The sequence below is a fragment of the Mauremys mutica genome, chromosome 1 (genome assembly GCF_020497125.1).
Source record: "Mauremys mutica isolate MM-2020 ecotype Southern chromosome 1, ASM2049712v1, whole genome shotgun sequence".
NCBI classification, from domain to species: Eukaryota; Metazoa; Chordata; order Testudines; family Geoemydidae; genus Mauremys; species Mauremys mutica.
In genome coordinates, this window is record NC_059072.1 from 79,468,832 (window position 1) to 79,757,189 (window position 288,358).

The 288,358-nt window shown below is 43.2% G+C and overlaps 1 protein-coding gene and 3 long non-coding RNA genes across 4 annotated transcripts; 2 read left to right on the forward strand and 2 right to left on the reverse strand.

The window, feature by feature from the left end:
• Positions 1–45,084: 45,084 nt before the first annotated feature.
• On the reverse strand, positions 45,085–46,090 carry LOC123349863. The gene is made up of 3 exons (XR_006573668.1): positions 46,037–46,090; positions 45,832–45,897; positions 45,085–45,202 (listed from the first exon to the last, which is right to left on the reverse strand). It is a non-coding gene; the product is annotated as an uncharacterized LOC123349863 (long non-coding RNA).
• A 15,922-nt stretch (positions 46,091–62,012) lies between these two features.
• LOC123349853 lies at positions 62,013–173,963 on the forward strand. The gene is made up of 4 exons (XR_006573663.1): positions 62,013–62,117; positions 160,039–160,117; positions 160,468–160,515; positions 173,903–173,963. It is a non-coding gene; the product is annotated as an uncharacterized LOC123349853 (long non-coding RNA).
• On the reverse strand, positions 70,338–155,322 carry KITLG (KIT ligand). The gene is made up of 10 exons (XM_044988085.1): positions 155,122–155,322; positions 117,061–117,174; positions 104,231–104,293; positions 94,180–94,350; positions 91,529–91,691; positions 89,206–89,289; positions 83,766–83,875; positions 77,814–77,890; positions 75,934–76,013; positions 70,338–74,688 (listed from the first exon to the last, which is right to left on the reverse strand). Exons 1-9 carry the CDS (start codon positions 155,134–155,136, stop codon positions 75,974–75,976), a joined length of 837 nt encoding a protein of 278 aa, XP_044844020.1. The 5' UTR covers positions 155,137–155,322; the 3' UTR covers positions 70,338–74,688; positions 75,934–75,973.
• On the forward strand, positions 113,441–117,152 carry LOC123349858. The gene is made up of 3 exons (XR_006573667.1): positions 113,441–113,513; positions 115,058–115,290; positions 117,107–117,152. It is a non-coding gene; the product is annotated as an uncharacterized LOC123349858 (long non-coding RNA).
• Positions 173,964–288,358: the final 114,395 nt, after the last annotated feature.

Genomic DNA, 288,358 nt, shown 5'->3' on the forward strand with positions numbered 1-288,358 from the left:
GAGGAGGGTCCGCTGGTCGCGCGGCTCGGCTGGACCTCTGGACGGTTCGCAGGTCCCGCGGCTCCACTGGAGCTGCTGCAGTCATGCCTGCGGGAGGTCCAGCCGAGCCGCGGGACGAGCGCCCCCTCCGCAGTCATGCCTGCGGCAGGTCCGCTCGTCCCGGGGCTCCGGTGGTCCTCCCGCAGGCATGACTGCGGCACGTCCGCCGGCCCAGCCTGCCGCCCCCCCGGGAAAGGGCCGCCCCACGCGGGTGCTTGCCCCGCTGGGGTCTAGAGCCGGCCCTGGTCTCTAGGTGCTACTGTCACACACAATAAATAAAATGCTATGAGTTAAAGTAGTGAATTAAGCTAATTTTTTTTAGGCAGGAAGTGTGGAGGGGTGCAGTTCTTTGTATCTGTAGTCTTCCCAATTTGGATGTGGCCCATTATATAGGTATACTCTTGAGTGTGAAAATAGTAAGGATAGTACTCACTAAATTTCTTCATGCCGGAAATGACTCCTGGCAACAGCATGAAATATGAGCTATATATTTTTTAAGATTTCTTGAGAATAAATTTGCCTTTTGAATTCTTTCATTCAAACAAATACTTCTATAGTAATAATAGAAAAAGTAATAGTATCCTATTGCATATTACAATTGGCCCAGCTGCAGGATGTCACTGTAATTAGAAGTACCCCATAAAGTACCCCTGTGGCATGTCTTCTAGCATGCTTTACGTAGGTGCTCCAAGCATTAGATTTGAAAGGCTCTAGGTCTTGGCAGTTTCCCACCAAATACTTGGACTTTGAATAACTGAAGATTTTATTAGAGTTGCCAGAAATAAAAAGGTGCATATATCCTAGGCACCATTTCTGCTTTAATAGCTGTAGAAGTGATCATGCCAATAGTTCTTCAGTCAGCTCCTAGGGCAGTTCCTCTATAGCCAGCTATCAGGCTGCTGCTTCCAGTCTCTTTCCTGCTCCTGCTTTCACGTTTCCTTTGGCTCACACTCTGTGTCCCACACCCGGTCTTCTATGACCTCAAGAAGTCCTTTATCTTCCTGAACTTTGGGGATTATAAAGCCCTCTACTGGCTGGATCTTGAGCTGGGGCAACAGTGTACAGTAATTAGTGTCGGAGAAAAACTCAGTTCTCGCTTTTTCGTTTGGGTGCAGCAAAATCAAATACTTTATTCTTTCTCTAGTAATTACAATAGAGGGAGGGAGTGCCCTAGGACACAGGGTCGCCCCAGTCCTGGACAGGTCTCTCAACTAGTAAACGATTACAGCAAGCATTTATACCTTTGTAACAGACAATAACTAGCAATAATACAGACAATAATGAGCAACAACTGCATTTTGTTTATACATAAGCCATCCTGCTATCTTATTTTTCTCACTCCTAGAAGACACCAGTCTGCATATTTGGTTATCAGTTGCAAGGTCGTAATAACTTTTTACACAGTTCTTTCCCTCTCGCCTCACACCATCCTCGCTTCTACAAGTCTCACGTCATTAGGGTTACAGCTAGCCTAACTCTTGCTAACTACTAGCTTTACTCTTGCTAACTGCCTGACATGCATTAAGATCCCCTTCAAATCCTTGTTAATTCTTTCCCTACTTCCACATTAGTAATTACAATATTTTTGAATAACTGGTTCTGATGCCACACAGCTGTACAAAATAAAAAGGTCAGTAAAAAACTGCACAAAATCCTAGATGAGAGAATAAATATCCCTCAACTGAATCAAAGGAATTATCAATTTGTCATCTTGTTGAGGTGCAATTCTGCATTTTTGCATTCAATATGCTTTCTCAATTGTTGAAAAACATTGCAAATGCATTTGACAGTTTTCAGCTATGGAAGCTATTTGTTACAATCTTTTTTAAAAAAAAAAATCAGAACTGTTCCAGAGAATGGTCAGTTACTTGTTATGAATCAAACCTTTCCAGACTCTGAGACACATCTGAATAAGCAAATCTTTCCCTGAAGCGCATATTACTCAGAGCTAGACAAGAGAAAGAAGTAAGCTATATGGTACTTCAGAAATAATGAATGAGGTAGAATAGCTGACCAGAATAGAAGTTCTTGACTTAGGAGGTTATAAGAGGCTCAACTTCTGCAGCCCATCCCTTCTTTTTAAAATGTTTCTAGTTCATATGATGGGAACATAACTTTCCAAATGTGAACTATGATTGGATGTAGTGTCATTTTCCTGAATTTGCATACATACAGCTCCTGTCTCTGTTGCAACTCATCATTTCCCCAAGTTGCAGCACAGTAACGTGAAGAAGACTTTGTTTGGTTTCATAGATGATAGCCAGAACCCTTTGGGTAGCTGTGAAACTGCTGTGAAACATGTCAACTTCTTGGAAAGATAATGAGCAACAAGGAGGCAGGGGCAGCTCTAGGATTTGCGGCGCCCCAAGCAGGGCGGCACGCCGCGGGGGGCGCTCTGGCGGTCGCCGGTCCCGCGGCTCCGGTGGACCTCCCGCAGGCACGCCTGCGGATGCTCCACCAGAGCCGCGGGACCAGCGGACCGTCCACAGGCATGCCTGCCGCCTGCTGCCCTCCCGCGGGACGCCGTCCCAAGCGCGCGCTTGGCACGCTGGGGTCTGGAGCTGGCCCTGGCAGGAGGTGGAGTGATTCACTGGGGAGGAAGTTCTAATAAATGGAGGCTGAGAGGGAGTTGGAAAAGTCTTCTGCCTGGCTCCTCACAGTGTAGTGGGGAGACTCTGGGAGGAAAACAGCAGTGGAGAACTTCTCCTTCACAGTAGACCTCTTCTTTCTTTCTGGGAGCTAGAGGAGGTGGAATGTTATATTTATAAAGTCACCTACTAACTGAGTTTAAAACCAAAAAAACACACCTTCCCTCCAAAAACCTAGAACCAAAAACTCGTCACCTCCCAGAAGCTAGGTGTGGCGGGCTTGCTGGGCTTTTTAACCTAGACCTTGTCCCCACCATCTCCTTTTGTAGCTGTCTTTGGCTAGCAGATGTCTGGTGCATTTTGCAGCCCTGCCAATCACATTTCTAAAGTAAAGAATTCTGAATGGTTGATCCAGATCTGTAGCTAAACACTTGGGATTTGAAAAAGCTCTGACATTTTTCCCATTAGTTTTCAGATTTGTGTCCATGAACTTCAGATAAGGATCAGAACCAAATGTAGCAAAATATTGCAAGAGAGACAGTCCTTTTAGCATTTCTGGCTGGATCAGAAACAGGAATTCCCAGAGGTCTCATGGGAAAGTTTGTCTCTTTAAAGTTTCCATTCCAATTTTTTCCCTCCCTAGGGGTTTGAGTAGTTCAAAGAAGAATCCTTTTTGGAGTGGGAGTGAAACTTACGTAAACCAAACCACTGAATCTTCTGTGAGACCAGTCTTTTATCAAAAGAGCTGCATACTTTAATCAGCTAACACACATCTTTAAAATGGGTTAGGAGCAAGATGCTTATGAAGCCTTTTTATGGTTATAATTCAGCTATATTGATAAAGAAAATACATCTTCCATTTAGTTTTTCAGCTAGTCAAATTAACCATTAATTAAATTCATCTGAGGCCAATTAATTTTGCAAATGCAAATACTATCACTTGTGCTGACATAAGTATCAGAGTATTTAAAGGTTACGCACAAGTGGTAGCATATATAGCTGGAAATTGGCTTACCTACTGGTGAAGAGTGAGTAGAGGCCTGACTGAAAACGTATTACTATATTTACAAAACAGAAATGGGTTTTGCTTGTGTAAATGCTTTCCTTTGTATGTATCCATAATTGCATATTGAATTGCATAACGAAGAGGCCAGGTTGCAGCTCCGTTTGAAATGTAGCTCTGCCACCATGATGTACATATAGCTTGTACACTAAAATGGCAGAAATTCCACTGAAAATGTAGGCCAACCTTTTCAGAAACTGTTACCTAAATTAGGCTCTCAGGTCATTATTTAAGCACCTCAACAAGTGTCCTGATCTACAGAAGGGCTGAGCAGCCAGCAGCTCCCATTTGAGCCACATAAACAAATTGTGAACAACATTTATGATGATTTGTGTCCTCCAACAATGGTAGGACTCAACTTGTATCTCTCATGCTTGACCCTAACTAAAAGGGTGTTGTGCCTGGTCAAGAAGTATCTCTGGGTTTCATTATACAGTTATTCCATTCAGACAGTTGTCTCCAATCTTTTTACGCACAAGGTCACTTTTTGAATTTGTGCAACCCAGGATCTACCCTGCTCCTTCCCCAAGGCCCCACTCTACTCACTCCATCCCCCCTCCCTCCGTTGCTCGCTCTCCCCCACCCTCACTCACTTTCACTGGGCTGGGGCAGAGAGTTGGGGTGCAGGAGGGGGGGTGGGCTCTGGGATGGGGCTCAGTGGTTCAGAGAGTGGGAGTGGGCTCTGGGCTGAGCCTAGGGGAGGGGGTAGGGTGTGGGAGGGAGTGAGGAGTGCAAGATATGGGAGGGAGTTTGGGTGCAGGAGGGACTCCAGGCTGGAGCAAAGTACTGGGGTTCAGGAGGGGGCTCAGGACTGGGGCAGGTGATTGGGGTGCAGGAGGGGGTTTGGGGTGCTAGCTCCAGGAGGGGGGTCAGGGCTGGGGTGTGGGAGAGATGTGGGCTCCTGCCAGGTGGCACTTACCTCAATTGTCTTCGGGTCAGCCACACTCTGGGACTAAGGCAGGCTCGCTGCCTGCCCCAGGCCCATGCTGCTCCTGGAAGCGGCCAGCATGCCCCCACTGCCCCTGGGGTGGGCAGGGGTCTCTGTGCACTGCTTCTGCGTGCAAGCACTGCCCCCGCAGCTCCCATTGGCCGCAGTTCCCTGTTAGGACTTCTAGCGGCTGGAGATTGTGATTGCCTGTCAGAGGCTCCAGGATCAAAATCATGGAACATAAATATCAGAAGCTCCATTGTTACATTTTTGGTTACTTTGGTGTTATTTCCTTACATATGTGAGATAGTATATCCAGGAACCGGGAAACCAGTGCATAGTGGTCGGCATGAAAATGCTAAAGAGGAAACCCCAAATGATCTACTACCTTCTAATTCATTTTTAATCTCAATTTGGAAAATTCAGCCAAATTATCAAAGCTCTTAATTCTGCTGCATCATTGTTCCAGCCACTGAATGTTGCACTCTTAATCAACTCTTCCCCATTTAAATCTCTACAGGGTTTCCTCTGAAGTTTCTGTAGTCTCCCCTGGCAGTGTTCCTTACACACATCCCGCTAGCAAAGAAATGCTTTCATCCATATGGATGACAAAGGAGATCTTATTCTTCCATTTCATAAATCCAGTAAACTCCAAGTCTGTAAATAGTCATAAATTAAACATACATTTTGGTATTTGTATGGGGAAGCTGTTGTGTTTAGAGACTGAGAATAGCCAGAGTGATTAGAGAAAAATCTGGTTAACAAATCACATGCTTCTACCAAAGGTCTAAATCTTTGTGAAATAAAAAAAGTGGTCTGTCCTAGAGTTGTTCTGCAGAAAAGAAGGCATAGTCAATCTCTCCCTCTCTCTTTTTTGGTGGAACACCAGCCATCTATCAATTGTAAATTAACTACTGAGCTATTCAGTAGTTTCAGTCTAAAAGGTCACATTTTTTCCTCTATCCAGAGCACTAGAAAATTTGCAAATATAAAAAGACATTCCACATTAGTTTGTTCTAAAAAGAAAGCACAGCTTATTGTAGGGTCCTTACAGAAGGATTCATGGGTATCTATTCACTAAAGTAAATCTTTGATTATATATATTCAAAGGCAGTATTTTGTGGAGTGTAGCTTCTCTAGATCCGATTGAAATCACAGTACAGTAAAAGGGACCCTGGGGTTAATATTGTCAGAACCCCAGGTATCAGAAGTGAAATATTTCTCCAATGCTGCTGCTTCTGTTATAACAGAACTTCACACTCTAGTATCATTAATCTGACATCATTCATGAGCATAAGAATTCATGTTAATATTAAAAAAAATTGGTTGATACGTAAGATAAAAATCAATATCTATCTGTCCATACAGTATATCCTGTTGAATAGGATGTACTCTAAACATGGTGTAACTTTTATATTCACAGGGATTCAAAAATGGTGGTAAAGTAGTCTTTATTTTGGTCTCTGCCTTGTTGATTAATCCAGTGTTTCCCAAAGTGTAAGAAGCACTGTCCCCCACACTCCAGGGTCAAGAAATAATTAATGTTGCCACTTTGCAATAATAACTATAAAAATCACTGTTAAATAATGCTATTGTAACTTTGAAAAGAAGTGTTCTCTTTTAGTTTTAAATAATAAAATCGCTTATATAACAAAATGTTTGAATATCCAATATTGAATGGATGTCATGCCATTAAATAAAATTATAAGGATGTTTTAAAATTCAACTTAATATTTAATTAAACATTGGGAAAGATTGATACAATCTGTAATCTTACAGGGCCTGACTGGGCTCACATAAGTCCATGGAAACACTCCTGTTGACAAAGTCTGGCGAAGTGTACAGAACACAATACCAGGTTTCATCTGAGGGGTTTCAACTGTTCTGTAAACATCCCACACTGAGCTCCCTGGTAATGGTGGCATTCAATGAAAGACACTGCCAAGGTAGAGCAAAAGCTACCCCCAAAGAAAAGTATACAAAAAATAGACACTTTTGGCAGAAAGATGTGTTCAATTGTGGGGTTATAGCTCCATATATCTAACCATCAGGCCCATTATGATTATTCAAATTATGATGCTATGTCCAAGTTCGTCAATAAGTTTTCTGAAGACTCAAGGGCTGATTTCCAGTCCCTTCTGGTGGAGGGTTGTCTGGTCTCACATTTGGCTCTACAGGCTTTCCTGCTACAGACTCAGTTGCAAGACTCGTGGTGATGGCAGTAACCAGGCACTGCTCATCATGGCTCCAATCATTGGGGATTCTTCCAGAGGTACTTCAGACTGTTGGAGACCCCTTTTGAAGGCTATGCTCTAGTCTCCTCTAAGACAGATGAAGCATGAGTTAAATTATTACTAGCCTGGTATTAAATTATACAAGCCTCGAGGAGAACAACATTTCAGCTTCAGTTTCAACTGACAGCACTGTTATCTGCCTAGACAGGTGGACCAATCTAGGTGAAAACACAGACAATGGTTAAGGACCTCAAACCCAGGTCCTCAAGGCTCTTAGAAGCCTATATGTTCCATGCCACCACCCAGTGACCAATTAACAGTGCTCAAACTTGAAGCCAACTTTTGGCAGAGAACTGCAATCCTGGGAACAGGGTGGCAATACTCTGAGGGTCTTGATTGGTTTCCTGCTTCTCTATTTAAATCAAGCAGAGGAAGAGGAAGTTGTCTGTGCAGCCGAGTTTTTCCCCTTCTTACGAATATCTCCCCTGAACTCGCTGGCTCCTGCTGTCTGACTCTGACCTCCTGGTATCCTGACTCAACCTGCCTCTTGATCATGATTCCTGGTCTACCCTCTGGCCTGTTTCAGATTCTGGTCTTCTGGTTTTCAGACCCTGCCTGGCTCCCAACTCCAACCCCAACCACCAGGGTCAGATCGCTCACTTCCCGGTCATGACAGCAACAAAAGAGGAGTCCCCTGCCATCCACCTCCACTGTCACTTCATCAAAGCATCCTGTCTGACTCATCTGTCAGGATGGCATACCGACCATACTGGATCTCACAGAGAATCTCCATCCCATCAGGAGCAGATTGTTACATTTCCTAAGTGTGTGGCAGCAGAGCCATAACTAGGGAATTTTAGTGCCCAGGACAAGCATGCATATTTGCACCACTTACCATTTTTTCCTTTCATTTCTCTGCCCCATGTTTCCAACCCAAATGCAGCCTGGGTAGCTGCCCCACTTACCTCGCCCTGGTTATGGCCCTGTGCGGTAGTCCATAACCTCAGACAAGTGGGTTTTAAGCATGGTGGAATATACCCTGCAGTTCCTGTCTATCCCCTTTTGCACCCTCCTTCCTGTCCCTTTCAGGGACCCATCTCATGAGTCTCTGCCAAGACAAGTGCATACCCTATGTTCTTTGATAGCAATTTGAAGACTTTCCCCCCACCCCCGCTCAGGGCAGGGAGTTCTACTCCTGCTATTTCCTAATCCCAAGGACAAAAGAGTGTCTCAGGACCATTCTAGACCATCAGACCTTGAATGAATACATCAAGAATCCAAGCTTCCACATGGCTTCACTTGCAACTATTATCCCTTTTTTATATCTGGGAGATTGGTATGTTGCCCTTGACTTGAGGGATGCTTATTTCCACATGGTGATCCATCCTGGCCACAGAAGATTTTTAAGATTTGGAAGAAGACGAGAGCACTTCCAGTTCACAGTTCTACCCTTTGGCCTGTCGTCTGTGCTGAGGTTTCTCACTGAATACCTGGAGAATTGGCTGGTGAGGGGTTGCTCCTGTCAGCAGGTGGAAAGGAGCATGCATTGGATTCTCTGTTTCAGTGTCTCAGCTTGGAAGGACACCAAGCCTGACACCTCTCCAGCAAATACAATTTTATTCATTTCTGCCTCTACCAAGGTTTTTAGCATTCTGAGACCTCTGTGTCTTACAAAGGCAGGGGGGGGCACTGATCAGATGGCCTAGGCTAGGCCAGAAGGCAACCAGGCTTTGGAATTTCTGCATTGAGTTCCCTGACCCTCACAGCATCACATCTTCCATGGGATTCAGAATGGTGCACTGTTCGGCAGCAGTCCAGAATGTCTGTCTTGAAAACTATTCACAAGAGCTACTTACCTTAGCAAGTAGAAGTGTTTCTCTATCTGGCAGCTAACCACAGTGGGTCTCTTGTACAATCTGTTGCAAACATTTTGGAGTGTGTGTTACACCTAAAAGTCAGGCCTATCAATCTGTTCCATCAAGGTGTACCTGGCCATTATTTCAGCATTTCACTCCCATATTATGGGCAGGGCTATATTTTCTACCTCTATGACTACTAGCTTCCTAAAACGGTTAGAAAAGTTACTCTCACCTACCAGAGAACCTATTCCATATTGGAATTGGAATTTGAATTTAGTCTCACCAGCTCTTCTGGGCCCTCCATTCAAGCCTTTAGCCTGTTGCTCCTTGTTACACCTCCTGGTGAAGATGGCTGTTAAAAAAAAAAAAAGCCATCACCTGTGCAAGGAGAGTTGGGGAGCTACATGCCCTGGTAATGGATTCTCCATATGCAGTCTTTTACAAGCACAAAGTGCAGCTTAGGCTACACCCTAAGCTGCTTTCCAGAGTAGTAACTGATTTCCATCTCCATCAGTCAATCTATTTACCAGTCTTCTTTCCAAAGCCACATACTTACAAAGATGAATAAAAGCACCACACTTTGGATGTTTGAGTCCTAGATTTTTACCTGGATAGATATAGTCGGGTCTCTTTCCAACTGTTCATCTTCTATATAGAACAAAGGAGAGAGCACTTCTAACAGCATAACGACTTTCCAAATGAATCACCGGCTGCACTGTCATGTGCTATGAGGCCCAGGGTATCATACCCTCAGAGATGCTATCTGTGAATTTTATCAGAGCACACTCAGTCTTCATTGCATTTGGGGGAAATATCCATATCGTGGACATCTGTGTTCCTGAGTCCAGAAGAACCTGTTACAAGAAGCGAGTAACCTCTTTTCACTTAAAATTAAATTCTATGAATAACAAAAAAGTAACTGGTTCATTATCAGCGTTTTGAGTGATATATTTAGTCTCCTGTGTTATGTAGATATAATCTCACTCCCAAGAACTTTTACATTGGCTTCTCTTTCCAACATCCCCTTCCCAAAATATTCATCTGTAAGAAAATGGACAAATCCCACCCACTGGACCAAGTCGAGAAAGGAATAATTTTCTGTCTTAGAGACAGAGGATGAAGCTGTTCCTCTGCCAGCAATACCAGGTGTGGGAAAAGGAGTTTTCAGCTAGAGGAAATGAAATGGGAGAAAGCAGGCTACAGCACTGGGTGACCCAATCAGAAGAGAGCCTGATGGGTGGAGTGAGCTGCCTTGAGCTAGGAATCATAGGAGCAGCCAGTCTGAGGTGAAAGCTTGGACTGTATTCTATTCTGTCTTATTCTATTTTTTTAAACTAAAGTGAAACCTTGAGTGAATTTTGATTCTTCACGTGGTATGTGAACTGTGTCCTTGAGGAGGTAAGAAAATCACCTACTCATACCATCCTCACTGGGCTGGCAGCTAGTTTCTGGCACAACTTGATTCTTAACTCTTTAACAATTGGACTGGTGCTTTGTTCTCTTGGCATTCCCATCTTCCTACTCTTCTCTCTCACTTTCATACTACCCCCCCCTTTACCTCTGTCTCATCACTTCTTTTCATCCCCCCTCAAAAAAAACGCTACTCCTTTTTAACCCTTGCTTTACAGAGGTGTCAGATTTGCAATTAACACTCTGCTCTTTGAGGCTACCAACTGGTTTATCCATTTTGTTTTTAGTCCTCCTTGGTTTCAACCTGATAGCAGACCAGTGGACCATGTAGGGAGCAACTAAGCACACAGCAGGGCTTCTGATTCTGAGAACTCAGCAGATTTCTGCTATAGGTTCAGTGGGGAGAGAGAAGGTGGTTTTGTTTAGTGGGGATGGCAGTACTCATGAATGCTCTCCCTCTGTCACAGATGAGCCCCCTTTGAGACTTCTCCAGCACCATGGCAGTGAACTTTACATTACTGAACACAGAATGAAATCATTTACATTCTAACTTGCTGCTCATTATTCAGTAAGGAAATACACTTTCATTATAGTCATCCTGTTCAAGGATTTATTTTTAAAAGTTTGTTAGTCATCACAAGTGAATTAGCTATTCATAAAGTTGTACAGATCTCTCACCATAATATCTCACTGTCTTGCTGGGCCAGATCCTTACCCCCAAGTAAAGGACTTTGTGCTAACTTTAACTTTATTTTCTTGGGTCCTTAATAAAGACAAAATATATAAAAACAGTTGGAACATAGCATGATGCTATCTCCATTAGAACTGTTTTCCAGATGTATAATACCATGGAGGAAGTTGTTGACCTTGTCACTAAGCCATGTTTTTCCCTTTGTAGTCATGTATTTTAAGATAAAATGTAAACAAACAAAATCTGTAGTTAGAATTTAAGTGTGTATTTGAACTTATGCTTAATTGTTTGCTCCAAAATTCTGGTGCAATACAAAGAAGACCCAGATCCTGCAAATCCTTACTCATGAAATTGGTTTCTTAGTCTCAAGTTGTCCCAATTTCTTAAAACAAATGAAAAGACTACTCACTCATTTGAAGTCAGTGGGACTACTTGTATTCAGAATGGCTATTTATGGGAATAAGTCTTTGCAGGATCTAGCTCTTATTTTTTTAATCATCAGCAATACTAATAAGTGACTGTTTCACAAACAATAGACTGGAAAAAGGAGCACCTACTTTGATAGGGGCAAACCATTCCTCTTCTTCAACACAGACGGGCCTGCCTGGGCAAGAGTTACTGTGATTCAGCTGGAAAGTTTAGAGAGTGGAGGAGAGATTTGGGGAGTCTATGCAGAGGATATTCTAATCTTCTACATGCTGCAGAGCCCAGTGTGACGACATATTGCATCACATGCAGTATCTTTGGGAACCATATTGTATTAAATCTATGAATGGTTTATATATGATTGGGGAAAAGGGCAGACTTGGAGTATTGGTGGCTCTAGTGGGTCTGCTCTTGCCCAGGCTGCAGGCATTAACTAAGATCTAACAATCTCGTAGCTGAAGACCAGACCAGTTCACCTGTATGTTAGTTTTTCTCAAAATAGTTCTTAGTCTTATAAGAATGCACTTGGTGTTTAGACTCCATGAAATGCTTAATCTCACTTGCAATGTCTGTATTCCATGTATTGGGCTTAGATTTGTGTGTTTTATTTTTTACGTAATTTACTTTGTTCTGTCTGTTATTACTTGGAACCACTTAAATCCTTCTTTTTATATTTAATAAAATCACTTTTTACTTATTAATTAACCCAGAGCAAATATTAATAATTGGGGGAGAAAACATCTGTGCATATCTCTCTATCAGTGTTATAGAAGGCAAACAATTTATGAGTTTACCCTGTATAAGCTTTATACAGAGTAAAACAGATTTATTTGGGATTTGGACCCCACTGGGAGCTGGGTATCTGGGTGCTGGAGACAGGAGCACTTAAGCTGTTTTCAGTTAAGCCTGCAGCTTGTGGGAGACGTGGTTCAGACTTGGATCTGTGTTTGCAGCAGGCAAGTGTGTCTGCCTCAGACCAGGCAAGGTATTGAAGTCCCAAGCGGCCAGAAAAAAACAGGCTCAGAGGTAGTCTCAGCACATCAGGTGGCAGTCCCAAAGGGGTTTCTCTGATCCAACCCATCACACTTTTGTCCTTTAATGTTCCACAATAGTTCATCTGGTGTCAATGGCCCTTCTTTCTCAGGTAGAACAAAACACCTTCTGTCAGAGACTATTTCACACTAGTTAATACTTCTCTCATGTCTGGTGATTTATACAGTTACGGTGGCTTACAATGCAAATGCTCAAATATTACCTAACAATATGGGATACAGATGTTATAAGTGAGATTAATGCATGCAGCAACTTACAAGTGTTCCATAAAGCCTAAACACTAAGCACTATTTTTATAACTAATATCTATTTTACCAATAGTAATGCCCAGATGAACCAGATTGATTCCAGCTATGTTTGTGTCAGTATTCAAGTCAGGCATGGGGATCTTAGCATAAGCTGGCCCCTGGTTTGCCAATGTCACAAAAAAAACCCACCATATCACGTGTGGGCAAACACCTCTCATGAAATGATCTCTCCATATCAGATCTCTCAGTCCTCCTCCTCAAAAGGAAACTTGCACAACAGTTTCAGCTTAAATTCTTAACTTTGCTAGACACTAAAAGTCATGGTCTTAATAAAGACACTGGATTTATGGCTTATTACAACAATCTGTAACCCACTATCACTTCTTTTGGTCCTATGACTGCATGATATTAACAGGCCACTTCTCTTTGAATGGTCCCATTGAATATGTGTTTACTACTTAAGCTAAACAGTTTGTTCCACCTTCAATTTAATTGTGACAGCAAGTACTTTCCCCGGACCTGAAGAAGAGCTGTGTAGGTCGAAAGCTTCTCTCTTTCACCAACAGACGTTGGTCTAATGAAAGGTATTGCCTCACCACTTTCTCATATCTCCGAAGAGCCTTTCTGGATCACTTATTACTGGTGAGGGGTAGGAATGTACTGTCTGTAACATTCCCTGCAGAGACACCAGGGAGCAGCAGTGGGGAGCTCAGACAGGCAGGGACTCATTTCTGCTGCTTACTATTACCAGAATGGTGTTCCAGCATCACCGGTGCTGACTTCCATTTTTTGGGGTGGCTGCTCCATCCCCTCTCCACTTCAAGGCCCTACCCCCATTCCACGCCTCACCCTCCCTCTACCTCTTCCCACCCCTGCTTTGCCCCCTCCCTCAGTACCTCGCTTTGCCTCTGCTCCACCCCCCTCTAGTGCCTCCCTCCTGCCACCAAACAGCTGATTGTCAGGTGGCTGGTGGGTGCTGAGCCCCCTGTATTTTTTTCTGTGGGGACAGCAGCCCCTGGAGCACCTATGGAGTTGGCGCCTATGTCCAGGATGACTACACCACTGTTCTGGAATCTCCTTATTATCTCTAAAGCAACTTCAAGTCTTAACAGATTCATAGATCTTATGGCCAGAAGGGACCATTATAATTATCTACTCTCATCTCTTGCATAGCAGATGCCAAAGAAAGTCAATTTCTGCACTCAGCCCATAACTTCTGTTTGAGCTAGTATTTTTTTAAAAGAACCCAGTCTTGATTTAAAGACTTCAAGTGATAAAGAATCCACCACATCACTAGGTAAGTTATTCCAATGGTTAATTACCCTGAATTTTTGTAACTCCAGCTTCCAACCTTTGGATCTCGTTATGCCTATTTTAATAGATTAAAAAGAAATCTGTCAGAAGTCCCTTCCCCATACAGGTACTAGTAGACTGATCAAGTCACCACTTAACCTTTTAAACTCTCATTACACAAATGTCTGTCCCAGGGGTGGGCAAACTGCAGCCTGGGGGCCCTATCCGGCCCTCCAGCTGGTTTAATCCAGCCCTTGAGCTCCCGCTTGTGAGCGGGGTCTGGGGCTTGCTGTGCTCCGGCGCTCCAGCCGGTGAGCAGAGTCGTAAACTGCTCTGCGTGCATGTGCCGAGGCTCCCAGAAGCAGCAGCATGTTTCCCTTTCGGCTCCTACATTTAGGGGTAGCCAGGGGCCTCTGCGTGTCGCCCCCACCCTAAGCATCACCCCCGCAGCTCCCATTTGCCAGGAACTGCGGCTAATGGGAGCTCCAGTGGTGGTGCCTACAGATGGGACAGCGTGCAGCGCTGCCCGGACACACCTCTGCATAGGAGCCAGAGGGGGGACATGCCACTGCTTCCAGGTGCTGCTTGAGGTAAGCACCACCCAGAGCCTGCACCTGTGATCCTCTCCCACACCCCAACCTAGAGTCCCCACCCCACACCCTGAAATCCTAATTTCTGGCCCAAACCCAGAGCCCGCATCCCCAACCAGAGTCCTCACCCCCTGTGCCCCAACCCCCTGCCACAGCTCTGATCCCCCTCCTGCCCTCCAAACCTCTTGGTCCTAGCCTGGACCACCCTCATACACCTCAAATCTCTCATCCACAGCCCCACCCCAGAGCCTAAAACCTCCAGCCAGAGCCCTCCCTTCCCCCTGCACCTCAACCCCCGCCCCTGACTGGAGCCCCCTCCTGCCCCCTGAATTCCTCATTTCTGGCCCCACCTCAGAGCCCGCACCCAGCCAGAGCCCTCACCCCCTCCTGCACTGCAACCCCAATTTCATGAGCATTCATGGCTCACCATACAGTTTCCATACCCAGATGTGGCCCTCGGACCAAAAAGTTTGCCCACCTCATACTTTATTCCATATCTTTTTTTGTTTGTTTACCACTCAGGAAAAGGCACTTTTATCTTCATTTTTTTTTAAAGGGAGCACATGTATCTTTCCTCCACATGCCATCAGACTGGTTTCAACTGCCTATACTGCTGTTAATCCATATCCTCAAATATTTATGCAAAATATAGATCTGCAAGATATTTGAAAGATTCTCAATCCCTCAAGCAGTGGTTACTTCTATGGCAGTTTATAAAGTATACACAAAGATGATTCTATTTTAATCATTTATGAATTCCTGCATGCTTTGATTCCACCCTACAGCCAGTAACCAGATTGGATTGTTGCCAAATGATCTCGAAGTACGTTGGGCAGCCAAACTTTTGACAGTGGAGACTGAACAAACTCTTCCTGAAAACCATGCAATCGTAACTACAAGTGAAAAAATATGTAGAGATTTACCCCTTAAATCCTAAAAACACAGTCCATTCAGGTAATAAAAATAAGAATTATTTGTTTACTGAGCACTGAAAATGTACTTACCACTATACCAGACACACAATAAAGCTTACAGTCTAAATAAGATGTTGCAAGCTACATAAATACAACTAATCTCCTGTCCTCCAAGCTAGAGTTTTACGTAGAAGAAGAAAGCATAGGCAAGAAACTAGTCAACATAAATAAACGAAGGAGGGCTGCTGCTAGGATTAGTTCCATCACATTTCCAGCTTCCTCCCACTCCAGTCATGAAGGCCTGGTCTACCCTAAAAAGTTAGGATGACTCAGCTACATTGTTCATTGAGCAATGTAGCTAAAAAAAACCTAATCCCTGATGTGGACAGGGCTAGGTTGATGGAGGTGTCCTGGGGAGGTGAATTACTTGTGGGCCTATGTAGTGTCTACAGTGGAGTGCTGCAGCATTTCAAGTGTGGACAAGCCAGAAGACATTTGCAAAAGAATTTGAAACCTTATGCAATCAGCTATGCTCTGCAGAAGCATTTAAGGACAAGGTGGTTCTGATACCTTTTTTGAGAATCACAACTGCCACATTTTCCCAAACACAGAGACAGATGCTAGACCAGGAACTTTTAGTGGAGGGTCTCCTATCCATTTAGGTATTAATATCTGAACTTTGAAACTGTGGTCATCACCATAGCACCTAATTCCTAGTCAGTCTCAAAGGCCTGGCATTAGTTATACCTCTGTTCCTTTTGATATCATCTCTTACCCATTTTCAAGCACCTTGGATGACTTCTGCAGGAATACTTTTGTTAGGGACTGTCAAGGCAGATTCCCTTTTCTGGCACTTCAAGTGCAGAAGGTGGGGGCCCGCAAGGATTCCAAAAATTAATACTGGCCACTCCAGGCTAGTATTAAACTCCCAGGGTTACAGCTTCTTTCTGACCTTGGATGAGTAGATGATGCCACCACCCAAATGCAAAAAAACCCTTTGAACCCAGAAAGACGCACTTGGGAATTCCTTCCTGTGGGGTACCCTCAAGCCCTTTCACCCCTCTCTGTGAAAGAGCTAAGAAAGAAAACAAAGGAAATTACCTGTTGCCACCAGCTAATTAAACAACATGCACAAACCTCTTAGGACACAAAAACCCAATCCTGTTCTTTAAAAAGGTGAATTTTATTACAAAACAAAAAGAAAGAAAATACAGCTGGAAGGTAAGCTATTGCTAGATTTTAAAAAGAGCAAATATAATAATTAAGCATCAAGAATGGTTTTCTTGAGGTTCAGCTTAAAGATTACAAGCAAAACAAAAGCACCTGGGGTTAGCACAGAGGAGTCCACAAGCCATAAAGAAATAAAAGAGAGAAACCTAATCACATCTTCCTAGACATTCCCTGATGTATTTGCATATCTGGGGTTTCAGATAAGTAGGGTTGAGGTATGACTTGATGATTTTTCATACCTGGTTTAAAGCTGCTTACAGCATTGCTGCTCTGTGTCTCCTCTCTCTGGAGAACAACAACAGACCGACAAAGGGAAAGTTGTTTTTTTTCCCCAGTTTTAAAATGTTCTAGCCCTTGGCTCTTTTGATCAGGTGCCCACTTCCTCCCTTTTACCTATGGGCTTTTTTTAACCCTTTACGGGTAAAGCAAGTAGAAAACAGCTACTAACAGGGATTTTTGTAGCTAACTGGCTGGCTGGATGTCCGTAAAAGGGAGCTATCCATCCCCTTCCTTTATCACAGGAACAATACATTAAACTCATTATATTGCCTTGAGCCTTTAGAATCTGAAAAGTCAACATTTAAGTGGGTTGCTTTATGAATGTTTCAGTGCAGACCTAAAAATAAAATAATCTTGTGACCTTTATATTTGAATCATAGAGCAAAAATATTCTAAGGGCTAGAATGTGGCATGTAGGGGATGGTACAGTGCATTAGGAAGCCATGTGCCTCCTGGAACTCCCCAGTTTGCAGTGACAGTGCAAGAGCTACATCATCCTTTAGGATAGTACAGCCTGCTCTCCCTAGCATGCACACCCCACTACACAGTTATTGCTTCATTTTCTTCAGGCAATTTGTACCCCCACAGGCATGTGGAAGGAGCACAGTAATGGTGATTATCCCTAGCATCTAATGAGGTATTGGGGGGGAGGGGAAAGGGTCTTTGTGCTTCCCCTTCCCCCAGCAAAAGGTAAGGACAATCTTGTTCTTTGGATTTTGTTTGTCTGCATAAATCTTGAGAAGAAGAACAATAGCATGTGGGCACGAGAAGTGCTGTCAGCTAGCTTTCCTAGATTAATGCCTCATTCAGTACTGAATCAAGGCCTATCAGCGTCTTAAAAATTCAGAATTTTTAAAAATTAAAAATATTTTAATATGCTTCAGATGTTTGAATTTAATAATACCTTGAAATTAAATAATATAAATGGTTTACTTTGTCCCTTTCATGCCTCTAGTTAACTTATGAACACAAATTTGTATAAATTCACCTCTCTTTAATATATGCATTTATATTTAGAGAAACCAGTAAAAAGGCCATGCCCTGACAACTTTACGGGAAAACATTTGTGTTCACAAACATCTGTAGAACATCTTTGTGATGAATATTCATCAAGCATAATTTTTGTTTTGATTTTACTAAATCAAAAGTCATAACTAATTTTACACGGTTCAAAAATTGTTAGTGGTGCAAGTTATTATACAAGACAATTGCATCTGAACTGTATATTAAGCATGCTTCAATTCTAAATTTCATACTGCAAATAAATCCAAGGATTTGTGTCTCAGACAGAAATCTGCGTCTTCTCTCATTGCCTCATATCTTATGAAATTTTGTTAGATTTCACATGCTTGAATGGTAGCAAGATGTTTAAATATAGTATCTTAGTACTGGAGACTTTGTACACCAGACATCATTATGACCAGTAACAAACCTGCCATTCGGCTTTCATGACTGGGAGAAGACCACATACTTTTTTAAATTAAATGCAGTCTGCATATTTGAATGTTCTTGATTAATTTGTTTTTAGGTTGTCTTATTATTTCATATTGACTAACATGGTTATGTTTTAGTGGTTAAGCAAGTACTAGCTCTTAAAAGCTGACCCAGTCCCTTTGATTACTAAAAAAATATATTGAAGTTAGATAACCTGAATATTTTCAGTATTCAAGGTGTTTCCTACATCAAGTATAGGGAAGTAGAGCTGGACAAAAAATGTTGGATAATTGTTTATTTGCCAAAAGATGCAATCTGAGGTTAACCAAAGCAGTTTGCAAATTTGTCGAGTTTGCTGAATAGTTCGTCTTAACTAAAAAAGTCAACACATTTTGACAGCGTCAAAACAAACTGTTTTGTGTCAACTCAAAATATTTCATTTACATTCAGACATTTTGACAAAAGCAAACAAAGGATTGACACAGGTGGAGGTGGCCCTATCTCACTTATAACCCCTGGGCTAAAGTTTATGGCACTCAGGTAAGATGTGGGAGACCCAGGTTCAATTCTCCCTGCTAACTGATGTGGAATAGGGACTTGAACTCCCAGCTTTCCTTCTTGATACTTGCACACTGAAGCCCTTCACAGCTCATTAGTTTGTTGTGAAATACTTATTTTACTTGTTTTACAGAACAAATTTAATGAATCCAAAATTCCATAGGGCCTAATTATTTTGTGGCTAATTATATCCTGACTCAGTCTAATATGTCTTCAAATAATCTTTTCCCAAATATAATAATGCAGTTTCAATCTTCAGATTCCCTTGTGACTTAATGATTAAGTTAGAGCATTCCCAGTTTGTAATGAGAACTAACAAAGAATTTTTAACAAATTTTATAGTCAACTTCTTGCAACATGTAGGAGGCAATAAAACACCATTGGTTATGCAGCAAAGAGCAGGTACTATCCAACTATTCAGCAACACTCCTTGGGGCTGTTAAATAATATTAGAATTTCACCTTACTGCAGTCGCAGTAGAGACAATTACCTTTGTGGGTCCATCAAAAAGGAAACAAATCTTAATGGAGATGACTCCTTAGTCCTGTCTTAATTATATCCCCATATCTGATATAATTTTTGAACATTTTAGCTTGCAGCAAAACTTAACAGAATTAGGTGCTTTGGCAATAGTTACTTTCTACCCCTTCATGGTTATGTTTTCTATTGGAGCAACAAGTTGAATTTAAGCAAAAACCATTTTGATTTGAACTTCAATAAGTATTGCCTGTGGAGTCTGTCTTCGTCCCTGTGTGATTCTTCTGTTCTTATAGGATGCAGCAAAATGTTCCCACTCTTGTGATGACATTCGTTATTCTCTTCCCCCAACGCCCCCATATGCTCCTCCAGGCATAAGTCAGAACTACAACACTAGCGAAGCAGACAGAATTTTTGCAAACAGTATTTATACAAAACACCCACAGTAGGATTCTATCAGCCAATAAAACTTTTGACATTGTAATCAGTAGTAAAATATTAATGAAATGGCATTAACAATACCTGTTTAATTTGACCATCTGTTTTCTATTTCCATTGAACCATTGCAACTAACAGTATACTTAACACAAGTATCCTTAGGCCTACATTTTCAAAAGTAGCTGGTGATTTTGAGTGCCTCCATTTTTGGTTGCCCTATTGAATCACTTTAAAGGGCTTGATTTTCAGAGAGACATGCTTGGTTTTTAAAAGATGTCTCAACAAGCTGAGCAAACAAAAAATGGCGGCACTCAAAAATTGCTAGATTGTAAAAAGTTTATAAAATTGAAAAAAGTGCAAAATTACATATTATTTTCAAAAAGGGGGGCAGGGGAAGGATAGCTCAGTGGTTTGAGCATTGGCCTGCAAAACCCAGAGTTGTGAGTTCAATCCTTGAGGGGGCCACTTAGGGATCTGGGGCAAAAATCAGTACTTGGTCCTGCTAGTAAAGGCAGGGGGCTGGACTCAATGATCTTTCAAGATCCCTTCCAATTCTAGGAGATAGGTATAAGTCTGAGATCCTGGCCATAGTAAAACAATGGAAATCTTGCCATTGATTTAAACAGGGCCAGAATGTCACTCCATGTCAGTTCACTGTGTTCTGATACAGTCAGTTTTCTGAATGATCACCCATTATTACACCATAACAGTGCAAAATCCCCACCTTAAAACAAAAGGAACACTTAGGTGCTGAGGCTTGCATTTTAATAAGCTCTTCTTTTGTCACCAGCTAATGAGAACTAGCAGATCTGTCTATAATAGATGTGCATTGGCAATGTACCTTCAAGATGTGTGCCAAAGGTGAACTCCCTGGAAACACTGCAGTCAGGAGGATTATAGATAAATGACATTTAAGCTATTTACAAGGCTAAATACAAAAATGAAAACCGGAAAATTGTCCTACATGATATATAATTAGTGTTGTCGAAGCTTGCTTTTAATATAGGGCAGAAACTTTTGTCTTTCAAATACATAGCTGATAACATTAACAATAAAATAAAGTAACTCAGTCAGTTTACTTTGACACAGTTAAGTGAGATTTATAGTCTTCATACAGATACAGAATTTAATACATAAGGAAATACTGAGTGTCATTAGCAACCATAAATAACATTTTACATAAGGTTTGGCAATGCACAAGTTGTTGCTTGTATTGCTATTTCAGTAAACAGACATTTTAAAAAATGCTGATAGACTAAGAATATGTCTACACTGCAATTAAAAACCCATGGCTGGTCTATGCCAGCTGACTCAGTCTTGGGCTAAGGGCCTATTTAACTGTGGGGTAGACATTCGGGCTCGGGTTGGAAGTCAGGCTTTGGAACCTTGCAAAGTGGGAGGGGCCCAGAGCTTCGGCATCACTGGTTCTGACTTTGTATAAAACAAAAGATGACAGAGGTTTTGTCAAATCAAAGCCTTGGCAGGTCTTGCCCATCTCTGAAACTTTATTTGAAAAGCAAACCAAAAACGCATTTGCTGAAGAGCCAATTATTTGGTAAAAGGCAATAAAAGGCAAACCTCTGGGTATCTTGTATTTCTGCAGTAGAATAGGCAGCAGAGATGGTAGAGTATACAATACAGTGCTGGCTTTCTAAAGGTATTCTTAGTTAAATATAAAGAGAACCCCATCAGGTAATTCTCATCTACATGCCCAGACACTAGTGTTCGTTTTGATATATTGCTTTTGAAATATAGGAAAAATACCAAGGCATGTTATACCATATCAGCATTTTTCCTGCAGCAACCTAGTAGAAAGGTGAGGCAGTATCACTTAAAGCTCATATTACAGTACATTGGAACCAATCCCTATCTAGCGGTGAAAATGTGTGTTTAGATCTGATAGAAGTTTATGTCTGTCTTAACACTTTAAAGAAAGTGTCTCTAATATTTTTTTGATTAAGGCATAGTAGTCTGGATAGTTCAGGGGATTGGTAGTTGTGGAATACAGAGACTTCTAAGCTGCTTAATAAAAAAAAATCAGGCCAGGTCATGAGTGACTAAAAGTTGTTAATATGTGATGGTTGTTTGGTGGACTATGAAATAATTTGGTGGATTTGATCCAATTCTTACTGGAGAGCAAGCAAATGCAGCCCTTACTTACTTATATGGTGTTGAGATGAAGTATGTGTATGGAAGTCAGGGCAGAACTTGGCATCAAGAGCCCAAATCATAAACAAACAAAAACCCCATATACAAAACAAAATACCATCACTACACTTTGTGTCCTGGTAGTTTCAGAATACAGACCTAGGAGAAAACGGGTAGGAAAAGTTAATAGCCCTAGAGGAGATCTCCCTTTGTAATAGGGTTAGCTCACATTTATGGAACAGTGTGGGGGAAATTGCATTACTTATGCTTGCACTGTACTTGCTTTATTGAAGGTAATTAACTTGAAAAGTTGTTTTTTTTAGTAGGCTTAAACAGAATCTAAAACAAAGGTTCTGTGTCAGAGATGCAGCCCCATCCTGGGGTACCCCTACACCCCAGTTGTTGTAGAACCCACTTGTTCCTCCTTCCTACATGGTTCTGTGTCCCATCTTAGGATCAGTGGGCCCTAGGTTTTCTGTGCTCCTCAGGCTGATGGCAGCTGTCAGCACTCAGCTTGCTGGAGCTAACCTGGATTCTCAATGTGTGGTGCCACCACCTAGTGGTCAGGTGAATAAATGAATATGCAGCCCCTATGACCTCTTGGACATTACAAATTCAAAGCAATAGAGGATCAAACCAGTTTAAAAGGAACAAACAATTATGGGAAAGGACAGTCAAAAGGGGGTAAGAATAGGTATTTGAGAAAGGGAAAAGAGGAACCAAGAGGAACAAACATGTTAAACTCCACAACAATATTAGAGGGGCCATCCTTCTAATAATTAAATATAGTCAAAAGCCCACACAGACTACTAAAGAAAACGGCTGCTACCCCAGAGTCTGCTCAAAGGGTCCCAGGTAGTATGTGCAAACACTGTTCTTATGTTGGAGCACTATAGGGATGACTGAAAAGAAATCAGAGGCCTAACAAGTGAGGCTGGCAGGTGATCCTTTCCCTCTGAAAATGGAGTTTGAGGGCTCCGTCTCTCCGGGTCCACTCCATTTGAGTGGACGGACTGGCTTCTCTCCCTGCCCAATGCTTTCAACAGGCAAGCTGTTTCAGAGACAGCTCTATTACTGCGTAGTTCTGGTTGGTTGGGCTCAGGAAAACAAGGTTGTCTCCCATATTTGGCAGAGAACTACTCAGGAACTGTGTCTCATTCTGCTGCTATAAGCTGATGCCCCATGGCTGACTCCCTTTCCCCCAAACACTGTACATATCCAAGTGCAGTGCACATTTCTGGCCAGCCTCAGATATGTGCAGGCAGTTAAGGGCTGCAGTTGGTTGTCCTAGCATGTCTGTTAGGCCTCTGGCCCAAAAACTCATCCTTCTTTCCTCTGTCCCAGCCCCCAGTGCTGGTTGGGGTCCAAAACACAGGCAGTTCCAGTTTCTGCAGCCTCTGCGCTGCTCTCTGTCTTTATGAGCTGTATATGTCACCCCCTCAAAATAGCACAGGGGCTACAGAGACATTCTGAAGTCTTTCAAAATATTATGGAGGGCCTGTGTTCTGGAATGTCAAACAAATAACAAGGATAAAGGCTTTCCTGATGGTGGCCTGAAGCCTGTGTTTCTTCAGAGAGTCCTGTGCTTATAACTTTTGCACACGTTGGTCCTGATCCTCAGCTGGTGTGAGTCAGCAAAGCTCTTTTGACTTCAATGGAGTTACACCGATTTACATCAGCTGAGGATCTGGCCCTTCATTTCCTACATACATTTACAAAACTCATTTGTTAAAAACACGGCACCTTGAGATTCTGAGAATTCAGCAGTTGATCTGGCAGAAGTGTAACAACATAAACATGTCTGGTATTAATCTGATCCACAGCCCAGTCAAAGAAATGTGCCAAAGGAATCCCCAAACATAAAGGTAGTGTTTGGCTTTTCTCTCACAGCTACTGACATTTTTTGCCTCCTGTTTCTTTTCAAGTGGAGGAGACAGTCAACCCTGTCTCACTCACGTTGATTCCCCTTGCTATAAAATCTGTAATTCTACTATTACATTTTAGGATGACCTGACGTTGCTTTAAAATCTCAGGACTATGTAAAACATTGCAAGCCATGCATCTTTATTTTAGAAAAATGACCATCTGATGGAGAATTCTGATGACTATTTCTGAAGTGACTCTTTATTCAGATGTCATATGTAGTACAAGAGATAATTTCATGAACACTTCCAGACAAAGCTATACCGCTTTCATTTCTATCTAACTACTAGATGACCAGACAAAATACTTATTCTAATCAGATTCAGGAACCTACAGTTATCCTCTTTGCTATAAGAAGTCTATTAATCAAAATGAATAATTAATAGGATTACCGTCAATTACTGTAATATGCCCCACTAGTCTGGAACAACAAGTTGCCCTCACTTCTATCCAGTGTAATCTCATTGAAGTTAATGGGAGTGCTACCTAATGTTATGTCTATGCTATGGACCTTACAGTGGCCCAGCTGTACTGCTGAAGCTGCACCCCTGTAAGGTCTCCTGTGTAGCCGCTCTATCCCGGCAAGAGAGAGCTTGTCCGTTGACATAATTAAACCACCCCCAATGAGGGGCGGTTGCTATGTCAGTGGGAGAGCATCTCCTGCCAACATAGCGCTGTCTGCACTAGCGCATTGGTTGGTGAAGCTTAGGGGCGGCTCTAGGCATTTCGCTGCCCCAAGCACAGCAGGCAGGCTGCGTTTGGCGGCGTGCCTACGGGAGGTCCACTGGTCCCGCGGCTTCGGCGGACCTCCCGCAGCCGTGCCTGCGGGAGGTCCAGAAGCTGCGGAACCAGTGGACCCTCCGCAGGCAAGTCACCGAAAGCACCCTGCCTGCCACCCCCGCGGCGCCGGTAGAGCGCCCCCCACGGCTTGCCGCCCCAAACACACACTTGGCGTGCTGGGCCCTGGAGCCGCCCCTGATGAAGCTTATTGTTGCATCGCAAGAGAGCAGGAACAAAGTTCAGCATTCAATGTGATCCCAAGCAGAGAGAGAGAGAGCGTGTGTATGTATGCATATATGTTTATTCATTCCCAGCATGCTCTTATATACAATATGGTAAGCAATCACAATTGCTAATTAATTAATTAAACCCACACAGCCACAGCTGTAACCCATAGGGTAATTATCATCCTACACACCTGTCTGACTTATCATCCTATTTACAATTAGCTGACCAATGAGAATGAGCCCAAGGCCAGCTCTTCACACACAGTTCCCAACCCAGAAGCCTAAACAATCTCAGCATCTCACATTCTATTCCCACAGCTTATATTGGCTTGGGGTGTGTTTTTGACACTGCTGGCTGACAAAAGTTTTGCCAACAAAAGTGCTAGTGTAGACAAAGCCTAAGAAATGGCCACGTGAATCGATCCCTGACCTTTCTGAGCCAAAATGCAGAATCTTTGCTAGTGTAACTAAGGGGAATTTGCAAACTCATTGTCTGTAATTTGTAAATATCTTTATCTTCTTTTTGATAAGAAGTCTGAAGCTGAAGCGGTGTAGATGACTTTGATGTAAACATAATTGAATCAGGATCCATTCTAAATCAAATTATTGGAAAAACAAAGATGAAATAAGCTTAGATTATAGACCAGTAGTGTTTTCGTAAGCCTCTTGCTAAATATTATCAACACAATATTGCTACTTTTCACTCTGAACAGTCTCTTTCAACCAGGACAATGCTACAGCTGTATTGTGATACTTTGAAAATGAGTTACATGACTCAAACTGTGTGAGCCAGCAATTATGATTAAGACTATTTTGCGTAACTAGTCGCTGGATAGTTAGTAAAATGATGTGACATTTTTAGTTTCTTTACCTCTCACTGCCTGGAGGGGAAAAAAAGCTCTGTTGCTAATACAATTTGGAAAGGAACACACTTTAATTGGTATTTTGCGAGATAAATCAGATTATTTTGGAGATTAGTTTATCACTAAATCAATCTCTTAAACCCTGACTGCTGTCTCTCTGGTAACAGTTCCATCAGTTTTTGTGCTAGTAAAGGTCCCGCTGCATCCAAATATTCTGCATCTTTTATTGCTGCTTCTTTCAAAAGTACAGCACCAGTAGTATATCAGGAGTATTACAGAATCAGTGGATACTTTGCCCATAGGCAGTAAACTTGAAAAATCCTGAGTAAGCTGTAGGAGCTAAATAACTGGGCACAACATACAGCTGAGCACAGGTTTTGGCTCAGTAGAAACCTATTTTATATATCTATGCATCTTTCCAATGTGGGTTGTCTATACTGGTAAATACAATAGGAGAAAACAGATTTCCTGATCTGTCTTGACTCCCATCAAATGAAATTACATGACTACAATTATACATGTGTTATCTGTATGAGTTTATGCAAATCCATGTTGGAGATACCTCTTGCAGCTGGGTGCTACCATGTACTTAGTGTTAAAATTAGTACGTACTTTAGCAGCTGAATTGTGTGACAACAGAGCTCAAAGCTGCAGGAAACTCCTCTAATTTCATGTTTCACTACAACTTCAAACTTGGGCCATTGAAAGTTTTGCTAAAATTCACAAATGTATGCACTGAAATCCTTTCACTTCTGTAGTTTGTGTCGTTCTGCCAAAGCCTAGTAAACTTTAGGGCTTTCAACTGAGTTTCAGACTGACACTTTAAATTAACTGAAAAACAAAGTGACATAAGGGGATGGTGGACACTACATAGGGTCAAAACTGAAGAAAATATTCCCATGAACCTTGCAAAATAATACTTTCGATTATCTCCTGGTCCTGCTTGGAAATTACAGTAGATCATCTCATCCTCTATTTGTACTTCAGGCTGACAGTGAAGTTAATAATAATAATAATAATTAATAATTAATGATAATTAAGTATATGATGATTTCTTGGGCCTAATGCTACAGTCCTGATTCAGTCAACATTCTTATGTTCACCAGTGGGAATTCTGACTAAGCACAGCATGGCTTGATCCCTTTTTATAGTGTGTTGTTATCAGAAGCAGAATATAAAAAGATGGACTATATTTCACACTTCATTTCCATGACACATGGTTTGGAAAAGGCAGAATAGCATTACTGGCCACAGCTTCAGACATAACCTATAGGTTTTCACTCCACAGAATGTTATGAATATGATATAGCCAATTACATTTCATGGTCCAGGAGGAAAGCTGCTAACTATGAACATCCTCTAGTGCCAAACCATTGTGGGGCTCCCATTCACAGATATTGGCCTTCGAGGAGTGGGTGCTGTTTAGCATTCCTCCTCGACAATGAAAATAATTTTCTTTATTATCTAGAGGAAAAGAATTTAATAGAAAAAAAGTGGTTGACAGACTATAAAGATGAGCTACATAAGACCCCCATCTGGATCAGTCTTGTTTTAATGTATTTATTAGGTACAGCCACAGCAGAAGAGAAACCAATGACTGGCTTGTGTCCTTGGAATGGAATGGAAATGAACATATAAGTTACCTCAAGAGTTGGGTTGGAAACAGTTTTCTTGTCATATGCAAATTTTCAAGATTGCAGAAACTGGGCTAGAGAAACTGACTCTATAGTTTGGTGGTCAGGGCATTCACTTCAGACTCAAACAATGTAGGGGTTTGAACAGTGACAGATTAATGATTTTGCCACCCCTAGTGTAGGGATATTAAAGAAGGTACTAACAGTGATTCTCCCAAGTGACAGTGACCTCCCAGTTTCACCAAGTACAAAAATCTTTTAGTTCTTCTGTTAAAACTTGTAAGCTAATATCTGCAGAAACCATTGATTGTATCTGTCCTGTGAAAGATACTCTATTACTATGTAAAACTTACAAACAAGTTAATTGACTTTGTTCTTAAAGTAAACACTGTGCTAGCCTTAAGCTGTAATTGATACAATGTAAACAAACAGACCCCCACCCTCTGTGATTACAGGGCCGGGAGTCTCATATGAATTAACACACACCCCGAAAGTGGTGAATTAAAATATGGTTAAGATATGGAATGTATGTTGATGAATGCTTGATATACATGAATGGTTAGGGAGGAGCCAGCTAGAAAGGAAGTATCCATCGGCCGAAGAATGTGTCAAGTGGACCGCCAGACAACCCCGGAGGGTAAACTGGGATCCACCCCAAACACCTGGGAGGATAAGAAACACAAACGTTGGACAGTGTGAAGCCACCAGGAGTGTGCCATCTGCTGATTGAGTCAGCAACAGCAGGATGAAACAGCTCCCATAGACTAACATAGGAATTAATTCCTATAAGAATGAACTCCAAAGACTGAGGACTTTGAGTCTCTGGTTCTGCTGCCAACCACCAGGAGCATCAGGTGCATCTGACACAGACTCGGCTCCATCCTCATGACCAAGATACCTGGCCAGTAACTTGTCATGAGCAACTTCTAGGCTGGTAACTATAACACCTATACAGAACTTGAATGAATGATTGTGTGAATGAATATATATATATATATATATATATATATGTGTGTGTGTGTGTGTATATAAGGAATAAGTAGTAATGGGAATTAGTCAAACAGCGTTGTTTACTTTTATCTTTTGCTTTATTATTATATTTACAATAAATGTGGCATCTTTGCCTTATCCCTCTTAATAAGATCCTGCTGGTTTTTATTATATTGCTATAACACTAGGCCCAGGGTTTTTTGGCACCCCAAGATCGCAAGTGCCGAAGCAAAACAAAACAAAACTTCTGAGTGCCAAAGCAAAAAATAAAACCTTCCAAGAATGCAAGTGCTGCCCCCACAAATTTGTCGGCCTAGGTGATAATACGCTGCTGGGTTTGAACCTGCATCTCTCACAGGTGTTGTGAGTGCCTGAAAAATGCAGTTCCTCATCTCTAGGGCACAGCCTCAAGCCCTGACATGGCACTGTAGATTATTTCACCTCTTACGCCCCTTTTGGTGGCCACTTCCTCGGCCTCACAATGGCCAGTTCCAGTTAGCATCTTCTCTCAACTCCTTCTCTGGGTCTTCTGTGGCTCAGCTCTCTGGCCAAGTCACATAGTTAATAAAGGCCCATCTTAAATTTCACAATGTCTATACTTATACTTTTTCTGCCTCTCTCACTCTCAACTGAAATCTTCTGCTTCCTGGCCTCTGCAGAGATTCCCTTGAACTGCTTCTTCCCCGGCAGGATTCTCCTACTGCTTCCCTTCACCAAGGATGCCAGCAGCTTGCCACTAAGAATCTCTCTGTTCCTTGTAAGCCCTATGTCAGGCCTCCACCACAAGAACCTACTTTACTCCCTGAGGGTCTCTTTCTCCTGTTGCAGGTCCTAACTGAGGGCTTCCCCCTCTAACAGGAATCTACTACACATCCAGTGGCTCTTCCCAGAGGATAGCTCCGATTGTTCCTCCCTCTACTGAGTTCCTAGCTCTGTTTAAGAAGGACATGTCCTGCTTCACCACCACAGCTGGGGCCAGTCTTTTTAATTAAGCCCCATTACACCAAGCTGGGGTCATTAATTAGCCCTTATGTTGACAGCTCATCAGTGAGGCTGAGCAATAGGTGCTGACTCATGGGCAAGGCTGAGCCCAGCTTGCCTGAAAGGGCCAGCCAGACTGTAACAATCACAGAATCATAGAAGATTAGGGTTGGAAGAGACCTCAGGAGGTCACCTAGTCCAACCCCTTGCTCAAAGCAGGACCTAATCCCCAACTAAATCATCCCAGCCAGGGCTTTGCCAAGCCAGACCTTAAAAACCTCTAAGGAAGGAGATTCCACGGTCTCCCTAGGTAACCCATTCCAGTGCTTCACCATCCTCCTAGTGAAATAAAGTTTCCTAATATCCAACCTAGACCTCCCCCACTCCAACTTGACATGACGTGTCTAGAGAGGTTATTACTGGAGCAGCATTAATTTTGCCCATCTGAATCCTCAGACAGGGGTAATTTTTGGGGGGAAAATGCAGATTTGCTGGGAGAAGAGAAGGAAGAACAATTCTCTAGCAATTTTTTTCCCCTCATGGCAGCTACTTGAACTTGCTTAGGGGTTTCAACTGACATGAAGTGAAGGACGTAAATCCACACCATGTAGAGGTCAAGCATAGGAGTTTATTACACACAGCACTGGCGGAGTGTCACCTTGCTTATTAGGCTTAGAGACACAATCAATCAATTGATTACAATAGGATATATAGATTTTCCATGGGACGGGGAAAGTGATGGGGTAAGCAGTTCCATACCCCAGGATAGGTTTTGCAGCAAGAAAGATAGCACATTAGCCAATGGTTAAAAGGTTACATAATGTCTCCGCCCATGGTCTCAAGTTAGAAAGTTAACATTTAATTAATACTTTGATAAAATGTTATTACTATAAAATATACATATGTTGAATTCTGATTTGGGGTCCATAGGAATGGAGCAACTCCTTTGATTGTCCAACAGGTACATTCCTAGGGGTTAAAGCAAAGAAACAGTGAAAGTATATGGCAATAAAGATTGTCCCCTTTATGTCTTAAGGCAGGGCATTGGTCCCTGGGAAGGGAAGTGGAAGGATGCCATATCTTATACTGACATGTGCCAATTTTCATAAACTCAAGGTTGGATCTGTGGGAAGAATGTTTCCCTACAGGAGAAACTGACACAAAAGGAAAAGGGATCCTTTGTTCAATTTGCAACTTTGAATAAGACACAATTATTTAGCTCTTAGCTCCAACACCTGGCAATTTGCTGACCAGGCCTATTTTAGCAAAAACAAGATTATCTGTTTACCCCAGCTTTCTCTTAGCTAATTACTATTTGCTAGGCCTCTGGTCTCCAGACCAAACTCTGGACTTTGGGTCTAAAAAAGAGCTGGCACAATCCATATACCAGGTTGTTATGGATTGCACATGGATTTTAACCCTTCATGAAGTAAATTCTAGGAGTGATGGATTAATGGGCATAGGGCGTGTGAAGTGATTAATAGGATATGATGAATGAATTTATCATAAGGTCCTGCATTTTATTATATGGTTATCACCTCCACCTTTGTGGTGTTTGTGTGCAAACCCCCATTTGAGTTTGGTTAACTAAATATCAAATGACCCACAATACTATAAAGTGAACTTAATCATAGGCTTTTTGAAAAATAAATTACAATTCTCATTATGATATTAACACCATCATACAGGATCTGTGTGATACATACTGTCAGTCAAATACTTTATGCCTAGTCCTATTGAAATCAATATACTGCATAAAATATGAGGACTATGCCACATTTTACTTTGAAGTTTTAAATAATAATTTGTCAATGTCACTTTGTATGTAAAGTCAACCCACTTGGTTTTAATAAGATAAGAAATAGTTTAATTCCTTGCAACATTTCAATGCATTATTATGCCCAAATTGCAATCCCAGTTATATTGAAATGGTATGTATAGGGTCTTAGGCCTGGCCTACACTTAATAGTTAGATTGACATAGCTGGGTTGCACAGGATTGTGAAAAAGTCACATCCCTGAAAGTCAACCTAATCCAGTTTGTAGACATGGCTACACCTGCTTGAGGAGGTGCATTACCTACATCAACAGAAGAACCCCTTCTTTTGCTGTAGCAAGCATATACACTACAGTGCTATAGCAGCATAGGTGCAGCACTGTAGCTGTGCCACTATAGCATCCATAGTGGAGACAAGGCCATATCCTACATATTCCTACACAAACAAAGGGCCTTCTTGCAGTGGAACTATCAGGACACGAGTTTGCAGCAGCAGAGCAGATGCCCCTCTGTGTATGGACAGGGCCAGCTCTACAGTTTTCGCCCCCCCAAGCAGCGCGCCAAATTGCCGCCGCGGACGGCAGGGGCAGTCCGTGTGCCCTTAGGGTGGCAGGCACGTTTCCGCGGTGGCGGCAATTCGGCGGCAGCTTCTATGTTTAGCTGAAGCTGCCACGGACAGCTAAACATAGAAGCTGCCGCCGAATTGCCGCCGCCGCGGAAATGCGCCTGCCGCCCTAAGGGCACACGGACTGCCCCCGCCGTCCGCGGCGGCAATTCGGCACGCTGCTTGGGGGCAAACCAACAGGGACTGCCGCCCCTTGCAGATTGCCGCCCCAAGCACCAGCTGGTAATGCTGGTGCCTGGAGCCGGCTCTGCGTACGGAATGAGTGTGGTGGTGTGGCAGGCAGGGTATGGCAGTAACTCAATGATGCAAAAACATCAGAAGCGCTGTTGAACTGAATTTTCAGATTCAGTTTTTTACGGTTTGCTTCTGGCTATACAAATACACCATCTCTACACTCTAAGGGTTGCACCTGTGTATTTGAGAGCATCATTAGGCTCATGTGCCATATGTGTAGACTTATGAATTATGCTGTGGAGAGCAGGGAAGGAGTAACTTCCTCTCTAAAAATTACACCTGTAGTGTCGTTCCTCCCAACTTCTTTTATCAAGGTCATTAGGTCCTAACAGACCTTGAGGAGGAAGTGTTGTTGTGGCTGTGTCAATCTCAGGATATTAGAAAGACAAGGTGGGTGAGGTAATATCTTTCATTGGACAAATGTCCATTGGTGAGAGAGACAAGATTTTGAGCTACACCAATCTCTTCCTCAGGTCTGGGAAAGTTATGTAAGGCTTGTCTACACTACAAAATTAAGGCAACTTAAGTTAGGTCGACCTACAGCCACCGCAGTAATTAAATCGGCTGTTCATGTCCACCCTACCCGCCTTCTGCCGGTTGTGCACATCCTTACCAGGAGCATTTGCACTGACTTAAGTGGAACATGGAGAGGGGCTGACAGCATGCGTGGGGCTGACCGCTGGAGCCCTGCTGACTGCTAGACCTCTGCTGCTCTGGGCTGACAGCCAGAGGTTAACAGGCCACTTCATCTTGAATGGTCCTTTACAATATGTGCTAACTACTTATGCTAAACTATCTGTTTGATCTTGTATTTAGCTGTGACACTCCGAATACTTTTCCCAGACCCGAGGAAGAGCTCTGTGTAGCTCAAAAGCTTGTCTCTCTTACCAACAGAAAGAAGTTGGTCCAATGAAAGATGCTGCCTAACATACCTTGTCTCTCTTAAGGAGGAAGCAATTTGCAAATGAATTCATGCATATATACAAAGTATCAGAGGGGTAGCCATGTTAGTCTGTATCCACAAAAACAACAAGTAGTCCACTGGCACCTTAAAGACTAACAGATTTATTTGGGTAAATCTGTTAGTCTTTAAGGTGCCACTGGACTCCTTGTTGTTTTCATGCATATATAGTGTCATTTTAGCCAGAGGGGTACAATTTGGTTTTCTTTCTTAGTTAAATGATGAGAAAAGCTGGGATCTGTGGGGATTACTCTGAATGTCTTAGGAGGCTGTAGAAACCTTACATTGATAAGTCACAGTGAATACATTATCTAACAAAATCTGGCAAACTACTTATATCATCCAACGGCAACTGCAGCTAGCACTTCTGTAGTTTCAGGAGACAATCTACAGAATCCTAAGGAATCTACATTAGTGCCTCCAGGATTTGGCTAGGCCTTGTGTTTTTTGCAATCTACTCTGTGGATTGTATACACTTAGTGCCAGTATGTTGATGGATCTTTTGTGAAGCTCTATAAATATTTTCTTACTTTTTGCGCATTATATTAAACATTACAGGTGGAGAATGATCTTTCTGTGTCTGAACAGCAGCGCTTTGTGAAAGTCCTTATCAGTGAGCCCATGTCAAATACATTATGTTTTTTTTAACTGTTCACCCCATCTAGTGCCTTTTAAAGAACACCAGTGAAGCGAATGATTTATCTCATTATTCTCTGTGTGAATAATAGGGATTTATGTATTGGGGTGGCCAACTTTCCCCAAATCTTCTATTATGGACAGATATAATTGGAACTACTGTTATGCTACATGACAATTTTATTTATTTTACAGTAAATGTGCTGGCCTAAATTTTTAAATTAAAATAAGGCACTAGATTCTATTTCTGTAGAGCCACAGGTACAGGATTTCATAGTGCTATTTCCTAGGGAAGATGTGTGGGAAAAATTGTAATAAATGGGTTCCCACAATTGTACTATACAGCAGACCATTTTTGTAAAACTGACAGTTGTTTATAATATTGTTGCTGAATCACTATACATTATTGGTGCTGTCAGTGCATATGGCATTTGTAAAGATCTGACCATAAATGATGTTGTGTTCAGACACACGACAGTACTGTGAAAACTGTCTCTTTAGAGTTTGTTTTCTCCATAGTGGAACTCTCAAGTGATATAATACTGCCCCAGTCCTTTTCAAAGGAGGTACTTTCAAGTTAATTTGACAACCCTTACTTTTAATCCTCATCCCTTTAAAATGTGAATTTAGGTAGTTCTTTTTGGCTTCAATCTTCCAAAAACATAATTGTAGTATGAATAAAATCCCTTCTCCACAAATGACCCTGCAGAAAACTAAAGCCAACACTAATCCTTTGCTTTAAGAAAAGTGCCATTTAAAAATAAATACTTTGCACTTCTATAATCCTTTCCATTTGAGGATTTGAAAGCATATTCCATTAATTCTCACACCACTAATTTGAGGTATTGTAGGGAAGTATTAATAGAAGGAAAAAGTGGTGAAAATGGCACATATGGACCTCACATCCCATAATCTTTGCTGGGACTGGAAACAGAATCCAATTCTTTTTTAACTCAAAGTCTTTTTATTAACAGACATCTCCTGCCAAATGTGAATTACCTTGTTTTCAGAAAAATGTTATATTGAAAGAAGTTTTTAAAAATGTGACAGTGTGATATGTCTGCATTGTTTTTTAACTCTATCTTGTTCTATGTGGAAATGTTGAACATTGTGACTGCACAAGCCTTGGCATGCACAAAGACAATCTATTGTATTGCATTACAGACAGCTGCCCTACTTGGGAAGCATGCGTGACACCTCACTTAAGAACTATCATCTAGAGTTCTATATTGCAATCTAGGACTCTCACTTTGATGGGGTTTCAAATACAAACACATCCCCACATAATACTTTCTAAACAGAGCCCACACGGGGTGAAGCAAGCATGAGTGGGGGAGACCTGGAGTGTCTCAGGTTGGTCACATGATACGGAGACGAGACCCTCCTCAAGAACAGAATTTTGCTCTGTGCAGAGGGCTGAGGATCACCACACACACACACAAAGGATTTACAGGAGAGGTTGAGCTGGGGAGACTCTGCCTAGCCTGAAGCATTGACAAACCTTAGATCCACAAGAATGGTTGAAAGCAGACTAGGGGAGGGTGCATGTCAGGACTTTTGTTTTTAAAAAACTTAATTCTTAAGTACTTTAAGAGAAATTTCTGTGCTTAAGAAATTCCTTTGTTAAGCCTGTGTTCTTTGCTTTCCCACCACATTGTCCCCAAAGGGGTTAAACTAGAAGCCTGGAGCACCCACAGCTAAGTGGAGCTCTAGGGCAGAAGATGCAGGTGTGAGGAGCTTGGAATGTTTCACACACTGGCTTTAGAGTCTAGGGCAGCAGTGCCCTGCATCCCAAAGAAAAGCTCGAACAAAATCTGAGCCTGGGTGTGCTAGAGACCCAGAACTAGAATCTGTGACTAAACTCTGCGCAGACCCCCATTGACTTGAAACCATTATGGCATCCAGCAATTGGGTCCACTTTCAACAGTACTGGTGACCATACAGTGTGGTACAGGGCCAAGTTGTAACATGGTGTGACAAAAACAACGAGGATTCCTTGTGGCATCTTAGAGACTAACAAATTTATTTGGGCATAAGCTTTTGTGGGCAATAACCCACTTCATCAGATGCATTGGAGTGAAAAATAAAGTAGGCAGGTATAAATATACAGCACGTGAATAGATGGGAGTTGCCTTACCAAGTGGGGGGTCAGTGCTAATGAGGCCAATTCAATCAGGGTGGATGTAGCCCATTCCCAACCATTGACAAGAAGGTGTGAGTAGCAACAGAGAAAAAATTACTTTTTGTAGTGACACAGCCACTCCCAGTCTTTATTCAGGCCTAATTTGATGGTGTCAGGTTTTCAAATTAATTCCAGTTCTGCAGTTTCTTGTTGAAGTCTGTTTTAAAAGTTTTTTTGTTGAAGAATGGCCACTTTTAAGTTTGTTATTGAGTGTCCAGGGAGATTGAAGTGCTCTCCTACTGATTTTTGAATGTTACAATTCTTGATGTCTGATTTGTGGCCATTTTTTCTTTTGCGTAGAGACGGTCCAGTTTGGCCAATGTACATGGCCATGGGGCATTGCTGGCACATGATGGCATATACCCATTGGTAGATGTGCAGGTGAATGAGCCCCTCATGGTGTGGCTGATGTGGTTAGGTCCTATGATGGTGTCCCTTGAATGAATATGCAGACAGTGTTGGCAACAGGGTTTGTTGCAGGGATTGGTTCCTGGGTTAGTGATTCTGTTGTGTGGTGTGTCGTTGCTGGTGAGCATTTGCTTCAGGTTGAGGGGGCTGTCTGTAAGTGATAACTGGCCTGTTTCCCAATGTCTGTTAGAGTGATGGATCGTCCTTCAGGATAGGTTGTAGATCCTTGATGATGCACTGGAGGGGTTTAAGTTGGGGGCTGTAGGTGATAGCTAGTGGCGTTCTGTTACTTTCTTTGTTGGGCCTGTCCTGTTGTAGGTGACTTCTGGGTACCATTCTGGCTCTGTCAATCTGTTTCTTCACGTCTCTAGGTGGGTATTGTAGTTTTAAGAACACTTGATAGAGATCCTGTAGGTGTTTATCTCTGTCTGAGGGATTGGAGCAAATGTGGTTGTATCTTAGGGCTTGGCTGTAGACAATGGATCATGTGATGTGGTCTGGATGAAAGCTGGAGGCATATAGGTAAGTATAGAGGTCAGTAGATTTCCGGTATAGGGTGGTGTTTATGTGACCATCGCTTATTTGCACTGTATAGTCCAGGAAGTGGATCTCTTGTGTGGACTGGTCCAGGCTGAGGTTGATGGTGGGGTGGAAATTGTTGAAATCCTGGTGGAATTCCTCAAGGGCCTCCTTCCCATTCGTCCAGATGATGAAGATGTTATCAATGTAGCACAAGTAGAGTAGGGGCGCTAGGGGACGAGGGCTGAGGAAGCGTTGTTCTAAGTCAGCCCTAAAAATGTTGGCATACTGGGGGGCTATGCGGGTACCCATAGCAGTACTGCTGACCTAAAAGTGTAAAACATCCCCAAATGTGAAATAGTTGTGGGTGAGAACAAAGCCACAAAGTTCAGCCATCAGGTCTGCCGTGACATTATCAGGGATACTGTTCCTGACTCCTTGTAGTCCATCTTTGTGTGGAATGCTGGTGTAGAGAGCTTTCACATCCATAATGGCTAGGATGATGTTTTCTGGAAGATCACCAATAGATTGTAGTTTCCTCAGGAAGTCAGTGGTGTCTCGAAGATAGCTAGGAGTGCTGGTAGTGTAGAGCCTGAGGAGAGAGTCCACATAGTCGGACAATCCTGCTCTCAGGGTGCCAATGCCTGAGATGATGGGGCGTCCAGGATTCCCAGGTTTATGGATCTTGGGTAGCAGATAGAATACCGCTGGTCAGGGTCTAGGGGTGTGTCTGTGTAGATTTGTTCCTGTGCTTCTTCAGGGAATTTCTTGAGCAAATGGTGCAGTTTCTTTTGGTAACCCTCAGTGGGATCAGAGGGTAATGGCCTGTATAATGTGGTGTCAGAGAGTTGCCTAACAGTCTCTCGTTCATACTCCAACTTATTCATGATGACTACAGCACCTCCTTTGTCACCCTTTTTGATTATAGTGTCAAAATTGTTTCTGAGGCTGTGGATGGTATTGTGTTCTGCACGGCTGAGGTTATGGGGCAAGTGATACTGCTTTTCCACAATTTCAGCCCATGCACATTGGTGGAAGCACTCTACGTAGAAGTCCAGTCTGTTGTTTTGACCATCAGAAGGAGTCCATGCAGAATCCTTCTTCTTGTAGCATTGGTAGGAAGGTTGCCATGGGTTAGTGTGCTGTTCAGTGGTGTGGTGGAAATATTCCTCGAGTCGGAGATGGCGAAAGTAGGATGCCAAGTCACTGCAGAATTGTATCATGTTCATGGGGGTGGTGGGGCAGAAGGAGAGGCCCCAAGATAGGACAGACTCTTCTGCCAGGCTAAGAGTATAGCTGGATAGATTAACAATATTGTTGGGTGAGTTAAGGGTACCACTGTTGTGGCACCTTGTGGCATGAAGAAGTTTGGATAGTTTAGTGTCCTTTTTCCTCTGTAGAGAAGCAAAGTGTATGTTGTAAATAGCTTGTCTAGTTTTTTGTAAAGTCCAGCCATGAGGAAGTTTGTCCACTACATGGACTCCAGTGGGGGAAAACCAACAGAGGCTTATTGTAGACAGTCGTATGCTTTGAGGGTGGTGGTGGTGCACGTCCACTTCAGTAGTCCCATTCAGACCATAGGCAGGTCCTGGGTAGTAACAATAAGCACAATAACCCAGGCTGAAAAGCAACCACAATAGTCCCAGGTAATAAAGTAAACACAGTAGTCCTGCTCCCCTACCTTCCCTCAGGGAGTCTCTGGCATCTGTCAGTCTGTGGGTAGGTTCTGACCCCGCCCAAACCCTTCTTCAGGGAGCTAGCATGAGAGATCTGCTCTCTTCAACTGACCTAGCTCTCATCAGTGAAGCAAGGCAGAGCTGATTTAGCCCAGTGTGGGTTTGGTGCACGCCACATCTCTTTCCCATCCCATTGCCCCCATTAGCTGTTTTTCACTGTCACACTCTGGTGAGCCTCCACAAGCAAACTATACTCTGAGATTAGAAAGCTAGTCTTGATTTTGTAATTTAAATCTTTTCCCCCCAGTGGTGATTCAATTAAAAGTTACTATCAGGAACCAAGTCAAGGGGAGTCTTGCCTAAAGCGTGGAGCAACAGTCCAGCCAGTTAGAGCTGAATCTAGCCAGGTCAGGGTCTTAGAACAAGGCCACATGTCAGAGTCAAAAGGCAAAATCACAGTCAGAAGGCAGGGCTGGGACAAGCACAACCACAGACAAAGAGCAGTCAATACACTACTGCTACTGAGCTTAAGTATAAGCCTGCTGACTCCAGTAGCCAATCAGGTGACTCAGTCAATCGGATGGCTTCTGTTAGGGCCAGCTGCACTCCTTTGGTTGCCAGGAGACTGGTTCTGTTGCAGGCTGGCAACTGACAATTATATTTTTTAGCAGAGAGACAAGGTGAGTGAGGTAATATCTTTTACTGGACCAACTTCAGCTGGTAGAAGGTACAAGCTTTTGAGCGATACAGAGCTCTTCTTCAGGTTGTATTATGTTTAGACAATCCTCAACAGCTAGTCCCTTGGAAAAGAGCTACCTTATAGAATAAAATATAACAGATTATTAGACTCTTTCTATGTAATTTTAAATAGTTTGTAAATAAAATTCTCTAAAAGGGATATATTTCCTTGTTCTAGAGAATGATTTTTTCAATTTGTTAGTGTAATCTTTGTAGAAATCTATTGATTTAATCACTATTTATTTATCTGGGAGTTTTAAATAGGGATAAGAGGAGCATCTTGAAATGATCTTCTCATCAACACAACTGTTCTTCCAGACTGGCTGATACTGCCATCCCAGTTCTTTACTGGATGAGCTGGTGCCAATTATGGGATGGAGCAAAGGCAACTGTGGGAACTTAGCTCCAAGTCTCACACTTCCCCAAGGGGAGTGTTCATATCCCACAATACACTGCACAAAGGTTTTACAAGGCAGTGTACTGGGTCTAGTGGACCCTGGGATGCCTACCATAGTACAGCACATATTTTCCCAATAAAATCTCTTGTGCTGAGGATGTGCAGCATCAACAAAAGGCAGACAAATGTGTACATGCTCTAGAGATATTACAATGTTGGTAGCTGTATTCTGGCAAAAATGTTACTGGTAAAACTTTCTAAAGTAGATATGACCTTTAAAACAGGGTGCACATTTTCCCTTTCCTATCTAGAACTAGGCAAGCTAGGACAAATCGTTAATTTTATACGCTAAATGAATTTTTGGAATATGTTGCATCGGGGCGTTTCCATGCCAAGTTTTATTTAATTAGGACTAATAAGAAACATCTTTGATCATGATGATGCTAAGGAATTTTTATAATTCAAATGTCAGACAAGAGCTTGTGCAAATTAGTAACTCCAGTATTCTTTTTTATTAAAATTGGATTATCCAGTTTTTGAACAAGATCAAGTTTTTGAAAACTTGAATGGTTCAGAGGAAGATATGATTGCTAAATAAACATGTCTTCAGTAAGAACATATTTATTTGGGAAAATAGCAGAGCTTTGTTGGGTATTGTTTTGGTCCACTGATACCCACATTCCTGAGTACAAGATAGATTGTATAGAGGTACTCTGTTTTCTTTGGATATCTTCTTAACAATTCCTTAGTAGTTTAGAGGACAATTTGGATGATAAGATAGATAGTTATATTCTTTCCTTTCTGTTCTTGGTTTTGGTGCAGGCATAATTTTATGTACTCTGAAAAGAATTTGTCAAATTTTTCTTCAAAATGCCAGATTTCATAGATTTTAGCCACCTCGTAACTCTTCGCTATGGCTGCGTTCAATTCCACCATGCACCAAATCCCCAAGATGGCCCTCTCCTCGTCAGTATGGGTGCACTACTCGCTTTCTGCACAGGTCCAGCAGAGCGGGAACATACATTTGCCACCCATTCTGACAGGTAACAATGGGAAAAAGAGGCCTCACAGGGGGTACAGGTTAACTTTCGCAATTCCAGAATAATTTGTGAGGGGGTCCAAATTTGTCATGAACTATATTGAGGTGTCTGATAAGGTATTCTTTGGTTTTGTTTACGAAAGGGTACAGGCTGGTAAAATCATAATAATGGATTTCTTCACCAGAATTAGGTTTGTAATATAGGCGGATAGCATTAGTCCTCCCCCCCCAAAAAGACTATCCCTAGGCATGAGAGGCTGAGGCAGATGGGCTTTGTTTATGAAATCTGCAAGCTCCCTCTCTGTTTCTATCATCATCTCCTACTCGTTCTCCCAGAGGTTCCTCACTACATAACCAAGTCTTTTCAGATAGTCAGTCTTGAGCTGTGTCTTATAATAAAGAAACCCCAAAGTTGTCCCCATCATAGGGTTCTGTGCTTTTTCACAATAACAGGTGACACAGCCCTGGAAAAAACACCCATTAAACTCAAAGGCTGTGCGTACCCTGTTAATGACAGCATAACCATCTAGAAAGTAGGGGCCTACCTGTAATTCCCCACCCTGTAAAGCATGCCATATCTGTATATTTTCTTTGTGAGAGGTATACAACAGCCACTGAATAGAGGGGGTCAAATATCTCTTTTTCTGCCTGTGTAGTTGTCTGGAGGGAGAAGAGCTACTGTGTTAGGCTGCAAAAACATAAACCTGTACATAGCTATGTGGACAGATGTCAGCATTATATACCAGAATGGATCTATACACAATTTTACCTCTGTGAATTTACCAGGGCCTCTCTCTACAATATCCCCCATCTCTGTCATTTTCATGATCTCTTCTCTATACAGGATACAGGCCCGTCTCAGATTTTTGACATCCTGCTGACAATAATATGCAAGCTCTTTCTGCAAGTCAAACATCTCATATCGGTTGTCCCAATACCAGTCAAGAAATTCTGCTTTCTCCCTGGGCATCATGCTGTCTACGCCATAGTGCTCCACCCCAGGTATAGGCCCCATGTAATTTCGGTTTTCTAAAGTGTTAAAAAAATGTGGAAAATACCCTTTGCAACTTTCAAACCCCATCGCCTGCAGGAGGTTGCTAAGCTTCATGGGCAAGAAGTTTAAAGGGTCTATAAAACGATTGCCCAGGGCCTTAACTTCCACACACATTAGTTTACTACACTGAGTTATCAGTTCTATGCACATCTTTTCCTTCAGTAACTGTCTAACAATGAAGTATGCATTGTAACCTTTGGAATGGTGCTCTAGGAACATGCAGTCCCAGAATTTTTTGCTAATAAAGGTCTTAACAAAGGTAGAAAGACACTCACCGCCCTTAAATTCCCAGGATTTTTCCGGCTTTAGGGACATAGCAATAATGTAATTGGGCACATGCAACTCCGTCTCCTGTGTGCATTCAAAATTGTTAAAAATATACTTTTCTGATAATTCGGGCTTTCTAATGCTGTCAATAAAATACAGGTGATCAAACCCTGACACTGCTTACAACGCCTCCCTTTACACCTGTGCCTCTTGTCCATGTAAGACTGACACTGATCACATAAAGTTTTAGACAGGCATTCGACTTGTTTTTTGATGTGCAGTTGATGTGTCTGTCTAAACACTCTTTGGAGCGACAATAAAGTCTACAGCTAGGACACCTCAGCTGCACGCCCACACTGTCTGAGCACATCACATTCAAGCAGAGGTGGCAACGAGACCTGCAAGAGTGGTCGTGACTGTACACCGTGTGGCAAAACTCACAATAATTTTTTTGCACCAAACAATGTTTTCACATCCAGAAGCCCATAATAATGCTCATCTTGCAACATGATGAAAAAAGTCTTGGGGAACACAGGGCCTCCCGTTTTAAAAAAAACCCTATGCCTTTCACTGCATAAAGCACCACCTGTATGTTGACTCCTAAATGCTGTTCAAACGCCACTACATCACTGAGCATAATCTTTTTTGATCTGACCACCCCAGTTTCTCATGCAACTTTCTCGCCCCATCTGACAATTCCGCCTCTGTACAGTTTACAGTCAGACATAACAGCCAAGAGCCTGCCCGCAAAACACAGATTGGTTCCTGTGTCAGTCAAGTCTACTAAACACTGTCTCTTTTTATGGATAATTTGACTACTGAGGATAGAATTTAAAACTCTACAGCCATCCCCGCCCATGTTTTTTACAACTATCACAATGAGGCGCAGTGTCCCATCGACATGCATCTCTCTATTACTCTGTAACAGCTTTGAGATCTGATTTAAGAAGTCTTCAGCAGACAACTCATCCCTAGTTCTTCTTACCGAAAACAAAGGGTTGGTTAAATTATGACTCTCTAAACATAATCATCAGGGGCTACCCTACTGTTAACGTCATAAAGAACTAACTGTATCCCCCTGTGTATGGCTTCAACAACCTGCTGAGCTGAATTTATTCACTCAATATTGACAAAACAAAATTTCTCACAATATACTGAACCCCCAAACCTAGGTAATTCCCTTTGCCAACTTCTCACTCGCTCCATATACATGTCTGTTCGGGGGGGGGGGTCTGCATCTATACTTGGGGGTTCTTCTATGGGACCATCAGCTGCGTCTTCTATGTCAGATGCTATTTGAGAGTCAGACTCTGAGGGGTCACCGCGAGGATCATCAGGAGTAGATAGGGACCTGTCTAGAGAGCCTTCTGGGGAATTTTCTAAATCAGACTCTGTTTGAGAGTCACCACCACCCCATAGGTCAAATTTTGCCTCCCCATTCTCAGATACATCAGTCTGAGAGCCTCCAATAGGGGGCATCTCTTTTTGTTTTCTTCTCCTTATCACCTCTTTAGCCTTTTAAAAAAAATTTACAGCGACCCTGGCCCATAACTTTTGGGCAGCCATCTGTTTATCCCCAAATGCTGTCCCCCCTTATGTTTATGCGTTAGCTGATGTGCACCCTTGAGGACGCCCCTTTTACCCAGGCCCCTTTCCACAACTAGTCACGTCTGCTCAGAGTCACCCTCTTAAAAAATTGAAGTATTTTTCAAAATGTCACCCGCAAGAGCTTTTGCATTTTTGATGTAGTTTCCAGTCCTCCTTTCTTTTAGAACCCTTGAGGATACAGCATCCACCAGCTTTCTGAACTAAGTGTCATATTTTTCCCAAATCTTTCCAAAGAGCTATGCCGAGCTTATTGTGTTGGGAGAATGGTTTGTAATAATTTTCAGATACTTTATAAGGAGATAGCTCCTGTGATACTGGGGTTTCAGTCCTTGTTTTTTTTATTCACAACCCCGAAAGCATGTGCTCCGGGGTTGTGAATATGTGTGGTTTTGCTCACAGTTTTCTCAGGGCTTGGTGTGGTGCTGACCACTGAGGAACTGGAGTTGTGGGGTTTGTGTGGTTGCAATACCCCAGCATTGCAGGAGCTTTCAGTCCTCATTTTTTTATTCACAACCCTTAAAGCCGTGTTCCAGGTTTGTGAAAATGTGTGTTTTCCCTCACACTCACAACCCAAAAAGCGCATGCTCCGGGTTTGTGTGTGTTTTCTCAGGGTTTGATGTGGTGTTGACCACCGAGGAACTGGAGTAGCATTTGCGTGATTGCTTTTTACCAGAGTCTTCTGTTTTGCCCTTGGGTTTGACATATACGAGCTTTGGACTGCCCTGGTGCTTTTGGACTCCCCAGTTCTGCAGAAAAGGAGTTACAGTGGACGAGAAACTGGATATGAGTCGACAGTGTGCCCTTGTTGCCAAGAAGGCTAACGGCATTTTGGGCTGTATAAGTAGGGGTATTGCCAGCAGATCAAGGGACGTGATCATTCCCCTCTATTCGACATTGGTGAGGACTTATCTGGAGTACTGTGTCCAGTTTTGGGCCCCACACTACAAGAAGGATGTGGAAAAATTGGAAAGAGTCCAGTGGAGGGCAACAAAAATGATTAGGAGGCTGGAGCACATGACTTATGAGGAGAGGCTGTTTAGTCTGAAGAAGAGAAGATTGAGGGGGGATTTGATAGCTGCTTTCAACTGCCTGAAAAGAGGTTCCAAAGAGGATGGTTCTCAGTGGTACCAGATGATAGAACAAGGAGTAATGGTCTCAAGTTTCAGTGGGGGAGGTTTAGGTTGGATATTAGGAAAAACTTTTTCACTAGGAGGGTGGTGAAGCACTGGAACGGGTTACCTAGGGAGGTGGTGAAATCTCCTTCCCTCCTTCCTTTAAGGTCAGGCTTTACAAAGCCCTGGCTGGGATGATTTAGTTGGGGATTGGTCCTGCTTTGAGCAGGGGGTTGGACTAGATGACCTCCTGAGGTCCTTTCCAACCCTGATATTCTATGATCTGTGCTCTTGTGCTGTTTTGCGTTGGCGTTGTTGTTGTTGTTAAAGGTCTCAGAGCAGATTTCTGGTTCTTTGGAGGTTCTGGTGGAGGTGTCCTGTAGCCCTGACTACAGCATTGTCAGGAGAGCTGCCCATTCTTGATTAAGAAAAACAGAGATGTTCCAATTTAGCATCAAATAAACATTTTACAAAACTTAACTTTATCATCTTTCTCACCACCTATGTATTTGCTTAAAATACAAAACCAAACCAATAAGCAAAACATATTTACTGGGCTTCATCCATCCATCAGCCGTTGATGCTGGTGAATTTTCTTTTTCAGCTGTCTCTTTCCTTTTCTTTTGAGCTTGTTTACCCTCCAGTCTAAGGATCTTTCATGTTTTGAGAGTACTGTGGAGCAGACAACATTATTATTATAAAACACATTAAACTATCTTGTAAACGCAAAAAATAAAATACTCTGGGTGTTTTTCTATTTAAAAAGTCATAGCTTTAAAACAAAATAATCCATTTCTGGCTATACAACAAACACAGGTTTTGGTTTATTTCTACCACTAGTGTTTTCTCTAAAACCTAGACATTTTTTAAATACAAGCACATGTTTCCACCATGCACCCAAAAACAAAGCGGGCAGTAAAATACTTTTAAAATCCTTCACCATAACTGTGTCTTGCAGAGGTCCCCTAAATCACCAACAACCATTTAAACACTCATTTTAAAACAACCATTTTAAAAAAAATCACATTTTGCAGAGTAAAAGCCAAACTGTTTTGAAACAAAATACTGTAAAACCCCACACACTTATCTCTAGCATAGGCCCCCCGAATCTCACACACACACAGAACCCCCCAGCAGTTTTAAACACACCAAAACAACAGTTTGCAACCAAATACTTTTTAAAACCCAAACCTATCTCTAGAATAGGCCCCCTGAATTACCAACAACAATTTAAACACTAACTAATTAAAAAAAAATGTAAAACACACACATGCTTTTAAAAGCCCATTGCAGAAAGTTACCTTCCACCACAGGGTAAAGGGATACTGGCACATGGTTATTCTGTTTCCTCCCACATATATTTGGGCCTTTGGATTAAAGAAGAAGCAAAATTTGTAGTTAGAATTATCCCCCAATTGCATCAAATCCCTATGCAATCTGTGTTATACTTGGTGTTTTTTAATTTAACAGTATTAAGCACAACTATAGTTAAAAATGGGGTTTTACCTGGCCTTGGTTAAAAGCAGCTATAAGTTGCTATTTCCATGCTAAACAGATCACACTGCAATAAAGATAGGCACCATTATTTAGTAAGGACAGCATGGACAAAGAGTGACATTATATAATATATATTTTCAGAGTTATAAACAAGCAGCAGACCTAGTCCAGCAGCTATTCTGTTCAAGATAGTTTCTGTTGAAAGAGGAAAGTCTCCAAAAAACCTGAGGTTTTTATACCATCCTAACTCTTTGTTTCAGAGTCTGTAGTTAGCAGGTTGATTCAATCACTTACAACTCTGAAGTAATAGATACTTAAGGAAATTAGGCACCCTTCCCCAAAGTTCCCTTTTGTAATCTGAGGGCCTTCTTACAGTATTAAACAGTAAATCACCATACACAACAATCCTTAATGTTACTGATATCAATTCATGTCTTGGTTGTTTTTTAAAACATCGAGGAGTCCAGTGGCACCTTAAAGACTAACAGATTTATTTGGGCATACGCTTTCGTGGGTAAAAAAACTCACTTCTTCAGATGCATGGGCATTTTTTAAACATGTTTCTTTCATGCTTAAAGTTTTGGGTTGTTTTGAAATAAAATGAATGTATCACAACCATCGTAAACACCCTACTAATACCCATAGCTTTTAAATGTTTTTACAGCAAATGCTTGTTCTATAAAAGTATGGTGGAGGTTTGTGAACCCTAGAAAACATTTCAATTTTGGGTTAGACCCTTGTTTATTTTTGGAAGTATATTATTTTAATGACTTTGATTTGCTAGAAAGACTGACCCATAGCTTTCAAACAACTCCTGGGTTATATTTAAACTGTCCAATAGAGCTCTACCAATTCCTAGGCTATATTTAAACTGTCCAATAGCATTCTATAAACTCCTGGGGTTATATTTAAACTGTCCAATAGAATTCTACCAACTCCTGGGTTATATTTAAACTGTCCAATAGCATCTACAAACTCCTGAGTTTTATTTAATTTAATATTAATCAGAGCTCACCATCCCCACCCACCTCCTTTACTGTGGATGTACACCCATAAGACTTAATTACTGATCACTACTATGTTTAACCCTGATGCCAACAAGGGTGGATAATCACATCTAGACCTACAGACTCAACAGAGTCACCCTTGCTGTTGAGTGGGGGTGTGGTTAAACTATCAGCGCAACAGGGTGAGTCAGCTTTATTGTATTCAAACACATGTCTCAAATATCCCTGTTTATATAGAAGCCTTTTTTTGTCTTTTATTTTAAACACTTTTTTTGGGAGGGGGGTCCCCACAAGATTCTACTACACACATTTCAGCTTTTTTGCTGTAAGTGGGTCTCTTTTACACAAAGACACAAGAGCTAGTTTCTCACAAACAATTTTTTTTTAATCTAAAACACATACAGCCCCTTGAAAACATACCAATATGCTCCATCAAAATTTTTATCTTGCTTAAGGGACACACAGACCTTCTAATAGAAACACAGATAGTCACAAAGCCCTTTTCAATAGATATTTTTATTTGCAGCTACCAAGTTTTATATCACATGTTTGTCCCCTCACCATTCTCTAACTTAATCCTTTTAGAGTTCTTACAAATAGCCTTTTTCTTAAGCAGGGTTCTATAACTTTTTGTGCAGACCAGATGGTCAATATAACGCTGTAAGCAGGCATCTTCCAGTTTGGTCATTTTCTTTAAAACACTGTCAGTGTCTCCACTGAATTGCACAGCATTTACCAAGGTCACCTCTTGTGCTAAATTTTCTTGGGTTAGGCACAGACACTGCAAAGCATAACCTATGGCAATAACAGTGTTTAATAATCTTTCCAAACACAGGTCAGTGCACAGGACCCGGCGCTTGCAGTTTATATCCTCCATCCAACTCTCACAATCATGGTGCTGTTGAGCTGGCGCATCTATGACACAGTCCTCACAATCTTCGAAAAGCTTTTCCCTAAGGCAGTAATTAAGGACAGCACAAACAGCAACAAGTATGATAGAACGCATGACTTTTTTATGCTCACAATGTGGCACTGCCTCAGTTAATTCCATGCCAAGCCTCCTCCTTAAATCCACATAGATGTCATCCTCAGCGTCCTCATCAATGATTTGTACTGGCGTTGAGAAAAAACAAAGCAGGCCCCATTTGTCTTTTCTGTCTGACAATGCTGTCCGGGGCCTCTAGAAAGGCATTGTTGAGCTGTCAAGAGATTTTTAGAAAAGTAACAACTGTAAGCTCCCACTGCTTGTTTTTTAGATTTACGCAACCCCAGGTCAATTCCTAACCCCATTACATCCCATCCTTGACCATCACTTCTTAATTGTTCATTTACCTGAGCGATGTCTTTACTGTTCACCTTGTCCACCATAGTCGCCTTCCTCCTCCAGGGATGGATGAAGAGAGGCCGTCATGCGCGTCAGTCTTCCTCACGAGCAGTTGGGTTTTGGGGTCGGATTCCAGCATATCCATCAACGGCTGGGCCAAAGGGCTCCCCATGCTGCTCCCTCCTCCTCCTCGGAACTGTCACTCATGAAGCACTTTCTCCACAGGCGGTTGAAGGCCCTCAGAGCTAAAATAAAGTCCGAAGTTTTCACAGGGGTGGTGAAGGAGTCCATGTTTCCTCTCAGCCTTTCCACGATTTCTAAAACATGTATTCTTGGAACAAAATGGCCTCTTCTGCGTGGCGCTGGGACTTCCGGGGTGGTGCTGCACTCTGATTGGTAGAGGGCAGTAGAGGGAGCTCTTGGACTGGTCATATGACCCTCTTCCATTCAGGCCACCCTGCCCCAGAACTCCCCTCCGATTGGTCAAATCTGCTCTCAGGGAGGTCCTCTGTGGATGAAACCCATCCTGATTGGGACATTCTGTCCATCCTGTGTGGACATTCTATTCCAGAATAAAGTCACTTTATTATGGAATAATTAGTGTGCTTTGTGATCTTCCTAATTGTTCTGAAATAAAGTGACTTATTCCAGAATAAAGTGTCCACACAGTGAGCTATTCCATAATACTTATAGCGAAATACTTTATTCCTCAAAAATTATTCTGATCAAATTCCTCATCTAGACAAGCTCTACATTCTCTTATTTCCCTTCCAACAAGGAATTAGCCAGCTCAAGAAGTTCAAACCCTTCTTGCTTCTTGGAAGCCAGTAGATTTCTGTACATTGTGACTCCTTTTTCTCTCTCTACCCTCTCCTTTTTCAGTCTTTCTATTTGTTTTACCGTCTGCATGCACTTTATTCAGTTGTGGAATGGAAACTCAAAAACTATCCAAATTTGACTCAAGATATTGAATCTACAATATCTGAGTAGATTCAGAATTAGGTGAAACAGGTTCACCGTTCCCTGTTTGAAGAATGAAGGGTTGAGCGTTGTTCATGCTTTCTACACTGCAGTGGACCACAAAGAAATATGACACCTGGAAAAATCTCCTCTGCTAGTCTCTGCTATATCAGCTTCTGATTCACAGCCTGTCACATATTGGTCACACAAATAGCAGAACACTTTGTGCTATGGCCAAATCCATGGGTGGCTGGTATAATAGGCCAGGGGAGGCTAAGCCTCCCCAAACCCAGGCAGTTGCCCTGTCCACACTCCACCCAGAGGCCATGCCCTCACTCCGCCTCTCCCCTGAAGTCAGTGGGGCTGGGCTCAGGTTGGTCGGTGGCCAGGGGTGGCCTGGGGCCTGGGCTTGGGCCATGGTGGGGGTCTCAGAGATACTCTGGCTCTGGCAGGCAACAGAGGGGCAGGGTAGAGGCGGGACCTTGGGCAGGAGAAGGTGGGGCAGGGGCTAGCCTCCCCGAATGGGGGGTTCACCAGCTGCCCATGGCCAAATCAATTAGCTTTTGAAAGGATTTAGCACTCTTAAATTGTTCAGTCTGACAGTGGGATCATACCAAGTCACTTTACCTCCTAGTCACTTAGCCAAGATGGAAATCCTGGTTTAGAAAGAAAGAAAGAAAGAAAGAACCATAAAGAATAAATGATGCATCTGAGCTAAGCTTTCTTGCCTTTCCACCAGATGGTGGAGCAGTGGTCATTATCCAATTCAGAGTATTTATGCAAAGCACCATTTAAACAGGCCTGAAAACTGAAATCAATTACTGAGGTTATTTCAATATCCCAATACTGCAGTGAGGGATTTAGGCCTGCAAAATGTGGGACAAAGGGGGACACTGATTCTAAAAGGAGTAACAAATTTAGGTATTGTCTCTTCATTGTCCCTCTGTCCCTCCCCCAGCCTTAACTCCCTCCATCCTTATTCCCAAATCTTCCATTGTCTACTTCTCTAGCTCCATTGCTTCCTCCATTTAATCTTTCTCTCTCTTAATCTGTCCCTTTCTCTTATCTGACAGCCTTCCCATACAAGAACAGGGCCTATGGGAAACAGATTATCCCAGACTGGAGGTGACAAGTGGGATAGGAGGGAGGTGTGAGCTCTCTCAGTGCCTAGGTTTGGCCACACTCATCCTACTGCCTGCGAAGGACATGCAGAGATAGTTAAGCTTTCCAGGTGGCCAGCAGCTGAGAAGTGATTGACTTTAATGAGGCCTGTGATTGGCCTTTGTTCAAGACCTCCTAAGCTGAGAAGTACACGGAGCTGTTGAATGCTTCCTCCACTTGGCTGCCTGCTTTCACATTATTTCTATATATGTCTGGGGTCCACAGTAGGTGGCTGGCAGAGGATGAACAAATTAAATACAGGACAGTTTGGAAAGAGATGGGTAAGTAAGTGTGAAAAATCCCCTCCTTCTCAAACCTGTTTCATTTGCATCTTATCTTATGAAATGGCAGATATTTCAGATATACAACCATGTCTAGGCATGTCTTAAATTCTGTTGTGGTCAAAAGCAGATTCGAAGATGATTTGACTGGTCAATATGGAAGTGGTTAGAAATGTATTTAAAAAGCAGGTCCCATCCCAGGTAAATTGTAAATCCATCAGGAGGGTTGAACATGATTTTTAAATATAGTTCTAACATAGTTTGACCATTCTATGTTGTTATGTTAGAACCTGATCTTGTCACAGTTAAGTTTAAATTGGTTTTAAGCACGAAGATGAGCCTTAAAAAATTCAGGTCCCTCCTCAGATCTTAGCTGTTCTACTCCCAGTACTTATTCACACATTCAGGGATGATTCAGAGAGCTCTGTTCTCAAATCTAAAGCCAGATAGCTTAACATCATTTTATTTAAAGACACTTATTCATAGAGATAAAACTGTAAAACACCAAATAAAATCTGTGTGTGAATTTACTGAAGATGATGGAATAATATCCACTGAATAATTTGAGACAGGTGGTTTTTTTTATAGCCTTTTCATTATACAACCATCTTGCAGTGATGGGTAAATAAATTGCAAATATATTTATCAACTAACTTGTTTTATCAGCTTCACAAAGTTTCTATAACATAATCCATTTTTCCTATAGTTGGGAATTACTGGAATTTTCTCTTGCACAAGAAATGTAACATTTAAACAGGAATATTCTGTTTAATTAAAAACCCTCACCCCGAAGCTTAATTACATTTTACACATTCCTCTGTCCTTAGTTTAAAGAACTGACTATTTAACTCTTGCAGCTGGCCCAGCTAGAGACCACTGTGGCAATGTGGGAGACTACAGTTTCATGGTGAATACTAGGGATTCAAGTTTAGGGTAATACTGTAAAGATTTTATCTGCCTATAGCAGAGACTGAGTCACCCTTTATATATTTGTTTCCTCAAGGTAGAAATTTTACATACTGATTTAGTTCTGACTATCCAGTATGGCATGATGTACAGCTACCCAGCGTGATGGTTACTTACTGCCTTCAGAGGCACAGCCTTTGTCCCCTTGTATTAGGGAAATGCTGTCCTATCTGAAGAGTGCTTATGATAGAAGTCAAATACAATGACTTTCATGGAGTGCCAAGAGAGGTAATGGTGTTGTAAAACTTTTTGAGCTGTGTATATGGTGGGCTCTTAAGTGGGGAAAAGAGAACTTCAGTAGCTCTGTAAATATTCAGTGTTTGGAGAAGCAGACATGTGACTGCCGAGGCCTGCAATGACTTTATGGCTGTGAAGAATCCTAAACAGCTGTATTTAGTTTCTTTATATTGTACTATAAAAAGAGAACATCTTAATACAGCAACTACTGCTTGATGGAAACTGTTGGGTGGTGTACTCATCTTCTGTTTAATTATTTGAACATTGACTGAGGAAAGGAAAACAGGAGTGTTGTTGTAATGGGCAGTGGGGATACGGTGATACGTATAATTAATAAACTCCCCTTTTCCTGAACTTCTGCCTGCTTCTCTGCTTAACCAGAGGCCAAAGCTCAGTCTTTTCAGACTTAGAAAAAAGTATTACCCAGAGTTAAACTGTCAGAGAGTACCATACAATTTCTTATGGAAGAACATTTTATATAATATATATATATCTTCAACCAGCCTTTGAAATAATTGTGAAAACTTTTCTTAAACAACTATTATGCAGTATTGCCACATAGATTTACCCATTTTGGATGTTATTACATAAGTTTCACTGCAAAGTGTGCCTTGACACACAAACACATTCGCCTCTGATCTTATCACAGAGATTACTTCTCAGTCTGCGCATGTGTGTCATCTGGACTCATCAGAGCCAGAGGGGAATGACAGTCCCACATTTCTCCTCCAAACTCCTCAGCAGAAGCAGTCCAGAAATCCTCCTGGAGAGCAGCAGTTCCAGTCTTAGAGTCAATAGTTGCCCACATCCTCAGCATCCAGAGAGTCTGTAGTCTAGATACAAAGTGGCACAGGCTCTGAGACACTACTCTCCCAGCAGACAAACCCTAGGCTTGCACTGTTCAGCTGCTGAGCCTACAGGACTGGCTCCAACCACTGCTGTGGAGAATATTCTGTTGTGGATCTTTCTCAATCTCTCCTGTTGAAGCTATTCCATTGTGTATAAATAATTAAATCTCTATTGGGCAAGACAAGGAGTGAAAAATAACTCTGTAGTCCACTGGTTAAGGCATTCACCCGAGAGGTGGGAGACCAAATTAAAATCCCTGCTCCACACTGGGGGTGATGATGAAGTCACTTGAGCAAGCATGAGTGGAATTAAGATTATAAGGGATTCCCCCTTTTCCCTGGCTGTTTTGTGTGGGTCTTTCTTGGAAGAAATGGTTTAGAGGCCTAACTCCAGCAGAAGGATGGGGCATGGCCACACCCCTCTCTTCAGCTTCTGCTGTCAACTATTTTAGAACATAAGAACGTCCATACTGGGTCAGACCAAAGGTCCATCCAGCCAGTATCCTGTCTTCCAACACTGGCCAATGCCAGGTGCCCCAGAGAGAATGAACAGAACAGGTAACCATCAAGTGATCCATTACCTGTCACTCATTCCCAGCTTCTGGCAAACAGAGACTAGGGACACCATCCCTGCTCATCCTGGCTAATAGCCATTGATGGACCTATCCCCCATGAATTTATCTAGTTCTTTTTTTAACCCTGTTATAGTGTTGGCCTTCACAACATCCTCTGGCAAAGAGTTCTACAGGTTGACTGTGCATTATGTGGAGAAATACTTCCTTTTGTTTGTTTTAAACCTGCTGCCTATTAATTTCATTTGGTGATCCCTAATTGTGCTATGAAGAGTAAATAGCACTTCCGTTTTTACTTTCTCCACACCAGTCATGATTTTATAGACCTCAATCAAATCTCCCCTTAGTCGTTTCTTTTCCAAGATGAAAAATCACAGTCTTATTAATCTCTCCTCATACAGAAGGCATTCCATACACTTAATCATTTTTGTTGCCCTTTTCTGAACCTTTTCCAATTCAAATATACCCTTTTTGAGATGGGGCGACCCCATCTGCACACAGTATTCAAGATGTGGGTGTACCATGGATTTATATAGAGCAATATATCTTCTGTTTTATTATCTATCCCTTTCTTAATGATTCCCAACATTCTGTTTGCTTTTTTGACTGCCGCTGCACACTGAGCGGATGTTTTCAGAGAACTATCCACAATGACTCCACAATCTCTTTCTTGAGTGGTAACAGCTAATTTAGACCCCATATGTATAGTTGGGATTATGTATATGTATAGTTGGGATTATGTTTTCTAATGTGCATTACTTTGCACTTATCAACACTGAATTTCATCTGTCATTTTGTTGCCCAGTCACCCAGTTTTGTGAGATCCTTCTGTAGCTCTTCACATTCTGCTTGGGACTTAACTATCTTGAGTAATTTTGTATCATCTGCAAATTTTGCCACCTCACTGTTTACCCCTTTTTCCAGATCATTTATGAATATGTTGAACAGTACTGGTCCCAGTACAGACCCCTGGGGGACCCCACTATTTACCTCTCCATTCTGAAAACTGATCATTTATTTCTACCCTTTGTTCTCTAGCTTTTAACCCGTTACCAATCCATGAGAGGACCTTCCCTCTTACCCCATGACAGCTTACTTTGCTTAAGAGCCTTTGGTGAGGGACCTTCTCAAAGGCTTTCTGGAAATCTAAGTACACTATATCCACTGGATCCTCCTTGTCCACATGCTTGTTGACCACCTCAAAGAATTCTAGTATACAGTGAGGCATGATTTCCCTTTACAAAAAACATGTTGCCTCTTCCTCAACACATTACGTTCATCTGTGTGTCTGACAGTTTTGTTTTTTACTATAGTTTCAACCAGTTTTTCCTGTACTGAAGTCAGGCTTAAACCTGCTGGTTTTTGTGGATCCCACTTTTAGGTGCCTATTTCTCCCCATGCATTGTATATGAAGTCTATATGCCTCATTCAGGGCCATTGGAGTGCCTAAGTCCCTTTGTGGAGTTAGCCTAAAAAGTGCAGATACACGGAGGATTAATCGAAAATCCATGTCTTCTCCCCTTTTCAGACTAAAATATATCAAATTGTCTCTATCTTATTTTCTACCTTAAAGAAGAGAGAATATTTTAAAATAGTAAAATGCTCCTGCCTCATGCATTTGCAGTGATTAAAGAGGATGAATACAAAGTGCACTTTCTTTTTCTGTGAGCTCTTTATTGTGTGGATCTTTTCTGACTGGATGCAGACTACTCCCTTCTTTGTGTGTTTTCATTTATAGGGTCACTTCATGCTTCCAGGTTTCCAAAGGGCGATAGGAGTTTTATCACTTTCCAAGTGAGGACTGAGGATTTTGTTCATTTTTATGTAACTTTGAGTTTGGGAATGACAAAAATTGGCTTTTGGAGATGGATTGAAATTTGGTATCTCCCTTCCCCACTAAAACTCTTACTGTCACCCACATCCTCCTCAGTCCTCCTTCACCTTCTCCACCACTCAATCCTCCTTCACCATAGCTTTTCCCGGCCTTTGCCTCTCCCCATGAGCTATCATTTCTCAACACATCTTCTGTTCCCATCAGCTTCTGCTAAAGACCTGGGTTGTTTTGTGCCGGGCTGTCAGCTACTTGTAAGCATAAAAGCTTCAAACCATTGAATAGTACAGGTAAACAGGATTTAATATTGCTATACATTTTTAAAAGGTTATATGGTTCAAAGAAAGAACCCTTGACACAGAAAATATGAAAACAATGACAACTTAACCATATTGTATCAGAGGACAAGTGAAATGTTTCAGATGTTGAAACAAGTAACTTTATTTATTTTATGTCTTTGAAAACCTATTGATCTATTGTCAAGTATAGAGACACCTTAATCCTATTTCAAACACCAACAGACTCAAGAAAGAACTGCTAACTCGTAGATTGAAACTTCTGGTAAAGAAAGGACAAAGGCCTGCAGGCCAGGATGGGCTTCTGATAAAACACTTTGGGTGGTACTTCTAGAGGTCCAGTAGAAGAGAGCTTCCAGCTGGCTGAAAGTGGAGAAGAATAAATAAATAATCCCACACAGGCCGAAAGTTCAGGATGCTGGAATCTCCCTTCTGTAATAATTAGGTGTAGGCATTTGCCTGATCCTCAGTGCAGTAGATTCCTAGTATAATTGTTTTAGCAGGATTGGTTTTATAACAGCTTAAACCTGCATTACAATCCAGTAAGGGTTATTACTAGAGCTGGACAAAACTGGTAAACATCTTTGTAAAACATTTTTGAAATTATATGGAAAAAGTGAAGTGTTTCAATTTGACTTATTCATCAGCACACACAGCCATAAAGATAGGTTCCAACAAAAGCTTGAGCTTTGAGGCAGGGAAGCAGATATCTAACAGCTAGTGAAAACATTTGGGAGACTTCAAAATTCCTAAGAAACAAGGAAAGCACAACCCTTTCAAGAGCAGGCCAAGTTGACTCCATCTTTGGCAGTGCTCTCACAGATGAATTCTCACACAGACTGATCACTGTGGCACATGTATGAGCAAATACTTGCATTGCAGGATAAAATGCAACTGGTGTGACTTTTCAAAGTTGGAGAATTGGTTCAGTATCCTCAAGGATGAAAGATTAGAGGAAAATTCAGGGAATCAGTGTTTGCACCAAACAAACCATGATAATTGGCTTAGTCTAGAGAAGTAACTACTTAGAAAAATGTTTCCCAATTATAATACCATTGTAGAATGCTACTTGGAGCGACTGAAGAATCAAATTTGCTCCTGACATAATGGGGGTGTAAGCAGGAAGAAAAGACCTGGGGGACCTGTTTATTGTGCTAAATCTAGTTTTCAGTGAGCAGCCTCTGAACTACTGCTTATACTTCCAGAGTGTCCTGGAGATGTCCTGGTATAGCCTACCAAGCGTCATCTTTGTGCTGGAGTACTGGAGACACGTACATGTTGTGTAGATGGGAGATGAGTATCCCAGCTATCCATGCTGTCCTGTTTGCTTGGTCTGTCTTCATTTTATACTCCTTGCTCACTGTAACCTATGGTATCAAGCAGGGCCATCCTTAGCCATAAGCAGAATAGGCAGCCGCCTAGGGCACCACTAGGTCTGGGGGCACCGCTCTGCTGGGAGCCCGGACAGATGGGAAGCAGTGGCACATGTAAGAGCAGGGCTGCTGGGTCCTAGAGAGAGCCGAATGCAGCACAGTCTGAGGGAGGGGATTGGCTGCTGGGGTCTCTGGGCAGGGGTGGGGGAAGGAACTCACCTGTGAGTGTGACTCTTTTCCCCCGGTGTGAGATGAGGCAGGCTCGGTGGCTCTGGCAGTATCCTTTTGTTGTCCCCCATAACATCCGTTCTTCTCCCTCCTACCCCACGGAGCACCCCACCTTTCTCCCTCCCCCCACGGAGCACCCCTATCTCCCCCCTCCCCTCCCTGGCTGCCTACTGAGGAATGAAAGTGAAAGTAACTCACTTCCCTGATAGGCAGCCAGGATTTGAATGGTCGCACAAGGCTTGGCTGGGGATAGCCAGATAGCATGTGCAAAAAATCAGGACAGGGGGTTGGGGTAGGTTGAGCAGATGTCCCACTTTTATAGGGACAGTCCCAATTTTGGGGTCTTTTTCTTATATAGGCTCCTGGTGCCTATATAAGACAAAGCCCCAAATATCGGGACTGGCCCTATAAAATCAGGACATCTGGATCTGGTCACCCTAGCTGGGGAGTGCTTCTCTCCCCCAGGCGGAGCTGCACAGGGCAGGATGAGCTGCTGTGGCTCCGTGGGTGCCCCGTCCCTGAGATCAGATGCTGTGCTAACTTCACCATGGTCCATTGGGCTGGCGGAGGTGCCTATTGGCGTGTGATCAGACCTGAGGGTTTGCTGCTGCTGTCGCCACTCTGCACCCCAAGAGGTGGATTTTGGAGTCCTGCAGTTTTCCACCTATCTCCTCCTCTACTGCAGCTGTTGGACCAGCAGGCTGGGGGTGAGCCAAGCATGAAAGCAGTACTGTGTTGCCATTTAGATTGTCATTTAACAAATTTGTTTGCCAAAAATGCTAGCTAACAATCCTGAATTCAATTTCAATTAAAAAAAATCAATATCTTAGCCAAAAACAGAAAATTAAGTTGTTGACAATTATTTGTGACAAGTTTGGTATGGGGAAGGGAGTGGGCCAGTTTTCATCAGAGAAACAAAAAATGTTGACTGATTTTCCTATAGCCCTGTTACTGCTAAATAGAGCCCTCCAACAACTGTAATATGCTCATCTCCTTACTAGTGTATAGAGCAGTGGTTCCCAAACTTTAACAGCCCGCGAACCCCTTTCACTAAATTGTGAAATGTCATGAACCACCTCCTAAAAATGAATATTTTCAGGGATTTAAGTTTAAATTTCCTCAGTGTGATGGATGCCCCAACTGCTCACCCTGCTCTTCCTGGGGCTCAGGCTGGGGTTCGGGCTGCCGGCTCCTCTGCTGATGGGGGCAGGGCTCAGGCTGCCAGCCTCAACTGTCCAGCCCCACTTTTCCTGTTACTCGGACTGCCAGCCCCGCACAGAGCACTGGGGTTCAGGCTGCCGGCTCCCTTGCTGACCGCCGGGATTTGGGCTGCCAGCCCCAACTGCCCGGCCCCGCTCTCCCTGGGGATTGGGCTACCAGCCCCGCGCGGAACGCTGGGGTTTGGGCTGCTGGCTCCTGTTCTGACCGCCGGAACTTGGGCTGCCAGCCCAAACTGCCCGGCCCTGCTCTCCCTGGGGCTTGGGGTGTCTGCCCTGCAACCGGGTCCCACCTGCTGTCTCCAATGCCCGGGGTCCTCTGGCCGCCATTAGTGAAATTTTTCTGGCGAACCCCCTGTAATGTTCTGGAAACCCCCAGGGGTTCGTGAACCCCAGTTTGGGAACCACTGGTACAGAGCAGGGGTCGGCAACCTACGGCACACGTGCCAAAGATGGCATGCCAGCTGATTTTTGATGCTCTGGGGCTCCGTCTGCTGACCCATTGCCAGCTGGGGTCCTGGCCACCGGCCCCACTCAGCACCCGCTGCTGGTCTGGGGACCCCCAAGGAACCCCAGGCTGGCAGCAGGCTGAGACCCCGGCTGAGCCACTCAACCCACTGTCGGCCTGGGATTCCATTCACTCAGCTGGCAGCGGGCTGAGTGGGACTAAATTCAACGAAATAGGAAAACGAGCAACTAATGACAAAGTGCAAGAACCCAGAGAGCCTCCTGAAGCACGGTTATAGTTTTGATTTAAATGGACTTGAACTGTATGAAGAATTGAGTACACTGTCATCAGTGTTGCCACATGCAAAATCAATGATGGACATTGTACAGTTTATTCATACCAGCAAACTTGTTGATAGATATATATATCCTAATGTGTACATTGCCACTCGTATTCTACTGACAATTTCTGTAACAGTAGCATCAGAAGAACAGAGTTTCTCAGAACTAAAGCTCATTAAAAACTATCTCCACTCTACAATGAGTCAGGAACGCTTGACTGGTCTTGCTAATCGAACAAGACATCACTTTGTCTTTGTCATACGATGACATTACTGATTTTGCAGCCAAAAAAGCCAGAAAGATTGCTTTTAATTAAAAACAAATCCTTGTTTCAATACCTCTTCATATAAATTTCCAACAAAATGTTGACAAATTAAAAAATTATATTATTTGCATCATTCTGTCAAATCAGAATTTTTTCTATAGTGCTACTTCTTTAGTGCTACTCCATCAGCATTACAGTGTGCTTAATTAAGTTAAACTGGTTTTAATAACATGCATGTGGCAAGTTTTCCAATACTGTAAGCTTATGTTTGTGTTGCTCAGAGCAAGTCAGGCACAGAGGCACCAGTTTAATAATCCCGCCTAGGGCACCATAAATCCTAAGGACGGCCCTGGTATCAAGGGCCCTGATTTTCAGAGGTGCTGAACATCCACAATTCCAAAACATGCCCTAAGGAACTTGGGAATGTTACATGTACTATGGGGAACAGCACAGGGAGAATCAATCAAGTACATAGCTCAGTTTAGCAACATATTATGGTGGTTTTTAAAGTAAGTTGTTCCATAACGAAAAAATATTGCTGTTACTGAAGGAATCTTATTAGTAGTCAGAGAAATGCTGGCAGTTGAACAAAGAAAAGCTATTATCATGTACTCTCCTGGGGGAAATCTGTGTTTTTATTGTATTACTCCTTCCTCAAGCGGAGTCCTCGGTTTCTGGGCATGAGTAAAAATCACACCATGTAGGCAGAGTACCTTGTTGGCTCAAATATTTTACCAACTTGTCAAGGTGGCTACCTCTGTTTGCTCTACTGTTGAACTCTGCCCTCATTTGACCACTATCATCACATCCAGATCCTTTATCAGTAGCTGGAAGTTGAAGGCAGAATGTTCAAAGTGGAAATTGAGATGCAAATTTTTAATATTGATGCTAATAAGCCACCAGAAAAGATTTCCACATTACATGGCAAATTCTCTAACACATTTTAAAAAAAGTCAGGCTTGGATAGTTAAATGGTGTTAACAAGATATACTTAGTTCAACCTTAAGTGATTGGGTAGATGCAACCTAAGCCTTTTGTCCCTCACCTGGAGTTAGGTGCCTAAGGTGTTTCTTCCAAGAAAGGTGGTGGCTCACACCTAAATTCACTCAAAGCAGAGAGGGAGGTGAAGAGAAGAGGACTATCTTATAACTTTTAGCCAGTAGTCAGGTTACTCACTCAGGCTATAGAAAACAGCAGTTCAAGTCTCTTCTATGCATGAAACGAAGACGGGATTTGAAATTGGATCTCCTACTTCTTAGATGGGGGCCTTAATTACTTGGCTATAGAATAATTTTTATGTTCTGTTTGGCCCAATACATATTTAATTATTCTTGCATAGTGGAACAGCTTCGGGAGAGATTGAGAAATCCACATCAGAATATCTTACAGTCCTGTGGTCTCTGCCTACTTCTATTCTTCTTGCATTTCTTGCAAAAAAACCCAACCAAACAAACAAAACAACAACAAAAACCAAAACAAAACCCCCGGCTTAGGCGCCTAACTCCAAGAGATGGTTCATGGCTATGAATTCCAGGCAGAGACAGGTAGCTGCCTCTGGTCTGGATTTAGGCACCCAAGTCCCTTTGAGTGGCAGGATTTAGGACCCACCCCTCTCCTCCTCATTTCCTATTGACTATCTTAGATGACTCATTGATCAGCATACTGGCTTTTGTTGATCCTATTCTTAGACAGCTCTCTCTCCCCAGGTTTTGTGTAGGAACCTAGACACCTATTTTGGGTCTGTGGATTCCAGTGTGGTAAGGTACGTAAAAGTTAGGGATTGCTACATTAAGCATTGTAATGGCTAAATCCCTTTGTGGGTCTAGCCCATTGTCACTTCAGTAAACACTGCTGTTGGTCCTGTGTGATGGGTTGGATCACAGAACCCCCCTTTGGGACTGCCACCTGATGTGCCGAGACTACCCCGAGCCCGTTTTCCCTGGAAGCTTGGGACTTCAGAACCCTGCCTGGTTGTGCCAGACATGCTAGCCTGCTACAAACACAGACCCAGGTCTGAACTACATCCCCCAAAAGCTGCAAGCTTAACTGAAAACAGCTTAAGAAGTGTTCCTGTCTCCAACACCCAGATGCCCAGTTCCCAATGAGGTTTGCCCATTGTTTCTGATTTCCACTAATCTGCATGTTATGCATGGGCGGTGGGTATAAGAGGCCAGGGGAGGCTAAGCCTGCCCAAACAACCAGCCCACCACATTTGGAGAGCATTGCTGCCGAAAGTGCGCCCTGGCATGGCCGTGCCCATGCTTCACGCCGAGGCCTCGCTCATCCTCTTCCCCCAAAGGCCCTGCCCTTGCTCTGCCTCTTCCCATCCCTGCTCCACTCATATGGGGGTCTCGGTGGAGGGGGCGAAGAGGTGGAAGCAGTGGGTGGGTGGGTGTCTTGGGGTAGAGGCAAAGAAGCATGAGCGGTGGATGGAAGGCCAGGTGAGGGGGGAAGGCCTTGGGGGAGGGGGCAAAGAGGCACGAGCAGCAGGGGCCAGGTTAGGATTGCCAGGCATCCAGTTTTCGACCAGAATGTGTGGTCAAAAAGGGAACCTGGCAGTGTCCAATCAGCACAGCTGACCTGAGGCTAAAAGTCCAGTTGGCTGCAGTAATCGGCCTCTGCAACTGCGGGGCAGAAAGAGCAGCAGCTGTGGCTGGAGCCACATGAAGGAGCTGCTCTGGCACCAGCAGCTGAGCAGAGAGAGCAGTGGTTGGCTTCTGGACCAGGCTCCAGTGGTAGGTGCTGCCGCTGGGGGCGGGGAGGGGGAATCCTGTCCATCCCCCTTTTGCTCCACTCTGCCCCAATTGCCCCGAGGGGCCAGGGCCGGGGCGGGGCTTGGAGGGAGGAGGCTGGGGAGGGGGCTGGCAGAGGTGGGAGGCTGGCGGACGTGAGGGGGCTGAAGCGGTGGGGGCCGAGTGAGTGATGGAGATGGGGGAGAGGAGTGAGTGGGGGCAAGAGGCGGGGCAGGGGACAGGGCAAGGGTGTTTGGTTTTCAGCAATTAGAAAGTTGGCAACCCTAGGGAGGGGCCTTGGGGGAAGAGGCGCGAGAAGAGGGCGGGGGGCCTCGGGGGAGGGTCCGAGCAGGGATGGGCCTCGGGACAGGGCCACAGTCCAGGCACGCCCAGCCTCCTCCTCGTCACGCGCCGCCCATGGTGTTACGATTATACAGGCTCTGGATACAAGAGTGAGGCAGTGACCTCACAGAGGCCTGTGGGACCCTGGAGCAGAGTCATTCTGAGCACAGGCATGAGGCTTAGGGTTAGACTCAGGGGTAGGGGGCAGAGAACCCACTCTGCCTGTAGCACCCAGTGGGCATTCTGTGGGCCTGGTTTTTGTGGAAATGAGGCTGCTGGAAACTTCTCACCCCCTCCCACTCTGGTCAGAACCTTTGCCCCTTGGGGATATTGTCCCCCCCAACTCTGCCCTCCCCCAGTGTATACTGGGGTTGTAGGGCCTAGCTGATTGTTGCTTATGTAAGCTGAGCTATACAAAGTGTTCAGTCCTCTAGTAGTCTTTATTTAAATACATTGTAACATATTCTGCTTCCTCTAAGTTCATTACCCTTCTTTAGAGCACTGATTATGTTATAAAATTGTGGTCTGAAAGCACTGCTGGCAGCCTGCACAGAAGTGGTTGGTCACATAGTACAGATTCTCCTGATTTCTAATAGATTCTAAAAGATGTCTGAGTTTCTCATTGCACAATAGAGCTTGGAGACTGTAAAAACAGCTGAGAACAGGTTGTGCCCCTACAAGGGGCTGCTGCTACATAGGTGAAGATACAGGAACTGTTTGAAGGGATGGAGCAATAGTACAGGTAGGGGTGGGGAGATGTAAAGAAGACCTGAAGCAGACAATGTGATTATCTTTCTTCCAAAGACACAAACTTGCTGCCTTTGTGAGAGCTAAAAACTACACCAGTTATTTTCTCTAAGTAATTGCCACAGCGATATTAAGTGACTATAAATGGGAAGGGGTAATTCACGCAATAGTTAAGGCTATGTTTTAGTCATGGGTATTTTTAGTAAGTCATGCACAGGTCACAGGCAGTAAACAAAAATCCATGACCCATGACCTGTCCATGAATTTTACTATATACCCCTAACTAAATCTTGGGAGGTGGCAGCTCGGGAGGGTGGCCCTGGGGGCACTGTGGGTTCTGGGAGGATATCCCAGGGTGGTGCCGTGGGTGCTTGGGGAGGGAGGGAGGAGGTCACAGCTCCGGGGGTGCTGCTGGTGCTCGGGGGGGAGTTGTGGTTTGCGGGGGCACCACAGATGTTTTGGAGGCACCAGGTGCCTCGGGGGCGGGCTGCTGGTGCTCAGAGTGGGGAGGTGAGTCCCCGCCCACCACTCTCTCCTGCGGGGGCAGGGGGCAGAAGCTTGGTCCTTCCAGCTGCTGCTGCAGGGCAGCCTCCACCCGCAGCCAAGCTCCCTCCTCCCCCACCTCTTCCCCCAGCATGCTGGGTTCCTGCCCCTCCTCCTCTCCCTCCCTGCCACCAAACAGCTGATGGCCCTGGAGAGGGATGGGGAGAAGCAGAGCAGGAACCACAGCCGCAGCGTGCTTGCTGCTCCGGAGAAGAGGCAGGGACGGGGTCTTGAGGAAGGAGGGTGGAATCGGGGCATATCCCCTCCGGCCCCCTGCCGTGAGCTGCTCAGGGCAGGGGGCTGGGAGCATCCCCATGACTTCAGCCCACACCCCCAGGCCCCTGCCCTGACTCCTGAATCCCCCAGACCTCCTGGCCTGACTCCTGAACCCCCTTCACACATACCCAGCCCCCTGCCTTGACCCCTGCACACACCCAGCTCTCTGCCCTGACTCCGGCACCCCCCACACATATGCAGCTCCCTCACACTCCATGCCCTGACTCCTGCACCCACCACATCTCCCACCCCCACCCTGAGCACCAAACGGAAGCTCCTGCACCTCCCACACACATTCCCACCTGCACCCCTCATACCAAATGGGAACTGCCCAGGTAAGCGCTCCACACCCAAACCTCCTGCCCCAACCCTGAGCCCCCCTCCCTCATTCTAGCTCCTGGCCAGACCCTGCACCCCAACCCCCAGCCTGCTCCTTCACCCCTAGCCCTGTTCTCAGTGCACTCCCACCCTCAGCTCAGTGCAGAGAGAGGAAGAGAATGGGCTAAAACCAGGAAGAAGGTAGGTACCCACTCTGTGTGGGCAGGGCCAGGACCCCAGACCGGCAGCGGGCTGAGCAGGGCCGGCAGATAGGACCCTGGCTGGCAGGAGCCGGTGGATGGAACTCCACTCAGCCCATCAGTCTGCTGCCTGTCTAGGGTCCTGGCTGCCAGTTCCGCTCAGCCCGCTGCCGGTCTGGGGTTCTGACTGCCGGCCCCTTGCCAGCTGGGATCCCAGCCGCAGGCCCCGCTCAGCCTGCTGCCGGCCTAGGTGAATGGAACCCCAGGCCGGCAGGGAGCTGAGCGGGCCGGTGGCATAAGATAAGCATTTTAATTTAATTTTAAATGAAGCTTCTTAAACATTTTGAAAATCTTGTTTACTTTACATACAACAATAGTTTAGTTATATAATATATAGACTTATAGAGAGAGACCTTCTAAAAATGTTAAAATGTATTACTGGTTCTGGTTCTCATTGGAAACTTTAATCACCCTGATATCTGCTGGGAGAGCAATACAGTGGTGCACAGACAATCCAGGAAGTTTTTGGAAAGTGTAGAGGACAATTTCCTGGTGCAGGTGCTGGAGGAACCAACTAGGGGCAGAGCTCTTCTAGACCTGCTGCTCTCAAACAGGGAAGAATTGGTAGGGGGAAGCAAAAGTGGATGGGAACCTGGGAGGCAGTGATCATGAGATGGTCGAGTTCAGGATCCTGACACAAGGAAGAAAGGAGAGCAGCAGAATACAGACCCTGGATTTCAGAAAAGCAGACTTTGAGTCCCTCAGGGAACTGATGGGCAGGATCCCCTGGGAGAATAACATGATGGGGAAAGGAGTCCAGGAGAGCTGGCTGTATTTTAAAGAATCCTTATTGAGGTTGCAGGAAAAAACCATCCCAATGTGTAGAAAGAATAGTAAATATGGCAGGTGACCAGCTTGGCTTAACAGTGAAATCCTTGCTGATCTTAAACGCAAAAAAGAAGCTTGCAAGAAGTGGAAGATTGGACAAATGACTAGGGAGGAGTATAAAAATATTGCTCAGGCATTCAGGAGTGAAATCAGGAAGGCCAAATCACACTTGGAGTTGCAGCTAGCAAGAGATGTTAAGAGTAACAAGAAGGATTTCTTCAGGTATGTTAGCAACAAGAAGAAAGTCAAGGAAAGTGTGGGCCCCTTACTGAATGAGGGAGGCAACCTAGTGACAGAGGATGTGGAAAAAGCTAATGTACTCAATGCTTTTTTTGCCTCTGTCTTCACAAACAAGATTAGCTCCCAGACTGCTGCACTGGGCTGCACAGCATGGGGAGGAGGTGACCAGCCCTCTGTGGAGAAAGAAGTGGTTTGGCACTATTTAGAAAAACTGGACGAGCACAAGTCCATGGGGCTGGGCACAAGTCCAGGGTGCTAAAGGAGTTGGCGGATGTGATTGCAGAGCCATTGGCCATTATCTTTGAAAACTCATGGTGATTGGGGGAGGTCTCAGATGACTGGAAAAAGGCTAATGTAGTGCCCATCTTTAAAAAAGGGAAGGAGGAGGATCCGGGGAACTACAGGCCAGTCAGCCTCACCTCAGTCCCTGGAAAAATCATGGAGCAGGTCCTCAAGGAATCAATTCTGAAGCACTTAGAGGAGAGGAAAGTGATCAGGAACAGTCAGCATGGATTCACCAAGGGCAAGTCATGCCTGACTAACCTAATTGCCTTCTATGAGGCGATAACTGGGTCTGTGGATGAGGGGAAAGCAGTAGATGTGTTATTCCTTGACTTTAGCAAAGCTTTTGATACCGTCTCCCACGGTATTCTTACCGGCAAGTTAAAGAAGTATGGGCTGGATGAATGGACTATAAGGTGGATAGAAAGCTGGCTAGATTGTCGGGCTCAATGGGTAGTGATCAATGGCTCCATGTCTAGTTGGCAGCCAGTTTCAAGTGGAGTGCCCGAAGGTTCGGTCCTGGGGCTGGTTTTGTTCAATATCTTCATTAATGATCTGGAGTATGGCGTGGACTGCACCCTCAGCAAGTTTGCAGATGACACTAAACTGGGAGGAGTGGTAGATACGCTGGAGGGTAGGGATAGGATACAGAGGGACCTAGACAAATTAGAGGACTGGGCCAAAAGAAACCTGATGAGGTTCAATAAGGACAAGTGCAGAGTCCTTCGCTTAGGATGGTAGAATCCCATTCACTGTTACAGACTAGGGACCGAATGGCTAGGCAGCAGTTCTGCAGAAAAGAACCTACGGGTTACAGTGGACGAGAAGCTGGATATGAGTCAACAGTGTGCCCTTGTTGCCAAGAAGACTAATGGCATTTTAGGCTGTATAAGTAGGGGTATTGCCAGCAGATCAAGGAATGTGATCATTCCCTTCTAGTCGACATCGATGAGGCCTAATCTGGAGTACTGTGTCCAGTTTTGGGCCCCACACTCCAAGAAGGATGTGGAAAAATTGGAAAGAGTCCAGTGGAGGGCAACAAAAATGATTACGGGGCTGGAGCACATGACCTACAAGGAGAGGCTGAGGGAACTGGGATTGTTTAGTCTGCAGAAGAGAAGAATGGGGGGGATTTGATAGCTGCTTTCAACTACCTGAAAGGGGGTTCCAAAGAGGATGGATCTAGACTGTTCTCAGTGGTAGCAGATGACAGAACACGGAGTAATGGTCTCAAGTTGCAGTGGGGGAGGTTTAGGTTGGCTATTAGGAAAAACTTTTTCACTGGGAGGGTGGTGAAGCACTGGAGTGGGTTAACTTGGGAGGTGGTGGAATCTCCTTCCTTAGAGGTTTTAAAGGTGACAAAGCCCTGGCTGGGATGATTTAGTTGGGAATTGGTCCTGCTTTGAGCAGGGGGTTGGACTAGATGACCTCCTGAGGTCCCTTCCAACCCTGATATGCTATGATTCTATGATTACTGGCACGCAAAACCTTAAATTAAAGTGAATAAATGACGATTCGGCACACCACTTCTAAAAGGTTGCCGACCCCTGCCCTAGAGAGAGAGAAATCCTTATGGTAATTGGTGCAAGCAGGTTACTTTAGCTGAAGGGTGTGGAAATAATTTAATCACGGAAGTTTCTGTTCCTAACAGCCAGAAATTTTCTGTTGTGAATGGATCCACTGACTTTCCTTTTGAAAGACCCAGTGTGTGGATAGCTTTGAGAAGGTCTCAGGCTTTGGCTACACTTGCATTTCAAAGCGCTGCCGCGGCAGCGCTTTGAAGCGCTAAGTGTAATCAAAGCGCCAGCGCTGGGAGAAAACTCTCCCAGCGCTGTCCGTACTCCACTTCCCTGTGGGGAATAACGGACAGCGCTGGGAGCGCGGCTCCCAGCGCTGGGGCTTTGACTACACTGGCGCTTTGTAGCGCCGCAATTTGCAGCGCTGCAGAGGGTGTGTTTTCACACCCTGCTGCAGCGCTGCAAATTTGTAAGTGTAGCCAAGCCCCCAGATGGAGTGAAAGCTGTTAAGAAAGTTGAACAATCCTATAACCAAGTGGCTGTGTTTGTCCAGCTTGTTCGGGAGACAAAGTTGTTGAGAGAGGAATGTCTCCATGCTGATTCTGTGAGGGAACAGTCTGTGTCTCAGGTTCAGAGGGAAGACTGGGTAGCTGAGTCTGCAGAGCAGAACAGCTGTGTCGTTAAGCTCTTGGGAATGCAGAGGAGGGCAGGTATACGCTCATCTCTAGACACTTTGAATATGACTTGTAGTCTCACAGTGAATTAACATCTGATTCCATGTGGAAGCAGAGGTTGTTAAGGGAAGGATAACAGAACTTTAAGTCTAGCTTGTTAGTGAAAATGGATGGTATCTCTTTAAGACAGAGTCCAGCCTTGGAATTGGTAGCAGTTAAGGATCTGAAAATTGGTGAACTGGCTCTTGTCTGTGTTGATGCAAATTACTTGGCTGGCAGGGAGAAGAAAGACTTGCTAATAGCTGGTTTCAGAGTAGCAGCCGTGTTAGTCTGTATCCGCAAAAAAACCAGGAGTACTTGTGGCACCTTAAAGACTAACAAATTTATTTAAGCATGAGTCTGTGTGTTCCATTCTATGCATCCGAAGAAGTGAGCTGTAGCTCACGAAAGCTCATGCTTAAATAAATTTGTTAGTCTTTAAGGTGCCACAAGTACTCCTGGTTTTTTTGCTAATAGCTGTTAGCAGGGAGAGCACACCCAATCAGCCAGTGAATTCATTTAAGCAAGAGAAATCAGGCTTTGATCCTTCAAGACAAGGAGGAAAGAGATAGATAATTGGCCTGTATTTGGCTAGAGGCCCAAGCCTGGAGAAAAATCATATCTGTATTTTTAATTCCTGCTTGCTTGTCATGGGATTGCACAGAAAAGGCCACAAATCAGGAGAGCAGTAATTGCTTATGGGAAATGCTCCTGTATTGTGTTGAAATAACTTTTTTGGGAGTATGGTGGGGGGGGGTCCTTACTCTCCATAAATCTGGGATTCAGCAGCGCATGTGAATTTCTTTTATACATTTTACAATCTAAAATTTTGATTGTGTTAGCACATGGCCAGTGCAGTTAATGGGGAAACTTCAAAACTATTCTAAAAGAGCTGAACTTTGGAAGAATTTCTACCACCAATAGTTACATGGAAGGGGTAAGAAGCTGGAACGTTATTAGCTGCAGTAAAATGTGAAATCCTGAACCAACCCATCTTCATTAAAAATAAAAATTGTCAATTGTTATCATTCAGGAACTTTCTGAAAAAATATAAAGTAAGTAGTTCCTGCAGAAAACAATTATGTGCTAACACAAGCTAAAATAATTTGGAGCCAGTGGGTCACACTCTCAGCTGGTGTAAATCAGTGTAGCTCCATTTGGCCTTAAACTGTTAAACTACATTGCTGTAATGCAATTCATATTGTTATAGTGCTAAGTGTTGCTTTTCTGCTAGCTATAGGCTAGGAAAACTATACTCAGTTGCCTTCAATTCTGGGGAGAAATCCTTCCTCTGAGGGAAAGAAACAATTTTTTTCTTATTCATCTTTGACTATAATATGACTTGCATCTTTTTGGAGACCCACAATTATGTAAAATAAAGCACAAAATACATCAAGTAAGGGATTCTCTCAACTCTATAGAACATTTCAGGTCTTAGACTATAAATTACCTCTTTCCAAAAATAGACATTGTAAAATAGGTTGCGTTCACAATTTTTTTTTGTGGCAATTGAAACCAAAGTACCAGCATTTGATCCAAATGATTAATATCTATATGGGACTAGGAAAGTTACCCTAAGTGTCTGAGATTTGTATTTGTCCTCCTTTGGGCATGTCTACACAGCAGCTGAACACCCGTAGCTGGCCTGGGTCAGCTGACTGAGGCTCACAGGGCCTGGGCTGTAAAATTGTGGTGTAGATGTTCAGGCTGAAGATAGAGCCCAAGCTCTGAGACCCAGTGAGGAGGGAGGGCCCCAGAGTCCAGGCTCCAGCCTGAGCCTGAATGTTTACACTGCAATTTTACAGTCCACAGCCAAAACCCATAAGCCTGAGTCAACTGACCCAGGCCAACTGCGGGTGTTTAATTGCTATGTAGACATACCCTTAAGGAGCTACAATAATTTTTAATTTAAGTTTGAGGTTTGAGTGTAGTGTCCTGAATCACAAATAAAAATGTGTGTTGGCACTAGAAGCTTGATAATGGGTATAACATATCTTAAGACTTCATAGAACTTTATTTCAGAAACATCTGCACATAATTTTATAGAGTCTTCATGCAAAAGGGTCTCAAATACCATTAAACCCATTTAAGAATATGCCGAGATTTATGAGATCATAAACATGACTGAGTCAAGACAATGTACTCATAGCATGGCAGTGCATAAAATCTTTATTTAGAACAATAAAGTATATGTATATAATGTAATTCCATTTTCAAACCAGTATAAAAAAGGATCAGGGCATACATCTATTTTTAAGAGGACATATATATACATACACATCACATTTTATAAACTGTTGTTTAACCTTTCAGTCAGAATGTAACTATACAAGATTTTGTCATTTACATCAAAATATACAAACTCTCTCACATGATGCAACCACCAATGTTTGTGCCTCTGTCTCTAAAGAGTCTGAAATCTCCACATCCCTTCCATTTGTTAATATAATAGCAACATGCCACTATTACTGTACATCTATTTTTAATACATAGTTGAATCAGCTTCAATCTGGAGAGAATTTTTGGATAATTCTTAAATTCAAATCTCATTGAAAATAGCTATAGTAGTACACTGTTAACTTTTCAATTTAACAGTTGTATTGTGTGTGCTGAGCAGTTTCACCATATTACAAAGGGATAGCAACAGAAAACACATAGCTGGTGAAGATCAGAGTCTAGAAAATGTGCAAGTTTAAGATTTTATACATGTCCCATGATACAGCACATTAATTTTAAAAGCTTTCTTATTTAGTCATGAAGTCATTTTATAAGTACCATTAGTTTATTCAAGTAAACACACTTCTAAAAGAGCACATTGAATTTTGCAGTATACCATTAGCTGCTTTTTATTCTCACAAAGCTGCTATTAATAGCATGCAAAGTTCAGCTACTCCCAAGGAAACTTCCAAATGTGTCTTCCTTACAAAATCCACTGAGATCTGAGAATAATTTAGGTTGACCTTAATATAACAAAACACTCCATTTTAACAAACGGACACTCATTTTTCTAATCAGAACAATGCATGGCCTGATCCTTCCCAAAAATGAAGGATTTTCAAATTGATTTGTATTCAGGAATTGCACAACTACTTACAAGATAGGAACAAGTAATTAAGGGCTTCATTCTGCCACCATTACTCCAGTGATATCAACTGCTTTTTGTAAATTGGCAGACACTATGCATGGAGTAAATTCTACACAGCAGGTAGCAGAATCAGGCCCTTTATAAAAATTTACATATATCTTATTAGATTTCCAAAGGCCAGTCTACCATATTTAGAAATATTTAAATATATTCAGGTTTGTGATACTCCTCTAAGGCGGCCCAAACACTCAGTTTAAACCTGTTAAGTTTGATAAAAATGAAGGAAAAGTCATGAGCCATCAAATTGATTATCCAGCTCACACACTTCATGTGATGCTATTCCACTTTGTGTTAATGGACATTATTTACATTCCAAATGAGAACAATTATGATTGTGCAAACTTTGTGCTCTCAGAAGAATTGCACATGGGAGCTGTTTCAGTGAGATAGACGAATGTCATTCAGCCTTAAATTTAACTTGTTCAAAGATGAATGTGTGTGGCATTGTTATAAACCCTGTATTATAACTAAGCTTTGAGATTGTTTACTGTTTAGTAGCATTGCATTTGTGGGCAAATTTTATATCAATTTATAAATGCATTATTCATTGTTATCAAGGGTAAAATATGCACTAAACAAAGAAAAAGAACAAACCTGTAATTTGAATGTCAAAGCCTAATTTTAGACGCATCAAGATTCATTACTGCAAATGGTTAGTGTTTTATTACTCTTAATTTATTATGGGCATATTTCCTCTTTGTCAGAACATGTATTCAAGCAATCTCAACACAACCAGTAAGGTGTAAGTAGAGCCCTGCATGGGGTTATTTTTTTAAAATCCTGCTTCTGCAATACCCACTCTCACCTGCTCCCGCATTGTTTCTTGTATTTTTTATCCCACTCCCACCTGCAAAAACCTTAGATTCTGCAAATCCTGTGTGAGAGAGATCTTCCCATCCTATTAAAAACAAACACCAGTCGGTTAATACACACACACACACACACGACAAAATTTTTACCACTAAAAGAATAAACAAATCTTGCTTAAACCATGTAAAAATACTTTTAACTCCTGTTATAATAGACATCAAATCTTTCTATCTCTTGCTTAAATTTAAGCATTAAAACATTTATTTAAAATTAAAAGAAACTTGCTTTACATTTCTGAAGTTCTATTTATGACAAACTGACGAGATATTTAGTGTTTTTCCTGCAAATTACCAGTTTTGGTGGGTTTTTTTGCCCACCCAATCTTGCCAGCAACAAAGTACATTTTACCCACTCCCACTATTATGACAGCAGGTTCTGCAGGATCCTAGTCCCACTGCAGGGCTCTGGGTGCAAGTTCACAAACAAACATTAGGTCATGCTGAGATTCTAAAAGTGGAACTTTTAAAGTAGGCTTGAAATACTAGTTTAAGAAATATAGACATACATTATTGTGTCAGACTGAGCTGCTACAGATGGAGAATTCTGCTGCTTGGTTTTCTGTAGTGCTAAAAGTTGCTAAGGGTCTGATTTTTAGAGGCGCTGAGCTTCTCCCATTTATTTCAATTGAAGTGGTGGGTGCTCCAGCATCCTATGAAAGTCAGGATATTAGGGTCCAATTCTGACTTACACAAAAGCCTCTTGACCTGCTCTAGGGACAGATCCTCAATTGGTGTAAATTATCATAGCTCCATTGACTTTAATGGAGCTATGACAGTTTACACCAACTGAGGATCACTGCTAGAACATTGAAAACAAGACCCTAAAGGGCAAATTTTGACTCCATTGAAATCAACAGGAGTTTGCTGTTGACTTGCCAAGTTTCCACCCAAATTGTCTATACATATCTGTAATCTCCATCATTGATCATAATACTTTTTGTACATTGTGGCACTCAGATGTCTTACTAATTAATTGACCCTATATATAGTAAATTCCTTTGACATATAGTTCATAGCAAATTAAGGAAATAACTAAAGCATCCATGACAGTTCTTCTAAAACTTTTATTTAAACTATCTCTAAAATATAGTCAGCTTTATGAAGACATTAAAACAAAATATTTTAGACATATTTTAATTAACTGTTACTGGGTTAATGGTCAGCTGTTAGTTTGTCATTTGGGGTGAGACATTCCTTCTTTCTGCAGCAGACAACATTAAAATAGATAAATAAGTAGGGTCCATTTTCTGGAAAGAGCCTGTACAAATGGGATGCATAAAACACACGTTGCAAGTTCCAGTATAGTATTTTTAGTGCCTCCTTAAAAATGCATGTCTGACAAAGTCTTAATTTATTATCAGTCTTGTTTCTGTAGTTCATGTATTTAATAATAGCAATAGACACTGAGGACAACTGGAAATAAAGCTTTCATACCTTGACTAGAATTCATCTTAAAAAAAAAAGGGCGGGGGGGAGAGAATGCCAGATTAAAAAATAAAACCTTATTAGTCATTTAAAACACAATGCAAATAGCTTTTACTGTATGTCAGCAGTAATTAATAAATTCAGTCTCAGTATCTTCCACATTTCCTACATCTTATATAAGCTAAGGAATCAGTGGCATGCATCATCAATATTTAGAAAAGGTTTCATGAGTGTAATGTTATTCCAGATGTTGAATGCAATTCAAACTTTGTTTTCCCTCCCCATTCTATGGCTGGAATTTTAATTGGAGTCTTCACACATACAACAGTTTCTCCTAATGCTGTCAAAGCTCCATCCTGCTACTGTCACTTCCGCTTTACTTCTTTCTGATTCATTCTTTGCTTCTCCTTTGCTTCACCAGCCAAGCCAAGTTCTGTGGAGGTTTTTGAGGTGGACATACATCCACCTGGCACAAGATAGAGACCACATGTCATTTTACATATGACCTTTGCTAGATATGAAACCAGTTCCTTAGAAGTGAAAGGCTAGCACACTGGTCCAGTCACCACCTGACTTGCAAGTTTTATACAACAATACTGAAGAGTATGTTTCTGTATCCATTTCTGCATTTTTTTTTTCAATTCAGAGAACTCCATTTGTAGGCATCAGGGTAAGCAAGAGGACACAGGATGTAAATTAAGAATACAAACTTCCTTATGACTTTCAAAGATTACATGTTTCTGGAGGCATTTGAAAGATGTGTTTTTGGTTCAGGCCACCTACTTCCTTTGCCAGAATCAGCTGTAAGGACTATACAGTTCAATGACTCCCAATTCCACACAAGGTAGGTATTTGAATAAAATAGAGTCCTGCTCAGAGCACACTCTTCTTGATGCTGTTCAATTCAGTGCTGGTTTCACAGTAACAAACACACACTTCATTCTCATCTCTTTGAATCAGTATGGATCCTGGGCAGCAATCAATGCAGACTCAGTCTGTCACTCCACAAGGAATATGAATATGCTTAAAGTTGCTTCATTTATGAAGCAAACATGGAACTGTTGGCTGCCTGCAGGGAAAAAAGGAAAATTGTATTTTTGCTGGTTTCTCACACTCATTACTCAGTAGCAGAAGCCTAGCAGATAAATATAATACTTTCTTTATAGAAATAACTAATGAAATAAATAACTTGCATGTACATTCTTTCATCCCAAAGCACATTGCCAAACATATTTTTAAAGGGGCCCAATTGCAGTTTCACAGACAATTCCTCTAGCTTCCCAATCCTAGGCACAGAATACATTTAGACTCTGTTCCTGCATACACACACATGAGTAGTCCTGTTGAATTTAATGGGACTGCTCATATGTGTATTTGCAGGATTGTTGTACAATTGCAGTACAGAGAAGCCTTACCAAAAGAGCTTTTTAAAAAAAAAAAAAAGTTAAGATGATTCCCAGAAAAGTGAGCTGGTCTACTAGAGTAAAATCATTGGTTATGAAAAGCATGTAGTCAAAGCAAAATATTTTGGCATTTTCTTTTGTTTGAAAATAAAATCCATGTGCTTTTTTCTCCCACACAATTAGGTGGCCAAGTTAATACCAATATGATACTAATGCATCATGAATGAAGGTCCCAGATAAATATAGAGTTTGACAATGATGCAGAACAGTCCAATAGCACAGCAGTATAGTGTTTCATATCTGGAATCACATCAGTATATTCTGTAAATATTCTTCCCCTGTGGAAAGTTTCCCATACTTTCTGTTATCTCCTCCACTCATCTCTTGCATTCAGGATAATATCTTCATTATAGGCTGTCTCAGAATAGTTTGTCTCTTCATGATAAGCACTGCAGCTGAAGAGGGCCTTGGGGAGTGAGGGTTGGGAATTCTCAATGAAGGGCCTCTGACTCTTCAATTGGGTGTCACACCAAAGGAGGAAGCAAGAGCTGTCTAGAGTGACCAGACAGCAAGTGTGAAAAATTGGGACAGGGGGTGAGGGGTTATAGGCGCCTATATAAGATAAAGTCCCAAATATCGGGACTGTCCCTATAAAATTGGGACATCTGGTCACCCTAGAGCTGTCCCTCATTTTGGGATCTTTGTCTCCCACTGTGATATTGAGAGGTCTGGCTGCAAGACAAATGACTACATTCAAAACACAGGATAATTATATGTGCAATAAGACTGTCTTACAAGTAGGCTAAGCTGACTAATACAAAGTTAGTTCTAGATGTGTCTTCACTGTAAATTTCAGCTGACAAAATTATGAAGTTTGTGGTCGGAATCTGTCATACTGTTTAAGGACTTACCAGTACATGAAACAGTAACAGTGTTGGAAAAAAGCAACAGCTACACTTGTAAGAGCTCTTTTTCTTTTTGCTGCAACATACTGGAAGACATAAAATAAATTTATTTCCATTGTGCTAAAATTTCCAGGGAATGGTGGCAATTAAAGGCCGCATGTGCTAATTAAAATAAATACATTAACAAGCATCACCACAGTGTTTGCGGTCAAAGTGTTAGAGCATTGTAATAAACATCTGTAATAAACTAATAAGTACTGCTTAATTACAGTAGAAGCTCAAAACTTTCTTGCGACGGGACAGTAGGAGAAAATATTGTACATGTTTAAAAAGACTTGATGGGGAAAATAACCAATTTTAATTTCTTGGAGAGGTAGTCTCTTGCATTGAACTGTCTTTTTTTTTTTTCCCCCTCCCTGAGGCAAGATTTCATTCTACCTGTGGTGTGTCAAGGGGAAGATGTTCAGCTTTATTAGTCACTGTATTAAAGTGGGATGAGTTATTTGTAGCGAATGATATCTATATTAATGTAAGCCTTAATATGTTAACTAGTCCTCCATGAATAGGCTAATGTTTATGAATTTGTTCGTTTGAGTACTCTGAAAATTTCAGCCTAAGGTGACCAATCACAGTTTGTGAAGCCAAAGTCATGTGGAATTTTCTTCCTTTTTTACATTTTTTTTGTCCAATCAGCGAGAAGAGGGCAAAGATTTCAAGATGAACACATGAACACACTTACCTAAATAGTCACATGAATGTTACATTTGAAGTTGGTTCATGTGAATTTTAGCAATATTAGTCCAGTGCTTCACAGCACAGTGAATGGCAAAATCTGTTTCCAATTGCTGGTCTCCACATAGATCCAATCACCTTTTAGGATTGGCTCGATACCACCCGGCTGCTCCCCTTCCTGTATGGCAGTCTTTCAGCACTGTTTTATCTTGTAGGACTGATCATTTCCCCCCTCATTAGCAAATTCCACCTCCCTTGTGGAGTAAGCACAGATGGAAGAAATAGTCATCTGCTGCTATTTACCAACCTCCCCTTACAGCTGTTGCTGCTACCAAAACTCCCCAGGGGAAGAGAGGCCACCACGATCTACCTTCCCTTTCCCCATACTAGGAAACACTGGAACATCTGGCTCTTTCACTCCAGCAGCAGGAAGGCAGGAAGTTGTGAGTAGTGCACTAGGGCCTCCTACGGTAACAGAAAGGATAGGGGAAGACTGACAGTGGCATCTCTCCTCCACAGGGAAAGCTGACATGCAGACAACCAACTTCTATTACATAGAGGGAAAATTACTGATGGAAGAAGGGGAAGTTAGTCTGAAGAGATGAGCCTTTTCTGTCTCAGTACTGAAAACTAGAGGCGAAGATGAAGGATAATCGTATATGAGGAAGGGATGTGATCCCAGGTGGTATCCCTTCGGCCTACAAGGCTTTCATTTTTAATCGGCTGCAGAAGGAATATTAAATCCATCTTACTCTGCAAAAGATCTCCTTTGAAGGGAAGCTGCTGCCACAGGAAGCAGATTTTGCCATTTGCTGAGAGTTCTGTAGCTGAACTCTCTCCCTTGACATTACAAGTATGGAACTTCTCCCTGGCTTCTGAGTGATTAACTTTGCAACAATAATGTTCTCCTAATGGAGGTTTTTTTGTATACAAAAAAAAGCATATTTACATTTAGAGTAGGAGCACACTTTAAGGAACATACTCTGGGCACAAATTCTATCCAATACATTTTTATGACAAGAATCTTGGTAATATGCACATTTTTTGTTTCCAAGTGCATCTTTCAGACAGCAAGAGAAAGCATTAAGAAATGGAAAAATATCTGATTTTTTCAAAGATGAGATGTATGTAAAGACTTCAGTGAAGCAAAATACCTTATCTCATTATCCTCTTGACAGTTATTACACTGTGTTGTTTCATCACTCTCTGGTCTGGGTGTGCGATGTGTTTTCTAAGAGTAAAGTGCATCAGATATAATTACTGTATAGTTACACTTTAAAAAACAAATGATGATTATTCATTTAAGTGTCCCTTTCTATTTTCAGTATCAATATGTTCTTGTACAAGATAAACCAAATCTTGCTTTCAGATGCACACATGCATCCCACTGAAGTCAAGCGGAGTTATGCATGCAAGTGTGATAGCAGAATTTAACTATATGCATTTTATATGCAATGAAGTGTTATGTTTTTAACCAAGCACAATACCAGGTTAATATCTCCTAAGTGTTAGAGTGTGAGAACCAGTCCTAAAAAAACAATTTGGACTGCTTGTGTGAGCAAGATTACTCCTCTATAGCTGTGCAGGATTGGAACCTATAGAAGCTTAAGTCTGATCTACTGTTAAATGTTTTGCTGGGACAGCTATGTCATGGGGAGTGTGATAAAAATCAGCCCCTAACTGATGTAGCTACGTTGGCAACAATCCCCAGTGTTAACACAGTGATGCTGGCAAAAGAACATTTTTGCCAGCAAAGTTTACATCATTTGGGAACTGTTACAATCTATACTGGTAAAATAATTTTGTGCCTCTGCTAGGGGGGTTTGCTGGTATAGCTTTTTGACCAACTTGAATAACCTGGCACTCAGCACCAGTTATAGCCCCTGCTCTACTCTCAGCTGTAGATGCCTTGCTGGTGTCGTCCTCCTTCTGTGCAAATATGACGGGCTCATGCCAAAGCCCCCCAGGGGACATGCATCCTCTGATGTCAGCAGGCATGTCCGCAGTATACCGTGATAGTGTATTCCATTGTAGCAGGGATCTCCACTAATACATCAAAATTGCAATCTGGAATGTTGCAACTCTTCACAGGTGGTGTCATCAGGTCATTGTCTCCCATGAAATTAATCATCTTGGCATATCAATCACAGGGCTACCGGAAGCAAGGCTGATAGATCATGGAAGCCATGAGGTGGAAGATTCTTTATTTCTGTATTCCGGTGGCCCCAACCACTTGCATGGGGTAGCACTACTACTGTGAGGTGAGGCCAAGTCCTCCTTGATAACCTGGGTGCCTGTGTTATCTCGATTACTTATTGTACATCTTAAACATCAACATGGTCACCTCGCTGTCATAGTAGTCTGTGCACTGACAGAGGAATCTGTTGATTCAGTCAAAGATCATTTCTACCATCAGTTGGAATCTCTAGTATGCACTGTCTCTCCACATAATAATCTCATGATCCTGGGAAACCTAAATGCAGTTATTGGCTCCCTGCGAATTGGGCTTGAATGGGTCATTGGTCATTACGGTTCAGGTACCCCCAATGATAACTCTTGCCGCTTGCTCACATTTTGTGCCTCTTAGAACCTTTGCATTCTTGGGTCATGGTTCAAGTGGTGGTGCATATACCACATGTCATGGATCTCTCACTATGGCATCTCTCAGAAGTAGTTGGACCACATCATCCCACATGTGACGGGTGTCTCTTCACCTCCTGTAGAGTATATTGTGGTGCAGAATATGCCTTGAACAAAGATCACCACCTAGTGGTTGCCCACATGGCAGTTACGCTCCGATGAGCAGGTAAGCCCTCTGCGATGATGAAATTTGACATCGATGCACTTCACTACGAGCCGGTTTAGCCAACAGGTTTTGTAGCAATGTCAGCAATAGATTCTCTTCTCTAGCTGACCTTCCAGATGGCATCGAGGTTGCTCTCTGCTCACCTCCATACTCCACCAATTTGCTGAGCCAACGATTGTCTATAAGTAGGATGACTGTATTTCCCTATGCTGAATATAGGACACCTGGTAAAATTACTCGTGTTCAACAGCAATCAATCAGAACTATGCAGTACATATGCTCCCCGACTTACACAAGCGTTCCGTTGCGGAACTCGAATTTTGCATAAGTTGGAAATGTATACCCAACCATTACGCCAAAAAAACCCCAACAATCCTATTTCTAACTTACAGAACTTTTTCTATAAGTGCAGATTTGCGTAAGTCGGGTTTGTGTAACCCGGGGGCATCTGTACAAACATTGAAATTAACATCAAGTTGACTGTGCCCCTGTTAAAAAGAATCCAGCTACACAGTATTTCTTTTTATTTACCTTCTTATCTCTAAGGCTTTAGGGTTCACATAGGAAGAGGTGACACACACATGCCTGTACATCTCTCTTTCACACAGGGGGGAGTGACCAACTGATTTGACCCTCCCTGCCTAGTGCTCCCCACCCTCCACACCTGGCTGGGCCCCCCGGGATGGACCTGCCTCTCCTGGCACCGTGTCTTCCTGGGGCAACACAGGGTTGGGGGCATGCAGGGTCACATGCTCCCACACCCCAAATTTCTGCTAGGATTCACACCAAAATGTGGGCAGCAGCAGTCTTTTTCAGCACAGTGCGGGGGGAGGGATGACCTGGCCCGCGTCTTTGCAGAGCTCATCTCTTGTTTCCTCCCCTCCTCTCCCTCCCGTGTGTGGCTGGAAGCAGCTTCTCTCTTTCCTGCTCACAGAATGTCAAAAGGCAGCTAACACCTCCAGGCTGCTGCTGGCCACCGACATAACCCAGCTGCCTCCTGTCCCCTGGCTACAGTAGGGGCAGGAAGGGTTAAGCCCCAAGGCTGCATTGTGCTCCAGGGCCCAGGGAACCTGACTGCAGGGGTTTCAGTGAATCTGGCCAGAGACGTGGATCATCAGGAGAGGGTGTCTAGGGGACAGAGCAGCCCCATGCTTCTGGGGGTAAGACCTAGGGCAGGGGAGGGAGGCTGCTGTGGATTGTGCAGATTTGGGGCACGAACAGGCTGGAAATTTCTTCCCCAGAGCTTAGCTGAGGGGCAAGAGGCTTCCCTGTGCCAGCACTGCGTGGGGCTTTAGCACATGCAGGGTGTGGCTCCTCCTGGTCAGCGCCCTAGGCCGAAGGGTCTTGGGCTTTTTCAGGGTGCCTGCCCAGCCAGAGGCAGTGTGGGAAGGAAGGAGCCAGGCTGTTGATGAGCTGAGCGCTCCGACCAAGGGGTGGTTCTCCACACAGCCCCTGGAGTGAGACGCACCCTGCCGCGGGGGGGTGGGGGGAAGGAGATATGGAAGAGAAGCGGGGCTGGGTGTTGAAGGGGCACAGCGGTGAGAGGACAGCAAGAGGGGAAGCACATAAAGGGCAAATGTGTGGGCATCAGAGACGACATGTAACTGGCCACCACTTGGCACCTGCCCACACTCACCAGCCACCGCAGCTCACAGCGCAGAGCCAGTACTGGCCGGAAACAGGGTGACGGGTGGGATCCTAGGGGCTGCACTGATGGACCAGCAGGGGGAGCGTCCGGCCCTGCACATTGCAGCTTTGCCCCGCCACCAGCCTTTCACACTCACCCCCCCAATGTCAGCTGCTGGACGCCCCCCCACTCACAGCTGGTGGGCGGGTGGCTAGCGAGCATGGAACCAGCCAGCAGCAGAACCTGCCAGTACTGATGGGGGGGACGACAGAAAATACGGGACAATTTGCTCGTTTTTTAAAATAAGTCAGGACACCTGCAGGAGGGCTTAAATACAGGACTGTCCCTTTAAAAGTGGGACAGCTGGTCAGCCTAGCTATAGGCGCCCAGCACACCGACTATGGCTATCAGAGCAGGCCTTCCAGACAATTAAATTGAAGGCCACAGCCCACCAGCATGGTGATAAGTGCACTCGTAATCAGCTGAAGCGAAAGTTTAATACCCTGTCACACCGCGATCGTGAGGCATATTATAACCAAGAGGCAGATGATGTCTCCCCTGGCTAAGCCAAATTCAACTTAAAGTAGGCATTCTGCGCAATCTGCAACCTCCGTGGTCAAGAGGTAGTCGCTACAAATGGACAGCCAAAGCCATCCATGTAAATAGGATGACAACATCCTCTCAAGCTGGGTGGAATGTTTTCACAGCACCCTGAACCACCCTCCAGCTGCCGCATGTTTAGAGATAGACAATCTGGCAGCCACTGTAGTTTTGGACACAGACACTTGTACTGATGCACCAATGTTTGAAGCATGCCATCTGTAAAATGGACAGGCAACCAGCACTGATGGCATTCCCACCCCCCCCAAAGAGATGCTAAAATGTGCTATTGACCCTGTAGCAGAATCACTTCTGGCCATCTTTTGTCTGGTGTGGAGAAGTGGAACCTTGCCAACTGCCTGGAAGGACAGTATTGTGATCTCCTTTTTGTAAGGGCAAGGGACTGCACAGTGAATGTAAGAGCTACAGGCCAATCATCTTGTTGTCCATGCCAAGGAAGGTGTTTGCACATGTTCTGCTGGAGCGTTTGAAGCTCCTGCTACAGCAGATGCATTGCCCACAACAGTCAGGCTTTAGAACAGGTCCACATTAGACACTATTTTGGCCCTTTGCTTGTTGTCGGAGCTACACCATGAGTTCACGAAGCCCATGCACATTGCGCATATTAATCGTAAGGCTGCGTTTGATTCAGCTGACCAAGTCACACTATGGAATGTCTTAAAGGGTGTACATATTCCTACCACTCTGGTGGACTTGATTAGAGAGCTGCATATTGGAACCACTGTCCATGTACATCTGGGGAATCGGATGTTGGCACCTTTTAAATCAGTATCTGGTGTCAGACAGGGCTGCGTCTTGACCCCTGCACTCTTTTGCCAGGCCATGGATTTCATAATGCAACATTCAGTCAGGTCAGTAGGCAATAAGCTTGGTGATCTCTCGCTCTCAGACCTTGACTATGCTGATAACGTTATTCATCTAGTACAGAGCCCCAACAGGTTTCATGAGGCACTCCAGCAAATGGAGAAGAGTTAGCTAAGGTTGGCCTCCATGTTCCATGGTCAAAGACAAAGCTGCAAAATCTAGGACCAGCTCCACCCTTGACTCCAATCTCTTTGAATAATGAAACTGTCGAAGCAGTCTCCAGCTTTTGCTATTTGGGTTCTATACTCACCAATTCCTCCAACTCTCACACAGAGGTTCTCCATTGGATTGGTATTGCAGTGCCTGCCATGGGTCGTTTACTACAAATATGGAATCAAGATCATCTCAGCATGACCACCAAATTCAGGATTTATTCGAGCTTTATTCCCTCCATACTGTTGTATGGCTGCGAAACATGGACAGTATGCTACTCAGACTGGACAAAGCTGGAGGCTTTCCACACAAAATGCCAACATTGTATATTGGGCATAAAGTGGAATGACTTCATTTGTAATGCAGACATTTATGGTTGCTCTGGTCTACAGACTACAGGAACCACTGTTCAAAGACAGTGTTTTATGCTTTTCAGACATATCTCAAGAATGCCATAAGATGTTCCAATGAACGCTGTTCTCCGAGTGGCTTGTAACATCCGGGATAAAATTCCACCAATGAGGGATGGAGACAGCCCAGAGGCAGCCCCCCTATTACATGGGTTCACCAAGTCTGTTCCGATGTTGGACTCTTGGGCCATCAAGCTCTTGCAGCTGCACAGGAACTGACCAAAAAGGGCTAACAATTGCTACTGCTGACTATTCAGCTAAGCGTTGAAGAAGAGTAAACCTTTTCTAGTGTAGACAAGGCCTCAATAAGTGGAAAAGCACTGCCACATCAAGACATAAATTGGGACAACTGGGAAGTTGTGAGATTTCTAGTTCCTACATTTCAGGCCTAGAGTTATTTTGTTAGCACACCAACAGGCATGATTTTTTTTTTTTAAATTTGGGAGGAAGGGCAAGAGTGAGTTAGGAATTAAAAACAGATTCACTGATTATATACATGTGAGAGTTACATAATTCAATGAGGTTCAAATGATATGCCCCTAGTTTTTAAAATCAAGATACTTGTTTGCTTAAGGATAAAATGTAACTGGTCTCTGCCTAACCAGGTAAGTTTAATATTTCTCACCTTCCAGCAGATGGCTCCCAAAGTAAAGCCAATAAGAAGAGAAAACAATGACGGCAGGGCTATGCTTATCACTTTCAGGCTGGGGCTGCTAATGAAGTCGAGTGCCTCATCTGTAATTAAAAGCATGGTTAGTGATGACAGATTTTATGGAACAAAATTATTTTCAGGTACCATTGTTAACAATAGCTAATTTATGCACATAATATGACAGCTCTCAGCATACTAGGTAACTGAGATAAATACTGTGAGATATACCTTCAAAGTGGTGTTTGTGTTGTGTTTTGGGTTTTTTTGTGTGTGTGTGTGTTTTTTTTGTTGTTGTTGGCAGTGATATTCATGCCAAAAACTTACAGGAATTTTTTGTTGCTATTGCACAAGTCCTATCCTTCATGCACATAAGACATTTCCACTGATCTCAGCAGGAGTTATGTGGAGGTGGAGGCCAGAATTTGGACCCTTGGTTAATTAGATAAGGCAGGATATGAAAAATCCTGTGGGAGTAGCCTAGGGTTCCACCTTCTAATCTGCAAATTGAGCTACAGGACATTTGATTTAAACAGCTTTAATCTAGTTTTACTTAGTATCAGGAGCTTCAGCTCAAATGGTGCATTATCAGGGTACATGAAAATCTTACGTTGAGTATTGGAAAAGATATGCTGTGGTTAGATAACTAATATGCAATTTATAAAATATAGGTCCTGTGTTTAATCATGATTCTGATCAAGACTGAACTCTACTAGAATCCTGCAGGTGTGTAAACACTAAAGGGAAATTTTAGTCAAGCAGAACAGATACCTGATTATTACATTACTGAAAGAGTAGATATTCTATGGAGAAAGAAGGACAGACAGCTAGATGCAGCGGACATAATTGTGTGGAATAGAGGGAAACACTGAACACAGAACCAACTGGTTAATTTGCTGTCTTTGGCTGTTTTCCCTCTATAGCATTTCCAGTTTCTGTTAGCTTAGTCTTCCAGTAAGTCTCTACTCCCTATGCACATCTTTTATCAAGCCCTCCCACAATTCACAGAGTTAATGTAAGAATCTGGATTTGGGAGGGTTTTACTGATGTGCATTTCAGAGATTTAGGGCCATGAGTCAACCAATAACTTAACCCCATATCTAGGACTAGACCTAAGGGGTTTTGGAACCAGAACTAGACCTCTTTAATAAACCTGAAAATAATTCATATTGCTGAATACACACTGAATAAACGCAGATCTTATTTTTAGACGTTTACAGGAAGAATGCAGAATTTTACTCAGGAAGAATGCAGAATTGCTTCTGCCCAGGTAAAGAAATCCTTAATTTGTTTGTTAGCCATATTTCCTTCTTGGACACTTTACGGTTATATAACTAGAGTATGTAACTACCCAAAGCTATGGGCATTCCCATTTTTAAAAACCTCACTGTGTATACTCCAGGAAAAATGAATAATAATAAAGGAAGGTACGTACGTTGTTGCAGATCTCAGAGAGCAGAAAAGTTATTTGATAACATGTTACCTAAGGTAGCATATATAACCTACCACAAATTCTCCACCTACTCTATGATGCCAGTCTCAGCGTGCAATGATAACGTGTACACTCCAGGAAAAATGAATAGTAATAAAGGAAGGTATGTATGTTGTTGCAGATCTCAGAGAGCAGAAAAGTTATTTGATAACATGTTACCTAAGGTAGCATATATAACCTACCACAAATTCTCCACCTATTCTACGATGCCAGTCTCAGCGTGCAATGGCAAGTGTGTCGACTTTTACATAAAACACTTTTAGCAAGTTATTAAAAGTATTCAGCTAGATACACAGCTATCTAGTTAATTGCTACATTTTCACGTGTTAATGTACATATTTCAATGAGTCTTTGGACCATAAACTGGCTTGATTTAAAATTAGACACTACTGACTGGAAAGTCTCATTTCTGATAAGAAGGCCTCAGCATTCAGTTTTGCCTTCATTTAGCATTTACACAAACTTGAAAGGAATACTCAGTTAGGTTTGTACCTTGGGAGGCGGGGCATATGGGACACAGTCTTCTAAATACATGTCAGGTCATGAAAAATTGTAACTCTTCTATAAATTTGTTTAAGATAATTTTGAGTTTATAGGTGGTGGTGGATTTGAGAGACCTGGAGAAACTGAATCTAGTCATGGCAGGTTTTATTATGTCCTATTTTTTTCTGGTAATGTCTGCAGAGGGGTAGGTACTTCCAAAAACAAAACACAAAACCCTACTACATGATCCCTGCCCCTCCTGGAGAGAGGATATGGGGAATTGGTACAATATATGCAATTATGTTCAGATTTTTATATTCTAAATAAATTATATTTACACTGTTCCTATAGGACTTCTCAAGCTTGTCAGTCAGTCAGTTTTCTGTTGGAATCACAGCACAGATAGGTCTTTAAGAGGAAATCTATGCCAAAGAAGTTAGTGGCCTTACAGATGTATTCAGGAAGAGCGTTCAGTTGATAGGGGATGCCATCGAGGAAAGCAGAGGCATTTGTGTGAGAAGCTGACAAAGGCTGACAAAGCTCACAGTGGGAGAAGAAGGCAGCACAGAATGAGAGAGGGGAATTGACATCATAGTGAATCTTGTCCAACTTCACTTTGAAAAAATGTTCTGCCTCATTTTACTTCCTTACAATAGAAATTTCAAACCCAAAATAAGGTAAGAGTCACTTGAGTTTCAGCAGGTTTTGGGCAACACCCACCCGCCATTTAAAAATACCTAATGGGCTCAGACTCCAACAGTCTTTAGATATTTTGTGGCGTGGGAATGCCAAATGATCTGCTTTTCTCTCTGTCTTTAGTGTTTATAGTCCAGTTTTCTGGGCCCAAATATCGAAAGGCTTAAGTAATATCATTCATAAATCTAAATACCTGATTATGCCCACAAAATTTCTCAATTTTAACCTGTGGGCAAAAAATGGTATGTCAGATTGATAGCTAAATGCCTATTTTACATTTCTTTCTACCCTTGATCTTCATTTCTTGTTTGAAACTTGGGTTTGGAGATGCTGGTTTGAAAACAGTACTAAAGCAGATAGATTTAATCTGAGTCCAAACTACCTCCAGCTCCGAACTCTCAGTCACAAATAGTGTATTTTCTGCCCCTTGCACTAGTCACTGGTACTTAGGTATGGTGTGAGGAGTCCTGATCTTGGCTGCATTGCCTGGCATCCATCCCATGGTCACTGTGCTGGTCCAGGCTCCTTTTTGGGTGCAGGCTGCTCCTCCAGCTGTGCCCCTGGCCTGCTTCTGGGCCGACCCCATAGCCCTAGGTACAGGATGCATTTGGGCCTCCTCCCTCCCAGCAGCTGCAGCAAAAAACTGAACCTGTTTAGGCCTCAACTATGTGTGTGCTCTCTCTAGCCCTACCCATATGCCAGCTGATTGGCTTTGGGCTAACCTCCTGTCCCCATCTGGCCAGGGCTCAGCTCCTGTCCTGGAGTGACATTCCTCTCTTCCAAAGAGATGTGGGCTGGCCGCTGGAAATCAGGGGTAGGATTTTGTCCCAATCCCCTACTTAATTGCAGATCTAGAGAATGAAGGCTCTACACAATGGGTCTGTCTACAGTTGGGAGCTAGGGATTTGAGTCCCAGGCTGAGGAGACATGCATACCTTTGCTAGCACAGATTGCACTAGTGGCTAAAAATAGAGCATAGACATGAGTGGCAGGAGGGGCTAGCCATGTGATTGTGTGCCTAGTGTCTGGGATGGAATTGTACTCAGGGCAGCAAGTTCCTTCCATCACTTGCGCTGCAGAAGCTACACTTCAATTTTTAGTCAGTTAGCTCAATGAGAACTAGTGCAAATATGTCTCCTCGAGCTGGGAATTACACCCCTAGCTTGAAGTGCAGACATACCCTAGATCTCCCCCAACCACATCTCCGAAAGAGACAGCAATAGGGCAGGGAGGGCCTAATATCTGAAAGTGGCAATGGTGGGTGAGGGTGAGACTCTTCTGGAAACTAGGGGCTGGTATGCAGAGCCACAAGCCAAGCAGGGAGCAGAAATAGGCAGCCAAGAGTCAGTTTGCCTAAGGGGCTGTAGGGAGTGGGGGAAGTGCCTTTCTCTTAGTAACTTCTGTCTCATAGCCAGGAGTTGCTTTCTTGCTCATCAGCAAGGCAGGCTGCCACAGGCTTCTCTCTCCCTGTGCCTTCCTCAGCAGGAGCAGCACCATTCATTCCACCAGCTTCCCCCCCATACCACATATTTAGTCACTCCAGATACATGGGATGTATATGGAAAGAGCTGGAAAGACATACAGCATGGCACGGCTGTTGATGCAGAAAAGGAGTTGGGGAAATAATACTGTTACAGCCTGGGATGCTGGCAAGAAAGTAGTAGTTCCTAGTATCAAGCCAGAAGTTACTAATGGAGAGTTACTTTTGTTTCCCAGTGTAAACTCTTCTTTCCATTTCCAGTCTCACTGCAGTTCCTGCAAATACCTGATGACTTCTCCTTCCATTCCAATGCAGCAGCTGGCAGATTTGGTGATGTTCCCAATGCCTTCCACAGATAATTTATTAGGGCAGGAGATGGGAAACATCTTTTTCTGCGATAGGCAGGACACTGAAATCAGGTCTGTGGATGTCCACCCAGGTACTGCTCTAACTTCTGCCACAAATATTAGAGCAACACCTCAGTCTCCATCAGGTTCTGACAGACCCCTCATTCTCCAGAGGTGGGAAATCAAACACTTGATTTAAATAACATACTAAGAGTTTGTTGGTTTTGTGTTAATCCCCTCAGCTCAGGGTTTACTAGGTCTAAAATTTATTTTGTTTAAGTTGCTGTAAAGACTAAGAACCACCCTCTCAATCTGCAGCAATTTTAACTAAGTTAAAAAACTACAGAACATCTACTTTTAAATACGTGTAACTTCATCCCTTAAAAATGCACCCATTAACCTGGGAGTTGTACAAAGATTGAGAAGAGAGAAAATGAGTCCATCTGAATGTGGCCTATTGGAATATGCTGTATCCCAATAATCACTAGTTCAGGATTATCAAAATTGATGTCGTAAAGCAACAGAGTTAGTATCATGATGCCAATTCAAGAAAACTTCAGTGGTAGTTTGGAACCGTTTCATTTTCTGTTCATTAGAATTAAATGTTGGGGCAGGCATGTTGGTTGAGGTCATATGAATCGTGAGTCCTAAAGACACTAGAAAATCATTGTACAGAGATTTGCATTCTGTTATTTTTGAAAGTCACCACATAGTTGTAATTGTACGGCATCCCTGGAGTCTGACTGAATCAGGTCATTTCATTTTGATGTAATTACGGACTATACGATGTACCATCAAACATTAGAATGATCCAATTGCTTTGCACAATTAAGGCTATTTTCCTCTAAGTGCTCATAAAAACCAGTGTTAAATGGAAATATACATATATCAGTTCGTATACATATCATTTGTACTTACTGTTACTGTCACTGCTGTCATTCTTAAGGGTACTGGCAGCAACAGGAGGTAACAAAAATGAATTTGTTACACTGACTCTTGGATCTAAATAGAAAATTAGTGTCAGTATTATGCAACTTAAAATACAGTTCCCCCTACATAAGGCACTTGGCTATAGGACTACTCTGATTATATTAGATTATGGCTATAGGGGCTGGATCTTATATTATATAGGACTACTCTGTAATATATTAGATTATGGCTATAGGGGCTGGATCTACAAAGGTACTTAGGCACCTAAACCCCAGATTTAGGTGCTTAAATCCCATTTTAGGTGTCACTCTGATTCACTAAATCCTTGCCTGGCTGCTGCCTTACCTTGTAGGCACTTAAACTCACTTGGCACCTAAGTTTTTGCAGTAAGAGTTCCCTAAGTACCTAAGTTTCTGCTTCTGGGCTTGCACACTACTGCCTTGATTAAGCACCTGGATGGCTATCTCCTGCCTGATGCTCAGAGTGAACCACAAACCAGGGAAAGATAGTTGGAGGAGTGCATATCTCCCCTGCGGAGCCTGATCTAGTAGGTGTGCTCAGAGGCCAACTACCGGATTGGGTCCCATTCAAAATCTGGCCGGAAGAGAAGGAGGCGGTAGTGACCTTATAATATTTAGTCCAGTGGTTAGAGCACTCAGCCGGGATATGGGGAACCCAGGTTCCATTTCACCTCCTCACATACAGGGGGAGAGAGAGATTTTGAACAGCAGTGTTCTACCCAGGGCTGGCTTTATGAGGGATGACTGCCCAGAGCACTATGGTCAAAAGGCAGGGAGTGGGACAGCCCTGGAGTGCAAGGCTGCGTCAGGGAGCTTGAGGCAATGGGGGTGGGAGCAAGGCAGAGGGTCCAGGATGCGGTGATGGGCTGGGTAGTGGGCAGGGGGAGGCAGAAAGGGTCATGGGGTGGGTGGGGAACTCAGGGAGGCAGCAGGGACCAGGGGCAATTGGGGTTGGATGGGTAGGGAGCCCGAGGAAGCAGTGGGGACCCTATCCACTTCCATATCTTCCACCTCTCAGGAAAGTGTTGTAATCACTGAGAATCACAGAAGACCCCTGTTCAAATCCTTTCTCCCCCTCTAACTGAGGGTGGAATTGAGCCTGCATGTCTCTCACATCGCAGATGAATACTCTAATGACTAAAAGTTATAATTTGGGCACCAACACCTCGGGCCACTTTGCATGGAGTGAGGCAGGTGCCTAACTCATTCTCACAAGCAAAAACTTAGGTGCCAAAGCCACTTACTCCAGAGAGGGGTTCCCAGTTATGGATAAGTGCCTAAGTCCATGAAAGGGGCAGGGCTTAGGGCACACCCCGCTTGTCAGCATCTCCCATTGGCTAGTGTATGCAGCTCCTTCCTATTGACTTTTGAGGATCCTATTCTTAGGTGCCTATCTCTCCCCATTCATTATATAGGGAGCCTAGTAGCAAACTCAGGCTTTGTAGATTGCATTGATGTTCCTGTGACTTTTTAGGTGTCTAAAAAAGTTAGGTGTTGCAACCCTTCAGCCTCTGTGTGGATCCAGGCCTAAAGTACTTCCAGTTCTTGTTGGTGTAACTGTGCAACTGGAAATGTTGCCCTAATTAAAACTACTAATTAAGAATCATTGTGGCAACAAAATTTAAGAAATTCAAAACATCTATTCATTTTAAAGACTGCAATGGGAACAAGTATATGAAACCACAGGAATCTAACCTCTCTATCATAAATTCATTATACTCTTTAGTGGGAATGGGCCAAATTCACAGATGACTTTCAACTGGTGCTATTTGCACTTAGTTCCAGACATTCAGCCTATAAACTATGCTACCTTAAATACCTTTAGACCTGCTTACCAATGCTTAACCTACAGCACCTTACACATCGCCTCTGAATTGGCCCAGTATCTCCAAAGACATTTTCACAAAGATCAAATGGTCATGATTAAGCAAAAGTCAAGTGTAAGATAAAATGCAGTACTAAGAACATTGTAAAAGAACAACTCGGGATATTTTTGTTGATGTGAAAACAGCCTGAGCACATACACTGAAATAATTGTAGGCTGTATTAATAAATGATGCTATGTAATGATGCCAGTTTTGCTATCAGGCTTAAATCTATAGTACTAGCAGTGGGACTTCAGCCTTGGCATTAGTAGTCACTGTCACAGATAGTAAGAAATATGAAGCTAATAGATCAAATCCTCAGACATTCTGAACTGACATAACTTTATTGACTTCAAAGGAGTTACACCAATTTACACCAGCTGAGGATCCGGCTCAACAAAAATGGGAACAATTTTATGATCTTACTGTTCTCTGGTGTTTCTGTTGTTGACGGCAGAACACAGTCACTATGATCTGATTTTTCTTCAAAATCCTTGTAGGCGTCAATGGTGCTATTAAAGCGCCTAAAAAATTCTTCAGGAATAAACCTGCCTTCTTCATAAAGATGAACATTTTCTTTTCTAAAATTCTAGGAAAAATACAGAATTCCATTTTTTAAAAGTCCAGACAAATACTCATTTGGGTATATCTGGCCTGAGATAGACAATAGGTGCTCTACCAAGGAATACCAACAGGTGACAAAGAAATGAAGTTAACATTTAAGATGCAGAGATCTGCTTTACTTCAGGAGATCTCAACCTTAAAAATACCAAAAGCTCTGATCCCAGGATTTTGAATTAATTTATTTCACTTTGCAAAGTTAGCACTGTTAATCCACTCTTGAAAAATTGTCACAAAAATGTACAGCCTAGGCTTGAAATCTCCTCACCCATTTTACCCTAATAATGAAAAAACAAACAAACAAACAAACAAAAATGAGATTATAATTCTTAATTTAAAAAAAAGTTGTTTGTTCCTGGGTGTGTGGAATTTTATAAGGTTGTGCTTGACCATCTTAATGTGAAACAGGAACACAATACATTCAGCGTTATCATAAGTGTTTTGGATATTGAAACAAGTAACTGTGGTCCAAGTTCCACTATTGGTGTCAGCGTGCCTCTCTGGAGTGCATCTAAAAATAAGAGAGGGACTCCATAATTGTGAAGCCCGATGGATAATATGTTGTGCCAAACTAACTGAAGACTTTGAGATCCATGTTAATTCTATTTTTTTTAACCTACCCTTATCTTTAATGACAGCAGTTATTTATCCCAGCAATTCAAGTTTGGCCAGGGGATAGTTTTTGGTCCTAATAAGTGTGGCAGGGACAAGAGCATCTTTAAATCATGCACCAAGAAAAGCTTCCTAGTGGGTGGTTCTTCAGTTTGTTTTATTTTTCTTGTTACAAGGATAGATCTAGGTTCATTCTTCTTCCAGGAAACAAAATTACCTAGTAGTTCCCTCAAATTACAGAGATTACTTTTCTTATTTCTATTTATCTAAAAGTCTTTATTTTAAGACAAAGATTTTAAGAAAAATCTTGTACCAGCAGACCATGGGAAATTCATAGATTGAATTTGCTGAGATAGATACTTTTGGGTGTGTGCTAAAGCACAAAATTAGGATTGTAATGGAAAGGTAATTAAAACTCTAACATACACTCACCATCACAGCAACTAAATAATGCACCTGACTGCAGGTCAGGAGATCAGGTTCTACTCTGAGGTTTGCCATAGACTCGCTGTTTGATAATGGGCAAGTCACTTCACCTCTCTGTGCATCTGTTTCTCTCTGTAAAATGGGAATAATTGCACTTGCCCACATTTGTAAGTTAAGATCTACTGATCAAAGGTAACTATACAAAGAAGGTGAAATCCTTGACTTCAACAGGGCCAGGATCTCACACTTAGTACTTTTAATTAAGTAATTATATAGCTGGGCAATATTACTCAGAATGCAATTAGAGATATCAGGGCTTATACCTAAAAGTTATTAACAAACTTAACTCTTTTATTACTCTCATTCCTACTAAGGTTAGAATCAGACTCCTGGGGTGAGATTCCTGGAGCACTTCCAGCAACTACTGGAATCAGGAAGGTCCACTATCATGTATAATTTTCCTTGGATAAATATCCATTAATTTAATATGAAGGTTTCTGAAACTGATTGATTAATATCATCTTACTAGTTTATCACAATCTTTCTCAGATATTTTCAGATTCAAATTATTAATTGTGCTCAGGATTCCAGTGTAAGTTAGATGCAAAATGATTCATGCTTATTTGACATAGACCAGTTTGATTTACCTTGAGAATGAGAGTTAAATGTTTGCACTACACACTGACAACATATTGAATATATCTGTCTGTTTGGTCATCCTGTACATTGTAATCCCTCTGACGTTTTTTAAGTGGTTATACCTAAAACTAAGATTTTGTCATGGATATTTTTAGTAAAGTCATGGATAGGTCACAAGCAATAAACAAAAATTCATAGAAGCCTGTGGTCTGTACGTGATTTTACTAAAAATATCCATGACAAAATGGGTAGGGAGAAGGGTCTAACACACATCGCTTCTGGGGCTCTAAGGTCCCCACATGGCCAGCAACAGCGGGGCAGCTGCAGGGGCCCCAGCTTGGAGCCTGGAGGGGCCCCCTTGATCCGCGGTGGCCTGGAGCTCCTGTTGGAGGATCCCACTGTGGTGGCGGCTGGGAGCTGTGGGTCTTGGCTGACAGCTCCAGCCCCACTGCTGATGTCATGTTGGTCTCCGGAAGTCACAGATTCCATGAGTTCATGATCTCTGTGACAAAATACTAGCCTTATCCTATACCTTTTTTTCCCCACTTGAGGTAGCCAATAGCTAACATCTCTACACTGTACTCAATATATCTTTAAAGGGGAAGTAGTAGTTGCATTGAATAGGAATTGAAACAAAGAATATAGAATCTAAAGTAGCCTTGGTTGTAGGGTTTTTTGTTTGTTTGTTTTTGTTACTATATCAAGCCATGTATTCTGCTACAAAAAAATCAGATATAATTATGCAGTATAAAGGGAAAAACTCTCTTTGAGAAGATTACCTTATTTTTCTCAGAATCTAGACATGACATAATATCATTGATTATCCTCGTGAGATTATTGATGATTGAATAGTTACTTAAAACATCAGACATATCTGAAAATTTTTGCAGAAGATTATGCAGACTTTTTGAAAACTCAGGCACCATCAAATGCAACCAACAGTGATTAGGCTGTCAGGGAAGATAAAAAAGAAGAGAGGCAGATTAAACACCACACTTAACCAATTTTTGCATAAGTAACGCAGAGTGTAAAAGTAGATTAAATTGTTCCTTCCAATTTGCGTCATCTTGCACTTGTCTAAATTGAAATTCAACTAATATTATGTTGCCTGCTGTTCTCTTGAGTCCTTATGGTGCACCTTGCAATCCTCCTTGATCTTGGCTGACTTAATTATGTTATCAGAAAAGGTTGTCAGCATAATGTTACCCCTTCTTCTAGTTTGGGAATAAATGTCAAACTTCTGTGAGCTACTCAAGTATTAACCTCTTTCCATGCTGAAACTGGCCATTTATTCCTACTCTTTCATATCATACCTACTTCCATTTTTTTAATGACTTTCTTTGACGATTGTTTTCCAGACAATCTTCAAAATGCTCCTCATCTTCATTTCACTACTGTTGCTACCCTACACTTATATAGCACCTTAAATCCAGGAGGATCTTTGAGTTAAGGTTCTGTTCTGAAAAATAAGTTTCTAAACTTCGCATTGTGGGATTCCATGATTGGTTTCTTAATTTCTGAGCAACTCTGCATAGTTTACAAGAAACTGCTTCCCCTTCAAGTCTTTTTTTTTACTAAATGCCAGCTCTGCAAACTCACCCTGGGTATGAAAGTCAACCTGAGGTTTTTCCTTCTCATGTACCCTTACCAATAAAAAGAATCAAGAGGCCAAGTTATGACCTCAATTATAGCTGTGCAGTATTGTACTTCAGACACTTCAAATCATGCCCCAAGTGATACCTGTGCAACCACAAGTCAGTGGGTTTGCACAGGTTTAGGTGATTGCTTCTGTAATTGGAACCTAGTAAATCATTCTGTTGATGTACAGGAAGAAATAAAATACAGCACACTTTTACTTAGCTGTGTTGGCTCTGCAGGACTAACATGAGTAAAAAGTAGAGAAAACCTAAGTCATTATGCTAAGTAGACATGCCTGAATATATACACAGGCAGTAGATCTGTTCAACGATAAAGGGACAGATTTATATACTGATAACTTTATATACAGAAATCTGTTCACAACAAACCATGCCTTTGTCACACAATGCTCTATTACACATTGTAGGAAAGATTTTTAAAAAGTGAAGAAGAATATAGATATCAGTATAGTATGTAAAACACTGGAATTTGTCTAGAACACTAAGCTATTATCCCAGCTCTTTATAAAGTTGCCATGGCATCTTTAGTGACCACAAGTGGTCAAGCTTTTGTTTAGCATTTCATATGAAACATATGCCTTCAGTAGCACAGTGCCTGTCTCCAACACCTCTTGCAGTACTTTGCATGATATTTGGAGTTCTTCCATCCAAATACTGACATGCCCTGATTTTCTTCACCTTGTGAGATAGATCACCATACTAAGTGTTATATTTGGCATTCCTCATATGTGCCAAAATTTCTTCTTGTGTTCAATCAGCATCACTTGGGGCTGAATGCTTTTCTAGCCTAGTTTACCTCCTATTCATTACCATTTACCTTACCATTAGTTCACCTTTCTACATTTTTATGGGAGAGAGACATGCATACCTTCTAAGACTAAATAAACTACTGAACAGTCTTCATGATTAGTGAACAGGTTCACATTTATAGTTTAGCTTTACCTTACAGTCTTCACTAACTTTGTCATTTTTGTGTAAAAGAAACCATAAAGTAGTATTACAGTATTTAGCATTACAGTATTACCTCCTGGTCTGAGTCCCCATGTAAGGATGTAACAAGCAGTATGTAATATTGTTGTTGTGTTGGCCCCAGGGTATTAGACAAGGAGGGCGAGGCAATATCTTTTATTGGTTCAGCTTCTGTTGGTGAGAGAAGTTTTGAGCTTACACAGAGCTCTTCCTTCAGGTCTGGGAATGGGAAACATGCACAATGCCCAAAATGTCATGGTTTGTTACAATTGACAATGCCTGGTCTTGCCTCTCAGCTCCTTTTGTAGAGGAGCATTAACAGGAGGGCAGCAGAAAGAGCAAAGAATAGAAGCCTTGTTGACCTTTATTCTGTAGTAGGAACAGGTCTGATACTGTGCCCTTCCACACATACCCAGTGTACAGACAGCTCATCACCTGCACTGACTCTGCTACCACTAGAGCAGCACTACAAGCAATATCTTGTAGTGTAGAATACAAAAATTCTGTGTTTCCAGCATGATTCTATTTTGTTGCCCTTTCTGCTCAATAAGTGAGATCTTTAGGAGAGTCATGAAAGGGCTCTGACTTATAGTGCTGTCAGTGGAATAATGATATTCAGCTCTAGATTTCCTCCTCATCAGAGTCAAGCTGTGCACTTTCCTTGCTTTCTCAGTAGGGAAAGATCAAAGATAGGGATGAGAATAAGCTGGCTGAAGTGTGTTCAAAACCACAGATGTGATAATAGTTGACAGAGAGAAATAGCTAATGGAACTGAGGAATTTACCACTGCTCCATCTGTACTAATTATTTCAGCCCCTGACAAAGAGATTTTCATCTCTGGGTACTTTTTACCTGACTGCTCTTATACTCCAAAGAAGTAGCAGTAGAAGCTTTTTATCTTTCTGCATTTAGCTAAGAGATTGCAGCTTCTTTTCATTGGTTTAGACCATGCCTTTTACCTCCAAGTTAGACTTCTGCGATGTACTCTATTTGGATCTACTTTTAGAGCTATTCAGACACTTCAGCTAGTGCATAATGCAAGAACCTTTCTGCTTAATGGAGTTGGTCAGCTTGAACACTACATGCACTGCACTGGCTTCCCATCTGCTTTATATGCAATTTACCTTGCTACTTTTAATCTATAAAGCTTAGGAGCTGCTACAATAGATACCATTTCCCACTTCATGCACCATATGAAGTGTCTGATAAAGTAAGGCACTTTCCTCAATCTCTAGATGTGCACTTTTCAGGCTTGAAAGCAGGACATTTGCTGGAGAGGCTCCATCTATGGGTTTCTTTGCTTGCAGGAATCTGTCATAACCCAAATCAAAGCCCATTTATTCAGCCAACCCTTTGCCAAAAGGGTCTAAACTGAGGCATTGTCTCTTCCTATGTATGTCTTGGTGAGTTAGTATTGCTGCTCATTGTGAATACATATGGATGTTAGTTTTTAGATGTGATACAGCCAGATGCCATGGCAATGAAAGCACTGTACTTTAATGAAATACATTGTACATCCAAAGCTTGCATGTTTTATAGGCACCAATTCCTAAAGGCAATACTGCTGAAAGGAAACTTGTTGGGCCAAAACAAAACACCATTACATCTAAACTATATTCAACTAAACAATGTAGGATGCAAACTAGACTGAATCAGATTACTACTATGACAATCTATAATAGGTATTATATGATGTTTTGGTGATTACAAAAGTCACATTCTTGTTCACTTTATAAACCAGGGAATCAGGATGGATAAAAAAATCAATATTTTTTCAATTAAAAACAAATCAGATTTAAAAACATTAAATATAGTTATTCTTTTTAAATAAATCTATTTAAAATTAAATGTAAACTTTACAAATTACTTAAGATCTAAATTTTATTAAAATTTTATATTAAATAAAAATAATACTAAGCTGTACATGTTTTCTGCCAAGTTTTAGAGAAACTAAGAGCACTAAATTGGAGGAAGTCATTGGTTAAGAACCTGAAACTAGAGTTTGCTGAAGTGCTAAACCAGTTTTTAACAGTAGTAGTCTCTTCCGCAGATGCAGAGAGAATATTTTCTTCACTCCAGTTCATTAAAAGTAAAAACCAATGGGAGTTGAAAAAGCAGGAAACCTTATTTTCTTCTTCCAATCTATGAATAAAACTGGGTATGAGAGGATGAGCTCTACTAGCTCTAAAATCATGAAGGAACTGGTGACCAGAAACATGTTAGTCTGTATCAGCAAAAAGAACGAGTACTTGTGGCACCTTAGAGACTACAAAAATTTGAGCATAAACTTTTGTGGGCTAAAACCCACTTGCATCAGATGCATGCAGTGGAAACATGCATCAGATGCATGCAGTGGAAAATACAGTAGGAAGATATACACCTCTACCCCAATATAACGCCACCTGATATAACATGAATTTGGATACAACGCCATAAAGCAGTGCTCTGGGGGGGGGGGCACGGGGCTGCGCGCTCCAGTGGATCAAATCAAGTTCGATATTATGCGTTATATCGAGGTAGAGGTGTATATACACAGAGGACATAAAAATGGGTGTTACCATACTAACTATAACGAGAGTAATCAAATAAGGTGGGCTATTATCAGCAAGAGAAAAAAAAAACTTTTGTAGTGATAATCAGGATGGCCCATTTCCAACAGTTGACAAGAAGGTGCGAGTAACCATAGGGGGGGAAATTAGCATGAGGAAATAGGTTTTACTTTGTGTAATGACCCATCGACTCCCAGTCTTTATTTAGGCCTAATTTAATGGTGTCCAGTTTGCAAATTAATTCTAATTCTGCAGTTTCTTGTTGGAGTCTGTTTTTGAAGTTTTTTTGTTGGAGTATTGTGACTTTGAGGTCTGTAATTGAGTGACCAGGGAGGCTGAAGTGCTCTCCAACTGGTTTTTGAATGTTATAAATCTTGACGTCTGATTTGTGTCCATTTATTCTTTTGCATAGAGACTGTCTGGTTTGTCATGTGCAGCTACAGAAGCCTGTTACTATTTCCTTGCTTCTGGATGATTGCTGTTTGAGACTCATCAAAAATCATAATCTATAATATATTTTAGACTATATAGGATTCAGAAAGGATTCCTTTCTGATGCAAAGAAAATATTTTGTTCTGCTGAGTTTAATTAGCCTAAGATATCAGGTATAATTTGCACTCCTTGTGGTTCAATTGGGATTTTTGGTTCGTGCAACCCTCCAAGCTTCAATAGAACTCATAACCACCTATTTTACCACAGTGCAACACTGATGCCACATACACATTGAGGTTGGGCATGGGGTGTTCAAAAATCAAAAGAAAGACTATTGTATTTTGGGGGTCTAAAACTCCCCCAAAACAAACAAAAACCCGAAAACCCTCATGGATTTTTGAGCAAGTCACATGATTTTTTGATCTCTTGAGATCGGCAATAATGAGAATTTACTGAACTATGTCCACTGTGCATGATTTTAGTTTTCAAAATGAAAATTTCACACAGCTCTAGCTACAAGTAGGATAGCCAACAATGTTGCTTTTTAAATCTATTGAATAATACATAGCTAATACAAGACTATGGCGGGGTTCAAAAAAGAACTAGATAAGTTCATGGAGGATAGGTCCATCAGTGGATATTAGCCAGGATGGGCGGGGATGGTGTCCCTAGCCTCTGTTTGCCAGAGGCTTGGAATGAGTGAAGGGGATAGATCAGGTGATGATTACCTGTTCTGTTCATTCCCTCTGGGGCACCTGGCATTGGCCACTATCGGAGGACAGGCTACTGGGCTAGATGGACCCTTGGTCTCAACCAGTATGGACACTCTTATGTTCTACTTATATATTATATAATGTGCACAATTACTTAGAGACTTGATCCTTTAAGGCCAGAAGGGACGATCATGATCATCTACTCTGACCTTGTGCATATTGCAGGCCACAGAACCTCACACACACACTCCTGTAATAGACTCCTAACCTCTGGCTGAGTTACTGAAGTCCTCAAATCTTGATTTAAAGAATTCAAATAGCAGAGACTCCACCATTTACTCTCATTCAAACCAGCAAGTGACCCATGCCCTACACTGCAAAGGAGGGCAAATCCCCTCCTCCTCAGGGTCTCTCCCAATCTGACCTGGGTGGAAATTCTCTCCTGACCCCAAATATGGGGACCAGTTAGACACTGGGCATGTGGGCAAAACCCACCAGTCAGACACGTGGTAAATAATTCTCTGTAGTAACTCAGAGCCTTTCCCCTTCTTCTGTCTGGGGATACCTGACTGATCCTTGAGGAATTCCACTAGTAACCTCCCTCCAACCTGACAGTTCACCTTTCAACATGACCCGTTGTAGCCTCCCCTTTAACCAGTTCCTTACCCTCCTTTTGATTCTCATATTAATCCCCATTTTCTCCAATTTAATTAATAATTTCCCAAATGGACCTGTATCAAATACTTTACTAGCAGCAAAGAGTCATGTGGCACCTTATAGACTAACAGACGCATTGGAGCATGAGCTTTTGTGGGTGAATACCCACTTCGTCGGATGCATGTCTGGATCACATGCATCCGACGAAGTGGGTATTCACCCACGAAAGCTCATGCTCCAATATGTCTGTTAGTCTATAAGGTGCCACAGGACTCTTTGCTGATTTTACAGATCCAGACTAACATGGCTACCCCTCTGATAAATACTTTACTGAAACCCAAGAAGTTTAGACCTAATGCATTTTTCTTTGGGTAAAAAATTGGTTATCTTCTCAAAGGAAGAGATCAGGTTGGGCTGACAATCTACCTTTTGTAAAAATATGTTGCATTTTCCCTGAATTACCATTTATATCACTACTTTCTCTTTCACAATTTGTTCTAAGACCTTGCATACAATTCAGGTCAAACTAACAGGTCTATAGTTTCCTGGATCACTTTTGTTCCCTTTCCTAAATAGAGGTACCATATTTGCAATTCTCCAGTCAGAATATGACCCCTGAGTTTACAGATCATTAAAAATCCTTGCTATTGGGCTTAAATTAATTTGTGTGATCCTTTAATATTCTTGGATGGAGATTATCCAGGCCCTGCAATTTGGTTCAATTAATCTGTTTGAGTTTGACTTCTACCTTGGATGCGGTAATTTCTACTTCCATATCCTTGTTCCCATTAGTCACCCTGCCACAGCCCCCAAGCTCCTCATTACCCTTATTAAAAACTGAGGCGAAAGACTCATTTAGGTGTTAGTCCATACCTAAATTATCTTTAATCTCAACCCCATCCTCAGTGCTAAGTGGTCCCCCTTCTTTCCTTGTTTTCTTTTTATTTATATGGCTAAAGAACCTTTCAATATTGGTTTAATTTCCTTTGCAAGGTCCAGCTCTCCTGGTCTTTTGGTAGTTCTCACTTTTTCCCTATGCTTTCTGATCTCCAACAGGTGGCTTTCCATGCTGATCCATTTCTTCTTCCATTCCTTGCAGGTCTTCTGCTTTTTCTTAATAAGCAGTCTGCAATGCTTGTTTATCCAGTATGGTTTGCAACCCTTACCCACATTTTCCCCCCTTGCTTGGGATTCAAGCTTCAAATAGCTTCTGTAACTGTCACTTAAAAAGAACAGGAGTACTTGTGGCACCTTAGAGACTAACAAATTTATTTTAGCATGAGCTTTCATGAGCTACAGCTCACTTCTTCGGATGCATAGAATGGAACACACAGACAACATGAAAAGGTGGAAGTATGCATACCAACAGGAAAAGTCTAATCAATTGAGATGAGCTATCATCAGCAGGAGGAAAAAAAACCTTTTGAAGTGATAATTAAGATGACCCATAGAAGGTATGAGGAGAACTTAACATAGGGAAATAGATTCAATTAGTGTAATGACCCAACCATTCCCAGTCTCTGTTTAGGCCAGAGTTAATTGTATCTAATTTGCATATTAATTCAAGTTCAGCAGTTTCTCTTTGGAGTCTGTTTTTGAAGTTTTTTTGTTGCAAAATTGCCACCTTCAAGTGTGTCACTGAGTGGTTAGAGAGGCTGAAGTGTTCTCCCACTGGTTTTTGAATGTTATGATTCCTGATGTCAGATTTGTGTCCATTTATTCTTTTGCGTAGAGACTGTCCGGTTTGCCAATGTACATGGCAGAGGGGCATTGCTGGCACATGATGGCATATATCACGTTGGTAGATGTGCAGATGTACGAGCCCCTGATGGCGTGTCTGATGTGATTAGGTCCTATGATGGTGTCACTTGAATAGATATGTGGACAGAGCTGGCATCAGACTTTGTTGCAAGGATAGGTTCCTGGGTTAGTGTTTATGTTGTATGGTGTGCGGTTGCTGGTCCATCGAAGAAGTGAGCTGTAGCTCACGAAAGCTCATGCTAAAATAAATTTGTTAGTCTCTAAGGTGCCACAAGTACTCCTGTTCTTTTTGCGGATACAGACTAACACGGCTACTACTCTGAAACCTGTCACTTAAAGTAATTCCAAGCCTTCTCCACATTCAGATCCTTGAGTTCTTCAGTTCAGTCCACTTCCCTAAATCTGTAATTTTTTTTTAAAGTTTGCCCTTTTGAAATCAAGGATCCTGGTTGCAGAGGTATTTTTGTTAACTCATTTTAAACTAAATGGAAGAATAAAATCATGATCACTCAAATCAAAATTGTTCTTTACAACCAGTTCTTCTACGAGGTCCTCGTTTCTTACCAATTTAAAATGGCATCACATCTTGTTGGTTTAATGACTATTTGGTGAAGAAATCTGTCAGCTATCACATCCAGGAATATCTGACCCTACCTTTTATTAGTAGCCCTTGTTCTCGGATACATATCTGGGAAATGAAAGCCCCATAATCACACAATTTCCAGTATTATTTATCTCATTAAAAACATTAGAGATGGTCTCTATCCATATCCAGATCAGATCCTTGGGGTCTGTAGCAGACCCCAAGCACTATTCCATTGGAGCCTCAGTTACCTTTGTTCCTCACAGTGATTTTGTCCCAACAGATTCTGTTTTATCCATCACTTCTAATTTCATAATAAACTACCTCATCATTAATATACTATGCTACTCCTCCCCCTGTACCTTTATTTCTGTCTTTACTGGACAGCACATACCCTTCAATATCTGTATTCCAGTCATGACTATTATTCCACCATATATATTTCTGTTATCTCTATAAGATCTGGTTTCACTTCCTGATTCCTATTTCCTTTTTTTGTTACCCAAGCTCCTTGCATGGTGCACAGACATCTTAGTTGTTTCTGCTTGGCTTTATCTCGATTTCTTGCCTAATTAGGTACAATCATTTTAGTGCCAGTATCGCCTATGTGCCTGTTACTGCCAGTGGTACTGATGCTATCGTTCTTCTTGTTGTCCATTCTCCTATCCTCTCTTGTTCCTTTCTCCATTGCTATATCCTCTTTTAATGCAAGTAATGGCTTAGATCATATGGTCATTGGACTATCATTAGCCAGGCATTAGTTTGCTCAAAGTAATTTATACTTTTGGCACTTCTTCCACTCTAAAGATTTTTACACCAGGGCTTTCTCAAATAATTATATTTATTTTTTAAAATTGTGAGCTTGTGTCAGTGTAGCAATCTTTCAAATGTAATCCTTCATAAAATGAACAGTAGGCCATTTGAGGGAAACTTTAAAACCAGAACTAATATCAGATCACCCTAAGGCAATATTTCCAAGTGTGTATTCTTTAGATCATCACATGATTTGTAAACTTTTTAAAAGCATATTTTAAGAGTGGTTATAAACTACAGTATTATGCAGGAAAAAGAGTGATGCAAAACATTACATGAGTGAAATACAATACTGTCCTAATCCCTCAGCAGCTTCATTAAGGAAATAATTACTGAAACAATCAGTCTCTGTATGTTTCTATTTCTTTTAGCAGCCTCTTACGTACATATAGTGGAAATGCTAATAAAGCACATGGTCTTGCCACAAAACATTTTAGAGTATGTTCTCCAACATAAATAAAAAAAAGTCATTTATCCAAATAACGAACAGTATGTTCCCCGTTCCCACTCAATAAAGTGGATAATGATTGAAATCTATTTCCCAAAGAAAAGGTCTAAAAAAAGAAAGGTTTTGCAAGATTTCTGTAACTAGCAAGATTTCATGTGACTGAAGCACTGATGTTCAAGACATATAGAGCTGCAGCCATCATTGCCTGGCTATTTTATTGGGATTTATTTCAAGTGATCGTACATACCAGAGTGTCCATCTTCTGAACATACCTAAGGGTTATCATATAATCATTTGGAAGATTTCCAACCTAGAACAAACAAACAGGTAATAAAGAATATATTAGTGTATGGTAAGAAAATGAAGGCTTTGTTTTAGTCTCTGTAGTTAATATACATTTTATAAAGTATATAACACAATTTCTAGAAATTACTTATCAGTTGCAAATAACTTAAGTCCGTTTTTAGGGATTGTGTACATAAGAACACAAGAATGACCATACTGAGTCAGACCAAAGATCAATCTAGCCCAGTATCTTGTCTTCCATCAGTGGCTAATGCCAAGTGCTTCAGAGGGAATCAACAGAACAGGTAATCATCAAATGATCCGTTCCCTGTTGCCCATTCCCAGCTTCTGGCAAACAAAGGCTAGGTACACCATCTCTACCCATCCCGGTTAAAAACCATTGAAGGACCTATCTTCTTTATCTAGTTCTTTTTTTAACCCTGTTAGTGTCTTGGCTTTCAAAACATCCTCTGGAAAAGAGTGCCACAGGTTGACTCTGCGTTGGGTAAAAAAAATACTTCATTTTGTTTGTTTTAAACCTGCTGCCTATTAATTTCATTTTGTGACCCCTTGTTTGCTTTTCCGTTATCTCCCTACTCTTCACAGATCCATGTTGACCTTATTCACAGTGGTCATCTCAAGGCAGAATATAAGATGGTAATACTGTGAATACAGTTTAAGACTCAGCCTTCAAGCTCAGAAGGGACCATTATGATCATAGTCTGACCTCCTGCACATTGCAGGCCACAGAACCTCACTCACTCCTGAAATAGACCCCTAACCTCTCGCTGAGTTACTGTAGTCCTCAAATCATGTTTTAAAGACTTCAAGTTATACAAGCTGCCATGTACCCCAGGAGCTGCATGCAGCATCTGACTGTGGTTGTGGGGAACCGTTGCATAGAAATTACGGTTCGCTGGATGGCTAGGAACCTGGGAACCGGTAGGCTTGCTCGTGTCTGTACTGAGTCCAGGACTGCCCCTATGAAGTCCAGTCTTTGTGTAGGTATCAGCAAGGACTTGGGCACATTGACTAGGAGACCTAGCTTGTGGAACATGTCTAGTGCCATCGTCATGTGGGAACGGACTTCGTCCTCGGACCGGCCCGCGAGGAGCCACGAAGTTGAGGGCTGCAATGCAGCCTCCATGAGCAGCTGCTTAAGTCGAAAGTCTCTTTCTTTTTTAGTTCTTGGCTTGAAAGCCATACAGATTTTGCAGCATTCCGTCTGATGCGATTCCCCCAGGCAACGGAGACACGAGTCGTGGGGATCGCTAATCGGCATAGGCTTGCGGCACGTGGCACAAGCCTTGAAGCCCTGGGTGTGTGGCATGCCCCGTCACCCAGGGCTGGTGCCGGAATTTTTCCAAAACCTAGAACAAAGGAAGCTTAACTATCTACTAAGATACTGCTAACTACTAACAACTAACACTGATAACTGCTAACAATGCTAAGGGACACTCTCAGATAGGAGTTGTTCCAACGCTGCCATGGATGGTAAGAAGGAACTGAAGAAGGGTCGGGTCGGCAGGGGTATATATGCACCAGAGCGGGGCGCCGCTCTGGTGGGGCCCCCCCTGCCGGCCCAATAGGAGCCGCTAAGGGGAAAAGTTTCCGACGTCTGTGCACGCAGCGCGCGCACACCTACTGTGTAATGGACATGAACAATCACTCGAAGAAGAATGTGACTTTAGAAAAATAGTGTTGCAGTATATTTGCCCTTGATTTATTTTTAAAGATAATGGTGGTACTTTTACTTCCTCTTTAAAAATGATTTACTTAATCTGAACCCTCTCCCACTCATTTTTTATATCTTATGCTTTCCTCTTTCTAATAGCACACCCACACATCATGCCACATTAATAGTTATTCTAGTTTCCTTTCCAGTTTATTTGCTGTGCTCAGATACAGCATTAGCCGCATTTTAAACAGCAAAGACACTTCTGCTGGTGCAAAATTTCCCAGCAAAGACACTTCTGCTGGTGCAAAAAGCCTACCGTAATCTATAGGGTGATACTTAGCACTGTCAGCAATAGTATATTATTTTAAGAAAGGTCAGTTCAAGATTAAATTTGTTGCACATCAATGAACACTACAAGAATTGACATGCATTATGTATACAGTCTACTTTACTGGCATCAAAGCCTGTCAAGCACTTTTCATGCACAATTAAAAAAAAATAAAGGGCCAAGATTACAGATTTACTGAGAATTCACATCCTAAGAAACCCCCCTAGAGATACCAGGTTATCATTAGATATTTTTCTCTATAATTGATTGTAGATCAGAAAAATATTGCAGAATTTGTAACTAAAAAAGGGAATTTGGGGATGGCCATATCAGAGCATACATTCTCACTCTAAATAGAAAGAGTTTTTACTAAGATTTATTTATTAAACACCCTGGGCCAGATCTTTCACTGGTCTAAAATAGCATAGCAGAGTTGAAGCCAATGGAGCTATGCTCTGTCCCAGGCTGGCATGGTAATTTACAAATATATGGGAAGACAAGCTCCCTGCTAAAATAGGGTAGGATATGTGTATCGAATTATTAATTCCATTTTGTATTATGTGTTAAACATCTGTCTCAACTTGCCCAAAGCAAGCCTATGGAATTGCATTCCAGACAGTTGCCCTGTCTAGGAAAGGTGTTTGATACCTCACTGAAGGACTGTCAATGAGGAGCCAGCAACTTGATTGCCTCTGAACTGCTGACCCACTCTCAAGAGATGTTTTTTTAAAAAACACATAGGGATCCAAATGCAAGGTGAGCATGATTGGTGGAGGGGCTGGAGCATCCCAGTGGAGCACATCACAAGGAAACTGACCCCTGGTCTACACTACAAAATTCCTTTGGTACAACTATGTCATTCAGGGATGTGAATAATCCACACCTCTGAGCAACACTTGTCAGTATAACTAAGCACCAGTGTAGACATAGCTACTGCCTCTCCCGTTGACATAGAGCATCTTCACCAGAAGCGCTACAGTAACGCCGCTTCATCGGTGCAGCTACCCTGCTGTAAATTTGTTGTGTAGACCTACCCTGAAATAGGTGTTGGTCTGGCAGGTGTGTGGTAGGGGGAAGGCAACTATCATCACATGTAAGGAGGACTTACAGAAGGGACTCTGGTTAGCCTGAAATGGTGACAAACCTCAGACTCACAGAAGGGATGAGATCTGACAAGAGGAGGGTGCATTTCAGGACTTGAGTTGTGTAACTCTCATGTGCTTTTAAAAGTACTCTCTGATTAAGAAACTCCTTTACTAAGCCTGTATTCCTTGCTTTCCTGTCATGCTGTCCCCGAAGGAGTTAAACTAGAAGCCCAGAATGGTGGAACTCTAGGAGTGCATGTGAAAGTTATTGGGGGATGTAGGAGACTCAGACAGATTTTGGGATATAAGATGACTAGGCAGCAGCACCGCACATCTGAAGGAAGGACAGTAGGCAAGATGTCTGAGTGTGTCCTAGGGACCCGGAGCTAGGCCAAACCCAGGTGGCTTCGAAGCACAGCAATGAGAGTCAACTCACTACAGATTGGTGGCCATACAGTGGATACAGGGCCAGGTTGTAATATCTGCCCAAAGTTTCCTATTTATATAAATTAAGCAAGTAAAGACACCATCTGTTGGCGGTTGTGATGGACACTATCAGGTCACATAGGGAGTCTCGATATTCAACTGAATGCTGTCAAGAATGACAAGCGAAAAGTTGACTTTAAAAATATAGTTAAAAATAAATATAGGAAAAGGGATAGAAATGCTGTACAAGTTATACAAATTCCAGTACCCTGCCACACAGAGCAGAAAACCAGAGTACAAGAAGGATGGAATGTTATGTGCATCTCTGCAATGAAATGATTCAATATTAGAGCTTTGGTTTTGAAAAGTACTTTTTTCATGAGCTATTCTGAGAATTTTGATGTCAAAGAAAAAGAAAACCCTGAATGGAACTAAATGGCAACTTTTTACACATCTGATAATTGCATAGTAGCTATTTACATTTCTCTATAAATTCACACTTCTATAGTTTACACATATCTACACCCCTCCTCAGTGATTTCAACTGACAGTGCTGATACTGCAGAACCATCTTCCAAGAATTTTTATCACCTCATACTGCAATTATACCTGAAAACCCAGCTGTTGTTTTCTGGTGGCCACATAGATTATCAAGAGCAGCAGTCTTACTGCTCGTACTTAAGGCTGGTTGTTGTTCATGGCAAAAAATTAAAAATGTGACATTTCCTTTTTAAATAAAACACAAGTCGTAACACACCATATTTTAAACTGATTTTATATTAGAAAAGTATTAAATAGCCATTAGCCATAGTTTAAAAGCAGAAAGAGATCACAAATCACCAAATGAAAACATGAACATTTTCATAAAATTCTAGCTTATGTTTCTTGTTTGATAAAGTATATTATCCATTCCAAAAATAATTAAAACTATTTTAAAACTTGTCACTCCCTCACAATCTACTACAGGACTGGATTTAAAGCAAAATGTATAAATATTTATGGTAGTCTTGCTGAGCAGCAAGTTGGCTGGACTGACAACTGTGACTCCTTACGAAAGGCTGAAAAAAATCATTTTTTTCCCCATAGAAGTTATGGCTGTGATAAGCAAACAGCTCAGTTCAATATGCAAGCATTCTGAGCGTTGTTTTCTGCTTTTTAACCCTACTCTAGTTTAGACACTCCTGCACCACCCCTTTAAGTTGGCAGAAACCACGCTGTCCACTTGTACTGGAAGCCTCCTTTCCAGAAGGTCAACCTCCTCATACCAATTTATTTCCATAATTAGATTTATCAAAATCTACGGGAAAATAAAGTGAGATCTAGCTCTGTTACTAAATTATCAGACTAATGAATTTGTGCTCCCTGTGGTATTACTTTGGGCAAGAAAATGGCATAATAAACATTATGATTCAAGTTCATTTTGGTAAAGAACTTGAAAGTTTTTCATCTTGGTACTCATTAAAAGGCTAAAGTGATTTTATAACAAATTCTAAATGAGAAACATGTATTAGCTGCTTAGCTCCTGTTTTAAAATTACTTTAATTTAAAAAAAAATTGTTTGCAAATGACTGGCCCATAAAATTGGGAAGTGTAGCTCATACATTTCCATGATTCTTTGTGTGAAAAACTCAAAGGAAACACACAGGAAACACACACACTTTGTTGAAATAATGTTAATACTATAACACAGGAATTTCAGAGTTTGGGGTGAAACTCCTTGAATGGATAATCCTGATGCACATGGAGTATCTTTTGCAACATAAGGCATTTATAGATCACCCACTGTTTGTACATGCTGAAAACATCTTGGAATAAGAATGATGCAAAAAAGAATTTTGCTCAAGCTCTATAATTGGGGTGATTGTTTGTCAGAGGTCAGTGACATCACCAATTCCAGAATTTTCTGTTTTTACAGCACCCTCTCTTGCTGTCTGGGTCCCTTGTAAATGCCAGAAATGCTGCCTCTGCAGAGAGCTCAAGAGCTGCCTCTGCTTCCTAACTATCTGGGACACAGAAGTCCAAGGCAGTGAGGGGGGTTGGGGGAAGTATGTATCATTTTGTAAAGATCATAGAGGAGTCAAGAATCCTTGGTGAAATTCTGGCCCCACTGAAGTCCATGGGAGTTTTGCCATGGACTTCAGTGGGCCCAGGATTTAACGCCCTGATTTTATCAAAGTTTGTTATGGCTCATCTGACTATTTTTGGAGGGGCAAAATTCTGTGACCAGCCTTATCTATTAGATGTTAATCTCTGTAAAAAGCCAAGAACTTTAGTTTTTGTGAATTTCCAAGACACATCTCCTTGACCTTTGAGAAATCCTTAGATAATATGCGAACGGTCTCATGGTGCAATATAAATGATTTCATCTGCAGCCCTGTTAATCAAAAAGGCAAAAATGAAATAGTTTCAATAACCCTAATATAACTTGTAATCACAGAACATATTGTACCACATTAGGGATTTATAATATGGCAGTCTTAACAAAATTAGTTTCATGAATGTGAATGGTTTAATTCAAGGGTATCAAATTCATTTTTCTCAGATTGCCAAATTCCACTTTTTTCAGTCCATGGGGTAAGGTATACATTTAGGATTTTAATATTCTGAATTCACAGAAGAACAACCCACAGACATCAAATGGAGGTTTTCAGAAAGATCAAAAGTAAAATAGGTAATTGAAGTAGTAACTTAGTCATCATTTGATCAGTACCTTATTGTCTCATTCAATGGGCAAATATGCTCCCCTTAAGGACACCATTTCTGTCCTTTGTTTCTATTCCTACCCCATCCTCCTTGCTTTCCTGCCTTTGCATCTCTCCTCCTTGCTTCCTTCTGCATTTCCTTCCCTACAGCAGCTTTTACTTTCCACCCCCTGGGGCTTTATTCCTGCCACTTTCTGCATTCTATCTGTAAAAATTATCAGCAATGAAATAGTTAATGCAGACATTTTTTAAAACCTCATCATTTATGGCTGTCTGAAATTCACAAAGACAATACTAGATTAATGATACTATTTTCACTCATGAGGACTTAGGACATGTCTACACTATAAACTTAAGTCGACCTATTTTAGGTTGACTTACAACCACCGCAGTAATTACTGCAGTGGTTCATATCCACACTGCCCTTTTCCTGTCGGTGATTCATGTCCTCAGCAGGAGCACGTCCACTGACTTAAGAGGGACAGTGCGGAGGGGGGGGGGCAGAAAGCCAGGGCTCAGCTCTGCACTCAGCTCCCTGCCAGGAGTTGGTTCCCTGCCGGAAATGGGGAGCTGCACCAGGCTTCTCGGCTCCTCGCCGGGAATGAGGCAGCTACACCGGGCTTCTTGGCTCCCCACTGGGAACGAGGCAGCCGCATTTGACTCCAGGTGCAGAGCTCCCCGCTGGATGCAGCCATGCTTCCAGTGGGGAGCCAAGAGCTGGGGGGAAGAGAGGGGAGGAGGGAAGGGCAGCCGAGTTCCCAGCAGGAGGTCCAAGCCCGGAGTTCGGTCAATTGCCATGCTCCCGGCGGGCAGCTGGGGCACAGAGAGCCCAGGTGGCAGCCTGAGCTGGGCTCCTGGGTGGCAGCCCAGCTTGGGGTGGAGGAAGGGCAGCAGCCCAGCCGGGGAGCCTGCTTTCTTGTCAATTTCACAGCTCTAGCAGAGCCCCGGATTGATGAAAATGACAGCCAATAGATGTAAGTAACACAGTGTCTATATGGACACTGCGTTGCCCTAACTACACTAACATAAGCCCTGCGCCTCTTGTGAAGGTGAAGTTATAATGTTGGTGTAGTAGGGCACTTACATTGGCAGGAGCAAGGCTGTAGGGTGTACACTGACATCATTAGATTGACGTAAGCTGCCTTACATTGACCTAACGCTGTAAGCTGCCTTACATCGATCAGGCCTCCGAAACATTTTTTTTAATATGAAATCTTAGATGCTGCAGAGTCTGAAAACTCCATGCAGGGCTCATGAGTATATCAAATAGAAAAAACAGAGTCCATAGGTGAGGTGTTTGAAGCCACTTGTTTAAATGGTTGGAGTCTTGTAAAAGCCAGATATTACTTGTGCCTCCAACGGTCTAAAGAAAAACTTTTAAAATAAGTAGAATACATAAGATAAGAAAATGTAAGATTTATATTCCTAACAGAAGGAGCCTCTTATTTGCATAGATAAATTCTATTTGTGCTGTATAGTGACCTTGATGAAAATTCTATTGAAAAAAAAATTACCATAGTAACAGTGACACTGACAACCACTATTGATGGGTGCTGCAATTATATTTTGTAACATGAAATATTTGTTCCACAGAGTGCATTTCCCTTAAGATGTCTTAATACAGAAAAAATAAAAGCCCAGATGATTGGCAGTGCAGAAAGAATTCTCTCTAAAAAAATTACTTCTTTAGCCATGAAATTATGGCTTCCAAATGCCCTTAAAAAAGGGCTGACTGAACTGGTTCTAATACTCTCTTCTCCTCCCACAGATTAAATTTTGAATATTACGTTAAAATTGTCACTCAAATCTCAGAGAAAACTTTATTTAAATAACAAGCTTAAAAATTCTGTTGATAAGGTTTCTCTAAAAAGGAAGCACTTTTGCTCATTTAAATTCTGTGCTTTTTAGGAGCATTTTATAGAGTATTTCTTCATGTTGCAATACTAGATTATAGCAACTTCAAAAGTATATCTAAATCACAAGAAATACTATCTCTTTTGACTTGAGCCTGCTGTCACTGAAGTCAACGGTGATATATGCCCACCGACCTAAATTCTGGTAAATGTTCCCCATGCAATTATTTATAGACTGGAAAAAAAAAGGGGGGACGGCTTAATTCTGCTCTGATATGCTAGTGTAAATCCAGCAAATCCAGTGGTTGCATCACTTTATGACAGCAAAATGTGATCCTCAGTCTATTACTCAAAATAAACTTGATAAATCCAACATTACGCATAGTCAGAGATTACAGGAAGTTCCTCATTCCTTACTTTGATAGTAGAGTGCTGGCGTATAGCATAAATACTAAAATGCTGATTTCCAAACTGCATGCTATATTTTTATGTTAATAGAATAAAATATGGTTTAGTAGACTAGAACAATGTTTTATAGAACAACAGCCAGGCTCAAGGTGCTTTATACACACATTTTGACTCTCTTTACACCTGAGAAACTCCATTGTCTTCCAAATTATTACTACTAAATCTTTATGTAACGGTAATGCCCAACGACCACATTTGGGACCAAGTCCCCATTAAGCTGGTCTCTTTACAAACACAGAAAAGAGTCAATCCCTGCCCAGAAGGGTTTAGAATTTAACAGAAGTTTATGAACATAGGAGATGGGGAAGCAACATACAAGCAAATTAATCCAGTGAAGAACTGGCACATCTTAATTAGTTACATTTGTATTCCATCTAATTGAGGTAGAGGTGTGGAGTAGGAAAAAGAAAGAAGAAGAGGAATAGTCATAGTTCATCACCTGCCTAGCCATGATGATCATTTTTATCAACCAGCAAAATGATCAACCAGCATTTTTATCATGCATAAGGGGCAGCATGAAAGAAACCATGGAGATGATTAAGGCAGAAACTGACTCGTGGGTAGTAAAGTCTGAGAATGCTGGCAGAGCCGAGGCAGGGGTTGACATCACAATAGGTTATTAGAACAACTAGGCTGGGTAGGGTTAAGTTATGAAGGGCTCTAAAAGGCAAAGCCAAGAAGTGTATATTTGATTTGGAGATGAAGGTGAGTCCAGTGAGAGACTCAAGGAGGGGGTTGATGGGGTCAGGACATCAAGCCAGGATTAGTTTAGCAGCAAAATTCTGAATAGACTTGAGCAGAGAGATTGCACTAGTTAAGGCCAGGAAAGAGGCTGTAGGAGTCAAGGTGTAGAATGAGGGCTTGGATGAGAGCTTGGGCTGTGTGAACAGAGGGGAAAAAACACAGATTTTAGAGGTGCTATGTTAGGGGAAAATGGCAAGATTTATGGCCTGAATATAAGGATTCAGTGAGAGGACAGAGTCAAAGATGACACCCTGGCAATGGGGCAGAATGACTGGCATTGTTCTCCACAGTGAGTGAGAATAAGGGAGAGACTAGAGGGTTTGGCGGGTGGGAGAAATCAGGAACTCAGTTTCCACCATATTGAGTTTAATTTGATGTCTGGACATTCATGATGAGAGGTGAGAACGACCGGTCAGGATACTAGATTGGATGATGTGAGAGGATTTACAAATCTACCTCTGTACTGATGAGCTATCAGCATAAAGACAAACTGAGTTAAAGCCATGATTGTTGATAAGAGCACCTAAAGGTAGAACATACGGGGAAAAGATTATGGGGGCAAGGACCGAGCCCTGACGGGCATACACTTACTGATAGTTACATTTAAAGGCAGAATTTGGCCCTTGTACACAAACAGCAAAGTAACTAAAGGCAAAACAGATACAATTGTGCATTTAGCATTAGCTCCTGTGGCATCCCGGGAACTACAATTTTTTTTAGTGGAAAAGAACAATTAAGGTATATAATGTGGAACTTTTAAACAAGTCCCTTGGGGCTAGTGGGGAAATAAGGCAAATCTGTGCCATCAGAACTGAAACTCACTATGTAGACTTCTAGCACAATGGGGCCCTGGTCCATATCTGGGGCTTCTAGGTGCTTCAGCAATAAAAATAATAAATAATAACAGACTTTATTATGCTCCCAGTTTACACATGATTGCTCCTTGTAACTCAGTCTCCTGCAACCAGTGATAACCAGAGGCATTTTTCATTTTGATTCATATATTTTGCTTTGAAGTGCATAAATGTTGCCAAAATGCTTACAGTTAAAAGATTTATATATTTTAATGATGTCGGAACTGAATGTTTGATCACTTAACTCTTTGGAGTATCTACATTTGTATGCATTAATGATACACTATCTCTAGATCATAAAATGTTAATGAATATAAAATAAATGCAACAAATCAACATAAAAGCTCGTGTTTCCAAATACACTGCTATCATTTCCAAAATAAAGGCAATACCCTCTTTGAATTTAAGCATTAAAAGGTTTCTTTGGAGGGGAAAGGAATAGCATTTATGAAGAGCACGTAATCCAGACATACTGAAGACAGTAGCACGACTCTCATTGCCTTCAGTGGAGCCATGATTTCATTATAGAAACCTGAAAACCCTGCCGAATCAATTCAGTTTTGAAGTATTCTGTGTAATACTGTACTTTGCTATTGCTGTAGTCTGAACAATCAGTGCTCAATATGAATTACTCTCCACCCTTGTATACAGGTGTGTGTGTGTGTGTAAATACACTACTAATATAAGGCCCATGATACTTCGGGCTTGTCTTCACTACTGGAGAGACAGATGCTGCTGCAATTGATGCAACGGGGGTCAATTTAGCAGGTCTAGTGAAGTTCCGCTAAATCGATGCCAGAGCTCTCTCTGGTTGACTCCATACTCCAGCTCCCGAGAAGAGTAAGATACGTCGACGGGAGAGCCTCTCCCATTGACACAGCACAGTAAGTCAACCTATGCTACGTCGACTCTGATTACATTATTCACATAGCTGGAATAGTGTAACTTAGGTCAAATTTCCCCGATAGTGTAGACAAGACCTTAGGCTCTAAAACCACTGTAGTTTAAGCCCCATTATACATAGCTCCCTATCCCATTCCCAGTGCTGAGCTGTCAACAGTGCAGTTTACCATCAACTTGTAATGGTCTAATTTTTAAAAAGAGTTAAAGTAGTGTAAGGTACGACACCTATCTCCAAGTCCTGCTCCCCATTTTTGTGGTTTTATAGAGATGACTTGTATGTGAAACATCCACACAAACTGACCATACAGGGGAGAGAATACACAAGTAAGCAAACTGGAAAAAATAGAAAACATTTCCCTTCTAGTTTCTGTATTATTCCCAGGCCTAAATTCCACTCACCACACAGGCACAGTTGTCTGCTGCATGGCTCCACCTGCAGGGTCTAGTCCTTAGGTGCAAGCTCTTGTAACAGAGGTAGGTAATAAAATTCATATAGGAGTGAAGTTTTTTAAACTAAGCATCCTTTTAAGATGAGCTATCATGGGAAAACAGTGTGAATGCTCATATTGCATGCAAATGTATTGCTCCCTCCGTTTATGCTTGATTCAGTTTTAAGCTATATATTGTTAAATTGGAAGAGCTAACAGATTTATTCCATCTGAAAATATGACAATTCATAAAATTGGTGGCAATCTTCTTTCAAAATAGTTTGTCCTTTATTTAGCTAACCCTCATAATTGGTTCTGTTATTTAAAGTTACTTTTACAACATTTGAGGAAACAAAGCAGAATGTTCCTCAAACAGAAACTATTATCCTGAATAAACATCTAAATATTTTGGAATTAAGCTGAAGGGGACTATGGTGAAGCATTAAGTTTTTGAGAAGGACCACAGAAAACAAACTGATGGATATGAGAACTGCCCAAACAGGATAAGGACATCTGAGATGTGCTGGCACTAAATGCAAGCAACATCATATTGAAGTCTTTAATGCAACCTTAACAATGATCTTGCAACAATTTCAGCATATCAGAGCAACAATTTGGACTGAAGGGAAGTTCTAAATGATAGGACTTGTTGAGGGATATTTACTGCCTTTTACTACCGAACACTTAAGAGCTATGGACCAGATCCTCAGCTGCTGGAAATCAGCATAGTTCCAGTCAATGAATTACACCAATGGAGCTGCACCAGATGAAACTAGTCAAGGATAAGGCCTTATAGCTATACTTAGCTGAACATTGCACTCATGTGATTAACAGTTAAGAAATCATTTTTTATGTTTAATTGAATTTAATTCTAATAAGTAGGTGCCAGCCTGACAACCCTGAAGAATGAAGTCCTATTGAACACAAACTGATACAAAAGGATAGTACAAGTTATCCTACACGATCACTCTTCCCTATTCTGCTTCAGTTGTTACCTGGACCAAATCTAAGGGTGAAGAGGGAATCCTTATTGAACTATCTGCTAAGCCTGCTAACAAAAGCATCTAATGTAAAAGTGTTTTTTTTAATTACGTGAACAGGGATATTGTAGAAACTGGGCCAATACCAACAATTTAGTTCAGGTAGTCCAAACATCCTTCAGTTCTAAAAACTTTTGGTCACCAATCTGGTTCACTATTCTGGTGTCACTTATCCAAAAGGTATCAAAATATTTACTTTAATCTCTCCTCAAAACTTAGGTGTCCTTACTGCCTTCCATTGTTTAATATTTTAAGAAGAGTTGTTTTTTAAAAAGTGACTTACCAGTTTTGTAATGTCATTCACATCATCTGTCACTGGATTCCCACAGGAACTTTGGGCTTTGACAAGAGGATTAAGTAGGAGCAGTTGAAGATAAAAGCAAGTGATAATCCAAGTCTATATAAAAAGAGAATATTTATCTGATAAACATCTTCAAAATCATACCAAATACAGACAGTAACATGTGAAAAACAAAATGATTTTGAAACATTGCCTTGGCTATAAAGATGGGAAGAAAAGACTACTTGCCTCATTGTTTATACTTTAAAAAAAAAAACAAGCGTGACAGTAGCTCTTTATGGTAGTACAGTGGCTATCGTGCTTCAAGAACACACATGAACAAAAACTTTGATTGTGATAGTCAACAGTTTAACACAATTAGCAGCATAATCAGGTTATTGCTGACTAGTCAGATATTTTCATTAAATTTCATCCCGGATTATTAAAATGTACCGTATATTCCATTACAACAGATAAATTCCAGTAATAACTAGCAATAGAACTGAAATCTCTGGAAAACAACACTCCTTATGGAAGTCAAAATGCAGCAAAACATAATACACCTTTATATGTATTCAATAATTACATATATGTTCATCTAAAGTGCAGAAAATATGGGTAATACTAACCAGTTTCAAAAAGGAAAAAACTATGAACACGTTAACTGAGAAGTGCACATTTAGCATGGAAAAATTGACAAAAATTATTGCTTTAAGTGCCATAAACAGATTTTTGTGCAACAGTATCTTGAACAGATTCTAGTGTGATAGAATCAAGTGTTTTGGCAATAGTGCCTTTCATACGTGAAGATTAGATGCAACATCTTCAACAGGCCAGTAAACAACCTGGATACTAAACCAACTATAGCGTCAGCCAGAGTTTTCTTTATTCGCCATCCACATGACAATACTGCAAACAGGCAATAGGTGGCATTTGGCTTCAAATGCACCACTTCTACTATCAAAGTAAAAGGGCTGATTCTACTGCAATAGTGCAACTCCCATTGCAGTTACCAAAAGCTTTACAAATGAAAATTAATCCTGATTAAGGTAGGGTGTGACTTTACAATTAATTATTCCTGACTAACTCCATGCATGGAAAGGCCTTTTCCTGGAATAAGAGTGCTGTAAACTGAATTAGCTTAATACATTTAAAACAAAGAATAGCTAATAAGAAATAATCTCTATGTAGACAAGCTGTAAGATTCAGGGCTGTTTCCAAACACATTCTTTGGAAATGCAGACTGCTGAAGCATTGTTTTATTTACTCACCTGCTCATTGCACCAAATTCTGTTCTTTACATACTATATAACAATGAATCATACCGGTGTAGTACTAAGAGCAGAATTTGACCTCACATGTCTAATGAGCAGGGAAGTAATTGAATCTTCATATAGAAGGGTGTTTTGCTATCCCAAGTGCCAAACAGATCTGAACCAATTAGAAGCTCCAATAAAAGTAGTACCACATATTAGATAACAAACTGGACTTCGAGGCCTTTTGTTAGTTACTGTACTTCATATGGTAATACTTTAAAGGTGTAGGCCATACATAAATTTTGAGAACAAAAATAACTTTTACTCATATGCAACAGATAAAATATAACTATATATCTAATGTAAGTAATCAGATAGAAAGTTGTGGTTCATTTGTAACTTTTTATAAAATACATATGCTTTGTGGATTTTGAAATATCAAATGAAAGTTTTCTTGTTCATTTCTTTCCTATTGTAGGTGATCTGGGAAGTTTAAACTTAATGCCATCCCACAGCTGCTGAGAAGCTGCAAAACTATTGCTGCTTTGAATAAGTTATCAAAATACTTTGATTATTTATATGTACATACTGATATCACATGTGCATGTGCATATGCACATGTATGCGCGTGCACACACACACACACACACACACACAATGGCATAGACTAGAGAGCTAAAGGATATTTGTGTTATTCATTCTTCATCTGGAGCCAACATTCTGGTTTCATCAATAGCAGTTTTGTTAAATCAAGGATGGCATAACATGAGCCACTGTGAACTGTCACGCTGTCTGGAGTGCCTCACAACTGTGAGAGCTTACCTCAGGGCAGACCGTCAGAAAACAGGCCAGAGACCCCAAACTGGTGATGTGTTCTATAATTAGATTTCACCAAGCCAGTAAGAAAGGTGAACTCCTGGATCACTGTAACAGTCTTACCATGGAGTCACAGACAGTCCCCTTAGACTCTCCAGTTTATCTTGCCACAAAGGGCTTGGCTACACTTAGACAAACTGGATTTAGTGATAAATGGTCACTTACACCAAAAATCATACAATGGTCAGGTTGCTCCCAGTCCTAAGAGACCTGTCACTTACCCCCAGATCAACTGGTACCCTAGCTCTTACACCAAAGACATCTGTAGCCAGTCCTGTAATAAACTATCTAAAGGTTTATTAACCAGGAAAAAAGGAATAAGCGTTATTTACAGGTTAAAGCAAGCAAACATACACACACAAATGAGTTACCATCTAAATCCTAAGAGTGACAGAGTTGTATTTATCAATTCAAAGTGTCATTCAAGGCAGACCTAGGGGTAACCCCTGGGGATCTCTGCCTCAGCTGAGTGTCTGGCCCTGTCAGAGTTCAAACAGCCAAAAAAGATGGAAAATTTTCCTATGAGTTTGTTTTATTTTCTTCACTCAGCTTCCAAATCCATAGGATGAGCTTCCTTGCATGTAGAATTTCTCTAAAGAGATAGGGCCATTAACCCACCCTTTATATTGAGATTTTGTTGATGGCCCATCTGATTTTGACAGTGCTTCTGGATGGGTGGGGGTGGGAGTGGAGGGAGGACGATTCCCATGCCTGGGTTTTCAAAATTATAAAGCAAAACTTACATATTTTCTTATACAGACATTGCAAGTGAGATTAATGCATGCAGAAACTTACAAGCATTTCATAGAGTCTAAACACTAAATACATTCTTATACGACAAATACCTGTTGTGAGCAAAATTAACATACAGGTGAACTGGTCTGGTCTCCAGCTATGAGTTTGTTAGTTCTTAGCCAACGTTTTCAGTCTTGACAAAAGTTGGCATCTGGCCTGCCAGCATCAATCAAGGATAGCATAACATGAGCCATTGTGAACTTCACAAATGTATAAACAGTGCTTCCAGCTTTACATTTAAACAGGTATAAAGAAAGTTACTAGTACAGTATATTTCAATTTATACTGGAAAAGCTTACAGATTTCCACATACAGTCTGAGGGTGATATTTTCAAAGCAGGGCATGGGATTTAGCCATACATATTCTATTAAAGTCAAAATTAACTGACGATGTGTGACAAATCACCTGCACTACTTGCAAAATCTCCACTTCCCTGCTTTGTAAGCTACATGGCACCTGCTGACAATTTCATAGTGGAAGGGATGCCACAGGAATAAATGACAGGTGTGTATGCCAGGAGAAGCATGAATACATACCACTAACTGTCTGGAAAAAAGATTTTCCTAACTACAATTTTTTGCCAGACAAATATTCTGAAAGGACAAACCTATAATCAAGGAAAACCACTTTCAACATTGCCTCCTTCCTTGCTTTCTGTTATGCACGGTTAGTTGGCCTCACCTTATTTTTATTTTAGGAATAGGATGTACTCATTTATTTCCTTATTCTGAAGCCCACTGAATTGTGAAAATGTATATAATCCCAGGAAAAAGGGAGAGGCTGAAACTGGACGAGGAGAGATTAGTTCAGAGCAAATTTCATGAATGGGTAATTTGACTGCTCTCATGCTATAAAGCATCTGCATTTTTAACTAGTGCGCAGTATTTTAGAGACTTGGCTAAAGGTCCAAAGTGCAGCAGACTTCCGTTTCACAATATAACATGTGAGTTATGCTGGTTAATATGTAGCAATTTCGTAAGGGGAAAAAAATTAGGGGAACACCAAAGTTTTTTTTTTTTAAAACATACAGTGGAAAGCTTGGACGTTTTCCAAAAGTCTAGCTTGTAGTGATAGCGTGGTTCCAACTGTAACTATGGAGAAGCTGTTGCTGCTCAGTAATAAATTACTTACAAGGAAAGAGGTAACAACCACCTGGCAAGACGAAAGAATCCAGATAAAAATAGCAACAAAACAAATACAGAGAGCCGCTGTTCTACATTACAAAATTTTATAGTGTTCAAACAAAGGCCACATCTATACTAGCACTTATGTTGGCAAAACTTATGTTATTCAAGGGTGTGAAAAAAACCACACAGCCCTGAGCGACATAAGTTTCGTTGCCATTAGCGCTCACGTGCACAGCTTCTCCTGCCGACATAGCTACCACTGCAGGTTGAGGTGGTTTTATTATGTCGTCCAAATGGGATGGGTGTGGTGGATAGGTAATCTGTTTACCCGAAAGCAGAAAAGGGTAAGAAACCCAGTCTCAGTCCAAAAAACAAAGCGAGGGACTTTGGAACACTGCAGTGGGAACCACTGGTTTAACCAGTTGAGAATCTGCACCCAAGACTGTGTATTCTGTGGAGAAGGAGCCATATTTGACACCCTAACTCCTGCCCTTCAAGCACTGCTCCACTCCACTGGTTGAACTGGGTTCACAGTATTATGTAGACCAGGGGTCCTCAACCATTTCTCCTTCCCAGGATCCCCAAACCACCAAAGTTCCTTGCAGCAAAGCATACAATTCTCCAGAGTCTATACAGGCCACAAACGATTGAAAGACTAGGATCATAGCATAAGAAACATAAGAACATAAGAAAGGCCGTACCGGGTAAGACCAAAGGTCCATCTAGCCCAGTATCTGTCTACCGACAGTGGCCAATGCCAGGTGCCCCTGAGGGAGTGAACCTAACAGGCAATGATCAAGTGATCTCTCTCCTGCCATCCATCTCCATCCTCTGACGCACAGAGGCTAGGGACACCATTCTTACCCATCCTGGCTAATAGCCATTTATAGCAATAAGTTGCAAGTTGTTTGGCAGACTGGGTGTGTGGCAGGTGCTTGATTGCGGCTTCTCCCATCTTCTCACCCACCCGCATTCACCAGCAAACACAGGACTAGTTCAAGCGTTCACAGCCTCCTGAAGCACCGCTTCCTTCACCAGAGAAAAACCATGCCTTTGTACAGTGAGATGTAGGAAAGAAGAGGCAGAAGCTGCAGTAAGTCTGGGTAAGAGTAGGGAGGTGGCAAGGCAGGAGCAGGACTGTCAAGGTTCCTCCCCCACTCTGAACTTTAGGGTACAGATGTGGGGACCTGCATGGACACTTCTAAGCTTAATTACTAGCTTAGATCCAGTAACACTGCCACCAGCCAGAATTTCAGTATCTGGCACACTCCCTGTCCCCCCAAAACTTTCCCCTCCCTGGATAGCCTTGAGGCTTTTTCACCAAGTCCCTGGTGATACCGATCCAACCCCTTGGATCTTAACACAAGGAGAAATTAACCATTCTCCCCTCCTTTCCCCCACCAACTCCTGGTGAGTCCAGACCCAATTCCCTGGGATCTTAAAACAAGAAAGAAAAAAAATCAATCAGGTTCTTAAAAAGAAAACTTTTAATTAAAGAAAAAGAAAGGTAAAAATCATCTCTGTAAAATCAGGATGGAAAATATTTTACAGGGTAATCAATCTGTAACTGACTGTGAACAATCAATTGAGATAACCCACTACCTTCGGACCAGATTCTTATGACCCAGAGGAACTCCCACTCTAGCCTTAGGTTCAAAGTTACAGCAAACAGAGGTAAAATCCTCTCATCAAAAGGAACATTTACAGGTTGAGAAAACAAACATAAGACTAACACGCCTTGCCTGTGCTACTTACAAGTTTGAAACATGAGAGACTGATTCAGAGAGATTTGGAGAGCCTTGATTGATGTCTGGTTCCTCTCAGTCCCAAGAACAAACAACCTCCAAAACAAAGAGCACAAAACAAAGACTTCCCTCCACCAAGATTTGAAAGTATCTTGTCCCCTTATTTCAGAGTAGCAGCCGTGTTAGTCTGTATCCGCAAAAAGAACAGGAGTACTTGTGGCACCTTAAAGACTAACAAATTTATTTTAGCATGAGCTTTCGTGAGCTACAGCTCACTTCTTCGGATGCATAGAATGGAACATACAGACAAGAGATATTTATACATACAGAGAACATGAAAAGGTGGAAGTATTTTTATTTTTTATTTTCTCAAGAAAAGGCTGCAACCTAGTGAGTACCCCTTGTGACCCACTTCCAGGGCATCCCCAGTCATCTAAGAAGCCCCACTGTAGACAATGCTTACTGCAGAAAATGTGAATTACTTATACTGAAATAATTTCTTTAACTCAAGAAATTATAATCAGCCTTGAAGAGTTAAAAAAATATGAAAGATGAAGATGCTTATTTGATAGCCCCCTTTCCCAATGCCACTGTATTCAGTAAGCATGTGTAACATTAAATCCTCTGTTAATGCGGATTTCAAAAGCAAATACACACTTCCATAGCAACTGAGACTGCTTTTATTTTGGTATATTTTAACATGGGTGGGGAGTGCAGCTAAGGGTAACAAAACTAATTTAAATAATTAATTATGAAATAATAAGATTTATTTAGAACTCTGACAAACAGCAGGATTACAGAAGTATTCATTAAACTGTGTAATTTTGTTATGGTACTCACATGCATTCTGTAAACAAACATAAATGTAAACATTTCACACGTTATTTTTATATCCATAGTATCTTTGTGTGATATCTAAAATAGTTAGAGGGGAGGGATAGCTCAGTGGTTTGAGCATTAGCCTTCTAAACCCACAGTTGTGAGTTCAATCCTTGAGGAGGCCACTTAGGGATCGGGGCCAAAAATTGGTCCTGCTAGTGAAGGCAAGGGGCTGGACTCAATGACCTTTCAAGGTCCCATCTAGTTCTAGGAGATTGGTATATCTCCAATTATTATCTTAGTTAACACACAACACAAATATACTTAATGTTTGTGTGGTGGTGGGAATTAGTCTGCAAATGTTACAAATTTAAGAGTGGGAGGGGTACAACTAATCTGTATCTAATTTTAGTTCAGAAGGCTCTGTCGCCAATAGTAGTTGTTTTAGCCTTATGTAGCAGTCTTCCTCCGACTTCCCATAAACTTCACATCCACATAAATTGTTCCCTCCATCCTTGTCGAATCTCACTCATTTTCCTTTGGAAGGTTTCTGAGGTGCTTAGCAGGGTTAACAGGAGAGGACAAAAGCAGTGTATTTTGAATGGTTTGTCTGTTTGGCAATGTGACGCTGGAGTGGAACTTGCCAGAATCCACTAGCTGCACGTAGCGAGGAAAATACTGTTGCCTCAATGAACCTGGCAATTTTGGGGCTTAGTCTCCTCTCAGTTACACTTGTAGTAAATCAGGAGTAACAAAATTCAAGTCAATGCATTACAATAGTCTACAAATATTAAAGTGGAAATAGAAAATGACGTATTCCGTTGTGGAATACCCTTCCCTCTTTACTGCTACAATTAGCTTCTCTACATCTATGCAGATACAGACACCCCCCACCTTTTCCCCATAATGGGCATCATAGCAACACATTGCTCTGTCAGTGCAATAACACTGTGTTGCACCATTCGTCTTCTACACATAGTTCAGGATCTCAGGATAATCAGTGTGCTCTTCTGCACTTCCAGGTTCACGTCATGCTGCCTCAGTAGAACTGCTGCGGCATGCTACGCTTTCTGCTCCCCTTGACAGATGCAGCAGCAGCAGGCAGCACCAGCCAATCTGTTACTGCTGCACTTAGTGATATACAGAATTGTACCTCTGCCCCACAGTACAGTGTATGTGTCTCTAGTGGCATGTAAGATTTACTATTATAATACATCATGCACAAGATCGAGTTTAGCTTGAAATAGAGAGAATTTTCAATAGTCTACTAATTTTTCATTAAATTTATTACAATACAATGTTTTTACACAGTTTAATTTTCTGTGGGAATACTAATACAAAATATTACACTGTCCTCCACAAAAACACTGTTGCCAAAAACACTCTTTGTCCGCTCCATAATCTTGCATGCCAATCTGCAATGCAGGCAGTTTCCTTGTGTCCCTTAATGTGTTTTGGATGACAGCCAGTAAGCTTAGCTTTCAAACATTGGGAAACTTAGTTACCAAGAAACAGGTACTTAGGCCTGGATGCTGGTCTCTTGAGGTCATGTTAACTATATTCATTTAAATATTTACTGATTTTAATCCATCAAATAGCATTCTGATTCTGTCAGGAACTAAGAGTTCTTTGAATCTCCTCTGCACATCCCTACTCTTGGGATGCACCACCCAGCAGAGACCGTGGAATCTTCTGGTAGCAGGCCCCTGTTAGAGTGCTCACGCACCCTTCCCATCCCTATGCCCAGCATACGAGCACATTCTGAGGGCAAGGCATTAGAAGGGGGCTTGGTGACTGTTGTCCCCTCAGTTCCTTCCAAATGCAGCAGCGAAAGGATGTGAACCTCTCTGGATCTCCCAGCTCCATAGCTAGAGTGCCTTTTTACCTTTTAGACTAGTTATCGTTAGGAAGTTTTACAGTTCATTTTTAGGATAGTTCAGATTAGCACTTTAGCTTTAAGTAGGCATATTTACTGGTACTGACATGGCACAGCCTAGCAGGAAGCAGCATGGGTTTCAGAGATGTGTGTTGTGCACAGGTGTGTTCCCAGCATCTGAGGTGCATGTTCAGTGCCTGAAAGGCCTATATGAGAGTCATTCTCTGGCATGCTGTGCTATCTGCAGCACATGTACTCCTCGAGCCCGGAAGGAGAGACAGAACAGACTTCAGGCCCTTCTGTTACAAGAGGCCTTGTCTGTCAAGCCTCTGTGATGCAATAATTTTAAGGGATGCAAAAGGAAGGATAGGAGACCTGAATTGGCTCCGGGCCCTTGTGGATCCAAGAAAGTATCAGTTATGAAAACTTTGGCCTTGGCACCAAGCTCCAGTTCCAAGACAACTGAGCTTCCAGTAGCCAAATCCTCTGATCTGGAACCAAAAATATTATGGTCTCCATTGGAACCAGTAGCAGATAGCGACCCTAAGGATCCGTACAACTTACTGGAACTAACTATGTCGGTTCTGAAGAAAGAAAAGAAAGGTAAATTAAAACATATATCAGTTAGTTCTTTGGACCCTTCGCAGCAGGCAGATCCAAGACATAAGAACTCCTTGAATGAACACTCCTATAGATCCTATGAATCAAACAAGTGATATGATCCTGGATTAGGGTTAACTGGCAGGACTAGCCCATGCCACTGTGGATACCCTGGCCATATTGGCTAACCCCTACTTGGCAATACCATTTGAGAAAATTTGACTTTCCAGTGCCAGAACAACTTCTACCTGAACCTACGGATCTGAGGCATCTGAATCCAACAGCCAGGGAACATTCCCCAACCTTAGGGCAAGACACACTCTCTGATTAAGAGTACCAGGAAGGATCTCTGTATGATTTCTCCTTTTGTGAAGGAGTAGCACTGAGGTTATACATTTTTCTATTACCTTGAAATGTGATAAAGACCATTGTTTCTATGTAAGTCTGGGGGCAAAAATGATTGAGAAACAATGTAGCCACAAGAGCTAAAAAGGAATGGATGGAAGACTAGAGTTTAGTTCATTCAACATAACCTTGCATAACCTCAAAGGGAAGAGGATCACTTTTTCAGTTGCTTAAGGAACAAAAATTCAGACAGTTCAGTTCTCTAGCAAGTAGGCAGTGATATTTCTGTTAAGTGATTTAAAGAAGTAGAATTAATGAACACACTGGATTAGCTTGGTGGTAAGGATAAGGTTCTCATTATGTGGGGTGGACTGATAAGACCCTCAGGGAATAAAAAAGCCCCATGCTGGACAGTTTATTTAATTTAAAATGTTTTAAAAGATATATTTCAGCTGTCTTGCTTGGTCAGTCAAATGAACACAAATCCACTGTCCTGCACATCTGGATCTTATTTTTGACCAGGAAAATTACACTAGGATTTTTTTCTTCCATTGGGATTTTTTTCTTCCATATATATGTGTGTGTGTTTTCCTCTTTGTTTGCTTGTATGCAGTGTTGTTGTAGGCAACTTGGTCCCAGGATATTAGAGAAAAGGTGTGTGAGGTGATATCTTTTATTGGACCAACTTTTGTTGGTAACAGAAACAAGCTTTGACTAGAAGAATGTTAAATGGTCACTTCACCTTGACAGGTCCCTTGAAATGTGTGTGTAACATTCCGCAGGATACAATTTAGACTGTTGAACAGCTGTGTCCCCTCAATTCTACAACCTGGGGTGTCTTTTTGCACTGCTGTGCTAAGAGAGTAGAAAGCTTCTTCAGGTCTGGGAAGAAGAGCTCTGTGGAAGCTAGAAAGCTTGTCTCTCTCATCAATAGAAGTTGGTCCCATAAAATATACCGGTATTACCTCACCCATCCTGTCTTTGTTTATTTGTTCTTCAAAGTGTGCCTTTGTTTCTCTGACCTCTCCTCTACAGAGAATGTAAATAGAGGATTCCCATACCTTTTACTAAATGCTGCTGCTAATATACATTGGACATAGCATGTATTTGCTGTGGAGACAAAAGGAGGTTGCAGCAGAATTGGAGTAATATAAGGTGTTGGATTTTAACTATAAAACTTTAAATTTGTGTCAAGTATCAGAGGGGTGGCCGTGTTAGTCTATATCCACAAAAACAACAAGGAGTCCAAGGTGCCACCGGACTCCTCGTTGACTTTATATTGGGTGGACCTGTTTAGTCAGAGATAGTCTCTCTTAGTGAGAATACATAGCAGTTAACATAATCGGAGGCACTCCCAATATGATAACACAGCAATTGACATCATTGGAAATATTTTACATAACAGGACTCTGGATTAACTGTAAAGAAGCTGGTAATAGGGCATTTTTCAACAAATAGTCCTCAGTTATGGGGACTATTTGTTTCTTGCTTTCCTCTTTGGTTCATGAAAGCCTGAATTTGCAGAATTTCAGGTCATGGTACAAGAGCCATTTGTTTTCCCTTTGGAAAGCAATGAACTGTATGAGGAGACTGATAGGTAAACTTTGACTTTCGATGGGGAGAGATTTTGAGACAGCTCAATTTGCGGGATATTTGTCAAAAGTAGTTTAATGAGTTTTCATAGTAAGTTGGCACATAACCAGAGCAGTGTCTAACACACAACATTTTTAAAAGCAGCTATTGGTTTTGAGTGACTCAGTTTTGGGTGCCCTACATAAAACATTAAGTATCTTCAATTGGGAACCTTCAAAAATTGGTCTCCCATAATCAGTGCCAACTTTTGAATGTTTATGCCTAAATAAGTAAGAAAAGCTGCAAAATTATCCCTGGAGCATTTGTAAGATATATTTATAAACCCTAGTCTCAGCTATGTGGCTTTGTCTCCCAAGGAACTTGTAACGGTGCTTAAAAATATTCCACAATTACATGATTGGAGGCTGTAACTCTCCACACTTAACTCAGTTACAGGAAATGTGCAAGTATCCTTCTGCACTAAAACTGCAAAGATTTATACCCAACTCTTTCTGACTCCCCCCACCCCCTCCCCATTTCTCTAAATCCTACAATATATTATTTAGGCAATATATCTTTTTATGATGTGTGGGAGGTCTCCACTTTTGTGTATGGTTTAAAATTTTGAATTTTACAGTTTTAGGGTAACATTTTACAGATTACCTGATTTGCAAAGCACTATATTATCTAAGAACACGCTGACTTTTTTGGTTAGGTAATAATAGAATATGGTTGCCCTCTGGCTATATCAACTGTAGTTATAACTTTACAAAAAGCAATGAATAAGATGCTAGGCATCACCCAGTGATGTAAACACTAGGCTTGGATCCACAAAGGTACCTAGGTACCTAACCTCCAGTTTTAGGCACCCAAGTCCTATTTTTAGGCACCACTGTGATCTGTAAAACCCCTGCTTGGTTGCTACCTAAATGTGTAGGCACCTAAACTCATTTGGCCCCTAAATTTTTGCAATAAAAGTTCCCTTGGTGCCTATGTTTTTACCACTGTGCCCAAAACATTGCCTATGGTAACAAACTCTGTAACCACGATTCACCTCATAGAATCATAAAAGTTGTAGTGTGTCCTCTCTACAGACTTTTTCACTTCCGTTTGTCCTGAAAATGAAAAATGCCCATCTCCTGTTTTCCATTGTTGCCACTAGTGGAGCTGCACTGGTGAAAAATTACTGTGATGAAATTTGCTAGTGAAGACACAGCCTAATGCAAGAGCATTTGTATCGTCTTGTAACTAGAATTGATTTCCTGCTTAAGCCTTTGTTTACCTGATAGCTCAAACATTCAAATCATAGTAAGCAAAAAAATGCCCACCTTGTGAAAAGGAAAAGTGTTACAGGACAATGATTCTAGTCTGCCATAGCCAGTCTAGGATGGCAAAAAAGCTTTGTAAAAGAACACTAGCTAGGTAGCATTGAGCTTGCAATGTGGAATGCCTTCTATTCAACAATCATTATTTATAGCCACTTGCTACATAATAGCCTCCTGTCCAACAGGTTTCAGGAAGGGAAAAAAACCTGAAGCCTGACAATTTAAAAAACAAGCACATTATGGATAACTGAAGCTATGGATGTTTGCAACAAAAATCTGAAGCCACATGGAACTCTTCTGGCTTTATGTTTTGGTACTCACTTGAAAGCCAGATACTGAATAGTTAAAAGATGTGAGAAAGACCATGAAAATTTCAGTCAAGTTGAAATGATTTGCAATTTTGTCAAAATAATGCAAAACTTACATTCTCACAGTTATACTCTGCAGCTTCCTGTAGTACTGCAGCTAGTCAAGTGAAACTCAGCAGGTTTGACAGTTTTACTCAGATTTTTGGGGGTTGTTTAAACCCAAAACTTGGTAGTGTACCAACCCACATGTTAAAAAACCAAAGGAAATGTCTGAATGAGCCCCTGAGAAGTGATACTGCCAAGTTTTACATAGCACTATGGAGAATATGGACTACTAATCTTTAAGACTTCAAATATTTTGATTCCTTCCTTTTTTCGTTTCATAATAGCCAACCATTTACACTGCATGTTAGGTGTGCACTAAGTAATAGTGTTTCAAAATTAGTCTCAGCTGCTTCCAAATGAAACAAATGAAAGCAAAATAGGATTTGTAACTTAATTTTCTGGCTGAAAAGATAGATCCTTTTAATTATTTCAGATTTTGAATTAAATTATCAATATTACATATTTGATAGAAGAAAACTAGGCAATAGTTTTACTTGTACATACCTTTAGTTCTCAAATAGCCTTTTATGTATTGTGTAATTTAGGTCAGTGTGTTTAGACATATTCCTATGAAGAGGGAGAGCTATAGGAGACAATTTAGTCTGTTTATGGTTTATTAGGGTAACAGTATGAAGATAGAAGTATAAAGGATTAAAATATCAATACAAATGGGAAATGGGCATAAGTGCACATACATCTGTCCAATGGCTTTGTCTTTAACAGTCTGGAAAACGAGTATTTAGTTGAAGTGATACACTGATAGATGAGAGTAATCTCAGGTGCTATAAAGCTAGAGCATGCAGACAAGCACAGAAATCCAGGTAATTGGCACTTGAAGGTAAGGCTAATCATCAAATCTTACTAGCAAGACTTAAGTGTAATCAGTGTATGTTTTTTGCCGCCCCAAGCACGGCATTCAGACAGCCTTCGGCTGCATGACTGTGGGAGGTCCGCTGGACCGCGGATTCGGCGGCATGCCTGCGGGTGATTTGCTGGATCCGTGCCTTCGGTTTACCCGCTGCTGAATTGCTGCAGAAGCCGCGGGACCGACGGACCTCCCGCAGGCATGCCACCGAAGGCTGCCTGACTGTCGCCCTCATGGCGACCACCACGCAGCCCCCCGCGGCTTGCCTCCCCTGACACGTGCTTGCTGTGCTGGTGCCTAGAGCTGCCCCTGAGTGTAATACAAGTGCTGGACTGGCAGTAAGCCCCTTATCTTAGTGCCTGGAACTGCCAATAAATTATTCCATGTTTTACGGTAATTTAGCTTGTATAGTAGAAAGAATGGATCAATTGCAATTTTTTTTTAACGTTTCCTGTCTAAAAAGTCTTTCAGAACAAAACCCACTCCCCAGACATGCCAACTATTTATACTACAACACCACAGAAAGAAATTAATACACATTTTTGTTTAGGGGGAATTTACTAATTTGTACCATATCATTCTGTATTTCAGCAGACTGGACTAAACTATTTAACACACACCTTCACAGAAAAGATTACTTTCCAAAGAAATATCAATTATTTTCCTCCTGAAGAAAGCAAACTGGTAGAATGGCTCTTTGGGGGAATTTAAAATGTTGTACAAACTGGCATAGGATGGTAAATTTAAAAAGGACAATGGGAAATGGGTGAGAATGGGACAAATCAGAAAAAGTCCCTGTTACATGAGAAGCCACTTATTGTCTTATTAGCTAGAGGTCAGCCCATCTAGCTCAATTTCCCATTCAGTATCCCAGAAGGAGAATACATATCTTTTTTCAAAAGATTTTGTAAAAATTGTATTTCCCCCAAATGTTATCTTAAAGAGTTGTATGTATGAACATATCCCAGGGATGTACCGTGAAGTAGTTCCTTTTCTTTAAATGGTTGACCCTAAATAAACGGTCAGTGTCCCTTCAGAAGTGTGGGAGCTATATTGTGGGACTTTATTTATTTTACACACACTTTAAATTGAACTTTCACTGTCAAACCTCAGATTTATTTTAAAGTTTAATAGATCAGACTGAAATATTATTCGAAGGGTTTTCCCTGCCTCAGTACCAAACATTGAATTGCTACGGATGCTAATTTTTGAAGAGGGTAGTATACGAAACTGAGCTTAGAATTATAGGACAAATCTCATTTATGCAATTGAGGCAAGTAGGATCAGGAACATGAGAATTGCTATACCCATTACCAATCTGCTACTGGTTGGTATTCTTTGCTTCAGAGAAAGGTGCAAGAAACCCAGTAATTGACAGTTATAGACTAACCTGCCCATAGGTGAAAATTTCATCCTGACTCCATGAGTTAGAGGTTACCTTATGTCCTGAAAAATGAAGGATTCGATTTCTATTTAAAAAAAAAAATCTACTGTAACTATGGATATTCTTATCTAATAAACATCCACTTATTTTTAGATTTCTTCTAAGCCACATGCCATATAAAATCTATGCAGTATTGTAGCCATGTCGGTCCCAGGATATTAGAGAGACAAGGTGGGTGAGGTAATATCTTTTATTGGATCAATTTCTGTTGGTGAGAGAGACAAGCTTCTGTGCTACACAGAGCTTTTCATCGGGTCTGGAAAGGTACTAAGAGTGTCATAGCTAAATACAAGATTGAAGAGATAGTTTAGCATAAGTAGTTAGCACATATTCTAAGGGACCATTCTGGGTGAAGTGGCCTATTAATACCCCTGTAGTCATAGGACAAAAAGGGGGAATAGTGGGTTACAGATCAGATCGTTGTGATAAGCCATAAATCCAGTGTCTCTGTTCTATCTATGATTTTTAGGCCTTGTCTACACTACAGAGTTTTGTCAATGCAAGTTACTCCAACATAAAGCCCCTGCTATAGTTAAATCTCTGTTGCATGTCCACACTATGCTCCTTGTGTCGATGGAGCGCATGCACAATAGCAGCTCTTGCATCAACACAGAGAGCAGTGCATGATGGGTAGCTATCCCCCTGTGCAACTGGCTGCAGGGTGCTTTAGGAAGAGTTTTCAATGCCCCATGGGGGGACAGGGACAGTGTCACATGATGAAGGTTTCTCAATCCCATTGTTCCATGGGCATTCTACTACATTGCCATATGCTTTTCAACTGCCCTGATAACCTGCAACCCAGCCATTTCTGCCAGAAAGCATGGATCCCATACTGATCTTCAGTATTGTGCTATGTATTATGAACACAATGCTATAAGAGGAGCCCAACGGGGTGAGGTGGGGGAAAGGGGGCTATTAAGCTGGGGGATGCCATGAAGGAGCATATTAACACTGAGCCACAGTAATGTGTGTTGCTGTAGTGTGCTGAGCCTAGCGTTGTTTGTTTGCATCATGCTATGAACCCTTGTTTGCATGGTGCTATGAAACCTGTAATGGTTGCTGCATGTGCCCAAAAAGTAACACATTTTAAATCACTTTTTAAAGTAGCACTCGGTAATATGACCAAATTGACATGACTCAACACTAACACAAGAAGTCCACAGAGATAGGTAGGGTGTAAGTAAGTGTGTGTGTGTGTGTGTGTGTGTGTGTGTGTGTGTGTGTGTGTGTGTGAGAATGTTGGGGGGAGTGTGTACGTGTGTGAGGGAGGGAGAGAGAGACAGAGTGTGTGTGTTGTGGAAGTGTGTGTTGTGGTGTGATGGGGGAGAGAGTGTGTCGGCACGCTGTCTCTAAGTTCAGACAGCAGCTGGAAGTAACCAATCCTGAGGCAGAAGCTGGCCAGTACACAAGCAGGGAGAGGGGGACACCCCAACATCAGCCCCCACCTCTCTCTGTGGATCTGCACAGCACAAGTCTCTTTCCCCTATCCCAACTCACCCAGCAGCAGCCTACCCCACCCTGCCTGCTGCTGTATTCCTAGTGCCTGGGAGAGCAGGATTCCGTGTCAATGTTTTGATTTTGTGATTCCCTCTGAGTTCTCCCACAGCCTCCACTCCCCACAGACCAAGGAGATCACCTCCTCCTCCTCCCTTACAGGGGTGGCTCTATGTTTTTTGCCGCCCCAAGCACAGCAGTCAGACAGCCTTTGGTGGCACTCCTGCGGGTGGTCTGCTGGTCATGCAGATTCGGTGGCGTTTCTGCCGGTGATCTGCTGGATGGGCGTACCCACCGCCGAATTACCATCGAAGCCGCGGGTCCGGGGGACCTCCCGCAGAAATGTTGCCGAAGGCTGCCTGACTGCCGCCCTCACAGTGACCGGCAGGCACTGCCGCACCAGGCACATGCTTGCTGGACTGGTGCCTGGAGCCGTTCCTGCTCCCATAGTCCAGCCAGGAGTGCATTTGTTGTCGGGAGCTGCCTTCCTGACCTGGGCAGTAGCTATGTGAACTCTCTACGCTGAGCAGTTTCAAAACTTCCTGGGGCTTTGAAAGTGGAGGGGCACATGCGTAGCTGGATGCAGAGCAGTGGAGTTCAGAACAATGAGCAGAGCGGTCACAGGGGAATTGTGGGATAACTCTTGTAGCCCAGCTACAGTGATGTAACGAACACAGTCTCTATACTGGTTTTATTTTGTCGGCAGCAGGAGCGTACACCTCCACTGTTTTATCCATAAAAGCTGCCTTTTGCAGACAAAAAAATTCGTACTGTAGACAAGGCCTTAGTGTCTAGCAAAGTTATGAATTTAAGCTTATAGGCTTGTCTTTTGAAAGTGTTGTGCAGGTTTCCTTTGAGTATGAGGACAGATCGATCACTCTATATCTGACCTTTTGTGAAAAGTATTCACCCACAAGTGATATGGTGTTTTTGACTGATTTTCCTGTGTGAGTTCATTCAAGAGTGTAGTGATTGTCTGGTTTCACCCACATAGTTATTATTGGGGCATTTAGTGTTGTGATAGGCATGGATGGACCAATGGATCTTGAAAGGTGTGTTGTAGGATGTGTTAATCAGTGCAGCAGTGGAGATGTGTCTTCAGGTTTTTCATCTGTTGTTCTGGTGGCTCTTTGAGTTGGTGTGTCCTGGTCTGTGGGGAGCTTGCTTCTGATGATGAGCTTGGAGAGGTTGTGGGACTGTCTGAAGGCCAGAAGAGCAGGTTCAAGAAAGATTTCTCTCAGGATGCGGTCCCCATCAAATACAGATTGTAGTAGGTTTCAGTGTGGGTTAGTAGGTGACACCATGGGGTGTGCAGTTGGAGTAGGGTTTATTGAATCAGGTTCTCTCCAGATATTTGAGACACTTCATATTGCAATCTATTTCTCTTGTGGAGTGTCTTTGTTTGGTGATTTTAAGTGTTAAGGTGTATATCTGACACTTTCTTCTTGGAGCATATTCTGTGGTATCTGAGTGCCTGGCTGTAGATAACAGATTTCTTGGTGTGTTTCGGGTAGTCACTGGATCTATTAAGATAGGAGTATCTTCCATGGATTTCTTGCATATTGTCTTGTATTGTAGTTGTCTGTAGAGTTCCATTGCTGAAGCTGATTGTGGTGTCCAGGAAGTTGAAGTGTGTATGAGTGTGTTCCAGAGAGTTTAATGGATAGGTGGTGGTTGTTGAAGTTGTGATGGAAATCTATGAGGGAGTTTAAGTTGTCTGTCCAGATGATGAAAATATCATTGATGTATCTCAGGTATATCTTTGGTTTTGTAGTGCATTTGTCCAGAAACCACAAAACAGCAAGAAAAGTATTAACTATTTTACATTTGCTATCTTTCACTTTCTTTGAATGTTCTTTTATTATTAGATTAAAAGAGAATGGCCAATTTACATTCAATATATTGCTTTTGTTTACTTCTATTCTATAATTTCACTACTTAGTTACCTTACTAGATTCTTTTGAAGGATTTTACCAAAGTCTTTTGAAAAATCCAAATTAGTTTTCAGCAGTTTCTCCTTATTAACTATTTTCTTGACATATTTAAATAATTCTAGTACATAAGGGACACATGATTTTCTTTTCAAGAAGCTGTCCTTGTTTATTTCCATAATTGATTCTTATTATACTTTCTCTCATGTTCCTTACATTAACCATGTGTAGCAGGGTGGACCCCTGCTCCGGGGTTTGAAGGGGTTTAAAAGGGTGGCCTGACAGGGCTGAGCTGATTAGGGAAGTGGCTGCAGCTGGGGGTCATGCCCCAAACTGAGGAGCAGGGCCTTATAAAAGGCAGAGAAGCTAGGAGCCCAGACAGTCTCTCGCTGGTGATAGAGAGAGATGGGCCTGGCTGCTTGGTAGACGAGACAAGGTACCTAGGGTGAAGCAGGGCTGGGGACAGGCTAAGGAGCTGGGGAGCTCTGGCCTGGAAAGCCCCAGGCTGCGGCCTAGCAGAGGGCAGAAGGTACTGGGAGGTTGCAGAGGGCAACTTAAGGTTAGGCCAAGGCAGCAGGTCCAAACCCCCTTTGCCAATGATGAGTACTGGATACTGCAGTCTGCCCCAGCGAAGGGGGGGCTAAATAGAGACTGGGCAGTAGCCACTACTGAGGTGAAGTGGGGATAGTAGGGTGGGGGGTTCCCGAGGAAGGGGAAACCCAGACAGAGTAAGAAAGGGGTTATTGCCAGGGGGCAGCACCCCAGAGAAAGGGGCACCGGGTCTAGGAAGGGACACGGGGGCCAGAAGAACAGGTGGATCACCGGCCTGCAGAGGGCGCTCCGGAGCTGAACAGAGCAAATTGGGAGAGCGACCAGCAGGAGGTGCCGCAGGGGTGAGTCGACCCGTTTACACGATGATACAAATTTATTGGTAATACAACAATAGCAAAAAAGTATAACTTTTTTAAAAAAGCATAGGCCATATTCCATGAATCTACAGACAAGGATCATTATCAGGAAGATTATTAAATTGTTTAACAAACCATGAATGGGGTCACAAACCATGATAACCATTTTTTACTAATGACTTGTCTTCACTGCAAGGTTAACTCAAGGTATAACTCAAGTGATGCTCCTAACTCAAGTACCGTCCACACATAAAATCCCTTAATCCAAGTGTGGTGGTACATTTAACTTGAGTTGGGTGACTTATCAGGAGGCTTAGGCTAAACCTGGAGCTAGCACAACTCCTCAGCTGCCAACACGATCACTCTGTAGTGTGGCCACAGGCTACTTCCACTCAAGGTAGTTCGTTATCCAGTGCCTTCCTACAATTCCCTTCACATGACTAGAAAGAACAGACAAGTTCTCCAACAACTAATTGGGAAAGAATTCATGGAAAGAACCCTGGGGAAGACCCCAAAAGTTTTAGTGCCAAACAGAAGTGAGTACAGCATCAGTGCAGACACAGCAGCTCAAGTGTTATTTCACAGTCTGTTTTTTCTCTCTTGAGCTAGGCAAACTTTACAGAAATAACTTGAGTATAGATAGCTTGTGTTAACTCTGCAGTAAAGATAAATAATTTTGAGTAAAGCTAAGGATAAGAATTGTACAGTAGACATACTGAAATAGGAGTTCAGCTCTAAGTCCGAGTCTCTCACTTTGCTGCATGATGTGGCTACAGAAACATGTAGCTGCTCCTTTTCTCAGCTCCTTATTTTTAGTGCATCTACCTTTATGCCATTCTAGAGTATTAACACTACAGCAACTTGAGTTTGATAAGTAACTAAGAAAGGAGGTGCATGGTCATCACAATATATATCAAGAATAAAAAAACCTGCAAACATTTGGCATTTTTTTCTTTAATTTTACCCAATGTTTTCTACTAGTTCTGCATACACAGCAGGTAATAGAGATACTAGTTTACTGATCTAACTTCTTATAAGGTTTCCATCTAAACAGATGTATTCATATCACACCTAGAAAGAACAGCTACCAGATGTACTGAAGCCAGTCCTCTGACTTATTGTTCTTACAGACCCACTGGTATAAAACCCAGGCTAGAAATCTTGTTTCAACAGTACCTTTCCATGTTGTAAGGTGGCCTACCAAGGGACTATTGAGCTCTGGTTCCCACTGTTCAACTATAATTGCCTTTTTAGAACAAGTGCCTTGCAAAAACATGCAGTTTCCTTGGCTCCCATGAATAGCCTTACAGAGAGCCTATGCTGTAGTATAAAAGGCTGGTGCAAACCTACTGAGATGCATTGAATATATGAATGTAATGCACTTTTCAATGTACATGCTGTAAGATTTCAAAAGCTGTTACTAAGATGTTTTCATTAGGAAATAATTTCTAGTTGTGTTTACTCAACTGCAAGATGGTAAATGCCGTAAGAAAAAATAATCTTCCTGGTTCTAAACTTATGATTTTTCCCAACTATTCTGAATTAAGGAGTGCTTGCTGCATTGGAAACCTTTGTGTTAAGAAGAGGTTACAGTGAGTCACCCTGTTCAGTGCTGATGTGAAGCTTAACAGTGTGATAGCTACTTAGAACAGGTTAATAATTTAAGCATATAGAGCATTTAGTTTTAGGTAGGATATTGTTCTTGGATGGTGGCATTCCAAGTTAGGACTGTTTGGATCCCTTAAGTAATAGAAATAAATCAGTAAGCTATTAACTGGATTAAGTTTACATATGTCTCAAGACCATTTGTAACTCCCCCCCCCCCACAACCTTGTCTTAGTGGGGAGGACATTTATTTGGACTGCAGGGAGAAAGCACTGTCTCCAGAAGAGAAGTGGAGGGAAAAGCCCATGCCCAGCAAATGCCTCCTCCCAGCCTCTTTGGATCAGGGGCATGTTGCTGGTTGGACCAAAAAAGGGGCTAAGTTGCTCTCAGAGGGAAGGGAAAAGAGCACATGCCAGAGCCTGGCCATGCTCCCTCCCCCTCCTCAGCTTCTACACATCTGACTGGCCCACCAGAGGAGATAGCTGATTGAGGTGGGGAAGCAACTCAAGCCTCTTGCCTCTTCAGCTGCCCTGCCTTACCTCTCTGTAATGCAGGGAGTTGCATTTCCAAGCTGCTTTGGATCTGATCTATAGAAAAGCATGTTTTTGGGGATCAGAGAGGATTTTTTCCTGTTGCACCAAATTACTGGAGATCTGGTGGATTTTCACCTTCCTCACTGCATTGTGAAGGTGCAGCTGGGGTAAGGAAGAATATGATTTAGAAGTCTATTAAGAGATAACATAGGAATATATAGTTTGTCACTACTTGCAGACAGTGTCCCGTGTGGATAAAGGCTAAACAGGCCAGTTCCCAGAGGTAAATAAGGCCTGGTCTACACTAGGGGGGGGGTGTCGAACTAAGGTACGCAAGTTCAGCTACGCGAATAGCGTAGCTGAACTCGAACTACCTTAGTTCGAACTACTCACCCGTCCAGACGCTGCAGGATCGAAGTTCGCGGCTCCCCCATTGACTCCGCCACCGCCGTTCGCAGTGGTGGAGTTCCGGAGTCGACGGGAGCGCGTCCGGAGTTCGAACTATCGCGTCTAATCTAGACGCGATAGTTCGAACTCCGAGAAGTCGAACTCTACGCGTCGACCCGGCGGGTAAGTATAGACCTACCGTAGACTGAGAATTTTTGCGGATAGCCTGGAAGCCTACAGGAAAGGCCTGAAGTCTTAGCAGATTGAGCTCCCCCTTTGGTTCTCTCTTTCTACTTTGAAGGGGAGTGGGGGGGAAGAGGAGAGGATTTTGAATTGAGCTGAATCCTGGGGGTAGGCTGAGGGTTTTACTCTGAGTTATCAGTTATAAATTTGAAGCCCTCTAATCCCAAACTGGACTCAGTTAAATGCCTGTGTAAAGGGTCCCCTGTCAGGCGAGGGGTCGCTCTTCGCCCTCCGGGTGCCTGGGGACCAGGTCGGCTCACTACACACGAGTAGTACAGTCAGGGAATCTACAAAGCCCAAGCCCTGGCTCAGGGCGGGGCAGCAAACACAGGTACAGGGCTCAGACCCTCAGGCAGGGCTGAACCGCAGTTCTGGGTTAAAGTCAATAGGCCTCCTCAGGCCAAGGGGAGGGGGGAGTCTGCCACCCAAGGAGTGGGTGGCAGGGGGGACGCAGGCCCTCCCACTCCACTGCGTCCCAGCCCGGGGCCCTAGCAGCGGCAAAGACTCGCTGCTGTCAGTGGGGATCTAGGCCGCAACACACTGACATCGGTTCTGGCAGCGTTGCAGCCAGACTGGGGTCGGCTGCCCCTGGGCTACTTCCACTTCCCCCTTCCTCGGGTACCTGAGTTGTCGTGGCTTCGGCAGGAGGGTCAACCACCATCGGCTCCTCAGGGTATGTGTACATGGGTGGGCTCAGCGGGTCCTCGGGGTCGGCGGCCACTGTCGGGCTCGACTCCTCCTCTGGGTAGCGGGAGCGGGGCAGGCTGGGCCAGTCCTCCCCCGGGTAGCGGGAGCGGGGCAGGCTCGGCCAGTCCTCCTCTGGGTAGCGAGCGAGGGGGAGGCTGGGTCGGCCGCTGCCTTCTGCGGCCTCCCCGGCGGGAGCTTGGTCGTGGACGTCCGGCCTTGCTGACGGCTGTCCCCTTACTGAGCCCAGAGGACCCGCCTTTGTACTTCCGGGTTGGTGCTTGACCCTTTGTGGAGCGGGCCCAGAGCCCCGTAGCTCCGCCCAGTCCGGCCTCCGGCTGGGCTCTTCGCCCTCCGGGGTGCCTGGGGGCCAGGTCGCCTCACTACAGCTTGGTATGTGAGATGCGGTGGGTATATTGCCCCTACCTAATGATAATAAAGTTGCAGCCTGTCACTTAAAATCCATTTCAGTGTCTGTCTTTTGTTCACCTATGTGTCCTGTGCATAGTCAGAAATGTTCAGAAGTATAGGCTGCAGTCTGGTTACTACTGGTAAGTTTCCAAGATATCACTAGAGCTAGTTTGTGAGAAGAGATTTTAAAGAATATGGTAAGGAAAAGTTAGCCTTAGGAAAATAAGAAATTAACTCTAGTAGAGTCAACAATAGTGTGAAAAAAATTGAATCCATTGTTTGTAGAATCTCTGAGCTTCACTGTGTAACATAAAGCAGGATGATACAAGACTCTTAGAAGACGTTTGTGTATCCTTAGCAAGTGATTGATTCTTTGGAATGTAGTATGCCGTATTATGTAAAAAATAAAGATAAGAAATAAGTCAACTACTGAAATAGCGTCCAGATACTATGGTAATGAGCACAATATAAGTGCATTAAATAATAATTTATTTATTACGCACATGATTCTGTAATGTGCAGTGTTCTACAAAACATAGGAATCATTCCTGCCCTAAAGAGCTTAATTTTACACAGGGAAGACAACAATTCTGTTGATGTACATATTGAGAGTTCATTGATGAGGAAATCAGCTTAGGAGCAATTCATGGAAGTGGATTTGAAAAGAGGAATTTGAAGGAGAGAAAGTCATTGTCAGACTACTGCAAGTATAGTAGACAGCACGAATAAAGGCATAAAGCTAAGAGTGAGAGGAAGTGAATAGAATAATAAAAAGTACTTGCCAGAAGAGGTGCAGAGATGCAAGTGAAGATGAGAAACTTGTACTGGATGTGGTAGAAGCCAGAGAAAGGATTCAAGAAAGCTGGAGGTGATACTGTAGGAACAGCAGGAGAGGAAAATAACTTTTGTAATGGCTTTTTTGTATAAATGGATAGGGAGATGCCAGGAAGAAGAATGTTCCAGCAACTGAATAAGAGATGATCAATCTGTGACAAAGGCTTATGCCATGGGGATAGAGGAGAATGAAGGAATTTTAGTGATGTTATAGAAGAAAAAAGCAAAAGAAACTAGTAATAGACAAGATACGCTGGGAAAAGAAGAGAATTGCTAGCAGTTGCTAAGTACAAGATTGGCTATGATTGGAGGGCACAATCCTGCTCTCATTTAAGACAACTGCAAGAGTTTCATAGACTAATTGAATCAAGATTAGAGCTTCGGTGTCCAGCATTATACCAATTTGGAAACAGTCAGTCAACAATGTTTGGGACTAATCATGGTACAGCCAGGTTAAAAACCTCTGTGCTTTAATGGCTAGAAGTCAAACCTGGGGCATGTTATTTTACTGTGATTAGGATAGGACCAAATCAAATATAAATATGCTCTGTTTAAAAGTATAGATAGTCTTTGACCCACATATCCTTGAATATAAAAGAGCCAAGCATGCATGTACAAGAAAACACTATTTTTATGACTCAATTAGATTTGGGCCTAATTTGTGCTGGCAGTTTTTGTTCTGGAGAAAGGACTGATATATATTATATATATATATATATATATATATATATATATATATATATATATATATATATATATATATATATCTCAAATTTAATAATTTGAAATAGGTAGCAATTCTGAATGTTAGGGATACTATTTGTCTCTCTAAAATAGTCCAAACCTAGGAATTCTGTCCAGTATTACCTATTGGAAGCTTAGATATTATCCAGAGGAGAGTGCCAAGTAGTATTATACAAGTTTTCTAAATTAAATTGGTTGCCTATTGTTCATAATCCCACATATGACTCAAAGTTGAATTAAAAAAATCTGTTCGCTTGCACTTCAGTTCAAATGGGAGCTGACATCCAGATCTGTAACTGTTTAAAAAGGTTTGGTGAATAAACTTGCATTAAATAATGGCACAACTGAATGCATGACACAAACCATCCTGGCTTTACTTTACAATTAGTGACTGGGGGATGGAATTTAGAGGCATAGAAACAATAAACCATTCACATGTTTCAATTTTAGCTCCTGTGAGTTCCAAGCATCTCTCTTCACCTGTTAAATTACTCTGAAGATATGCAGCACATTTAAATAGACCAAACCTGACTCAATGTTATCGTAGTCCATTAAAGTTAGGCCATAAAAGTCAGTGTTAGTTATCATGACATCTTAGTCCCATTTTATACATAAACATGACCTCTGCACAAGTCACAAACATACACACACATGGATACAGTTTGTGAAGAGTTTGTAATGTGTTGAAATAGTAGTAATCTGTCAAGACAACTACCATTTCAATTTATGTCTTGACTGTTATATTACACATATAATTGAAAAGCTAAAAAATATAAAGAAAATACATTAAACTATTAAAAAGAAACAAAGGAACTATATAATTAAAGATCACGTGTTAGTAAATCTAAGCACTCAGCCAGAGAAATTGCTGGGTGTCAAATTGCTCGCATAAGCAGAGAACATGTATTGCTTTGTTAGTAAGGAAGAAATATTGTTACCTGTAACTTAATAAAAAACTTTATTTCCATGTTGTTCCTCAATGCAAACAATTTTGTGATCTAATATTTACAGTCAGGTATCATCCTAACCCCTCTTTTTAAAATACCTGACGATCATTCAAACTGGAATTCTCTTTCTCAAAAAAGTTTAACTGGCTTAATCTGAGACCATATTCTTGGTTTCACAGTGAGAATAGTGGCACTCAAAGATAAATGCTCAGAACCAATTAAAACAGTGGTTTAAGATTATATCATATAGGACTCAAAATAAGGTAAATAATTTCTACTCTGCCAAGTTTCTACTGTGTTAAGAATAAAAAATTGCCCTCTGCCTTACTTATTTCAGGGTGCAACATGGAGTAAAATTCACACTTAGAGATTATGTGGGCCCTGAAATTAATCAATTGAAGGAAAGAAGAGCAGAATGAAGGACAGAGAGGGAGCACAGTAGCTGAACAGATTGCATCTGAAGGCTTGTCTCCACCTCAACTGTTAGCCTGAGTTACTACACTCTACTCAAGCTAGCTTAGCTTCAATGAGAAGCAGCCACATCACTCCAGCAACAGAGTGACTAGATAAGCAATTGATACATTGTGCTAACTCAAGTTTGTAATCAGTAGCTGCATTCCCACGGCATTACAAGCTGGAGCTTCAACCGCATTCCAGCTTCAACTTGTATCCTGTACGGGCTAACTTACATTTAAAGCATCAGTTCGCACGAGCTAGAGATTTGTGTGTGGATGGCAGTTAGGTTAGAGGCAACAATCAAGTTGTACCTGGAGCAAATACTGTAGTGAAGACAAGCCCTGAGAGAGATACTTATCTGAACAGAGCTTCAAATAGCACTGTCCCTCCACAGTACAACATCCATGTCACTTTACTGTTGATATATCAACTGTGCTATATCAAATGTATTCCCATTGGGCCAAGCCCACATGATAAAATATTTTCAGTATAACAGCAAGAAAAAATGTTTGCTTTAGTTTTCCTTAGACTTATTCACTCAGTGCTTAATTTGTGCCAGGGGTGAGCCCCAGCAACTTTAGGCTTCATAATTTATTGCTGCATTAGTTATGAATGTATAAAACCGCTTGAGCCCCAGCACCTATTTGCTTGAGCACCAGTACCTCTTTCATTATAAATTAAGCACTACATTCACTCCTTCCATTTTACATGTCCCTGCACTATAAAGAAGTCCGACAGCACTTTCACACAATTGACTATGCAGTAAAGCAAGCAAGATTTAGCATTCCAAGACAGGTACTTACAAGGATTCATATCTTAGAGGGAAAAAAAATAAGTAAAGAATAAAAGACAGATCTTTGAAATTTAAACACTTTCCCTTCACTCGAGCCTACACATATGATCAGTTGTTATACAACTGAACAATTCCATCTTACATGAGTTTAAAGCACCATTGCACATTATCTGGTATTATCAACAGAATAGAAATGCTACGGGAGTAAATGTGCAGTGGTCACCACTGCAGGGGGAAAAAAATCAACCTTTGGCAACAGTTAATACACAGTTAAAGTTATTTCTTATTCTTGGTGTATGAAAAACTGTGGTATCTCAGATACCACAATGTGGTTACTGTTAGCAAATGTTGACTTTATAATGGCAACCACTAGCACACCTGGGAAATTAGAATGAGCACCTGGGGGGTTTTCACCTTCCTCTGCAGCATGAGGCACAGGTCACTTGCAGATTTAAACTAGAGCAGGGGTGGCATGCGAGCTGATTTTCAGTTCACTCACACTGCCCAGGTCCTGGCCACTGGTCCGAGGGGGGCTCTGCATTTTAATTTAATTTTAAATGAAGCTTCTTAAACATTTTAAAAACCTTATTTACTTTAATATATAACTAAACTATTGTATGTATAGACTTATAGAAAGTCTTCTATAAACATTAAAATGTATTACTGGCATGCGAAACCTTAAATTAGAGTGAATAAATGAAGACTCGGCACAACAACTCTGAAAGGTTGCCGATCCCTGAACTAGAGTAAACGGTGGATTCTCTGTAACTTGGAGTCTTTAAACCATGGTTTTAGGACTTGAGTAACTCAACCAGAGGTTAGGGATCTATTTCAGGAATGGGTGAAGTTCTGTGGCCAATGGGAGCTGTGGGATGTGGTGGCCAACATGTCCCCGTGGCTTCCCGCATCTCCCGTTGGCCGGGAATGACAAACCATGACTGCTGGGAGCTGCAGTGGGCCATACCTGCAGACGGTCAATGTAAACAAAATGTCTCCCAGCCCGCCAGTGGATTACCCTGATGGGCTGCATGCCGAAGGTTGCCAACCCCTGAACTAGATGATCACAATGGTCCCTTCTGACCTTAAAGTCTATGAGCACAGCTGTGGTATGCCAAGTAGTAATTTGTCTCTGGAAGAAGCAAGAAAGATTACTTGAAATATATGCCAAAAATAAAATCAGTATCAGTTCTTTGACAATCACATCTTCAGAAGTGAAAGATATTGCTACTGAACAGTAATGCAAAGACAGGCAATAAATAATGGCACAACATCCTGCTTTCTTGTGTTTCTCCATGTGAGAGAGTCTCTTTAGGGATAACCCATTGCAGGAAAATCTCTGTCAGACCTGCTTATCTCATATACTTTAAAAGGCTCTTCCATGAGCTACAAGATTGTAAAATTCAAGAGTAAAATTCAAGGTCCTTTCTTCATACCTCAAGAAATGGTTCACGTGAAGGCAGTGATCTAAATCCCTTTGAAATTTTGATTAGGGCTGTCAATTAATTGCCAATAACTCATATGATTAACTCAAAAAATTAATCGTAATTAATTGCAGTTTTAATTGCACTGTTAAACAATAGAATACCAATTGAAATTTATTAAATATTTGGATGTTTTTCTACATTTTCAAATATATTGATTTCAATTACAACACAGAATATAAAGTGTACAGTGCTCACTTTATATTACAAACATTTGCACTGTAAAAATGATAAACAAAAGAAACAGTAAAAACAAGGAGTCCTTGTGGCACCTAGGAGACTAACAAATTTATTTGGACATAAGCTTTCGTGGGCTAAAACCCACTTCATCGGAGGCATGGAGTGGAAAATACAGAGGCAGGTATAAATACACTGCACATGAAAAGATGGGAGTTGCCTTACCAAGTGGGGGGTCAGGCCACCATCAAATTAGGCCTGAATAAAGACTGAGAGTGGATGGGTCACTACAAAAACTAATTTCTCTCTGCTGTTACTCACACCTTCTTGTCAACTGTTTGAAATGAGCCACCTTGATTACATCAGCCTCATTAGGACTACAAAAGTGATTTTTCCTCCCTTGGTATTCACTCCTTCTTGTCAACTGTTGAGAATAGCCCTCGTCACCTTAATTGGATTGGCTCGTTAGTACTGATCCCCCACTTGGTAAGGCAACTCCCATCTTTTCATGTGCTGTGTATTTATACCTGCCTCTGTATTTTCCACTCCATGCCTCCGATGAAGTGGGTTTTAGCCCACGAAAGCTTATGCCCAAATAAATCTGTTAGTCTCTAAGGTCCCACAAGGACTCCTAATTGTTTTTGCCGATACAGACTAACATGGCTACCACTCTGAAAAGAAACAGTATTTGTCAAAAAGTGACAAAATCCTGTGGCATCTTATAGACTAACAAACGTATTGGAGCATAAGCTTTCAGTTCACCTCATACAAGTACCATAGTGCAATCTCTTTATCCTGAAAGTGCTACTTTCAAAGGTAGATTTTTTTTGTTGCATAACTGCACTCAAAAACAAAACAATGCAAAACTTTAGAGTCTACAATTCCACTCAGTCCTGCTTCTCGTTCAGCCAACTACTAAGACAAACAAGTTTGTTTACATTTATGGGAGATAATGCTGCTCACTTCTTATTTACAATGACACCAGAAAGTGAGAATAGATGTTCACATGGAACTTTTGTAGCTGGCATTGCAAGGTATATATGTGCCAAATATGCTAAACATTCATATGTCCCTTCATGCTTTGGGCACCATTCTAGAGGACATGCTTCCATGCTGATGATGCTCGTTAAACAAAGTGTTAATTAAATTTGTGACTGAACTCCTTGGGGGAGAATTGTATGTCTCCAGCTCTATTTTACCCGCATTCTGCCATATATTTAATGTTATAGTAGTCTCAGATGATGACTCAGCACATGTTCATTTTAAGAACACTTTCACTGCAGATTTGACAAAACATAGAGTTACCAAGGTGAGATTTCTAAAGATCAGCACTCAACTCAAGATTTAAGAATCTGAAGTGCCTTCCAAAATCTCAGAGGGATGAGGTGTGGAGCATGCTTTGAGTACTGTTATACAAGGCACTGGTGAGACCTCATCTGGAATATTGTGTGCAGTTCTGGTCTCCCATGTTTAAGAAGGATGAATTCAAACTGGAACAGGTTCAGAGATGGGCTACTAGGATGATCCGAGGAATGGAAAACCTGTCTTATGAAAGGAGACTCAAAGAGCTTGGCTTGTTTAGCCTAACCAAAAGAAGGTTGAGGGGGGATATGATTGCTCTTTATAAATATATCAGAGGGATAAATATTAGGGAGGGAGAGGAATTATTTAAGCTTAGTACCAATGTGGACACAAGAACAAACAGATATAAACTGGACCCTAGGAAGTTTAGACTTGAAATTAGATGAAGGTTTCTAACCATTAGAGGAGTGAAGTTCTGGAACAGCCTTCCAAGGGTAGTAGTGGGGGCAAAAGACATATCTGGCTTTAAGACTAAGCTTGATAAGTTTATGGAGGGGATGGTATGATGGGATGGCTTAATTTTGGCAATTAATTTGAAAATTGATCTTTGATTATCAGCAGGTAAGTATGCCCAGTGGTCTGTGATAGGATGTTAGATGGGATGGGATCTGAGGTACTACAGAGAATTCTTTCCTGGGTGCTGGCTGGTGAGTCTTGCCCACATGCTCAGGGTTTAACTGATCGCCATATTTGGGGTCGGGAAGGAATTTTCCTCCAGGGCAGATTGGCAGAGGCCCTGGAGGTTTTTTGCCTTCCTCTGCAGCATGGGGCATGGGTCACTTGCTGGAGGATTCTCTGCAGCTTGAGGTCTTCAAACCACAATTTGAGGACTTCAATAACTCAGACATAGGTTAGGGGTTTGTTATTGAAGTGCATGGGTGAGATTCTGTGGCCTGCATTGTGCAGGAGGTCAGACTAGATGATCATAATGGTCCCTTCTCACCTTAAAGTCTATGAGTCTATGAGAAGTCTTAAAAGAGAAACACTCTGATGTGGAAACTACAGAACCTGAACCACCAAAAAAGAAAATCAACCTTCTGCTGGTGGCATCTGACTCAGATGATGAAAATGAACATGCATTGGTCCGCACTGCTTTGGATCATTATTGAGCAGAACCTGCCATTGGCATGGACACGTCCTCTGGAATGGTGGTTGAAGCTTGAAGGGACATATGAATCTTTAGTGAATCTTGCATGTGAGTATCTTGCGACGCCGGTTACAATAGTGCCATGCGAACACCTGTTCTCACTTGTGCAATTAATCACAATTCATTTTTTAATCAATTGTCAGCCATAATTTTTATAAGGATATAAGTTGCAGAGATCTTCAAACTTTCACAAACAGTGAGATCTATAAGCCCACAATTGGAAGAATAATTTCTGGAGAGGACACTGGATATTGATCTAGGTCCATTCTCCTAATAGGAGAGCAATATAACAAGTAAGGAGGCAAGTAAGGAATGCTGGAGACAAGAGGTGAGATTGTAAAGTAAAGGGAGCTGGAAAAATTCACAAACTAATCAGATAATTAGATAAGTATCTATAACAATTTTCCAAACCTTTTGAGCTACCCATCATTAACACCAGTTATATATATTTCAATTAAATATATATCTGGGGAAGTTACTATGTTAGGTCACATTATTTAAAAACAATTACAATTATATTTGGAAGAAACAGAGTATGTTCTTTAGGCAACAGTTTTAAATTACTCTTCTATTAAATTGTAATAGAAAACTCTCAAATTAAAAAGTAATAGGTTTAACATATCTAAATTAGACACAGATTCTGCTACCCTTATGCACGATGTGTAATATCTTACTAAAAATCAATGGGACTACTAGATGTGAGTAAGGATGGCGAAATCAGGCCCTTAATTTGAATCAAGTTAAAAAATACAATATTTTAACCATTCCTGTGCATGCAACCTTAACGTAATAAGTAAGAGGTCTTTTTCATACTGAAGAAACTACAGAAGTTTGCTCAATAGGGAGGAAAGATAGTTCAGTGTTTGGGGCACTAGCCTGTAATTCAGGAGATCAGGGTTTAATTCCCTGCTCCATTGCATACCCTTTGTAATTCACTTACCTCTAAAATGGGAGCCTAAGTAATTGACTTTCAATGAGACTTAAGAGCCTAAGTGCTTAAGTCACTACTGAAAATGGGATTACACTCTAAGTCACTTAGGCCTTTCAATGCCATTAAAATTCTGGGCCTTAGTCTTTCTGTGACTCAGTTTCCCATGTGTAATATAATAGTATTTCCATCTCTCACAGGACCTGGTGAGGATCCATACAGTAAAAGATTATAAGGTGCTCAGATACTACAGTGATGATTGCTCATTAACAGGGTTAAAATATGGTCAATCTTGTACTGTAAATAGAACAAAATCCGTCTTCCTGATCTATGCTACAGAGTCTTGACTTCAGCATGTGGAATGATTTGGCAACACAGTTCAGTCCTGTATTCATTTCCAAGAATGAACTTTGCTTTAATTATGTCAGGAGACTTAAGCAGTATAACTTGCTATGTGCCATACAGTAGTTTCTGAAAAGCATATGAGGTCAGAGTGAAGGGGCCAAATCTTATAGTTCTTGCATGTCCAGAAACTGTCATTAAAGTCAATGGAGGTTTGGGGTGTGCAAGGACCCAAAGAGATCTAGAGTACAGTTCTTTAAGATGGTTTTAGGATGGTTTCCCGATCCACGACCACCATTCACCTAATATAGTTTATCGTCTGTTATCATGACCCAAAGTGTTTGCTAATCTAAGTTAGTAAACTGAGCAGACACTTATCTCAGCAGAAATAATTTATCAGCCTTCATTAACCTCAACAATTTTGCATGGACATTGTTTTAATCAAAAACACTTGACCCAGAATTTTATTTTTTCCTGGCAGATCCTAAGTGTATTACGTTTTCCATTTTCATTCTTAAACAGATAAACATCTGATAATATTTACACTTACGTCTGGTAATAATAATTAAAACCTCCCACCACAATCAATATATGCTGTATACAAGAATTTATTTACTACATTAAATGTGTGTTCATATATTAAAAACTCACAGAATAAAAATTCATAAATACTATTAAATACACTGCCCCAGCTCAGATAATTACCAGCAAATAAAAGTAAAAAAAAGGTGAACCTTCCTCTCTCCACTCACGTTATATTCTTCCATCTCCTTCATCTCAAATCCCAGGAAAACAGATCAGTTTGCAGTGTATTTGGAAGGTTAACTAATCTGGCATACCAAAGACCAAATATAGAATAAACTCTTCCATTTTCATCTGTCAGTTCCCACACCACTCAAATGCAATTACATAGAGGGATATATTTCATGCTTTGCTTTAAATAAATGGGTGCTATGTTTACATGCTGCATACTTAGCATTGCCCTCCCCAAGCCAAAGTGAACATTTTGCCAACACTGAACTTTTGCACCATATGGTGATTACATGAGCCAGTGTACCATTAAGCCACATAACATCAAACTGATAGGACAGCAGTAACTTTAGCTAGCATCTCAGTTTTAACTGGTTGAACAAGAGGACAACGTGAATTTCAGTTATAAAGTCAGACTTGCATGTCAGAAATAGATTATTGGAACATATTTCATATTATACAAGAAATTTCCCCCGACACTGGATCACAAATTAAGGCACACAAACCCATGGACATGAAATGCAAGCAAGCAGGGCAAATCATCATATTAAATATCCAAACGCACCTCCAAAAAAGACAGCAGTCTTTTAGACCATCCTGCTGGTGTTTCTTCATAAGCCTTCCCTCAGAGTGTTCATAGTGCACTGTCCACAACAAATTAAGTAAACTGGTCTTCTAGAGACAGAATCAAAACTGGGTGGGGAGGGAACCCTATCTGGACTCTCAGCTCAGTTCTCTGAGGACTGGTTATGGTATGGCATCCTCCTAGACATTCTGTTCTGTCTCCCAAGTAGCACTTGTGGAGATCCATACTTTACTTCTGTGGACTTCAAGAGGAGAAAGAGAGCTACACACTGCAATCCATTTGAATAACTGTGCAGGGCAGGAGAGACTGATTAGAAGTTCAACCTTCATTTGTTGGGAATGCCTCTGAATGCTCTCACATTGCATTGTTTTGCACTGGACCCATATCTTCTTTTTTGTTTTAGCATGCTATTATGCAGGACAGAAATATATAATATGCTTCTCCGCTTTCTGCGAGCTTCCTTTTTATATGGTTTGATTGTACTTCATACTAATACACAGGCTTCCTCTCCAGTGCCGAAGAATGTAGTAAAGCTAGGACTGTCCCTTGAACGAAGCCCAGAAGGTCACGTAACCACTGGCAATGAATGCACCCATTCAACAGTGAAAAGCGTCATTTTGCCTTAAGCTCTTTTCCACTATTAAGGTCTCCAGGAGGTTGTGTCTAGCCTGATGCTGCAGGTCAAAATTCTGAAACATTTAGCCATTTCAATAGTGGGTGCCACTATCACTAGCTCCAGTTTTTCTAGTTAGCTCTGTGTGATGACCCCTTTCTGTACTGTTTCTTAATGAATTTGAACCAATTTAGATTGTACTTTAATTAAACAAAGAATAAGAAAGTCAGAGATTTACTAAATATTCTGGTAAACCGTATTATAGCATCATTACTCACCATATTTTCTCATATTTAAAAGGTTGTTTAGCTATAAGTGATAGTTTGTTTTCATATTATGTAATATTATAAAATAATGTAAAAGAATATAGACTCACTTCCAGTATTAATGTTTAATTACTAAAAGCATAATCCTGCAAATCCTCTCATGAGAGTAATCCTTCAATTAGATTACTTCAATGGGACTAGTCACATAGTAAAAATGGGCAGGATTGGACCCTAAATGTTTAATCATATTTTAAAAAGCGAATTACCATCATTTTTTGGCATAGTGAGGAGCTGTTGGTGTGTTTAAAATAGAGATTTTATTTTTTACCAAAATGCATAGTTTTTGAAGAAACAGTTTCAGCATTTAAATTATTGATGAACCAATTCTTTGCAGTATCCCTAATTTTGTCAGGTCACAGACTGTATGACTGCGGCAAATAAAATGATAAACTTGATCATGTTCTGTTGTACCAAGTTTAATTTTTAACAGCACATTTTTTTTCCACTGCCCATCAGCACTTTACTTGTAAATATGTATCCCTCAACTAGTCCCTTGGCTGAAATAAAAAGAACGAGTACTTGTGGCTCCTTAGAGACTAACAAATTTATTTGAGCATAAGCCCACGAAAGCTTATGCTCAAATAAATTTGTTAGTCAATAAGGTGCCACAAGTGCTCCTGTTCGTTTTTGCTGATACAGACTAACACGGCTACCACTCTGTTAGTTGAAATAGTTAAACACTTTATCTTGTGTAACATTATCTTAAATGTAAGAAACCAAGATTCTTTTTTTTTCTATGTAAGTAGTTTTTCAAGGCAGTTTGATCCTGCTCTGCTTGACCTTTCTTAACACAGATCTAGTGAACAACTTCCTTCCCAGCCTTCCAATCCCCCTCCTTTTCTCTGCAGCAATCATAATGGATGTTTATATAAAAAGGGAGTAACAAGACAACACTAACTCACTTCAGTGCAATTCCACTATTTGGTTAAACACCCCATTTTGTAGTTTTCTTTCTCTGCGTGTAGAAATGGATAGTTTTAGTGAAAAAAATCTTTCAGTTTACAGTTCCCTCTGCTTTGATCTCTTCAGGGTGATGATTGGTTTGGTTTTCTCCTCCTGTCTGTTTGCTAACCCATCACCTTAGCTCACAGACTGAATTCAGAAAAGAACACGCAAAAGTGCTGCAGGATGCAAATTATTGTGGTGTTTGGTGGCTTGTTTGTGGGGGATGGGTTAAGTTCGGGGGAGGGGATCACAACTGCTTGAAGGCTGATAAGTTGTTTCACATCAGTGACAGAAGCAGTTCCACAAAGCTAAGCCACGATTTGAAAACCCCTGAGCTACGCCATATGCTATGGAATGCCAGGACTTCCTGCTTTTCCCAGCTGAATGGGTGGGCTCCATTATGCCTGCTTTGCTCTGTATTTGGAAAAATGTTTTGATATTTTAAAAAAGTTGAACATTTCCTTTCACTAGGACTGTAAATTACTTTACCATAATTCTTAACTACTTGCAGAACAATTTCATTCTCTTCCCCATAAGCAAGTTTAAAAGTAAGCTGGTAGGGGTTAGAACAACATGCTGGCTCTCTTCTGGTATCCAACCCATTTTAAACAAAAGTATAAAAAAAGATTATAGCAAAGCAACACTAGTGAATAACATGTTCACTGCTGCTTTGCTGAGTTTGCTCACAAGGTTTGAAACAATAGTTTGGAGGTGTCAGCCACCCCCATTCAGCTCAAGTGAATGTTAAGACATGGCAATTTACATCTTGATCATTTTAGTATAAACATGTGGTTGGATGTCACATACATTAAAGATGGAAAAGATTAATTAGTGCTGACACCTAGAGCTACTGCCGGAAAGTTCTTGGCAGTAGAAAATATATTGTGTAGGGACATCTCCGGGCCTATTTTAAACATTCAAAGTGATGGGGCTTCCTGTTCCACCACTTCTCTTGGGAGACTATTAGCCACTTAGTAGATCACAAGTAGGAAATTTTTCCTGATTTTTTCAGCGTGATTTTTTTTTAAACCATAGCCCATTAGTCCTAGATGTACACCAAGGCTCTAAATGAACCATCAGGGAAAGGGACCATGTGTGTGCAGCAGTAACTGAGAAAAAGGAGAGGAGCAAAGTGGGGAGCTTCCAGATAAGGAGAAAGGGAAACCAGCAGTCACCAGAAGGGTAGCAGCTGCTCACCAAAGGGAGCAGTGAGAGTAGGGCATGGCATGAGTTCCACTATTCCTTCTCCCTCTACAACAGCACGATCTTCTGAGGTACCCTTGGCTCTCTCTGATGTCAGTGGGAGTTGAGGGTACTCAGCACCTTGCAGGATCAGGCCCTAAACTCTTGCCTTAAACAGTTTCTGGTGATTTTTGAAATAAGATTATTTTCCTGCTGCCTCCTTACCAACTGTGCCTTCCCTGTTTAAAATGTAAACAGTACAGTAATTGTAATCTCATAGAACTTGGAGAAATAATGGCACATAATCCACCAAATGTACAGAGCAATTCTTTATTACTGGGGTGGGAAAGGGCAAGGGGAAGAATGCCAAATAGCCATCTAAAATGTATCTGACATGCTATATAATACAAGCTACTTGAATGAAGCTAGTGACCTTGACCTATATTTCGCCTCGAGTTATTTCATGTTGTGGGTCCACTGTGTTTAGCACATACCTTTCTAATGTGTCTATCGCACACAACATATGTATCTTATTTATTGAGGTCATGTTCCCAGATGACTTCTGAGATCTTCTATGATTAGATTTTTACTTTCTTGGAACTTTTCCACAAATTGCTTGGTACATGAGAATGCAGATAGGAAGGAATTCTTCAAGCCCCCCACCTCCGTAAAATAGCTATGTTATTATTAAGCATTGGAACCGATCTGCCCTTGCAAGGCGTCCAGAACCTCCCGCTTCCCATGCTAGCACTGTCTCGTGTTAGTGACAGCTGAAACTGAAGCACCCAACCTGCTGAGGCTTAGGTGGTGGAAAAGGGGTTTACATTTCTATTCCATCCAAATCCACGTGTTAGCAGCTATGAGTCTCTCTAATAACCCAGACTTTAATAAACTAAGCCCTTTAATACTCCAGAGCCTGAAGCAGATCTTAGCGGACAGCAGCCGATCTCACCTAAAACCAGTTACACAGCCAGGTAGTGCAAGCTGGCTCCCAAATTACCTCTAGCGCCTGCATCGTGAACGGTTTTCTTTGCATGGGTCTGGCCCGTGACCAGATTCATCCCCAGCACGCAATTTTTTTTTTTTTTTTTTTTTAGAAAAGTTCCCATTGAGCTGCGCGCCTCCTTGAGCTCTCCATCCCCCCAGCACCTCGGATGCTCCCTGCCTCCTGAAGCGCGCTGGGTCTATGTACTCACTTGTGTCTTCTTCATAAGGAACGACAGCGCTGCAGTCCAGCCCAGCCGGCCGCGTGCAATCTCCGTTCAGCGGCACTGTGGCTCCAGCATAGTGCAGCCGCAGATAGTCCACGCATTGGGGTTGCCCGGAGCGAGCGCCCACTCTCTCCCCGGCCCCTTGGCTCGCAAGCCGCGCTGCTCGCTGTCTCCACGGCGTGAGCAGAGGCGCTGACTGAGGCCGGAGCCGGCGTCGCGCCAGTTCTTTTATAGCGCCGCTCTGCCTCCAGCAGCCGGCGCAGTAGAAGCAGCGGCAGCCTGAGCCGGGGCGAGACACGCCTTTCTCCTCCCACAGCCTCCGGGAATGGGGAGCAGAGGCCGCGCCAACAGAGAGGGAAGTTCAACGCGTTACCAAGCCGGGTTTGCCCGCTCCGACCACGGGCGGGAAGCCCAACCCGACCCTCCCCGTGGGGGCAGGCGTTAGCCAGGGGCTTGCTGCGCTGCTTGGGTTTAATTCCCAGGCCTGGGTGCTGGCTTGACCTGCTTTCCATCAGGTATGGGGTGTACAGGCTGGTTCAATGGCTCTCAGCACCCCCACTGTACAAATTGCTCCAGCAGTGGGGGTACACTGTTGTGCTGTACTTGGTGCAGGCCAAAGTCAGCGCAGGGTGCTGATAGCTCAGAGTGGGAGCCCTTTAACCAGGGCCGCCCAGAGGATTCCGGGGGCCTGGGGTCTTCGGTGGCGGGGGGCCCCCGCTTCGGCAGTAATTCGGCGGCGGGGGGTCCTTCCGCCCCGGGACCTGCTGCCGAAGTGCCCCGAAGACCTGCGGCAGGGCCCCCCGCTGCTGAATTACCGCCGAAGTCCCAGCTGCACTTTGGCGGCGGGTCCCACTTTGGCAGTAATTCGGCGGCGGGGGACCCCCCGCCAGCGAAGACCGGGAGCAGAAGAAGCTCTGGGGCCCCCGAAAAACTTTTGTGGGGGCCCCTGCGGGGCCTAGGGCAAATTGCCCCACTTGCCCCTCCCCTCTGGACGGCTCTGCCCTTTACACCCAGGGTATGGGGGCAACAGTAAACCGGGCCTTTACTGGTTACACACCTGTTTGGAGAGAGGTGGCAAGACTAGAGTGGCAGTCCCCATTTGACTTATTGGTCCCTAGAAGCTGTTACAAGTTAGAGTAAATTAAAGCAGCCCTAAGGCTCCTTTAAATCATGCTGGGAGCTGAACCAGCCCCAGGCAGCCCTGAGGAGTGAAGGAGTGCAAAGATCGCTTATAGCCATAGTTGCCCTCTTTCCTCCTTTGCCTCAGTGGTGCCAAGAAGAGTTCCAGTTCAGCTGAGGGTTCAGGCAAAAGAAATAATGTACCTGCATCTTGAGAAATAGTTGCCAGTGCTTCTTTCTTAAGGTTGTAGCATAGCATGTAACCTTAAAATCCATGAACTGTACACTTGTAAAAAATGAAAGAATTAAAAACCCCTGGGCTTTGGTACAGAGAAATCTAGCACTAAGACCTTGTAGAGAACTGCAAAGAAAAAATCATTAGAAAGGACAAAATTTTGGATTGTGGTGTGTTACCGTATTTCTACATAGGAAAGAACAATTCTTGTATGTGGAGTTCCAGAAGCCAGAGAGAGAGAGAAAGAGACAAAGGCTGTAAGATCCCTTAGCTGTTACTTCTGGAAATGGCGAGTTTGTGAGCTACAGCTACTGCACTGTACCAGATGTATAACAGACAGGTGAATGAGCTAAGACTGACCAGAGTGACATGTTGAGAGGAACAAACAACCTAGAAGTGCATATTGCAAGCTGGGAAGTTGGAAGAGGAGAAGGCAGGAAAATTTCACAGACTTAAGAGAGAAGAAAAGGAGTAATTAAGATGACTTGAATGACCTTTGAGTGTTAGACTAGCTCTTACTATGGTAGTTTTGTTCTTTTTGAAACACTTAGGGAGAAATTCTGAAGTTGACAGAAGTTTTGCCATTAACTTCCATGTGGGCGGGATTTCAGTTTTTAAGGATATGTCTACACTTCGAGTTGGGGATGTAAGTCCCAGCTTGAGGAGACATACTCATGCTAGCTCTGATCAACCTAGCATGCTAAAAATAGTGTGTAGCTGTGGCAGCATGAGCAGAGGGATGGGCTAGCCCATCTGAGACCCTAGATATGTACTCAAGGTAGCTAGCTCATCTTGCCACTCATGCTGTCTGTGTGTGTGTAGGAAATTTTTCAGGGAAGATTTACTCAGATGTTGCTCCCTGTAAATGATTCAGGACTCACCCCTGCAGCACCCCCTGCTGGTTGTCTCAGGGAATTAGCTCATCCAGCCTCCAGAGCACCTTCTCACTACCACTTGGCCCCACTGTCCCTCCCAGACCCGTTGCCCCATTATCTGGAGTGCAGCTCCCTGGCCATACACCCCTCAGTCTCAGGGTGTCCCCTCTTCAGGGAACCCCCACCCACTATCCTCACCTTGCCTCAGTCTGGGCTACTGACAGTCCTCATCTAGCCCCCACTCCCTGGGGCAGACTGCAGTGTAAAAGCCACTCATCACTGGCAAGGAGGGTTTGGACCTGCTGCCTCTGTCTACCCATGGGCTGCCCCCTGCAACCCCCAGTACCCATTGGCCTTCTGCTAGGCCACAGCCTAGGGCTTTCCAGGCTGCAGCCTCCCCAGCTTCTCTGCCTTTCCCCAGCCCTGCTCCACGCAGGTACTCTGCTCGGGTCCCTGCAGCCAGGTCCATTTCCCTCTACCACTAGAAAGAGACTGCTGAGCTCCTGGCTCACAGTCTCTTGTATAGGGCCCGCTGAGGCCTGATTGGGGCGTGGTTCCCAGCTGTGCTTACTTCCCCAATCAGCCTAGCTTTTCCCCTGCCCCAGCTCTCTGCCAAGGCTGTTTTAAGCCGTTCCAGGCAGGAGCGGGGGACCACCCCACTACACTCCCACTGAAACCAATGAAAGCTCCATCAGTATATCAGAGGGCATAATTTAGCTTTTAGAACAAGAGATTGGGATTAAAAAACAAAAGTGTGGTGAAGACACCACTCTTCAAGGTTTCAGTGTAAACAACACAGATCTCACACACAAAACATATAACACCTCCCCACTTCTAAATTAATCAAGTTATTTCTCTTACCTGGTAGGGTTGTTTCAAAATACCTGGGAGGCACTGGGATACTATTATGATACCTGCCTTACAGTGACAAACTCAAGGAGCTCAATCTATTAAACATAATGAAGAGAAGGCTAAGGGGTGACTTGATTACAATCTATAAGTACCTACATGGAAAAAATATTTAATAACGGGATTCATTAATCTAGCAGAGAAGGTATAATATGATCCAGTGGCTGAAAGCTGAAGCTAGACAAGTTCAAAGTGGAAATAAGCGTACAATTTTTAACAGAGAAAGTATTTCAGCTGTTAGAACAGTTTGCCACACATCATGGTGGATTCTCCATCACTGACCATTTTTAGATCAAGATTAGAGGTTTTTCAAAAAGAGACTCTCTAGGAATTATTTTGGGGAGGTTCTATGGCCTGTGTTATCACAATGGTCTTTTCTGGCTTTGGAATGTATGAGTCTATGATGATGTGGACCTTGTCAGTACTTAGAGCTACTAAACGAGGAGAAACCATGAATGACCATGTTGCAATAGAGTCATCCACATGCTCTCATGTGATTCTGAGCTGACAAGGTTAGGAAAACCATGTTGTGCTGTACTGTATTTATTTTGTCTGCCTTCATCTTGTGGTTCAGGCACTGGTCTGGAACTCAGGAGAAGTCTATCTATTCCACAAACTGCCTGTATAACTTTTGTTTCCCATCTGAAAAGTATTGCAAGGATACATTAATTAACGTTCATGCAGCTTCCCTGAGCGCCGTGGTGATGGGAGCTATATAAGTACCTAGACAGAGCTATGAAAGTTGGGGCTATTCAGCTCTGTCGGGAAGTCATTTCAAAAGCAGCCCAAGAAAACTATCAGAGGGGTAGCCGTGTCAGTCTGGATCTGTAAAAAGCAACAGAGAGTCCTGTGGCACCTTTAAGACTAACAGATGTATTGGAGCATAAGCTTTTGTGGGTGAATACCCACTTCATCAGATGGGTGTAATGTCTGACGAAGTGGCTATTCACCCATGAAAGCTTATGCTCCAATACATCTGTTAGCCAAGAAAAGTAGTTGACAATATGTGTAAAGACCAGTCCCGCCAATAGGGAGAAGGGCAAATCTTTCCCACTTGGAATTTCTATGGGCCAAATTCTCTTTCGGTGTAAATTCAAACCTTGCCCTTTGGAGACAACTGGCCGAACTTTGCTTTACAGCTCTATAACAACATTGATTTTGTTGGGGGGGGGGGGGGGTTGGGATTCTAAATTTAGACAGGTTTCAGAGTGGTAGCCGTGTTAGTCTGTATCAGCAAAAACCATGAGGAGTCCTTGTGGCACCTTAGTCTCTGAGGTGCCACAAGGACTCCTAGATTTAAACAGAGGATAGTGAGGATCTGGTGGTCCTAGGGCCTCTCCCCCCTTGGACTGTTGCCCTCTTGTCCTTGCCTTGTTACTTCGCACCACTCCATCCCTTCTGCCTTTTAAAAAGATATATTTAGTCAAACACAAGTTACTGAGTTCAATACAGTTGTAACTGGGTGAAATTTAAAGGACTGTGATATACTGCAGGGCAGACTAGATGATCTCATGGTCCCTTCTGTCCTTAAACTCTATGAACCTATGAATGCATTTACATTATGAACTATAAGAAAAAACTAAAATCAGCTGTGTTTTCTTTGACCCAGACTCCACTGTGTAGGAAAAATGAAATGTGATACTAACTATCCTCTATTTGTGAGTGAATAGCATGATACCCCTCATTAAAGCTGGGCAGGTGAACCATAATGATTACCTTATAACATGTTATCGGATTTCAATCTTGTTCTTTTGTCCCCTGCAGAACTGGTTTTTCAGAACAGACTCTAGAGAGTTACATGTACTTAATGGACATAGCATGCGTGGACACCATCATGGTTAAGGTAGGCAACCCCTAAACAATTTTTCAGCCTCGCAATTTCTGGATCCCCAGTTCAAACATCTGAAATGCATTATGCTCATGGGAATGCAGGTTTGGGGCCCAGGAATGTAGAATTTTTTTCATCTTGAAATCCTGGGATTGTCAGTGCAGTAGTTTTAAGGTTGTGGCATGCTGTGGGTATTTACGATTGTAATCCTTAAGTGTTTGTAAAATAATGTATATGCTAATATTTGTTTGGCTTGGTAGCTAGGCACTTTTGCAGCTGAAGTGCAGCAGTGTACACTTTCCCATTTTGATATTTAATTTTCACTTATAATACTTGTGGGAGTCACTATAATTGTCTATTCACAGCTTATGCAGATCTGCCTGGGGGAAGATTGGTACTAAAGACAATGTAAGGTAATGTCATTTTTCTTCTGGTTTTGTGAAGGCAAAAGTGGAGAGATAAAGCAAAATTTTGCAGTGAACACATTGCTAATGGTTCATGTTATGCTATCTGATAACATTGCTAATGGTTCATGTCATGCTATCTGATAACAAAACAAATTCCTGAAGTGGCCAAAGGGCTATACTAAGAAACTGGAAATCAGTGAAGAAGTTGAATGTTCCAGAATGATACAATGGTGTGAAAAGTCTTGAAAAAAAAGCACTCTTCAAAATCTGGAGTCTTTCTTTTCTGTTGAGTAGATCTAATCTTTATATCTAGGAACAAAGAGTGTAGGCCATACTGAGCCTTGCTCTACACTATAATCTTATGTTGGTATAACTATGTCACTGAGGGGTTTTGAAATCCATACCCCTGAGCAACATAATTATATCAACTTAACCCCCAGTGTAGACAGAGCTATGTTTCAGGAAGGTTTCTCCCATCAATATAACTACCGCTTCTTGGGGAGGTGGAGTGTCTATGCCAATGGGAGAAGCTTTCACATTAGCGTAGGTAGTGTCTTCACTAAGCACTTCAGAAGAGCAGCCGCACTGATGTAGCTTCAGCACTATAAGTGTAGACAAGCCCTTGCACTACAGGGGATGTTGTCCTGGGAAGCAGTGACTCTGAAAAGGATTTGGGGATCATGGTGGATTGTCCAGAGAAGAGCAACAAGAATGATTAAAGGTCTAGAGAACATGACCTATGAAGGAAGGCTGAAAGAATTGGGTTTGTTTAGTTTGGAAAAGAGAAGACTGAGAGGGGACATGATAGCAGTTTTCAGGTATCTAAAAGGGTGTCATAAGGAGGTGGGAGAAAACTTGTTTATCTTAGCCTCTAAGGATAGAATAAGAAGCAATGGGCTTAAACTGCAGCAAGAGAGGTTTAGGTTGGACATTAGGAAAAAGTTCCTAACTGTCAGGGTGCTTAAACATTGGAATAAACTGCCTAGGGAGGTTGTGGAATCTCCATCTCTGGAGATATTTAAGAGTAGGTTAGATAAATGTCTATCAGAGATGGTCTAGACAGTATTTGGTCCTGCCATGAGGGCAGGGGACTGGACTCGATGACCTCTCAAGGTCCCTTACAGTCCTAGAGTCTATGAATCTATGAATCAGCTGAACATGACCTTGCAGTGTGATGGTGTGCCCAAAAGGACTAATGCAATCCTTGGTTATATAAACAGGAGACTCTTGAGAGTTTGAGTAGAGAGGTTATTTTGCCTCTATATCTGGCACTGGCGCGACCACTCCTGGAATACTGCGTCCAGTTCTGGTGCCCACAATTCAAGAAGAGTGTTGAAAAATAGGAGAAGATTCAGAGATGATTCATGAGAATGCTTAAAGAATTAGAAAACATACCTTATAGTGATAGACTCAAGAAACCAGTCTATGTAGCTTAAGATAGAGAAGGTTACGAGGTGACCTTACAATCTCTAAGTAACTATATAGGAACAAGTATTTAATAATGGTCTTCAGTCAAGCAGAAAAAGGTATAACATGATCCAATGGCTGGAAGTTGAAGCTGACAAATTCAGACTGGAAATAAGGTGAAAACTTTTAGCAGTGAGAGTACTTAACCATTGAGACAACTTACCACTCTCCATCACTGACAATTATTAAATCAAGATTGGATAGTTTTCTAAAAAGATATACTCCAGGAATTATTTTGAGGAAGTTCTGTGGACTGTGTTATAAAGGAGGTCAGACCAGATGATAACCATGGTCTCTTCTGGCCTGTGAATCTATGAATACTTTTGAATATCTGATTGATAGTCCCAAAACTATCATATGTCCCTGGACTTATCAGTTTATTTTGACACATTTCAATCAGTCTTTAGACGGTCTCATGATACTGAAACAGCCTTAATGTAGTCGGGGCGGCTCTAGCTTTTTTGCCTCCCCAAACACGGCAGTCAGGCAGCCTTCGGCGGCTTGCCTGCGGGAGGTCCACCAGTCCCGCGGCTTCAGCGTACCTGCCACCAAATTGCCGCCAAACCCGTGGGACTGGTGGACCTCCCGCAGGCAAGTCACCAAAGGCTGCCTGACTGCCGCCCTCGCAGGGACCAGCAGGGTGCCCCCCGCGTCTTGCTGCCCCAAGCACACACTTGGATCACTGGTGCCTGTAGCTGCTGCTGAATGTAGTGATTGATCCCATATACTAATGGATAATAAAAAACTACCATCACTGATTATGATGAGTCTTTCAATTGCCTTTGATATCACTGGCCATCAGGCATTGTTGATAAAACTGCAGTCCCTGGTGGTCCAAGGTCTCAAGTGCAGGGAGTGTGATGGGGTACACAAACTCCATATTGGGCCTGAAGGAGTTAAAAGGCAAAATACTAGGCCCAGGTATCCCCTGCTCCCAGCCCCAGTCCTGTTGTGCATGCTCCAGCTGGAGGAGCCAGTTAAAAGGAGCTCAGACACCCAGGAAAGGTGTGGTGGACAAGCTTCAGAAGAGAAGAATCTTCTCTGGGAAGCCAGATAGATGGAAGCTAGACAGAGCCTGAGAGGGGACCTCAGAGTATGTAAGGCCCCAGGCAGTGCCTTTGCTAACTATCACCCACTTTGAGAACCATCAGGTCTTTCACAGCCTTGCTCATTTGGACCTTTTTGTGTGAAGCTATTGACTGTTTGGACTGTAAGGGCCATGCCCCAAACTGAAGGAGCATGTAGGTAGGAAGTAGCCTAAGTCAGCAGACTTAGACTCTCTATGGGGAGGTACCTGCTGCTGGTACCTCTCAGTGGACTCTGGACTGGGACCTTGTGGAAAGGGAGGGCCTTGGTTCCCCTACTATACCCCACTTAAGAGGAAAGTCCCAGATGCAGAGGAAGGAGGCCCCAAGCACTCTATGCCTGAGGTCAGGAACCAGGCACTGCTAATATTCCTTTCCCCCTCTGACCGACAGAGACATGGGATTGGAGGTCAAGTGAACTAATCTCTAGGCCATCTGGCCCTCTGAGCACCCTAGCACAGGGAGACTTGGAGCATGATTATACTATTATCTTTCCTAGTCCTCACTTAGGATACCCTAGTATCATATGCTGTAATAGCCTGTTCTTTTATTTTGCTATGTGTGCTCATTCAGCTACTGGGAAAGACCATATAAAATATGACTTGGGGTTTCATCATTATGCTGGAATCATCTAACTTTATACCTCTTTTTTGATTAATTGTTTCTCAACTAATAAACTGTCTAGATAATATTTTTAATTGGATGAGAGTCAACTGGGTAAATGCAAACCTAGACAAGATTGAGGTATTCATGGGTGGGAACACTAAGAATCATTTGAAGGGGAAGAACTGAGAAGTTTGTTTGCAGTTTGCACATACTTTTTATTTTGCAAGTAGGGCCATTAGTGAGACAGGTTCACAACCTTTGGGAGGGTGTTACTCATGGCTGTCATAGAATAGGTATGCATATCTGAGGTCATTGGGCTGAAAGAGACTATTATAGCATCACTTACTTATCTGGAAAAATCGTATGTATCGGTCTCAAAGGCAACCTATCTTTAAAATAAGTTTTCTTTAATATATAACTATCTCTAGTGCATCAAAATTGTGCTTTCTTTTGTTTATTGAAAAAATGACTGTACTTCTATAATATTATGAGATCATCTTCAACAATAATGCAATGTAGAAACAAAACAATTTTATTTGCACTTATTGTCACAATCTGGTCCTGTCCCACTTTTTGAACAAACATCAGTCTGCTCTGATAAGACCCAATGGTTAAATCTAGGGCAACCAGATAGCAAGTGTGGAAAAATCAGGATGGAGGTGGAGGTAATAGGCGCCTATATAAGACAAAGCCCTGAATATCGGGACTATCCCTATAAAATGGAACAGGTTGTTTAGGGAGGTTGTGGAAGGTGGTGAGGTCAAACTGAAGGGGATTGCATTCAGGAGTTTGTTGTTTTACATAAATCTGTTACTTTTCAGTGCCCAGTTATCATTGGTGCAGGACTGAATACTGCCTGTCCAGTGTGTCTGGAAGTGTAATTTTGTGGGAGAGGGGGGAAAGGTAAGGGGGAAGGAAATGTTTGACAGGTTGTTTACAGAAAAAAGTGTCTGTTTGAAGGTGATCAAATCTTTTGCATGTTAAAAGAAGACTCAGTAGAAATGGATTAGGTGTCAGAGTGCACAAGGCACATGATAAATGCAATTGTACATGTGGATATCACTGCCACATGTGTTGCATTATATATCAGAGAATATATAACTTGAATAAACCATTCAAACTAAAAGTCCAAGCCTGAAAATCCTATGTGAGCACATGAGTTGGTGTGGGCAAAGACAGCTTGGTGAATCCTGGTGTCTCGGGACAGGGGGTGGGGGGTAATAAAAGCCTATCCAAGAGAGAGACCCAAAAATCAGGACTGTCCCTATAAAATTGGGACATCTGGTCACCCTAGGTAATACTAACTGATTCGAGTATTTCCCATTAAGAAGAAAGAAATTGGTGGTAACAGTATTTTGTGAAAAGTCTCAGTTTCAGTTTGAACTTTCTACATCTATGTAAATGGTGTATTGCCTTGAGGAGACTAATGCTACAGTATCTTTTTTAGTTCCTGAAGGTGTTAGGAGAACTTAGGTCCACCTCAGAAGTTGTAGAACAATATCCTCCCTGGTAAGGGAAGGCTCACGGGGAAGTGTTGGACCCAGCATTAATAGAAATTGATAGTGCCTCCTGTAAGGAGGGCTGGCTGCTGCCTTTTTGAAAAGAAGCATTGGTATGAGCTCTGCTCATAATAACTCTCATTTGACATTGATGATCTTGTCCATTATCACTCTGTATCAAGTCTTGCCTTTGTGGCTAAGATAATTGAAAAAGTTGTGGTGAGACAAGTCTTGCAGTATCCGGATTCCTCAGGTTTCCTTGTGTGTCTGAGTACTGATGTGGATATGGTACAGAGATTGTTTTTGTTGCCTTAGTTGATGTTTTCCTCCTAACAATGGATGAAGATCAAGTATCTATATTGATATTATTAGCCCTATTGGCTCCCTTTGACCATGAGGTAATACTAGGGTGACCAGACAGCAAATGTGAAAAATCGGGACAGGGGGTGGGGGGTAATAAAAGCCTGTCCAAGAGAGACCCAAAAATCAGGACTGTCCCTATAAAATCGGGACATCTGGTCACCCTAGGTAATACTAACTTGCCTGAGGACATTAACGGGAGTTGATGGGACTGCTCTTAAATAGCTTCATATCTTCTGGTAGAAGGCGGAAAAAACGAACTCGGGAGGATATGTTTGCCGAGCTCATGCAGTCCTCCCCCACTGATAGGGCCCAGCTGAATGCGTAGAGGCAAACAACTGTGGAGTCCCATAAAGCATTACAGGGACACGAAGAGAGGAGGGATGTGTGTGATGAGAGCAGGCAGGATGCTATGGTTAAGATCATGGGGGAGCAAACTGACATGCTCTGCTGTATGGTGGATCTAATGCGGGAAAGGCAGCAAGACCACAGACTGCAGCTGCAGCCCCTATATAACCTCCCTCCCTCCTCCCCAAGTTCCATAGCCTCCTCACCCAGACACCCAAGAACTCGAGGGGGAGGCTATAGAGACCCACACACTCAACCCCAGAGGATCGCCCAAGCAGCAGAAAGCTGGCATATGCGAACTTTTGATTTGGTTTCTGGACTTGTCCTTCCCTCCTCCTCCACCCGCCCAACCCAATACCCCCCCCCCCGGTCTACTGTCTGATTTCTCTCAACGTGTTGTGCAACAAATAATAAAGAAGGGTTTTTAAATAATTGTGACTTTATTTCCTTTCATATATATAGGGGACAGGTAACTTCAAGAGAAACAAACACAACTGTCACACCATACCCTGGCCAGTTATGAAACTGGATTTCAAAGCTTCTCTGATGCGCAGCATGTGCTCTTCTAATTGCTCTGTTGTCTGGCTGTGGGAAATTGGCCACCAGGCGAGTTGCCTCAGCCTCCCATCCCACCATAAACGTCTCTCAGATATTGTGGAGCACACAACAAGCAGCAATTACAATTGGAATATTGGTTGTGCTGAGATCTAACCGAGTCAGTAAACTGCACAAGCGCGCTTTCAAATGTCCAAAAGCACATTCTACCACCATTCTGACTTGCTTAGCCTGTAGTTGAACTGCTCCTTACTACTGTCCAGGGTGCCTGTGTACAGCTTAATGAGCCATGGCATTAAGGGGTAGGCTGGGTCCCCAAGGATAACTGTAGGCATTTCAACATCCCCAACAGTAATTTTCTGGTCTGGGAAGTAAGTCCCTTCCTGCAGCTGTTCAAACAGACCAGAGTTCCTGAAGATGCAAGCGTCATGCACCTTCCCGGCCATCCCACGTTGATGTCAGTGAAACATCCCTTGTGATCCACCAGTGCTTGCAGCACCATGGAAAAGTACCCCTTGTGATTTACGTACTGGCCGCCCCGGTGTGCTGGGGCCAAGATGGGGATATGTGTTCCATTTATCGCCCCGCCGCAGTTAGGGAACCCCAGCGCATTAAAGCCATCCACAATGGTCTGCACATTTCCCAGAATCACTACACTTGATAGCAGCTGGTCAATGATTGCACTGGCTACTTGCAGCACAGCCGCCCCCATGGTAGATTTGCCCACTCCAAACTGATTCCTGACTGACCGGTAGCTGTCAGGCGTTGCAAGCTTCCACAGTGCTATGGCCACTCGCTTCTCAACTGAGGGCTGCTCTCATTTTGGTGTCTTTGCACTTCAGGGCAGGGGACACCAAGTCACAAGTTCCATGAAAGTGGCCCTACACATACGAAAGTTTCATAGCCACTGGGAATCATCCCAGACCTGCAACACTATGCGGTCCTACCAGTCTGTGCTTGTTTCCCTGGCCCAAATTTGGCGTTCCACGGCATGAACATGGCCCAACACCACCATGATCTCCCAATCGCCACATGCCGTGCTTCTAGGAACACCTGTGTCCATGTCCTCATCAGTATAGTAATCGTGCTGTCATCTCTTCCGCACCCGGTTTTGCAGGTACTGCACATACAGCTGGATAATTCGCGAGGTATTTACAATGGTCAAAACTGCAGCAGAGATTTGAGCGGGCTCCATGCTTGCTGCGCTATGGCGCCTTCATGGGTAATCCTGGAAAAAGAGCGCGAAACATAGGAGAGCTGTTTGGTTCAGGATGGCCGATAAAAGGCAGTAAATGGTTGTCTTCTGTAGCTTTCACGGAGGTGGGAAGCCTGCAAGAGCAGGAGAGCAGAGTTTGTGGCAGAAGCTGTGCGGCTCAGTTAATGATGGCCGAAAACGGTGGAGAATTGTTGCCTTCTGTAGCTTCCACGGGAGCCCAGGACAGACAACATGGAGAAATTAGCTAGCGCTGCAAGAGCGGGAGAGCAGAGTTTGTGGCAGAAGCTGTGCTGCTCGGTTCTTGGTGATTGAAAAAAGGCGGGAAATGGTTAGATAAAAGAGTAGATAGAAAGACTACTACTGCTACTACGAGGTGGATTCATAGTACCAGGAGACAGGTGGTGCACCATACTGCACCGTCTGCTAGCAGTATGGCGTCTGCCGTAGCTTTCACAGAGGGAGAAGCAAGTGACAACACACACCCAAAACCACCTGCGAGAATGTTATTGCCCCGTCATGCACTGGGAGCTTAACCCAGAATTCCAATCAGCAGCGGGGACTGTGGGATAGCTACTCACAGTGCACCGCTCCGACATTCGATGCTAGCCTCGGTACTGTGGACACACTCTGCTGAATTCTCACGCTTCAATGGGGACACACGACACCGAATGTATAAAATCGCTTCTGAAAATTCAAATAGAATAATTTCGAATTAATTTCGTACTCTAGACGTACCCTAAGTAAAGTAAGGAATATTGAGGCATAGATGATATCAAGCTGTCTAAACAAAGGTGATGTTGATGAGTCCAGAAAATTAATTGGAAGATGTACATTTTGGCATATCTGTCCCTCTGAAGGTGTGTTTTCATAAAGCGTCATTGGAGATATCCACTTATTGTTGGAAGATCACATTTAATAACTAAGATAGCTTTATTTTGCATCTGGCTAGAAGGCTGCAACCTTTACTGTCTCATGCAGACTTCACCATCCTGACTCATGCCCTTATGATTTGAGCTATGGAGTATAACAATGCACTCTACTTGGAGGTGCACCTTAAATCCACTTGGAAACTGGAACGAGTGCAGAATGTGGCCGTGAACACATTAAGCCAATGCTCTAGGACAGTGCTTCTCAAAGCCGGTCCGCCACTTGTTCAGGGAAAGCCCCTGGCGGTCCAGGCCGGTTTGTTTACCTGCCGCATCTGCAGGTTCGGCTAATCGCGGCTCCCACAAGCCGTGGTTCGCCGCTCCAGGCCAATGGGGGCTGTGGGAAGCTGCGGCCAGCACATCCCTCGGCCGCGATGCTTCCTGCAGCCCCCATTGGCCGGGACAGCAAACCACGGCCAGTGTGGGCTGCGATCGGCTAAACCTGCAGACGCAGCAGGTAAACAAAGTGGCCCGAACTGCCAGGGGCTTTCCCTGAACAAGCGGCGGACCGGCTTTGAGAAGCACTGCTCTAGGACATAGGTGCTGGAACTAGGAGTGCTGGGGGTGCTGCCACACCCCTTGGCTTGAAGTGCTTTCCATCAATACAGGGTTTATAGTTTGGTTCAATGGCTCTCAGCACCCCCACTATACAAATTGTTCCAGCATCCCTGCTCTAGGATCCATACTACCTCCCTATGAATTTCCAGGTGGAGTTTATAGTGCTGGTATTGACCTATAAAATCTGTAGATAGTTTATCTATTTACTTGAAAGACTTCCTCTCTCCTGGTGTCATATTGCTGCAGCTGAGAACTGAGGGGCTCAAACTGAAAACAGAAGGGGGCTGCTGGCAATGTTCTCTGCTAGGATGCCTTTTCTTTGGAATGTGCTGTTTCCCCGTGTGACATCCTCTGTCTGAAATAGCTTGAATGTGTTGACTTTGAGGGTATATTGCAAGGCTCGTCTTTTAAGGGAACTTTTAGGGAGGGAAAGGCTGTTTGTAGGGTGATGCTTAACAAAAGATGGGGTATTTTTGCTACAATTTATGACTTGTTTAATTTTTGTTGTATTTTATGGGCTTGCTGCTGCTGCTTTTCTGGTTTATATTAGTGGTGGTGTTTTTAATTAACTATCAAGGCTGCAAGGAATGGAAGGTGGGGCATCTCTTGTGGTCTTACACATGTAAATAAATAGCTAACTTATGGAGGTGGGGGAGATGATATCCCCCTATATCCTCTTTAGCCCAACCCACCCTCCTTTTACTTTGTCCTAAATTATTGTAACACATAGTGGTCTCACTTGAAGTAGTGTCTTTTAAAAATATGTAATTAGGCTCTGTGATTTGAATAGTTTCTAGTGATTTCTAATTCACATTATATTCAAGTGAACATATATAATAGAGTTTATATTAAGTTTTCTGAAATACACTCTGTATTTCATACATAGGGACAAATCCTGAAAAAATGTTATTAATGGGTGTGACTTTGAACACAGCTTTTCTGTGACTCTTTCCTCACTTGTAAAATAAATTTAATAGTACTTGTCCATTTTTATACATTGGTTTGAGATCCTCAGATGCTATATAAGTGCCAAGTATTATTTTTGTTATACATAATTATGCAGAACCAACATACTTATGCATTCTGTAATGTATGTCACATGCACATTATCACATCCTAAATTTTGATTTAACTGAAAATAACTGATTCTGTTTTTACTTTCTACTAAATACAGTATTCAGATTAAATATGTACATGATTTAATAATCCCAGCTAAAAAGACTAAGTCAAACCAGCAAAATAAAGGTCAGGCCACAAAACCTCCAGGCCAGACTCATAAATTATAAAGGCTAATCAGTAAAACTCCAGACAGAAACATCTATTGTTGAGGGTTGGTTATAATATATGAGTTTGAACTGGAGGATTTGTGTTGCCTGATAGTGTTGCAAGTGATATTATCTAACATTTACTGAATATAATTCAAATTCTGCTGTGTGGTGGTGGTGGGGGTGGGGAATAGGGAGGTTGGTGGGGGAAGCGTGTTGGACAATTTATGTGCATTATTCCTCTCTCTTTTTTTCTGTCTCATCTTCTATTCCTTTCTAACATGCTTTTACTGAACAGATGGGAAGAAAGTATAAGTACTGGAAAAAGTTTTTTTATTTTCTATATGTGGTTTCAATAGTGTTGTGCTGTACAGTGCCACTCCTGATAGGGTTAAAACACATTAGTGTGAGAGACCTTTCCTTTGGTAGCACTGTTTGGCTGTGTTTAAAGTTTGATTGCAGTCAGGGGAAAAGCCATTTCTGCTCCTTCTCAGAGTGCTTTAAGGAGTGGATTGGTTTAAATCAGCTATTTAAATCACTGTTTTTAATCCTGGTTTAAATCAGTCACCAGGAAATCTTGATTCAAATTGTCAGTTTTCATACTGTTTGTACTTTTTAGTTATTTTCCTAAAGAAAGACTGATTTTCATTAGTGAGTAACCCATAAAATGGTTGTAACTAAATACAGCCTTTACATTGGTTGTGCTTCTTTTAGCTAATATAGAGGATACAATATATCCACATTAATAAGCAGTTCTGTAGCTTTGCTTACATTTATTCAGATTCTTAATTTTTACTTTTTTAATTATGTTAGCAAATGATGAATGATGTGTAACCCTGCTGCCCAATGAAGCCGACAGCAACCAGGGCCGAGTTCAATATCTGGGGTTCCTTTTCAACAATATAACACAGAACTGGCTTGAGTCCCCACCCAGTAACCTGGAAAAATTACACACCACCCCTGGGCGCCTCTGAAAGGCAATACCTCCTCACTCGCAAGCACAGATTCTGAGTGTAGAAAAGAAACTTTTAATGAAAGGAGGGAAGTCACCTGACATTAATTAGGGAAAATGCCACAAGCGGGATTTTGATGTTCTTGAGTTCTACAACCAACAGTTCCTTTTCTGTGCTCCTCTTTGATTCCTCACCATGCCGCAATCACAATGGTTGTCCTTGGTCTGTGAGGACCTGGGGTTCAGAAGTGCATCTGTGTGAGTTCACCTCCCACCCAGGGAAGAAGGCACCTTGCTTTAGCACTTGCTCTGTCTGGCCGCCCCACTAGCCACGGTTCCTCTCCACTGACCACCACAGCAGCCGCTCATTCACCAGCCAACTGTCAGTCATCTGCTGCTACCTGCCTCTCTGCTGAGACCTCTGCACATCAATCTCTTAGTGATTTTCAGCTCTTTGTAGACTGGGCAGAAACACTGCCCCCCCCCAAGTTGTTTCAGTTCTCATTTGAGCACTTTAATATAATAAAAGACTCCTAATGAAGCCTATTTCACTCTCCTTGAACAGTGGGGAGGAACAGGTTAAACCAGATTGGGGACCCTTGGGGAAGAGTCCACACCTCCTGGCTGGGACACCTACTCCTCACCCCCTACTTTCACAGAGGTCTGACATTTGAGCCCCTGGCTTAGCGAGTTCCTTTCAGCTGAAGGTGACCTCTCAATCGGGACAAGTTCATCACAGTTCTGCTCCCCTTTGGTCATACAATGAAGATAACAACATTTCACTACCCCTGCATTCAATGCTAAAATGATTTGTAACCCAACACTAGCCAAAGCTGACCACTTGAAGCTACACAACTCCTGTCTGCTAGATGCCTACACAGAGTAGGTGTGTTCATGTAAATACAGTTTGCTCCTGAAGTCTCTCCCCTCCCAAACTAACTGTCAGGGGATAGTTCATTCAGACACTGCTTACAGATGCATTTCTTACTAAATGATCATTTTTTTACTTGTTATTTGTATCAAGTGCTGTTTGGATTAAAATTCAATTAAATAAACAAAAACAGCATTTTAATTTTTTTACTAAACTGGTCCTAAAAGTGCTAGATACTTAAGAAAAAAGTTTATCAAAACATGTTACATTTAAAACTGACCCATTTATTAAACAAAGGAAGGGGTCTTTTTTGTTTTTGGTTAATGAATTGAACTAATTGTTTCCGGTCACCATGTCCATCAAAACTCTAGAATTAGGAGATCTGATCCTCACACCTAATTTTTGTTCACAGGTTAGAAGTAGGAAGCAAACTTTCTTGCTTTTTCAACTACCGATTGGTATTGAACTACAGTAGAACCTCAAAGTTACAAACACTTCAGGTCTGGAGGTTGTTCGTAACTTTGAAATGTTCATAACTCTGAACAAAATGTTATGGTTGTTCCTTCAAAAGTTTACAGCTGATCATTGACTTAGTACAGTTTTGAAACTTTACTAAGAAAAATGCTGCTTTCCCTTTATTTAATAGTTTGCATTTAGCACAGTACCATACTGTATTTGCTTTTTTTCCTCCTCTGCTGCTGCTGCCTGATTGTGTACTTCTGCTTTTGGTTCCAAATGACATGTGTGGTTGACTGGTCAGTTCATAACTCTAATGTTCATAACTCTGAGGTTCCACTGTAGCTGAATAAACTGAAATGAAGAAAATTTTCTTTCTGTATCTGCAGAAGAGGCTATTGCTGTCAAAATCTGGTTAAGCACTTCAAACTCTGGTTGCAGGTCCTTAGTGAGTGACTTCCAGCAGTTCAGTTGTTTGACTTTCTTTAAAACTTGCAGCAATCATATATTGATTAATATATTGTTTGTATTTAAATGACTTTTAAGTTTAGGTCACTTTCAAACTGAATTTTAAATGGATTTAGTTTGGAAAAGTGAACCTGTATTAAATTAAAACAAATTTAATTTTAAACAAAAAAAATCATTTAAAAAAAATCATTGATTTTTATCCCACCCCAGTGCTTTAATATTATCAGGAGTTGCACAGTGAAGTAAAAGCACATCCAGAGAGCACATGATCTACCAGTCAGAGAAACAGGGGGGTAGATAAGCTAGGCCATGAAGGGTTAAAACCCATGTGCATTTTATGTAATAACTTGGTATATGGATTGTGCCAGCTCTTTTCCAGATCCAAAGTCCAGAGTTTGGTCAAGAGACCAGAGCCCTAGCAAATAGTGATCAGCTAAGAGAAAGCTGGGATAAAAAGATAATCTTGCTTTGCTAAAATAAGCGTAGTCAGCAAATTGCCAGGTGTTGGAGCCGAGTACTGAATAATTGTATCTTATTCAGAGCTGCAAATTGAACAAAGAAGCCCCGTTTCCATTGTGTTAGTTTCTTTTGTAGGGAGATGTTTTTCCCACATATCCAACCTTGAGTTTATGAAAGGTTGGAACATGTCAGTATAAGATATGGCCACCTCCCTTTCCCAGGGACCAATGTCTGCCTTAAGACACAAAGGAGACAATCTTTATTGCCATATACTTTCACTGTTTCTTTGCTTTAACCCCTAGGAATGTATCTGTTGGACAATCAGAGGAGTTGCTTCATTCCTATGGACCCCAAATTAGAATTCAACATATATATTTTATACTAATACATTTTATCAAAGTATTAATTAAATGTTAACTTGTTAATGTCTCCGCCCATGGTCTCAAGTTATGTAACCTTTTAACATTGGCTACTATGCTATCTTGTTTTGCTGCTAGACCTATCCGGGGTTGTGGAACTGCCTACTCTATCACTTTCCCTCGCCCATGGAAAATCCATATATTCCATTGTAATCAATTGATTGACAGTGTCTCTGAGCCTAATAAGCGAGGTGACACCCCGTCAGTGCTGTACGTAATAAACACCTATGATTGACTTCTACACGGTGTGGATTTATGTTCCTTCAAGCCACAAGCCAAGATGACATGCTGCAAGCATAGGCTTCAGATACTGATGGGGGAGGAGGGGATGATCGCCACAGTTGTGGCTTTTAGCTGCTGGGATCAGGTTGGTTGATGTGGTTGGAACTTGGAGATGGACAAATCATCAGAAAAAATATATTTCTAAGTCCAGTGCTTGGTTTCAGAACCAGTAAACTTCTCCCTTTGTACAGGTTGGCCAAATTATTTGTTTGCTCTTAAGTTTAATTAAACTGGAGTGTCAATGTATGAGTGTCACCTAATTTACTGCAATATTTTTGTACTGAATGTTAATGATGTCAGTTTTCAGTAGTTTTACAACACTTAATCTTTGCCCCTTGGCAATGAGTCCACGCTGCTGATCTTACAAGTTTTCATATCCAAGTAAAATTATAGTACTCCAATAAATCAACTTATTTTCGTAATTTTTTTAAAATCTGTTTGATTTTAAAATTCTGATTACTCTAGCTGCTGGCCCACAGTAGGACCTCACTGCAGTGAGCAAACAGTTGTGGATAAAAAGGGAATGCTCTTAAATTTATTATATAATGATTCTGTGTGGGCACAACAAGCAGGGCTAGGTTTAAAAAACCCAAACACACAGCTTAAATGGTGCCAAGCTAATCAAGGGCCTCTGAATCAGCAGTGTTCAACTTTAGAAGACCTCCGGGGAGCCCACTACAAAAAGAGCAACCATCCAGTTTGTATGTAGCATCGTCCACAGCATCACAGATGCACACGGACTGTCCTGGATGTCCCAGGCATGGCTGGCCTTGGTACAGCCCACCACACCTCACCTGAATCTGTTAAACTGGCTTCAGAGGTAGCATGGGAGCTCAAAGTCAGGGAGCTGTCCATCCAACCTGATGATGATGTACGAATTCCTGGTAGTGGCAGAGACTCTTCCCGTTCTGTCTGCCATAGTGGTCTCATAGTATCATCTGGATGGAAAGTGTGCAGGATTGTTCAGTTAGGATTTCTGCTACACAGTCGGTGGTGGAATGCATTCTATGTATTCCTGAACAGTGGCAAGTGTGGCAATTGTTGTGCCTTGAAGATCTGTTTGTTGGCTGCATTCTGATGCTGGATGTTAGGTGGAGAAATATTGGCTAGGACTGGTAACTGTACAAGTTCTGATGGCTTCAATGTGCCTGTGATTTTCATGGTATGATTAAGCTTTGTCTACTAGTCCAGTGTGGGCAGAGTTTAACCTAACTGGGGCACTGTTTTTGCCAACTGAGTATCAGAAACAGTCCCAAACTACTCTGTGTTTGCTCATTGGCTCCCCAGGAGGATTCAAACAGTTTGTTCAGGAGACCATTTCAGTTCTTGATCTCTTGGGATACTTTAATGAGATAGTATTTGTATGTGAGCATGCAATCTAAGATGACCCCTAGATATACTGACTTTGAATCATGTGCTAGCCCACTGACCATTCAAAAAGACATTATTCTCAGGTTGGCTCTGAGCATGATGTAAGTGGAAGCATGTTGATATGATCTTTGATGCACTTGGTTTCAGTCCCCATTTCTTGAAATAGTCACATAAGGCAGTCATATCACTGTTCTGGTTCTCTTCAACCTTTTGGATGTCAGTCCCTTGAGGTCAAGCAGATATCATTGGTATACATGAACCACCTGCAGATGGTGTTCAGTAAATTATAGAAGAATATATGAAATAAAATTAGTGCCAGCACCAAGTCTTGTGAGAGTCTGTTTTTCTGGAATCTCCAGGTGCTGTTTTTGGCCCAGAGCCACCTGAAAACATCTACCTCAGAGCAGCAGTTCAGTTGCCATAACAACCCATTTAAGAAGAACTCTTGACATTTTACACAGCATGCCAGTATGCCAGATGTTGTCAGAGGCTGCTGAAAAGTCAAAAATGACAGCTCCAATTTTCTTCTTTTGAAATCCATTCTCAGTATATGTAGTAAGTGTTAACATTTGATCACAGGTGCTTCAGTTTGTTGAAAACCTGCCTGCATATCACTCAAAAGTTGTTCTGTCATGTGTGTGGTTCTTTGTAGGATCATCTGCTCCAGGAGTTTGTAGCTATAACTCAGGAGTGATATTCAGCGATAGCTGGCTGCTAAAGAGTGGTCTTTACCTAACAAAACTATTAAATGATATTGAAAGCATAAAAGAGAGATTAAATGGGTGGATGGATTTGATTTAAATCACTAGTCAGGAAGACTTGATTTAATCATAGATTTCTACATAAAAGTGCATTCTTGTTGGTTGTTATAACCTTAATACATATTCTTCACAGCTCAGAGATAGATGCAGGTTTCATTTTTAGAAGGTACACACTAGACATTTTTAAAGTGATTTATTTTGAAAACTTTTCAGATTAGTTTTACAGTTCTATCAGAAAATGAATGATTGTTTGGTTATTTCATTTACCAAAGGTAATTGAAGCAGATATTTATGACGTCTTTGGGAGGTGAACTATCTTCAAGTCAACAGGTTAATCATTAATATTTGGAGGATTTTCTTGCCATGCTGTATTAGGAGGAGAACATCACCAGACAGACATTTAAATTGTTTTATTTAACTAAAACAATGTTATGTATTCTAGATTTTTTTCTTCAACAGCAAACATATAATATTTTAACGAAACAAGAATACATATATAATATTTTAACAAAACTAGCATATACATTTTTGAATTTAGTTAAACATTCAAGTTTTTTAAAATCAGGTTTGTTTTTGTTAAAATTGTTTTTAACTAAAATAGTTAAATGAAATATATATATATATATATATATATATATATATATATATATATATATATATATATATATATAAAAAAACATTTAAATCGACTGTGTCAGCCAGGTCAACATGAGAAACTTAAAATATGGGCTTCTGCAGCTAACCCCTTCGTCTTCACCTTCATTTTCCTGTTTGTTCATAATCTGGAAAAGAAAAACAAGCTTTCCTGCTTTTTCAGGTCCCAAACGATTTCTCAGTTTGGAATGAATTAGTCCACAGGAAGAGAATATTCTTTCTACACTGGCAGAAGAAGCTACTGTTGTCAAAAGTGGATATTATCACTTCAACAGCTCTGAATCCAAGTGCTTAAGTGACTTCCATCAGTTCACTGGTGTGACTTTCTTTAAAACATCATCAACAAACATATATTTCTTGAATGGTTCATCCTTAGCTCTGAAGTTTATTATAGTTGGCATTATGGAGGGATGATTGCTGGATGTCCATGTCATAGCCAACTCCTCTTCTTCAGCAGTTAAGGTTTGATTCTGGTACCAAGTATTGAGAATATTTGCAAGAAAATGAGCTGTAGATAGTGCTTGTCCCATTCGTTTTTTTAATGCTTGTAATTTAACTCTGTCATTGCATATTTCTCTTTTTAAGATCTCACTCAGTTCCTTCCAAATTTCAACAGTGTCAGCAATAAAATAGCTATTTCCCTGCATTTTGTTCAAGGCTACAGAAATAGGCTTCAGGGTACTCAGCATGTGTTCAACATTTCTCTTAAGCCCAATGTTGAGAACTTTGGCTGTGACAGTGCAATTTATTTTTTAATTATTTTGGTCACAAACTGTCATCAGATTAGGCCAGTTCTTGATATAGTGCTCATAACAGTCCACTACTGAGTTCCATCACATGTCTTCTGGGACAGTTAGCTTGGTTCCTCCCACTTTTTTCAGAGCAGCTGCTGCAAAGTGGTTGTTACGGAAGTATTTTGCAATTTCAACAACATTAGCCTTTATTTCTGTAACAATAAAGTCTTTGGCTAGGAGGTGCATCAAATGAGCACTGCAACTGTATGTTATTAGCTTGGGACTCTTTTCACTTCTAAATAATTTCTTCTCATCTTGGTTACATTTGCAGCATTGTCTGTGACCTACTGCGTACTAGACATTTGAATTTTTTTCACAGTTTGTTATAGCTTTTACTGCTACTTCTTGTAAGTATTGTGCTGTGTGTACATTTCCTGATATATCAATAGTTTCTGTAAGGAAGACATTCCCTTCTTCTGTTGCCACACAAGCACATACAACAGGATCATTGTGGACATTGCTCCACCCATCAAGACTCAGGTTAACAATTTTACTCTCTAGGCCTTTTGTACACTGCTCAATTTCTCTTTCATACAGTTTATCCAGCAATTTGCCTGCGACATCTGCTCTGTTGGGTGGACTGTATCCTGGTCTTAATGACTGAACCATGTTAATGAAGTGTGGGTTCTCAATCATACGGAAAGGAGGGTTTGTGCATAAACAAACTGGGCAATTTTTTCATCAATTACCTTTTTTTGTAATCTGCTGGTTCTTATCACAAACTTATCTATGGTTGTTTCTGGATGATGGAGATTTTTTTTTCTTTTTCCACAGGTGATATACTGTGGCTATGTAACATACATGATGTGACTGAAACACTATCATTGGCAGATAACTCTGAAACTACAGAAAATGATGGTGATCTTGAGGATGAATAGTCTTCTGAATCCTGTATGCTGAGGATGGATTCTCCTAAACAAAATAAGTCAATGCAGTTATTTAATTATTATTACCATTCTGCTCATTTAGTATTACTCATTGCATTCACTGATACTCAGTACTACTTTAAAGGTGAAATTGTAAAAGGAAGAGCTGCCTATTTCAGTGATTTATTTTTTAACACAACTGCTTCTAAAATGACAGTACCATAGAGTAACAACTATATTTTTGGCTCAAACATGAGAATTCAAGAATAATCCAGAAGAAAGACAGGCAGCCCTTAAGAAAGAAGTATGAAATAAAAAAGTTACGAGCCTGAAGATCCTGCATGTTCAGACATGTTCCTTTCATCATCTTCAAAGCAGTTTCCTCCTGAGAAGGAACACTTCTCATGATGTTGTTTCATTCGGGCAACCAGGTCTTGCATTTCTTTTTGCACTATTTGCATTTTGCACGCATGCCTGTCTTACTCACAGGTAGATGAACTTCATTAAAATATTCCCAAACTGGGTCTCTTTTACAGCCTGCTGCCATTATAGGTTTTCCCTTCTAGTGAGAGAATGGTTTGGTAGAGCTCAATTCAATGAAGGCTACACTCAGACCTCAAGACTTCTGGAATATGCTGCTGAAACAGTTTCACTTTTGTTTCTACTGCCTGTCCCTCCCTTCTCACATTTATCTCCAGACTTCTTCTCCATGTTCAGATCTATTCTGCCCCCAACAGTCTTCTATTCATTGAACTTTTTGAAACTTTGCACTTTTAGAGAGAGGTAAGGGATTGATTCTGCATACACAAATTTGCAGAGGAACAATAGGATTGAGATCTGTTATTTCTCACCTCTCTCTCTACATTTATTTATCTAAAAACATTTTTGCTGTTAACAAGCATGTTATTGTCTGTTACAGCTGCCTCCCTGCTGCATTCCCTTTTTGTTTTCCTCTCTGTGTGGCCGCCCCTCCCGGCCATGGGGCTAGCAAGAGTCATAGCCTGGCCCTGCTCAGTGGAATGGCCTTTGCAGACTAACCGGAGCCATTGCTCTGCTCAGGTGGGGGTGGGCCCCTGCCTCCTTTGTTCAGACCTGGGCTCGGTGTAGGGGGCGCTGCCCAAGAATGCAAGACCTTATATGGCCACATAGCTGAGCATGTAAGTCATGCCTGTGACTTAGGACTAGCCCAGACACGTCTGTGCCCACCTGAAGACTTTTCCCTGCTTTCTCTCCTCCCCTCTAACAAGGGGGACCAATCAAAGTTACTGGCGGGAAACTGCCTAAGTCTGCCTATATAACCAGACATTTTCTAAGCAGACCTCGGAGAAGGTCCTTGCTTTGCCACCTGTACTGATCAGCTAGGGGTCTTTGGGAGGCCCTCTCCCCGCTCTCATTTGTTTTTGAGCGTACCCCCGTTTTTAAACTCCCCTCCCACGAACAACGAATTTTGCCTGGAGATCTCCTGATTATTGTGAGCAAATTGAGTCCTCTCTGTGTCCTCTGATGCTGCTGCTGTGCCTGCCTCTGCTGTTGTCCTGGGGATTGGTAAGAACTCTCTCTTGCAGACCCTCCCTGTTCTAGATGCTGGCTTTTCTTTCCCCAACAGACAGACCCAAGTTAACTCCTTGGTCTGCATCTGTAATCTGTTTCTGGTTCTGCAGCTCCTTTGCTGCTAGAAATAAACCTGTGCCTCCCTGGATTCTATCCTGGGCAGCTCACTTGCAGTTGCTCCACTGCTGCAGCCACACCCTTGGAGAACCACCCCTAGTATAAGGTGCACTCATTAGGTTAAGTTAGGTTTAGCTTTATACTCTGTAAGTTAGGCTTAGAGAATTGTTGCATTGTGTTTTGTTACTTGCTAATTTGTGTAGTCTTGGTTAAGTTAGATCATAGATAAGATTTTGCTGTGTTTTGCATAATTGTGGTTAAGTCTGTCTTTCCACTGCAACCCCCCCCCCCAGCTTCTTTGTGTCCCTCTGACTCCTTACAGTCTGTCTGTTCTCTGTGTCTCTCTAAGTTTAAATCTCCCTCTGCTCCACCACGTGCTCCTCTCCCCCCATCCCAATTTAGCATAAAACCCCATTGGTTACTTTTTTCCTCTCTGATACACCTCACATTCTATATTTACACCACTGTGACACATTTTTACCTAAAATTGTTTGTTATTTAACATATTTTTCCATAACTGTTAGTTGGTTATATGCTGCTGTGACACACCTTTTTACATAGAAATTGTTAGCTACCTGTTACATTTATACCTCAGTGTTAATTGTTTACCAACTGTATTGTACCCCACTATTGAAACCCCCTATACTGTTCACCAAAAGAAACCCCTCCCCAATTGTCTACCTTAACAAACCCCACACCCCTCACTATTAAATTTTCCCTGTTTTTGCATTTTCTTAATAAAGTTTATTTTGCACCCCACCCGTGTGGTAATTGCTCCCCAAGACCCCATATACCTGCTGGCAGGGACAGTTATCTCTGGAGACACAAATCCACAGTTTGAGAACTGCAAACTAAGCATCTCTGGTGGTATCTTCCAGACTGAGCACTGAATCCCATTGAGTAAATAGAAAGATTAATCTAAATAGTCTATAAGAAGGCCCTGGAACCCCATAAGATTGGGTCCCTAATCCATGAACTATTGGAACTCATTTACAAGACTTTTCTTAAACATCACATGAATATATTGTCTCATACTATAGAATTAGAATTTATAATCCCTATTCCATGTTGAGATATCTTTGAGCTATAATGTATCTTAATTAAAACTACTGTATTTTTAGATAGGTTTTTCCCTCAAAAAGCATTTTATCAAAAAAAACTGATTTAAATAAAAAAATCAGATTTTTTTAAAATCATTGATTTTATCCACTTTGAAATGGACTAATGCCTGACCATGCAAAAGTTGAAACTTTCTGCAGATACCTGATTCACTGGGTTCCTTTCCAAGGGTGTTCCCAGTCTAGGCCCTTGCACTCACCTAGACATCTGCTCTGCGATGTCCAGGTGTTCCATCATGCCAGTGCAGTCATAAGTGGCAGAACAGTCTGCTCCTTTGCGGGTTGTCAGCAAACAGAGAAAGAAATTAACACAAATGAATTGTCCCAAGGGTGAAGTAAAGCTCTTTTTTCAGAGTGCTTGTGTTCAGCTGTGGCCCCAACTAGGCTCACGGGCTAATATGTCAACTTGATGAGGAACTTCAAATGCATTTTAAGTTAAAAAAGACAATGGTCACTTCTGGTTTTCCCATTTAATCCAGCCTAGATGTTGCATATTTGATCTTTCAAATCTACACAAGATACATACAGCCTGATCCTGCAAGGTCTTTAGCATCATCAACTCTCAGTAAAGTCAATGGGAGTTGAAGATACTCAGCATCTCAGTGTTTGGCCCATTATCATCAGTGGAAGTTGAGGGAGTTCAGTGCTTTTTAGGAATCTCCTTATGGAGTGACAGTGACAGTGAGGGAACAAGCCTCATTACTTTCAGAGGCTTGCCAGTTTCTAATTCAAAGAACAAAACCACTCCAAACATGGTTTCTCTAGAATTTCAGTTTAAAAGTAGTAGATGTCAGAAGACCAATAGAGCATGACCTCAGGGAACAAGCAGGTTGATTGTTAGGCCTAATTCTGCAAGAGTGCAAATTTTGAAAAAAAGATTGTCATAATAATCAGAGAATTTGGGGTTTCTGGGGGGAGCTGAGAGCAGGAAACCCCTGGAATTCACACCCTGATTTCTTGTAGGGATTCTGGACTTGCCAGAGGATTATGCCTTTGTAGAAAGGGCATAAAGGTCCCTTCCCTGTTGGTGTGCCCCTGTGGATAAATCATGAACTAGTATTGTCAATTTCCTGAAAGGTATTGTTAATGAGCTTGTTATGCAAAAAGCTAGGGAGAGGCGAGAACTCTGGTGGGGTGCTTTGAATGCTAAGATCATGATTTTTCAGACTCTCACTAGAGATGTTGAGTGCAGGCTGCCTTTAATAATTCAAGAAACATGGCAAAAAGGCCTTAAATACTATGTGGAGGTTTCAGCCATGTCTCACGTAAAGCACTGAGAGAAGACCATAATTGGTAAAAGTCTCAAAAGGTAGAAAACTTGCTTGATGGGCTCCAACAAGATTAGCTGCCTCCTCTCACTACTTGCTTGGGTTTAAAGAACACAAACTACATTTGTGATCTCTAATGAACTCCTAACAAATTTAACTATCCAGAACTAATGGCCTGTGGATTAAATTTCTCTCCCTATTTCCTTTATTCTATTGGGCTCCTAGAAGTCTAAATATCTAATGTGCTCTAATTTGTAAACCCATGGGGGGAAAGTACTGTAATTGACCTTAGCAAAGAGAGAGCACAGCAGATCGCCATCTGGCGAAGATTGCATCCTGTTCTTTTCTTGCTCTCTTCAGGGATAATCCATTAGGTGCCATAATCCAATTCAAGACTTCTTGCCCTTTGAGTACTCCTCAGTGACTAAAATGCCCTGTTTAAATTATATCGCTCACTACCTAAGAAGGAGGACTTGAGATTCTTGATCTTCAGCTGCTTCATCGTCAGGAAGCCCAGCTCCCTCAATGTAAAATCCAACACAGATTACGCAGGAACTTCCCAGTTGCTAGACTGAGCACTATCAGGATCCTGGAGTAAGGTTTATTAAATGAACATAATGGCTTATTAGTGTCTGATCTTTCTTCATTGGTGCTATATCCACAGATCTGGCCAATACAGAGGGTTGCAGTGAAACTCTGGTGTGGTCACATTAGCTGAAAGTACAGATTCTTTGGGTGTACTTATTTCCTGATAGTGCTGTTTGACATGGTTTGATCAACTAGTCATAATGTAGAGTGCATTCAGTGACTTTCTGTGCATACAGTTGAATGTCTGTTTGCTATGCTCTGCATGGTATTTAAACTTGACCACTTTTCCCTCTACCACCCATCTCTCCTTCCTCCCTTCCCACATTGAGTTGTTCACAAGCCAGTGTTGATAAGATGTCAAATGTTAACAAAATATGTCTGAGGTATACACTGGTCTCAAAGAACTGCACGTATATCCATTGAATCTTGTTTAATAAGTGTTATCATTTGGTTTGGGGGGTTGCGTATGTGGCCTGGTCCATGTATCTGCTGAACCTCTCTATTAAAGGATACCCCACAGATACTGTTGTCTCAGTCCTTGCCTACCTGGCCGAGGACTTGTTGTGCTTGATACTATGGTGTATATCAGAGGGCTGACCCAAGCAAAATATTAGATTGTCCACCTTCAAGTACCCTGGTTGTGGGACTAATACTTGAACATTACAACTGAATCTTGGGGTTATTTTCCTCTTAGGAGTGCTGTGGAGGGGGAGGACTGGTGAAGGTTATCCTTCCACTGTACTCTTATAACTTTTTAACTGTATAAAACAGGGCCACCCAGAGAATTCAGGGGGCTTGGGGTCTTCGCCAAAGACCCGGCACTTCGGCGGTGGGTCCCGGGGCAAAAGGACCCCCCGCCACCGAATTGCCGCCGAAGACCCGCCCCAGGACCCGCCGCCAAAGTGGCGGAAGGACCCCCTGCCACAGGTCTTCGGGGCACTTCAGCGGAGAGTCCCGGAATGGAAGAAACTCCGGGGGCCCGGGCCCCGCTAGAGTTTTCCGGGGCCCCTGGAGCAAGTGAAGGACCCCGCTCCAGGAGCCCTGAAAAACTCTCATGGGGGCCCCTGTGGGGTCCGGGGCCTGGGGCAAATTGCCCCTCTTGCCGCCCCCTCTGGGTGGCCCTGGTATAAAATATCCTTGTGCACAATCTGTTATAGTGCTAAGTAGTCAATTATCCTGACAACCATCTGTACCACACCATTTCCTTCACCATTTCCTTACTTGTCTCATCAACACCAGACTCACCACTCTTTGACACCAGTGTTACTCCAGTATGCACAGTACCATGTCAACCCACCTCATCTCTGTCCCCTTCATTTCCAGCAAGGATGACGATGATGACGAGGAGCGTGCTAACTCATCACGCCACTCCTCTCTCATCCAAACTAGTTGGACATTAGGTCCACCTGTCCAGCCCAAATATCACCATAGGGCTGACACCCAGACATGGTATGGGCAATTATGGATTTCACCACCTATGCTAGTCCCTACTGGGACCCCTGGGGGGCATACAGGAGACAATACCCAGGCCCCTGAGCTCCTACAGAGAGAGGAATAGATCTCCCGCACCACCCTCAGTGGCTGCACCATCAAAGCCTCCTGAGGAGAGTTTTGAAGAACAGAAAGAGACCCTGGTACGAGAAACTACATCAGCAAACAGCATTTCTTCTTTGAGTGCTGCCCTCTACTTTAGGTGTTCATGTGCCCCTGCGCTCGTAGTCGGAGACTTTTGGTAGCAGTGCCCGGTTGGGTCACACATTTATGGTCCCTGCCTCGTGCTGCTGCAGGCAGTTAACCGATGTCTGCCCCGGGGTCTGGGGGCTAGACGATGACTGGCAGTAGCCTTATCCTGAGGCGAGGTGGGGATAGTGGGTGGGGGTTCCCCGGGGAAGGGAGACCCTAAGACTGAGGGGTTACTGCCAGGGGCAGCACCCCAGGTAAAAGGACACCGGGTCCAGGGAGGGACACGGGGGACAGAGGACAGGCGGATCATCAGCCTGCAGAGGGCGCTCTGGAGCTGGAACCAAGCTAATTCCCAGAAGTCACCAGCAGGAGGTGCCGCAGGGGTGAGTCCACTCCTCTACACCTCCCAATGGGAATGCCCGGTTTTCCGGGCTTTCAGCACCTTGCCTCCAGGCTCGCAGTGCCTGTCCCTGACAGCCACGGTCAGTGTTTTTGCTGCCTGGACGAAGCAGGCATGCCACAAAGTGTTGCATTGCCTCAGGCTCATGGCCAGAACGGCACGGAGTGGAGAAGTCTCTCAGATGTGCATTGGGGCATGAAGCTCAGGGACCACCTTCTCTCACTTTGCCAACTGCGGCTTCGGACAGGGGTCCTTTCTCCAACCCCACCGGAGTGCCCTGCCAGGTGTCACTCGATTAAGCACCCGTGACCTGGGTCCACATTGCAGGAATCAGCAAAAATCAAAACAAAAACAAAAAAACACACAGATGCCTGCGGATAATAATAGTACCAGCTGTGCTGTCAGCGCCAGGAGCTGGGGTGGCTGAGAGCTCCGGCACCACTGCAGACAGAGACTCTGGGGGGGACAGCTCTGGTGCAGACGCTGAGGCAGGTCGAAGCCCCGTGCCTCCATGCCACAGTCTACAGCTGCTCCGTGGGTAGGCATCCAGTACCTGTACCGCCTGGGCTGTCAGCACTGGGAGCCGAGGTGGTGGAAAACCCCAGCACCGCTACAGCCAAAGACTCTACAAGAGTGGGCTCCAACACAGGCAGTAAGAGGAAATCAAACCACATGCCTCCGCACCGCGATGTACGTTCATTCCGCGGGCAGGCATCCAATACCAGCACCGGGTGTGCTGTCAGCACCGGGAGCCGAAGTAGTGGAAAATCCTAGCACTGCTAGAGCCAGAGACTCTACAAGAGCGGGCTCCGACACAGGCACTAAGGGGAAATCAAAATCCCATGCCTCCGCACCATGATCTACAAACAGCAGTGTAGCACTGCTACAAAAGACGGCTTCTTCAAAGGCGCGCCTGACATGCAAAGAGGCACAGCCAGCAGTGCCGCCTTCTCCTCCTCCACAGCCCTGGCACTGACAAGGAGGCTGCCACAGGGGCCAATCAAACCAGCACAGCAGTTCCTCAGACAGAGGGTTCTGGTATTCGGCTCTGCCCCTGATCCCCCTATCCACGGTACCGATACGAGAATGACACCCTTGGCACCAAGTCTCCCCCAACACCACTTGCTGTCTCACTCCTTATTTGAAGGAGGAAGATGAGGAAGAACAGGGAGCTATTCCCTCACCAGCTCCTATCCATCAGGAGTCAGTCAACCCAGGAGGCTTTCCTGGGGCATATTATGCTGTCCCTGGGTACTTACAGTGGTTTGGGGACCCCCTATGCTATTCCCATCCCAATGGGCATACTGGAATCCATGGGTCATATGCCCCACACAAGGAGGACTGCCCACCATGACCAGACCCAGCACACAGTAATTCCCCACAGCTTCTGTACCAGCACCCTCATTGGTACCAGGGGAAGAGGAGTAAGAACCCCCACTCCTGCAGGGGACATCACCTACCCACTTGCCATCATTGTCCACAGAGGACACCTTTACGCCCCCTCCCCCTAATATAGGGGATGATTTCAAACTGTTCCATGGCTTATTTGAGAGGGTGGCCCTCTCTGGACATCTCCCTTGAGGAGGTCCCCATGATACAGCATGGGCTGGTGGACTTTTTGCATACATCCGCTTTGTTAAAAAAAATTGCCCTTCACATGAATGAAGCACTGATGGACCCTGTAAGGGTCATTCTGCAGACCCCTCTGGCTGCCTCTCCAGCCGGCGGGAGGTCCAACAGGAGGTGTGTACCAACAAAGGGCACAGAGTTCGCATCCAGCGCCTAATTTCTTAGTGATAGACGCAGTCCAGCGACGTAGCATGCAACAACAGCCCAGAAACACAACTCATGATAAGGACTAGAAAAGACTTGATCAGTTTTGGCAATAAAGCTTACTCCTTGGCTACACCTCACCTTCACATAGCCATCTGTGCGACATTACTAACGAAATACAACTATACAAACTACACAAAAATGTCCAAATTGATTAATTTTATTGCCAAGGACAAGGGAGAACAATTCGCAGCACTTGATTCTGAGGACAGGGCTGCAACATCGGTGTCGATGGTGGTGTAATGAGAAGGGTCTCCGGGCTCTATCTTTCTGGCTTCCCCAAAGAGGTGCAATCCACAGTAGAAGACTTGCCAGCCCAAATTATTCGCCAAAAAGACAGATGACTCACTCCACTCGCTCACGGACTCACAAGTGACTCTCTGATCCTTGGGAACCTATAACCCCAAACCCAAGAGAAAACAGAGGATTTACTTTACATCCTAACGATACCACTGGCCAATGTATTCACAACAACAGTGCTGATTTGACTCACAGAGTCGCAGACACAGGCCCTGAGGGGACAACACTCTACTTCTCAAGTTGCTGCATCCCAACCATCAACCTCCCTGAACAAGAACTCTGGTGGATGGAGACCAATACTCGACCTCTGATATTTCAGAGGTTCGTCAGAAACACAATGATTCAAGATGGTCGCACTATACACTATAAGCAACTGCCCGCTAAAAGCGTCAACTCAGCAGGCAGCATTGCAAGCCACCAAACAGGGTGGTAACCCTCTTCACGAATCTGGACTTCCTAATAAATACCGACCAGCCCACTGTAACAACAGTGCCAGAGCTGGACTTCATTGGAGCCCACCTCAACTCTATCAAGGCCATAGCCTCACTATCGAGACAATGTTCTCTCACTCTCACCAGCCTCATACCCACTGTACGAAATACCCCACAGGTATCTGCCAGGACTTGCCCTCAACTCCTTGACCACATGGCAGCCACGACATTTGCTGTCATACACACCAGATTAAACATCCATTGCCTACAAGGAAGGCTATGTATCAGCTTTATTCCACACAGGCACAGCATAAACAAGCACCCCCCAATATCGGGCAAAATAAAGGACTCCCTTCTCTGGTGGGTAAAACCGACCAACGTATGCATGGGAACACCCTTCATTCAGACCACAAATGCCTCACCCTTGGGATGTGAAGGACACCTGCACCCACATACTATACAGGGCCACTTGTCCCCTGCAGAATCCCTTCGACATATAAACCCATTGGAACGTCAAGCTATCCGCAACGCTTGCTCCCAATTCCTGCCACTCATCAAGGACAAGGCTATTTGAAGCCTCAGCTTGTATGTATTATATATACAGGCAAGAGGGAGCACACTCACAGTCTCTCTGTGTGCAAGCCATAAAACCCAGACGATGGTGCATCAGACACAGTATCCACAGCACCACAGCAGATACCCTCAGCAGACAAATTTCTCAGGACCGTGAAGGGAGCTCGACAGCACAGTACTCCTGTATGTATTTCAACACTGGGGGTTCCCCACAGTAAACCTTTTTACAAACTGCACAAAATATCGAACACCTTCATTTTTGTTCCAGTGCAGGTCTCGGTGTGCAGTCATTAGGTGATGCATTCCTCCTTGAGTGGAACGCTCCCCTTCTCTATGTCTTCCCTCCTATTCCTCTCTTGGACTGAATGATCCACAAGATCAGGCTGGATGGGCCACAGTAATTCTACTAGCATGGTTTTGCCAAACTATGGTATCCTTACCCCTTCAGCATGACCGTATGTCCATGAATCGCACTCCCACTTCTGTCTCACCCACTGTCCAAGGACTCAGGCTGTCCTACATCCACAGAAACTCCATCTCAGAGCATGGCTCCTCCATGGCTCACGGAACCTGAGCTGATCTGTTCAAAATATACTGTTACACAGTTGAACAGAAATGAACTGTCACCCATACACCCTGAAGGGGAGACGAGTTAAGGCCTGGTGCCAACTATAACGGATGACTTCCATCTCAGGGACATTACCCTCTATACTGCATTACCTATTAGCACTCAAACAGTCAGACCTATCCATGAGCTCAATAAAAGTCCATCTACCTACCATCAAAACATTCCACCCCAAGGTGGATTGTCATCCCATCATTACCCATGTACTGACCAAATATTTCCTCAGAGGACTTAATAATGCCTACCCTGAACTACGTGAGCCTACTACACCATGGGACCTGAACCTGGTCCTTCGGATCCTCACCTCTTCCCTGTTTGAACCCATGACGACATAATCACTGCTACACCGTTCCATGAAAATAGCATTTCTTGTGGCAATGACATCCGTGAGACGTGTGGAAGAACTGTGGGCTTTCATGGCGGAACCTCCATACATGGTCTTCTTTGAGGATAAAGCCTCCCTCAGACCACACCCCTAAACCCCACACAGATTGAACACATTACACACTTCATAATCTTGATGTTTGGATGGCATTGGCTTCTTACATATACAGGACTAGACCATCCCATAAATCACCCAGACTGTTTCTATCCATCACTGAATGCTCCAAAAGGAACACCATCTCTAAACAAAAACTTTCCAAGTAGATCCATAATTGCACAAAACTCTGCTATCATCAGTGCGACTGCCAATCCCTCATGGGGATTCACTCGCATCCCACTAGAGCAGGGGTCGGCAACCGGTGGCTCGCGGCTCGCCAGGGTAAGCACCCTGGCGGGCCGGCCCGGTTTGTTTATCTGCCGCGTTGGCAAGTTCGTCCGATCGCGGCTCCCACTGGCCATGGTTCGCGGTCCCAGGCCAATGCGGGAGGCAGGAAGTGGCGCAAGCCGAGAGATGTTCTGGCCGCGGCTTCCTGCCTCCCACATTGGCCTGGGACCACGAACCGTGGCCAGTGGGAGCCGCGATCGGCCGAACTTGCCGACGCGGCAGATAAACAAACCAGGCCGGCCCGCCAGGGTGCTTATCCTGGCGAGCCGCGAGCCACCAGTTGCCGACCCCTGCACTAGAGCCTTATCAGCCTCCTCGGCTTCCCTTGTCAATGTACCTATCGTGGACATTTGTAGAGTTGTTACCTGGGCCTCAGCTCATATCTTTAGACAGCACTATGCCTTAGAGCAACTGGCAACATCTGATACTTCTTTCAGATGCTCTGTACTATCGGAGGTCACGACTTCAACTCTGAAGCCCCTCCTTCCATCAGAGGGCACTGCTCTGAAGTCATCTAAAGTGGAGCACCCACAGGGAAAGCACGTGAAGAAGAGAAGGTTACTCACCTTGTGCAGTAACTGAGGTTCTTCAAGATATGTGTCTCTGTGGGTGCTCCACTAACCTCCCTCCTCCTCTCTGCTTTGGAGTTTCCTTGTTAGTCTCTGTAGTAGAGAGGGAACTGAGTGGGGGTTGGTTGCGTAGCGTTGGTTAACTGCCTGCAGCAGCACCTAAAGTGGAGCAACTACAGGGACACACATCTCGAAGAACCTCAGTTACTGCACAAGGTGAATAATCTTCTCTTCCTCTTCTTCCCCAGAAGAGGCCATAATGCCTCCACCACCCACAATTGCAAATGATTTCAAACACTTCCAGGAGCTGTTCAAAAGAATTGCTGATTCCCTAAAAATCCCGCTAGAGAAGGTTCCAGAGTCCCAACATAAATTACTAGGCATTCTTCAAATCTGCAAACATTATCTTCATCAAAGATTGCACTTCCACTTATGGAACTGGCTAAAAACATATGGAACACCCTGGCAACAATCCCACCCACTTGCAAGAGAGCAGATAAAAATATTATGTCTCCTCAAAGGGGACTTTTTTATTTTCTTACCCAGCACCAAACCTATTAGCGGTTGACACCATCAGTGAACGAGGCAAACAACACCACTCCAGATCCACCCCCTATGACAAAGAGTGGAAATGGTTACCCCTCTTTGGCTGCAAGGCCTATTCATCGGACATTCTTCTTCTTCTGATTCCCATTTATGCTGCACTGATGGTGAAATATGACTATATAAATTATTCTAAACTGTCAAATTTTATTGAACACATACCAGAGGACAAAAAAGAACAATTCAAAGGGATCACCGTGGAGGGCCATCTCCTAGCTAGAACTGCCTTACAGGCATCTCTAGATGCAGCAGACATGGCAACATGTTCCTCGGCTACAGCCATAGTTATGTGTCGGGCTTCATGGCTTCACCTGTCCCGCTTCCCAAGAGAGGTACAATCGACTGTAGAGGATCTCCCCTTTGATGGTCAGAAGTTATTTGCTGTCAAGACCAAGAAGTCCCTTCACACCTTGAAGGCCTCTAGGGCGACCCTTCGCTCCCTTGTGATATACACACCTGCACAGAGAAAAAAACAGGAAATACTCTTTGACCCAGCATGCAAGATCTGTTCCATATGCCCAGCAACAGAGACAAAGCACAGACAGAGACCTCCAAGGCATCGACCACTTCTGGCTCAATCATTGGCATCCCAGTAACCCTCTGCAAAACAACAATTTTGAGGGTTTCATCAAGGACCTGAGAGACCTTCCCCATTCCTCAGTGCTGACACCATTACTGATCATCCCCTGTTTTGGACACCATCTGACTATTTTCTACTCAGTATGGAAGACCATCACCATGGACAAATGGGTTCTTTGATACTGTTCACCTCCATCCTCCCTCCCCTTCCCTCTTCAGCACCTTCTACAAAAAGAAGTAAACCACTTCCTACATTTGGGCACTGTGAAACCAGCACCATCACAACACAGAGGGAAGGGTTTTTATTCTCACTGCTTATGAACCCAGAAAAAGTATGGAGGATGGAGACCTATTCTTAATCTCAGAAAACTTAACAAATTCATAAAGGTCCAATAGTTCAGGATGGTCACATTAGCAACAACAATACCAGCATTGGAACAGGGGGACTGGTTCTAGGTCCTCGACCTTCAAGATGCCTATTTCCATGTAACCATACATCCCATCACAGGAGCTTCCTCAGATTTACTCTGGGGACAGAACATTTCCAGTTTTTGACAGCACTGAGGATTTTCTTCAAAGTTCTTGCAGTAGGGGAGGCATACCTCCGCAAGCAGGGGGTAATAATATTTCCCTATCTGGACGATTATTTACTAAAGTCCCCCACCCAGGAAGATGCCCTGGATATTACTCATGGGCCAATCTCCGTATTTTCACGGCTGGGACTACAAATAAACATACAAAAGTAAATGCTGATACCTGTATGAAACTGGATTTCATTGGGGCCCAGCTTGACGCCCTGGAGGCCAAAGCATCACTACCACCAAACAGATTAATCACTGTAGTCAATCTCAACAGTACTGAACAGCCCACAGATATCGGCAAGGACCTGCCTGCAACTATTAGATCATATAGCAGCAACCACATTCGTGGTATGACACGCAAGGCTTCACACGTGCTGTGTTCAGGGATGGCTAAGAAGCATTTACATTCCACACAGACACAGCCTGAACAAGTGCCTCACCATGCCACTCAAAGTCAAAGACTCTTTGCACTGGTGAACTCAACCCCACAATGTGTATGTTGGAGTCCCTTTCACACAAACTCCATCTTCGATGATATTCACAACAGATGCCTCCTTGATAGGCTTGGAGGGGCTCACTTACAGCACCATATAAATCAGGACAGAAGGCCCCTTCTGAGGCATTGTTGTATATTTACCTTCTAGAATTATGTGCAGTTTGTAATGCGTGCTTGCACTTTCTGCCCTTGATAAGGAACGCGACCATAAGGCATATAAACTGACAGGAGGAGCAATATCACACTCTTTATGCACCGAAGCCATGAAACTTGTATCTCCCAGGATCTCAAAACACTGCAGCAGATGCACTGAGCAGAGAATCATCTCAGGACCATGAATGGGAGCTAAACAACACAGTCCTGAAGAGTATATTCAAACACTGTGGTCACCCATCCATAGACCTCTTTGTGACATGCCAGAATTACAAATGAACATAATTCTGCTCAAGGGCAGGATTGGGGTTCTGATCCCTGGGTGACGCCTTTCTCCTCAAATGAAATGCACCTTTGCTATACAAGTTTCCCCTACCCCCCTGCTATTGAATAAAATAAGAACCAGCAAGGCCAAAGTTGTGAAGGCCAAGACTATAACAGGGTTATAACAGGGTTCAAAAAAGAACTATATAAATTCATGGAGGATAAGTCCATCAATGGCTATTTGCCAGGATGGGCAGGCATGGTGCCCCTAGCCTCTGTTTGCCAGAAGCTGGGAATGGGCGACAGAGGATGGATCACTTGATGATTATCTGTTCTGTTCATTCCCTCTGAAGCACCTGGCTTTGGCCACTGTCAGAAGACAGGATACTGGGCTAGAGGTACCATTAGTCTGACCCACTGTGGCTGTTCTTGTGTTCTAAGTCATTTTGGTAGCCCCCACATGGCCTAGACTAACTTGGTACTCGTACATGTTGAGGATGGTGGTATGTACACTGTGCATTCTTCCCCTTCTGCTGAACCTTCTGTCATAGGATGCCAGACAGGTTTACCGCCCAAACCTGGAGAGGCTTCACCTGAGAATATGGCTCTTCCATGGTTCCATCATGACAAAATGACCTGCTCGGAAGATGTGAAAGACATATTATTAAACAGCAGAAGGACAACCACACATAATGCTTACTTGCATAAATGGAAGAGATTCATCATATGGTGTTAGAACAAACAAGCTAGGGCCATTACTGCCCACTTACCAATAATATTAGAATACATATTGGAGTTGAAGAAATCTAGCCTATCACTTAGCTCAATCAGAGTCCACCTGACAGCTATTACAACTTTTCATCACAAGGTGGATGGAATATCTATACTTGCTCATCCTATCATGAAACACTTTCCTAAGGATATCAGAAACATCTATCCCAAAATACGAGTCCCTACCTCAGCTTGGGACTTGAACCTGGTACTACACTGTTTACTGGGCCTCCATTCGAACTATTAGCAACATGCTCTCTGATATATCTCTCAATGAAGGTGGCCTTCCTAGTCACTATCATGTCTCCCTGCTGAGTGGGAGAGCTAGAGGCCCTTATGGCACATCCACCATATACCATCTTTTTCAAGAACAAGGTCACCCTAAGACCTGATCCTACATTTTTATCCAAAATACCTTCTTCTTTCCACTTGAACCAACCAATCTCCCTTCCCTTGTTCTTCCCTAAACTTCATGGGAGAAAACGGGACTCAATACTACACGCTCTAGACATCAGACATGCACCAGTGTTCTACCTTGAAAGAACTAAACCCTTCAGGAAGTCACCGAAGCTCTTTATTTCAACCTCGGAATGATCTAATGGCTCCGCTATATCTAAATGGATTTCCGGGTGCATCCACCTTACCATCAGAAGGATCTACAACCCTCAGCAGGGATCTGAACCCTCTCCACCAGACCCTTGTAAACTTTAATAGCCTTTCTAAACAATGTACCGATCATGGACATAAGTAAAGTTGCCACCTGGGCGTCGGCACACATGTTCACAGAACACAGGCAATTGACTGGGACTCAAGATCGGACACATCGTCAGGACATATGGTATTATCATCAGTTATTCATGCAACCTCCAAAGCCTCTTTCGTCCACTGAGGGACACTGCTCTAGTCACCTGAAGTGGAGTGCTCACAGGTACACTCCTCAAAGAAGAGAATGTTACTCACCCTATGTAGTAACTGAGATTCTTCAAGATGGGTGTCCCTGTGGGTGCTCCACTACCCAGCCTCCTCCCTTCTACTTTAGAGTTCAGTCTACAGACTCTGTGGTAAAGAAGGAACTGAGGTGGGTCTGGTCACGCAGTGCTAGACCTGAGGAGAGTGCATGCACAACCCAGACGAGCACTGCTGCTGAAATTCTCTGATCAAAGGCACAGAGATGCACATTCACCTGAAGTGGAGCACCCACAGGGACACCCATCACAAAGAACCTCAGTTACTGTATGGGGTGAGTAACTTTCTCTTCTGTGGGATACCACCATTCCTGGATGTATTATTGCATATCTTCATTTTTTTAAGATTCCCTAGCAGCAGAAATCAAAGCTCTTGAGGAGTATCCTTCCCAGAGGAACTGCAGACCCTTACCCCTTAAAATACAAGGTCAACAAGCATCACACGGGAAGTGCAAAATTTCCCCTGTTTTGCTTAAAGAAGGATTATTGGGAATCATGTGAAAAGCCAGCAAACTGTTGTCTTATAAATTGAAACAAAAAGTTAATCAAAATAAAATTGCTGCTATTTTGGCAGCAATAACAAAGTACACACAGCACAACAGTTACCCTTCCAAGGGTTTCACTATTCTAGGGTGTTCTCAGGAATTCCCTGAGAGCAGAGCATCTTCTTTATCTGATCACTGATTGATACAAGCGGTTCAAACACACAACGCCTTTCATTAACACAGAAATCTTTATCGCAGTAAGCTAAAAGCAAATCGCAGTTATATACAGTCAGAGGTGACGCTGAATGGGCAGTATGACGATCCCGCTTCCAATGGCCAATCGTCCATGGATCATCTTGGGAGAAGGATTTGTAACAGCGGCTCTTGCTAGCAGTTCTTAAGCAGCATTCTCTCTCTCTCTCTCTCTCTCTCTCTCATTTCCTTGCTCTTGTTTATCTTTATAGATAAGACTTTGGATGTGTGCCAACACTGTGGTTACTTACTGCTGCCCTCAATTTCATGACTTGCTGCCTTATCACCATCATTTTTCACAGAAATTGTTGTTTTTCTGCTCCAACTTGATGTCTATGTGATCTGCCCACTTTTAGTTAATGGTGGTAAGGGTTTCAAAATGGGCTAACTCTTGTTTTCCACTATCAGTCCCCTTCTTCATGGTTGATTATATTTATGTAAGCAGAGTCAGGATGAGCTCTATGCTGACATCTGGTGGTGAATTATGGCGAGTGTGGGAAAGAATTTCAGGGGCTGATCTTGTTTGCATAGGCACACCCACCCTGCCTAGCATAGCCCACAGCAGTCTAAAATGGTCACTTGGACAGCTGTGAGATCCCCAATTTCTCTGTTATTAGGGCAGGAGGAATAAAGTGTTGTTACCCTGATTATGTGAATCAGGGACTATGAACTGGTTTTATGACACAGGGTCTCACCATCAACTAAGGAGCACTCACTAGACAAGGGACATAGGTTCCAAAACTCAGTGAACTGAGAGAGGCTGGGGACTGGTATGTGTACCTGATGGTATGGGGCCCCTTTGAGGGCCTGGAATACCAATTGCATCTCCTCTCCTCTCCTCTCCACTGTTGAATAGCAGAGCTAATTTTGATTTTATTAGAAATCTAGCTAAAAGCTGCTGAGCTGAATTCACTTTGGGCCAATGGTGCACCAGCACTGGGGTTCCCCTACTACAAGCTGAAATCACTAAGAGCTGAAATCACTAAAAGAGCTAAACTTACTGAGCTGAGTGCTGTGTTAACTAGTGGGGGAGCCTGAAGATATATTGCTAAGCAGCTGGCAGAGTGGAGCAGTTTGTAGAACGGTTGGAGCAGAGCAGAGCAGTTTGCAAGATGGTTGGACCGGCCCACGGAACAGCAAGCGAGCGAGCGGAGCAGTTTGCGGGGACGGCTGGAGCGGCTCACAGGTCGGCTGGTGGAGTGGAGCTGTTCGTGATGAAGGCGGCAGCAGAACTCCATGGAGAGGCGGGGCAGTCGGCCACAGACCACGTAAGGTGCCCATTAACACCCGTTGTGGCCCCCCCCCATTTCCACACAGGCTTAGGGGAAGGAAACTCTGCAGATAAACTTTTGAACTCTGGGGCGGCACTGACCAGGGACAGAGACTTTTGGGTTGTTGGACTTTGGGGTGATTGGACTTAAGACCCTAAGGGGAAAAGGACATTGCCAAAACTTACTTGGTGATTCTTTTGCTCATGGTTTATGTTATGAATCCTGTTTGTGGTGTTTCCCCAATATGATGCCACATTGTTTCCCTCCTTTATTAAAAGGATTTTGCTACACTCAGACTCTGCTTGCAAGAGGGGAAGTATTGCCTCCTAGAGGCGCCCGGGGGGGAGGTGGTATGTAATTGTCCCAGGTCACTGGGTGGGGGCTCGAGCCAGTTTTGCATTGCGTTATTGAAATGGAACCCCTGGACACTGAACCCAGTCCTTGTTGCTGCCAACTCAGAGGGGCAGAAGGGTTACATTTACATTTACTCAACCATCACCTACTAGTGAGTTCAGTGGGTGTTTGGCTTTGTCCAGCATTGGCTCAAGGCTCTCATAGAGACCAAGCACATATTTCTTCTCGTTGGCACAATATCTCACTGTCCCCAACCTTGCCGTATCAGGGCTCCATATCCTTCTTTGCAAGTTACTCCAGTGCATTTAAAATGCATATGTTGCAACTGCTTAAACTTGCTTTTGATCCAGCAGACCAAAAGAAAAATCATGATTATTACCAGTTCCTAGAATACCAAGATCACCACGATAGGATGCAGAATTATATTAAAGAATCCTGTTACTGTAGGCGACCATCCCAAAAACACCTTCCACCATTTATGTTCTGTATCCCTTTTCACTCACTCCACAACTTGTTCAGTTTCATTAGCTGAGTGATGTACAGTGATCATGACTCTGTGTGCACTTTCCTGAGCCTTTTGCAATTACTTTTGAAATTCAACATGCTGTAACAATTGTTTGACTAAGCTTACATTCATTCCCAGTGGCACCAGGTTCATACTTTTATACGTTTGATATTGAATGTTAAGTTCTTCTTTTGTTATGCTAGGTAACACAAAATTAAAATCACACCTGTTTACTGCAATTACTTGACACAAACATTGGTTCTCATTAGGATTATGAGTTACACCATCTTCTAATATACACACACCTATATACATGACCTATATACATGACCACAGACCCATTCAGTAGAAAAGATTCAATTGATAGTGGCATTTTCCTTTATCTGAATTCAAGCAAATATCATATAGTTGTACAGCATCATTATTATAAATGCACCCAACCCCACATTCTTCCATATAAGCTTCAAGTTCTACTGTTTTCCACACAGAGGTTTTGTTCATGGCCCATAGCCTAAGCTCCATTGGCTGCATTATGCTATTATTAATATTTAGCCCTAATGCCCGTTGTGGCCTCAGTGATCCAGTTTCTTTACATTTTTTCCTGTCAAGTTTCATGAATGAAAAGAGGCAGCTGATTTTGTTGTAGACAAGAGCAGTCAAAATAGATTCCTTCCTTGTTAGCACAGCAGCTTCCGAACTCACACCACCATACCGGAATCCAGCAGGTACTGCTGCCCAAAAGAGCCAGAATGAATAGGACCTTATCTTCAATCATCTGGGTCATGTTTTCTTTATCTCTATAAACAAACAACAGAAAACCTTTCCCCCTTTTATAGTGGGAGTATTAAACAACTATATACATGATTATTTTTGCAACCCTTTTTCTGGATCCTCCTTCAATTGTTTCAGTTGTAAAGAGTGAGACTCTCCTTTTTCCTTGTTGGATATTTAACTGATACACAGTGGGGCTGGCTTTATTTACAATCCAGACAGGTCCCACCCACACTGGACTAAGGACATGAGCTTTTTCTCTGGTATTTCGCCCATTTGCCATTCTTATGGGTATAGGATTTGTCCACTCTCATACAGTTTCTTAAGATTGGCTTTCAGCACAAGAGCTATCTATCTTTGTGTACTAGAAACTGATTTTAGAAGCTCCTGCATCCATTGATCTGTTATTACCCAGAGCTGCAGGCCACCGGGGGGGGTACACTACTCCCGGACACCATTGCTGAGATAAGCACATGTCCCCTCCAGTCTTGGACTTAAAAGGGGTTATTCCATGTGATGCCACTTTCCCCTTAATAGCTATTAAAATCAGCCAGAATTTTTGATCCCAATCATTACCCTATTGGTTTACTATCTTCCTTAAGGCTGTTTTTATAGTGCTTATGAGCCTTTACTTTTCCTATCTGTATTTTTGGTACCCTTTTTGTTTCTACCTGAAATAGAAGCAAAGGGCTAAATGGGACTTCATTCTCTGCCTCATTAAATCCTGATTATTAGTACTGATCAATGAATAGGTGGCATCTGTGTCTATTAGAATATTTTGACCAAATGCCCCTCCTTCAAAAACCACATACACTGTGGGTCTCCCCCAAGTATCTTGTGTTCAGTGTGCCACCAAGCCAGTGAGGTTTTGTGCTGACACAGTTGAGACTGGGAGCAATCGCACACACCCCTCTTGAGAGGAGGAAATAGCTTCCCTGCATGGTTTGCCAATTTCTCTATAGCTCAGGAATCCTCCTCTGTACTTTATTCCTACCACCCTTCCCATCTTGCCTACCTCAGTGGCCTCCTTTTCTCTGAGGACCATTATCAGAGGAGGAGGAAATGCATCTTTTTGTATCTCATATACTGACTCTGTTTTTCCCCTAGATGCTGTTTTTCTCTGTGAAGCCAAATTACAGGATCTTCATTTGGAAAGAAAAACTTCAATGCTTCCCTTTCTGCGCTATTAATGTTGTCCCCATAGGGGAGTCCAGAAAAAAATTCTGAACCCATGCACTCTCTCTGTCCCTGTTATCCCAGGCATACCAGATGTCTTAGTCACTGTACCCTTATTTAAGGGACCCATAGATTTACCCAATTTGTTTTGGAGTATAGAGTCTTTCTTCCTGTCCACTGTGTGTCTTAGTGACAGTGATGGTAATTGTTGGCGCTATGGAAGGGGGACATTGCAATTTTGCCAATGACTCTCTCTTAGAAGGCTGTAAGGTCTCTGGGGGAGCTCCTCAGGGCTATCCCTCTCATAGTACAAATCAGGGAAAACAGCATCCGAATTTCTCCCCTCTGACCCTCTTGCTGCCGTTATCACCCCTTTTCTTGCTCTCAGTTCACTTTTCAGAGCACACATCTGGCGCTGACAGGCCTCGTGGCTGACTTTATTCCCCCCGCCCCCATATCTCTGAGCATAGCTCTCATTGCAACTTGCCCATCTAAAACTTTATTTTTCCACTCTGCCTCTTCCTGCTTCAACTTGCTTTGCTTTGTCTGTGCATTGCTTGCCTCTTTCTGCATGACTACAATTTGAGCTGACTGTATTGATACAGTCAACAGTGGTTCTCAGAGTGTCGGCCTCTACCTTCTACTTCAATTGAAAAGTGCAGGTTTCAGTCTGGAAATGGACATTCTGCAATTGTATGTACATTACAGGACAAGACAACCAATGCTGAATGTGTTTAAAATCTTGTTGTTTGCCTATCATCACACTATTCTGTATAACTTAATTCATTAATTATAGCTATAAAAGCTTCCCAAGAGATCTGTCTTGTACAGTCTTGTTTCCAAACAAAATAAGCCACATTTTTGTTTATACTGTGTATATAAGAAGTTCCTTGCTATTTTAATAATATGATTGTAGTATGTTAGGGATTGATAAGTTTCAGAACAGATTTAGTTTCTATAAGTTTATCTTCTACTTCTACAACTGAGAGTTTCAGGTTGAAATTAAAATATTTGAAAAAAAGATTCTTTTTTACAGTAAGAACTGAGCAGGGCCATAAAGATGAACATCTACCTTCCTGTTAATGAAAAATGATAAAATACAATGTATTTTATTGGCATTTCATCACAAGAATGCTTTATGGAGTAGAGTAAGAGCTTTACAGTGTTAGCTACAAAGACTCAGAGCATAGTAGCACTGCTGTGCACCTCATCTGAAGTCAAATTGCACAACATATATTTAAAAATTACATTTACAAAAACCTATGTTGAAAGGATCTTGTTGCAAAGTCAAGCACTCGGAAGTTAGGAAGTGCTAGAATAAGGCTGTCTGTGCATTAAGGTTGATGGGCAACTTTAATGCTGGCGTTTCCTATTGTTTGAGAGACGGACTTTACAACCTTAACATATATATTTTTTTAAATGTTAAAATAAATTTCCTAAGCTTTTAAAAAAGCAATCTTAAAAAAAGACATTCCATCATGCCAACCCAAATTGACCTGTATGTGAGATCTGCCACTTGAGTTAAAAGAGAAACAGATAGCAGTAATCAGTTGTCATCCTTTATTTGGACTAGCACTACAGAGGCTGAGGTACACATTCTGCCAGTGAGTGACAGATATTTTCTGACAGCAGAAGAATGTTGAAACTCGGGAACCCTGTATTTTGTTACAGGTTCTGGAGGGAAGTGTGTGCTGGTGGTTACATGAGTTTGTCCATATACATATTACGTGAGGGAAACCCTCTATGGAGGCTTTTAAGTTCTGCTGCTGCAGAAAGGGGGATGGTGAAGTCAAGAAGACATAGCCTATGGCAGAATATGAAATGGAGCAGGTTTACTTTACAATCTCCTTCAGAAGCAAGAACTGGTCCAAATGGCCTCTCCCAATGGCCTGAGGATAGTGGGACACTGGGGATAGTGGGACACTGGACACTTTTTCTTCCATCAGAAGAAGGCACCAAGAATGGAGAACTCCTTAAGTTGTTTGGGGAGAAAGACCTCTGTGAAAACTGGAGATCCCAGGCAAAATGGAGCAAAAGAAAACCTGAAGTGAGACAAGTTTTGCCAAAGAGTTTGAACTCGGAAAAATATTTGACATTTCGCTTCCACAGTTAAACTTGAAAACAAATGATTTTGCCTATTTTCAGGTATTGTTATGATAATGTTACACAGGCTTATTCAGAGGGCTGTGGTCCCTCTTTCTGAATATATATACTCCAGGAAGCTTGAAGTTTTTTCCCACACAATGTTGGAAATAATTCAAAATCAAATGCTACTATTGCGAATGTGAATTGTACCTCATTCCAGTTCCATGTATGATTAATAATTAGATTGCTCATATATTGGACATGAAAGAAATTGCCCCCTGAATGATGAAAGAATGACATATTTTCCTGGTTTTTGTTTTGTTTTTAGAGTCTTTATAAAGAGCAGTATATGTCATCCAATATATTAAGACATCTGCTAAGTTTTAAAAAAAGAGTAGTTAAAAGGAGGAAATACAGGTTAATCTGCTTTCCTTTATGACATAATATGAATTTGGATTATTCATTTTAAAAGGACAAATTCCTTTGAAGAACACTTCCCCATGGTTCTCAACTATTGCATGCTATATTGTGATAGAGTGACCAGACAGCAAGTGTGAAAAATCGGGATGGGGGTGGGGGGTAATAGGCGCCTATATAAGCTAAAGTCCCAAATATCGGGACCATCCCTATAAAATCAGGACATCTGGTCACCCTATACTGTGATGACTTATGTCTTTCTTTTCACTGTAATTCTAAACAAGAAACAAAGGAATTGCCATATCAGATATGTGTTATGTCTAATACAGTATGCTGTCTCTGACAGTGGCCAATATCAGATGCTCCAGGGGAAGGTGCAAGAAACCCCATAGTGGACAATAATGGAATAACTTGCTCATAGGCAAGTTTCTTCCTAATCCTTATCGTTAGTGGATGACCTGGGCCCTAAAGCATCAGGATTTGTATGCCTTCTAAATATATATAATATAACATGGATGTTTTCATTATGCATATACATGTCCATTTAAAATTCTACTAAGTTCTTGCCTCTGATATATTATGGCAATAAATTCCACAAGTTAATTATGTATTTTGTAAAACAGTATTACCTTTAATTAATTTAAATTTGTCTTTTTGGCTTTCAGTTTCATTGGCCCTCTTGTTCTTGTATTCTTCTTTCATCCCAAAGCACCATTCATTCATGTCCATGGCTTGTTCTTCCATTAAGCCCAGCCTCATTCTACTCCGGAATATGAGGTCCCATAATCTATTAAGCGGTCGCCCTTGAGGCTGGACTGACCTTGGTTGTGTATGCATTTTCTTTGGCATCCAATCATCTGTTTTGTCTTCTGCAGCATCCCCACCATCATAATCTTTTCAATTGCAGCCAACACTGTATCCTGATATCACATCCTACACTCCTTCTAAATTCATTAGTCTTAAAATCATTCCACTTTACACCTGCCTCCCTTTGAAGAACTTTCATCTCTACTGCTTCCAGCCTTCTGATGTCTGTTTCATTTTAATGCAGCTTCTTCCAGACCGTAGAGCAGTGTTTCCCAAACTTGGGACGCCGCTTGTGTAGGGAAAGCCCCTGACGGGCCAGCCTGGTTTGTTTACCTGCCCCGTCCGCAGGTCCAGCTGATCGCGGTTCCCACTGGCCGCGGTTCACTGCTGCACGCCAATGGGAGCTGCTGGAAGCAGCGCAGGCCGAGGGACATACTGGCCGCCGCTTCCAGCAGCTCCCATTGGCCTGGAGCAGCGAACCGCGGCCAGTGGGAGCTGCGATCGGCTGAATCTGCAGACGGGGCAGGTAAACAAACTGGCCCGGCCCGCCAGGGGCTTTCCCTACACAAGTGGCATCCCAAGTTTGGGAAACACTGCTGCCATAGAGGAATGCTGTTAGTAGACTGGCTTTGATACATTTTCACTTTGGTACCAAACGTAATGGTTTTTATCTGTCCATAATTTTGTCAGTTTCTGTGCAGCATTTGTGGTTAAGGTACATCTCCTTGTATCCTCTGCCTTGATGGAACCATCATCACTGCTCGAGCTTCCTACATACACATGAAGATCCTATGACTTCACTGCTCCAGCATTTCAACACTTTATCTATAGTCCCTTTTCCAGAATGCAACTGCTTTGTCTTAGTGTTTATTGTAAGTCCAAGAAGTCAATACCAATTTTCCAAGGTAGCAAAAGTGTCACACTGTCTGGAGTGGTTCATGACCATGAACCACAGGGGAGACTGTCAAGATGCAGGGCAGAGACCCCAAACTGGTTATATGTTCTATAATTAGATTTCACCAGCCCAGTAACAAGTGTGAACTCTGAAAGCACTATAACAGTCTAACCACAGAATCACAGAAAGTCCCCTTGGGCATTCCAGTCTATCTTGCCACCCAGGCGAGTTGCACTTAGTGATAGTTGGTTTCTACACAGCAAAGACCACAAAATATTCAGGTTGCTCCCAGTCCCAAGACACCAGGTACATACCCCAGGTTGATTTGCCAATGTCACAAAGAGTATCTTATCGAACAGGCAGTATAAATGGAGAGCCCTGCAGCTCAGCTGGGCGGGAGCCACAGAAGGAGACAGATCTCTCCAGTCTGCTGCCAACCGCTGCAGCCGAACCCACGCTGCACAGTGCCCTGACTCCGGACGAGATCGACCCTGGAGAGAAATTGCCGGGACTGTCGTCCTGTAAGATGGCGTGGCCATCCCTAGGCTTCCACCTCTGAGGGAGGCCACGCCTCGTCTCAGTTTGGTTTGCTAAAGTCTTCCAAGCAAAGAAAAAAAGAGGAGAATTAGGAGTTCTGAAGGGGCCCCAGCCTTCAAGCAGGGCAGGGCTATAACCAGTCTGGGCTCTGGCGTGCAACCAGGCAGAGTGGTAGCAGTTTATTCACCCAGCCATTTATACTACCACTCTGCTTGCAGCATGCAGGGTGTGGCCCTCCTGGTTCCACCCACCAGGCAGCTTATGGCATCCCCTCCGCTTCCACCTCTGAGGGAGGCCAGGCCTCTTCGCTACACATCTGCAGTATATGCTGAGGAGAAAGAGGACCCTTGGTTTATGGAACCAGCCCCCCTCTAGACTGTGGTAGGAAGTAGCCCAGGGAAACCAGACTTTAGTCCGGTTATGTTGCCAGAGCAGAGGTCAGCGTGTTGCAGCCGGATACCCCACTGACCCAGAGGCGGAACACTCCACCACTGTTAGGGCCCAGGGCTGGGACCCGGTGGAGTCGGATGGACCTGGGTCTTCCTAGCCATCCTGCCACCAACCCCACCCCTGGGGTGGCAGCCTGTACACTCCTAGGTCAGAAGGCATGTGCTTGGCTTGTGGCTTTCCCCCATCAGGAGACGGTGAGCCCTAGACTGTGTTTGCTGGCTGCCTAAGGCTGTGGCTACACTTAGCACTTCAAAGCGCTGCTGCGGTAGCGCTGCCGCGGCAGCGCTTTGAAGCGCTAAGTGTAGTCAAAGAGCCAGCGCTGGGAGAGAGCTCTCCCAGCGCTGTCCGTACTCCACCTCCCTGTGGGGAATAACGGACAGCGCTGGGAGCCGAGCTCCCAGCGCTGGGTCTTTGACCACACTGGCGCTTTGCAGCGTCGCAATTTGCAACGCTGGAGAGGGTGTGTTTTCACACCCTGCTGCAGCGCTGCAAATTTGTAAGTGTAGCCAAGCCCTTAGTCAGGAGGCTTAGGCTAAAGACTGCTCACTGCTCTGCCTCGCCTGAGGGGGCTAAAGCACCAGACTGTTACTGGTTGTTTGCCTCTGCTAGGTGGCTACAGAGCTATAGATTTCTTACTGCTTTGCCCTGCCAGTGGGACCTGAGCCCGAATGCTGTTACCTGACACAGCGAGGCGAAGTGGCCTCGCTCCCCACTTGAGAGCGAGGTACTACTACATTTGGTGGAGAATGCAGGCATCATCCCCTGAGACAAGGGGACAAGCCTAGGACAGCATTAGCTTGAACCCCTTTCCCTCGCCCCCCCTCTGGGAAGGATGGAGGTCAAGAAATTGGTCAAATGGCTCACCGAGAGGTGGCAGCAGCAGCAGGCTGCACAGCTCCATCAGCAGCAACAACTACTGGAACAGTTAGAGAGTCAGAAACAGCAACTGATTCAAGAGCTGGGGGGCGGGGGGCCCACGAGCAGCAAAGCAGTGCTTGCAGCAGCTTGCCACACTCATGCCAACACCAGGGGGCTCCAACCCCAGGGAAGTAGCGGCCCCAACTGACCCCATGGTACCGGTGCACTTGGTGAAAATGGGCCCTGAGGATTACCCAGAGATCTTCCTCATTACAGCAGCCACTGGGAAAACCATCTCAAACAGGTTGTCGCCATCCTTAGAGCCTCACGCACCACCGGGCTGACTGCCAACACCAAGAAGTGTAAGATTAGTGGCAGGGAACCACCTATCTGGGATACACCCTGGGGTGAGGCCAAGAACAGCACCTGGTAGGAAAGGTCCATGCTCTGCAGGCCTACTTGGCCCCTACCATACAGAGACAGGTGCAACAATTTCTGAAGCTAGTGGGATATTACCGCTGCTTCATCCCCAATTTTTCTCAATCATGGCACCACTGACAGAGCTCCTGAAAAAGGACAGACCCCGACGCATGCGTTGGACGGCTGAGTGTGGACAGGCCTTCCAGATCCTCAAAAACCAGCTGTGCCGAGAGCCAGTGCTGTTCAGCCCACACTTCAACCAGGAGTTCCTTTCACAGACTGACGCTTCGGAAGTGGGGCTTGGAGTTGTCCTCTCCCAGGAGGTTGACGGGGAAGAGCACACCATATTATATATCAGCTACAAGAGCAGAACTACTCAGTTATCGAGAAGGAAGCTTTGGCAGTCAAGTGGGCTGTGGATGCCTTGAGATACTACTTCCTTTTTGTGCTGTGACTGACCATGCCCCCCCTGAAGTGGCTGAACACAGTTAAGGAGACAAGCCCCCAACTGATGCATTGGTACTTCGCCCTGCAGCCCTACACTTTCACAGTGCATAATCGGGCTGTAGGGACCACACTAATGCTGATTTCTTCTCTCGGCTGGGAGAAGGGCACTTTGCCATCTCTGGTTCACTGGAGATGTACTTGAGGGAGAGTGTAGTGAGGCAGAGTGGCCTCCCTCTGGACTTGAGAGTGAGGGACCACTACCCTCCATCCATTGGGTGGAGCCAGACCTGACTCACCCCTCTCGCTGCAAGTACAGGGGCAGACAGGAAATATAAAGGGAGAGCCTTCCAGCTCAGTTGGGTGGGAGCCGCAGAGCCCACACTGTGCAGCACCCTGCCTCTGGAGGAGACTGACCCTGGAGAGGAGTTCTCGGGACTGCCATCTGTAGTATACCCTGAGGAGACAGAGGACCTTTGGACTATGGAACCACCCCTCCTTCCAGACTGTGGTAGGAAGTAGCCCAGGGAAACCAGACTTTAGTCCGGTTTTGTTGCCAGAGAAGGAGTCACTGTGTTGCAGCTGGATACCCCACTGACCCAGTGGCAGAGCATTCTACCACTGTTAGGACCCTGGGCTGGGACCCAGTGGAGTCGGGTGGGCCCAGGTTCCTCTACCCCCATAGGGTGCTAGCCAATGCATCCCTAGGCCAGAAGGCCTGTGCTTGGCTTGTGGCTTGCCCCCCATCAGGAGACGGTGAGCCCTAGACTGTGTGTTTTCTGGCTGCCTTAGCCAGGTGGCTTAGGCTAAAGCCTGCTCCCTGCTCTGCCCCATCCAAAGGGCCAGAGCCTTAGACTGTTAATTACTGCAAGCCCCAGCCAGGAGGCTTAAAGACTGCTCACTGTTCTGCCCCGCCTGACGAAGCTAGAGCACCAGACTGTTACTTGTTGCTTGCCTCTGCTAGGTGGCTACAGAGCGATAGACTGCTTAGTGTTTGGCCCCGCCATCGGGACCCGAGCCTGAATGCTGTTACCTGACACAGCAAGGTGAAGTAGCCTCCTTCCTCACTTGAGAGCGAGGGACCACTACAAACCATAATGTTGATGAAAACTGCAAACATCATTAGTCCCCATTCTCACTTTTTGCGAATCACCTGTTGGAGCATGAATGGATCAATGGAATTTTGGCCTGAAGTCGCACAGTTCCTCACCCACTATTTCCTCTAAAACTGGCCTTAATCTGTTGTTTACTTTCATCATGATTTTTCCCAGCACTAAGCTTATATCTTTATAATCATTCAGAAATTGGCAGGCTCTCCTTTCTTCAAGATTGATATAACCATTTTCTTTAGCCACTCTTGCTCCCATATCTTTTTGTATTTTTTTTCTAATGCTCTGACAGTGCTTGTCCTGCTGTCTTTTAGCAGGTAGCTGTTATATTGTCTATTCCTGCAGCTTTCCCATTTTTTAAGTGCATCTCTGCTCTTTCTGTTTCTTCTGATGGTGATGCGGTGCTGACATACATTTTACCTTTAAAACTGCTTTGTTTATCTAGCGTGTCTAGAGTGCTTGCACCTGGATTAACTTCAGGGCTCAGCACTTTGTCAAAATGCCCCTTTCATGTTTCCAGCACCTCTTTGGTATTTGTCAGTTCACCAAAAGCATTTTTACTGCTTGCGTAATTGGCCTGATTTTGAGTCCATACGACTTAACCTTTTTGTATATCTTTCCTTGATGCCTCTTTTAGTTGTTGAACCTCTTCTTTCCAAAACATTTGCATGTCCAATCTTTGAGATTTTTTTCTGCACCACTTTCCCAGTAGTCTTAGTTTGTTTACACTTTTCCTGTAACATTCTTGTTTCATTGCTTGTCCTTGTTTACTTGTGCTTTACAAAGCGCAGCTGAGAAAGCTATTGGATCACTTCCTTGAATATTTCCCATCTGGTCTGGAGTGATATTTATTCATCATCACAAATTAATGGCCTGAAACACCCTCCAAGCATCACCATTTGTCTCTCTGCCAGAGCAATTCCTTACCTTATCAGGGTCAAATTTGGCTCCAGTTGCACCTTTTTTTTTTTCTTGGATTTTAACTAATCTTAATCTTTCCCATTAGTAGTTCATGATCACTACCACATTTGGAACTTCTATAGACTATAAAAGCCAGCAGTGACTGTCCTTTGATTAATGTAGTCAATCTGTTTTTTAGTCTGACCCTTTGGTGAGTTCCATGTAACCTTGTGAATGTTTTTGTGAGGAAACCAAGAACTGCTAATAATCAGATTGTGCATCTCACTAATTCTTAACCTTTCCCCATTATTATATGCCATCCTGATGTCATGTGGTCAAACACTAATCATTTGCTTACTGTGTCTGCTACTGACCTTTGCATTTATATCTCCCATTATCACAATCATATCATGATCAGGAATCTAATCTACAATTCTATCCTGATGCTTTGATAAAAATCTGCTACTTCTGTTGGTGCACAGCAGCAGATCAGTTATCCATATATAAGAGGCAGTAATAAATCTTGCTCTTACAATCTACTCAGAGACAAGTTTCCAGCTTGTTCATTGAAGTAATTGTTCTCTTGTCCACAGCTGGTGTAGTAACCCCAGCTCTATGCTTCTCTTGCACACTTGAATGTCTGGAGTAAAGGAAAGTATCATTTCCAACTGTCAGCTCTCCTATACCTAGGCAATGTGTCTATTACATGCACCAAAGGAAACTTGTAACTTCCTTAACTCCTCTGCTATCCAGTGTGGCCTAGAGCAAATAGAGTTCTAACATTCCAACTCACAATACATGTAATATGTTATGTTCTTGTATTATGAGACGTTAAATAGGAGTGCATGATTTACCTTCTATATATCATTCATTATTTTGCCTACATTTTATGTTCCTTCTTATTCATCTTCTCTTTAAACTAAACAGTTCTAATATTTTCGTTGTCATCTCACACAAGTCTTTCTATGATTTTAATCATTTTTATCACCTGCTTGAACCCCTTATGTTATGGCTAATCCTTTTAGAGAAAGACTGAAGGACAGGGATTGGGGTTATGCACAGAAGAGGATAGAATACTTCAGTTGTAAACTGTTATTGTCTTGTTCCCTTTTTCTAAAATATTTATTGTCCTAACTCTAACTTTATTTGAGTATAAAATTAAAATCTATTTCTCAAAGGGAAAAAAATCCCATACATTTAGAAAATGTATTTCTAGTTGTTTAAAATACTACATTTTCACAGATGCAGCAATATACATAAATTACCAGGAAAGAGCAGATATATTAGTTTCAAAGTCTCTCATCTACAATTGTGAGTGAAGTTTACCTCTTACAAGTCTGTTATTCTCTAGACTGCCGGACAAACGAACAATGAGCTCAAAGTCAATGGCAAAGTTCCTATAGACTTAAATGTGTGAGGATCAGGCCAATAGATGGCTATTGTAATTATTATATAAGTCATAAGTTACCATTTAAAGGATCAGCAAACCTGGTTGCATAGCAGTAGTGATCTTTAACTATAGACTGAACAAACTGTACTAGAAGCATTGGCTGGTGATTTAAAGTGGATCATTTAAGACAGTGGTTCCCAACCTTTTCTCTGGTACGACACACCTTGCTACCTTTAATTATTTTGAGGCACACCACCATATTGTCTCCAAATGAACTGGCCCTCTTATCACCTCTTTTTAAGCTGTTTGCCACCCTGGCCATCCACAGGGGCTGTGTGCCAGGAGGGGTGTACATCAGGGTGCAGGCAGGGGTGTAGCTAGTGGTGCATCTGTGTGCAGAGAGGTGTGTAGCTCATGTTGCAGGCAGGTGTATCTGAGGAGGTGCTGCAGCTGCAGGGCCTGGCCATGTGCTCAGAACCTAGTTGCTACAAGGGGGGCAGCTCTGCTCCTTGTGGCCATGGGTGTGCCGTGCCGTGCCAGGCCATGCCTTCCTACACGGTCACCGTGGCCACCGGCACTCAGTGATACACAGGCACCAAACTCTACATAACTGAGCCTTGAGGGCTCGGCAGCTGTTAGCAGCCCACGTAGGGAAACTGACCTGGACACACACAGCACCCGGAGACATTGCAGTCTCCCCAAATGTTCCTCTGGGCTCTGGTTGGCTCCACTTGGCAGAGCTCGGGCTGGCCTCATGCCCCCTAGGGGGTGCGGAGAAACGTTTGGGGGCGGGAGGGGAACAGCAACACCAGGCACTCTGTGCATTGAGGTCAGTTTTCCCACTTGGGCTGTGCTCTGAGGCATCTGGAGCTGCTATTTCGCCTCCCGTTACCTAGACCATGTGGGGAAACTGACCTGGATGCACAGAGCACCTGGTGTCACTACTCGCTCCCTGAACATTCCTCTGTGATCCCCTAGGGGGATCTGGCCAGCCCAAGCTCTCGTTGTTTGGGGAGAGGGGGAGAGGAGGCGTGTGCTGGCCCTGCATGGTGGGGTTTAGGGATGGAGCAGGGCCAAAATGGAAGAAATCTGTCTGGGCATGCGTCCCCTCTGCAACATATCCAGTAAGGAGGCAGTACCCCCCATGCCCCTCCTCTGCCCATGCAGAGGGGACAGATGCCCTCTGCCCCCCAAATGGCACTGAAATAGGAATCTGAATATGCTCTTGGGACTACAGCCTATCTTTGAATCAAAAACATTATGAAATGGGAAAATATTATGGGCCAGATTTTTCAATGGTCCTCATCTCAGCCTAATTTTTGCTTGCTATCTTGAACCTACAGTTGATTGCGGGTTCCACTGATAGGATTTAAAAAACTAGCTACCTGACTAGTGGTCACAGTCAGAGATCTAAACCTGATCATGTGAGTGTGGGCACAAAATGTGAGGCCTGCTTTAAAAATGTGGCCCTATATATATTTCTGCAGCAATTAAACAATGAGGGCCTGATCCAAAGCCCACTGAAGTCAATGGGAATATGTAGTCTTAAAACTCATAAAACACCAAAGTAGTAGTAGATGCAGTTACAAAACAAGTAAGACACAGATTATCACTTTGTACACTTCTTAAACAAATACAACGAAAACAGTATTTTAATAAACTTCCCTGCTAAGCTAATTCCTATTTCACATTGTTTATAGTCATTAGAATAGTAATGGTGCCAGTTTGGCCAGACAGCAAGTCTACCATAGAAATATTTTCAAAACAAAATTATATTTCCTTTGTCAATACATTCTCTTCAGACTGCAGCTGCAGGTCACGTTTCTGAGTGCGGTGTTAAATTTAATATTATTGCGGGGGGCAATAAAGTCTAATATACAGTCAGAATGATTTAATTCCTAAAGTCTTTAGTAAACTTTTAACAAAATGTTGTGCCATCTTGTTTTTGAACATGCAGATGGTGGTTGGGGGTTTTGTTTTTATTAACTGTAGAGAAAACAAAACCACACAAAAAATTAAGCATGAACAGAACATTCAAATAGTTTAGGCGACATATTGGATTCTGCTGTATGGTACAATAATGATGTGATGGGAGTATGCCTGTGTATTCTGTTCCCCTTTCCTTTCTTTTTAAAAAGTCTGTTTTATCAGTAGGAAACTTTTTTTAAGTTTTAGTCACTACATCTGGGGGTGCCACTATAAACAAGGGGCCAGATTTTGATTTTGGTCATCCAGGGGCCAGTCCTGATTAATTTAATTTTAGTCAATGGAGATACTCTTGAGTTACACAAATGGTAACAGTCAGAATCCAGCCCAGTGTTTAGCTTTCCGTTTGCTGATTCTATAAACAATGTAACATGCATGCTGTTTCAAGAGCAGATGGTTCTGAAACACAGGTAAAGTTCGCTTTGAATATGATAAAATTAGCTGTTATATCTGTTGCTAGTAACAGTGCTATGGAGTTGATTTTTAAACAAAAAAGCTGTTAATCTTCCCTCCATTCAAAGCACAAAGGAAGAATGTGTGGTAATTAGGAAGAGACAAAAGATAACATTCACCAAGGTATGATGGGCCTCATAAACCCCTGCTGTCCGCTTGGGGGAGGAAAAAGAATAAGAAGGGGTGGGCTGTACTAGGACGCTCCACTCTCTTTCCAAATAGGCTGAAGATAGGGGGGTGAGTGGGAACAGGTTTATGCATAATTATAGCTACAGGTGCTAGCTGCCCTTATATTCAGGATGCCTAACACTTTGCTCTTTTGCAGGGGGAGAGCATGGGTGCTGGGTGGAACCCCCCATTCAACGAGGCTAGCGCCTGGTTCTGCCCTCACTCCCCATGGCTGGAGCCACGATCCCCTCCCTCCACCTGGAGGATCCCGAGTGCTTCCCCCCCTCAGCCAGAGGAGCCCCAGGCTAGCCTGAGGCCTGAGCTCCTCCCTACCCCCACAGAGGTGCCCCAGGTCAACCACAACTGTGCCTCCCCTCCCATCCCCAGATCTCAAGCCGCCTCAGGGAAAAACCTCTGATCTGGAAGAAGCTTTTGATATGCCCCATGCAGGTTCCAGGGTGGATGAGGAGGCGGTATTTGCTACTCAGCTTCCTGGAATCCAGGGAGATTACTGATGAACCCAGGAAGCTGAATAATACATAGCACCTCCTCAGCCACCCCGGAACCTGCATGGGGCATAATAAAGTAAAACTTCCCCCCGCCAAACCCAACAACGGGGTCCAGTGGCAGCAGTGCCAGGGTAGGCTGAGCCTCCCCATGCCTATTATACCCTCCACCCATGGGGGAAAGGACACAATTGTATTGTGAAAACTGCAACTTTCAAAGTATGCTGCAACTTATAGTTGCTGCAAATTGCCATCATTACAGAGATGGCTGGCCCAGATTTGGCATTGCAACGCCACATGCATCAAAAATGGAACTGCAGTGTTAACTGTGGCCACAACTTTTGAACAAAAAAACTTTCAACCTTTTACAGCCTTATTCGTTGTTTATAGCAGCCCTTTGAAATACAGCAAGAAGAAAGGCTTCAAGCTATAGAAGTGACTTTTCTTCATCTCATGAAATTGACAAACTGCCAGAATAACTGAACATGAACATTCTAAGACCATATTCATGCTGCTGCCACAGCAGCACATACTGCACTGTGAATCCCTGGGAGCTACCAGAGCAGCTGTAGTGGCAACTCCCAGGTGGGAGAAGGGAGGGGAGAAGACAAATATGCAGGTTCTCACCCTTACCTCTGGGAGAGAGAAAGCTTTGGTTCCTCCAGACCCAACATATAGAATCAGTGGCCTGTCCTCTGTTCTAAGATATTAGCTGTCTCCTGCTGGCAGGCAATGTAATAAAAAATAAGTCCTGTAGTGCAAGTGGTAGAAGTCTGTGAGCTGTGCTGAAGGTTTGGGTTGGAACATTGTTTGTGATGCATCTGCTGTTACACTTAGACATCATAGAACTTTATTCCTTTTTTAGAAAAAAAATAGGAAATTACCTATTAAAAACTGTTAAAAGAACATTGTGAGGAAATGCCAGATTATTTTCCAGTGCAATCTACTTTGCCTCCTTGTGCATATGGATTAAGTACAATCTGTAATTAATTACATGATCACATACTAATTTTTTCTCAAACAGCCTGATTCATTCAGTGCACAGGATGAATGCACAAGGGTAGAATTAAAGTTGCATGATCAACTGTAAATTTGGCATTTCCTAACACTTCAGTGCTTGCCTTTGCAATCTAAACTTTGTTTTGGTGTAATTTTTTTCATATATAGAGATTACACAAGAAGATTGGAGGGGCTGTAGCTTTTTTTCTAATGGTTCATAGGTTAGAATAGTGACTCCGGAGGGATGTCATTGCAACTCCATGGACTGCCCATGGTTTGTGAAAATGACTTATTCGCTCATTCCCCTTGGCCTTTCATAAATAATGCCTGATTATTCGTGTGTTGTGTGAGAACTGAAATAATAAATAAAGAAAAAAACAATCCCCTCCCTCAAAATACCCACATCTGGGAATCACTCACTAAAAATCACACAAGTGAGTTATTCATGTCACTGCATAAAGGAAAAAGAGGAGAAGAGAATAATATAGTTTTTAAATGGGCATTATTTGGGAAGCAGAGTTAGGAATCAGCAATTTATTACGTTTGCAAAAAGCAGCATACTTCCCATATGTATTATTACAAGGCGGAAGGTGATGGTGGTTCATTGGACCAAAATGAGTTCCAGGCCTTCTATAAGTAATTGTATATGACCCTCTTCTGAACATCATTGATTCATAGATTCCAAGGCCAGAAGAGACCTTTGATCATCCAATCTAAACCTTGTATAACACAGGCCATAGAACTTCTCCAGAATAATTTCTGGAGCATATCTTTTTAGAAAAATAAAAATATCCAATCTTGATTTAATAATTGTCGGTGATGTAGAATCCACCATGGACCTTGGTAAGGTGTTTCTAAGGTTAATTACTCTCATAGCCAAAAGTTTTCACATTATTTCCAGTCTGAATTTGTCTAGCTTCAACTTCCAGCCATTGGATCATGTTACACCTTTCTCTGCTAGATTGAAGTGCCCATTATTAAATATTTGTTCCCCACATAGGTATCTGTAATCAAATAATATCTTAATCTTCTCTTTGTTAAGATAAATAGACTCAACTACTCGAGTCTCATGAGGCATGTTTTCTAATACTTTAATTGTTCTCATTGCTCTTCTCTGACTCATCGGGGGAGGGATAGCTCAGTGGTTTGAGCATTGGCCTGCTAAACCCAGGATGGTGAGTTCAATCCTTGAGGGGGCCACTTAGGGATCTGGGGCAAAAATTGGTCCTGCTAGTGAAGGCAGGGGGCTGGACTCTATGACCTTTCAAGGTCCCTTGCAGTTCTAGGAGATTGGTATATCTCCACTTACTATCTATCTCCAACTGATCAATGTTCTTCTTGAATTGTAGGCACCAGAACTAGACACAGTATTCCAGAGATTCCCCAGTTTATGCATCCAAGGATTGCAGTAGCCCTTTTGGACCATGGCATCTCAGTGGGAGCTCATGTTCAACTGATTATCCACCATTACCCCCCAATTTTTTTTCCAGATTAATTGCTTCCCAGGATAATCCCTGAGTATGTAAATATGGCCTACATTTAGTTCCTAGATGTATACATTTCCATTTAACCATATTAAACTGTATATTATTTGCTTGTACCCAGTTTACCAAGTGATCCGTATCATCTGCATCGGTGACCTACCCTCTTCATTATTTACCACTCCCCCATTTTTTGTGTAATCTGCAAACTTTCAGTGATTATTTTTGTTTTCTTCCAGATAATTAATAAAAATATTATCCAGCATAAGGCCAACAACCAACCTCTGTGGGGACCCCCTAAAACACACCCACTTGATGATTCCTTGTTTACAATTGCATCTTGAGACCTATCAATTAGTCATCTTGTTACCCATTTAAGGTGTACTCTGTTATTTTTTTATCTTTGTAGTTTTTTAATCAAAATGTTATGTGGTAAAAAGTCAAAGTATATTACATCAACACTATTACCTTTTTCATCCAAACTTCTAATCTCATTTAAAAAAAAAGTTAGTTTGACAGCATCTATTTTCCATAAATCCATATTGATTGGCATTAATTATACTACCCTTCTTTAATTACTTATTAATTAAATCCTGGGTCATCCTTTCAGAGGTGAAAGTAAGCCAGTATGCCCCAGTACGGCATATCGGCAAGAGTCGGTGCGTCGTACCGGGGTGGACCGGCTTCCTCAGGTAGCAATTTAAAGGGCCTGGAGCTCCCAGCAGTGGCTGGAGCCCCAGGCCCTTTAAATTGCCGCTAGAGCCCCGCTGCTGGAGCCCTGGGGTAGCGGCAGCGGGGCTCTGGCCGTTATTTAAAGGGCCGGGGCTCCCGCTGCCTCTACTGCCCTGGGCCCTTTAAATAACCACTGGAGCCCTGCCGCTACCCCAGAGCTCCGGGGGCTATTTAAAGGGCCAGGGTGGTAGAAGCCCTGGGGTACCAACAGCAGCTGGGGGCTCCAACAGCGGTTTAAAGGACCCGGGGCGGTAGTAGCGGCCGGGACCTGGGCCCTTTAAACTGCTGCCGGAGCCCCCGGCTGCCGCCGCTACCCTGGTGGGGGAGGGCACTTACCGGTAAAGGGTGGGCTGGGGCTGGCTCTGAGCCCCTCCCATCCCCACCCCTTCTGCCCAAGGCCCCGCCTCTTCCAGGGGCCAGGGCCAGCCCCAACCCAGCCCAATACCGGCAAGTCCCTATTTCTACTTTCACCCCGATCCTCTCCATTGTCTTGCCCAGGATCGATGTCAGACTGACAGGCCTATAATTATCCAGATAAACCTGTTTACCCTTTTTAAATATTGGCACAACATTGGCTTTCTTCCAGTCTTCAGGAAGTTTCCCGGTGTTTCAAGACCTGTACTGCCAAATCAACATTAATGGTCCAGCAAGGTCCTCAGCTAAAAAAAAAGAGTTCTTAAACAATTGCCAATTATCATTCAGATTTTTGCTTAAATTCTTCCTCCCAGCTGATTTGACTCATAATTGTTTTCAGCATTGTGAAATTGGCCAAATGTCTGCCAAAAACTAAATCCTCCTCTCCTGGACTTACAATTCCTGGCCCACAGTGATACATAAACATTCACAAACATAATACAGTATGTTCCCCCCAAAATACTGCATGTGATTGCAATTTCTGTTACAATGTCTGCACTAAAAGAACAGGAGTACTTGTGGCACCTTAAAGACTAACAAATTTATTTTAGCATGAGCTTTCATGAGCTACAGCATCCGAAGAAGTGAGCTGTAGCTCACGAAAGCTCATGCTAAAATAAATTTGTTAGTCTTTAAGGTGCCACAAGTACTCCTGTTCTTTTTGCGGATACAGACTAACACGGCTGCTACTCTGAAATGTCTACACTGCAATTGGATGTGTGATTACAGAATGTGTAGAAATATCCAAGCTAGATTTAATCTAGGTACCATGTGTACCAAGCAGTGAAGTTGCAGCAACACTGGCTGTACAACCACCTGGGACTCTTGAGTACTTAGTGATTTAGCCTGTGCCGAAGTCTGTATTGCTGTGGCTTCACTGCTGTTGATACCCAAACTAGCTAGCTCAAGTATGTCTACACATGCTGCAATCAAAACACTCTAAAACAATGTAGATATATCCTAAGTTAAAGAGCTCATTGGCTGAATGCTGCTCCCACTAAAGTGGATGGAAGTTTTGCTGTTAGCAATTGAGCCAAAGCCTAATCATGCTCCTACTGAAATCAGTGGCAAATTGACCATTGACTTCAATGGGAGCAGAATTAGGTTGATAACCTCATTGATTTAGTTTCCTCATGCATGAAATATGTTAAGGCTTTTCATTGGGTTTTGGCACAAACCTTACAGCAAGTCAATTGCAGATCTGGGAACAGAACTCAAGAATCTGTCTCTAGTCCTTTGCTGTAATCACTCCAGTGCCTCACCCCACATCACAAGAGTTTAAAAGAATGAGTGCATTTATACAAGTGAGAACATTGGAAGCTAGTTGGTTTTGGCAAGACTAAAATAGAAAATGACAAATTCATTTTAAAAAACTATATTAATATGGATAGTTGGTATGCATGCTAGACTTGTTTTTATCGTGATAAATCAATGAGACTAATTGTGCAGCAACTACTCATCATGAAGGCTGAATTTCATCCCTTTAATGCTTGATAAGCACTTCATAATCCTGAGATAAATGGTACTTTTTCTCTTTGTCCAAAGCATGTATACGTTGAATAACACATTTGAAACATTTACATTTTATGCATATTAGAATAAAAACAAATAAAACCTGAAAGTTGAAGAAAGAGACAATTTCAAATTTTAATGGTGGCTTTTAAGTTTTTTAAATCCATAAAACTCTTTTGTAAGATTCTAAAAGAGGAAAAATGTTTATACTCATTGTTTAAAAAATTTAATACAAAAATTGGGGGTCACCTGATGAAATTACTAGGCAGAAGATTTAATACTAACAAGAGGCAATACTTTTTCACACAATACACAACTAACCTGTGGAACTCATTGTCATGAGATGTTGTGATGGTCAAAAGTATAACTGGGTTAAAAAAAGAACTGGATATGTTCATGGAGGATAAATCCATCTATGGGCTATTAGCCAAAATGACCAGGGACTCAACCCCATGTTCAGAGTGACCATAACCCTCTCACTACCAGAAGAAGGGAGAGGAAGATGGATGGATCATGGAATAATTGATCTGTTCTGTGCACTTTCCCTGAAGCTCTGGTTCAGGCCATTTTCAGAGACGTGATACTGGGCAAGATGGATCATAGTCTGACCCAGTGTGGCAGTTCTTATGTTCTTATGTAATCAGCATTGTATTTTAAACCCAGTTTTCAACAATTACCTCCTCCTTAAGTGGCTGAGAAGTCTGAACTGCAGATTTCCTTATTTCTCTGTCAAAGTGACATCACGGGGACTGTTAAAGGATATTTAAAAGAACTGTCATGTCAGGGGTAAGATTCACTTTCTTTTAACACTAAACAAGGAACTTTATTGGAATAAACAAAGCAGTATTATCGCTACAGCTATTGTACTCCTAATGCCATTGCCCAGAGTCATCCATAGCTGGGCTTCCTGCTTCAGACATAAAGGGACTGAGCACATACCCTGAAAAGAACTGTTCCATTCTACTTGCCTATTGTCATTGCCTTATTTTATCGTACTTGTGACTTCACTCACTCTGGTGAGTCAGACTCTAACCAGGAAATCTGAAGCTCCTATTTCCAGATGTTCTTTTAAAAAGAAACAGCTATATGCTTTTTTCCTCTTTTGGAATTTTGTAAGCAAGTTCGCAGATGACGCTAAGCTGGGGAGAGAGGTAGATACGCTGGAAGGTAGGGATAGGGTACCTAGACAAATTGGAGGATTGGGCCAAAAGAAATCTGATAAGGTTCAACAAGCACAAGTGCAGAGTCCTGCACTTAGGAAGGAAAAATCCCATGCACTGCTACAGGCTGGGGACTGACTGGCTAAGCGGCAGTTCTGCAGAGAAGCACCTGGGGATTACAGTGGATGAGAAACTGGATATGAGTCAGCAGTGTGCCCTGGTTGCCAAGAAGGCCAACGGCATATTGGCTGTATTAGTAGGAGCATTGCCAGCAGATCGAGGGAAGTGATTATTCCCCTCTATTGGGCACTGGTGCGACCACACCTGGAGTATTGCATCCAATTTTGGTCCCCTCCACTACAGAAGGGATGTGGACAAATTGGAGAGAGTCCAGCGAAGAGCAACAAAAATGATTAGGGGGCTGGAGCACATGATTTACGAGGAGAGGATGAGGGAATTGGGCTTATTTAGTCTGCAGAAGAGAAGAGTGAGGAGGGATTTTGATTTAGTTGGTGTTGGTCCTGCTTTGAGTAGGGGATTGGACTAGATGACCTCCTGAGGTCCCTTCCAACCCTAATATTCTATGATTCTGCGATTCTAAACAAGGGGCCAGACCCTGTAAATTGGCAGGCTCCCTTGCCTGTAATGGTTGTATGCTGATTTACATGAGCTGAGGGTCTGGTTCAAATTCTTTAACTTTCAAAAACACAAAGCTTTTTGAGGGACCAAAATTTTTGCAGTTTATCTTTCAAATTATGTACACATAAGGATGAAGTAAAATGCCTGTGTTTGTTCTTAATCCCTTATTGGTCTCATCCTTAAACAACTGCTTTAAAAATAGTTAGTGTTAAGCACTTTGATAGGGGGGTCTGAAGTTATTTTTTGTCTTGGAAAATAGAGTAAGGCAAATGTTATTCCAGTTTTGTGTAAGGAGTTAGCAAAGTTACTCTTCCTATTAGTGTCTAGATAAGGGACAGTTGGTATGGAAAAAGAATTAGTTAAATCACAGCAATTGTTTTTAAATAAAATTTTAGATTTTAATCAAAATGTGTGACTTTTGTATGTTTCTTCCACCATGAAAAACTAACTGCCCTATAAATTTCCCCATAACCCAGAAATATTTCCCTCTCCTAGTTTTTATCCTACTTGGTCTCTCTCTTGTTAGCAGACCTGTCTTAAGGGTTAACCATGCCCACAATCTAGTCTTCATTGCATCTCTAGCAGCAGCCTGTAGTAACACTCATCAAGATGGCTGCAGGAAGAAAAAGGTGAGTAGTTTGCAGCCATGCAGCCTGTGACTCCCTTAGTGGAAACTTCCAGAGAGGTTGTGTTTTGCGCATGCACAATGTTTCCAGTAATTTAGAGGGAGTTAGCCCACAGGGTACCACAAGCACTCCCTTTATGTGGGGAGAGCTCTGTTAGCTTATTTGGACTGGGGCTATGGCTTTGTCCTCTCCTGGACAGACTGCTTTGGCTAACACCACTAGTAGGCTTAGTCTTGATCAGTCCTTGTGGTGTCCAGGGGCATAAAGAGCTAAGGGGGAAAGACGATGTGCCTTTTAACCTCATTTCATAAATGAGCTCAGAATGATGACGTTGTAGTGATCCAGTTTTCAGAAAATAAAGTACAGGAAGAAATTTTAGGAAGAAGAAAATCTTATGTCGGGCTGGCTAGCTAACAAAATTCTAGTGCTCGGTTAAATTCAGTCCTGGGTACATAACATTAGTGCTCTTTTCCTTTCCATATGTATTTTATCATTGAAGAATTATATAAAATAGATGCAGACAAACAATGGATCATTTTTGTCTAGTGTAAATATTTCATAAAATGCAACGTTCATGTCCTACATGATGAAGAAAAACAGATAAAAAGAAAAATAAACCAGTATGTCTAATTATTTTTAATTTTAATTTTTGTGTGTTGTCATGTGTGTGCAGGAAGGGGCTCAGGGCAAGGGGTTGGGGCAGAGGAGGAGTGCAGGGTGTATGAGGGGGCTCAGGGCAGGGGGTTGGGGTATAGGAGTGGTGCGAGCTGCGGCAGGGGGTTGGGCTGCAGGAGGGGTGTGGCAGTGGGCTCAGAACGGGGTTGGGGGACAGGGGCAGGATGGGTTTGGGGTGTGGGCTCCGGCCCGGCACCGCTTACCTGGAGTGGCTCTGAGGTGGCAGCGGCACGCACAGGGACATGCTCCCTGCCTGCCCTGGCCCTGGCCACTCCCAGAAGTGGCCAGCACCACATCCCTGTGGCCCCTGGGGAAGTGCTTCCGGGAGTGGTGCGGGGCCCGCAGCGCCATGGGGATAACAATCCTGAGGGCTGGATCCAAAGCCCTCATGGGCCGGATTCAGCCCACAGGCCATAGTTTGTCCACCCCTGCACTAACGCATCTCTTGAAAAATTCTAATTGATGGGAAATTTTGTAATCTTTTCCAATGATTAATTACCCCTAGAGTTAAATATTTGCATCTTTTTCCAGTTTGAACTTTGCTAACTTCATCTTCCAGCCATTCTATCATTATGCTTATTTTCTGTTGCTAGTTTCAAATTAATTAATTTAAGTCCAGGTTGCGATATCCTTACTCATGCTGAGAAGCATCTTATTTCATGAGTATTCTCTTTGACTTCATTAGGACTACTCTTGGTGTTATTCAACATAAGTAAGAATGCTCTAATCTGGCTCTCAGTGTTCTTAAGGGCTGGTTTCTTTCTAAAATTTGTGTTTTCTGCAGTTAAAAATTAGTGTGAATATTGGGGCATCTGATATTTTGGTTCAGATTCATTTCTGCTGTCAGTATACAGAGGGTAATAAGGACTTAATATTGTGTGTGTGTGTGTGTGTGTTTTATTCATGAGTAATACTGCAAAAAGAGCTTTGAATGAAGAGGTTAAACCAATCACTGGGGCTTTGAGAGGCTACACTCTGGTGTTCTGCATAACACATAATCTGGCATTCTTTGTTGATTTATTATCCAATTCAACCTTTCTTCTCCATAATTTTCTTCAGAGCATGTAATCATTTCTTTTTCCCACATGTACATTTAAATATGAGATTTTATTTATTGTTAAATTTAATAATATACTTGAATGTATGATACAGCTGTAGACTCTGGATGCATGACTGACTGTAAGAGCCTATCATTACTTTTTGAGGAGAAAGATGGTAAAGCTAAAAATGTTAGGTTTCTGTGAACAATAGGGACTGCCAAATTTCTGCCAAGTACAATTCATAAATCTTACTCTATGGGAATGTCTTGCAGGTTCAATATTCAGTTTAATCTTTCAGTTTAATCCAGTTTAATCTACTGAATATTTCCTTACTTTAGTCAAAATAATACTTAGTTGATGAGTTCTTCGTTTATTTAAAAAAAAAAACTAGAGAAAAGCAATACAGTTAATTGAACTCCCATCAGGAATGATGGGTTTCTATTCCAGTTAACTGTCATAACTTTCTCTATACAGTATACCAGGTGGGTTGATCCACTCTACATGAAATAAATTTTGCAGTTAATGAATGAACCGATGAATTTGGTAACAGCACTTTCATGGATTTCAATGGTGCAGGAGTGGAGATCAAGTACGAGAACCTTAAAGGTTGGGCTCTATCCTAGGAGATGCTGAGTGCTTTCCATTCCTATTGAGTTCAGTTGAGTTACATGACCATTTGTCACATGAGTGAATTCATTCTCTTTACCTGGGGACGTGGGCTGAGACTCATCTCTCTTTAGAAGGGCCAGTCACCCTGTGACGGGGCTTTAAGTAGTTTATGGTCACAATTCATTCTGGAGAGACAGATGTGTAAATGAGAGCTCAGAGCAAATCATTAGTAAATGTTTATTACATGTTTTTGGTATTGTTAGTCATTGTATTATCTATACAAAAGCAACATTGTTTTGTCTGGGGCTTGTAAATAAAGCTATAACTGGTGTTTCTTTGGCTCCACTGTATTTCAAGTGACCTCTGTTTTGATCAAGCAACAAAGAATCCTGTGGCACCTTATAGACTAACAGACGTTTTGCAGCATGAGCTTTCGTGGGTGAATACCCACTTCTTCAGATGCAAGTGGTGGAAATTTCCAGGGGCAGGTTTATATATGCAAGCAAGAAGCAAGCTAGAGATAACGAGGTTAGATCAATCGGGGAGGATGGGGCCCTGTTCTAGCAGTTGAGGTGTGAAAACCAAGGGAGGAGAAACTGGTTCTGTAATTGGCAAGCCATTCACAGTCTTTGTTTAATCCTGAGCTGATGGTGTCAAATTTGCAGATGAACTGGAGCTCAGCAGTTTCTCTTTGAAGTCTGGTCCTGAAGTTTTTTTGCTGCAGGATGGCCACCTTAAGATCTGCTATTGTGTGGCCAGGGAGGTTGAAGTGTTCTCCTACAGGTTTTTGTATATTGCCATTCCTAATATCTGATTTGTGTCCATTTATCCTTTTCCTTAGAGACTGTCCAGTTTGGCCGATGTACATAGCAGAGGGGCACTGCTGGCATATGATGGCATATATTACATTGGTGGACGTGCAGGTGAATGAACCAGTGATGGTGTGGCTGATCTGGTTAGGTCCTGTGATGGTGTTGCTGGTGTAGATATGTGGGCAGAGTTGGCATCGAGGTTTGTTGCATGGGTTGGTTCCTGAGCTAGAGTTACTATGGTGCGGTGTGCAGTTACTGGTGAGAATATGCTTCAGGTTGGCAGGTTGTCTGTGGGCGAGGACTGGCCTGCCACCCAAGGCCTGTGAAAGTGTGGGATCATTCTCCAGGATGGGTTGTAGATCCCTGATGATGCGCTGGAGGGGTTTGAGCTGGGGACTGTATGTGATGGCCAGTGGAGTCCTGTTGGTTTCTTTCTTGGGTTTGTCTTGCAGTAGGAGGCTTCTGGGTACACGTCTGGCTCTGTTGATCTGTCTCCTTATTTCCTCGTGCGGGTACTGTAGTTTTGAGAATGCTTGGTGGAGATTTTGTAGGTGTTGGTCTCTGTCTGTGGGGTTAGAGCAGATGCGGTTGTACCTCAGTGCTTGGCTGTAGACAATGGATCTTGTGGTGTGCCCGGGATGGAAGCTGGAGGCATGAAGGTAGGCATAGCGGTCGGTAGGTTTTCGGTATAGGGTGGTGTTAATGTGACCATCAATTATTTGCACCGTAGTGTCTAGGAAGTGGACCTCCCGTGTAGATTGGTCCAGGCTGAGGTTGATGGTGGGGTGGAAGCTGTTGAAATCGTGGTGGAAATCTGTTTTGATGGGCTTCTTATAAAAAAAGACCCATTTAAGCAAGATAGGTTACTTCTCATTGGCTGGGACAAATAGGAGAGTGTACAGCTGCAGCACTGGCATCTACAATTCCCTCTGATTTAAGGCTAAGGGTACGTCTACACTACAAGACTATTTCGAATCAACTTAATTCGAATTTGTGGAATCGACCTTATGAAGTCGAAGTTGTGTATCCACACTAAATACACTAGTTCGACTGTGTGAGTCCACAGTAATGGGGCCAGTGTCGACTTTGGAAGCGGTGCACTGTGGGAAGCTATCCCACAGTTCCCGCACTCCCCGCTGCCCATTGGAATCCTGGGATTTCCCCCCAATGCATGCTGGGGGGAAAAATATGTCGAGGGTGGTTTTGGGTAACTGTCATCATTGAACCATCACTCCCGCCCTCTCTCCGTGAAAGCGCCGGCGGGAAATCTGTTCGCGCCCTTCTCTGGTCGGTTACAGCTCGGACGCCACAGCACTGCGAGCATGGAGCCCGCTGCGATCATCGCTGCACTTATGGCCGTTGTCAACTCCTCGCACCTTATCGTCCACCTCTTCCACAGTCAGCTGCTGAGAAATCGGGCGAGGAGGCTCCGTCAGCGCGGTGAGGACAGGAAGTTACAGAGTGGCGCAGACCTCTCACAAAGCAGGGTACGCCGCGCAGTGGAGATCATGGTGGCAATGGGTCAAGTTCATGGTGTGGAACGGCGATTCTGGGCCCGGGAAACAAGCACGGACTGGTGGGACCGCATAGTGCTGCAGGTCTGGGATGAATCACAGTGGCTGCGGAACTTCAGGATGCGTAAGGGCACTTTCCTTGAACTCTGTGACTTGCTGTCCCCTGCCCTGAAGCGCCAGGACACCCGGATGAGAGCAGCCCTGACTGTGCAGAAGCGAGTGGCCATAGCCCTCTGGAAACTTGCAACGCCAGACAGCTACCGGTCAGTAGCGAACCACTTTGGCGTGGGCAAATCTACCGTAGGGCTTGCTGTGATTCAAGTAGCCCACGCAATCGTTGAGCAACTGTTCTCAAAGGTAGTGACCCTGGGAAACGTCCAGGTCATCATAGATGGCTTCGGCGCGATGGGATTCCCAAACTGCGGTGGGGCTATAGATGGGACTCACATCCCTATCCTGGGACCGGCCCACCAGGCCAGCGAGTACATTAACCGAAAGGGCTACTTTTCTATGGTGCTGCAAGCACTGGTGGACCATAGGGGACGTTTTACCAACATATACGTGCAGTGGCCGGGCAAGGTTCATGACGCGCGTGTGTTCAGGAACTCTGGTCTGTTTAAACGCCTCCAGGCAGGTAGTTTCTTCCCGGACCACAAAATAACGGTTGGGGATGTGCAGATGCCTACAGTGATCCTCGGGGACCCAGCCTACCCGCTAATGCCCTGGCTCATGAAGCCCTATACAGGCGCCTTGGACAGTGAGAAGGAACTCTTCAACTACCGGCTGAGCAAGTGCAGAATGGTGGTGGAGTGTGCTTTCGGACGTCTCAAGGGGAGATGGCGGAGCTTACTGACTCGCTCGGACCTCAGCGAAAAAAATACCCCCGTTGTTATTGCTGCTTGCTGTGTGCTCCACAATCTCTGTGAGAGCAAGGGCGAGACCTTTATGGCTGGATGGGAGGTTGAGGCCAATCGCCTGGCTGCTGATTACGCTCAGCCAGACAGCCGTGCCGATAGAAGATCCCAGCGGGAAGCGCTGTGCATCCGGGAGGCTTTGAAAGATAGGTTCCTCGGAGAGCAGGGTAACCTATGACTCTCCAGTTGATTTACAGAGAAGCTGAACCTGAGCCTGATTCAGTGACTGTTGACTTCGATCTGCGGTTACATACCCCGTTCTCCAGGTTTCCCCCCTTCCAACACACGTTTTAAAATAACTTTAATGGAACACTGATTATTAATAAAGTTTTCTTTAATTATGAATTCCTGTTCAAGGGTTGAAACATGGACGCGGACTGTGGTGGGTACGGTGTGCACTGATGTCCAGACCACTTCTACACTAGAGGAATGACAGGCTCCTGCTCCTACAGCGGTCTCTGGGGGGAGGACGGTTGCAGGTGGGTGTGCAGGAAGGGGTGGGTTTGCAGGAAGGGGTGAGGGGTGCCGTCTTTGGGACGGAGTTTGGATGCAGGCTCTGGACTGGGGGTTGGGGCGTAGGAAGGGGTGAGGGGTGTGTGGGAAGGGTGAGTATGTGTCCGTGGATGAGGGCTCTTGCTGGGGCTCAGGGCATCGGAGAGGCTCGTGGCTAGGGGGGAAGGGCATGGTAAAGGCAGCCTGCCTTGCCATTTGTGGATGTCAGGCGCTAGGACCCTGGGGCAGCATACACCTCACAGACTGACCCGGGGCAGCATTCACCTCCCAGAATGACCCTAGTGCCTAGTGACTGCAGTCTGTGTGTGTCCTGCTGTTGATCCTGCCCCCAAGCCTGTACCCTGGTAATGGAGGCTGTCCTATGCAATTAAAAAACCCCTCCCCCCCCTTCACACAAAATCTTCTGACAAGGAAAACGTGATGGAAACAGTGAATAACAACAAACTACTTTTAATACTCAACTACACAGTGGGGGGATGAAACTTGGATTTGGGACTGGGTGATCCAGGAAGGGAAGCACTTCTCACACTTTAGGGAATGAGAGCTGTTTGGTACATGAACGCTCTGCTAGGGTGGAGTGAACGTTTTCACGGCCCCTAGCGCCCCTCCTTCTTGTGATTTTGGGTGAGGGGGGGACAGGACTTTGTGGCGGGGGAAGGCGGTTGCAGATACAGTTCAGGGTGGCTCTCTGCTCCTGCCTGCGGTCCTGCAGACCATCTACAAGGCGCCGGAGCGTGTCCGTTTGCTCCCTCATTAGCCCAAGCAGCGTTTGAGTCGCCTGCTGGTCTTCCTGCCGCCACCTGTCCTCCCGTTCGCTGTGTGAGCGCTGGTGCTGACATAGGGTCTCCCTCCACTGTCTCTGCTCGGACGCCTCGGCTCTGGAGCAAGCCATCAGTTCCGAGAACATGTCGTCCCTAGTCTTTTTCTTTCGCCACCTAATCTGCGCCAGCCTCTGTGAGGGGGATGCCGGGGCAGTTCGTGAAAGAGCCGCAGCTGTGTGATGGGAAAAAGGAAGTGATTTCCTTGAAAAGATACATGTTTGCGAACACTGAACACAGTCTAGTCAGTTTCTGTGAACAAGACCATACAGGGCACCTAGTCTCACGAGCTCTCAGGACAAGTTCGAGATTTCGGAATACGCTTTCATTGGCTACGGTCTTGCACAGGAGATCGGACAAGCGGGGCGGTACAGCTGAATCCGTGTAGCAGCCAGGCCTGGTAAGCACTACACTATAGGCTGCTTAACAGTTAATGGATAGCTGTGCCCTCCCGCTGAAGGCAATCTGTAAAGCATAAAGTCTGACCCTGTTCCAGCCCCTCGCGGCTGTGCACGGGAAAGATCACTGTATGCTTTTCCTCTGTGGCCTCCAACACGTGGCTGTTAAGCGAAGGTCATTGCTATGCAAAGTAAAAGTCAAGCATTCACAATAGTAACAGTACACTAATTGCCCTAATTAGATGCAGCAGTCGCCGAACGAGATTAGCCTGAGGCGGGTCACTCGGAGAGAGAGAGAGCGGATGCTGCTCGAATCCCTGCACAGACCAGGACCGTACGCTGCAATGCTGGTGGAGGCAATGATTCCGCTGTACATTAGGATGGCCTGGCGCGGAAGAGTGTGCTTCCACGGAGCACCAAATAAGGCACCTCTCCCCAGGAACCTCCTGCGGAGACTTTTCGAGCTGCTCTCCGAGAGCTTCGTGGAACTGTCCCAGGAGGATTTCTGTTCCATCCCTATCTGTGTGGACCTTCTCTTTATATAGTTTTTTAAGCAAAAGGTTTTATATAGTTTTTACATATTTTTTATTCCTGTTTTTTAAAAAATAAATGTTTCCATGTTTATAGCACTTACCGACTGATCCTTCCCCTGATTCTGAGTCCGGGTTAACGGCCGGGGAGGGTTGGTAGGGGATCTCTGTGAGGGTGATGAAGAGATCCTGGCTGTCGGGGAAAGCGGTATTGTAAGCGCTGTCGCCTGCGTCGTCCTCCACAAACCCTTCCTCATCTTCCCCATCGGCGAACATCGCCGAGGAACTGCCCCTCGACACTATCCCATACTCAGAGTCCACGGTCACTGGTGGGGCAGTGGTGGCAGACCCACCTAGAATGGCATGCAGTGCCTCGTAGAAGCGGCAGGTCTGGGGCTGTGCTCCGGAGCGTCCGTTTGCCGCTCTGACTTTTTGGTAGCCTTGTCTCAGGTCCTTGATTTTCACGCGGCACTGCGTTGTATCCCGGCTGTATCCTCTGAGTGCCATGGCTTTGGAGACCTTCTTGTAGGTCTTTGCATTCCGTTTGTTGGAGCGCAGCTCCGAAAGCACAGACTCATCGCCCCACACAGCGATCAGATCCAGGACTTCACGCTCTGTCCATGCTGGGGACCTCTTTCTATTCTGGGATTGCATGGACTCCTCTGCTGGAGAGCTCTGCATCGTTGCAGGTGCTGCTGAGCTCGCCCCGATGTCCAACCAGGACATGAGATTCAAAGTGCCCAGACAGGAAAAGGAATTCAAATTTTCCCGGGTCGTTTCCTGTGTGGCTGGTCAGAGAATCCAAGCTTGGACTGCTGTCCAGAGCGTCAACAGAGTGGTGCAGTGTGGGATAGCTCCCGGAGCTAGTAAGTTCGATTTGCATCCACACCTAGCCTAATTCGACATAGCCATGTCGAATTTAGCGCTACTCCCCTCGTCGGGGTGGAGTACCGAATTCGAACTAAAGAGCCCTCTAGGTCGAACTAAATGGCTTCATGGTGTGGATGGGTGCACGGTTAATTCGAATTAACGCTGCTAAATTCGAATTAAAGTCCTAGTGTAGACCAGGCCTAAGACATGCCATGAAACTTTGCTCTGTGGAGGTGCATTTTGAATGTCTGTTAACCATTTAAGGCTTCGTCATAATGAATAACCATGAATAGGCATGATGTTGAGGAATCTAGGATGAAAGTCCAGCAGTAGTTTATAACAAGGCTATAAGCATGATTCATTAACATTTTTTGATAAGATTCAAATAGCTTTTAGTAAAATTTCCCAAGCAGCCTTTGTTGACAGGTTCCCTTAGGGAAAAAAGTAATGCTCACTTTAGTTGCAGTTTCTGACTGCAATGACAAGAAATCTCTCAGTGGTATTAGGCTGTTTCTTCCAGGTACCATGTTCTTCTTACAAAATGGCTAAACCCATTCACCTAAAATCTAGATCTTGTTTTCAACATAAATGGATTTTTTTCCAGCAAAAGAAAAAAGCTATGCAAAAACTGGTAAAACAACTCAAATAATAACTTTAAGAGTTACAGTCAGATCGGTTCTTGCCTGACATCAGTGAGATAAGATTTTCTTGTTTTGCTCTCAATGGTTTATTACAGTTACTTACAGTGTTTACTCCTTACATGGCAAATGTAATCAGGGCAAATAATTTCATTGAATACAAACTCCACAAACTGAAACACATCAGTAGTCGATTATAGATATATTATAGAAGATATTTGGTATTTTAACAAATACTATATTTAAGTAAAACACGTATGAACAAAAATCGCATTAGTTAATTAAATAAGTCTCATCTTAGTGATTGCCACTAAAGATCTGATGGTACTGCTGTGAATTACATCCTTTTGACCAATAAAACTACAGTATGCTAATAAAGTAAAGGCAATTTCAATTTTATACTGATTGATTGACTCTCATGTCAGGGCTGTGTCCTGAATGTAGCATCTGATCTTACTCCACAATAGAGTTGTGCTGAGTAAATCTGTTTATATGAAACTCACATAGCAGGCCTACAACTCGTATTAAATACTATACTCATTACCCACTCTCTGATATTGTGTGAGATGTAATGTTTTGTACTGTTATTTTGAAATACTGCATTGTATTTTTACAGGAAATTTTGGGGATAGAACCATGCAGAGACAAATTAGAAGGTGTCATGGCTCCTGTAGCACAAATCTTGAGTTACTCTGGGGCTGGAGCCCCTGCTTTTTACTGGAGGTTCAAGTACATTGTACAATCTGATTAGACAGTCTCTGAACAGTTCACTTCTGTTATGTTCTAGGGTGCATTCCAGACCAGTAAGAGGTTGTGCCACATCCTGTCTTGTAACTGTGGGTGCCTCGAAATGCTCTGCTGCTGCAACTCTCTTGACTGGATGCTTCCAGCCAGCATAAAAGCATGCACTGAGTGTCTGGGTGTAAGCCCTGGTTCAACGCTCTAACGCCAGCAGCCTGCCTACCACACAACGGCCCTACTCTGGTTATACCTGGTTATATCTAGTAAGATGATCCTTTTGCTCCCTAGTCCCAAATTTTCCCAAAATGGTGTGCTCCATAATGTCCAGCTCACTTCTGGACCATTCAGAGGGTATGCTTACACTACGAAATTAGGTTGAATTTATAGAAGTCTTTTTTTAGAAATCGTTTTTATACAGTCAATTGTGTGTGTTCCCACAAAAAATGTTCTAAGTGCATTAAGTCGGCGGACTGCATCCACAGTACCAAGGCTAGCATCGACTTCCGGAGCGTTGCACTGTGGGTAGCTATCCCACAGTTCCCACAGTCTCCGCTGCCCATTGGAATTCTGGGTTGAGATCCCAATGCCTGATGGGGCAAAAACAATGTTGTGGGTGGTTCTGGGTACATGTCATCAGGCCCCCCTCTCTCTCCCTCCCTCCGTGAAAGCAACAGCAGACAATCGTTTCACGCCTTTTTTCCTGGGTTACCTGTGCAGACGCTATATCATGGAGCCCATTCAGCTCACCGTCACCGTAGATCTCCTGGGTGCTGGCAGATGTGGGACTGCATTGCTACACAGCAGCAGCTCATTGCCTTTTGGCAGCAGATGGTGCATTACGACTGGTAGCCATCATCGTCATACTCCTGGGTGCTCTTTTAGCCAACCTTGGTGATGTTGGTCAGAGGCACCTGGGCAGACATGGGAGTGACTCAGCCAGGTCATTCCCTTTTTAAGTTTCGTCTCCTGGAGACTCAGTCCTGCCGGCCGTCGTACTGCACCATCTTCTGGTGAGCAGCCAGGAGATGACAATGGCTAGCAGTCGTACTGCACCGTCTTCTGGTGAGCACCCAGGAGATGACAATGGCTAGCAGTCATACTGCACCATCTTCTGGTGAGCACCCAGGAGATGACAATGGCTAGCAGTCATACTGCACCGTCTGCTGCCAGCCTAAGATGTATGAGATAGATGGAGTGGATAAAAACAAGAAATAGACCAGATTTGTTTTGTATTCATTTGCTTCCCCCTCCCCCATCTCCCTCCGTGAAATCAATGGCCTGCTAAACCCAGGGTTTTGAGTTCAATCCTGGAGGGGGCCATTCTGAGTGACATTTGTTTGTGTTTTTCCTTCATACAAAGCCACCCTCTTTGTTGATTTTAAATCCCTGTAAGCCATGTTGTCACTTGCCCCTCCCTCCATCAGAGCAACGGCAGACAATCGTTTTGCACCTTTTTTCAGCACAGATGCCATAGCACTAGGAACATGGAGCCCGCTCAGATCACTGCGGCAATTATGAGCACTGTAAACACCACACGCATTATCCTGCAGTATATGCAGAATCAGAACCTGCAAAAGCAAAACCAGGCGAGGAGGCAACGGCAGCGTGGTGACGAGAGTGATGAGGACATGGACATAGACTTATCACAAAGTACGGGCCCTGGCAATGTGCACATCATGGTGTTAATTGGGCAGGTTCATGAGATGGAACGCCGATTCTGGGCCCAGGAAACAAGCACAGACTGATGGGACTGCATAGTGTCGCAGGTCTGGGACGATTCCCAGTGGCTGTGAAACTTTCACATGCATAAGGGCACTTTCATGGAACTTTGTGACTTGCTTTCCCCTGCCCTGAAGCACCAGAATACCAAGATGAGAGCAGCCCTCACAGTTGAGAAGCAAGTGGTGATAGCCCTGTGGAAGCTTGCAATGCCAGACAGCTACCGGTCAGTCGGGCATCAATTTGGAGTGGGCAAATCTGCTGTGGGGGCTGCTGTGATCCAAGTAGCCAAGGCAATCAAAGAGCTGCTGATATCAAGGGTAGTGACTCTGGGAAACGTGCAGGCCATAGTGGATGGCTTTGCTGCAATGGGATTCCCTAACTGTGGTGGGGCAATAGACGGAACCCATATCCCTATCTTGGCACCAGAGCACCAGGCCAGTGAGTACATAAACCGAAAGAGGTATTTTTCAATGGTGCTGCAAGCACTGGTGGATCACAAGGGACGTTTCACCAACATCAACGCGGGATGGCCGGGAAAGGTACATGATGCTCGGATCTTCAGGAACTCTGGTCTGTTTCAAAAGCTGCAGGAAGGGACTTTCTTCCCAGACTAGAAAATAACTATTGGGAATGTTGAAATGCCTATAGTTATCCTTGGGGAAACAGCCTACCCCTTAATGCCATGGCTCATGAAGCCATACACAGGCAGCCTGGACAGTAGGCAGGAGCTGTTCAACTATAGGCTGAGCAAGTGCAGAATGATGATAGAATGTGCAGTTGGAAGGTTGAAAGCGCACTGGCACAGTTTACTGACTCGGATAGACCTCAGCGAAACCAATATTCCCATTGTTATTACTGCTTGCTGTGCGCTCCACAATATCTGTGAGAGTAAGGGGGAGACATTTATGGCAGGGTGAGAGGTAGAGGCAAATCGCCTGGCCATTGATTACGCGCAGCCAGACACCAGGGCGGTTAGAAAAGTACAAGAGGGTGCAGTGTGCATCAAAGAAGCTTTGAAAACAAGTTTCATGACTGGCCAGGCTACGGTGTGAAAGTTCTGTTTGTTTCTCCTTGATGAACCTCGCTCCCCCTTGGTTCACTCTACTTCCCTGTAAGCTAACCACCCTCCCCTCCCCCTTTGATCACCACTTGCAGAGGCAATAAAGTCATTGTTGCTTCACATTCATGCATTCTTTATTAATTCATCACACAAATAGGGGGATAACTGCCAATGTAGCCCGGGAGGGGTGCAGGAGGAGGGAAGGACAAGGCCACACTGCACTTAAAAACTTTAAAACTTATTGAATGCCAGCCTCCTGTTACTTGGGAAGTCTTCTGGGGTGGAATGGCTGGGTGGCCAGAGGCTCCCTCACCGCGTTCTTGGGCATCTGGGTGAGGAGGCTATGGAACTTGGGGAGGAGGGCAGTTGGTTACACAGGGGCTGTAGTGGCTGTCTGTGCTCCTGCTGCCTTTCCTGCAGCTCAACCATACGCTGGAGCATATGAGTTTGATCCTCCAGCAGCCTGAGCATTGACTTCTGCCTTCTGTCAGCAAGCTGATGCCACCTATCATCTTCAGCCCGCCACTTACTCTCTTCAGCCCGCCACCTCTCCTCGTGTTCATATTGTGCTTTCCTGCACTCTGACATTGTCTGCCTCCACGCATTCTGCTGTGCTCTGTCAGTGTGGGAGGACAGCATGAGCTCAGAGAACATTTCATCCCGAGTGCGGTTTTTTTCGCCTTCTAATCTTCACTAGCCTCTGAGAAGGAAAAACATATGCAGCTGGTGGAGGAAAAAAAAGGGAGAATGGTAGTTAAAAAGACACATTTTATAGAACAATGGGTACACCCTTTCACGGTAAACCTTGCTGTTAACATTACATAGCACGTGTGTTTTCGTTACAAGGTCGCATTTTGCCTCTTATTGAGGGCCTGCCGGTTTGGTGTGAGAGATCGCTCATGCAGGGCTGGGCAACAGAATTCGGCTTGCAGGCAGACATGGTAAGCCACAATCTTTTGCCTTCTTTAATCTTCATAACATGTGGGAATGGTTTCAAACAGCAGCACCCTCATTTCCCATACCAAGAGGCCATTGGGTTGGCCATTTAAAATGGGTTGGCAATTTAAAAGGAGGGGCTGCGATTTCTGGGTTAACATGCAGCACAAACCCAACTAACCCTACCATGGAGGATGGAATAAGGCTGCCCTCCCCAGAAACCTTTTGCAAAGGCTTTGGGAATACATCCAGGAGAGCTTTATGGAGATGTCCCTGGAGGATTTCCGCTCCATCCCCAGACACGTTAACAGACTTTTCCAGTAGCTGTACTGGCCGCAAATGCCAGGGCAAATTAATCATTAAACACGCTTGCTTTTAAACCACGTCTAATATTTACAAAGGTACACTCACCAGAGGTCCCTTCTCCACCTTCAGGGTCTGGGAGCCCACCTTGGGTGGGTTCAGAGGTTACTGGCTCCAAGTCCAGGGTAAGAAACAGATCCTGGCTTTTGGGGAAACCAGTTTCTCCACTTCCTTGCTGTGAGCTATCTTCCTCATCCCCAAAACCCGCTTCCCTGTTGCATCCTACTCCATTGATGGAGTCAAAGCACAGGGTTGGGGTACCAGTGGCTGCACCCCCTAGAATGGCATGCAGGTCATCATAGAAGTGGCATGTTTGGGGCTGTGACCCGGAGCGGCCATTTGCCTCTCTGGTTTTTTGGTAGGCTTTCCTGAGCTCCTTAAGTTTCACGCGGCACTGCTGCGAGTCCCTCTTATAGCTTCTGTCCTTCATGCCCTTGGAGATTTTTTTCAAATATTTTGGCATTTTGTTTACTGGAACAGAGTTCTGATAGCATTGATTCGTCTCCCCATACAGCAATCAGATCCCGTACCTCCCGTTCAGTCCATGCTGGAGCTCTTTTGCGATTCTGGGACTCCTTCATGGTCACCTCTGCTGATGAAATTTGCACTCACCTGCATCTTGCCACGCTGGCCAAACAGGAAATGAGATTCAAAAGTTTGCAGACCTTTTCCTGTCTACCTGGCCAGTGCATCTGAGTTGAGAGCACTGTCCAGAGTGGTCATAATGGAGCACTCTGGGATAGCTCCTGGAGGCCAGTATTGTCGAATTGCATCCACACTACCCCAAATTCGACCCGGCAAGGCCGATTTCAGCGCTAATCCCCTCATCAGGGGTAGAGTAAAGAAATTGATTTTAAGAGCCCTTTAAGTAAAAAAAAAGGGATTCATCATGTGGACGGGTGCAGGGTTAAATCGAGGTAATACTGCTAAATTCGACCTAAAATCGTAGCGTAGACCAGGCCAGAGAGACACTAAGATTCATTTGTTCCTTTAAAGATATAACACCTAGCAGCTTGCCACATGAATTGGAGTTAATATTCACTTTAAACTAGCCCAATGCTGTATTTGATTTAGATTAAAAGTAAGACAAGTTTATTAACAAAAGGAGATAGAATCTTAAGTGAGTTCAGGTATAAAGGTTAGAAATGCTTACAAGCAAATACAAGTGAAAAACACTTTATAGAGGCTAAGGCTACAGCTTTTGTTCAAGGTCATTTCCTTAGAATCATAGAAGATAAAGGTTGGAAGAGACCTCAGGAGGTCATCTAATCCAACCCCCTGCTCAAAGCAGGACCAACCCCAGCTAAATCATCCCAGCCAGGGCTTTGTGTAGCCGAGCCTTGAAAACCTCCTAAGGATGGAGATTCCACCACCTCCCTAGGTAATCTATTCCAGTGCTTCACCACACTCCCAGTGAAATAGTTTCTCTTAATATCCAACCTAGACATCCCTCCACTGCAACTTGAGACCATTGCTCCTTGTTCTGTCATCTGCCACCACTTTGAACAGCCTAGCTCCATCCTCTTTGGAACCCCGCTTCAGGTAGTTGAAGGCTGCTATCAAATCCCCCCTCACTCTTCTCTTCTGCAGACTAAATAACCCCAGTTCCCTCTGCCTCTCCTCATAAGTCATGTGCTACAGCCCCTTAATCATTTTCATTGCCCTACACTGGACTCTCTCCAATTTATCCACATCCTTTCTGTAGTGGGGGCCCAAAATTGGACACAATACTCCAGATGTGGCCTCACCAGTGCCGAATAGAGGGGAATAATCACTTCCCTCAATCTGCTGCTCCTACTACTGCAGCCCAATATGCTGTTAGCCTTCTTGGCAACAAGGGCACACTGTTGACTCATATCCAGCTTCTCATCCACTGTAATCCCCAGGTCCTTTTCTGCAGAACTGCCGCTTAGCCAGTAAGTCCCCAGCCTGTAGCAGTGAATGGGATTCTTCAGTCCTAAATGCAAGACTCTGCACTTGTTCTTGTTGAACCTCATCAGATTTCTTTTGGCCCAATCCTCCAATTTGTTAAGGTCACTCTGGACCCTATCCCTACCCTCCAGCATATCTACTTCCCTCCCCAGCTTAGTGTCATCCACAAGCTTGCTGAGGGTGCAATCCATCTTGTCATCCAGATCATTAATGAAGATGTTGAACAAAACTGTCCCCAGGACTGACCCATGGGGCACTCCACTTGATACTGGCTGTGAATTTGACATCAAGCCATAGATCACTACCCGTTGAGCCCAACAATCTAGCCAGCTTTCTATCCACCTTATAGTCATTCATCCAATCCATACTTTTTTAACTTGCTGGCAAGAATACTTTGGGAGACCATATCAAAGGCTTGCTAATGTCAAGATATATCATGTCTGCTGCTTTCCCCGTATCCATAGAGCCAGTTATATCATCATAGAAGGCAATCAGGTTGGTCAGGCATGACTTGCCCTTGGTGAATTTATCAGTCTACCTTCCAGCCAGATGGTTGACCAGCCCCTCTGGTCAGGATCTCCACAGAGTTCAAAGTGCTCAGTTCCTTTGTGTTCTTAGGTGAAAGATAAATTGGGGTTCTATGCTCCTCTCTTTATAGTCCAGTGAACCTTTGAAATGGATTCCTCTGAAGGTTGGCCCCCCAAAGCAAAGTTAATTGGAGCTGTGAGGAAGGCAATATAGAGCCTCCTGGTGAAAGAAGTTTCATGCTGTTTCTTCCCTCCTGGTGTTTGCTAAAATGCAAATTGATCTGTTTCCTGCAATCTCCCTCCCCTTTTGGGTTGATAGTCCTGTTTACTTCCTATATAATTTGCATTCCCATTGTCTCTTAATGTTCCTTGGAAATACCTTCCAGGTGGCCAAACCACATTCCTTCTTCTAGGGTGGATTAACTTTAATCCTGATTGGCAGACACACTTTACAAACATATTGGAAATTGTGTTATCTGTTTCGAATTTGTCCTCCATGTGTACACCCAGACAATAATATTAATGATCCGAATGCTACTAGCTTTCAATTGATATTTTACATGACACTTTTCCGATACAGATTATGAAAGTGGGTTGGAGAGCCCCGCTGCTGAAACCTGGTGCTGCCCCCCCACGGAGCTGAAGTGGGGAGTGGCGCAGGGCTGAAGTCACGAGCCCCAGTGGGCCCCCTCCCACCCCCCGTGGGGCTGAAGCTGGGAGTACTGCAGGGCTAAAACCCTGAGCCCCCCAACTCTGACAAAGGCAGCATTTTCTGCAGGAAGCACATGAAAACTCAAACTCAATTTTCCATCAGAAACTGTTTTGACAAATTCTTTATCCTTGCCCCTTTTATTAAATATTACATGACACCAAATAAACATGAACATACAAAGCAATGTGAAAAATAAAACTCAAATATGAATAATATGTAAATGTGTTGTATTTTACAAATATACATCTACAGGACATAGCTATGGTTGTGCTTGAAACATTAGTTCTCCATTTCCTGACTTTGGAGCACATGATTTTTTAATCTTAAAATTGCACTAAAACATGTTGGGAAACCATCCAGGTAGTTGGAGGGATTTATATTCAGACTAGGATTGCAGAAATGTCACCTTTTTACTCATGACATCTGACCTCAGTGTGTATTCCTTACTTTACTTTAGTGGCAAAAACAACATTTTACTTTTATAATTCTGTTCACAGTTCAAGTGACATCTCTGGTACAGTGGTTGTCAACCACCACTTTCCATCGTTTGCAGTTGCAACAGAGTGGTAAAACTTCTACTCCCCCTTTGGATACTAATCCATCTGGTGATTTTTCCAACTAGGGTGACCAGATGTCCCGATTTTATAGGGACAGTCCCGATTTTTTGGTCTTTTTCTTATATAAGCTCCTCTTACCCCCCATCCCCATCCTGATTTTTCACATTTGCTGTCAGGTCACTCTATTTCCATCATAGCTGTGTAGTGGGGTGGTCACCTGCCCCTACCCTGAAGAGCTCGAAATCAGCCCTGGGAGAGGGCTGAGACTGCAAGAGGGCTGCTGCTAGGAAAGCAGCAAGCCTAGGCTGACTGGGGAAAGCAGCCTCAGCTGGGGGCCATGCCCCAATTAGGCCAAAGCTGTCTTAATAAGGGCCCAGCTGGCCCTTATAAGAGGGCAGTGGGCCAGGAGCAGGCAATCTCTTGCTAACTGAGGAGGAGATGGACCTAGCTGCCTGAGTGCTAAAGGGTACTGGAGTGAAGCAGGGCTGGGGAAAGGCCTGAGGAGCTGGGGAGCTCTGGGCCAGCAACTCCCCAGGCTCCAGGGCCTTGTACAAGGCCCCTGGAGGTACTGGGTTGCAGAGAAAGGCAGCAGGTCAAAAAAACCCTTGCCTATAATGACTGGCTTATACAAACTGAAGTTGGCCCCAGTGAAAGGGGGCTAGATGGTGACTGGCAATAGCCCATAGGCTGAGGCAAGGTGGGGATAGAGGGTGGGGGTTCCCTGGGGAGGGGAGACCCAGATCTGTGGAGTATTGCCTGCAGGGGCAGCACCCCAGGTAAAAGGGCACCGGGGTCCTGGGAGGGACACAGGGGCCAGCGGCAGCGGGACACCGGCCTGCAAAGGGTGCTCTGTGCTGGAAAGAGATGACCAGCAGGAGGCACCACAGGGATGAGTCCTGCCCCATTACAAGCTGTTCCTCTTTCCTCCTCTTAGCATGCAAAACAACTCCATTTCAGCACTCAGTTGATTAGCAATATGTCCGCAGAGAGATGTTATTCTCTTACCTAGGATCTCAAGTAATTGTGCTCTTTTATCAGAGGGGTGGCCGTGTTAGTCTGGATCTGTAAAAGCAGCAAAGAGTCCTGTGGCGCCTTATAGACCAATACATCTGTTAGTCTATAAGGTGCCACAGGACTCTATGCTCTTTTAAAATTCATCCTTCTCATCACCCTTAGTTTTGGTTATCCAACTAATTTTTAACATTCCATTTTAAGTGTCCAGCTCTCACATCCATACAGGTGGGTTGCTCATATTTTGCACTAAAGAGGCATAATTAGCAGCTGGATTCTAAAAACACAAAGGTGAAAATATGAAGTATGCATAGATTTGTCTGCCTTTCCCATTACCTTTCATATTCATGCCTTGGTTTAGATTATAAACACTTCAGGACAAGAACTGAAGTGCTCATACATTGTCTAGCACAGTGGGACCTTTATTCTGATTTTTGGCACTACAGTTACAAAAATAATGTTTGTCTTAAGCATCAATAGAAATTTGAATTCAGTTCAAGCTCCACAGCCAAATTCCGCTATTATTAAAGTTGTGCAACCCCACTGGAAACAATGGAATTGTACAATTTTAAACTTAGCCATCAGAATCTTTTCTGCTGATGTTAGGACCTGATGAAAACCTACTGAAGTGGATGGACTGGACTGGTCTGTTGGCATCAAATGGCTTTAAAACAGTCCCTTGATGTGTGAAGCAGAAAGAAGACAGCATGATTTCCAAATCTAAGGGTGAGTTTGCAGGACTGGCAGTTAGAAAAACCATCTTGTTACTTGTAAACTGAACAAATATGAGAGAATAATCTGGAAACCCCATGACACCATTTTTATAGATTGACTTTCCAGGGCAGAAACTTATTTCTGAGATCAAAGCTCCTTATTTCCCCATATTTAAATCTCTTCAGTGATATCTTAGCATTAACTGTTCAAGGAGGATTTTAATAGCTACTCTCCCAATTCTCTTTTGGTGGGGGTGGGCTCTGTGAGACTGTTGATGTCAGCAGTGTAAGGAATTACTTCAGTTCCTTCCTCCTAAGACGGGGGAAGTAGAGGAATGATAAATATAGTGCATATCCCTCCAGCTAATTGGAGAGAAGGAAGTTACACCTATTAGCAGAGTGAAGGGAAACATATTTGTTTTCAATTTCCCCACCCTGGAAATTACTTCAGTGGTTAGACTACTTACAGTTGTGTGGAACTCTATACCAATCCTAAAAGAGATTACAATAATTTATAGTTCCACGTTTGTTAGTATATTTCTCATTTTGTTCATTTAGAGCTGTGTACTATAAAGCAACCCTATAGGAGATCTTGCAGAGAAATACTAATATTTATGCCCGCCAAAGCAGGGGAGGAAATGTATTGTGCTGCTATAAGTAAGCCAAAATACAAACCATTTCATATATATATTTTTAGTACCCTGGCCAAGAGTTCAGTGAAGACAATTCAGCAACAGTCTGTTTTAATTATTTGTTTATATTATGTTAAATAGTTTTTCATCTTTTCTTCATACATTCATGTATGAATGCCAAACAAGATTTACACATTGGATTTAAGTGGCTTTTATAGATTCTGATTATGTGGCATACAAAAGATTTTATACATGTCTCTTACACACACAAAATGTATGCTAAAATATTAAGGGTACATACACTCAACAATTAGAAAGTGCCAGAAGTAAGGTTGCCTGTATTTTGAAGAAACCTCCCATTGACTTCACTTCTAAGCACTCAACTCCGATAATTCTGACCCTGGGGTATCAAGTTAGGCAGTCAGAAAATGAGAAACACATAGTTAGTGACTGCCTGTGAAAAGTTTGGTTTAAGCGACTTGACTACCATCACAGAGAAACTCTGCAGCAGAGGCAGGGATAGAATCCAATTCTCCAGGGCAGCATTCAACTGCCTTAACCATCAGACTTCTCTCTTCCTGCCATCCCCTGCCTCATTCTCTATGAACCTTCCAATTTCTGCAATTTGGGAGGTGCTGCACACGGAAATGAGGACCGTGGAAGAACACAAGGAGCTAGAAAGGCTAGATATGTGGAGATAATATAACAAAAGGACAGATTCAGATACTTGCATTGAATAGCATCTTACTCTACAAGTGGCCCCATTAAAGTCAATGGGACTAATCATGGAGTAAGGTTCTACTCAGTCTGAGTAAGGATATTGGAATCCGGTTTGAAATTAGGTTCAGTGTGGAAAAATGCAAGCTGCTGTAATCAATCTGGGGGAAAATAATAGATACTCAACAGGAAGCAGAAACATGGGAGGCAGTAATGCTGAAAGACACCTGGAACAACAAGTTAAACATGAAAAATTTGGCAGCAAAAAAGGTAAGCACGGTATTTAGGCTTCACACAGAAAAGAATTTATTGACCCAGCAGGGAAGTAATAGTGCCTCTCTTTATGGTTCTGGTGAAACTACATGAGTGTTCAGTTCTTGGCACTTCAGAAACAGAAAAACAGAGAATTTGGAGGGAGTTCAGGGATCACTCTCCCCCCCACACACACACACACATGATTAGGGGGTTGGAGAGACACATGAAAAAAGACTCAGTGAGAAAAGACTCAATGAGCCTACTTAAGAGATGGCCAAGACACAAAATTATAATAATCTATGTGAACGGTGTAAATATGAAGAAACAGACCCTCAGCAATGTACAATCATTGTAGCTCCATTGAAATCAGTGTAGCTATGCTTCTCTCCTAGGTCAGCCCTACCCCCTTGTTAATCACAAATGGGGAGGATGATCACAAGGCTGATTAAGGGTGATCAAAAATGATGAGGATGATCCAGGGAACAAAGGCTCAAACAGTCCCCAAACACACAATCCCAATTACCCTGCACCTTTAAATAATTTGAAAGAGAAAGAAAAACACAAACAGCCAAAAACAAAACAGCCAAACAAACTCACTCAACCCAAGATTAGTACTTGTACATTGTTTGTTCAGTGGGGGATCCCCTTCTCTCCCTCTCAAACCCCCCTGTTTGCAGTCCTCTGATTTGATTTAGACAAATAGGGAGGAACTGGTTGAGAATTGGAAAGCAGAAGGCAGCTTAAGTGAAAGTGATCGTGAAATGGTAAAGTACGTGATTCTAAGGAATGGTAGGAGGGAAAATACCACTCTAAAGATAATGGATTTCAAGAAGGCAGACTTTAGCAAACTCAGGGAGTTGGTAGGAAAAAATCCCATGGAAAGCAAGTCTGAGGGGAAAAGCAGTTCAATAAAGTTACCAGTTTTTCAGAGACATTATTAAGGGCATAAGAGCAAACTATCCCAATGCATAGGAAAGATAGGAAGTATGGCAAGAGACCACCCTGGCTTAACCAGGAGATCTTCAATGATCTGAAACTCAGAAAAGAGTTCTACAAAAAGTAGAAACAAGCTCAAATTACAAAGGATAAATATAAACAAATAACATAAGTATGTAGGGTCAAAATTAGAAAGGCCAAGGGACAAAACAAGATTAAACTAGCTAGAGACATAAAGGATAACAAGCAAATATTCTACAAATAGATTAGAAGCAAGAGGAACACCAAGGACAGAGTAAGCTTGTTACTCAATGGGGGGAGAGTGGGGAACAATAACAGAAAATGTATAAATGGCCAAAGTGCTAAATAACTTTTTTTTTTTTCAGTTTTCACCAAAAGGTTTAGTAGTGATACGACATCTATCTTAATAGATGCCAGTGAAAATGAGGTAGGATCAGAGGCTAAAATAGGGAAAGCACAAGTTAAAAATTACTTAGACAAGTTAGATGTCTTCAAGTCACCTGGGCCTGAAGAATACATCCTAGAATACTCAAGGAGCTGACTGAGGAGATATCAGAACCATTAGCAATTATCTTCAAAAAGTCATGGAAGATGGGAGAGATTCCAGAGGAGAGGAAAAGGGCAAATATAGTGCCAATCAATAAAAAGGGGAATAAGGACAACCCGGGGAATTATAGACTAGTCATCTTAACCTCAGTGTCCATAAAGATAATGGAGCAAATAATTAAGCGATCAATTTGTAAGCACATAGAAGATAATAAAGTGATAAGTAACAGTCAGCATGGATTTGTCAAGCGCAAATCATGTCAAACCAACCTGATAGCTTTCTTTGGCAGGATAACAAGCCTTGAGGATGGGGTGACGGGAGCAGCAGATGTGATATATATTGACTTTAGTTAGGCTTTTGATACTGTCTCACATGACCTTCTCATAAAAAAACCCTAGAGAAATATAACCTAGATGGAGCTACTAGAAGATGGGTGCAAAACTGGTTAGAAAACCATTCCCAGAGAGGAGTAGTTAGTGGTTCACAGTCATGATGGAAGGGCATAACGAGTGGAGTCCTGCAGGGATCAGGTTTGGTTCTGTTCAATATCTTCATCAATGATTTAAATAATGGCATATACTTATAAAGTTTGTGGATGATACCAACTTGGGAGGGGTTGCGAATGCTTTGGAGAATAGGAGTAAAATTCAAAATGATCTGGACAAATGGGAGAAATGGTCTGAAGTAAATAGGATGAAATTCAATAAGGACAAATGCAAAATACTCCACATAGGAAGGAACAATCAGTTGCACACATACAAAATAGGAAATGATTGCCTAGGAAGGAGTACTGTGGAAAGGGATTTGGGGGTCATAATAGATCATAAGCTAAATATGAGTGAACAGTATAACACTGTTGCAAAAAAAGGAAACATCATTCTGAGATGTATTAGCAGGAGTGTCGTAAGCAAGACAGGAGAAGTAATTATTCCGCTCTACTCCATGCTGATTAGGTCTCAACTGGAGTATTATGTCCAGTTCTGGGCTCCACATTTCAGGAAAGATGTGGCAAAATTGGAGAAAATCCAGAAAAGAGCAACAAAAGTGATTAAATGTCAGAAAACATGACTTATGAGGGAAGATTGAAACATTTGGGTTTGTTTAGTCTGGAAAAGAAAAGACAGAGGGGAAATGATAACAGTTTTCACATACATAAAAGGTTACAAGGAGGAGGGAGAAAAATTGTTCTCCTTAACCTCGGATGAAAGGACAAGAAGCAATGGGCTTAAATTTTAGCAGGGATGGTTTAGATTGGACATTAGGAAAAAATTCCTAACTGTTAGAGAAGTTAAGCACTGGAACAAATTGCCTAGGGAGATTGTGGAATCTGCATCACTGGAGATTTTTAAGAGCAGGTTAGACAAACACCAGTCAGGGATGGTCTAGATAATACTTAGTCCTGCCATGAGGTCCCTGCTAGTCCTATGATTCTGTGCTGATTTATATCAGTAGAGGATTTGGCCACAAGAATGGAAAGAAATTGTTTACAAGGGGATGTAATTATGAGTAATAAAGTGAAAAGGAAAAAGGGAAATTTTAGTTGAATATCAAAGAAAAGTGGTAGAAACTGTTACGTAGTTAAAAAGTCGCCCAAGAGAACCATGGAAACCCCATAGCTAGGGACAATGGAAACTAGCAGAAACAAATAACTAGAAAATATATTGTACAGAGTAGACCTGCATTGACAGAGAGAGATTGTATAATCTAAAATACCTCTCTGTGCTTAATTTTTAGGATGATAAGATTCACTTAGAAGAATATTTTAAGGCTGTGAAATAAAAACATTACATAAATGTTGCTTACTTGATGCCTATTTTATATTTCAAAATGTAAATACCACAGCAAATGTGATCTGGCATTTACACAAACAACAACAGAGGGTCATGATGACTAAATGAGTTTTTTAAATGTTATATTTTAAAGCACTGTGCTGTTAAGTTCTATATTCCAGCATGCAACTTTCACCAGTATAGCAGGGCTAGTTTCTTGTACCCTGACATGCATTGGAAGGAGCATACTTTGAGACTAAGGCCCTGTATACACTACACAGTTTTGTTGGCAAATGCTGCCCTTTGCCAACAAAACAGGGGAGGTGAACACACTACAAAGCTACTTTTGGTGGCAAAACTCTGCTGTTTTAAAACCACCTTGGTGAGAGACATAAAGCTTTTTGCAGCATAGTTAAAGTGACAAAGTGTCGGTGTAGACACTGCCATTCGTTACGTCGACATAACTGGCCTCCCCCAATATCCCACAATGCCCACCGCTCTGTTCACTGTTTTGAACTTAACTGCCCAACATCTAGCTACGCAGGCATGTGGCCCTCCCCTTTCAAAGCTCTGGGAAACTTTGACATGGAGCCGCTGAGGATGCATCTCCCAGCAGCTGAGGAGGCTGTGGGAGAATTCGGAGGGAATCAGAACCATTAATGAAGAATGTTGCTCTTCCCGACAGGCAGGCAGAGCCAGCTGCTGCTTCGTGGGTTGGGTGGGGGAAGAAGGGGGTGGAGAGACTGCTCAAGTTGCTCTCCAAACTTAAAGAGATAGCATGCCGACACACTCTCCTGCAACACACACACTTCCCCAACAAACACTGCATTGCAAATCTTCCCAAAGCACCCTGTGGCCAATTGCACAGTGGGATAGCTACCCACTGTGCACTGCTCTCTACGTCAGTGCAAGAGCTGCTAGTGTCGATGCACTCTACCGACACAAGGAGCATAGTGTGGACATGCAATAGTGGTTTAATTAAAGTGGCATAACTTTTGTCGACCAAAACTCTGTAGTTCAGACATAGCAAACATAGCAACCATGAATATGCTGTCTATTCCTACATTCAAATACTTATATTTTACTTGTATTATAGTAAGTACCTGAAGTCTACATGCACAGTCTGTCTTCAAAAATTTGCAATCCAGAAGACAAGCATTATACAAAAGCTAGGGGAAAGAGTTACACTAAATATATATATACTTGTATTTACTTTTCTGTACAATGGATAGTGTACATTACACACACTATTACATTATATGCATTTCAAAAATACATGAACTGTAACTGAGTACCCTTCCTTCCCTCCCTTAGGAGCAGATCAGTTTCTTGTAGGCATCATAGAAGGGGGTTTTACACAGGGATTCAAAGGAGAAGTGGGTAGTGGCTTTACGTGTCAGTTCAGGAGGGTGTTCCATGCATAGAAGACTGGATGGAAGAAGGTGCAAAGACAGTTGTAGTCAAATGTAGCATAGTTGGTAAAGCAGAAGGAGGGTGCCCTGAGCTGAGAGGATAAGTAGGGAGAGGAACTGTAAAGGCCTTAATGGTCAGGACAAGAAGCCTGAATTTTATACTGTACAGTGGTAAAGGAGGAATCAGTGGAGGGATTTAGAACAGGCGTGGCATGGTCAAAATGTCATGAAATTTACCTTAGCACGTGTGTTTTGAGTGGACAGGGCAATGTAGGTGTTAAGGAAACCGGAGAAGTGAGGCATGGCAACAACAAAGAAGATGAGAGCCTTAACAAGTCTTCCTTGTGCACACAGAAAGCAATGGTCTTTTTAAAAAATATTAAGGACACAGTGGCTGTTGGGTTTCAGTTGTATTAATAATTAAATAAAAACTATATTAAGGTTGTAAAGTCAAGCTCTCAAAAAGTTAGGAAATCCCAGAGTTAAGGTTGCCCATGCAATTTAATTCTCTCCTTTTGTGCATATACATTATGATAGAGTCTTTAATTACATGATTGCATACTATTTTTCCCAGAGGACCCTGCTTTCTAGATTGAAAGTCTTCAAGAATTAAGAATAAACAAAACAATCTTTCCCTGGAAATGGATTAGGTATCATAACATTTGGGGCCAGATTGTGACCCAGTCTTCCCCTATTGACATTGACTGACAGGTACTCATATGAGTAACCGCTTTGACTTCAGTATTGTGAGTAAGGAGCTCTGAGCTCTAAGCTCTTTGAAGCAGGGACTTATTTGTATGTTTGTAGAGTTCTTCATACAAAGGGGCCCAATGAGGCTGTGGCATTTACATGCTACCACCCTAAAGCTGTTAAATAATAATAGCAGACTCTAGGAATTATTACCACTGTCTACAGAAGCACACATTTTTCAGATACTTCACATTTACAAAGTCTATGGAATAGTTCAAAGTCTGTGTTCTAGATGATAATTTGATCAGTAGGAAAACAGACTGTCACTGTTTTTCCTTAGGAGAAAACTCCTGCCTATTCTTTGCTTGTTAGATGTTCTGGGTTTTTGCAGTTTTTCCTGATTTGTTTAAAAAAAGCACTGTAAACTTAAAATGAAACTAACTTGCATGTTAAAAAAAAAACAAAAACAAAAAACAATCTTCAGCTTCATTGAAAATAATTAGACATTTCAAAATACAGCAAGTCTTCCATAAAGGAGCATGGGCACTTAAGAAGAATATGCAATTCTAACAATGCCAGCTATGACCTGGAGTCACTGAAAAGTGTAGATTTACAAATAAGTGGCTAACAACTGTTGTTTCTCCCTTCTTATATAACTGTGCCATACGGTAGCCCAGCTGGACCACCAACCTGTGGCAGGCTGCAGCACGACAGCCATACCTGCCTCAGCTTCCCTTCTTCATAGTCTCCAGAAATGGTCCAAAGAGTCTGAGTACAAACAGTTTATTACAAAAGAAAGTCCCCCTGCACATAAACCATAAGAAAATAAGTCCCAATATCAAGTCCCATAGCAATAGTCCAGCACGGCCCCAGCATCCCTTGCTACACCCGGGCTCTCCAGCCTTCATACATCTCCCCTGGCTCTGGAAGGACAGCTGGTTAGCCTCTCTACTAGCTTCCTAACTCTCATCCCTTTCTCACCTCCCAGCATTGGCTTTGGTTCCTGAAAGTCATCAGATTAATCTTTCCACTCCGTCCTCTTTCCAGGGCTGCCCGGGGGGAGAGGGGGCAATTTGCCCCAGAGGGCCCCCCACAAGAATATAGTATTCTATGGTATTGCAACTTTTTTTTAATGGAAGGGGCCCCCGAAATTGCTTTGCCCCAGGCCCCCTGAATCCTCTGGGTGGCCCTGCCTCTTTCCATGAAGAGCCTGCAGAAAACTTTCTGTTCTCTGCAGCTTTTCTCAGAGACCTCTTCTAGTCTGTGGCAGCCCTATCTCACCAGAGGTGGGAAGGTCCCTATGCTCCAGGTCTTAGTCTCACTTTAATTTTCACCCACCCCAGCTCTCTGTCTCTCAATGACTCTATCCTATTCACACTCTCCCTGATCTTTTATAGTTGCAGGACAGGTGCTGTCCCACACTGCCCTTTTAATTGGCCAGATCAGAGCAGCTTTTCCTGCACAGGGGGTCTTGACCTCCTTCATTTACTGTAGCTAGCCACCTTGTGAACACTCTGTCTCACCAAGATCTCCATCAATTTTCAAATCTCATCCGGAAACACTATGAAGATATAATACAAAAAAAGGGCCCAATCTTGCCCCTCTTGAAGTCAGTAGAAGCAGGAGCAGGCCCTAAAACTGTATCATGTTTATCTACCTTGAAATGCAGTGCTCAACTGTGAACCACCTTACGTGCTCATGCAGGGGATCAATACACACCCTTACTTCCCTGCCTGAGTTACTCATGTTGCCAGCTGGTGCATAGAGAGGAGAGCAGCCTCTGTTAAAGGGCTGCTGCTCCCCCTTCCACATAGGTGAGGAGCAAATAAAGATCTGGTCAACTCAAATGGAGAAGTGAGTTGTGTGCAGACAAAACAAGAGAAAAGTAAGGGAGAAATAGGGACTGAAATGTGACTCAGAGTAACTCCCTACTAATTAAATGCACAAGTGGTGGTTACAAAATCTCTATGGCAATGATCCCACAAACATTTGTGCACTTGCATAACTTTACTTACATGAATCATCTGACTCCATTGGCACTACTTATGTTAGTACAATTGTGCAGATATTTGTGCTTTAGGGGCCTTGATTTCTACAAAACTGATACTTTAAATTTATTTGTGAAGTTGGAGAGTTCTCATACCAGAATGGCATTTGTAAATGTTCAGAAAATGACAAGTCCTCATCACAATTCCAGCCCCATATCTGGAAGCCAAACTCTTCACCACTAGCACTTGTTCTTCATTAATGATCTGGAGGATGGTGTGGACTGCACCCTCAACCAATTTGTAGGTGACACTAAACTAGGAGTGGTAGATACACTGGAGGATAGGGATAGGATACAGAGAGACCTAGACAAATTAGAGGATTGGGCCAAAAGAAACCTGATGAGGTTCAACAAGGACAAGTGCATAGTCCTGCACTTAGGACGGAAGACTCCCATTCACTGTTACAGACTAGGGACCAAATGGCGAGGCAGCAGTTCTGCAGAAAAGGACCTAGGGGTTACAGTGGATGAGAAACTGGATATGAGTCGATAGTGTACCCTTGTTGCCAAGAAGGCTAACGGCATTTTGGGCTGTATAAGTAGGGGCATTGCCAGCAGATCGAGAAGCGTGATCATTCCTCTCTATTCGACATTGGTGAGGCCTCATCTGGAGTAGGGTGTCCAGTTTTGGGCCCCACACTACAAGAAGGATGTTGAAAAATTGGAAAGAGTCCAGCAGAGGGCAACACAAATGATTAGGGGGCTGGAGCACATAACTTATGAGGAGAGGCTGAGGGAACTGGGATTGTTTAGTCTGCAGAAGAGAAGAATGAGGGGGATTTGATAGCTGCTTTCAACTACCTGAAAGGGGGTTCCAAAGAGGATGGATCTAGACTGTTCTCGGTGGTGGCAGATGACAGAACAAGGAGTAATGGTCTCAAGTTGCAGTGAGGGAGGTTTAGGTTGGATGTTAGGAAGAACTTTTTCACTGGGAGGGTGGTGAAGCACTGAAATGGGTTACCTAGGGAGGTGGTGGAATCTCCTTCCTTAGAGGTTTTTAAGGTCAGGCTTGACAAAGCCCTGGCTGGGATGATTTAGTTGAGGATTGGTCCTGCTTTGAGCAGGGGGTTGGATTGATAACCTCCTGAGGTCCCTTCCAACCCTGATATTCTATGATTATTCAGATTCACCCCATTCTGCTTCTCCATAATTACACAGCTTTTCTGGGGGAACCTAGCAATATTATTATTTCAGTAAGGATAAAGTATAGATTGAAAAATTGAAATAGTTTTGGAAACTCCAAAATAATTCACTGATATTGACTGCATTGTGAGAATAATATATCTTCTTGTAAAAGTATCTGACAAACCCTGGAAAAAGCATACTGAAGAAAGCTCAGGCAAGGTTTTCATGCCTCAATTGAATACTGGCAAATACATAGTTGGACTCAGTCTGGCTCACCTGCGTGTTAATATGGCTAGAATAGGTATTAGAATTATAAGACTGTATTTAGTGTTGAGACCGTATGAAATATTTGTAAATTACTGCATGCATTAATTTCACTTATAACATCTATACTCCCTAGTATAAAGTAATATTTGAGTATTTGCATTGCAAACCTTTGTAATTGTGTAAATCACCAGACAGGAGACGGATGTTAACTAGTATGAAATGCTAGTCTCCAACAGAAGGTGTTCAGAAAGGCCCATCAACACCAGATGGACTACAGTGGAACATTAAAGAGGACAAAAGACTTTGTTGTTTACTCTCCGCCCCAAGTTATTTACTCCCTGCCCATGAAGTTCTGTCTTGTTAGTGAATTCCTCCCATCCACTGAGTTTGCAGCTCAGAGCTGAAGAAGGGAGGGGAATAAAAACCATTAACAAGAGGGAACTATGTCTTTATACTGCTTGGACTGTGGGGGGGGAAGCATTACTAGGCATAAGTAAAAGATCTCCAGTGCTTAGCCTAGGTTAGCCCTAATGGACATAAAAAGCTTGATTATCACAGACACTTCTATTATTTTTAGAAACTTAAGATTAGAACTCATTTGTGTATATATATGTTTATCTGATTTAGCCATGTAAATAACTCTCATTTCTTTTTCCTAGTAAATACATTTTTAGACAGTTTATTATCAGATGGGCTGCAAGCATTATCTTTGCTGTGAGGTCTTAAGTGCAATTAATTGACCTAGTGGAAATGACTGGTCCTTTGAGACTGGGAGTAATCTGACTATTGCTGTGATCCGTGGTGTAAGAAATCATCTATCACAAAAGGTAAGATTACCGGTGTGGCAAAATAGATCAGATTTCCCAAGGGGACAATCTGTGACTCCACATTTAGGCTGTTATAGTGCCTGATAAGTTTAGACTTGATAATTGGTTAATGACATCAAAGTATAGAGCTCACGACCAATCTGGGGCATGTGCCCTGGTCCCTTACAGTCAGTGATGAGCTGCCAAAATATTAACAACTGGTTCCCTCCTCCCCCCCCCGGGGGGGGGGTCGTGCCACATCCAACCCCTCATGTTCCTTGACACACACCCCCCGGGACCCCTGACCTATCCCCCCCTTCCCTGTCCCCTGACTGCCCCTTGCCGCCCCACCCAACCCCTCCTCTCATTCTCGATGGCCCCCCAGGACCCCTACCCCATCCAGGCTCTATCCAACATGCCCTCCCTGCTCCCCTTACCTTGCTGCCTGGAGATGGGGGCCCAGCTGGGCTGGGGCCCGGACGCCGGGGCAGGAGCCGAGCCCCCGCTGCGCCCCGCCCGGACTGGAAGGAGGCCCCGCCCTGCCCCGCCGCATGCCGCCCGGACCGGCAGGAGGCCCCGCCCCGCCGCGTGCCGCCCAGACCCCGGACCGGTGGCAGGAGCCCCCGCCGCGCCGCGCCGCCCAGACCCTGGACTGGCGGCAGGAAGCCCTGCCCTGCCGCACCGCCCGGACCCCGGACCGGCGGCAGGAGCCCCCGCCGCACCGCGCCGCCCGGACCCCGGACCGGCGGCAGGAGGCCCCGCCGCGCCACGCCGCCCGGACCCCGGACCGGCGGCAGGAGCCCCCGCCGCGGAGCCCAGGGCAGGAGCTGAGCCAGGCCGCACCGCGGAGCCGCACTTCCCCTCCCCAGCTTACCTGCCTGCCTACCTGCTGCTTGTTCAGGCTTCCCACGAACATCTGATTCGCGGGAAGCAGGGCAGGGGGAGGAGAAAGTGGGCGGAGCAGGAGAGCTTGGGCCGGAGCTTTTGTTAAATTTAGCAGCCCTTATAGAACTGGTTGTCCTGGAACAACCGGTTCTAAAATGGCTGCTAAATTTAACAACCGGATCGCGTGAACCGGTGCAAACCAGCTCAAGCTCACCACTGCTTACAGTCTGCCCTGAGGTTGGTACTCATTCTCTGGAGTCACTGCAGGACAGCTTGACAGGATGGTTGAAAGTTTATAGATTTTATGCGTCATAAAAATATACAAGATGACAACACTGGTTCTTTTGTGCTTTTAGGATTAGTAGATTCTTATATTTTATTCATAGCATGTCCAAATGCGGTAGGCACTGACAACCTTAAAAATAAAAGGTTGACACAGTTCCAGTCAGAATAAGGTGACCAGACAGCAAGTGTGAAAAATTGGGATGGGGGTAGTGGATAATAGGCTTCTATATAAGAAAAAGCCTCAAATAGCAAGACTGTCCCTATAAAATCAGGACATCTGGTCACCCTAAGCCAGAAAGAGTTTATCATCAAATTTTAGATGTGATGCAGTGGGAGTAACCAACCGTAGGGGCATAGGTTAAAGAGAGACCAAGAGCTACTGTAATAAGAACACATTTGTACTGTAGTGTGACAAGGCATAACAAGGGACAGGCAATATGTATTCTGTATCAGTAGTAACTAAGGGTATGGCTACACTTGCAGCCGTACAGCACTGCCGTGGGAGTGCTCCCGCGGCAGCACTTTGAAGTGCGAGTGTGGTCACGGCACCACCGCTGGGAGAGAGCTCTCCCAGCGCTGCAGGTACTCCACCTCCCCGTGGAGATTAGCTTACAGCACTGGGAGCCCGGCTTCCAGCGCCGGGGCACTGTTTACACTGGTGCTTTACAACGCTGTAACTTGCTGCGCTCAGTGGGGTGTTTTTTCACACCCCTGAGTGAGAAAGTTGCAGCGCTGTAAAGCGCCAGTGTAGCCAAGACCTAAATGAAAATATTATGAAAGAGCTTTCATATTTTGTTTGCATAGCCAAAACCAGTTGTCAAGTTCAAGATTGTTAAATAAGCAAAAGATTTAAAGTATATATTACCAACAGCCTTTCAAACAAGACCTTGCAAAACCTCTGATAAAGAAGTCACTCAGCTTGCCCAGCCCTCTGGACATCATGTAACTGGCTAAATTTAACAAGATTATGTTATTCATAAGGGACAAAACAAATGCAGATTTTGTTTCTGCATTTGAGGCTGAGCTCAGTATTTGCTTGGTGTATGTTTTTAATATTGGATTTCTGCAAGTAGTTATATACTGCAAAAGTTTTGCACAAAATGGATGGTGGAGAAAAGTAACCCATTGCAAATGTCAGGTTTAACAAACGGTTTCTCAGCCCAGGGACTTTGAAGTGTCTTTTTGGGGTGCCTGGAATGAGGAGCATATTATAGATACTTTTTAAAAATAGAGTTTTAAATTGAAATGTCTATGTGGCATTAGTGATTAATAAAGCAAGGGACCAGTAGCACTAGTTTGACTAAAGCATAGTATGAGCAGGCAAACTTACCCACATAGATTTGTTAAAGCACCGGAGTTTCAACCTGACCTACAGTAGGCCTGCTTATTCTAGTATTAGGGACAGAGGGTGAATCGGGCCAATTTATGAATCATAGAATTATAGAATTCCTATATTTGAAATGTTTGATCTAAGAGAAAAGCTGTAGATGTTCAGTGAATTACATTTTCTCTCTATCAATCTGGTTTACAAAAAGAATAAATATACTCTTCTATTATAACACAGGCATAGTCCACCACAGTCGCCCATCTTTTAGTCACACATACTGATTAAACCTCTTCCCTCACAGAAAAAGTCTAAAGATACTGGATCCTCAATTCCATTCAATCTCAATTTTCCCCTTTTTATTAGTTTTTTTCAAGTATTTTGTATTGAATGTTACATATGTAAAGATCTAAAAAAATCTGTACACAGACAGTGAAATATTGAGATTCTATATAGTTTAATAATTCATTAGACTTATTGTCCTGGAAGTGAACTGAAAGAATTGCTATGGGAATCTGGAAAGCACCTTTTTATTGTTTTTGTAAAAGATGCTTTCCCATTTCACGGGTAGTCGCTTACCAATTAAGGCTCCAGGCCTGCATTCCAAACGTGTTTTAAGTACAGAGGTCATGATTAGGTCCAAAATATCTTGGTGATTTCCAAGTTCTGGTCTCTGTGGAGACTAAAGTTCATACATAGAGGTAAAGAGAATATATTCAATGACAAGTCTTTATCTGAGATCAGCTGAAGCCTGATCAACCTGAATTCATGAAGATTCCTTAACAAAATATACATTGAAAATACTGATAGTACATAAAAATACACAAACAATGGCTTTTTAAAGGATTGTGCCCAGGTTTCTAAAAATGAGTATCCATAATGAGAACCAGAAACATGTTATGAAAGAGTGAATTAGTCCAGTGGTTTTAATTAGGAACCACTGTAAAGGATTGTAAAACGTGTCACGAAATCCAACTAAACTGCTAAATATGTATTTCAGTGCATCCAGTAGATTAAGTTATTTAGAATCCACAGCGTCTCAACTTGTTATATTTAATTTCCCTTTTTAGCGTGACATATAAAATGTGACATTTTTATTGTAAAATTTAAGTGCAAATACTTTAATTATTAAAATGTGGGCAATTCATCCACACAGATGTCTTTAATGCTTAAACTTATTAAAAAGATTGTGGCTTTAAAAGTAACAGTATTTAAGGAGTCTGCCATCAGCGTGCAGGCATAAATCCCAGAACTGTTAATAAGAGTTAAAAAAGAGAATTTCTGGGTAATTATAATATGCTTTACATAGTGTTAAAAGCATGAGGCCAAAGGCATTTTTAAGAGACAAGGTGGGTGAGGTACTACGTATTGGCAGAAGTTGGTCCAATAAAAGATATTACCTCATCCATCTTGTCTCTCTAATCTCCTGGGACCAGCACAGCTCCAACAACACTGCAAAAAAGACTTCAAAGGTTCTAAGAGGTTTTATAGTAATCTAGAAAGTGCTTTGCAGACTATCTTTCAGCTTTTTTATTGCCTTTGAATTTTTTTAATGATGCTGGAGGGACCAACAGCCTCGGAGAGAGAAGTTCTAAATTATCAGATACATCTGTGCAAGTAGCTTGCCCTTGTTGCTGTCAGTGTTCCTCATCTCTGCCATGGAATGAGAATGTAGTATCTGCTCCATAGCCACTGAGGACTGCTCTACACATAACACTTAGGTCAATGTAGTTATGCTGCGGAGGGGTGAGATAAGTTCCAAGAGAACTAGATCAAAGCTCTCTAACGAACTATTAAACCCATGTCAGCAGGATGCACATGGACAGTTAGACCACAACAGGCTAGTGCAGGGTAGATTCACACTCCAGCTTGCTCTGGCCTAAGTGTCCATGTAGGCAAGCTAAGGGCTTGTCTACACTTGAAATGCCACTATAGTGCTTCAGTGTAGACACTACCTACTCTGATGGAAGGGGTTCTCCCACTGGCATAGGCAATCCACCTCCTTGGGCAGTGGTAGCTAGGCCAATGAAATAATTCTTTTGGTGACCTAGCACTGTCTACATAGGGACTTAGGTTGGCTTAACCAAGTTGCTCAGGGGTGTGAACTTTTCATACACCCGAGCAACGTAGCTGGGTCAATCTAAGTTTCTAGTGTAGAACAGTCCTTAGTCCAATGAGTCTTTCTCTCTTGTCACTACAGTGGAGATCTGTCAGATCTCAAAAAGTAGTTGTCAGTAGAGGATTATTATCAAATGGAGATATTTCTAGTGTGATTCTGCCAGGATTGGTTCTATGCCAGATACTGTTCAAAGTTTAATCAGTCATCTGGAAGTCAATATAAAATTGCTTCTGATCAGATTTGCGAATGATACAAAGATTAGCAGAATGAGAAGGAATGATGGGTGTAGGGCAGTTACACAGAATGATTTTTTAACCAAGGCCCGTTCAAACAAAATATGTTTTAATATAGCCAAATGCAAAGTTATATATCTAGGAACAGAGAACACCAGCCATACATACAGAATGAGGGACTGTATCCTGGAATGCAGTGACACTGAAAAGGATTTAGAGGTCATAGTGGACAGACAAGTAAACATGAGCTCCCCGTGGAATGCTGTGGCAAAAATGGCTAGTGCAACCTTTGGATGTATAAACAGGGGAATAGTGAGTAGTGGAAGGGAAGTGATTTTACCTCTGTGTACAGCACTGGCAAGCCCAATGCTGGAATACTGCTTCCATTTCTGGTGTCCACATTTTAAAAAGGATGTTGAAAAATTGGAAATGGTGCAGAGAAGAGCTAGTGAAATCATTCAAGGACTGGAAAAAAAATGTCTTATAGAGAGATTTACAGAGCTCAATATGGCTAGTTTATCAAAAAGATTAAGAGGTGATTTGATTATGATGTATAAATTCTATAGTATAAAAATATTGAGTACTAAAAGGCTTTTTAACCTAGAGAAGAGAGGCCTAACAAGAATCAATGACTGGAAATTAGTTCCAGACAAATTCATAAAAAGCAGCCAAGCTTGAGTGAGAGATCTAATTTTTCCATGACAATGTCCAAATTAACGAGTGCTTTCCGCCTGTCTCAGTGAGTAATACCAGATACGCATATACATTTTATCTAAGTAGATTTTTTTAACACGGTAGCAGCATTTGTAATCACAATACCAACTTCTGAACATATTTGCTAACTTTGGTATAATCATGAGTGAATTTAAAGGAACATTCCACAACTTCAGTACTTTCTGTTATTTTAAGTGACCACCCCTCCACAAACAGATGTTCATATATATTGCCCAGGGAGTCTTCTTGTGCTCCCACATTTTGATCAGTAATGCCCCATCACCACTGCACAATTTATTCATGCCAGCACAAATATTCCGGTTGACAATATGAAATTCCCATTGCTGAGTCAGACCATGTACTTACATCCCATATTTTCTAACCCTGAGAACCTCGGGGAGGAAGACTTCTCTTCTGTGTATTCCTTGTAACACGGAGTTTTTTCGAGTGTATATATGTGCTCATATGCTAGACATAATTTGACCCATAATTTCTATGCCTTGAATACACAAAGAACTATGTCAATAACATTAAGGTTATTAAAAAAGCAGCCTGAAAACTTTTCAAGCAGGTACAAAGTCATTGTTTTGTAGATCTGAGAAAAAAATCAAAATATTTGTGTCAATATTTTTCTTCATTCCAATAAAAAATTACATCAAAAACAGAAGGAAAAAAAATCAACCAGACAGTCAAAAAAGACATAAAATAATGTTTTACACCTGTAGATCTTACCTCATGTAACTTTTCTACCAGGTTTGTTAGCAGCAAAAAGGGCCAGGTTCAAATACCTAATGATTCCTCTTAAAATTAGCAAAAAATATCTGCTTGATCCCCCAGAAATGTAAGATAAGCTGACTACCTTCCCTGGGCATCCCTGATAGGCAATACCTCCCTTCTCACAAGTACTGAGTTCAAAAACAAGGAAACTTTTTATTTGGGGCAGGGTGGAGAAGGAACGCAGCAGTTATTTGGAAAATCACAACAAACGGCAATATGTTTATATGAATAGTAAGTAAAACACCCACCCCTGCAGTATCTTGAGCAGTAGTCCTTTGTCTCAGTTTCTGCCAACGTGAACATCCAATGGACAAATGTATGTATGGCTCTACACTTTCCTGCTCTGGTGGACCCCACTTATGGTTTATTGTCTGATAGTCCAAGAGCTTGGCAATGCACTTGAAGAGGTCCATCTCCAGCCCCCAGGGGGAAGTACTGCCTGGCTTCTGTGAAGAGACACCTTGCCACTGTCTCTGAGCCATTGCCCCTCACTCTACTGCTGCCTCCAGCCACAATGTTGTCTACGTCACTACCTCTTGCTGCACAGCTGTCTCTATATTGGCACTGACACCTCTCACCGTCTCCATGTTGTCTCTCACTGCACCACTGCCTCCAAGCTCACTGACACAACACTGTTGCCTCTAGCCAACATGCTAGATCTGGGTCTTCAGACTCCTAACCTGACTAGCAGAGTCTATGTGGCCAGTGAGTGAGCAGCAAGCTTGCTGAGCACCAAGTCTCCATGTAGACAAGCCCTTTTCAGGGGTGCTGAGCAATACCAGCAATGAATTTGGCCCATTATGTATAGGGCAGAAGAATCTGTAATGGTTTGGGATCCTGGTAGAAAACAAGCATTTTTATCTGCTTGCTATATCGTTACAACAGTAGCCACTAGCGATAACCATTATGCCTTCATGCTCAGATTTGCTTCTTTTGCTCAGACTGGCAAATTTCCAACTGAAATTCACAATCTTTTTCAAGGAGTTACCTTCTTTGGGGGGTGTCTGACAGTAGCCACTTATCCATGTTGTGGCACTGTGGCTGGAAAATACATATGAATCTCCTACACAGAATTTGTGTGATACCTTTATTATTGAGGGTAAGAGGCGCCCACATGGCAACAACACTAGTGGGATCAAAGTAGAAGCTTACTATTCATACAGCAGAAAAGGGGCCCACATCAGCTAATGCAGCCACCATAGCCACCCCACCTATCTGCACTGTTATTTGTACTGCAGTAGTGCCTAGAGGCTTGAGTCAGGAGCCTCATTGTACTAGACACTGTACACACATATAATGATTAAACAGTCTCTACCACAAAGTGTTTACAGTCTAGGAACTGTAAGCCTGAGTCACCATTATTTTAATTCCATTTTATTCCAGTATAACATCATTGAAATCAATAGAATTATACTGGCATAAAGCAGGAGTTAGCACCTCTTGTGAATTAGGCCCTCCAATTTCAGTTAAATAAATAAATTACACTAAAACAGAGGCACTCGTTTGGGATAACCTGCCTCACCTCATTTAAGCTGAATACTGCAGGCATCCCAAACTCATGCTGATTGACCCTTCAAACTGCACCACTCACCAGCGTCATATCTTTACATAGCGAGATAGATGGGAGAGTCTAGGAGAGGATTAACAACAGCGCAGAAGCTGCAGCAGTAGTTAAAGAGATGAAGTACACCTTCCTCATTGCCTGCAACTACACTTACAAGAGATTTTTCAGATGGTCTGAGTGAAAGGGCACAGGTGCAACTGTCACTTCGTTTGTCAGGTTGGGAAGAGGAATATCACTACTGACACCATTGTGTAGGCAGAGATCTATTAGGCACATACACCAGGATTCTAGGAAAGAAAGAATAACCTCACTGTAGCAGGGTGGACCCTGCTCCTGCCCTGAAGGGGTTAAAAACAGCCCTGGGATAGGGCTGTGGCAGGAGAAGACAGTCTCTCTCTCTGCCTTCAGAGAGGGATGGGCTAGGCTGCGGCCTAGCAGTGGGCCAAAGGTACTGTGGGTTGCAGAGGGCAGCCCAGGGGTAGGACAAAGCAGCAGGTCCAAACCCTCCTTGCCTGTGATGAATAGGCTGATACTGCAGTCTGCCCCAGGGTGTGGGGCTAGACAATGACTGACAGTAGCCACATACTGAGGCAAGGTGGGGCTAGAGAGTGGGGGTTCCCCAAGGAGGGGAGACCCAGTGAGAAAGGGGTTACTGCTAGGGGGCAGCACCCCATGTGAAAGGGCACTAGGTCCAGGGAGGGACACGGGGGCCTGAAGACAGGTGGATCACCAGCCTGCAGAGGGCACTCCGAACGCTGGAACAGAGCTAATTCCCCAGAGCAACCAGCAGGAGGCGCCGCGGGGGTGAGTCCGATGCGTTACACGTGGTGGAGAATGCGGGCATAGCGGTCCGCCCCTGACACAAGGGGCCAGGGCAAGGACTGAGGACTATTGCCTGGAGTAGAGACTGGAGACTGAACTAAAATGGTGGAGAAGAAAATGAAGAACATGGACTATTATTGGAGAGCCTGTGTGGCCCGGCTCGCTGAGCAGCAAGCACGGCTGCTTCAGCTGCTGCGGGGGCGGGCACATGGACCTCAATGGGGGCCAGGCACCTTGGGCTGGAGGCCAGTGCCGAGGCCTAAAGACTGTTTCGCCTGCGGGCGACAGGGACACTTCAGAAGGGAGTGCCCCTACCAGACTCGAGTGCCCCCTGTGAAGTTAACAGGGGGGCTCCAAACTTGTTGGGCTTGTGGGGAGCAGGGACACCTGAAGAGGAGTGCCCTCATAGAGCTCCCAAGGCCCGGGCCAGCCCAGAAGAAAGGGCTAGGGCCCACACAAGCAGAACTAGGGCCGTGGCAGGGGGAAGGCGCCGAGGGTGCTTCCACTGCCACACCAAGGGCCACATAAAGAGGCATTGCCCCCTGAGACAGAAAGGGGGAGTGCCTGAAACCAAGGCTCAGTCCGGGACTAGCCACCAGGAAGGGGTAGTCCGGACTGAGGCCCCTAAAGAGAAAGGGGCTGGGGCAGAGAGGCCCCACCTAAATCAGGGAACCCACACAAGGGCCAGGAGGGCCGAGGTGGGAACCCAAACTGATGTGGGAACCCACATAGGACCAGGGAGGACTATGGTGGGGACCCAGACAATTGAAGAAACAAGCAGGCTGCTCCAAACGCTGGAGAGCCTGCGAGAAGAAAGAGATTCTCTGCGGGCCCAGCTGAGGAGAAAGCTGGGCCGGTAGAGCACCCCACCTGCCCCCCGGTGGAGGGGTTCTTGAGGTGGGGGGTCTGTAGCAGGGTGGACCCTGCTCCTGCCCTGAAGGGGTTAAAAACAGCCCTGGGATAGGGCTCTGGCAGGAGAAGACAGTCTCTCTCTGCCTTCAGAGAGGGATGGGCCTGGCTGCTTAGCTTGAGGCTGAATACCTGAGTGAAGCAGGGCTGGGGAAAAGGCTGAGGAGCTGGGAAGCTCCAGCCTAGAAAGCCCCAGGCTGCGGCCTAGCAGTGGGCCAAAGGTACTGTGGGTTGCAGAGGGCAGCCCAGGGGTAGGACAAAGCAGCAGGTCCAAACCCTCCTTGCCTGTGATGAATAGGCTGATACTGCAGTCTGCCCCAGGGTGTGGGGCTAGACAATGACTGACAGTAGCCACATACTGAGGCAAGGTGGGGCTAGAGAGTGGGGGTTCCCCAAGGAGGGGAGACCCAGTGAGAAAGGGGTTACTGCTAGGGGGCAGCACCCCATGTGAAAGGGCACCGGGTCCAGGGAGGGACACGGGGGCCTGAAGACAGGTGGATCACCAGCCTGCAGAGGGCACTCCGAACGCTGGAACAGAGCTAATTCCCCAGAGCAACCAGCAGGAGGCGCCGTGGGGGTGAGTCCGACCGGTTACACTCACCCATAAGTTTCTTCATTTAATAAAGTTGCAAACAACAACCCAACACTCTCCCATAACTTCTTGTTCCTCTCTAGGATCTGGAGGACCAAGAACTTATGGTTTTGAATTAATTAATTCCACATTATCCACCGCCTCAGCACCTCCTGCTGGCCGTGCTGGGAATTAGCTCTTGGTTGCCAGTGCACCTTCCTCTAGTGGTGTATCACCCCCATCACTTCTGCTCCACTCTAAGAGCTGCATCACCCCCTGGACGGTGGCATCCTCTTCAGGGCATGGCCCTTCAACTTTGCCCCACTCCATTTTCTCCCCCCTTCTGGAGGAACCGGCTGTCTCTAGTCTATCCACTTGCTACTGTGGCCTACTGCAGCCTTTGGTCTAGCCCCTCACCTCAAGGGGTAAACTGCAGTCCAAATACCGGCCACCCCTTCTATGGTAAGTGGCAGAAAATGGGGAGGGGGGGGGCAGGCCCACCCACTGTTTCAGACCCTGACCCAGGGACTCTACAGCCAGCAGCAACATGCTGCTGCTCCTCCAACTCCCACCACCTATTTCCCAGAGCTTCTTCCCCATAGTCCTAGCACCTTCCTGGCCCTTTGTATCAGAGGCCTCAGGCTAGAGCTCCCTATTGCTCCCCTGCCCAGCACGGCTCTATCTAAGGTACTCGTCTAAGGCTGCTAGTCCTTCTCCCTTGCACTCTAGGGAGAGACAGACCCTGCTCTCTTGAGTAGCTCTTCTTATATGGCCCTCCCTGGCCCTGATTGGCTGCTCCAACAAACCTTCTCCTAATTGGCTTTCTACAAGCCCTCCTCCCCTTGGTTGGGTTTTGCACAGACTCCCTGAGGGCTGCTTTAACCCTCCATCTACCTGTGTGGGTCAACTGCCCCACCACAACTCCCAATGGAGTTTCTAACTTCAATAGGATCTTTTACTCATATGAGAAAAGATTTACAGGAGCAGGCCTTTTTGGTAGTAAAGATGTATCTAGCTTTCTAGGGAATAACAGCTAATTATTACAATTTCCTCTAAATACCATTCATTTTGAAAGAGCTCATTCACAAAATACAAACAAAAGCAAGGAAATATGTGTGTCACCCATTACAGTGTTTCTCCACTTGAATCCTGTCTCCTGTTCTCCACTGTGAGTAGTATCTTTTTTTAAACTTTGATTCTACAGTTCCTGATGTTTTGCCAGCACATGGTTCACAAGGCAGTATGATGGTTGCAGTTAGGTGATAAAGACAATATACAGTCTGAAAAGCATTCTCCATAAAAAGAAAAGAACAATAAGTATACTGGTAAATCAATGACAACTCTTTAAACAGAAACATTTTTTAATACTAGAACCTTATTATAAAAGAAACTGAAATGAATTCACGGTTATGCAGCACTAATGTGTATATATGAGAGCCGAATTTTCTCCTTAATGTCATGTTTTTCCTGTAATGTTACTGGTAAACAAAAAAACCCTTGCATCTACTTAATTCAACAGATGTACCAATATCTTCCATGGATTCATTGTTGTAGCATTAATAGTGAACTTGGTTCTGGTATTAATTTTGAAATCAGAGCTGTATAATCCTCTGAAAATGTTTCTTATAAAGAACACTCAACATTTTGATTAGCTGGAGTATGAAATTCCAAAGACTACTTTATTCATCTGCCCAATAAGCTCCATTTGCTTTGCCATTGCCAGAGCAGGCCTGCCTTGCATATTTCTTATGTGTGCTAGGCAATTTCCTATGATACTGTCCAGGCCTTTCTCCTTTTGAGAGTGCCATGTGTGTTCCTGATTCAAGATGTTATGTTAGTCTTTATTTGAAAAGGGAGGCTGGCATTTGTTCACTGTCTAGCCTTATGTGCCATTAAAAACTGCACTGAAATCTGTTGACTCATTCATTTTGACATTAGCTGTAAACTGGTTTACAATAGATACTCTTTCAAGGCTTATCTACAATAGACTTTTTTTTCCAGAAAATGTCCTACCATTGATGTCTCCAGTGCAGCTTCATCTGCAGTAGCAATGGTGGAAGCTTTAGTGTAGGTAAGGTACCAGCATTTTAACCACCTCATTGTCTGAGCAGGTTTAGAGGATAATGGGTTGGTTAAAATGCTGTTCTCTGATTGTGATGGGCTGGACTAGGCTCTGAGGCCCCCTGCTGGAGGCCTTGTGGCCCTGCCACACCCCACCCCAGAAAAGGGAAGTAGAGAGGTCCTCCAAGCTGCCTAGAGTGGCTGCGTGGGAAGCAGCCAATCAGGGCCCAGCAGGTCAGTACAAGAAGAGGTGCAGGGCTAGTGCAAGATTACTTCTTTGCTAGAGCAGGAGGAGAGTGGGTGGTGTTCCAGGCTGGCTGCTGGGATGCCACAAGGACAAGGTCCTGAAGTAAGGGTGAAGACTGTATGGGAACCATGGGGAAATGGTTCAGGGAATTATAGCAACAACATGGTTTATTTAAAGGTATATTGTGAATGGCTGTATTCTATAGGGCTGGTACCTCGAGTAGAGGATGGGCCTGGGTGTTCGCCCTCCCCCCCCCCTCCCCCCACTAGCTACTGGGAAAGTGGCCTGGACTCTGAGGCATCCCAGAAGGGGGACTGAACTGTAGTGGCCCAGCTGAAGAGCTGCGACCAGAAAGTCCCTGAGAGGGTGAAGACACTATCTCCAGGGAAGGAACCCTCTGGCACTGCTCTATTCTGGAGCTGGGACAAACAGAGATGTCAGAGGGCAGTGAGAGAGGCCCCTGTTGGACTTGTACCCCAAAGGGGGTTTGCTTTGCGTTTATATCACAAACTGTGTATGATTTGGCCTGAAGGCTAAGTCAGTGAAGGCCCACCACAAACAGGTAGAGAAAGTGCAGGCTTTGCCTCTCACCTCTACTGCCCCCCACACACACCTTCCTCCATGCCCAACTAGGGGTCACACCCCATGTCTCTAGCAAAACTGCATTTCTCCCATTTGCTCTTGGCAACTAAAGTCAGGATGGCCAAGAGCTTAAAGGGAGTATCCCAGCCAAAATGGGACATATGGTCACCCTAAGTCAGTCTGGCTTGTTTTGTCTGTAGACAGCAAGCAGGGCTGCGAGGGGGAAGGAAATGCCTTCTGTTCTTTAGCTGAAAGTAACAGTCTGTCCCCAGAGGAGGCATGTAAAGATTCTATTGCTTTGCCAGTGCAACTCAAAAGGAGTTTATGGGGGCTCAAGGAGAGGAATGCAGTTCAGGATAATATACCAGCTTGGAAAGAAAGTAGGTGTGGTTTTTTGTTTTTTTTGTTTTTGGCAGAGTAGGGAAGAGGTTTGTTGTACAGGGAAAAAGATGATCACTGGAGATGTTTGCAATCCGGTGCTTGTGTCCTGATAAGTGCAGGACAGAATTGCTGCAGGTAGATCATGATTGCTCCTTTGCTGGACACTTGGGAATGGGGAGAACCTGTGATAGGCTCAAACAAAACTTATATTGGCCTTGAATGTTTGATGTAGTAAAAATTACTGTAAGCGTTGTGTATGTCACAAGCATAAGAGATTAAAGGAACCCTGCAGGGCACCTGTACAGCCATTGCCCATCATTAAGGAGGTGTTCACCAGAGTGTCTGTAGATATTGTGGGACCCCCTACCAAACCATTCCTGGAATGGAAAGAAATGTATATTGTCTGTGATGGATTCTGCCACCAGGTACCCTGAAACCACAGCTCTAGCTGATGTAGAAGCTGAAACTGTAGCTATAACCCTAATTACCATTTTTAGTAGTGTGCCATGGTGAAATCTAATCTCGACAGACCCTGGTGCAAATTTCACATCCATAGTTTTCAAAAACTTATGGGAATTGTGTGAAGTGAGGCCTATAAAAGCTTCCCCTTATTATCCATAAACTAACGGTCTGGTAGAAAGATTCAATGGGACATTGATGTCTATGTTGAGGAAGGATGTATGTTACCAGGGGAAAGAATGACTGGGAGGTGTTGCTTCTTTATTTATTACTTGCATACAGGAGTGTACCCCAAGAGTCTACAGGAATTGCCTCCTTTGATCTCTGTTATGGGAGACAGGTGAGGTTGTCACAACCCAGTGGCCCCCTCCCTCGGGGTCCCCTGAGGAGGCAAATCAGCATTGTATGTTGCTAACGCTGTTACGAGCATTGCAAGGCATTTTGGGAAGGGTTAAAGGTGTGAGTGTGGAGCAAAAAGTTTCTTTACAGGTGGCGAAAGGCTGAAGGGGAAGGAAAGGAGAAAAGAACAGGTTCACTTGATGATCCCACTACACCTGAAGATAAGGCGCTCTCTCCAGCCCAAGGCCATTGTGCACACACTGCTACCTGCCAAGAAAGGCGGGGGGAGTCCACCCCTCTCCCCCTCCAACCAGCCGTAAGAGAGGAGAATGGCTGAGTAAATTGCAGGGGCCATGAAAATGAGTGAAACAACAAGGTCTATGAGGGGAAAAATAACCGTCTCACAGCTGCCGGTGTGTTTTGGGGAAAGCTGAGAAGGCCACAGAAAGCCAATTTGGATTGGTACAAAGAGCACCAGGAACAGAGGGCCCTAAATGAGATGCCCCCAAAAGAACCCAGGACTTAAAAACCCTCCTGAGAGCCAAAGCAAATCTGAGATCACAGCGAACCCTGGTTGACCCGTGCACAGGACAAAAACTCCCGTCCACCCCTCCCGCTCTTATGTTACACCCAGGCTTGGCCAGCCTCTAGTAGTGTGTGTGTGAGTATGAAATGGATTAGAGCTTTGCTTTTTCCTTCCTCTGAGTGACATGGGGAACCCCAGCACTCTCTGCTGTTTTATTATTTTATCAATAAAGCTTTAAAACTTAGATCCTTGGTGTGCTCCTTCATCCCCTCCCCAAACAATCCTGTGGCCTCAGCCTGACCACCTGATGCCTCAGGCAGATTGGTAACTGAAATCTGTCACAAGGTGCCTCAGATTAATGCTAGGGGTCTCTTGGGAGGGCAGCATAGAAGACTCAGGATAGTCTGTAGGGGAGGATGTCACCTTGTTTTAAAGAGAATTTAAAGGCTATGATGGTCTTAGTGCATCAGAACCTTAAAGGGAGTCAGGTGTCCCAGAAAGCTTGGTATGACAGTCAGGCTGGAGAAAGAACTTTTGATCTAGGTAACTTGGTATTAGTGATTCCAGTGAGAGAACAAGATGCGAGATTGTTGGGAGGGACCTTCAGAGCTGAGAGAAAGTGAATGAGGTCACTTATGATGCAGTGAAACCCTATGGCAAGGGAACAGTGCAAACTCTACATGTCAGTAGATTGAAAGCTTACCAGAGAAGGAAGATGGTGAATATGATCTTTTTTTGTACTGATAAGAGACCATTTACTGCCTGTTTGTTTGTTTTTGGTCAGAATGAGTAAGGAAGACTCTGGGAGAGCATTGAAATTTGGGGGAGTTTGAACCCAACCCCAAAGCAGGAAATTCATGCATTCTTGAACCACCACAGGCAGGTATTTTCCAGCTTGCATGGTTTAACTGATGAGTGCATTCCATTGAAATTACAGGGCCACACTCTTCCTATAGCAGAGTATGCCATGCCAGAGGAGAAATGCAAAGACAGTTTCAGGATGTAGTGGACAGCCTGCTAGATGGGAGGGTGATTACTAATCAAAAGCCTTGGCATCTATTGTGGTGATACCAAAAACCTTGAGATTTTGTATGGATTTTAGAAGGGTAAATGCCATCACCCAACCTGATCCTTACCCCAGACCCTGGATTTGTTTGGGGGGGGGGAGTGATGCAAAATTCATAAGGCCTCTGGATTTGGCTCATGGGAATTTGCCAATACCCTTATATGCTGATGCCCAGGAAAAATCAGTTTTCATAGTGGAATCTGTCTGTAGTGAGGTGGCCTGGCTCCCAACCGCGCCTGAGAGGGCTGAGCCAGAACAGATGCCGGAGTGGGCGGAGCCACCGCCGCCTGTTCCCACCCCCCGGAAGTCAAGGGGCAGGACAGGAAGTATAAAAGCCCAGCTCCAGCACTCAGTTGACTGCTGGCCACCGGAGAAGATAGACGCTGGTGCCCTAGCTCCCGCCGGGCCGAGCCTGCCCTGTGCTCGCTACCCTGAGGAGGACTGGCCAGGCCTTCCCTGAACCCGCTACCTGGGGGAGCTGCCTGAGCTTCCCCGCGCCTGGTATCCCGAGGAGCTGCCTGAACTTCCCCACGTCCGGTATCCTGAGGAGCAGCCCCGCTTACCCAGCAGTCAGTATCCTGAGGAGCCCATGGTGTGGGACACTGCGGAAGCCGCTGGTCATACACAGGTACCAATAGAGGGGGAGATTGGAAGTGGCCCGGGGATAGCCGACCCTAGTCTGGCTGCAGGAGACCCCGAACCAATGTCATTGTGTTGCAGCCAGGATCCCGACTGACACAGCAGCAGATGGCCTGCCGCTGTTAGGGCCCCAGGCTGGGACGCAGTGGAGTGGGTGGGCCTGCGTCCCTCCTGCCACCCCCACTCACGGGTGGCAGTCTCCCTCTCACCCCAACGCTAAGGGTCTGAGCCCTGAACTACTTGCTGCCCCGCCCTGCCCTAGGGCCTGGGCTTACATACTGTTTGTTTGCTCAGCTCCTGCCTAAGGGTCTGAGCCCTGAACTGTAGTGCTGTCGCCCCGCCCTGAGTTAGGGCTCGGGCCAAAGTATTGACTGTTCGCTCAGCCCCTGCCTGAGAACTGGGATTCGGTCTTGGAGCCGTTTGCTGCCCGCCCTGACTGTGGGCTGGGGGTTAGACACTGAGCTGATTGTTTGTTCAGCCCCTACCTGAGGGTCTGAGCCTTGAACTGTAGTGCTGTCGCCCCGCCCTGAGCCAGGGCCCGGGCTAAAGAGACTAATTTCCGGCTCAGCCCCGCCTGAGGGCCCGAGCCCTGACTGTCCTTTGTCCTATCAGACAGCGCTGCCGATAGCAGATGCATGTAGTGAGGCGGCCTGGCTCCCAGCCGCGCCTGAAAGGACCGAGCCCCCATACCGGACCCTTACACTGTCCTATTTAAGGGTACGTCTACACTACGGGATTATTCCGAATTTACATAAACCGGTTTAGCAAAACAGATTGTATAAAATCGATTGCGCGCGGCCACACTAAACACATTAAATTGGTGGTGTGCGTCCACGGTCCGAGGCTAGCGTCGATTTCTGGAGCGTTGCACTGTGGGTAGCTATTCCGTAGCTATCCCATAGTTCCCGCAGCCTCCCCTGCCCCTTGGAATTTCCGGGTTGAGATCCCAGTGCCTGATGGGGCAAAAATCATTGTCGCGGGTGGTTCTGGGTAAATGTCGTCAGTCACTCCTTCCTCTGGGAAAGCAACGGCAGACAAGCATTTCACGCCTTTTTTCCCTGGATTGCCCTGGCAGATGCCATAGCATGGCAATCATGGAGCCTGTTTTGCCTTTTGTGACTGTCACCGTATGTGTACTAGATGCCGCTCACAGAGGCGATTCAGCAGCGCTACACAGCAGCATGCTTTTGCTTTTGCATGACAGCAGAGATGGTTACCAGCCATACTGTACCATCTACCATACCATAAATTGGTAATAAGATGATCATGGTTACCAGTCCTTTTGCACTGCACCATTTGCTGCTGTCATAAGTACCCCTGGCTGAGATCAGCCAGGGGCGCAAAAGCCAAAATTGGGAATGACTCCCTGAGTCAATCCCTCCTTTTTGGTATCTAAAAATAGAATTAGTCCTGCCTAGAATATGGGCAAGTGTACTAGAGAACCACTGTATCAGAGAACCAGAGAGCACAGCTGCTCTGTGTCAGATCCCACAGAAATTATGAGCTGTATGCTATTCACAGGGGGTGCTCCTGCAACAACCCCACCTGTTGATTCCGTTCTTCCCCCAGTCTTCCTGGGCTACCGTAGCATTGTCCCCCCACTTGTGTGATGAAGTAATAAAGAATGCAGGAATAAGACACAGTAACTTGTTAGTGAGAAATGAGTGGAAGGCAGCCTCCAGCTGCTATGATAGTCCAGACAGGACATTAAGCAGTGTGGAGGAGAGGAGCCCAGCATCCCGCTGCTAGTCCAGGAGCAATTGAATCTTTTCTTTACACATGAAGGGTGGGGGCTGATGGAGCTCAGCCCCCTGTTGCTATGATGAGGACGGTTACCAGCCATACTGCACCATCTACCAGGAAAAATTAGGGCCAGGCGCCCTTGATCGACCTCACGGATGCTAGTCGGCATGGTTACCAGTCCTTTTGCACTGCCCCATGTGCCAATAGGCTGATGATGACAATGGATATCAGTCTTATTGCACCATCAGCCACCCATGGCGGGGGGGGGGAGCAAGGATGTTGGTGTTGAGTGCTGCAGCATCGTGTCTATCTGCAGCATTCAGTAAAGATAGGGTGACATGTAAAAGAGTCAAGAGAGGATTGTTTTCCCTTTCACTTCTGGGGGTGGGTGCGGGGGTGCGTAAATTGCCGAGCTATGCCCTGACCCACCGCGGACACTGTGTTTGACCCATGAAGCATTTGGAGCTCAGCCAAGAATGCAAATGCTTTTCGGAGACTGCAGGAACTGTGGGATAGCTTGAGTCCTCCAGTCCATGAGCGTCCATTTGATTCTTTGGCTTTCCGTTACGCTTGTCACGCAGCAGTGCGCTGAGTCCCTGCTATGGTGTCTGTCTGGAGATTTTTTAAAAATGATTTTGAATTTCGTCTTCTGTAACGGAGCGCTGATAGAACAGATTTGCCTGCCCTTACAGCAATCACATCCGCATGGTCCATGCTGAAGCTCTTTCTTTATTTTGATTTTTAACTGCCTCGCCACACGTGCTGATCGGAGCTCCACGCTGGGCAAACAGGAAATATTCAAAAGTTCGTGGGGCTTTTCCTGTCTACCTGGCCACTGCATCCGAGTTCAGATTGCTGTCCAGAGCGGTCAGTGGTGCACTGTGGGATACCTCCCGGAGGCCAATACCGTCGATCTGTGGCCACACTAACCCTAATCCGATATGGTAATACCGATACTACTCCTCTCGTTAGGGAGGAGTACAGAAACCGGTTTAAAGAGCCCTTTATATCGATATAAAGGGCTCTTAGTGTGGACGGGTGTGGCGTTAAATCGGTTTTACGCTCCTTAAACCGGTTTAAACATGTAGTGTAGACCAGGCCTAAGATTATCCCTTTTTGGATTAATTAATGTGGGGGCTACCTTTCAGAGACTTGTCAATGAGGACCTTCACTAGGGCCTATGTCGATGGCTTTGCTATTTTTAGCAACTCCTGGTAAGGCCACTTCAATCATGTTTGGAGAAACCTCACTATCAAGGTGCCCAAATGCAAGATGGGGAAGTGGGGAGCACAGAGATGCCTTATTTAAGACATAGGGTGGGCCATGGGTTTGTTCACCCTGACCTGTTAAAAGTATAAGCCATTCAGAGTTGGCCTGCCCCACAAACCAAGAAGCAGGTCCAATTCTTTATCGGTCTGGCCAGTCTTTACCAGAGGCTTGCAAAGAGGTTCAGCTACATTGTGGTACCCATAACAGACCTTACCAAAAAGGGGACACCAGACAGGTGATATAGACTGAAACCTGTCAGAGGCTTTGAAGACAAGAGTCTGTCTAAATAGCCAGTTTTAGTCATCCATGATTTCAGAAAACTGTGTGCTATGCACTGATGCTTCTAATATTGGGCTAGGTGCAATGCTAATAAAGGATGTAGGGTGCAAGAGGCACCTCATTGCCTTCTTAAGTAAAACACTGACAGTCACTGAACAGATCTGTACTGTTATCAAGAGGGAATGTTATGCCATAGGTAAGGCTTAAGTTGCTTAATGACCTAATCTGCTTAATGGAAAAATTAAGGTTATGGTGGACCACTCTTCACTAATATGGTTGCACTGAGGTAAAGGGACCAATTCCAGACTTACACTGGAGCCTATATCTACAGAAGTATGACATGAAAATAATCCACATCAATGGGAAAGAATATGTAGTAGAAGATGCCTCATCAAGAATGGGAGAACTCAGGGAGGTATTCAGGCTCATCGATGACATACCTTCCTACATCATTGTTGCACTGAGAATGTGATGCTGGCAAACCATGCCTCATTTGAATATTATCAAATACATAACTGGAATCAGCCTGTTTCACCTGTGTTAGAATTGGTCAAATAGGTAATAGAACTATAAAAATGTGCTTAGAGTTTAGGCTTTATTGAATGCTTGTAGGTTGCTGAATGCATTCATTGCCCTTCTAATATTTGTATCCCATATTATAAGGTAATATTTAACCATTTGTATTATGCTTCTCTAACTATATAAGTCACCAGACAGAAGTGAGACCTTAACTAGTGTGAAATACTGGTCTCCAGGAGAAGATGTTATTGCCTGCCCAACAAAGAAGGGCCACTGACACTGGACAAACTATTGTGGAACATCAAAAGACTTTGTTGCTTGCTTTCCCCACACTGCTGAAGAGGAGACATTCAGGTAAATTCCTCCCATCCTCTTGTTAAAAGGTATAAAGACATTCTTCTAGGATCTCAAAGAGAAATAAGGTGTAGTACCTGGTTTAACAAGGCCACAAAAATTGAGCCTAGAGCCTCTTGTAACCCCTGTTGCTCTGCTTTTCTCTTCAAGGAGAAAAACCAGTTTTAAACCCCCACAAAGAATTCTAGAAATTCTTATTCAAACTGATTGCTCTTATAAACTCTAAAGTCTTTAGTTTCACTGTTTAGTTGTTTAATTTTTCATTTAACAAAAAAAGATAATGAAAAGCACAAAATGATAAGTATTTTGCAGCTGGTAGAGGGTCCCAAATAACACACATGTCACAGGATCTCTAGTAAAATTATGCAGTTAGGCAATTTTACAACTCATCAAAGCTGCAAGACCAGACAATTTAAGACCATATAATACTATATAGACATAATGTTAGGGTGGAGAATACAGTAAGGAAAAAAAAAAGACATGAGCAGGGAAGGAGGGAGCATCAAAGGGAGGGAAAAAGAGGGATGATGGTCTGGAATTTTTTGAGTCTCAACATATATAGAAATGAACTTCAAATGTCTACAAAAGTATACAACTGATCTCTATACCATAAGCTATTCTTTCTTTGGCTGCTAACTTCTCTGTTCAGGGCATAAACCTACTCTTCCACCTTGTAAAATTGTGCTTGGTGATCATTGCAACCTTTCAGAACTAAAGTCTTTGTGGCAAAGTTAAACTTAGCTTAGTGGGTAAATATCCTAGAACATAACTTTCAGCAGAGGTTTGGCTGCTGGATTCCATTTTAACTCTCATGTCCACCTCTTTCAACAGGTGTCCCCTTTTCTTTTTTACCTCAGATAACAGAGGTTAAAACCTTTTTTGCTTTTTGTACAACATCTGCAGTCTGATATCTTTGAATAGAATTTTTTTGTTGTATCAAACATAGCTGGAGATACAGGACATTTTTAACACAATGTAATATGCTCTGCCATTGGGATTCTTCTAAGGACTCTGATAAATCCCATCTCTGTGCTTTCTCAAAGAACTGCAGACTAAGCGAGATCCTCTTCATTAACAATAGACACATAGTGGGTGTAGGCCTGAGAAATTTATGAATCTTTTCTAAAGTTTCCAGTGATTCTGGGGCCTCTGGCAGACCTAGGGTATCTCAGCTAAACTGACATGTTATTACATGTCTTAGTTGTAAGTAGGGCCACTCTGTGGAGGGTGGCAGATCACAGTGCTATTTTAGCATTGTAAAAGGCCTTTATCCTTGATTGATAAATCCATCTGTTCACTAGCCAATTCTGCCAAATTATAGGTCTGTTCCCAATTTGCAAGTCTTGGTTGTCCCGTATAGGTTCTTCCGCATAATAGTGAGGATGAAATTGGTACCTCTGAGCTGGGATAACCTACACACTTCATACAACCATCACTGTACGTACCTTATTTTTCTCCATTGGATAAACAAATGAGCCAAGGAGACCCACAGGGGGAAATTGGGTGCAGTAATACTTATTCAGTTTCTATCCACCTGAGTATAAAGCAGTTAACATGCTAGAACCAGTTTGACAGGTGACACAATAAAACCATAATAGCAATTTTGTAGTTCACTTCAAAGAAAATCTATATTAGCTGGATAATGTTTTACTTACATCTAAGCCACTTGAAAGTGAAATTCTTTGTTTGTTAATTCCTAAAATGCTATAACCTGCTTCTGAAATGCTCATTTGCAAATGTTTAGTGTCAAAATGCAACCAGCTAGTGTAACTACTTACTGATACTACTGCTATGTGAATAGTAAGATGTTTTATGCATCAATATGCAATCAAGGGACCTTAGTATAACTGCTTACTAATATAGAAGCCATTTGAGTATCAGTTGGCAAATGAATTAGTAATCTGGCACTGCTTAGGCAACATCCTTACCAAACTCAGAAAGACAAGAACCATATCTCTATCTGAGGACTGGCATTGAGAGAATTATTATTTGGCCTATAATCAATTGTTTCTGTAGACAGTTTTTATCCCAAAAGTTCATAATTTTGGTGCCCAACAACTTAAAACATCTTTCTTCCCCATAATCAAGAGAGAAGTGGCTGGGTTGGAGGCACTTGGGAAGAGACAAGAGTTGGCCATGTTGCGGGGTTGCCGGAGAGGCAGGAATGGTAGTGTGTTTGATTACAGCCCAGATAGGAACCTTGTGGAAGTCAGGTGTGGAGCCAAAGTGCAGTAGTAGTAGCCTCCTCTCTTCCAGGAAAATAAAAGTGGTATGTCTACCCTGCAGTAAGAAACCCACAGCACTAAGTCTCGGAGCCCAGGTTAGTTGATGTTTGCACCCAGGTTGGATTCTGGCCTTGGAGATCCTATTTCCCTTGCAGGATTTCAGAGCCTGGGCTTCATCTTGAGCCTCGATGTCTACACTGCGACTTTTAGCCCCACAGCCCGAACCCCTTTAGTGGAGTCAGCTGTTTTAGGCCAGCTATGGCCAAGCTGCAGATCTTTGGCTACGTCTACACTGTGATAAGTCTGTACAGGGGAACTGGTAGAGAAGGAAGCTGCTGTTTCAGAGTGACTCATCTTCTCCTATTTAGGAAATCTACTAGCTGATTAAACTACTTCACTCCCTAACTCCCCCTCCCCCCTAAGAAAACTACTGGCAGCTACCATGAGGTCTGTAACCAGGGATGGGTGAGTGGGGCAGCCACCCAGGGCACAGAGCTGTGGGGCGGAAACAGAGGTGATGAGTGGGGGGCACCTAGGGTCACATGCCCCCCCAGATTTTTAATTATACCCCACAACCCAGACAGGTTGGGGGAGGGGGTTCCACTGAAGTGAATCACTCCTCTTCGCCTCCAGAACATTCCTCTGCACCCTGCAAGGGCAGTGAGCCCCACAGTTTGACAACCTACGCTACCGGTGTGGTGTTCCGCTCTGTTCAATGTTGATATCAATCGGCTGCATGCGTGTGTTCCCTCTGTGTGCTGTCCCAGCTCTGCGCAGATAGCTGACACAGCAGGCCCCAAGAGAACCCCCAATGACCACAGACTCTAGTAAGGTACGAAGGCACGTCGGCCAGGTTTATTGTTGAAGAGAAACAGTCTCCAGCTCCCCGGCAAACGAAGTCCAAGGTGCTGCTAGCTAGTACTTATGTGCTCCCTGACAATGGACTCGTCTCAGTCAGTGGTGGGACTTTCCACTGCCCCCTAGGCCGGACAAAGAGACTACCCCAGGGATGCATTCTTATACACAGGTACGAACAAGTTACACATGACTTCTGACGTATTGAGATGCAACCCCTCTACATAGCATGGTACAACCCTTCTACGTAGGAAGGTGCCACCTCTCACCTTGTACATCTTGGTTTGAACAAAACAACTCTAGCCATCATATTACCCTTTTGGCCCTGTCATTGGGATGGGTCAACCTGTTCCTTGTTGTTTGTGTGGAGTGTAAAAGTATGCAAATGTTCTGATATCTGGTGTCCAGTACCTTTTAGGTATGTCTCTTTTTGCAGCATCAGCCCTTTCCTTGCCAGTTTCTGTGAGCAGGGCCTGCCTCTGGCTCACAGCTTAACTTTGCTTTATGTTAGCAAAGTCTTGACCATTACTTTAGGTCAGGCCTCAGGCCTCATACTGGGCCTCTGATAAGGGTTTATGTTTCAGGGCCTCATCTTACTACAGCCAGTTGTAGAAAGCATTCTTTAGACTTGCTTCTCACAAATCTGAAGCATGCTTTCTGCAATGGTAATGAAAATAGTTTTGTCCCATCCATGCTTGTGGCTAAACTGTTCTCAGCACTAATGCAGGAGCACTCACTGCTGACAACTGTTGCTATTAAGTGATCCGTCTGTGAGTGTAGAAAGCTATAAAAGGAATGTTGACTCAGAATCTAGGAGGGAGCAGATAACATTTGAGAATGTAACAAACAAGGTGTTACCCATACCTGGGAGGCGCTTTTTTTTTTTTTGGCAACATGTATTTGTGTAGTCTAATGAAAAATAAAATGCTTAGTAGAGAGAATCAAAAATACGCCAGTATCAACTGGTGTTCACCAAAAGCAAAGTGGGAGGAAATTCACCTACTTTGTAGTTCAAGAACTTTAATAAAATTTTCATGATTAATATTAATTTGAATTACAGCAGGGTTTCACAAATTCTCTTACTGAATAGCTCGCAACCTTAGTAGAAACAGTGTCCTGTGGAGTTCCAGCCCCCACAACTTCCAATTTGCAGGTCCATGGCCCAGAGGAAGGAATAGTTCCTCTCCTCAGCACCCTTCAAAATCCCTGGTCATGCTGGGAACATTACCCTGCTCTTGCAGGCATGTAGGAAACAGAAGATAATAGTTGATATCTGCCCATGGCAGAAGTGGTGGTGGTGCTAAGTTCCTCTCCTCACAGCCCTCTGAATTTTCCATTATAGCAGAGCTATAGTTAAGGTTAAAAGGAGCTTTCTGTTTAAAGCTGAATTCTTGTAACTGCTCTAAAACCTGTACAGTTAATTGGATTGCCTTGAAACATGGAGTGCTTCATGGAGGCACAGTGTATAGTCACTATATTCCAAATTTGGGGGCATTTGACCAAAGGGTTCCTGAGATACAATTCTTGGTGGGGAAAAAATAGCTTGTCTGGAAGGTGACATTCTGGCAATGTGTTTTTGTTCACAGATAGAGATCAAACCAGGGCTCAAATCATTCCACCAAGGTCTCAAAGGTTACCCCCCCAGAGTACACGCCACCCCCTAGCCCTTTGGGGAAAATCAAATTGTATTATTAGGAAGAAAGTTTGCATCTTGTTAGACATTCCAGCAAGCATATCTAAGTCTCATGCATGTAATGGACTACACTGCATATATGCACAGAGAGCACCTGCATGCTACCTAACTCCTACCAACAAGTTTTCTTTCTATTTAAAAAAAAACCCTAGGAACTTAAATGGCACAAAAACATCAATGCAGAGTTAAGCATTCTTGGTAACAGTTCATGCCCCTCCCGAATGTCAAGGTCAGCAAAACTCAAACTACAGAAAACCAGGAAATATAGAGTTAAGAGACATGCCCACATAACCACCTAATGAAAAATTCACACCCCTGAGCACTGTAGTTAAGTTGGGCTATCACCTGGTGTAGATGCAGTGAAGTTCACAGAAGTTTTCAGTCGACCTAACCTCTGCTGCTTGGGGCGGTGGATTACCTACATCAATGGGAAAAAGTTCTTCCATCGATGTAGGAAATATCTACACTACTGGCACTGCAGCTGCAGCTGTGCTACTGTAGTTCCCATAGTATCGACATGCCCTGAGATGCCATACCACTTTGTAATAGCTCCTAAAGGTACACCCATGTGCTGGGTGCAAACCTTATCTGCTCATATTGCAATCACAGCTCTGTGTTGCTCCTCAAGCTAATCCCTATCTCCTCAGATCACAAACATGCCTCTACGAACCTGCCCAACCTAGTGCCTCCACTATTCAGTACTGTTACAACGGAGTGCAGCTGGAGTGTATACAGATAATTCCTGTAGCTATTATCAGCTTAGGGTGAGGGAGGGACAGAATTAACACTACATGGGTGTGTCCCTTAACTCTATTTCTTGGGTGTTCTTTGAGTAGTTGCAGACATATTTTCCACTCAAGTGTGTGAGCACTCAGTGCAACAGCGTCAGTGAATTTTTTCCCACAGCAGTCCTTGTCATGGTGGGGCATGCACCCTGTGCTTCCTCATGGCCCTCTCAAGTATATAAGAGGGCAGAGTTGGAACTCTAGTGCAGTTTCTCCTCATAGCTCTTTGAGCTTTTTGTTGGGGAGCTAGAGTGTACCATTTGTCAATAGTTTAGTAGCAGTTTATATTCTGTAATTAGTTTTACTGTTATACTTTTTGTTTTATCATTTCTGTAGTTAATCAGTGGTGTTAGGCACCATAGAGCATCCAGCGCTCTATGGGATTAAAGCACTGCCCCTTGGGTTGGGTTGCTATCCCCAATAATGACTACTGCCACCCATTGTTTGTTGTGTCTTGGCGAGGGACATGTTAAAAAGAGGTGCAGCAGCTGTTGTTCATTTAAAAACAGATTTCTAGAGACTTAGGCCTTAAACAGTACCACGTGGAGCAGGCAATGCGGCCTGCCTCAGCACCAGGACCATCTTCGGATCATCCTGCTGCCTGCCTGCCCACAGCCAATCTCTGTTCCTGCAATAGTTGCTGACAGACCCCTGAACTCTGACCTCTTCCTGAGGAGAAGAAGAGGTCAATAATTTTCTCCTGGGATACCTTGAGAGAGGACCCATAATACTAACTAGCACCACTCAAAATTGAAGAGAGGTTCATCCCCTTCTTCACTGAAGAAAAGTTCGGAGTGTCACAGAAACTCATCTATTACCCAGGATAGAGCCAGGCTATCAACTCATGACTCCTGGTACCAGGGCAGGAGGATTCCATACCATTGGCTCTGGAGCCATCTGCAGGATGGCTGTTGAGTCTGGGACTGACAATCTCGCTGGTTTACATGACAGCAAGGGACTTTGCTGTTCCATCCTGGACTGTCCAATGACACAGGAATCCAGTGGTTCTGTGGTGCCCAAAGCCATTCCTGGCCTCTCTAGCTATTTGACTCTGGGGCAGAGACTGTTAATGGTGCCAGCTTTGATACCACCTGAGAAGCATACCAGAGACTTGCCCCTGGCACTGTCCTTGGTGCACATATCCTCCATGCCTGTACTGTGTGACCCTCAGACTCAGCACCAATCGCATCCCCCACCTCAGTACCTACAATCTCGGTACCTGGACAGTAACTGGAGTGGGTACTGACTTCAACTTACTCCTCAAAACCAACTATAGATCCCTTCCAGTTATCAGAATAGAGGTGAGACCTTCCACCTCATGGGAGACATTTGCAGTACTGACTACTATTCTGGCCTTGGTACTGGTTTGCCCTTCTGATAGTGGGCTATGGACAAATCAGGGTATTCAGTGACTCCACCAGGTTGGGCACCACTGATGCCTCCTGATTATTCAGAGGGCTCCTCCAGCCCAGTTGAGAGTCTGCCAGCTCATTTCCATCACCACCTAGGAAGAATCGGTCTCTTAAATTATCCAGGCCATCATCTGAGGGAGAAAACTGGTACCAAGATGTCTTTGGATACAGACTGCCATGGCCACTATGACATGGAACAACTCCCAGAAGCACCTGTTTTGGAGATGCAGGAAGATGCTGATCCCCTCCGAACTTTGCCAAAGCAGGAAGCCTTGCCTCCTGAGGCTGCTTTGGCTCCTGTCAATCTGTCCTCTTCTTTGCCTAATGACTCAGTGGTCCCAGGCACCTCACTGATCCCAGAGGATTTTAGATCCTACCAGGGGTTAATCAATGAATGGATGTGGCTCTGAATATCCAAGTTGAGCTTGTGCAAGAGAATACCCATAAGCTTTTAGATATCCTTCAAGAATTGACTCCAGGCAGAGTAAACCTCTTAATTAACAAGGCCTTCTTAGAGTTGGCAAAGGCCTTTTGACATATGCCAGCATCATTAGCCCCCACAGCTAAATGTACAGACAAATGCTATATGTCCCCTCACAGGAGTTTGAATGGTTTTTACTCCAAACTCGCTACTATTGATGGCCATTAATGAGAGACCATGACAAGAGATGTTCAAATCAACTCATGAGGAAAAGGAACCTAAGAGGCTAGACTTGTTGATAAGAAAAGTTTATTCTACCATCTCTCTCCAAATGCAGATAGCTAACAGTGCTTGTTGGTTAGCTAAGTACAATTTTCTGAATTGGGAGGCAGTGTCCAAATTCATAAATAAATTGCCTGAGGATGCAAGAGAGGAGTTTGAAGCTTTTGTAGCAGAAGGTAGTCTGATAGCTGAAACAACAATCCACTCCATGCTAGAAAGCATAGGACCCAACATATTAAAAATTATAGAGGACCTTCGCTTTGATGAAGCATTACATTTGTTTTAAAATTTCCGAGCTACCCTCCACTCCTAGAAGCAGTGGTGTAGTGAGACCAGAATGTGGCAGACGCCATTCCGGTGCTTATACAGAAACAAAATGGTATCCTTCACACTGCCACATAGAGGACACAATTTTGCAGAGCAAAGTTGCGTTCCCCACAAAGCGAGAATTCACATGCACGGTACGTGAGAGGTCATACTGGCAGAGGCAGGGTCATAGACCTACACAACAACAGTATTCCCACCAGTACCATAGGCAGCCCTTCTGTCCACTGAGACCGAAGAACTTCTCAAGGACACAGAAGTCACAGAGAAGAAGATCCTCTAACTTGAGTTCAAATCACCCACCTCATCCTCAGCCTGCTTTTGACTTCTCCTTTGAGGACAGCATTACAATCAGCAATGATCTTTCTGCCATTTTCCCCCTGTTTAGGGGCAGATTATTCCACTTACTTGGTGCTTGGGAAGCCATAACCTTAGACAATACAGTTGAGACTGGGATATTCAATTCCTTTCCACCACCCTTTCTATCCTCCTTCCTCATCTCTTTCCAGGGGTCCATCTCACAGGTTGGTGCTCCCTTAGGAGATTCAGACTCTACTCACCCTAGGAGCCATAGACATTTTTCTGAAATGTCAAGGAAGGGGCTTCTACTCTGATACTTTCTGATCACTGAGTCTAAGGGCTAGTCTACACTTACCGCGCGGGTCGACGCGGTGAGTTCGACTTTCCGGAGTTCGAACTATCGCGTCTGATCTAGACGCGATAGTTCGAACTCCGGAAGCGCTAGTTCGAACTCCGGTACTCCACCTCGGCAGCTGGAGTTAGCAGAGTCGACCTTGGAGCCGCGGAGTTCGGTTCCGCGGCGTCTGGACGGGTACGTAGTTCGAACTAGGGTAGTTCGAATTCAGCTACGCTATTCACGTAGCTGAATTTGCGTACCCTAGTTCGACCCCCATTCTTAGTGTAGACCTGCCCTAAGGGAAGGCTGAGATCTATACTGGACCTTCAGGCTTTCAACAAAGTAATTGAGTAAGATTGTGCATGGTTTCCATAGCAATCCTTTCTTCCCTAGATTGAAGCAGTTGTTCTGCAGCCTTTGACCTTCAGGATGTGTACTTTCATGTGGTGGTGTAGCCTAGTCACAGGAAGTTCCTCAGATTTTTGTTAGGAGTCACCATGATCAGTACAGGGTACTTCCTTTTGGCCTGTCATCAGTTCCTTCTGTATTTGCCAAGTGCATGCCCGTGGTGGCGGCCTTCCTGAGGAAAAATGGTTTCCTTACCTAAGTGATTGGCTGGTGTGAGGCAGCTCCCAAGGCCAAGTTCTCCACCACCGCTGGTTCACTGCTTGCCTCTTCAATCATCTGGTACTCATTCTGAACAAGGAAAAATCAGCTTTCATCCTTACACAGAGGGAGACTTTGAGTTCATTTGGGTCTTATTCAACTCTGAATTCAAACAGCCTTTCTTTTCCAAGAAGGGTTTCAGTTTGTCATACTGCCTAGTATGGGACCACAAACAGCCCCTAAAGGCCCTCATGCACCACCCAGATCAATCAGACTTTATGATAAAAGGCTATTAAACCCAAAATTCATCACTCATTAGGTTCTTCCAGGCCTAGAGAGCCAGCCACTCATCCCAGGTCAATATGTACTACAGGATCTCACTGAAGAAGCCACGCCGGTAGCCAATCCTTTGGTAAACTAAAGGTTTATTAAGATATAAAAAAGAGAAGAGCTATTAATAGGTTAAAGTGAATCATAGAATCTGTAGATCAGGGTAATAGCAGTGATGTTAAATCTGCTATCTTGAAATAAATCTCTCTGATTCACCCAAAATATTAGGATTTTCAGTCCACTGTTCAAAGCTCTCCTTGTTAGAAATCACAGCCCAGGGATGTGGGGCAGGAATGAGGCAAGGAAGTGATGTCACAGTCTCCAATTTATACCCTCAGTCTATGTGCCTGGAAAAGTACTGGCTCAAATATGCAACCATGCACCACATGCTCTATGTGCCTTGCTGAGTCATGGGGCATTCATTGCCAATGTACTCTCTGAGGCATCTTTGGAATGGGCCTGCTGAAGGCATTGATTCTCTTTACTGGCCAATCAACACAGAGCCGGCTAGTCTTGATGTAAATCTGCCTTGTGGGTGTTACCCAGGAACACAGCATGTTTGGTAACAAGCATGCAGTAAAATGTCATACTTTATACATGAGGATGATACACACATTTACACTAGATAGCATTGCTCAACAGATTACAACTTTTCCAATGATACCTTGCAAGGTATGCTTTGTACAATATTTATCACAATTGTGTAATATTGGTGACAACATTGGTGCAGATGGTCACCTTCCTTCTTATACAGCATCACACAATCTATTCACCACTTCCACATGTCCCTTAGGCACCTGCATCTTCCATGTCTGAGGTTACTGGGCCACATGACCTTGGGTACTTATGTAACCAAGGCTACATCTGTGTATTCTTTAGGCATGGCTAAAACTATTTTTTCATCCAAACAGGCATCATTAAGAAAAAGTTGGTTTTCATCCTGCCTGCAGATGTTCTCTAGAGTGGTGAATGTACTGGGATGATGTATGTGTGGGTGTTTCATTCACTTATCCCTTCAAACCAGAAAAATCATTATCAATGCCTCTTTGATAGGCCAAGGTGAAAGTGACAAACCCAAGTACTTTGGACAGAGTATGAGTCTTTCATATCAGTGTCATCGAGTGGTTCACAGTGTGTGCTGAATTTTCCTTCTTTGCATCGAGGGCTCCTCAGTCCAAATTCTAACTGACCGTGTCATAACTATAAAAGGAAGGGAACAGCCCTCCTATGTACAATACTATAAAATCCCTCCTGGCCAGAGACACCAAAATCCTTTTACCTGTAAAGGGTTAAGAAGCTCAGGTAACCTGGCTGACACCTGACCCAAAGGACCAATAAGGGGACAAGATACTTTCAAATCTTGGTGGGGGGGGGAAGGCTTTTGTTTGTGTGCTCTTTGTTTTGGGGTTGTTTGCTCTTGGGACTAAGAGGGACCAGACATCAATCCGTGCACTCCAAATTTTTCTGAACCAGTCTCTCATATTTCAAACCTGTAAGTAAAAGCCAGGCAAGGCGTGTTAGTTTTATCTTTGTTTTCTCAACTTGTAAATGTTCCTTTTTGCTAAGAGGATTTACCTCTGTTTGCTGTAACTTTGAACCTAAGGCTAGAGGGGGTTCCTCTGGGCTCTATGAATCTGATTACCCTGTAAAGTTATTTTCCATCCTGATTTTACAGAGATGATTTTTACTTTTCTTTCTTTAATTAAAAGCATTCTTTTTAAGAACCTGATTGGTTTTTTCCTTGTTTTAAGATCCAAGGGGATTGGATCTGTACTCACCAGAAATTGGTGGGGGAAAGGAGGGGGGGATGGTTAAATTCTCCTTGTGTTAAGATCCAAGGGGTTGGATCAGTGTTCACCAGGAACTGGTGAAGAAGTCTCTCAAGACTATCCAGGGAAGGGAGTTAGTATTTGGGAGTGGTGGCAGCAAAACCAGATCTAAACTGGTAATTCAGTTTAGGGGTTCACATGCAGGTCCTCATATAATCCGTACTCTAAAGTCCAGAGTGGGGAAGGAACCTTGACAGACCGATACAACTGTGATATACTATCTAAACAGACAAGGAGTGCACAATCCAGCCAGCTTTGGCAAGAAGCCATGAGCTTTTGGGAATTTTGCATCAAAGAGAACATTACCCCAGTGGCTGCTCACTTATCTGGTCCTAAGAACCAGCAGGAGGGGCTTCCTCTTCAGGAGGTTCTCTCAGAACCACGAATAGGACCTCAGCACACTGTTCTTGAGGGACATCTTTCAGTGCTGGGGCATGATTTGCACACTATGCCTTTGTTAATGCAACCTAAAATTGCATTTGCGTGGGGTTTTTTTGTTTGTTTGTTTTTTGGGGGTTTTTTGGGTTTTTTTGGCAACAACATCACATTGCTGACTCATATTGGGCTTGTGATCCACCACAACTCCCAGATCCTTCTCAGTAGTGCTGCTGCCAACCCTAGTTTTCCCCCATTCTGTATTTGTGCATTTGGTTTTTCTTCCCCAAGTGTCAGATTGGTGAGAAGATCTGTGTTCTTTACTTATCCCAATCTGCATCCTTTCCCCTTTATTGTCTATGGAACTTTGCTAGTCATCTAATCGCATATTATTTTTTTGTGAGAATACTGATGTAAAGTAGGCATTGAGCTGTTCTGCCTTCCTATCATCTTCTGTTTCCAGCTCATTTTCTTCTTTAAGCAGTGGACCCACACTATCCTTGATCGATCTTTCTTTCTTTGTCTAATTTTTTTTTTTTGTCCAAGATACCTTCCTGGTGTCTCTTTCAATTCACCTCCTAGTAAGTGAAACCGAAACTTACACAAAAGATGCTACAATCCATTTTCTCTGTGTCCATTCAGACAATATCTCTTATTTAAAGAATCAAGGTTCCACTCTCAGATTCCCCCTTACACACTGGACGGTCCCCCCAGCCTGGCTTTCTATCAGGAAGCAAGTGGGAGAGCTACAGGAGGAGGTGGTTAGGCTGGCGAGCATCTGTGAACATGAGGAATTCATTGAGAGTATTCATATGGAGATGCTCAAGGCTGAGGAAGCTATCCAGCTAGAGAAAACTGCTGTTATATTCTCTGAGAGGAGGATGATATGGCTCTGTCACAGGGAGGACCCTGGCTACTGGTTATTTCTGGCAGCAGGCAGTGCTCCATCCCTACTCCCACCCCATCCACCATAGTGATGAAGAACCATTATGCTGCCCTGGCAATGCACAATGAGGAGTCACCCACAAAGGTGGATGAGGAGAAACCATGAACATCCCACCCTCCCAGGCTAGGAGGATCATAGCCACAATTCCCAGAAGGGTTGGTGATTCTCTGTTGAGGGGGACGGATGCACTCATCTATCAGCCTGAAATGGCATCCTGGGAGGTATGCTACCTGCCATTGGCCCATATCTGAGACATTATAGCAGGATTGTCAAGGATCATCTGGTCCTCTGACTACTACCCCATACTACTCATCCATGTCTCACTAATGTGGTATGCAAGGTATGACCCTGAGCACATGAGAAGTGACTATAGGGCTCTAGTAGTAAGGGTGAAGGAGCTGGGGGCACCGGTGGTTGTCTATTTGATCCTTCTGGGTAGAGGTCCAGGAAGGAAAAGATGCATCCTGGAGATGAATAACTGGCTGCAAAGATGGTGGCACCAGGAGGGCTTCAGCTTCCTTGACCATTGGATGCTGGTCCGGGAAGAAGGACTGCTAAACAGAGATGGGGTCTAAGATATATTGGAATTGGAAAAGGGTCAGAAAACGGCAACAAAATGATTAGGGGTATGGAACAGCTCCCATATAGGGAGAGATTTATAAGACTGGGACTTTTCAGCTTGGAAAAGAGATGACTAAGGAGGCATACAATAGAGGTCTATAAAATCATGACTAGTGTGGGGAAAGTAAATAAGGAAGTGTTAGTTACTCCTTCTCATAACACAAGACCTAAAGGTCACCAAATGAAATTAATAGGCTGCAGGTTTAAAACAAAAAAGGAAGTATTTCTTCACACAATACACAGTTAACCTGTGGAACTCTTTGTCAGAGGATGTGGTAAAGGCCAAGACTATAACAGGGTTTTAAAAAAAACTAGATAAGTTCATGGAGGATAGATCCTGGCTATTAGCTAGGATGGACAGGGATGGTCTCCCTAGCCTCTGTTTGCCAGAAACTAGGAATGGGCAATAGGGGATGGATCACTGTTCTGTTAATTTCCTCTGTGGTACCTGGCATTGGCTACTGTTGGTAGACAGGATACTGGGTTGGAGGGCCCTTTGGTCTGACCCAGTATGGCCGTTCTTATGTTTTTATGTTCTTAACTATCCCACTGCATAGGAAAGATGAGAAGTATGGCAAGATACCACCCTTGCTTAACCCAGGAGATCTTCAAGATCTGAAACTCAAAACAGAGAACTACAAAAAGTGGAAACGAGGTCAAATATCAAAGGATGAATACAAACAAATAACACAAGTATGTAGGGACAAAATTAGAAAGGCCAAGGCACAAAATGAGATTAAACTAGCTAGAGACATAAAGGGTAACAAGAAAACATTCTACAAATAAATTAGAAGCAAGAGGAAGACCAAGGAGACAGGGTAGGCCCATATGTAAATAGCCAAAGTGCTAATTGGCTTTTTTGTTTCAGTTTTCACCAAAAAGGGTAGTAGCGATTGGACATCTCATTTAATGAATTTCAGGTAGGATCAAAGGCTAAAATTGGGGGGAAAAAACAAGTTAAAAATTACTTAGACAACATAGATGTCTTCAAGTCACCAGAGACTGATGAAATACACCCTAAAATACTCAAGGAGCTGACAGAGGAGATATCTGAGCTTTTTGCAATTATCTTCAAAAAGTGACAGAAGATGGGAGAGATTCCAGAGGACTGGAAAAGGGCAAATATAGTTCCAATCTATAAAAAGGGGGATAAGGACAACCCAGAGAATTACAAGTCAATCACCTTAACTTCAGTACCCAGCAGGGGCGGCTCCAGGCCCCAGCACGCCAAGCACGTGCTTGGGGCAGCATGCTGCAGGTGGCACTCTGCCGGTTGCCGCGAGGGCGGCAGGCAGGCCGCCTTTGGCGGCATGCCTGCGGAGGGTCCGCCGGTCCCGCGGCTTCGGTGGACCTCCCGCAGGCATGCCTGCAGACGGTCCGCTGGTCCCGCGGCTTCGGTGGAGCCGCGGGACCAGCGGACCGTCCGCAGGCACGCCTGCGGGAGGTCCACCGAAGCCGCGGGACCAGCAACTGGCAGAGCGCCCCCCGTGGCATGCCGCCGTGCTTGGGGCGGCGAAATGTCTAGAGCCGCCCCTGGTACCCAGAAAGATAATGGAGCAAATAATTAAGCAATCAATTTGCAAACACGTAGAAGATAAGGTGATAAGTAACTGTCAGCATGGATTTGTCAAAAATAAATTGTGTCAAGCCAACCTAACAGCTTTCTTTAGGTCCTGCAGGATAAGTTTTGTTCAATATATTCATCAATGATTTAGATAATGGCATAGAGAGTACACTTATAAAGTTTGTGGATGATACCAAGCTGGGAGGGGATGCAAGTGCTTTGGAGGACAGGATTAAAATTCAAAATGATCTGGACAAACTGGAGAAATGGTCTGACATAAGTAGGATGAAATTTAAAAAGGACAAATGCAAATTAATACACTTAGGAAGGAACAATCAGTTTCACACATACAAAATGGGATATGACTGCCTAGGAAGCAATACTGCAGAACGGGATCTGGGGGGTCATAGTGGATCACAAGTTAAGTATGAGTCAGCAGTGTAACACTGTTGCCCCCCCCCCCAAAAAAAAAGCATTCTGGGATGTATTAGCAGGAGTGTTGTAAGCAAGACACAAGAAGTAGTTCTTCCACTCTACTCTGACCAGGACTCAGTTGGAGTGTTGTGTTCAGTTCTGGGTGCCACATTTCAGGAAAGATGTGGCCACATTGGAGAAGAGCAACAAAAATTAAAGGTCTAGAAAACATGGCCTATGAGGGAAGATTGAAAAAATTGGATTTGTTTAGTCTGGAGAAGAGAAGACTGAGAGGGGACATGCTAACAAATTTCAAGTACATAAAAGGTTGTTACAAGGAGGAGGGAGAAAATTTTTTCTCTTTAACCTCTCAGGATAAGACAAGAAGCAATGGGCTTAAACTGCAGCAAGGGTGGTTTAGGTTGGACATCAGGAGAAACTTCCCAACTGTCAGGGTAGTTAAGCACTGGAATAAATTGCCTAGGGAGCTTTTGGAAACTCTGCCATTGGAGATTTTTAAGAGAAGTTGAGACAAACAGTTGTTGGGGATGATCTAGATAATACTTAGTTCTACCTTGAGTGCAGGGGACTGGACTACAAGACTTCTCGAGGTCCCTTCCAATTCTATGAAAATTGTTTTAGCTTTGAGCAAACTAGATGGTTCCATTACAACCATTAATGCACCTCTGTGGAAGATGCAAAGAAATAAATGAATTTAATAAGTAATCTCACAGCATTCCCTAGTTCATAAAATAAA

Excerpts from the sequence above, each read along its gene's own strand:
- KITLG (XM_044988085.1), bottom strand. Across the intron at positions 91,692-94,179 it reads TAGATTCTGAGAAAAATAAG|AATTTTAGAAAAGAAAATGT; the intron begins GTAATCTTCTCA and ends TATTTTTCCTAG. Across the intron at positions 76,014-77,813 it reads CAAGAGGATAATGAGATAAG|TATGTTGCAGCAAAAAGAAA; the intron begins GTATTTTGCTTC and ends TATGTCTTCCAG.